Source organism: Syngnathus floridae, chromosome 9 (genome assembly GCF_059516105.1).
Source record: "Syngnathus floridae isolate MCC-2025c chromosome 9, RoL_Sflo_1.0, whole genome shotgun sequence".
NCBI classification, from domain to species: Eukaryota; Metazoa; Chordata; class Actinopteri; order Syngnathiformes; family Syngnathidae; genus Syngnathus; species Syngnathus floridae.
In genome coordinates this window covers 5,960,464-6,245,592 of record NC_142421.1, presented here as the reverse complement: position 1 = coordinate 6,245,592, position 285,129 = coordinate 5,960,464, and the positions used below count along the sequence as shown (strand labels likewise).

Here is a 285,129-nt window from a genome sequence, read left to right as displayed (position 1 = left end):
TAAGCAGAAATAAATTAACAGTGCATTTCCTATATTTATTCTGGAGCATGACCAAATATTTTCACAGCCTGCATGTCTGACTTTATAACGTGTTACTAGTTCAAGATTTGAACTGCGGATAAACTATGCATGTTCACAGACACGCACATGCACAAGTCATTAATGTGCAAGCTTTACAGATTACTCTGGAGGTAAGTAAGCCTTCTGATGGATTTCATTTGAAGTGACGAGAAGTGGCCTCAGTGCAGAACATTCAAAAATATTTTCTGGGGTTTATTTTACAAACTTGAGATTTTTCTCCATGTCTGCACTGAGCTGTGATTCTCTGCACTGAAACAAAGGAGGTTTGTGTGTCTGCAGCCAGCAGAGATTAGAGTACTCTTTGATTGCTAATGCTGCATTAGAGCAGGACAAAGTGGTGAGAATGACAGAGGCAAGGTGGTGAGGGGAGGGTGAGTGGGGGTGACCCGGAGCAAAGGATGATTCAGCATGACGAGTGAGCTCGTACAAGCTGAAAGAGCAACTTGTCGATTCATGCGTGCTTGTGTCATGCCAAATTTTAATATCCCTTGTGGGCACCACATTGTTCCATCTGCGTTATGATGAATCTCTGCATGCTGGTGCACGATTCATTTCACACATCTGTTAAAAGTGGTTGTATTCACGCTGGTTATGATTTAATACAGTATTGACTATGGGTACGTTTTAGAATGGATCATTTAGTAAAAATGCATATTTTTAGGTCCCTGTTCCCAACTGCTGAACACACAATATGTGTGTGTGTGCGCCTCTGAGCAAAGGCACAATTATTGGATGCCTCGAGAAGATTATCCTGGGTAATTATGGTGCGTTGTCAGTTACGTTGAGTGACTGCTGGGAAAATGGTGGAGCCGCAAATCCTACATGTTAAACCTGTTCAAGATTTTCAATAGCAAATCCTTATGTGCGCCGTTACGACCAAGTTTGGATAAATCACGGACTGTTTGATTGTGATGTGAAACAGAGCAAGAACTCATTAGGAAGTGACACGACACTCGGGTAGTTGCCAGACACAAATAGAGGAGCAACTGCTTGTGTTTAGTGGATGTCCTCAGAGTCATTCCACAGATGAATTTTAAGAAAATTTATCATTTCAATAAAAGTGAATACAAATCATAAAAATGATATAAACATAAATATAACTACGATAAAAATAAAACAATAACAGGTCAAAATATAAAATAAATAAAAAACAGGTCAGTTCAACATGATCTTGGCTCAACTCAAAATGGAAAAAGGTTCTTGGACTCCTAATACTTGTGTGATTTATGAGCTCACGTTGCACTTGTTGCATGGTAGCATAAGAACACTCAAGAGTCGGAGTGATGCATGCTATGAGACGGATTCCAGTCTCATATATGTTCACGTTTCTTTGATTCTTTTCAGGATTCTGCCTTTGAACTGCAGTCCATGTAATACACTCGAAACTCCAGCACAATTTCCTGTACTGCTGAGGGACACGTTATGATTGGGATACAAGTTCAGAGTTAAACGCACACAATAAAGCCGCTGTACATACACTTTATCTCAAACAATGATGGAAAATAAAAATATCGCAGCTTTAAAGCTTTATTAATCAGCCATTCATTTCAAGATTTTTATTGGCCATGTTTGAGCATGCCAAACAAGGAATTTGACTTCGGTACGTCTTATCTTTTCCTCAGGTCCCTTTTAGTCATGCTCGGCCTCACTCTCATGCTTAATCCAACTCTTGCATGAGCGTAAAATATGGTTTAAATGTAAAGTGATGGAGCCATTTTTAGCCCAAGCATTATTGACTATGCTGAAAATGAACGGTCAAAGCAAGTGCATAACCACCTTAAAAAAAAAACTTGCCTTATTCCTCCCTGAATATTCAAATACTCATTCCTTAAATCCTCCCCCCCCCCCTTATCTCCCCAGCCCTCTTTGTCTCTGTAGCTTCAGCGCTCTGATAAACACAGTTGATCCCGCTACTATGCTCTCTGAATGAAGTGTTTGAAGGGCAGCCTTTCTACTCAGGACCTTGTTTATTCTGGCTTCTCCCCATCAACCGTGTTTAATGTCACCATGGCTTTTCTCTCCATACCGACACGTACGCACACACACTCACACACACACGTGTGCGCACACACACGTCATTAAAACAGATGGAAGAGAATAAGTAAAATATGTATCTAGATACAGAATACTCGAGATACTTTGTAGTACATACTGTATGTATTCAATTTGGTGCGTGTGTGTGTGTTGATGTGCATTAAGGGGGGTCACGGGGCTCATATGCTGAGTGAAACCAGGCGTACCAACAGCTTGGCACACGCACACAGTATTTGTATTCTCGCTTTGTGCCGAAAACAGCATTCCCTCTATTGAAAGCTAGCGTGTGTTTGTGTATGTGTGCACAAAAACCTGTTTGAACAGTAGGTTTGTGTGCTGTCAGGTTAAGGTTCATGATTTGTGTGGTGTGTGAACACAGCTAATGTTCAAAGTGAAGCAAGTGTCAGCGGATTGCTGACAGTTAAAATCCCCTTGTGGCAAAATAGATTTTTCTACAGTATAAGAAATGCGTGTAAATGTTTGCACATTTGATCGATGAAATATACTGGCGGATTCAAGTCATTTTTTACCCCCACCCCGAGGTCTAGATCATCCCCCCCACATCTTCTGAGTTTACAACGAATTTGGTAGTCAAGTGGAACAACATCTGCAACCTATTTGGTTTGTTGTTGTGTTGAGCTGGTCATGAAGTTGCATTGGACACCACAACCCTAACCCCCGTACCTACCTTCTGGACAAAAGATCATGGAGACATCCATTCTCTCTTCAAGAAGCCCCCTAATCTCCACATCAATGGACCTTGTCTATGCAAAAGCGACACAGTTGGAACAAAGTTTCATTAATCTGCTAACATTAGACTTTGGGTGGGCCTGTGTGTTTTCATGTGCAGTGGAGCATTTCTATTTTCCACTATTTTAAGAATACCATCTTGGAGGAAAGGAGATGTTGTGTGAAACCACAAAACAATCCATTCAGAAAATGAAAGAAGCACACTGAACATTTGGGTGGCCCCATCTATCGTGTGCAGTTATATTAACGTGAGGTTAGGATTGTGCTAGCATGCATATGAGAGGGAGAGCGAGACAGAGAGAGAGAGAAAGAGAGCGCCACATGGACATAGCCATAGTCTGTTTTCAAATCTTCATGCTCTGCACCAATAGTCATCCCACTTCCTACTGGCACAAATTTAGTTTCATCCACTGTGTGTTTGTATTAACCATGGCCAAAAGGAGCTAAGCAGGGAATGTTGAGAAGAGCAGGTGAAGTGTCATGAAGACTATTTTTTCTTTCCATGACATCTTTGCAGAGTAACCAGATAAAGTTACTCTTAACTTTAAAAAATAAAAAAAAAGAGAGAGGGGTTCATTTTGTCAAGCCAGTCTTTGATTTATTTGCAATAAAATATTAATTTATGATTATACACCAAGTTACCTCATTTACTCATAGTGATGGTGTGACATGAGATTATCACCATACTGTGGCTAATTATTTAATTATACAACACATGTCGAATCATCTTTTGAAATGTGATTTTAATTAATGTGCCATGAGATCTATTTCGCTTACAGGCCTCATCTTTCAGTTGTTTTTTTGTTTGAGAGTTTAGGTTCCAAACACAAATACCTTAATATGTCTTGATGGACTATTGAATTGACCTGTTTATTCCATTGCTTTTGCACAACAGTCAATCACAATCAAACAGACCAAAGAGAAAAAAACAGAAACAGGCATTGAGGATACCTTTGTGAAGAGAAAACATTCTTTAGTGATCTCCGAAAGTGACAACATTTACCCTGCATGTCACTTGTTGGACAAATGAGGAAACCACTGTGCAAACAAGATATGATGCCTCGGTGCTCTGATTCATCTGACTCATCTTCCTTACTTTTATCACAGACAACACTTTCCCATGACTGTGTTGAAAGCCTTGTGCACTGTAAGCAGCTTCAAAAAAAAAAGAGGTCACAGTGGTAGCCGTAGATTAGCTAACACAACAATGCAGATTATGCAGATTCATTTACCTTGGAATTCTCTAATCCCTTGGCAAATTGATTTTACAGGTGGAGGCACAGTACAAAAAAAGCAAATAGACAACCAAACAAACCACAAAATACAGCAGATTAGAATCAAATACTTGTAAAGAGAAAGTCGCAGATTTTGTTTATACTTCTAACCAAAGTTTCAACTTCTTCAAATCGCAGAACCTTAGCCGCCGTGCTAAATACTAGTCATAAAATTACAGTATTTATGCTTCCATCGTTACCCAAAGGTGAAAAAACTCTTTACAACAGAGTCTGAATGTTTACCGACTGCTTTAAAGGCCTTCCTGTTTATTCCATTATTTTTCAAAAACTAACATTTCCCGAACAGTACAGACTTTATAAAGCAAACTTTATTTTTTTCTTCCAATCTAACGAGTAACTCTGCTCTATTTCTTTTTGTTGCCTCACAGGGTTCAATGATTAGAAGTGCAATCAAGCACAACTCTAAGTAAGGTTGAAGAGTCAAGGGGCTAATGAAAACAAAGCTCGAGGGTTGACTTCATCAGTGAATTATAAAAGGTGCCTAAATCTGCACGATCATACTACTGAAGCTGAAAGACAGCCAAGTGAACATTGTGGGAAAATAACAGGGTTCATCATGCCCAGTCACGTTACACACTCTGATTTTGCATATAGCAGATCTTCCTTTCTTGTACCATTTCACCGCTCTGTTATGTCACATTCAGTTTCTGTCAAACAAATTGATGTAACAATCATACGCAATTTAACGGCATTCCCATTGCCTTGGCGACCTGCCAAGAAACACATTGCAGATTTTGCCAAAGAGGCATGCATGAGCATGTGAATAAATATTGCAAAATTATTAGGTCCGTGCGGGTATTTGTGATGTAGTTAACTCTCGACTTAGATAAAGAAGGTCGGAGAACATGTGAAGGTTTAGGATTTCACCCCACTAAATGCAACTTCCCAAATGACCTTAAGCGTTTGTTTTTAGGGATATGTGCGTGTATGAGTGTGCGTTTGTGTGTTCACGCACTCGTGTTTCAGAGAGCCGGAGAAAGAGCGAGACGCCACAGAGGCCGGGCTGTAATGGGCCGGCTCGGTTTGTTTGCACAGCCACCCTGCAGACCCAGCAGGACTACAGATTCAATCAGAGAGGATGTGGTTTCACTTAACGCTGTAGATACGAGTGGGTCCTTAAAGTAGGCAACGTGTGGCCGGCCATGTTTCTGTGAGCATGCGTGTTTGTGCATGTGTATGTTTGTCTTCCTTTATCTTGCATTCATACCTGCATGTAAGGCTTGCAGATACAAGAGGGATCTTGATGGGTTGAGTTGCAGTCAAAAGATTGTTGGACTCGTTTCTAGTCACCTGGATAGCCATCCATTTTTTTATTTTAATACCGTTGGTCCTCATTAGTGTCATGGGTGAGCTGGACTCTCGAGACGTAATAGGCACTGGTCATCAATGGTTAATTATAGTCCTCCGCCATGCTGGCAGGACAGTCGTGATATTGTTAGGTGAAGGAATTCCAATGGAGAGCAGTAATTAAATGAGTGTTTATCAATCAACATTCCATCTAAGTGAATTCACATCTCACTTTGATGAAAAGGACAATGAAATTAGGCTTGGACTTGCACACAAAATCCTCATTCACTATCTTATTTGACATTAACAATTGGATGACCAAATCAACTTGAATGGGTTACTGATTATATTTTTGCCACATAATAAAACACGTCATCGTAGGATCTTGCGCCATAACCTGGCCAACGGCACACTGGATGTTTTTAGTCTGTGGTCCCATTTTAAATACATCGGAGTTGTGTTGTACTAGCCTCATCGTGACAACTACAAAAAAAATCTGTGAAGATTTTGCATGACTGGGACCCAAATAGAGGGAAGCGGGAAGGCAAGGCCGGTGTGCTTTTAAAAAAGAACTTGAATTTGAATCATCAAAATGGTAAACAAGGTTCTGGGAGCAATCAAAACCCAAATTACCAAATTGCAGATAATGAGATTCAAACTAACAAACCAAAGCTGGGCATAAACTCGCTACAGAATGAAAATAAGACATGACTCAGGAAAAGCGTGACTGACTGCGACGGAAACAGAAGCAGTAAACACAATGACGCGACCAAAACAAAAGGAAACCATTGAAATAATTACAAGCAAACTGAAGAGAGAATGAGGAGCACCTGGACAAGACACGAGTGGCTTATTGGAAGACACGAGAGACTGGGGTAAAAATACAAATAAAATGACCTAACGTGCATGACAACACATGAACCACAAGACTACATACAACCCCTAAAAAACAAAAATTGGAAATCATACCAAGATCATCTATGTCAAATTGATGCACCATAGTGTCTATGATATATAATTAGGGAACACACGGGCAAAAATACGTTTCTTGTAAAAATAAGTCATGATATAATGTGCTGCCAATACCATATCTATAATAATATCTGCGGATATAGCAGGTTAACGGGTTTAAAAGATTGCTACACCCACAACTGAGAGCCGCAGAAAAACAAAAAGGATTTTGAATGAATTACTCAGCCTCAAAACTTTTCCACGAATAAATCAAATGCACATTGTTACATGCAATCAAAAATGTCCTTTAAAACTTTTGGCTTCCTCCGCTAATCATCCACAGCAACTAGCATCATGGCAATATACTTTGGTAAAAACCTGAGTAAATGCAAAGTTGAAAAGTTCACACAAAGATAGACCTCCTGGCACAAGAACAACAGACTTGTCTTGCAGACTGTAACAGACAGACATTACTCAATCATTTCTTTTACTAGGTCACCGAATGGTTGAAGTTGATGACAAGTAAAGAAAGACATGCCAATGATCCGCTTGTCTTTGGTTCAATCGTTTTCCAGTGTTGAGCAGCCCTGCCATAAGAGAACTATTACAAGTTCATGTTACTTTTCCATTTCAGCTCAGATGAAAATCACTCTGGCATCAGCAGCGATCATTTCGCGAAAGGAAATGTGGTTGCTTTGTGTTCAACAGTTTGTAGTTTGCACATGCTTGAAATGAGCTTGCATGTGCTTCTTTTTAAAAAGAGACATTTTGATGAACAGACCAAGTGATTGTCTTCCAAAACTCCCTCGGTGTCTTTCGTCTTGCCGGCCAAACCTCCCTGCTTCTTCTTAAATTACAGTTGTCTATCTTTAACATCTGCAAGGAAAATTAGACCCCTGAAACGATTTGCAATCTTTCAGATTGGACAAAGAACCCCGCTACCTTTCATAGTGAATTACCTCTATCAGGAAAATCATATCTTTTCTATATCCACCACGGCTAGCTTTTGCCCTCAGTGGGCATTCATTATGAAAACTCTTGAATTTCAGTACAGCAACTATTACGATAAAGACTTCAAGGTGGAAATGTAGAGCGGAGGCCATTTTGGTTCTTCATTGGTAGACGTAATGGAGGCCATTGAGCGATGCCTGGACAGGAAACTAGGGGGCCGTTGGGGGTCGTTGACAGGCGTCACTGATTTCCCTCTCCACTCATCTGTGGAGAAACCAGAACCCTCCAGCTGACAACACTGCATCTCCCCAAATACACAACTGGCCAGAGATTTGTTGGTAATAGCTGAGGAATGATGATCGCCCCCCGTAGTCAAGTTACACAGGAACCTTTACGGACGGGGAGAGCGTCCGAGACTCGGTGCACGTAAATTAACTCAACAGCAGTTTTCTATGTGAGCAAATAAATAAGAGGTGTTAAATTTATTGAAAAATACCTCCTGTTATATGATATGCACATCTTGGAAAAATACATTTAAGCTCAGTGAAACCCTGTACTGCTTGAATCTTCTACGTTATGGGATCAAACAAGAGTGCTCATGAACCACATGACCTACATTCTCAAATGCTGCTCTCGTATAACACAACTTGATTTAAGTGATCAAGTCATTGTCTTTCATGAGGGGACTCCTTGTCACACACATTCTCGAACCTACCACAGATGGAGAGAGGCGGCTCCGTTGGAGAAAAAATGTCCAATGTGTGCGTCACACTGAGACAAACAAGAGGATTTGCGAAAGACAAGTGAAACCAAACAGGCTTAGTGTCCGTTGCATAAGGCACCTTCACTGAGGGCATAAGAAGCCAGACCAAACATTGCATTTGCTTTGAGTATCATATCAAACAATGTTTGGCGACACCAAAATAAAACACATACGTACTTATCAAGACAAGAAAAAACATTCACCTTTCAATGATCTGATTCTAATGATCTGTTTGTGCACCAAAAAGAGTAAGAAAAGAAATAAAGGAGAGTTTTATGATGATTTGTATCACTTTGTTGATTTTTTTTCAAAATCCCCCTATGTTTACGAGGGAGATAGAGGGATTAAAGTTTCACTAAGGTTTGACCACCCACTGAACTACAAGCACAAACAGTCAAACACATATATGGCTGGATTTAAACCACCGGTGAGAGATAAATGGGAAATTTGAACATGAGACTCACTGTGTCAACAGGCTTGGAGGGGGCCACTGAGAAGAAATTAATTCCTTTGTTACAACAGCAAACGTGAAGCCAGACAATGATCTGTACTTGGAAGGCATTTTGTGATAAAGCAGCTGACAAAGGGCCTAAATCTTGAAGTAGATGATGCAGTAGCGACAAAATGAAAATAAAAAGGCCAGGAAAATGAGATGTTGCAACAAGTCACCAAGCGGATACGGCATTGTAGGTTTTTCTGTCCTTGTCCTCTTTTTGGGACCTCGTCCATTGTATTGTGACTCCATTGTACTTTTTAGGTCACACCTTCTAACCCTTGACTCGCTCAACTGTATTATTTTAGCATATCTGATCCATAATGGGGAGTCCACTAAAGAGAAGTGGAAATCAGAACTTGACTTCATACTTTTGCTTTTCACACTATACCATTTGAAAACCATACATGAATGGTTTTCACACTATACCATTTCCCACAGTTTAAGAAGTGGACCTCACATGGAATTCTAAAAAAAAAAAAAAATCCTATAATTTACAGTCAAATATTCAAACGTGCTGCCCTAATACCGAAATGGAGAATCACACTCAAGTAAATTACTGTATAGCTCTGAGAACATGTGTTAGCTTCAATAACAGTGCAAATGTATACACACACGCACACAGAGCAGCTGGTGGAAAGCTGTGCACCTCAAACGCTGATAGACCCCCATTACTTTAATATGAAAATTGCAACCACATGAAATTTCTCCCATGGTTGAAACATACAGCAGCTGACAACCAAACTGTATGGCAGCCTGTCGATGGCGTTGTATTTTTTTTTCTTTCTTTCTCTCCCCTCCTCCCACAACTCTCGATCAAGCACTTCAAGGTCTGCCAACCATAACACAGTTGGCACAGCATCTGCCCCCTGATCAGTGCCGTGCACGCTAGTTTTGTTTCTCTTCTTTTGACTTGTTTTTTCCATCATCTGTTTATTTAGCTTCTTCATCTCTTTTCCGAATGGAAATTTTGAGGTCGACTGCCTGTTCCGAGCGAACAGTTGTGCATACAAAAGGCTAAGATGAGGGATGGGCAGAGACTTGTAGAGAGACAGTGTGAAGTCATGGGGGGATTTTGATTTTAAACAGTATTGGTTCAAAAAAAGCTCCCACATGTTCTCTATTTCACTTGGGGTTCAATTGAAATGGAGCAAGGCGAGCGCTGGCTCAACCCTCAATTTAACGCAAGTACTGACATACACACATACTCCACATTAACTACCGCTATCCTTGTCTATCGACATATTATGGTTTATAAAACAATAAAGTGCGGACAACTTTACTTTTGTCCCTCCTGCTAGTTTGGACATAGTATAATGTTGTTGCATGTGTGCAATAGTAATATAAGACAATACAAGTTGAATTAACTCTGGAGACTAAAAACAAGCTGGTGTTTTTTGGAGTCATTTTGACAATTCGAGTTTCTCCCTGACAACGACGATATATAAAGATTTGATAATCATCTGTTCTAATCTTGGTCAAATTCTGGGTCAATTTTGCATCATCTCTGGCTGCCATGACACTAAAGTACTTAGACACTCAAATAGACTTGACCTTTTAGACTTGTTTGCTATGACCTTAGTGTGAATCTCTTATTTTTTTCTAACAGGGCAATTCTGGTGTATATGACTAAGCGATTACGCTAATGAGTAAGAATGTCCATGACAGTTGCAAATGAAAATAAATGTATGTGTTATACCATTGCTCCTACTAATTGTCAAACAAATGTTTGGTTTCTTACTGCTGGAATGGGATGTCGTCATGGAAAGGAACATATTGCAGATAAACACAGGACATGAAGCCCCTGCTCAGTTTCTTCTGCTCTAAACATGAAAGTACTTCCATGCTTGTGGAATGCAGCAACATGTAGATTTCTGAGTTTGTATATGAGTGTCTAAAGAACACAGCGTCTGTTTAGCCTCACCCATGCACGTCCGCGCTATTGCTCAACCTCGACAAATCACTTACATTACCGCGTTATATTACAGAGAGCATTTTAAGAAATATCTGTGGAAAAAATATTTCAGAAACAAACTACAGTACATATATTACGGCTATTGCGATCTTAGCTGATGATGCAACATGTCATTTTAAATTTATAGTTCATGCCACTGAATTGTATCATTGTATGTAAAGTAGTTGGAAACTAGTAACATTTTGATTGCAGTAAAATTATTATATTAAATAATTTGTATACAGTATAACAAATATGTCATCTAAATTTTATCTAAGTCTGTCATATTTATTTCACCAGAAATAGACAAGTTAACTTTTAGCTGGTTTTTAAGACACATTATTAATATATGAACACTACCTTGCCCCTTTTAAAGCACCAAACAATAATTCCATTTATTGACTGGATCTGCAACCAAAATGCACAGTTAAGGGTCAGTTAAAGCACAATAGGTTGTCTCAAGCATTAAGATTTTCTTGACAGTTGAAACAATGAGCAAAACGTGGCCGTCCAGTCTAGACACACTGCGACAAGCTCACATGTGACTGTGATTATGCACCTAATCTCTCACAAATGTCCAAAGATCACCATTAAATCACTTCAACTACAGTCTGGGTACTCATAAACATACTGTGCAAGTTCCGAGCGTAGATTGAGCGTGGCCTCTCGGGGGAAAAAAGTTCTAGAACCATACTGGGTCATACTGTACATCGATCAGAACCAGCATCACTCCCTAGGCGCTCGGATTCTGGTTATACACATGCACACCCATTTAAATGGACCCAATCTTCCCTTGCGGGAAGTAAAAGGCAGTGCACATGTGCTGTTTTGATGGTAAAGAAAGTTCCATAGAAACACCACGAGCCATTCAGCAAAGTTCCTTCAACACCTCATCATCGACACCATAACAGTCACCCTTGCCCCCTCCAGGATTCATTTAAGCTTCACTGCTGCAATTTCAGGCATTCAAAGATGGCAGCGTGATAGAATCAAATGCTTTATCTGTCGAAGTTTGGCCGTTGTGCTGTCTGGCTCTGATGTTTGTTAACATTGGTATGGAAATGTTGGACGTAACAGTTATGATCATAACGGGAGCCATGATGAGGGAATTTCCACTCAGTGTGTGTTTGAGTGTGCCTGCGCCTGCGTGTGTGTGTTTCTGAAAGATTGGACAGATACGTATGGTGATAGGTGGTTTGGACACCGGCGCTAAGCAGGTTTGTACAGCCAAATTATCATCATCTGATTCTCCCTAGAATAATTACGCAAATTATTCATTCCATGACCTACTAGGTTGTATAAAGCAGAGCTAATACGAAACGGACATTTGTTGCGCCCAGACCTGAGTATAAATCGAATTTATAATTGTTTATGTGAGTTTGTGTGCAACTTTTTTCAAGTACTAGTCAAAACTGATCTCAGTATAAGATCTTATGCACCTTCCGAGTTCTGCTGTTCCTCCTCCTGTGCATGGAGGTAATAAAAACATTAGATGGCTTGATATTCTATTGATCCCATAAGAGTGATTTTCAGGTTAAAAATGCAGTACGCATCGAGTACATATGTAATATCACTTTTCCATCTGTTTCTACTCATACTTTGTGGATTTTGGCATGATAAGCTTTGAAGGATTGTTACCTCCAGGAGAATTTCATGCTTCGGCAAGGCTGACTTGAATTCACACAGGCACTTTTTGGAGTGTTTTTTTTATTTGCTGTTGCCACTTTATTTTCATTTGCTGATGGTTTTATTTGCCTTCCTGTGGACTTGTGTGTGTGTCAACACCCTAGTAATGAAAGTAAATTCAGGGGCTAATTAGTTCAACAATCACAACTACTCTGCTAAAGACAAATGAACTCCAGCTTGATAAATTGCTTGATAGTGACATCAATCTCCACGTTTTTTTTGTTTTTGTAATAATGATTTCATTGAGGGAAAAAATTGTGACCATGCCCTCTGGATTGTTGGAGCTGTCATTTTTCATGGGTCAGCTCTTCCTCTCTGCTATCCAGTATATTCAGGAGTTTAGGAATGTGTTAATCCATTGAGCATGCATGAGACTCATTTCCTTTGATCAAAACAGCAGCATCCAACCCCTTTTATGAAAAATTAGTTGGCTGAGCACTTTAGAGCTGGTCATATTTTTGCCTGCTGATGATGACTGCAATTGCACCACCCTCCTGGATACACACACATACGCACACACATCCTGCAATCAGGCGAAAGAAGGAAGGATTAGTTGGACAAGAACTATGATTAATGAGTCAAATAAAAAAGGCAGCCAAACAAAGCATTTACTTGGCATCTTGGTGCTGCTTTGAAGAGGGCTCCACTTTCTTGTTCTTTTTGTGGGCATTCTGCAAGCAAGCAAACACACACGAAGCAGAAAAGCACACTGACAACATGTGAGCCTACTTCCCCACACAAAATACACTTTTCCATCTGTGGACTGCCTTTCACGCTGACTGAAGGCCTATAAATCAACGCTTGGAAGAAAGAGGGACGCCGGGCTTGTGTTTAAGCGCGATATAAAGTGGCAGTGTGTGCAGATGTGCGTGTCTATGTCTTTGTGGATGATTTAAAGTCAACTGCAGAAGAAACCAAGGGCAGATATTCATTAATCTCTTTTGTCGTAGGCCACTCCGCTAGAGTGCAAGTCAAATACGCCCGAGCGTGTGCACCCACAAATGCACATCCTGCTGCAATACCAGCTAACAACCTGCCTCTTTTTTGCGAGTAAAACGAGAGCCATATGGAAGTAAATATTCCTAAAAGAAACGTTTTCTGTACCGTTTCATGTATCTATTACAATAATGTGGAAAGTGAGTGGTTTGCGTGTGTGGCAGGATGTTCCCATGCTATGGAGTGTCAGGCAGCTGGCTGGCTAAAGGCCAAGCTAAACCTGTGGCCAATAGAAGGAGAGCAGCCCAGCGCTGAGATCTCAGTTCCTATTATACAAATCACTGGGCAAGAGAGAAGGAAACCTGATGAGAAGTCTTTCCTGTCTAAAATTGATAGATCTGGGAACGCGGGATAAACCGTCTAGAAACTGTCCACTGTCTGTACAAATGGAAAAAAAAAAATGAAAGAAAGCTATGCAGCCAATTCTGCTGTTTTTTTTCTTATTATGCCCGATCAGGCAGATGAACTCCCATCGCCGTTCCAAAGGAGGTCGAGGTAAACTGCCGTGGGAGTTGCACATCCCCTTTGAAAGCTATTTTCCATCTCCGTTTGGAATGTTTACATGTCTTGCGGAGATGAGTAGTGATGTCACAGGCTGGCACACTCATGCTGTGTCAGGAAAGCGGGGGCAAGTCCAGAGAAGGGATTGCCGAGAGAAAAGAATGAATTGCTGAAACGTCAGGGTTTTTTTTTTTTTCCTTCCCACCACACTGTAAATTAGTATGCCAGTTCCTTGATGGAAAACATTTGGGGGGGCAGCGCAGAGGAGGCCTCTGAGACCCTGGAAATGCGAGAGCCGTGCTCTGTCAAGGTGGGGGAGGTTTTCTGGTTTTGCTGTTCTTTCAGTTGAAAGAGCTGTAGTCCCAGTAGACGAACCACAGCCTGGGAGAGAGCAGATGAGCCCGGCTGCTTCTAATAAAGTCTCTACAAGCTCCATATTTTATGGAAAAATCAGAGGCCGTATAAACAGCCTGGCTTTGGCACTCTCCTGGAGATAATTAGGTCAGAATAGTCCAATTTCCACTCTCTGATGTCGACTCTTTCTTAAAGTGGGACATGCTAAAATCTTCGTAATACTTTGTGTATTTTTCAACAATCCATCACGGAGCCAGCTGTTTAGCTGTGATAAAGTCCAACGGTTTTTGTTTTTACCGTTGTCTTTTACAGTGCTTCATTAATCTCATCATTAATTGCTTTTCAATGTTGGTCCCTAATCTGAATTGGAAAAAAAAGTACCCAAACAGAATCAATTGCAGTCAACTTAACCTCCTTGTTGCCTCTTTTTTATTTATTGTTTACCTTATTTTTACGCTTGTTTTTATTCTATGTCAAAGATCAAACATGAGCACACACTAAGTGACTCGTGCACCCTGACATCACAAAAAAGAAAATTTTTCTATGGACCATGGGGAAAAAAACGTAAATTTTGGACGATGCTGACAAAGTTAAGATGCTGAGTCACCATGTTGTCAATAGAATGGAAAAATAAACAATTGGGTCATCTGTCTTACATCACCCTGCATGATCCAGGAAGTATCCTGGTAATCAATGGCAGATGGAAAAACGCGTTTGATGCACTTTGCACATAACTGGAGCTTTGTGCGTTCATGAAAAACCTCAGTCAAAGCCACAATATGAAACTCATTGACAACCAATGGCAGGCAAAGCGATCAATCAAACAGGTGATTGAAAGTAATTTTTGTTGGCACATATTTTAGTGCTGAATTACATTTTAAGTATATATATATTTTTTTTTTGCTCCGAGTTGGATCTTTCCCCACAACTTTACAAAGTTGTATGCCATTATGATCTCAAAATATAAAATGGACAGTAAAAGGCTAGGATGATCATAACGAGTCTCAGTTGTATTAGTCATGTTACAAAAAAGTTCAAGGGTGATAGATCTCTCTATTATCCACACCTAAATTTAAGCCTCTCCCAGAGGCCAAGCCCAACAAAGATTGAGGGGAAAGGCCCCTGCTTTGGTGTGCCGTGCTCTAAGTGTGAAAAACAACAGGAAACACATGTGGAGGATTCCATACAGGCAGGAACAGAAATGCAATGGAGCAGCCAGGAATCAGGCTGAGACCCAACGTGACATTGCCTGTTCCCGCTGACACTTCCTTATCCGCTCCATGAGGGCAAAGGTCAGGCCAGTGGGATGCACCAAAGTGCTATCAGTGCTGAGCTCAGCTGCAGGAAGTGGCCTGAATGGAAACAGAAAAAGGAAGGAATGATTGCTCCAAATGGAAAGAGGTATTGTCATACTTACATAATCAATAAACACGGTTAGGATCACCACTTGAATGAAGGAAACATTTCAAACCTTTGCCACTGTGGAAATATAAATTTTACAAGTTCATTTTTGATTCCAAGACTAAGCAACGGTCATAATTTCGGGAAGAAAATAAGATGACTGTGGCCGTAAGGTGGCTGACTAGCCCACTTTTTTTTCTCAAGCTGCAAATGAATGGAAAGCCACAGGCATCATGTGTCATCACATTTCTCAGCTGCCAGAAAAAAGAATCTACAAGCAGACTTTGAAGTAGCCCACTCGTACAGCTCGGATTCACTCTTGTTCATTAAGGAATAGAGTCATTTGTTTTCTATATAATTTATCCTATTTGGAGTAATGGCATGGAGAATAAAGGCCAGATGTGGTTAGATGTACTTAAGTGAACCACTACATTACCATTGGCTCCCAATTGAGCCACATCTCCAAAGACATGCATAGAACAAACCCCAATTCCAATGCAGTCGGCACATAAAAAGGAAATAAAAACGGAATACTGCTAATTCTTTTCAACCTATAGTCATGTGAACACACTACAAAGCAAATTGATTCTTTTATTGTTTTTGGAATATTGTGTTCATCTTTTGATGCCTGCAGCAAAAAAAGATGGGGACAGGAACAACAAGTGAAGTGTGTAATGTAGGTTAAGTATCTAATATAGGTGCATGAGAGATTATTTTTGCACAAGAAAATGACTTCAAACGACCCTAAGATTTATGAGATGTGAATATATCCACACAATGACTGAAAAAAAGTTCATATGGAAAATCTGCTCTTATTGCCTGTGAATCCTTGATGTAATTGTTTTCCATTTATTTTCCGTCATCATCAATAATCTCAGAGGGAAAACAATTCCAGCGTGGAAGAAAAAAAAAAAATACAGGGCTTGTGAATCTACAGTGTGGCCGTTCCAAGAGACATTTTAAGTATGAAGTAACATTCTCCTTACATAACAGCCCCGAGTTGGATTGGCCTCACGTCACAGTTTATTTGACTTGATTTCCCTAAATAGGAAAAGTATGACATTGCATAAGTCCTCGAAAGACCAAAAGGAGACAAATAAAGGAAAGATGGGTCACAAATTGTTTTACAAAAAGCACATTTAATCATCCAATGATACGTCCTACCATGGCCATCATATAATAGGCTAACGTCAAATAGCCAACACATGGACTCCATTTGACATATAAATTAGATTACGTGATTATCTTGTCAAATATTTTACATTAGCTGTCAAATTTAGTTTACAGTGTTTGAGAATAAAAAGTTGAGTAAATACTGTACATTGATGATAAATGAGATTTTTACTAACAAAAAACTAAGGATGTAGTGTTCCTCAGACCTTCCCACGCCTGCCTGCATGTATCACAGAATGATTTTGCAGATATTTGGCTGCACAAAACTTGCGGTCAGTACATCCAAAATAAATTTGAGACAAATATCCGAGAAACAGTCTGGTTAGTTATTCAGACTTTTAATAAGATCCTGGAGAAATCGCACACAATGCGGCCGTCGAGGTGCAGCGACATTTCAACGCAGATTGGCCTCTCGAGTCCGAAAACGTTATTGCTCAGTCTGGCTTGACCGCAATCTTAACACAAACAAACAGGTGCCTGGGGGGGGGGCAGCGTGTGAATGTCTGTTGGTCTGACGACAATGATGAGAGATGGCTAACACCGCGGGCTTTATGTATACTTTTCAAGGTCAAAGTTATTCTCCCACGCATTTTGTCTTCTAGCAGCCTCTGTGTTGGCACATCCGAATACTGATGCGATTACATGGTGATATTGCGGGTAGATTCCCGGGTGGCAACTGTCATATTTCAGGATTAGTCACAATGGTTGATAACGTATGTTATTTTCATCACAGTCTGGTTTGAAGGCGTATTTTGAAAGTTCTCGAGTCCTGATATATTAATGTAAAAAACACCAAGGTTTTTATTTTATGTCTTTGTCTGTTCTTGGATTCCACACAGATGTTGCTCGGAGCCGCTAACCCCCGAGACGATTATTCTTTAGAGATGGGAAGTATGTTGACTATGAGATTGTCCTAAAGCGTCTGAGATTTAGTTGAAGAAGGTCTACTGGAGAGTTTTAGTGGCGTGTGAGGAAACATGCTCAAACCAAATGCCAGCATGGAAAAAAAGCCTCATCTTCTCAACATCTGCAGACACTCACAGTTTCCATGTTCTGCCTTGATGAGCCACAACACATGTTGGGTTGGAGAGAACGCTTACACAACGAAGAGGCCCTTGGTTGTGCACACTATAGACGAGGCATGATATTCTTGCCAAAATACAATCAGGAATCAAACATCTCGCTTGGCAGATGCTGCATTACTTTTCATGCAACATGTTTTTTTGTGGACCCAGGAAACCACAGTACTATTTTAGTGGTAATGGCCACTGAGTTGCAGCCCAGTCTCCAGTCATTAATTGCATCAACAGAAACAACACCCCATGCTGTTTGAGAATCAGCAGTCAAACCACTTTATTGCTCCAGGTTCGGAAATAGTGCAGCAGCTTCGGCCTCGGACTTACTCGAATATGAGCGACCATGTTTTTAGTAACCGACACTCTAACGCATTGCTATTTCCAGACCAGTAATCAGATTAGAGTTACTTATCCAATTAACATATAATAGGAGTAGATTTTGAACTCAGATGCAGCCAGGACACAATGTTATAAAGTCGTCATAGGCAAAAGTACCAAACCAAAATCCCCCAACAGGAAATGAACACCATAAAGTCGAAAAGAGCTGCAAGACACCAAGCTTGACTTTTAAAGTAATCAGTAAAGCGATTTACTAAGCAACCTTTTCAACGGCAACACTCCTCCTGAGTTGGAGTCATGGGCCGAGGCAAATGTGTTCAAAGTAAGATAGAGGTAACTGGTAGTGACTGTGGGAAAGTCTTTCGAGAGATCAGAGCAACTGCAATCGGAATAGTCAAAAGACCACAGAGGACAGCTGTGGCCGAGCCACTGATGCTGGGAACTGAAGCTCCTGCTCAATGACACACAGACATCCACATCCAGATCCCCTAGCAGTTCAGACAGGATGCTTTATCTGGGAATCCATTTGGTGGGCAGTCAGTAGAGGCCCTCATAACTCCAAAGTGCCCACAGCGGTAGAGTCAAGTGTCAACCGTGTCACCGCTGCCATTCACTTAACTCTGTAACCCAACCTGCTTTCTGGGACGCACTGGGCAACCGCTGCATTGGTGTGTGCGTGTGTGAAAATGAAAAAGTCTTGCGGTATCTCCAACGTTGGAGAGCAGAGGGGTAAAATATACAGCAGGCCTGATTTCACGACACAGTTTGACGCTTAAATTGAGTTACACTGACCAGAACACGTTTGCCACAGATTCGCATACAAACACAGACACAGAAACACATGCACACACTTGGAAGTCACAAGACGTAATATATACAATGTAGCATAATGACTAGCCTACTTGTTTTTCCTTTCCTTCTCTCTCCTAAAAATGACATTTATACCTATAGACATTCTTATATAGTACTTCTAAACCCGCAACGTAGCACATTTGCAAAAGATGAAGCGCAAAAAAGCGAAGGGTCACTGTACAGCAAAAAACAACAGTTGCAGAACAAATCAATGAGGATCCGTGAAAATTCATGGAAGGCGATATGAAGCTTGGTCATGTTTTTCAGAGTAAGTTGCACTGTAAAACATAAGCGGGCATATATAATCACACGCTATAGCGTTTCACATGCATTTTGTCACTCACGCAAATTCACGCAAAGCTCCTTACGACTCCCAGCGGATCAAGTCTGTTTATTAGTGTCCATTTGTCCATTGGGTGGATTTAAACCTGGCAACGCTGCCTTGTTTTCCCCCTGCGCCGTGTGAAAAATAAATCAATAAAAAAAATTGCACATACACACATCCAATGACCTTTCCACCTCTCTGCTTGGCTCCAGATTCCCACTGGCCTCAGATTGGCCCACATACTTAAGGCACGAATCCCAGGCTGCTCCACTTAACTGTAATCTTGGTAAAGTTATTGGGAATTCAATAAAAATAACAGCCACAGATTTTTTTTTCCCCCACTACAATTATAGGGTTGAGTATGAGGCAGATTGGCGTGGAATGAGGGATTTTAAAGTGTGTGGGCCTTGAAAATACTAAATGGGGGGACGTATAGGTTGAGTCTCTTGTTTTGGCCATAAAGTGACCACTAATGGACTAAAAGTAACAAGCTTGTATGATTTGTGAGGGATTAAGGTTCAACCCCAGAATTGTGCTCCAAATCCAAGAATCTTACACTGCAATCATTTGTTTAATTCTTTATGGTGGTTCTGACTCTGAGCTTCATCGTCCCTGAAGGACAGCCATGTTTATTCTTGACTTGAACCTTTTGTTCACATATCGGTGATTTTTTTTTTTTCTCTCTGCAGCCTTCATCCATCAAAATTAAATCAGACTATGTATCAACTATATAGCGGTTGCAAAACGGTAGCTGAGATTTGTATATTCACAACATTTTATTTTGGGGTAATACACGAAGACAAAATGTGTGAGAACGTCAGTCATTTCTTCATCATGCCAAATTTATTTTAACAGTTGTGAAAACGGTTGAAAATACAATGCTTGAATGCACGAAGCCCGAGACTCATCGGCCTTCCGCAAATGTTTACATTCTTCTTTTGTGATTCTTTTTCAGCTTTTTACAGCCTCTTTCTTTTGTTTGTTTTGGGATGTTACTCCCCTCAGTGTCCTGGATTCTTGCCTTCTGGAGGTTATTGCTGATGTCACTAACAGTTGTGTTAGGGTCTTTGCAGCTCTCTAAACGTTTCACTCATCAGCGGCTCTTACTTTGTGCTCTGTGATTTATTTCTTCTTTAGGTAATTATAAATATTTGTGTAGGCTATGACCAGTGTTTGTATATATTTTTTTCTTCTTAGCTTTTGTTTTTTCATCCATAGACAGCTCCCTAATTTCAAGTTGGCCTCTAACTAAACAAATGTTCTTCACAGGCAACAAAACACTGCCGTTACCATAAAAAAAATGGCAAAAACTATTTACACTCTAAGACGTGCTCATTTCCTGGATGTGCACTTGCTTGGATTGATTTCTCAGGTTGCTTGAGCCTGATTACATAATTCAGGTAATTATTGTAGCGTCATGATAGCAGACCAATTCATTTATATTAGAACATTTAACTTTGGTAATTCCAATTCCTCTCCTCAAAAGATTTGACAAAACGCCAGTAATTTAGAGCAAGCAGCTGTTTCTTATTTCAACTCATCACCCACCCCCATGTACCCCAATCCTGCCCCCCCATCCATATGGGAACTGCACAGCCTATCACTAAGCCTGCCATAGTTAATGTTCATCGATAATAATAATACAATCTGCTTTGATATTGTTGTACCCTAAGGAGTTGCATGCATATTCTGTTCTATTCCATCCATCTTGCATGTCTATGAGAACCCAATTCATTTTTTTTTTACATTTGTTTTCTCCTTTTTTATGCAGTGAAAAATATGTGCAAAAAAAATACTTGCAGTAAATTTAATAGGCATTGAATTTCTCTGCTTTGAATTTGTGTGCACCCGGAAATGTGAGCGGTTGTATGTAACATGTCTGTGGAAATTTGAACAGCCAAGCAAATGCATGAGAAACTATTCCGACAGGGGCAAATGGAAGTGCAGGGGTTCAGCTTTTAAAGAGAGCAAAATCATGCTCCAACATGAAAGACTGTACTCTTGTGAAAGTTTCCAATCCACTGACAGTTTGCATCTGTTCCAAAGCAGTTTCTCCTCCAGCAATGATATTTCACCCACTTTCTGCACCACCATCACTCATGCTTGCACACTCTTTATGTCACATGCACCAACAAAACCACAAAAAGCATCTTTGTTCTTGACTTCTCTGGAGTGGGTGAAAGATAAACAAGCATTCTTTTAGGGGGGATGAAAAAGAGCTGGGAGGAGAACATGGAGGGTCAAGGCTATGATAAGATCTTAGCCTAATTGTGAGCTGTAGATAGAGCCCGTTATAGTACAGTAGCCATGATGAAAACAGTCAACTTATTAATTGAGAGAAAATAGACTCAGAGAACATTTCAAACCCAGTTATGGCAGGAAACTCCCTTATTTTTATTTTATTTTTTTTGCAGCAGCAGCGGCATTTTTCTAAATGTGTCTTACACACAAACACATTCCTGATTTATTTCAAATGAATAAGATTAAGATAGGATTAAGTCTCAAGAGAAAGCATGTTTTCCCTCTTTAATTATAAAAAGAGAAAAAATTATAAAAAGAGACAGCCTATAATTATGAGGATTACCAAAGTTTATTCATACATATGAAACAACTCAATATAGTATATCACCATTAAAATTGTTAATATTTTTTCATGGAAAAAAATGGCATAGCATGGGGATGAAAAATGTGAAGTACACTACTCTTTCCCTTTCAATTTCCAATATTGGGCTTTATTTATTAGTTGTTTCAAATATAATATTTTGCTTCAGTTTATTTGACACCATCTTAGGGCTTTGTTCTTGGAAAAATAAAGTGCTATGCTTGTTATCATTCACACCCTGAAGCCATCAATCACACAGTCACAAAAGAACCAAACCCAAATTGTAAACTGGTCCAACAAGGGCTGTGTGTGTGTGTGTCTTGTGTGTGTGTGTGTGCATGTGTATACATTCTCGGGTGCATTTAGGGGTGACTGTAAGAGAGTTAATTGTGATAAAACTGAACAAGTTTATTGTCATTGCGAGACAGTGCTGGTTGTTGTCCAGAGCAGCTGAGAGTTATCAGTACGTGACAGCGTGTGAGCTTGCTTGCATGTGTTCATTGGGGTGACCAGACGCCCTCTTACCCTCGGACACATCCACTGTTTATTTATGTACAAAAAGCATCCATCTGTGATTTTTCTCAGAATGTTTTTGTCCTTCCTGGACTCTGAGTGCAATCTTCCTACACCGTCTGATGACGACTATTTTATGTAATTGCATGGATCACACATGCCAGTCATAGAAGGGCCAGTGTTTTGTTTTTTATTTATTTTATTTGTTATTATTTTATTTTATATATATATTTTATTATTTATTATATATATATATTTTTTAATTATTTGTTATTTATTCCTGCTGCAAACTGATGTGCAGGGAACGTTTACAGCATCAGCACATGAGCGAACTGCAATGTAGCAATTTTAACAGAAATTAGCTCACTTAGAGTTAAAAAAGTTAACTGCTAGCCATCATATAGTCAACAACCAATATATTCCTATTGAATCTTATTGCTTTAATTGTGGAATATGTCAGACACAAAGAGTTAAAGTATTCTTATACTTTCCCCGTCCGTCTTTACACGCTCTGATGCTTTTCATCCTCTCACATAATGAGCAATGGTTCCCTGTAGATTATGAGACCTCTTGAGGTTGCCAATGGGCTTTCCACTAATTGCTTGTTGGCTGAATCAACACGCCTATAAATCAAAGACAACTGAAATGTTGCAACAGGTTTCATATCACCCATCATTATAGAACATATAAAGCTGAAGTATGTAAACACATGCAATGTTTTGCATGTGAGCAGTGCAACAAAATTTCCCTCGGCTTGCTTTATAAACCGACACGATATCTACACGTCGGGACTTGTCAAGGACTATTAACGCACTTACAGTAAGTGGACTCGGAGGATTGAAGAGTTGTGCACATCTGGCATACGTTATCTCGGAAATGTACGGTTTGCATACAGGTCTACATGCATGGAGGTGCACAAATTCACTCTGATATACGGACTCTGGAATACTTTTACATGCAGAAAAAGCCTGAATGTGCTCTTAATCGGGTTTTTAAAAACCGTCCGTGAGTCGAATCAAGATATTTAAATGAAGGAGGAACTCGGACGCATGTAAACAGATTTTTACAAATGTTTCAGAAACCGAAATTTTGACCTCAACCTGAACATTGACTGCATGTCCACTCTAAATCCAGTTGCGATTAAGTCAATTTCCCGACATGTGGTAGCATCCATGACTTCAGACTAACCCCAAATAGGCGAATAAAGTTCAACAAGCAAACTCTCTAATGATTTTCTTCTCAGCTGCAACTCATTTCTATTGTTCAGGACAAATCCAACCCATCAGGCACCACAAATTATCGACAAAATGATTTGCGTTTGTGTGGCCTTGATGGGAAACGAGCAGGACGAATGGAAGACTTATCCTTTGTGCAGTGAGTCTCTAGCTCCCCCAGTGGGTGTGCTTCGGCGTCTCTCAGGCTCTCCAAATCTGTTTGTCATGTTCTTATCTGACATCCATTAAACCGTAATGGAGAGCAGATGCCCTGGAGATGGATAGCTTACCATAACACCCACCCACGTACGCACGAATAAAACACACATCTGCAGCATCGATAGAACTAGGTCTAATTACATAACACTTGCCTCGCTCTCCATGGAACCTTAGAAACCATGCCAGGCTTTCCTAAATCGAGAGATTCTGGAGTGATACACACCTCCTGACCGTATGCACACTCACGTAGACGTAATCAGAAGGATGTGTTGAGGAAAGCGCCAGATTGAAGGAAAAAAGGCACATAATCAAACGCATTCATATGTTCTGATGCTGTGATGCAATGAGGACGAAACTTTTTCAGAGAAACACCTGTGGACACTGAGACATTGGCCAGGAATAACTCATGAAGAAACGAAAGGAAAAAAAGAAGGGAAATTTGCTTTGTCACTGGAACTAAACCGCCAGTGTGCCAAGAAAAACAGTCATCAAAGAGGGAAGCAAAAGAGAAACAGACAGGAACGAAGAGTCATAAGGGTGAAGAGAAACAAGTTAATGGACAACCAAAAGCAAAGATAAGGAAACCAGTGTCAAATTATAGTTTGGAGTCAGTATGGAGGTCAGAATGAAACTGATGCAGTGTGATGGGACCAGGCTGGAGGTGAAGGCCACACTCTTGGGCGCAAATCGTAGACATGGAAACCAACATTATTATGAGTACACTTTGTTCTCTGATGTCATCGTGATGATTTGTTTCAGTCTGGGGCTCCAGCCATCCTGACCATATGCGGCCAACACACATTGTAGTTACGTATAGAGTAGAACAAGTAGAAATAGAATAAAGTGAACATGGATATATACGATGGGTATGAAGTGGAGAAGGGCACCCGTCCATAAAACCTGTGCCAAATTTCCTTTCACAAATGGACGCCTCAAATAGGGAAAGGGCATGCTGGGAAATTCTGACGTCAACAGCAAATCATATTTTGATATACTTTGAAGCCGTGAATCTGAACAATAAATGCATCTTTTAAATTTTCTCTTGTTGAATTGGGACATTTCAGTCAGCTCATAAACACAAGTTGACGGCTGATGATTCCACGTTTTCACATCTCACGCTTTTACTGGTTATCAACTGACATTCACAGGCGTGATGAGGCATGAGGTTGGCAGAAAGAATATGACTAATAATATCCTGCTCTACCACCATTTACCAATACTGCAGGATGTTATTTATTTTGAAGACTGGTTGGCATGTTTGACGCACTGTCAAAAGTTTCTCTTGGCTTCTTCCTACATTCCTAAAACATTCATGTAAGGTTGAAGACTCTTAATAGCCCATAGGTGTCAATTTGAGTTGAACGGTTGTTTGCCTACAATGTGCCCTGAAATTGGCTGGCAATCCAGTTGAGGGTGTAACCTCCCTCTGGTTCAAAGTCAGCTCACTCTGGTATGGAAAACAGATGGGCAAAATTTTGAGCTATTATTATGCTTACAAGAGGTGTTGATAAAACTAACTCATGATGGAATGTCGGATTTTTGTAGAATGTTATATGTATTTATATATATTTATTTTATTTATATAGTTGATTTTTTTTTTTAGCGAAGGCCTAACAAGAGTTGAAGCTAACGTCGACACATTACTGTTTTGTGTCCACGTGATGAAGAAACACATTGTGATCAAAGTTATATATTTTTCTTGTTATTGTGTGATGAAAGTCAAACATTTTTTCTTTGTCTTAGAAAATGACCTGGCTCCGAGTGCCCCTTAAGTTCCCTCCTCAGCAGCTATTGTAGACACGGCACAGTTGAAAAACAATAAATGCACATGAAAGTTTCCCGGACAATCAGCACTGCATTGTGAGATGCTGTGGGAGCAGACGCTGGTTTAAAGAAAACTTGAATGGCAGCCTTCACACTCAAACACAACAGTTCACGGTTGAGAAAGCAAAGACAAAGGCAGGTGCGATAAAGTCTACAGTATGTTGACCTTTTGCATGCTATGTTATCGGCACCCTTTTTTTTTTTTGTCTATAATTACTCTAGAAACATTCTTACTTTAAAATCCCTCAGGAGCCACTCGTGTGGAGATAAAGCAATTTGTCATTGTTCACAGGAGATTTGAAGCATTTCTTCCACTTGTCGTTTTGGGAATTATGAGGTCGCTCGCCAATAAAACGGACATACTCATAGTTGTTCCAAAAGTGCATTTGTTTGTTGACATTCAACCATCAGCTGGTGCAAGGATAACGTCATGCAAGCGGTGATTGTGAGATTACAATTTTTGTATCCCGGCGCCCTTATTCTGGTCAGTGGAACCTTTAATCATGATGGACTTTGGCGGCCCCCACAGCCGTGAACAGAATAAGCGGTGGTGAGAATGAACGAAGGAACGAACGAACAAATGATGACTTATCAGTCCATCAGAATGAATTCCTGGACATATTTTAGTTCACTGCCCAACCTGTCCACAAAATTCCGTAAAGGTGTGTAACAATGTAAAATTTTTATTCACTGTAGGACAACTCCATTTTCATCCTCACGAGAGGATAAATGAATAAAGTTCCTCAAGCGTACTTTAAAAGCACAGATACTATAGATATATATAGATATATATTTTATAATATTTTCCTTGGTACAGTTGTCACCAATCACAATATCATGTGTACTTAATTTGAAGATGTACATTGGTTATACATGAATAACTTCTATAATTTTATTATTTTCAAAGAAAAGAGGGAAAAATTATATCCATTTGCCATATTTTGCAATAACTCTATAACTAGATAGTCTCCAAGGAGAAGCAGCAGAATCTCAGTATCTAAACAATACTCCAAAACAATCCTACTCCACTGAGTGTGGACAGACATGCTGCATACCAGTGTGATAGGCTTGTTTCCAAAAAAAAAAAGAAAAACCAGTCCTATGATCACCCGATCGAGACTTTCATGTCCTCCTACAAGAGTGCTGAGAGATGAACAGATTGCTTGATGGGGGGGGGAGTTGGAATTCCTCGAGCCCATTCACACATAAACACAGTAGAGATCAAATCATCACCTGCAAACATAGACATCTACACACGTCAGTCAGACACTTTTATTCGACTTTCCCACACACACCTTTGGCCAGTACAACCACATTCAAAGTGTCTACCTTTAACTATATTAGCAATGGGACTGGACTGTTCCTCTGACCATTCAAATTTCAAATTCGCCCGCAATAACGTCAGCATTTTTCCATCCACTAATTAGTAGGTCAGAGTAAAAGTGCTGCAGCCAAGTTCCACTGACATGTCTGTCGTGATCAGCATGGTATACCACATTTTGATTTTTCATGCCCACAATGGCTGACGGAAGGCAAGAAATTGACTTCGTCCCAGACGTCCTTCAATTGCAGTGAGGTATTGGTGTATAGATGTTTTGAAAAGTCGTTGTCCACTTTAGCAGAGAGGTCTGGATTATTATTTTTTTATTCATATTATTATTTTTAATTTTTTTTATGCTTACCAGTCACACTTTTAAGTACACACTACTGCATTGATTCAGTCGGCAGGCATCCATTTTTCTGTGGACATTTCTATGGGCAGCCTTGGTGCTTTGGTGGTCAAGACAGAGCGTCAGAATTTGAGAGGCATGGAAATACAGACTCTTTATTAAAATAGATGATTCAGCCTCTTTTCATGGGGTCATTCTCTGTGTGTGAACAAGCATGACTGCATCAACCACAAAATATTGCTCACAAACCAAAGTCATACAATATTGCTAAGTTTAAACATGTTTTTATTCATATAAATTTGTTTTGTTAAGACTTGAGTTTATACAAAAAAATTGAAATGGCTTTTAGTGGGTGGTTGGCATTGCAGACAACAGTTTCAATTATAAATTGCAAGAGTTGATAAAAATATATCAGGGTAAGAAAGGTCAGTTTTTATCCGTCTTTCATGGTGAGTTCAAGAAGAGCTTCAGAAAAGGACTGAGTTGTCCTATGATGAGCGGGCCATTTGTGTCTGCAAGGCCACTCCAATTAAGGCGTTTGGCGGACATAATCCCAGTGGCACCTGCTTAGTAGATCAACTTTCACATCTGTTTTGATGTGCAATCAAGTTTATGCCTGTTTTTACACACGCACAAATGTAAATCAAACCCTTAATGTTCTTCTGGGAGAGGAGACAAAAATAGTCTGAGTTTGCTCATCACCATCATCAGTCCAAAGGGAAAAATTTTTTTTCCCATTGCTTCTATACAAATAGTGCTCTCTGGGGGCCCTTTCAACCCAACAAGTGTGAAATTAAAGAGCCAAGTAAATATTTTTTCAGCTGCTTGGTTCTGAAAGTGTGTCAAATTGACGAGAATTATTGGGCTGTTTAATGTTGAAGTGTAGCATCCATGAAAATATCTTTTTCTGCTAAGTTTTCTTCTCTGACTTTGGCCTGTTTCAGATTGTGCAACTGCTTGCCTCGTCGCATAGCCAAACACACACATATGCACACACAGTGGCTACCTGAAGCATTTTGAAATATTGAAAAGGTTGCCTCCTTCTTCTCTTGTTCCCCTCCACCCAAACCTATTAAAATTTGCACTGGGAGGAAACTCCCACTTCCTCCACATTCCTGAAGGATTTTCCATACAGAGAATAGTAAACAAACCTTTAAACAAAGAGTAAGTGTGGAGGGAAGGGCAAAAGCAGTGCATGGACAAGTCAATGTTATTTCCTCCTTGCAGTAAATCAAAAGCTTGCTTTCACACTGACTTCCCGGTAAACTGGTGAGGTTGGGTCGAGGGGGGGGGTTCTTTTGTAAGTCCGTTGAGGTGTTTACAGTCGGCAGCGATGGTGGCGGGAGTAGTTGAAGGAACAAAGGGCTGTGCAAAGACCTGGAAAACCCTTTTGGTCTTCCCCCAGCTCCCTCCACACACGCATTTCCTGGCACTGAGATGAGTAAGCAGTGGGAGGAAGGCCTCCTTATCTGGTTTCCTTACGGGACGTCTGGTTTTCACTGACTCGTGTCAGTATGTCAGTTTTCCGTCTACCCATGCCCAAAACCATCCACGGGGAATGCGTGTATGCATGAGGCCTTGTGATTTTGCATCTTTAAGCATTGTGTTTGAAAATTGGGTGAGAAACCTACATTTTGCAGGAGAACTGATATTTTCTACCTGTGTAAATATTTTTGAAAAAGCAGAAAGAAAAGTGATTACAACCTATTGTGTATTCAGCAATATGAATTTGGCACAGGTGTCAAACTCAAGGCCCGCGGGCCGGATCCGACCTGCCACATCATTTTATGTGGCCCGCAAAGACAACTCATGTGTCAAATTCATGTTTCTTGTTAAAATACCAAAATTGTAAATGGTCTTATATTTTAATAACAGTGAGGTATTGCAACAGTTATTTAAAACCCCACTTTCAAAACAAATGAGAAAATTGTTGACGTTTTTTTATGCCGGATTCTGTTGTGTGTATGCGATAATATAAGAAAGTATTAATGACCCCACAAGGGAAACCAAAACTACGTGGCCCGCAATAAAAATGAATTCGACATCCCTGATAAGGTCAAACTCTGAGCCAATTGCAAGATGGAATCATACTATATCACTTTTGACATTCCTCCTTTCAGCTCTGCTTTTGCCTGGTTCATTTCATCACACAGAGATAACTGGTAGTGCCGTCTCCCAATAATGTTACGCAATTTAGACACAGACATCCAATTGGCATGCACTCGGAACACGCTAAATCAAACCAAACAAGATTTTGATGCGGTTGCGGGCTTCCCCTAAATAATTGGAGCAGTTGATTTCTTTTCTGTAACTCAGTAATATGTTTGGTAGTCTTGCCACTTCCAACTTGACTTCAGAGTTCATTTGGCGCCTCAAATGTTGCAAATGTTAGGCGTCTTTTTGTCTAAATATCAGAAAAGGAGAAGTTTTAAAAATGACAGAGATGCAAAAAAAAAAAAACAAGGCACAGACCGTGGTGCCAGAAACACAAACTAGACTTGCCCCACACCAAAATGAAGATGCACTCGTTTTTAGGCCGAGCACATGGGCTACTAAGAATTTATTTCAGAGCTAATGAGCGTTTTCCATTTCAGGACTGAGCGGTCACTGCAAAGCGCTTACTTGAGCAGACTGGCACACTGCCAAATACACACGTACCAAAAATGACAACATTGGTACACGTAAGCTTCTGCTAAGTTGCTTTCTGTTTGCAAATGTCGCTCTACTCACTGTTGACAATTTCAGCAGCCATGTTTACTCTACCAATAACCCCAAAACAATAAACCTCTGTTCCAACCTTAATGTAGACCAAAGAAAAAATATCTCCTGGATGCAGGACAGCGCACTGATTAATCATTATTTCGGCTCCGTCCTTCCATCTAGCTAGGCCTTTTGAAATGTAAGTTTTGACCGTTTCATTTTCCTCAATCCCTCTGGCAGGGGCTGGTCTGGAGTTTTGGATCCTGCCTCGGCTTGCTCACAGGAATGTGCTATTGAGAAAGCACCGCACCGCAAAGCCTCCCAGTCATTCCAAGCCATAATCAGATCCAGCTTGTCATCCCCCATCCCATCTCCTTCTTTCTTTCTTCCTCACTCCCCATCTTGCACACACACCCACATGGAGAACAGGAACCCAGACACCCCCACAGAATCAGACACCAATTTGTAGAAATGTAAGCTTGTGCAAACATAGCTCGGCAGCGACTTGTAAAAGTAGTCGTACGGGGGATAACCAAAAGTACAGTGCAGGGAGAGACAAGAATAATTCATCCCACCGACTACATGTATGGACTAATCTGTTCTAGGTATTGCAGCATGAACACAGCAATAACTAGAAATGAGCAAACATGTGATGACTCACATGATGTATTTAGGCAACAAGACTGTTGTTTGTTGATTTATTTTGATACACTTTAGAAAGTTAATTCAAGTGATGACCACCATAGCGCACAATTGCGATTGTACCAGAGATCCATACCGTAGTGTTTTCAGAAATATATTTTAACCTTGCATGGAATGGACATGGATTTTTTTTTCTATCCTGGTAGATGCATTCACATCACTGAGTGGTAACTGAACCCATGTTACCACTATGTATTTTTTGTAATAGAGTAACTCGTGAATATTTCTGTAACAGTTCTGCATGCCTCCCAAGAATGAGCAGCCTCATCATTTCTATCTCGAATCAATCTTTTCATCTTGTTCCACCTGGATGGCTATGAAATCTGCTGATCTTTCCCTCTTCTTCTCTCCAACAACTCCAGACCGCCCCTCTCTTACTCCATCTTCTCACCAAAGCAGGACTGGTAATATTTCTTTAAGCTCCCTTTTCTCTCATCTTGAATCAGGAAATTCTGACTGCAGGGCAGTTTAGCTGGCTTTCAATAAAGTCTTGGATCCAGTGCCTGCTTGAGAAACCGCAGCTTCGATTACACAAAATGAAGCACCGCACAACACTGGGCGAGTGAAAGGTGTTTTCAATAATTACTTATTATATGTGTTTAGCGAATCAGAAACATCTGGCCTGAATTTGACTGAAAGAGCCCCGAAGCATTCCTAAAATAGGAGTGACGCACGCATGCAGTTTCTCTCTCTGTCTCTCTCTCTCTCTCGTTCTCTCTCTCCACACTGCACCATTGTCAGGACGGGTCTATTTACAGGCTGTTTTTTTAGCTGGCCACCGCTGCGGAAATGAATATCAAATGTAGTTCTACCCCCATAAATCAAAACCTTTTGCCATGTTCTGACTTTGTCCCCCTCCCCGTTTAAAGTCAATTCACATGGGCGGTGTGCATTACACTCACGCCCAACGGCTTAATTCTTTCCTCTGAAATAGTCACAGAGGAGTTTGAAGGAGTTGAAGGTCAAGAAGACACGGAGCTTCATCAAAGCTTATGTTGAATGTGCAGACGTTTCACAGTGTTTCGGGAATTATGAATGCTGGCAGAGAAGTTGAAGTGGGAATTTTCTTTCTACTACACTGCCAGTCTTCCTCTCTTTCTTAGGCAATGCAAAACCAAACTCTAGAAAAACCTCATTTAAATCCATGGTCAGTTGAATTAAAAAACGTAACTTTGGAATATGGACTTCTCTGGTAATCACAACACGGTGTCAGCGTGAGTATGCAGGTGGAAGAGGGTGTACTCAAAGCGCCGGAGGTCCTGGACTTGGTTTTATCTTTGCTTTTTTGTGGGATTAGTGGGGATCCAATGCTGTCCAAACCTTATCCTGACCTACCAGCCCGGCCAAACCAACACACACACTCCAGATCAAGCTGTAGGACAATAGACACGGCCGTCTGTTGATTTAACAGGTCTGAGTGCCTGGTAAAGAGGGATTGGGCTTGCCTGCTCTGATGTCCAAATTTAAGGGAGGCTGAGGGAAGAAGGGAAGCATTGCCAAAGGGGGATGAGTGGTGTGTTGAAGTAGGGCAGGGTAGAGGGGGGGGGGTCTCATAAGGCTGCGATGTGATGGTGTATGTTTGGGACAATGGAATGTGAGGGAGGGAAGACAAGTGACATCCCTCTAATACCACACCTAATCTCCAGCGAAGGCACTGAGCGCTGACGAACGTATACAAACAGACAGAGTAGACGTGAAGCACCCAAAGTTTGGTGCTCAAAGTGCTTCACGTAATAATTTTCTGTCGGGATTTTTTAGTTTTTACTTGTGTCAAGGGGTTTAAAGCAAACAGCATTGTAAAAGCAAAGAGTAGAGTAACAGTAGAGGAAAAGATTTTCCGTTCTCTTTCCTTCCCATTATGCTTTTCATTTAACAGCTCACAACAAACAACAATTTAAGTTGCGGTATTTATTAAACGCTGTTTGCAACTAGCACTTTGAAGGGTTGCTTGGAGCTTTCAATGAAGATCCCAGCAAAAACGGATGTTGCATGGCTTGTAATGGCTATGCATAGACCCATGCAACTATAATTCTTTTTTTTTCGTGCGTGCGTGTGTACACAAGGAAACGACGGTCCACAGACTTGTTTGTTGTACCGCAAGAACTTCATCTCTTCTTGACAAAAATACTAAGTGGCAACAATAACAAGTCTCTCCACTGGAAAGAATGATGTCAGCCTTTCCCTTTCTTTCTAGCCACAAGCTGAACTTACACCCCCTGCATGGGTTGCTCACATGAAAGTCACTGGCCAAACGTACCACTCTACTTATCCAGTCACACACGTACAGATTCTTACGCTTTGCTTAGTAAGCCTTCTTCCGTGCTCAATAGTCACATTCATAGCCCTCAGAGGCAAAGCACTATTAATAAAACCGCAAGGACCTGCTGAGTGATACCTTGCCAATTTACACTAAATTCCCATCCAACAAGTGTTATCATAATCAACCTGCTGGAAGGTGCAATCAAAACAGTTTTAAAATAGAGAGAGGAAAAACAGCTTTAAAGGCTACTCTATGTTGGATTCTTGGAGGATTGCTGTCTTGTGCTAGTTTTGATTTGATCGATAAGTACAACAGCGTCAGTCACATGTCTGAGTAGACTTCGATATTGGTCATCTTGTACATACAGTAAAAGAAGAGTAGAATGGATTAAAAAGAACTGATGAACATGGCTATCAAGAGGTGAGGCAGGTCGGACCAGGACTGAACTGCACAGACACATTTAAAAATAGTGGTTTGCGCCGTTGTGGGCGTGAAAGTGGCCAACTTAATTCAACGCCAATCAAAGCAGCTTCTCTCATTTCAAGTTCAGGATGATTTGTCCAGCGCATGTCAAAGGACCCAGCCTCTGTACACCAGACTAAATACCACAAATTGAATGATGGTGTGTGGCTTTTCACAGAACAGTATTCAATTTTAAAGCTGCAATATTTATACTTCATTTACAACCAAAAAGTGAACATGGATATCAAACGTTGTGGCTAATTTTCACATCCAACCCCAGAGCGTCTGTCATTCATCAATTCATTATCCTCATTGAAATACATGGAATACTTGTATTTTTTTTTCCGACGTATCAAATTCTGGAATATGGTCGAGCCTGAGCAGCACCTGTAAGTCCACTTGCCTCCCCATCTGTAACCGCAGGCGACAACGGGGGATCTACAGAGTTTTCCCAGGCTCAGAGAGTGTGGATATAAAGGCCGGTCTGTTCGCTGTATGCCTGCATCTACTGCGCCATCTCTTTGAACTGGGCAGCCATGTCAGCAGCTCCCTGCCCCCAGCCACCACGCCGCCCGCCCTTCATGTGCCCACGGGGAACGATAGGCCGGCTGCCAACAGATCCGCACAACTAATGAGCAAACACACACACATGATGGACGGCTTGTACAAAAATATTTCTTGACATGAGAGAGAAGAGGGTCCTTATAATACTACCTGTGTCCATGGTAAAATATGGAACTCAAAGCAAACTTCTAACTGGTATCCGCCGATATAAATCGGCCATTGAGGGAAATTCCAATATTCCCGATGGCCACTACGCCCCTGGTAGTAAGTATATATATAGTACAATAGTAGTAGTGTACAGTGAATTATTTTACAGGACATTTAATTTGTTTCCTTTTTTTTTTAAGAGGAGACTATATTTGGACATTACAAATTAAATTAAAAATTAAATTTTTGCTGTTAACATTGTCATCTCAAAGCCATTACAGCAAATAGACGTACATGCATGCACACGGATATGTACATTGTTGGTGTTCAGCCAAGCAGAATGTCATCATTTCCTTCTGGCTACTTGATAAATGCTGCAACCCTGAAGTTTCTCTTGGCCTGAGGGTGCAATGGAAGGGGGAGAAAATGACAAAACAATAATAATGATGATTATACCTTTACAACTGGAACTTGAGAGCTGTCATATTGCTACATAGTGAGCAAATTCATTGGTAATCACCAACAGATGCTTAATAAAACTTGCGACACATGCTCTGCGGTTTGTGGCATGTTGGAGGAAGGTTTGGATTGAAGTCTTAAAACATACTAAAATATACTATAGGGCACCAAGTGTAGAATAATTTGAATTATTGGTCAACCTGTTAATGATTGTTTTCCGCAGATTGACATGTTCAGAACAAGAAAATGGAACCAACACATACATGATGTAAATACTGAGACACAATCATTGTGTTGTAGGCCAGATTGAGCCATAAAACATTGAATATCAATTCTTAAATCCCAGCATTCCAATCCCAATTTATTTCTCATGGGAATAGGGTGACTCACGGGCACTTGCACATTCATGTCATTAAAATTACAGTACAATGTATTCAACTCATAACCAATAGCTCTTGCACAGCTTGTTACGTGATTTCATGACCAAATCTGGCCAACTCCTTGCAAAACAAGACTTGATTTGAGAATTTTGTGCATTAACCCTAAACATGATACTCTTCTAAATTATTGGAAATTCTGATACTATAAATCAGGGGTGTCAAACTCGTTATTTTTCTCGGGCCGCATTGTAGTCATAGCTTCTTTCGGAGGGCCAATAAAAAAAACTGACAAATAACTCATTTTCAAATCAGACGAGTAAAAACTGGTTGAATATTAAAAAAACAAAGATTATTAAAAGTGAAGACAATTTGCAATTCCAGTAATGACACGAATTTGATGCACAATTTGTCTTCACGGGCCACATAAAATGATGTGGCGGGCCGTATCTGGCCCCCGGGCCTTGAGTTTGACACCTGTGCTATAAATAATTGTCAGGGAAAAGTAAACTTTTCTAGGTGATTTTATTTCTGCACTAATTCCAACTCAATGTGAACAGTGGAATGGAGTTATCACTAAGAGAATATATTCCAAGGTCTGTAAAGAACTGTGGGCCAAGTGTTTTTATTCAAACAGTACACACAGCCAATCATATCCGTGCAGTCACTTCAGTTTGCAAAACGTCAGTAAATATGAGAGGCAAACTGTGGACAACAGTGTCGTCTGCTGGTGGAACTGTATATTGCTTCATTTGTACTGAAATGGGAAGGATGGTGGTGACTAGTTAGAGCAGTGGTTACTTGCGGATAGATGCTGCTCCCTACTGGCAGCAAAAGCAAAGCACTGCTATAAAGGATCCTCCATGTTTTCAGTATTGCCACGGCAAGAAAAGATCAAAACGACCATTAATTCATAGATAACCAAGACGATGACTATATACATTCATAGTTAACAGTCAAGAAAAGAAGAGGGTTCTATGCAAAATTCTGCTCCAGGTGAGGCTCGAACTCACAACCTCGGCATTGCTCTACAATGTACTGTCATATAAGTACCGCGCGCTAACCGATTGCGCCACTGGAGCTTGGCATGTGTGGCTAGCAGATAGGTTTATAACCTGCTCCGAAACCACAACGTATTTTTGTAGTGTTCTGTTTCACCGTGGTAGGAATGCATTAACACAGACAATCTGTGCACTTAATGGGGTGAACAGTGCTTAAAAATACACGTCTTTGCGTGTTCGTCATCGTTTTATATCTAACCGGAAATACCGCCTTGCTGTGACGTAGCTTTGTTTACCAGATTTTTTTTTTCGGGTTCAAGATGCTTTTGACATTACATGTTTTTAAAACGTTTAAGCAATATAACGTGACGTATATAGTTTCGTGACGCACGCAGTCCACTCATTGGGATGCGCGAAAAAATTACTACAATTTGTATATGAAAAAAAGGAGCGACTAACTAAGCTGCGTCAGTGACGTAACCACCAAAATACGGAACAAGATGAAGCAATGTCAGGCGTATTTGTCTGCGTTGTAGTCTGTTTTTTTATGTGTGCATATGATAGGTGATATTGTAACGAATGGGATCAAGCTCTTCAACTGAACTCAGGTTTAAATATCAATGAAAGAGTGAAATGTCATTCAAGACAGTAGTTTGAATTACTGCTTTTATTTAGTTCCCTTCATAACTGATCAAACACAAGTGCACAATACAAAATCTAAATTAAGTATCCATGTACAATTTATGTGCCATTCATACTGTCTAATCATGCAAAGACACGAACCTGCATGGTTCCTGTTGAAACTGCTATCTTTACTATTATCCATTCTACAATCTCAAACATGAAGACAACACAAAGGTAGGTGATACAAAGGTCACAAATTACTTAGCGGGGATCTGAGCACAGAGGTCAGGTTTGGTAGGTTCCATGGGTTCCTCATTACAGTTGGACGTGAGGATGGAGCATGCCGCACAACTGCAGCTTAATGCCACTGGGTACTTGACCACAGGGTCCACGCCTGGAAGGCAGTCAGACAGCTCAAACTGTTGATGGTGCACACGCTCATACATACACACTTGAGGCTCTTCGCTAGGGAAGCCGTAGAAGATAGGGTACTGCATGGAAGACAACCAATACAACATTGTTGCAGTTGCTTGTCGAGGGAAATGTCAGAGAAGAAACGTTACCTCTGTGGAGCAGTATCCAGAACAAATGGTTGTCTCCACGAGGCTACACGAGAGGCATCCTTCTTTCTCCAAGCTTACATTTTGGTAGGTCAGGTGACATCCTGGCAGCTTATTAGAAGCTGAACATAATGAAGCACACTCATGGTTATGAACCAGGAAATGAGCTGCCGACACAACACAAAACAAGAGAACACCTGTAGGATGCATCCACCAACCGTAGGCAGCCAAAAACAAGGTCAGCATCTGAAGGGCCATGACTCGACAGTCCTACACAGCAAACAAGATCACATAGTGGTAACAAATGTCACAAACATGATCACGACACAACCTGCTAGACAATGATGTCCACTTTTTGCAATTTATCCTGACTTTTGGTGACAGGCAGGGATCTCCCTTGATTGATTGGCGGTCAGTAAAAGTTACCACTCATACTTAACCTGTCACAAAGATGCTAATTGAATAATTCAAGTGAAAGTCAGCAAGGGAGAATGCTATGAAGAAAAAAAGCAAACATCTTTTCATTGCATTATAAAATTGACATGCATATATGCAAAGTATGAAACAAACATGGATTACCTATGCGTGTCCTGTGTATTTGCTGGTGACCTGCTCATTTTTATAAGCTCAGGAGGCTGGAGCACCTGCTTTGTTGCCTTGGCTTGATGCCCTGTGTGTGTGTGTTTTTGTGTGTGTGTGCATGTGCCGACAGGTAGCATCAGCTTTCCCGCAAACAAGAACTGTAGGCTGAGATAAGAGCTTTAGGTTAAATGGCCCATTCTTCATGACTGTCATGAGAACAGTAACAAACAGGAAACAGGTCAGTCTACTCCTGAGTAGGATTTATTTACCCGAGACAGCCTGTGTTCTGATGGCAATATAGATCTGCTTTCATTGATTAACAGAAGATTTCGCTTCATTGGGATTTAATGTGGATTACTCTAATGGGATGGATGGACTATGTCGATAATCACTTAATTCCTCTTCCTCCGTGATATTTGATATCTTTATCCGCTTTCCGTTTTACAGTTGTGTTTCTTTGACTCATTCTCCACTGTGTTTTATTTGGTCGTCCAACACTAGAACTTTTTCATCCAACCCGTCCATTTTCTTCCTCGGGACAAAGGGGCGAGCCAAGTGACATCTCCAGCATGTCCTGGGTCTTCACCAGGGCCTACTTTTTTCGATTTTTCGAATTTCCCGCAAAGCTCGTGACGCAGCGTGACGTAGCCGAGGCCTCGCTCGCATTGGTCACGTGACAGGGGGCGTGCTCGGAACACTGCTCTGCGACACTTCCGCTTCAAAAAGCTCGGTGCTGTGTGGAGCGGACTGACTCGAGCTTACCATCTCTAATTATTTCTTCTTGTTGACCTTCTTAGTTTCTCACAGCTTCGTAGCGATAATAGAGCGTATCTGGTTTGAGTGTCATGAAAGAAATGTCAAGGTAAGTCAAATTATGAAGGCTACCTCTCTGCAGTGGGCATTTTATTCCCGTTTAACAGTCGTGAATAATAGGCTAAAAGCTAGCGTTAGCATAGCTAACTGTCATAACAAGGCCTGTAGCCATCGATTGTTGGCTAGGCCGTTACGTTGTGGTTTGTCTAACTATTGTTTATAAGAAGCCACTCGGGGGAGCGGTTTCACTTGGAAATTTGCCCGAACAAAAGGTCAAGTTTTAGAGTCTGTCTGAAATGTGGCTAACAAATCATTTCCACAATAACAAGAAGCTAGCGTTTAGCTCATGCTAAATTAGCCCGCTCGCTTTTTCAACCTGTTAGCGAGCTCTTGGCTAACGTTTGCTCGCTCCCTTTCAAGCAAATGCCCAATTGTTAAATTACATTGAATTATTCAACGTCCTTGCTATGCCTGGTATTTGCATGGCTCGTTAAGAATAGCAGAGATCTATATCTTATTGGCAGAGGATCGCCGTTAAGTGTGCTGCAACTAGGCGAAGTTGTAAATCGTAAATAACTTCTCGAAAATGATTCTGGAGTAACTTGCGAGTTCATTACGCTTTGCTTGGTTATTGGTTCGTCTCACACGCAAGTGTATATAAATGTAAAGTTTTACAACGTAGTTGCATGGCAACCCTACGAAATAACGAACTGCACATAATCTGGTTGCTGCACTATGTTTGTGTTCCAACTTTGTCATTTCATTTTTCATGTATGTACCCTTTTGGAAAATAATGCAGAGCCTTTGAATGACAACCAATGATGATAAGAAGAACGAGCTGGTGCTGCTGTTTTTTAAAATTCTGTTTCCTGTTGGTTTGCAGCAACATGCCGGGAGGGCAGCAGCAGCCTCAGAAACACTATGGCATTACATCTGCTATTAGCCTTGCACCCCCAAGAGACATAGACCACCAATACACCAAGAAGCTCTGCGATGCTATGAAGCCATTTGGAGTGTTTGAAGATGAAGAGGAATTAAATCACAGGTAAGTGTATGCGTTTTATTTTCATCTCTGTTGAATATTATTTGTATGACTGTGTGTGTGTTGCTGAGTTTCCTTTGTTTTTGTGGTGCTGCTCTTTTTAGTTAAAGAGCTAGAGGAAATTAGATCTTAAGTATCCAATATAGTAACTAGCTGTCTTGCTCTCTTTTCAGACTTGCTGTTCTGGGAAAATTGAATAACTTTGTCAAAGAATGGATCGCAGAGATCAGTGAATTAAAGGTAAGTCGGGTGACTACAGACCGATGCGACTTGTCGTAAATAATGTATTAGTTTTTAAAGAATATGTGATGCTTCAAAATGTTTTCCCAATACGAATGCTAAGGGTCACATCTTTTTGTTGCATCAGATCATCTGTTGATGTGTGAAGGTCAATTGCCAACTGTGATTTGTTTGAGATTGCCCAGTTGAATCTAATGTCACTCTAAATGCGGTGGGCTTAAGATGTTCCTTAAAACAATTTTGTTATTAGATTGAAATGAAATCCTGTTGTCTTTTCAACAGAACCTTCCACCCTCAGCTATAAGCAGCGTTGGGGGCAAGATATTTACATTTGGTTCGTATCGTCTTGGGGTGCACACGAAAGGTATGTCAAATGCTTGACTCAGACTCTCATCTCTAATTTGACATATTTTGCTCAAGTATTCCAAAGTTGCTTCAAATTAAAATTTGCCATTAAGCTCTTTGTTCAACTTTTGAGCATTTCTTAAAATGTCTTTACACATTATAGTTTATGACCAATAACATATAACTTGGAACGAATGACGCTGATCAGATGGTGCTCATTGCAGGAGCTGATATTGACGCCCTGTGTGTGGCTCCTCGTCATGTAGAAAGGAGTGACTTTTTTCAATCTTTCTTTGAAAAATTTAAACAGCATGAAGAGATCAAGGACCTGAGGGTAAGTCATGCTGTAATTTGTCGGAAAACAAAAATAAATAAAGGACAAAAAAACAAATTCAAGAGTTTTTTTAGTACCCTAACCTGAAAGTCTAGTATTCTACACAAATGCACACAATTTTTAGTAAGCACATTGGTAGTTATTATTGCTGTTGGGACAGTAACTTTCACAATGATGCTATTTAGCTAATAAAATGCCACTTGGGCCTGCTGCTAATTTTTCAATAACAGGAAAAAAATAATACCCCTAAGCATTTTTAATATTGAAATGAAGAACAACAAGAGCAACCCCCCCTTTGCTGAACAAAGGGGACATGTGCCAAATGCCGAGCTTACCACGGGGATTCAGTTGTTAAAATCACTTTGTGATCATGGCTTTCTTGTTTGCTTGTTTTTCAAGGCTGTCGAGGATGCTTTTGTTCCTGTTATAAAATTTAAATTTGATGGAATAGAGGTAAGTTACTTCAAGACTAAAGTAAAACAGCATTTGAGAAAACAAGGCCGGACTCGCTCTCATTTACTTTAAAGCTGACATTGTTGGACTAATACTAATGTATTGTGTGTGTGTCCCACACACACACACACACACACACACACACGCATGAAATCAATACCCGATGTAACAATGGTTGTCATAGATGAGTACACAGTAACTCCCATTTACTGAACAAAATCATAGTTGCACAATGCTGCTCTCCTTCTCAGTCAGACATGTTATGGTGTACGTTTGTTGTGCGTGCAAGAGAAAGTCGCTGTTTTGTTTTTTTGGTTTGTTTTTTAAACTTTTCTTGTTTTCCCATCAGATTGACCTTCTTTTTGCCAGACTAGCGTTACAATCCATTCCAGACAACCTTGACCTTCGGGGGGATTCCATCCTAAGAAATCTAGACATTCGTTGCATTCGAAGTCTCAATGGTAAACCACATGGACATGCATACCCCTTTTGACATTTAACCTTTATCGATGGACAGTGGTACCTCAGTGTATGAGCAGGCTAAGTTTTTGGAGAATCTTTACATGATGTTTTATGTCATCATTGTGTTGTTTTTCCACACTACAATATTGTAGTGTGTTGGTTTTCTTTTTTAAAAACATGGTCTAGATTTTAAAATTAAATATAGTAAGTGAAGGTACTGTTGTATTTTCTTGCTGCCCTTTAAATCTCTCTGTCACTCTCTGTCTGCTGTGCCAACTATTAAATCATTGCTTTTATGAGGATCAGATGCCTTCTATTTCTGGTGATTTCCAATATCTTATGTGATTACAGGTTGTCGAGTGACTGATGAAATACTGTACTTAGTGCCAAACAAAGAAAACTTCAGGCTGACCTTGAGAGCCATCAAACTTTGGGCGAAACGTAAGCTTTGATTGTGTTTACTGCTAGAGCATTGCATTATTTCAGAAGTTTGAATTTCCAATTTATACAACAGGGCGCGGGATCTATTCCAACATGCTGGGCTTCCTCGGTGGAGTGTCGTGGGCAATGCTTGTAGCGAGGACTTGCCAACTCTACCCTAATGCTGTTGCTGCCACTCTCGTCCACAAGTTCTTCTTAGTTTTTTCTAAATGGTGAGATTATTCTTGTTCCCACTCGAACAGACTTGTTCCAAGAGATACTGCTGAACCATATGTACCAGTGTTTGTTTGTGCCTGCTACCTGGAGAAGGTCTACTGACCGCCTAATTCCGTTCAGATTACATTTACATTTCTGTTTTGTGTGTCAAAGTATGAAACATAAATGTGCAAATGTATATTTTTATCATGTAATGGCAGCATCTCACAGCTCCTGAATGCAGTTAATGTACTGATTTTACATTTATGACTTGACAGATGCAGTGCTTCACAATATATTCGATTTGTTTTTCTCGCTTCAGGGAATGGCCGAATCCTGTGCTTTTGAAACAACCTGAGGACAGCAACCTGAATCTACCTGTATGGGATCCTAGAGTGAGTATAATACTGATGATTTTGCAACTTTTTTTTTAGGATCTAACACTGGGGATGAAGTATTATCTGTTTTAGTGTTTAAACCTGGATGGAGAGTGTAACTATTTTGTTATTAAAAAAAAAAAAAAAAAGAAGAAGAGCACCCAATGCAGATTAATTAAACCTTATCAGGTCATCTAACATCTTGATGTATCTACCTCATTTTATCTTTTGTTTCGTGTCGACCACCAACATATTCATGCTGGCCCAGTGAATGGCGCACCAAAAATGACGTAGCACAAATAGTGCAATTTACCTAGCAATAGGTGGAGCTCGGCTGTTTGTAAAATGCTCATTATTGATTTTGTAATCATGCAATAATGGCCGTGTAAACAAAAATAAAAATTGTCATGAACAAACTCGTCTTTCTCTGTCCTCAACTGCCCAAGGAGGTGCCTGACAAATTACACGGAGCACAAACGCAGAATGATAGGGAATAACTCGCTCTCTGTATTTTATTACTTTGGATATTTCTGTCTGTCATTGGAACAAATACAGACATGCTTTGATGTAAAAAGAAAACAATAGCTGCTGCAAAGTCCACAAATCCAACTTCCTGAGGACCCGTAGCGGTCTTTTAAGATGCCTGATGTAAAATACATGAAATTCACTCACAATTCACATAGAAAGGGGCATAATGTGTATTGCCTCTTTTCTGCTGATGTAATGCATAATTTCATCCGGGGGGGCGCCAAAAGTTACACACTATAGCTTTAAAATTGGGACCAAAATGTGGGGGGGGGCTGGATTACACTCTTTAGTGGAGAGTGGCTTTTCACTGTCATCAGTGAGTTTGAACTCTTGTTCTACTGTTTGAATATTGCAGTTGATGGCGTTCTAATAATCGTTTCGCTCGCTGTTTTTATTATTATTAGACATTTTTGTCAGACATTTGAAGAGGCTGAAATGTACCTATTTGCTCAAATCTGGGGCTATGACAAATTTGTTTTTGTCACCAGTCAAACATAAAGCATATGTTTTTGTTTTTTCCTTAGGTGAACCCATCTGACCGATATCACCTGATGCCAATCATCACCCCGGCCTACCCCCAGCAAAACTCCACATACAACGTCTCCTCATCAACGCGCACCATTATGAGCGAGGAGTTTATATATGGTAATTTCTCTGACAATTAATTCATAACAAGCTCAAATATTCTTCCTTTTTTCTTCTGTATTCAATCTTGGTTTGCCGTTCATGTGACCAGGTCTCAGCGTCACAGATGAGATCCTTCAGGGAAAAGCGGAATGGTCAAAGCTCTTTGAGCCGCCCAATTTCTTCCAGAAATACAAGTAAGTGTTGAATTAGATTAAGAACCCTTATTGAAATGTTGAAGCAAATGTCCTGAACGTCAGCATGTATAGGATTTGTTTTGTAATTTAGTCAAAAATTCATATGAAATGAAATTTTATGATTCCCTCTAAATTGAAACTGGGCTCATAACAGATTTCTTTAATTTTCAAGTTAGCATTTCAAATGCAGTAAGTTCGAAGAAGCTCTACATTTTGTGATTTGGTCCACAGACATTACATCGTGCTGACCGCCAGTGCATCAACAGAAGAAAACCATTTAGAATGGTGAGTGCCATTTTTGCATGTCCACAGGTGCATCATTACTCCATTAAAACGTTCATGTTCAGCTTGAAATCATGTAAGTTTACTGACTATAAATTGCAGGACCCACCAAACTACTAAAAAAAAAAAAGTGCAACTTGTAGTCAGAAAAATCCATACTATAAAAGTTTTTCTAGGAACAAACCTTCCTGTGAGTTCCATCCTCAGGTTACCTCAATCCAGAATGGAATCATTCAAAACGCAATGCCTTTTCCTTCAGGATCGGACTGGTTGAGTCAAAGATTCGAGTTTTGGTGGGAAATCTGGAGAGAAATGACTACATTACCTTGGCACATGTCAATCCACAGTCCTTCCCTGGATCCAAAGAGAACCGCAATGAGTAAGTTCATGTTGTTGTTTTGTATTTTTTTGTTATTCCCCCTTGCCCATGTAGCGAGAACTCAATAACTTAACATAGCTTGACAACACATTTGTAAAGGGGACCACTAGGGGAAAAAAACACATGTTTAATAAAATGTGTTTTCCTTTAAATGTCTTGCAGGAATGACTTTGTGTCCATGTGGTTCATTGGCATCATTTTCAAGAAGGTGGAGAATGCTGACAGTGTTAACATTGATCTTACATACGATATCCAGTCATTCACGGACACTGGTTGGTAGTCTCACAAACGTTGTTTTCTTCAATTGATCCTCTGCCCTTGTCCTTAAATCCATTTCTGTAATTGTGAGTCAGAAACCAGACGTCAGCATCATGCTTCAGTGTTGTGATTGTGACCTCTTGGATAAGTTGATTTCTTGAAGTAGTTTTTGTTGCTGGGAAGGTTCAACCGCTGTTTTTCCATTTGTGGTTGTGGTTTGTTTAAGTTCCAAAGCCTTGGAAAATGTCTCGCAGACTGGTTTTAACCACTTTTTCTCATCCTAAATGCTGCTGCTGTTCTCTCCAGTCTATAGACAAGCCAACAACATCAATATGTTGAAAGATGGGATGAAGATTGAAGCAACTCATGTGAAGAAGAAGCAGCTTCATCAGTATCTTCCTGCTGAATTAGTGCAGAGGAAGAAGAGGGTGAGTCTTTTTTTTTTTTTTTTTTTTTTTTTTTATAGACACTGTTAGACACTTTTTCACTCTTCGTTGCTCACTTTATCACCTCCTCCAGAGCATAGCGGAATTGAATCGCAGCTCGAATGGAGGGAGCTCAAAGAGGATCTCTCTGGACAGCAGTCACCTGGACAGTTCAAGAGACACAGACTCGGGGACTCCCTTCAGCTCCCCCACCTGCAAACCTTCCAAGCCTGTATCTGAGACAGATGACGGGTAGGAAGATAAAATAGCTGCTGAATTTATCTTTGGAATTTATTTTAATCCCTTTTTTTTTTTTTTTATTCTTGCATTCAACATAATTTGTCATTACCCGTGTGCTTCATATCACTCTGTAGTGTCAGCCCTCCCAAGAAGCTTCTTCTTGAGGTTTCCTCTGAAGCCAGCTCGGCACCGGCTGCTAAAGACCAGACCACGTCCACCCCTACCCTTGATCCGAGTGAGTCTTAATATTTATAAAGAAGTACATTTTATTTTCTGGTAAATAAAAATGATGCCAAAAAATGTATCTAAATGAACCTGCGTGTATGCCTTCCTCATTCAGAGCCAGCAGACAAAGCAAATGCTCCTCCTGCTCCTCTTCTTCCAGCTAGTAGTTCTGTCTCCACAACACTAAGTGGGAATGAGATGCCCAATGCTGCAAGCAGCCCCAAAGAGGAGCCTGGCAGCCTGGAGGACTCTGTCAACGGAGCAGCCAAGAGACCACACTCGCCTGTGCAGGAAGACGTGGCCAAGAGGCACAAAGACACAGAGGTAAGACTACCTCAGCATGTGTGCTTCTTCAAGACACTCGGTATTATGAGCCTACTTTAACTAGCAGGTTGCCACCAATGAAGAGTCCACATTCAAGGAGCCGTTTCCACCATCGTCAGACGCATCTCGAGAAAAACCTAATATGGTATCTCTTTCCTCTTGTTTGCCTTTTTTGATTGATTTCACTTCGTAGGTTTAAAGGTATGTTATTGCTTCTTCACAATTAGACTCCTCTCTGTGAATCAAAGGCTAAGCCCATTCCAACCATCGATACTCCAAGAACACAGGTGACAACCTTTTTCTGGGGAGTTTGGTCTCTAAAAAGCAGGGCCATATGAGATAAATGTGAATTGTCAATTCTTCCAGCAGAGACTTCCCAGCATGGAGTTGCCCGATGCATCCTCACCGCTACCAGCCAGCAACAGCTGTCGTGTTGTAAAAAATTCCATCAAACTTGCCCTTAACCGCCACAAGTGAGTTTGATGACTACCCAGTTTTGGCTCAAATAATGTTTGGTACCCCTACTCATGTCTGGTCTGTCTGGATGATTTGCAGCGTCACACCTCCCAAGGCCCCAGTATTTGAGGCCACCGTAACGCCTGAGGTGCCTCCTGCCAGTCAAGAAAGGGGCATGTTCATTCCTGTTATCGGTTCCAGTGAGTGTCTCTCCTTCATCGCTGCTTAATGCTGAAGATGTGAATATTTATAAATGCTACTGTCAAAATCAATAGTAGGTCATTGACACTTAAGCACTTTTTGACCACAGCTGGGAATTTAATTTTCCAAATGGGTCAAGTGAGATACTGGCATAATTGTTGACAGCTATGCCACTTTACTAAGCTCCGTTGTCTTTGGTATTTATTCCTCTAAACCATTAAATTGTTTTAATAAGCTGATGCTTGTGTGTGTATATGTTGTCATTAGGAGATTAAAACAAATGACTTTACAAGCCTAACAATTATATTAATAGATCTTATTGCCACTTGAAAATGTAAAGACTCATGATACATGAATTGGACTAGTGTGCCCAGCAACACAAAAAAGCGACACATGGTGTAAGATGGCAGTGGATTTAACCTTTTCTACTTGAAACTAGAAATGTGTTTCTGCCTAATATTTAATGTAATTGTAAATCCTGAGTTGGTGCAGGTTCATAATCAAGTTGACATTACTGCTGTAGGAAAACACATTTTTTCCTTACGACGGCTAACGCAGGGTCGTCAAGGCAGAAGAGAGTTTTAAATTCAAATCTGATACCCCGTGAATTAATAGGATTGCTTTTGTGTGCATGTTTTCCTGTGTAGAACATGTCTCGTCCAAACACTCGACCCACTCCGTTGGCAGTTCCATCCCCACGTTAGTGAGCCGAGGAGCAGACCCTCTGAATGGAGCAGCCCCCAAGCGAGCCCTTTCGCCCTCCCTGGAGGAGCAGGCCAAGAGGTTGAAAGAAACGGAGAAGGCCAGAATCCACATAGCGTGAACTTCGCAATTGCATCTGGATTCATGTATGCGCACAGGTGGGGGCATTATAGTCAGTCAGGTCCAACACACAGGTTGACTTCACATGGCTGTCACGTTGAAGGACGGGCACCTCACCTCCAGATCTCCAGCGGTTACTGAAAAACCAGTCAATCGGTGATTTGGTCAAATAAGAGGTCAGCACTCGGCAGCCGGAGTGCTTTTTACACAACACTCAACTCAGATAGCAGCAGTTTGTGTTTTTCCTTTTTTAACAAAACATCTCCCATATTCCTTATCTTACATTTTTTTAAGTTACGTTTTAAGAGGAAAAAATACGCCAATCCTTTGTCCAACTTCACCACACAGCTGATGTATGGAATGTTCATTTCCTTCATCCCAAACAGAAATATGTACAGTAAATGTTCATGTACATAACGTCTTTGTCTTAAGGAAAGAAAAAAAAAAGCTACGCTTACTGTTAAGTCTTTCGATGCTTCTATCACAGTTTTATCTAAAAAGGAAAAAGTTAAAAAAAAAAAAAAAACTTTTTTTTCTTTGTAGCTTGTTCAAAATGTGTTTCCGCCGCTAATGATTGATTTCTTTTGAAACACTGTAGTTTAGATGAAGCAGCAGTGATTTATTGGAGTTTTGCTTGGATTTGACAGAAATCCCAACCATAGTTCTTTGGACCACTGAAAAGGATTCCAGGTTTGTATCAGTCTTTTAAGTGTGCAATTTTTGTTTTCCAAAAACGGGCCCAGCAGCGCTTTTCAAAGTACTTGCTAAGTTGTTACACATGACAGTTGGGAAGATCAGGCTTTCTGCAGTGATGAAATTGTTTAGCTCTGGGAGTTACCTGTTTGTCATTTGCCACAAACTGAACAAAAACAAGAGTTTATTTTTGTTGGGTCCCCCACCACCACCCCCCCGACCCCGGTTAGCGTCAACCTGAGGGTTGATGTTGCGCTAAACAGAACAAAGCGACTGTTGCTCCTAAACATGTGCTGCACTCAGTCACCATCCCAGCCGGCCTTTTGGGCTTTGGGAGGGCTACACACACACACACACACACAAACGCTTCATAGCGCCCCAATCTGGAGCTACCTTTTGACTTCCCTGCCAGTGAAGCAAAGGTTTGTGGTGCTTGGTGAAAACTGGTTCAAAGCTTTGCAATTTGTTGTGCTAGTTTGCGTGTATGCATGTGTGTTGAGTGTGTGCACGCATGTGTGCGTGCATGCATGGAAGCATATATGGTTGATTTGGAGAGAGACAAAATTCCCTTTGTTTTGGGTAATAACCCTTTGCGCCTCCTGTGGAGGTTCTTAAAAGGCATCAGGAGACTTTTTTTGGTTTTGTCCCCCACCTCCCCTGTCATCACAATCGGATGTTGGGTTGATTACAGCACAAAATGTGACGTGAACAATTCGTGCTGCGGCATTTATAACCAACAGAGCAGGTATTGTTTTGTCACAGGCTCTTGTTCCAGCATCAGATTCCCATACCCTAAGATGTACAGGTTTTTTTGTTTGTTTGTTTGTTTTTCAACAAAATATCACATGCTTCATTATTGGGGGTTTTCTTATTCATTAATTTATATTTGCATATTTGTACCATTTGATTTTTTTTTTTTTAAATAGAATTCATATTAGGTAGGTATTTTTGAACAAAAAAACTGCGCCACTCCGTTTCAGACAACTGTTTTTGCTGTTCAGAAACATTTAACAAAAAAAAGTCATTTAGATGTTTGTTTCTAAAATGTATTGAAAGGGTATTTTTGTATGTGTTATCACGTCATTTAAATGAATCTGTACAACCATTAAACCCCCAAAACGATACAAAGTCTTTGTCTTATTTCTATCTAAGACCCAAACAAACTTGTGAAGGTTCTTGTGGAAATTGTGGATATGGACAGCTGTGACCATACTTATTGCATATTTACATTATTATAAGATTGCATTGTTCCTTTCACTAGGTGGCGTCATTGTACAAGAATAGTTCTGACACCGATTTGCTAATATTTACAGTTTGAGAGTTACAGTTATGATTTTAGGTCTTGTTTCCAAATTTTTTTTTTTTTACACTGGCCACATTTTTTTTTTCATGGTTTGAAAGTGGTTTTGCTTGGCGTGACAGTGACCCTTCATTAATGTGTAAAATTGAGGTTGCGTCTTACATTAGGAATTTCCCTAAACAATTCACATCTCTCTCTCTACAGATACGTTCAGTAGTCTTAATGTGTAAATGCCAGAAAAGACTAGCTTCCTTAGAATGGTGTCAAAGGTTTGTTTTCTCCATCACTTGCACAAACACATATACTGCCAAAACAAAATTTAAATACATCTCGCTGTTACTACGCGTCCATTTCAACCTGTGGTAATAATAATAAAACAACCAACACAATATTTTTTATTCTGTGGAGGTGATAGTGGGATTTCTTCATCGTGTGTAAGATCTCTGGAGTGACTCACAAGCTCCTGATTGGCCCTTTCTAGTTGGGGATTTCCGCCCGGGCACTTCCTTCACCGACTCCACTATTCTAGTCTTCTGTCACTCACTCTGAGCAAGTCAGAAGCGTGTGACAAATCAACACTGTTCGCATGTGCATCATGGATGGTGAGTAGCAATCTTGTTTTTATTTATTGGACAAAAAACAGTATTTGAACTGTGAGATTTAATGAATGAATGACAGTCTTTATGTTGTATTTGCATTACAGTTGCCTGGCTCCAGAATGGCAACACTACAGTGCTTACTTATTTATTTATATTACTTATTTATATTATTTTTTGTTTTGTTTGTTTTTTCAGTTTTATGAAGCTATGACCTTTTATTTCACTGTTAAGTCATTGCTACAGTAGTTTATTTTGCAAATGTATTTGTCAAATTCAGCAGACCCATCAATATAGTTTACCACATTTTTCTGCCTTTGTGATTCTATTCTTCCAGCTCTTTTGCCCTCCATGCTTGAGGACGACCAACATCTGAGTAAGTACAATTCAAGAGTGGAAGAACCACAAAAAAATGACAAACTGCATCACAAAATGCAGAGCAGTGTACTTTCACTTCCCCATTTGTCTTTTGAGGGAAAGAATCAAGTGACTTGTCTTGGTTAACCATTGCTGTTTTTAGCTGGTGGGACTCAAACTATCTATCCTGGAACTGACATTATCACTTGAATCTCTGAGCGTCACATTTTTCCATTTGGCAGTACAATACACCCTGCAGTTAGGCTAGAAATGTGACAGGGCTTGTTTTATACTGACATCCTTGATGTATATGTGTGTCTGTGTGTAGGGAGTGAGTGAGAGAGCGAAAGAGAGAGAGTGTGTGTGTATCTGGGTCTGGTTGGGGCACCTGTCACATCGAACTTTTGTCCACATCACATGAAACTTCCTGGTTCACTTCCCGTTCCTCTCACACAGGCCCAGTGGGGAAAAGTCACGCGATATTAGTTTAAGAAGCAGTGCTAATCCCAAATATGCTAATGAGGAGACTGTTTTGTGATGCTCAACGCCGTCGCGTGAGTTGAATTCAATAAACAGTCCATGCAGTGTGCTCCCACTATGATTTATGGATTGTTGTTTTTTTGTGATGAGAATGATTTTAGACGCCATGCTAACATGAATGAAAGTTATTATAGTATTTTGCATGATAGCAAATACTCATCTATGGCCCTGTTAGAGTAGAGAAGCATGACTGGAAACAACAGGGCGGATGCTGAAAATTTAGCAAATAATGTAGTAGAAGCAGAGCCCAAAGAGTTGAAAAGAGGAAACTGCAATTCCACAGTTTGTTTTTAAAAAAGTCACACACCAACCAAAAAACGGTCATCTGCATACTTGTCACCAACAAGTTGTTACTAGTGTCGCCAACACATAATAAACTAGAAAATGCAATTTCTGGAGAGATTGCGTGTGAAGGAGAAGAAGCTGAATAAATACTTGGGGACTGCTGAAGAATGATGTTAGAACGGGTTGAATTAGTTGAAAAATGGAAGGGAAAAATGAAATTTTGGAGAATTTGGTGTGAATTTCAAAATTGAACATTTTTAACTTTTGGTCAGTGGGAAGTTGTGGAATAGGTAGGCAAAAGATGAACAGTTTAAAGTTGGAGTGGGTTGAATTGGTTGAAAAATGTAGAAATTAGAGGTGAAAAACAAAATTTTGTGGAAATTTTAAACGTGAAAACGTGAAATTTATGAACTTGGGAATGTCGAAAATCTTCCCGAATGTGATTTGAATGCGCTGAATGTTGTGAATTTCAAACTGAAACGACGTAAATGTGAAATGTTGAATGTGCCATAAAGAGTGAATGGGGGGAAAACATTCTATTTTGCGAAAACGGAAAATTTTCAGAATGAGAAAATTTTACACGCTTATCTCGTGAATATTTGGAATACGTCAAAAGTGGAATGGAGTGAATCGGTTGAATTATGTGGAAGGAGTAGCAGAACAAAAAAGTGCCTTCACACTAATGATTACATGCATTCTCTGCACTTGCGGTCACTGATTGTTTGGAGCATCTTCCCTCTCTAGTGGGCGAGCCCGCGATCCGCATCTTTGAGCAACCCAGGATGAGAGGAATGCGCTTCCGTTACAAGTGCGAAGGTCGCTCGGCTGGCAGCATCCCCGGTGAGAGAAGCACGGACAACAACAGGACGTACCCCAGTCTGCAGGTGACCAACTGTGTTCATGAACTTTTTTATTCTATAGCTCACTGACTGACTTTATTTACACATGCTTGTGATTAACATTTCCAACCATTCTCTCTTCTTCCTCCACAGATTTTGAATTACAATGGCAAGGGTAAAGTGTGTGTTTATTTGGTGACGAAGAATGAGCCATACAGGCCACATCCTCATGATCTGGTGGGCAAGGACTGCAAAGATGGCTACTATGAGGCCGAGTTTGGGCCAGATCGCAAAGTAATCGCGTAAGTTCTATGTGACCTCTGCAAATATGCCAGCTGAGTCATTATCACCATAAGTCCATTTTGTTGTAATATGTTAAGCATGACAAATATACAAACATGCATGCTGACAAACACCAAAAAAATAAAGCATAGCATCATGGGAATTCCCCGAGTGACATCACTGATACAGCCTGTATGTGTGGTGGTAGAAAGGGAAAACGGAGGTTGTGTGAATTTGAATTTGTTGTGTCTCGATACTTTGATGTTTCTGATTTGCATACCTCTCATGAGCCTCGCAGTAGTAAACATTTGCAGAAAGCACTATTCAAGTGTGTTACCCCACCACAATCTGCTTTGTTGGTTAAGTGATCATTTATTATGGTATTTTGACACACGGTAAAACTATAAATAAGGGGACAGATGCTGTGAGCAGGATTACACAAAGACTAAGTTTCAGTTCCCAGGAAGAGTCCATCAAAAATGTTATATTTATTTCTTTTCACTCTTTGCGTCACTGTACAGTAGAAGTGCAGCAATTAAGCGAATAATTGACAACTAATCCATTATTAAATTCACTGATTGTGGTTTTTGATTATCGATTAATCATTTCATTACCTTTATTAAAAAAACAGTAGTAGTTGTCATAGTTTTATTATTATTTTTTTAATTATTTTTGTTAATAGTAGTACTAGTATGTTAGTTTTTATTGAAAATTGTTCAAATTTTCAGAATTTCAACTTTTCAACAGTAAATATTTTCCAATCTCTGTGTATATCTAGTTTTGGTGTTCATGTCATATTTTTTGATTCTTTCAGTTTCCAGAATCTGGGTATCCGGTGCGTGAAGAAGCGGGAGGTCAAAGATGCCATTTTACAAAGGATTAGCAGAGGGATGAACCCCTTCAATGGTGAGTCCTTTGACATCTCAGTATTTTCATTGCTATTTGATGAAATCTTCAGTAACATTGTCATGTAAGTGAATCAAATTGATTTAAAAATAAGAGGAGGGGGTCTGGTTGTGTGGTTTTGCTCCCACTTGTGCAGTGATGGTCTCTTCCTGTTTATTCCGTTAGGGACCATGTTAAAGTTTCCATCCATATACGTATTTATTTTCAAAACCACTTACCCTAATTTGGGCCGCGGGTGTACCAAGGCCTGTCCCAGCTGGCTTTGAGCGAGACATTTACACCTAAGGGCAATCAAACTACATTCCCAAGTTTTCAATGACCATCCTCGGAAATTGAGCATGAATGCTTAGAAATGTTGAAATTAATGTTCTTATTCTTTTTCTTGTTGTAAAAAGAAAAGGTCCATCTGTTGAATTTTGTACACGCGCTATAGAAACTGAATGGAAAACGACAAACTGCAATCTTCTTTTTGTTTTTCCATGTTGTTGCTAAGCCAAAATACAAAGTAAAGAAGCAAAATGAGGAATCTAACCATGCTTGATGCAGCACAGCATATACTAATCACTAGTTCTCAAATACGCAAGGCACGTGACTGGATGCTTAGTATGTGATGTCATTTGCTTTTCTGTATATTGAGCTCAAAGAGGTATGCTCGTGTCTCAGCAGTCATGCAACTATTCAAATGGCAATTAGCAAATGACCAATCACATTTTATTTGACGAGTATCTTTTTTCTTTTGTGATTATTCTAATATGTAATTATGTTTTTACACAATTATCATTGTCAGCAACAATTTCAACATTTCAAAAGAACTTGACCTATTTTTCCTCACGTCGCGCCAAAAGTCTGATTTGAGGTATCTCGTGAAACGCTGTTTCTTCCATCTGTGCAGGCAGACAGCGGTGCTGTCGTGCAAACAAGCGTTAGGCTACTTCCCTATTCTTGGGCACAGTTACTCAATTGAGCACATAGAGAACGTGAGGCCTTGGAATGCAGAATTCATTAAACGGGGAGGGAGTCGTTAACTGAGGGTGCTTATCAGCGTTGACGTTGAAAGCAGGGTTGGGTCATTTTCTTCATGCAGTTGTAAAATTGTGAGGAGATGGCTTCAAGACGAGATTTAATTCGGAACACTCCTGCTTTACTATTTGCTTCGCTGACAAACTCTGACCTAAAATCCCGGTGAGGATTCATCGGGTCTCTCGTTGTTGTTTTTTTGTCATTGTTTTGATCCTCACTAGGAAAATAGTACACGGGGAGTAAACGAGTTTGTGAACTTCAGGACTGGCCTCACCTGACAGGTTAAGATGGATGTAAACAGTGCAAGGGCATCATGGCAGTTGTTATAAAGCTTATTTTGTTGTCTGTTTTGATAAATGGGCTGTCACCCCTTCCAACTATCAGCCACGAATGCTAGCTAAGAGTTTCAGTTGCATGCAGATGAATACAGAAGTGGCACCAGTCGATTTCACTTAATGCAGTACTGTATTGCCACAGTTTGTGTAATGTGTATCCCTCTCTCTCATCAGCTAACTTCTGCTCTGAAACTTGACTTCTTCCTCCATCAGAGGGCATTACTTCCTCTCTCTTTTCATCCGGACACACGGTTCTGACAGACACGAGAAAGTGTCTAATAGCAGTACAGGTGTCACAATTAATCGACAGATTATCAATTATCAAATTATTGTATTTTAATTATCGAGTCATCATTTAGAGCAGGGAGTGGCCAACCGGTCAGAGACGAAGAGCCGCATTTTTTACTTTGTTACCGCAAAGAGTCACATCATGAGGATGGATAATGGATTCTAAAAATATTCAATAGTGAGCCCGAAATAGCAGTGTCTTGTCTGTTCACAGATGATGCCAGTTTGGTATTGTTTGAGGAGAGAGGGAAACACCCAACAAGCTATTATGCCACTTAAGCCATCTTTCCATCTCATACGTACATAAGAGCCACCCCAGTCAAAGACTCACTAACACGCTTTCTGGCCCCACTACATTACTTTCACACACGTCACCAGCCATTCTGGGCACTCGCATTGGGAGTCTCAGCTCTCGGTTATACACGCACACAGGCACACGCTCACGCACACCCTTCTTTCCACTCTGCTGTGACGTTGCTCAGCATCACTGTGGCGACAAATTGTAGGTGGGGAGGTGAAAGCTATTGTTTGGGCATATCTCAGTCTTGGCCGAACATTCCGCTTTTATGATTTTATTTAATCCACGTATATATGAGCTCGCTATTTGCCAGACCTGTGTTGTTTTTCAAATGATAGTAACAAGCATCTTTGTAATTGTGCATGTGTGTGACCACAGTGCCTCAAGAGCAGCTGCTGCAGACAGAAGAGTACGACTTGAACGTGGTCCGCTTGTGCATACAGGTTTTCCTGCAAGATGAAAACAGCCACTACACTCGAGCCCTCAACACTGTAGTCAGCAACCCTATCTATGACAACAGTGAGTCATTTTTGTTTAATTAGATTACATTTAAATTTGATTAAATTGCCGGCTCAAAATATCTCACAAAATACTGTAGTACCTGGACAGTGTTTTAGAATTATTATTTTTATTTATAATCATACAGAATAATAATATATATATTATAATATATATATTATATATAATATATCTTCTATTCATACTTTTTTTTATTTAGATTTATTATTATTATTATTATCATTAATAACAGTTATGCTAGTGCATCATTAACAGCTGTTAATATTAAAATGTTGAATTCATTGACAAACAATGACGCTCAAGTGAGTCTCTTTGCACCTTAATTCATTCATTTGTGCCTTAATCATCTAATATTTCCATCCATGTTTCAGTGTTCTGTTTGACTGTTCAGTATGTTTTTGCAAAATGTTACAGTGTTATAGATGCCCTTTGGGCAATTGTAAAAAGAAAGAAAAATAGCATCCCATTTATTTGGAGCACAGGAATGCCTCTGATAATACACTGCACTGTTTGTTCAGCTGCATTTGCAACAGCAAGAATTATTCCTCAGAACTGTTATAAATGCTTCAGTCACTCGTGAACTAATTCAGTGTTTATCACACACGCACGTACACACTGAGAAAGAGGAAGTTGTATACTGTATACACACTAACCCTCAAACAAGAGTGTTACCAAGGAGTACTTCCTCGTCTGACAACAGACATGTGACTCAACTTTTCTGTTTTTTTGTTTGTTTTCGTCTCACTCCATTGTGTTTACCTGCGATTCTCTTCCACGTGTTTAAAACAACAGGGGCCCCAAACACGGCGGAGTTGAAGATCTGCCGGATCAACAGCAACAGTGGCTCTGTCAAGGGAGGAGATGAGATCTTCCTGCTTTGTGATAAAGTGCAAAAAGGTACATTGGTGTGAAATGTCTATTGTCATGTTTCTTTCTGTGTTTGTGATTTAGTTTTTTTTATTTCTTGTTCAGTAATTATTTGAAGGGCCACTTTTTGCATTTCATTTTCTGGTTCCCTCTTTTCTTTAGATGACATAGAAGTGCGATTTTTCTCCTCTGACGGTTGGGAGGCCAAAGGCTCATTCTCTCAAGCCGACGTTCATCGTCAAGTGGCCATCGTCTTTCGGACGCCGCCTTTTTACAACACCTCGATCACCGAGTCGGTGACGGTACACATGCAGCTACGTCGACCGTCTGATGTGGAAGTCAGCGAGCCTCTGGCCTTCCGATACCTTCCTGATGACAAAGGTTAGCAGTATGCACCCGACGATGGCCGCCATTTGTAGAAGAAGCCGCACAACATTTATTACAATCCATATTTTCTGCTTCTTTTGTTTAGACCCTTATGGCAATAATAAAAAGAAACGTAGCAGAGAGAACTTAATGAAGATGTGGGGATTTTCAGGTAAGATTTGCCACTGACGACACATGATCTTATGTTGACATCCAAAGTGAGTACATGCATTATAAATACATAAATGTAACAGAGATGTTTCTGCATTTTTCTAGCTGTGCCCTTTTCTGCCCTGCCTATGAGTAAGCAAAGGGCAGTGCCACAAAATACCGGGAATCATATGCAAGGTACAGTATTTCAGGAAAAACAGCCTTACAAGAGGCTCAGGGATTTAAGATGTCCTGAGAGTTTTTAATATTTGGTGGCCTTCTATCGCCATGATCTCCTTAACATTTGGGCAGCCAGTAAAAAAAAAAAGTGCCTGAGTGACTACTAGACTTACAGTATGTTGTTAGTTGCCACAGAAATGTCACCTGAGGCAAAATGACGATCATCTTACAAAACAGACTAGTTCCAAGGTTAACCAAAATGACTTACTGACACTGCACTGCTGTTACCGTTCTCCATTATAATTAGTTTTGTTTGTTCCAAATAGTTACGCGCAATTGTTTTCACTTCCAAATTCCAACAATTATATCAGGTAACTGAGTTGCCTGAGCAAAATACTCCAATCACCCGTTCCAAATATGTATTTAATTTTCTTGTGCATAAAATGAGACCAAAGAATGCCAAACAACATGTCGTTTAGTATTTAATCCAAGATAACAGACAGAATGTTAAGTAAACTTGACTCCCTGACACCTGCGGGACCAAGGCCAGGGCTGGTCCGCACATTGATATCAACGTTGTAACAGAAGGACAATAATTCCATAAAACTGTGACGGTAAACAATCTGTAATCTGACAGTTGCAAGGTCAGTGCACTGGCTGCCAAGAATTTACCACTGCCAAAATATACAAGTGTACCTAACAATACCATACTGTTGTGTATGTTTTCAAAAATCTTTATCTCGATGCTGATTACATTTGTGCTGCTCGCTACAGATATGTTTTCTTGTTAAGGTTGGCTGTAACAAATTTTGCTTTGCCCGACCAAAGAGCCTTAGATTTTTTTTTTTGGTGTGTTTTATTATGTAAAAACGAACATTCAATCCGCATTCACGCTGTTTCTAGTGCTATGTATTAGAAGTCACTTTTCTGTTTTGCAGACCACAACATGTTCCACAGGCAGCCTCCATCTCTGATGCAGCAGCAGCAGCAGCAGCAGCAGCAGCAACCTGTGTTCAACCAACCCTACCATGCAAATGTCAGCCATACCTGGACAAACTCCAATCAAGTACTTCCGATGGAGACATCCGCCATCAATCCTTCTAATGTCATGAGCAATCTGCCCCAGCCCAAGAGCGCTCAGCCGCAGCATCAAAACCATACTTCTGGGTTCCCCGGTGAAAGCAATGTCCTCCCTGAGCTCTCCATGAGCGACTTGCAATGCTTGGACCCAGGTCTTCAAGTTCCTGCGATGCGCCAGCCTGAGTCCCACGCGCTCTTCCGTTCGCAGCACCAGGGGGCGAGTCCTTCCTTCAATAATCGGGTCCAGAACCACCTTGGGAGCCAGACCCCGGGCTTCCAAAATGTATGGAACAATTTAGGTGCCCTGAATGCGTTTCAGGACACATTGGAGAACGCTGTTGCTCCTTCAGAAAAGAGTGCTCAGGGGCTGGGAGCTTTCCCACTCTTGGAAGGGTTGGAAAGGAATGAATTTATGAAGGGCCAAGTAGGAAGAGAACCTCAGACTGGGTTCCAACTGAAGCAAGAGTCTCACATCTCGGTCAAGCAAGAGCCCATGATGCCGTTTCCTCGAGAAGCCCACGCAAACACGTACACCAACCTTCTCCCTCGTTCTATGAACAACTGCGCCAATGTGAATGTTTTAAGGCAAGACGGTGGATGGAAACCTCACCTGGTCCAACCAAACGTTAAAGACCCTTATTCTACTAACCACATGACTTCCGAGAGTCACTTTTCGACTTTGGATGAGTATATCAGACCCAAGGCAAGTCATTCCTCAAAGCAGTGACCGCAAGGAATGACATTAACTAAAAAAAAAAAAAAAAAAATCATCTCATGTTGCATTGAATATTGACAAACTGAAACTGATAATATTCCTGCAATGCCAACTGGGCATTTATTTTGGCGTGGAATGTATTGTGGATTACATCAGCGGGTGAACACAATCGTTCGTACCGTGGTTCATTAGTGAGCAATGATTTCATGCCATACAGTAATGCAAATCTTTACATGGTACAAGACTCGATGATTTTCAACAGGTCATGAGTAATTATGTTCTGTTTTAGGCCGTTTTTCACTGGAAATATTGCAGTTCCAGTACCGTTTTTTTCTTGCTGTCATCTTTCTTTCACGTAAACCAAAGCAACACTTAGGATTGGCGGAGCAAGATGGCGGTGCGCACAGACGCAGCGGCCCGGCGCTCCTCAGCTGTTTGCAGTTTTGTAACTTTTCTTGTAACATTTTTAGTACTCTTGTGCAATACAGCAGAGCGAAACTGTTGTCGGTCGCAGTAAACACCTTCTGCCCGCTAAAGAACTTGATTCTCTGGAACACGATTCCCCCTGGGGATTCGGCGGCCGCCAAGCGCAGACTTTTTTTGAGACGGCTTTTTAAAATCGAGAACTTCTCAAGATTGAGCAACAGCTTTTTTTTATCAGGCTGTTAAAATCATCACCCCACCCCTGCTCATCCCTTGCGAAAACTGACCTAAGATTGCATTTTATCTGTATTTTATATTTTATATGTGCATGACCTGCCATGAGGAGCTGCCAAACTGATTTTCACAGTTAGCACTGCGTTAACAGTGACAATAAAAGAATTCAATTCAAAGATTGTGATGACAACTAAAAAAAGCTCGCAGAGGATATATAAGTGGGTTAGTGGTATACTTGCCTTACTTTGGTACAGGCCGTGTGGGTTCCGTTTCCACTCAGTGACAGTGAGAATATGAGTGTGAGTAGTTGTCTGTTTTTGTTTGTGTCCTGCAACAAGATAAAGCTCTGCCTCCCTGCGATCCATAACAAGATAAGCGCAATAGTGGATGGTTGGATGCATGAATGTGCTTTGAGGGGTCCACCCCAGGGTTCCCCCCCCCCCCCCTTGCCATGATTCATTCCTTGTTGCGATAAAAAGTGCAAATGTATCGTTATTGCATTGAAGGTTTGATTGTTGGGATTTTTCATTTTACTGTGGCCTTTTGAATTGCTTTGTAAAGGAATGTCACATATTGCGCAGGTGCATTTCTATTTTTGTCCATTCTTTTTTTCATTCGAGCAGCATTTGTTGTCATTTTCGCTTTAATTCATTACTTGCTGAAGGGCTAATGAATTGACAAAGTACTAAAATTTCCAATGAGGAAGTTGGAGGAAGCACGCAAAGTTGTGACTTTCCTCAGTAATGACTATGTCACACCAGTGATCACGTGTTATTCTCAGAGCCAAACAGATGTTTGACTGATAGAAATGTAAATATCTATTTGTTTTAGTCTTTCAGCTCAGGCTTTTTTTGTGGGGGGGGTAGTTAATGACAAGCACTTGTGATTGTGCACAACTGCTTTATCATCTGTAGCCTTGCTCATTATGTTTCATACTTCCTTGTATGTCTTTAAGATGAACTGCTGACGATGATATTTTCCGTGGGTTGTTTGGAGGGTGTTTGCAGCAGGATCCATTTTTAATAAACAATGTTGTTCGACATCTTTCGTCACTTTCTACCAGAGATGGAAAATCCAGAAAGTAAAAACGTTGCTGCAGTTTGGATTGAGCCCAAGGTGCTTCTACTCAAGGAGCTCGTTTTTCTACTATGAGTCGCACTTACCTGGCGCTGTTCAAAGTACCTCTGATTATTGCCAAACAAAATAAATAAAGATCTTTCAATTTGTAGTTACAGCACAATTAAGCCACGATGCACAGAAATCTTCCACCACATTGTTCAAAATATAGAATTTCCATGACAATAAAGATAACTCGAAATCCGACACATTGTAAAGTGCGTCATGTTGTGATGAAAGCGATGTTTCTGGAATTGTTACGAAACTAGACAGCCTAAATCGCCGTCATTCCTATTGCATAAACTTTAATGATTCCTTAACACACCTTTGACAATGACAAATGGAGAATGATGCTTTTCTAAGGGGCCTTGAAGATCTCAGAATGTGCTGACTAGTTAGCTATAATTGGGTTCCCACACGAATAATTACTCATTGGATTATCTAACCGTAATTTATGGGCGGGAGTTTATTTTATGTTGTCCCACTGGCCTATTTTTTACGTAATCCATAAAACAGGTTTGGGATCTTTTTCTCTCCTTTCTTCATGAATGTCAACAAGAAGGATGCCAAGACTGGTTCCTCCAATGACTCTCCTGCAGTATTGTCATATTCAGTCTTCACTTTCTTCTGTTTTCCCACTTTGAGTACTCCATACGAACGCACGTGTTCATGTTAATGATGATGGATGCAAATGTAAGGAATGTTTGTCTCTGAGTCTCGCTCACTGCTACACCATCACGTTATCAACATCGTAGTGGAAAAACACACGCTGGACCAGTTGGGCCACCAAGTTCCCGTCAAGCCCGCTTCATCTGGTTTTAGTTCCATGACTTTTTACTTACGAAGCCTGTCAGCCTCCCCTACCTGTCACACACAATCAAGCAAACAATGCATTTCATTTTGGCGTTATCTAATCTAATTACAGTAGTTATTAACTTGTTTTTTTCCAAACACGGCCATGGCAGTTGTGTTGGCGCTAATGAACTGAAAGATGTTGAAAGCTGTATCTCAAGGTGTTTCTAGGGTTGCCAGATTTAAACACAAACGGACAATTGTAAACAAGATTCTGTATTACAGAGTATGTCAAATGCAAACTCAAAACAAAACGCCAAAGTCGGATTTGCAAATGTCAATTGGCAAGAGTGAAACAATGCATCAGCTCAAGAAGTCAAAGATGGAAACTGCTTTTTAATTTTCTGAGTTTGTTGCAAATGAGATTTCATGCATGTAATTTTGTTTTGTTTTCAACATTGTATCATGGATAATTATTTTTTTCTGTCATGACATGTAAACCTTTTCATTGTGTGTGTGTACAAATAACATTTTGCTCTGATTTAATTATTTGGAACCTCACTGATGGAAGGATGCCCAGTTCTCAAACCTTCATCTTTTACGTCACGTCACTCACTTAGATAACATAATCTCAGTGACACATTTTACAAAGTTTTTGCAGTACATTTTAATTATAGCAATTATAGTCTAACAGTTGGACTCTTGCTTTAAAAAGTAACTCACAGAGCAAGGAAAATTCCACCAACATTATGAATTCGACAATATGTGTCGGTACACTTTTGTTGCTTGGTAAAACTTGTGCTCAAGAAAAATAAAATTAACAAACGCACAACGGTAGGTGCATTCCGTGATCACCCACAAAGTACATAGGACATCTCAAAAGTATGTGGGGGGGAAAAAATAGTCTCCTCTAGTATTATAAAAATTAAAAATTAATGTTGAAACAAATTTCCCCATGTGGGACGAATAAAGGAATATCATATTATTTAATGCACCAAATTGTCACATGACCAGGACATCTCAAAAAGTATGTGGAAAAAAAACTAGTCTCCCCTAATATTATTAAAAAAAACTAAAAATTAATGTTGAAACTAATTTCCCAATGTGGGACAAATAAAGGATAATCTTATATTATTTAATGCACCAAACTGTCACATGACCAGTACTCTGGACAGCTCATCAGCAGCAATTGCTATGATAGCCCGGACCTGCCAGAGAGGATGAATGAGCAGGAATGCTTCATTTTCATATCACAAACAACACCAGAGTGGGCATGCACATGCATGTAGACATAGTGCTTAGTGATTATGTGTGCAAATTATACTGACACATGCAGTAACGTGCCTCACTCTATTTTTCCAACCAGAATCAAAGTTGGTTTCATTGAAATGCAATAGTATGAGAATCTCAAGTTTGATGATCCTCATGCGCATGTAGTGCAGTGACGGGCTTTTATGCTCAAAGGTCACGTTTGATTTTTAAAATCAACAGCGGCCGTGCCATTTGTATTTTGTAGATGTGGTAAAGTCAAAACGGCCGTGCAAAATTATTGCTGTTGTGACTTTAAGGTTGGGGTCGTCACAGGGATTCACTCACATGATTTGTTCGGCACAGATTTCAAACATAACTCAGCTGCTTGTCAAGGCTTATGACCGGAAATCCAAAATATTGAACTTATTAATTAAAAGAAAAAAAGATAAATAACCAAGTAGGCGAAAGTCATGCAATAAATATAACAGGAGTCATGAAAAAATCTGAAATGGGTCTGATCAAAGAACTAAGAAAACTTGTCGACTTGACGTAAAATGTCTGGTAAAATGCAAGTCGTCTAATTGTCTTTGACCTTCATAAATCACTACAGTGCAAAAGGTCTCGGGCCTTTTGCATGAACCCCAAATACCAGGTCCAAGAATCAACCCAAGCATCTTCCCACACTCTTTGACATCACAAGCCAATACTTTCTATTCCCAGGATAATGACAGCATCATCTCACAAATGACAGCCAAACTTTCACACGCCTACACTAGTTGGACCACATAGACATTTGATGCAGTCCACCCACCCCGCCACAAAGCTGCTGTGACGGCTCTGCGCACACGCCCGCTCAACAGCGTCGTCGTCACTCAGCTTGTTTGGTCAAACCACAAGATGCACCTCATCACTTAATGGCGTTTCGGAAAAGCTCTCTTCATACCTGCCGCCTCCTCACACACCTCAGTCGGGTGTCAATGTCACTGTCACTTTGCTTTACTATTCACCGCGCCGTAGGGGAATTTCACGACAATGTCACTAGAACGCTTTGCAGTTGCCTCCAAAAATATTGGAACAGCAATATCAATTCTTTGTTTTTATTGGATATTGTAAACATTTGGGTTTCTCATCAAAGATTAGAAGTAAAACTTTTATTTCATGGTAATAATGATAATGTCTGTCCCAATACTTTTAGCAACTGGAAAAGTGGGGTGTCTAGATAGATGAAAGCTGTCATTCAGAATTTTTTTCTGATGTTTGCCTTTATATAACAAATATTTATATTTGTATATAACAAAAAAAAAAGGAATTCCTGATCCAATACATTTGGAGGGATTGTAATTATTGGAAATTTATAGTTAAGTGCAGAAGTACAGGCATTGACATTTATTTATTTTAACACAATTTTACCTTTTGCATAGTTATAGTAATAATGCATATGAATTATGCTTATCAACAGCATTGTACATAATAGGTTTATAACGCATCATTGTTATCTTAAATAAACTGTCACGGATATAATTGCCAAGTTATTAACGACTCAAGATCAATTCAATGCCCTAAATGACCTGAACGGATGACTTCACGCTTGCAGTAATTGTACAAATATTGTGGAGCATAACTGCACCATGCTCTTGTTACTTACCAAATACATCTTAATCTGTGTTTTTCTACTTCTTGTTGAGATTACATTTAAACCTCTTTTAAAGGGTTCTTCAATGTCACTTGGTACTTGATCTATGTATGAGAAATCTATGCAGACCGAACTGTGACAGTCGTATGTGACGTCATTGAGATGCGGGCGGAGGAATGTTGCATCCCACCTTGCAGGCTTGCACTGAAGAAGTGCGACTGTGCATATCAAACTTCTAAACAGGAGTTCATATTTGCCCCTCAGAGTAGCTGTTTTGTCAGAGATGATTGAAACAACTTAACTCATAATTACCTATGTCGTCCTGAGACCCAGAAAAAAAAAGGTTTTTGAATTTTTTTTTTTTTTATACATTCTTTGGGGTGAAAAAAAATTACTACAGTAAAAAAAAATGTAAAAACATTCATTAACACGAATTTCCCCTCTGGAATCAAAAAAGTATCTATCTATCTATCTATCTATCTATCTATCTATCTATCTATCTATCTATCTATCTATCTATCTATCTATCTATCTATCTATCTATCTATCTATCTATCTATCTATCTATCTATCTATCTATCTATCTATCTATCTATCTATCTATCTATCTATCTATCTATCTATCTATCTATCTATCTATCTATCTATCTCATCATAATCATCTTCATTTTCTTCACAATAGCACCCTCTGCTGGGAAAAATGTTGCAGCACATTTCATGTTTACACCTCTCCCCGGAGTGCAGCATGGAAGGAAATGAGACAAAAAATACAGACTACTTGTACTACACATATTGGCAAATACTCCAATAAAACTCATCTTAAAACATATTTTAAAATCCCTTCTAAAACTTTACAAGTTCCAAAAGAAGAGATTTGCAAATTTACGAGGAGAACAGGAAGACATCTTGAGAGGCGTTCAGGGGCGTTCGGTCTAAAACAACTCGGGCTATTTTTGACAGCGTCGAGAAATTTTTGTGCGATGGACTCGCAACCGCCACCAAAACCGTGGGAAAGGCGGATTCCCGGGACAATAGGTCCACCTATAAATTACAGGTGAATAAACGGAGCACTTTGCTATTGTAATATTTCGTTTGTTGTTGACATTTGTCGATGGAATCGTGGTAGCCAGATCGCGTGTTTGCTAACTACCTAGGCTAAAATCCGAGTTCGATGGCCATGTAAGTTGTACGCTAGGCGTCTGGGAAATCGGGGTTGTGAATTGTGAAATTATTATGAACACTCCTCTTTATTTCTTTGTCATTACCTGGAGAAGTTGTCGACTTGTTTTGCTAACTCCGTAGCCTGGCCTATAGTACTGCCATGGCCTTCCAAACATAGCTTCCCTTATTTATTTGAATAACACTTGTTATAAATCACAGTACATGTTTTTAAAACTTGTTTTCATCGTTTTGCTGTATTGTGGACTGATGTGGGGGGGAAGCAAAATAGTTAAGTATAAAATACATCTCATGTGCCTTTGCAGATTAGACAACGTATTTAAATAAATGTATTTAAATCTGTTTTTATCACCCAACAGGTCTACAGACTTTGGACCTTCTGCAGGCCCCTCTATTGGCCCTCCCGTCCTGACCAGAGTTGCCCCTCCACTGCCCCCACGTCCCGTGCAGCAGTCCTACCGTCCATCTTACAGCTCCTTCACCTCCTCTTACAGCCCCTACGGGAGCTCCATCTACGGGGGCTACAGCCCCTACAGTCCTTACAGCGGCGGCTACGGCCTCGGAGGTTACAGTCGCTTCCCGCACGCGGAGGATGCCGCCCCCAGTCGCTTTGTGCAGCAGGCGGAGGAAAGCAGCCGTGGTGCTTTCCAGTCCATCGAAAGCATCGTCCATGCCTTCTCCTCAGTCAGCATGATGCTGGACGCCACCTTTTCGGCCGTCTATAACAGCTTTCGTGCCGTGCTGGACGTGGCCAATCACCTGACGCGGTTACGTGCGCATCTCACCAGGGTTTTGTCAGCCTTTGCGCTGGTGCGCACTTTAAGATACCTCTTCCGACGTTTACAGAGACTGCTTGGTCGGGGGTCCGCTGCTGAGGTTGAGGATTTATGGGCAGACAGTGCAAGCGATGCCCTGGCAGCACCCAGAGGCCGAGGAACGGGAATGGACGATCAGACCATTAAGTCGTGGCCAATCTTTTTGTTTTTTGCTGTGGTCCTGGGTGGACCATACCTTGTTTGGAAACTGCTGAGCTCTGCCACTGGCTCTGAAGATAGAGGTGAGTTATTTATTTATTTTACATAAAAGACATGTGCCTGGAAAGTCATATGTGTGTTGTCTTGCAGCTACTAATTGGGCCAATGGAGAGGATGATCATGTTGTGGCGAGAGCAGACTATGACTTTTCAGCTTCTTCTGAAGAGGAGATTTCTTTTCGGGCTGGCGACATGCTCAACCTCGCACCAAAAGGTGCGTATGGAAAAGTCGGACAAAGTGTCTCTAGTTTTCAGTTTGTAAAGATGCCATTTAAATGGGGTACTTGATTTTATTCAGGTTTCATTCATTTTTAATTTGTCGACCAGTCAGTCCTATCTCCCGTTTTTGACAATTGTGCTCCTTACTTGATGTTCAGAGCAACAGCCGCGGGTGCGGGGCTGGCTGCTGGCCAGCCTGGACGGTCAGACGACAGGCCTCGTCCCCGCCAACTACGTCAAGATCCTCGGCAAGAGGAGAGGCCACAAGCAGGCGGAGATGGAAAGGCTAGCTCAGGTGCAGCAAGGGGACTCCCAGACTGCCCTGGTCACAAATGTGAATCCTTCACCCGAGGAGTTGTTGGAGTCTGTGTACAAAGAAACACCAACTTCTGCCAGTGTAGGACTTTCAAATTCCAATTCTGACACAGTGGTTAACATCTCAGAAAAAAATGACTTGTGAATCTTCTGTTTGTTTGAACGTACCTGTAGGCAAGTCCATTTTTTAAAATTTTGACTGTTTGAATGTAAACGTTGGATGATTAACAGTAAAAGTAGTGGAAATATTTAGTTAAGCCTCATTACATACATTTTTATGTTTTTTTGTAATTGGTTAGAACTATTGTTCAAATTCTTATCTTGGATAATAATAATGAAAAATGTATGTGTTGTAATTTATATAAAGTTATTTGTGTAATTCTGCCTTTTATCATGGTTAATCTAAAATCATGAGGGTTAGATTGTGTTCATAATGGGAGGCAGATCATTTGGACTGCTTCTCAAAATACAAATTAGTAATGTAAATACATTCTAATATTATTTTGTCAAATAAATCCATTGATAAATCCTAATTGTGTTATTTTGCCTGGATGTGTTTTTCACATGACTAAGACCTAATGGCTTGAAAGAAGGCAAATTTAACTTTCAGGTTTTTTTTTCTAAGGTATCACTTTTACCTGGCACGAGGAACCTTCGTCTCTTAGCAACGGGACGCTAGACTTCCCGTTTGGGTTTACAACTTGAGCGAATGAATCAAAACTTCTTTAACATTTGCATGATTTTATGGACAAACTTCGACATTAGAATAGGTGTTCTATCGACGCGTTTTCGTATGGTGAATATCTTTTATGTCATTTTTGGGGGGGTGTAACGGAGCTAAAGCCCAAACTACGGCGTAAACTTGGGAGAGTTGGTGGATCGTTCACAATACAAATAATTTCACGAGACCTAATTGTTTTATCTTTGCGTGCAAGCTTAACAACACCGATAAATATATCAACTTGAAGGATATATGCATTAAAGACACGTATAAAACAATTGCAATGACCTCTTAAGTGTTTGAAATTACGAGGGTCTTTGAAAGCACCAAATTCTGTCCCACAAAGTTAGCCAGCATTAGCAATGCCGTTAGCCGCCGATAGGACGTCTCAGCATCAGCATCACCGATTCTCAATGACAAAACTCACATCGACCTTGTTTCCACGATAAAGCTACAAGAAAACATTTCATTGACAACAGATAAGTATGTGACCGATGTTTTATGCATGTACTATTTTCTGTCTGAATTCTTTTAGCGAAGAAGAAGGTCAATTTATTAGAGAATCGAACCGTAGAGCTTGAGACTCGGCCCGTGTTAGCATCATCCTTCAACATCCTTGTGACGAGTATGTTTAGATATTGAATGTTATTAGTGTCGCAAAATTTTTTGAATGATACTTGTCTGCATTAGTAGGCAGTGAAAACTGTAATGGTGTTGTGACCTTGCCATTTTGTCAGAAATGAGTCGCTCCTCCTTGGATAACAACAACTTTCCCTATGACAACAATGTCCTGGTTCTGGACATGGTTCTGGGTTCCCTCGTGGGACTGGCCCAGCCAATAGACTGGGACAGTGTGGTAAAGCTCGTGCCAAGCTTCACTCCCAAAGAGGTACAGTATATGACCGCTCCAGCTGTCACCAGGCATCTGGTTTGTAATATCAAATTTCTTCATGCAGTGCGCACTTCGCTTTGAGGAGCTGAAAAGTTGTGGAGGTTTTCCTCATGTGGACGATCAGTGTAATGCAATCACAGCAGGAGTGCCCTCGGATGGCGGGTCAGCCATACTGGACACGAGTCAAGCTGCCGGGGGAAGAAGTCATCACAGTGCCTGTAAAGGTACGTTAGTTTCGAAAAAACTTCTGGACTTCTTTACTTTGTTTTGTTTAGGTCCGTTTAGTTGGTTCAAATTGGTTTTACAGTCTCTTCTGTGGTTTTGTTTCCACACAGGCCGCCAATCAACACTCTCAGGAAGTGTTTGCACTTTAGAGAAGAACGACAAAAGAGTCTCGATCGAGGATGGTGACAAACCTCCGAAACTAAGAGAGTAAGAGAGTTTCTTCTTTCCATAGTGCTGACCAAACCACGGCACACTCACTCTGTCTATCATTGCGCAACTGTGTCAAATCAATAATTGTCCCCACACAGTCCCAACATGGTCATCCATGTGTGTGACGAGACCAAGAACCTGAAGCAGGATTTCACATGTCCCAGAGATCTTCTCGTCAAAGAGATGCGCTACTTTGCTGAATATTTGTCCGTGGACTCCCAGAGATGGGAAGAAGTGGACATCTCGGTTCACTGTGACGTTCAAATCTTTGACTGGCTCATGAAGTACGTCAGGAGGAACTCATCTAAGGACAAACCTCGACTCGGTAAAATGCGGGAGGGAATTTTTACAGTTAACACATTTGGCTTGACTTATTGTGTTGGTGGATCACCGGCTGTGTGTGTCTCGTGTGTTTTGGGTTGGTTGTACGTATGCTGTTTGTCGCTTACAGAGCCCAGCAATGTGATCTCAATCCTGATCTCCTCCGAGTTTTTGAAGATGGACGCCTTAGTAAGTGTGGTGATGTGCAATGTTGGACACCTTGTTTTTCCTGATCTAATTACAAGATGAGAGATGTCTCTCATTGAATGTTCTTTCGCAATTGTACTGTAAGGAACAATTTGCCAAGAAGCATTATTCCTCTATCGATGCACAGGTGGAGGAATGTGTCCAGTTTTGTCACAAACATATGAGCGCCATCGTGGCCACGCCCTGCAACATGAACTGCATCAACAGCAACTTGGTGTCACGAATCGCCGAGCTCTTCAACCACAATGAGGCGGACGACATCAGGGACAAAAAAGATAAATTTAAGAGGTAAAAGTTTTTGTCACCTTGGATTGATCACCTGTCAGTCACTGAGCTAACACAAAACTGACATTGGACTTGGAATGTGGTAATGCAAAAAAGAACACTTCTTCTCTTCTGCCCTCACTTTACAAAGCAAATTGTTCCAAAAGAAGATCGAGCTTCTCTTCGACCCGAACTACAAGAACCGAGATTCCCCAAGAAATGCTTCAACTCTCTACAGGTCAAGAGAGAAACATTTTCATCCATCCAGTGTTGCACATTTTTTGTAGGCTCTCGGTAAGATTTGCTGGATTATACATTCAGGTGCGGTCTGTGCTTGAAGATGCTGACCATAGATACACAGAAGAAGACTTCTTGTGTGCCAGAAAAGATCAACATTGACACTCACGGAGACATTGTCTACGCACACTCAAAGTATGCGAGACTCATCATAACTCCACCTCACCATGAATGTGAATTTTCGACACATGATCTTTATGTGTGTTTGTGCAGACAGAAGAACTGGGATGCCAATGAATACATTAGTAGTCTTTACGACGAGCTAAAATCATGGGTTCTGGTCTACTGGAGAATCTGGGGAACCATCAACTGTCTGACCTGCTCCCGTTGCCAACAGGTACAAAGACAAACAACATCATTTTTTTTTTTTTTATTATTATTAATGTTTGTGTTGTGTTTAGGAGTTTGTATGTGCTGAGTTGACCCACTGCCGCTACCACCCAGAAAGTGTCAGGTACCTTAGCACAGGGGTGGACAAAAGCTGCAACGGGATGGGCGTCTACCCCTGCTGCAACCAGACGGTACTACGCTTTGACCCGAGCGGCATGCCCAAGGTAAATGGACAGCATATGGATTCAGCCATGTTAGCGCTCCAGAGAAACAGCATGAATGTGTGTTGACCGTTGTGTACTTGCAGGGTTGCAGAGTGCGCGACCACATTGTGAACGTGCCGAACGAAGAAGACTGCGACGAGGCCACCTCGGCTCAGACCAGAGTCCTCAACGACCTCCTTTTGCACAGAGATGCCGTGTGTGCGTGTAACTCGCCACCAGCTGATAGGTGTGTCAGAAGTGAAGAGCGGCCAACCAATGTCGCAAAAGATTGTGATGCCCTCTTGCAGCCAACTCTGCTCGGAACCCCAAGTGGGGAATTCCAGACTGTAAGTCTTTTTTTGTTTTCTTCTCCCTTTTTCTTTTCTGCTGTCATTTATGACTTCTGGTACTTTCTCTTTCAACCAGTTTTCTCTTTTGAAAAACTGGACTCTGCAACTGGTAGGCCTTTTTATACTAGTAACCAATCAGTCACCTGCAGATTCGGATGTTTTGTTCATCTTGCATGTATGTATGAAAATATTCATTTCTAACTAGACTTACCTTGTAAGTCAACGGAACATTCAAAGATTAGTCAAGATGTGAATTTTGCATGCTTGTTGCAGGTACTCCGGTCCTAGATGCGAACGTGCGTGTCTGTGAATCACACAAATATGCAGTTAAATAAATAAATGTCTTGTTTTGTCCTTCCAGAGGCAGCAATCTCTTCTGTCAGAAGACGAGGAGTACACCACAGGGTCAGAGGTCACGGAGGATGAGGTGGGGGATGATGAGGAGTCGTCCAAGAAGCAAGGTGATGTTGCCCCCTTTTTTTCAATAGCGGCCTTCGCCATCTTTATGAGCATGAAAGCTTTTTTTTTTTTTTACTGCATAGACTATTTCTTTTCTTGTCCAGCAGATGGTGTCAGATGTCCCTGTAAATATCTTGTCACGTTCCTTTTGTGTCTGCAGCTGCCAAGAAAGCCAAGAAGAACAGCAGAGTTCTTAAAAAACAATTGTCCTCGCCAAACCTCCAGCGAAAGGTCAAACCGGACAAAGTGAGTCATGGTTTGGAAACTCATTCTGAACGTGACTCTAATGCTTAATAGTATTATTGACTCTGAAAAGCATACTTGACACATTTGACTTTTCAAACTTGTGTTTTCTTGCTACAGTCACAGACCAGAGACAACACTCCTTTCATGTGAGTTCAACATTGAAACACTAACATTATTAGAATTATTGAATATATTGTCCAGGACAGGCAACACCAATCACCTTCTCCATTGCACTGTAAAAATAATGGATGGAATGAATTCTGTCATCGAATCACTGCTCTAACGAAGTCTATAATATACTATATTCAAGGGGAGCAGCAGCAGCACTTTCATCTTTAAACATGGAATTTCACTCCACTAGATACTTTTGCTTAGTCCAGTGTTCCCTCTAAACTGCGCAGCTGCGCAATTGTCGCGCAGTCTTTGCGCACAAGAAACTCCATGCTGCGCACAAAATAAAATTCAGCATAAACTGATTGATTAATATCTAATGTGAGACGTAATCTAATCTAATTAGGTGGACGAATTGTTTTTTTTTTCTGTGGCTTTTTGTAATATAAATCAGTGATTGACAGGTGTCCAGCCAATGATATGATAGGGTTTGCTTACGCGTCATAGCCAATCATAGTATTTATAGTGCCGGAACTTGTGTTCCGCGTAGCTTAGCTACCAGGTTAGCGAGCAGGTTAGCGGCGGAGTCAAGCGATGCAAATACTAAACTAACTAATCACGGCGAAACGAATGAGCAGCGACACATCCAAATAATTAAGAGATGCGACACTTCTTTTAAGATTGAATGACTGTCGGAGTGTGCAAGTGCAAGAGGAAACGGTGAAACTCGGTGTGATTTTCTTGTTTTCGAATGAGAAAGGTCTTCTCTGCAAAACATGCAGTGCAACCAATGTTTGAAATGTCATTTGAAAGCTGTTGGAATTGTACAAAGATTCAAGATGGGGCAGGGGATCGGTACATTATTCTGAGTGAGCGCAAAAGATCGACAGAAAAGGAACGAGCTGTCACACAAAACAAAATCCGACCCCGAGCAAGTTAAAGTTCTCATTGACAATTATTTATCTATTTAATCTGGTGTTGCACACAGTGTGCACAGGGAGCTTGTGTGTTTGCACAGACGCTTGAAAAATTAGAGGGAACACTGTGCCCAAATAATCATTTGTTATTTGCACTCTGCAGAGTAAGCATCCAGAAAAGTAAGTGGGACAGTTCCCGCTCCATGCGGTACAACCAGGATGCTCAAAGAGAAGAAGGTAAACAGATTCTGGGGAGAGGTTGAAAACAGTCAAATGTCTTTACATGACACCAACTCATTTGTTTCTTATTAGATCAGCGTCGCATGGCCGAGATGATCGACTACCTCACCAAGATGCGCTTTGGAGACCAGGAGCAAAACAGATCTAAGGACACAAAAGAAGTATATATGACAAGCACTATGCTTGCCATCTGATTTCACCAGGATTTATTTGGTGTGTGTGTGTTGTAGCTAGCAGGTGGAATCTACGCCAGGTTGGAGGCGCAATTCAAGAATGCTACTCAAAGCAGACACACCTTTGACAAGACACCAAGGTGGGCTACATAGTAACCCCCCCCTCACTCAGTTACAAATGGGCAAAAAAATGATCAATGACATTCTGTGTCTTTGTGTCATCTTGTAGAACTAAAATACGCTATGCTCAGATCCGGACAAACGTCGAGAAGTGATGGCTTAGTAATCTAATAATGTGATCCAGGCATGTCTGCTTGCTCCACGGTCAAATATGGACCTACCACTCACCCCCAGTCCTTTCACACCGAGCGGCCATCTTCTGCTTAACTCAGGTGACCGTGCAGGGATCAGCACGCCTTGCAGTTTGTTTATGCAGCTGCAGTCAGTCATTGAAAAACAAGGCGCTCCCTGGACCTGGCTCAGCTTGGAGGAAGCATGTGCTGATTGGTTCCATTTCTCATGTTTTGCTGGAGGATTTTGGGACCACAGTCAAGGGTGCAGCTCGAAAAAAAACATGTGTATCATATTGGTGCACAGAGTGTGCACTTAAGAAAACAGGTTCTGGTTTGACCTGTGCTGCATTACTGCAAGAGAAGCGAGCATGATGCAAGAATGTCTGATTGACTCTGTGACCCCCATCTTCATCTGCAGTCTTCCAGTTAATGAAAAGGAAGTGTTGTATTTGTGAGTTGTCTCACCATGAAGTTTACAAATCTTGATGTAGAATTGCTATATTAGATAGCTTTTAAAATAAAAAAACAGCAATAGAACACTGCTTTGATTTAGACTATTTTAATTCTATGCATCCATTTCCAATGATGTAGTTGATGACATGTGGACCCAAGAAAGCAAAGACGTGTGTAAAACTCTAAACGTTTTAATCAGTTCAAAAAATTCACAACAAATGTAACACCTTGAGAAGGGATATTTACCATTAGAGACTGGGTACTTGCTAAGAATTTATACATTCTGGAGCCTAATTGTTTATTTGGACAGAACTCAACACGAACGAATGAAAAATGCAAAAATACAAAATTAAATGTAAACCCGATTTATTATTTGTCATTTTGCTCTATCGGTAGTGTCTTGAAGCACTACTGCATGGTAAACAATCTAAATGAGCACAACTAAACACGTTGAAAGCCGTCAACCAAGAACCCATAAATACCTCTGCCACTTTAAAACGTCCCATTCATGGAGGCTCGCAAATGAGCAACAATCCTCTTAGAGGAAAACAAAAGCCTGATGTCGACTACGCGACAGTACCCACACACACGCGCACGCACACCAAAAGAAACAATTGAACAAGAAAAAAAAAAAAATAATGTTCCCATGGTATTAAAGATGCTATACAATTGGGATGATATGCACATTGTCACGTTCCTTAGAAAAGTGTTCAAACAACTTAGTCAGGTGCCGCACAAGTCACGATAGAAAAGATGCTGACATCTTTTAAGCCTTCATTCATTAGCCGTTCCATTCATTCTCCCACCAAGCGGTGTATGTGCCTCGAAAAGACCTTCCAACTCTACAAGTCTTGATGCAGATCAACAACAAAAAACATCTCTCACTGTATATAAATATATATATATATTTGTCACATATATATATATATTTATGTATAAACAAATATATGGGTCGGAAAGAGCAAGGGAGGGGAAAAATAACCAACAAAATTCGTAATGGATGACTTGTTCATGCAGTTCAGCAGCAAGCCAGACTGATAAACAACCGCAAGTTGTGGAAAGAGATGGAGGGGGGGGGGGGGGGGGGGTCTCCATACAAAACGTAGATTATGTAAAAAGGGCCAGGGTTCATTTACATGTTATTGGCGTTGTTTTGCACGACCAGCATCCACTCTGCAGAGGGGGCGGAGTCTCCCATCCGTCATTACGCTGAAGTGCCTTTCTTGGCTTTTGTTGTCTTTGCTGCGGTTAGTTGAGTTAGTTGGACAGTTCGATGGAGACCGCCGAGCAAGCGGGGCTCAGTCGCACATTTCCTCTGGGATCTCGTGGGGGTTGAGGATGCCTGGAACCGACATTTGGATTTTGTGTTTCTCTTCCTGAGCCTGACGAAGCGACGCTTCCCTCTCTTCCAGGAACAGGTCCGTCGTGTCCTCGCCGGCAAACTCCTGTAGAGCCACACACCAGTTCGTTATTCTTACTGCTTTTAAATTCTTATGACACTTATTTGTGCACAATTGCCAACAATCTCAATAGTCGGCCAGTTTTTTTTAAATACATCTGTATATATTTATTATTTAAATGACCGATATTATATGTGCAATATGTAAATGTAAACTGTGAGAATCACTTTATTCTATTTAGACAAAGCAAAAATCTGGACTAAATGAAGTTTTCACTTCCTCAGTTAAATGTAGTTGCTTGGCATCATAATGTCACCAGATGGTGCCAAAGCAACGTTTTTATAAAACATGGCCAAATCAGAAAGCATCTTTTTTTCCCCAGAAAAGAATGTTACAAATGATTAGCTGGATATTGGCTGGGATTTTGTGTAAGCATTCTTATTATTACTCCAAGTAAATAATCATAAATTAGTGCAAGTACCTTTATTGTTTTTGTGTGGTGCAGATTAGGGGTTGAACAACCTGAATTTTTGTAGTCAAAACTTTGACTTTGCCGTTTCAATCACTCTCCAGCCATACACAAGGTCTCACCTTAATCTGGACGAGGAAGTCCCGAAGATGCTCCTTGAAGGCAGGAATGTCCTGGTTGAGGCTGAACAGTCCGGTTACAAACACCTTTACCTGAGCACTACGGAGAACACGCAAGTGACATTAGATGGGAGAAGCCAAGCAGAAGGCTGGCTGCGCTTCAGTGCGGTGCGGACTTACTCCTGCAGGTGAGGGAAGGCCGTCTTGAGCAGGTTGGCCACGAACTCCTGAATGAACACCTGGTTGTTGGCGGGAGAGGCGGGGTTCAGTGCAGTGGTAATCTTGCCTTCCTCCACAAGGTTGAACATGTAGGCCAGGATGGAAGCGTGCATGGTCAGACCTGAAGAGACCAAAAAAAAAGGCACCAAATGTCACTGACAGAAGAGGGATAAAAGGTATGTCATTTACACTTCACAAATCCAAGAGAATGACTGGTTCCTCGCTTTGTGACATCATAAAGTGAGACGCCACCTCGTACACTTAAGCCTAACCATTTGAAAGATGAATTCACTATTCATCAGCAAAGCGTTTAATTTCCTCAACAATGCTGCGTGCAAACTCACCGGCAGTGTGAGAGGTGTCAGTGACCACCGAGAAGATGTGTTGGAGTATATCGCAGAAGTACGTCTGGTAAAAGCTCTGAGCTGCGGCTTCCTCCTGAGCCACGTTCTGGAGCATTGTGTAGAGAATCTGCAGACCTGATCAAAATAAAAAAAAAACAAGCAGAGGCACATCAACTCACACGACGTCTCGATGCGAGTTGCCCTTTTGAAGTGAACTGTTGTCTGCATTCTGTGCCCCCATTGGCATTCTTGCTCGATGACATTTCAACAGGCAAAGCAGGGGCCAGGGTCCTTACCGGTGTCAGCAACATTCCTCATGGTGTGTTTGAAGGCCCAGATGATGGAGTCCAGCACCAGTTTGAACTGGGCTGGGGGGATGGCGAGGAATGCGGGGAAGCAGTGCGAGTTGACAGCTTGCAGCAGGTAGAAGAAGTGAGTTCGGTGCTCGGGATACTCTTCAAAGTTCTGGGGTGGGGTTGCAATGAGGAAAAACCACCCGGGAGTTCATACAAGTGCTTCTTCGTTCATTCACTCATTTGACCATTCTTCGGATGCACGGCTGTGGTGTCATATAATATCAAGTCCAAGCATACCTTGTTGATCATGTTGAGAGTGCACTCGAAGACAGCGTCAAAGATTTGGGGGATTTCAGTGGTGATGTGCCCTCCCAGCTTGTTGACGATGGTTGCCATGGTGCTGAGAACTTCAGGCTCACGGGCAGCCGGGACGTTGCGTTGGTAGTCGATGAGGACGGCATCTAGCAGTGGGGGAACAAAATTCTCACCGACCTGCAAAACAACACGATGGATCAGAACAATAAGCAGAGCACAAAGAGAAGCTGTAGAAAATACGTCAAAATCAAATGAATCACCGGAATCGTTTATCAACCAATTGGAGCAGCAAGCTTGACTGATTTATTTTGAAAGGGTGTGTGTGTGTGTGTGTGTGTGTGGTGGTTTCTCACCATCTGCGGATCGTTCGATCGGCTGACCCAGCCCGAGATCAGTTTCAATGTCTCTCGTTTGACAGTCCTCATGCTCCTGATCAGAGGCTGCTTGGTTACCATTTCTCCTGCACACGCAAAACAACATGTCAAACATACGAGCAAATTTAGACGGGAACGATTTTGGTGTGGAACCAGTCCAATGGAAGCGCAAATTACTTAAAGTGGTTGTTGTTGCTCAATTTTTCGTGGAATCCTTTTTTGTTTTTGAATCTTTGAATTGATATGATCACTTTTAGTTTGTTATGCCGATCTGTCTAGACGCAAAGTTGGCATAATGGATTCCTGGAAATACGTAAAGGTCGTATTTACTTCAACCAAACAAGCTTGTTGTTCAATGAGACTCTACATGTACTTTATCAAGCCAGCCACGCATTCTCTGAACCACTTATCCTCACCAAGAGGGAAATTAAGGAAAATGGATCACTTAGTTGCGTTTCACTTAAATTACGCACTTGCCTTGCAAAAGGTGCAAGGCACTAAGCTGCATTTGTATACAGCTTTGAATTACACTGTTGACTCCCCCCCCCCCCCAAATCTTTATCCCAAGGAAATTAATTTGTAAAGGTAATCTCTGCCTTGAGGTCTAACCATAGAAACCAGTGAATCTCTTTAAAAGTCAGCTATTTATGGACTATGTGTTTGATTACTCATGTAAAATGAGAACACAGAGCAAATCTGTTGCTTAGGTCAGTATGCCATTCTGTGAAATCATAGTCAAGATATGATGACTCATACCAGCAAGTTTGAATACTTATCAAATATGTCCAAAGGTCCAATAATCACATACAATAAATGCCATAATGAACACACACCTCCCATACCATTTGTCTGAATGGCAGCAGATATGTTCTCGCTGAGGCACTTGTACACATTGAGCATGTCGAGGTAAATCCGGCCCAGTTGGATGACAAATGGGTGTCCGACAGCCTTACAGGCTCTCACGTTGGTCTTCAGGATGCTGCCAAGTTGTTTCACAGTCTCTGGGTCCTTCAAAATGTCCACATTCTGATTGTGGATGCAGCGGGAGAAAGCGCAGAGAAATTGGAGTTATGTATTTGAACAAAAACTCGATAAGCATGACTCGAGTCGTCAAAGTGTTTCACGAAATGCGTTTCCTTCAGGCCAGACATTTAGTTGACTTCAAAGTCTTCAACACGCCGAGTGAAACCGTATGAACAGGAATACTTGTGAAATGCAAAGGTGTATTTGGTTTACTTATATTTCCTACTCGCGCCGTATTGAGATATCTGAAAGAGACAATGAAAGTATATACCTTGGTGGCCTGCTGGATGATGTTGTCCCACACTTGATTGGGCAGCAACATGTATTTCTCAATAAGATGCTCCTGTACAGCTTGGTCGGTCTGAGCGCCAATCATATAACCTACAGCTTCGTAGAAGGTGTGCACCTTGGATGCAAACGAGAGTGAGCGGATGAGTCGAGCGCGACGACGGTTTTTCCGTATTGTCTGAACTGACCTGCTGTGGCTGTAGGTCGCAGATGATGGTGTTGATGTTGTTGAGGATCTCGTCAATAAAGGGCATCACCTCTCCCACCTGTACCTGGATGAAGTGCCGCCGGCATTTCTGGGCAATCTTGATGAATGTGTCACACGCCATGTCCTGAACTCCATCATGGGTCTCTGATGCCAAAGGACCATTGACGGTGAGCAGATTATTACGCGACACAGTACGAGCAAAATGGGCGACTTTCAAAATCTCACCGTGCATGAACTCGAAAAGCTTGTTGACCACCGTTTTGAGGAACTTCCAGTGGGCTCTGAGAAAGCGGGGATACTGGCCTACGATGTACATGATGTTGGAGGCTATGATGGCCTTGTTGTCCTTTCCCCTTTTTTGTTCACACAGACCTAACAGATCCTGCGACCAAAAAAAATCACGTTTTCAACAATCGACTAACTGAAATCTTTTTCTAGGCGCATTCTTCATCAAGAAGGAATATTAAGCCCACCTTGATGACTGTGACCAAGAACCTCTTTTCATCCTCTTCATGCATCGCCCCGCTGATAGATCCAATGGCCCAACACAATGTGTTGAGATTCTTCCAGGACCACTCGGTACCGTTCACCTGGTTGTGAAGCTTCTCAGTCATTATACGCTCAGTGTCTGCATAGTCCAAGTGAGTCAGGTATACTGCAGAGAAGCACACATTTATGATGAGTCTTTCACTGAAGCAAATCCTTGTGTAGACCATTAAGTGGGACAGAATATGGGAGACCTACCAAGTGTTTCTCTCATGTTTTTGTAGAGGTTTATGGAATCGGTGTCCTTCATGAACTCTCTGACTACCTCCCCTTGGTCATTCTCCACCACCAGGACTTCCTCTGGTTTTGCCATTCGGCTGACCATCAGCAGTCGAACCTAATGGGCGTGCGTGGGCGCAAAGAAAATCGAATGAAAAGATCATCCAAAATATGTACGATAATAAAACCATATCAATAGCACGCACAACAAATTAACAAGTTATCAGACCCGTCCGTGTCTTATTTGACACCACGGGAGCGAGGAGTGGTACCTTGGACAGGACGGGCAGGTAGAGCTGCCTGCGCGGTGGCACATCAAAGTGCTGGTTTCCAGACAGCAACGGCGACGTGCATGTGGAAAACGGACTCTCTCGGTAGAGCTCGGCCGCCAAATGGTTCCAATATTCCAAACAAATTTTAAAGATTTCTGTCTCTTCCACTTCTGACACCAGTAGCATGTAGTGAAGCGCCTGAAGCAGAACAGGAAGATCAGAAACCCGTTTGTCTGCTCCGATCCTGAAATATTTTCCCCGTCCATCCTCTGGATCGGCAACTTACCTCCATTAACGTTTCTCTGAGGTTAAGCCGTGTTTCAATGAGCGTCCCGTGCTCTTTCAAGAAAGTACAAAGGAACAGACTGAGGTTCTGGATAAAGTTCTGCTCCTCATCTTTCCCATTGGCGTAGGCCAGACGGATGTTAGTGTTGAGGGGAAGCATCTAGATTAAAAAAAAATTGGGTTAGAGTTCTATTTTGCATGAGCCAAAAAGGACACTTGCGTTTGCCATCAAGGTCACCTGCTTGAGCTGACACATTGTCAGGGTGAAGAGTGTGACAAACTGCTCTTCGTACTGGCTGACGCTTACTCCAGCAATTTCAGTCAAACACTTGAGCGTCACATTGCGGAACATGGGAACGTTCAGGAACTAAAAAAAAAATCAGAGGAGATACTCAACTACGGGAAACTTTTTTTTCTTTAATCATATAATCAACCTATCCATCGCAAGCTTACCTTATACACTAATGTGCTGATAAGCTTGGTTTCGAAGATATAGCCCAGAGGAATCCAGTTAAGGAAACGTAAGAGGGTCTCCAAAGTGGCATGAACCAGGGGGGCATTCTGGGAATTTTCCTAAAATACAAGATGATGAGATTTAAAAACAAAAAAACATATTGACAAGGGACTGGGATTTAGAACATACCATAACAAACTGGCAAAGCTGGAATATCTGGGAGAACTCATTGCACATACTGAAAGAAACACAAGGGCATATTATTAGCGATACAGTACACAGCAGTTGGTCAATGTTGCGCTTTTAAGTAGAGTACTCTACTAACCTGTCTTTTAGATGTTTAGCTTTGACCTGGGTCATCTGGCCACTGGAAAAGTCAAAGACCTCCTCGCTCAGCAGTTTGAGAATGACCATGTTGTTCTGGCAAAGACTCTCGCTGGTTCGGCTTGCTCCCACAATGTCGCTGATGAAGGTGGGCCAGTGCTTGGGCCACTCCTGCTTCAAGATCTAAACACAGAAGGATTCAAACATTTTCGACAGTGTGACAAATGCGGTGAAAATTATGGACCGAGCGAATTTTTATCTGTGACACTTGCTAAAAATAAGTCATCCTAAAAATAACTCAAAAATGTGTCCCTATTACTTTCTGATGGTGTAAATCTTCATCGCAAAGTTATATAGGGTCTGTTTTTGTCAACTACACTTTAAACACAACCTCCTAAGAACAGATGTGCAATTTGGACTCTTAATTGACATGCTTTGCTCCGGTCTTTTGCCACTACACCGGCGGGCACCTTATTCATCTCATTTTGAATGGAAATAATGAATGGCATAAACCTACCTGAACAAGAATCATGTTCAGCTTTCCAATGTACACCTTTTCTTTCTAAAAAGTACAAATGTAAAACAACTGAGTTGTTGGATTGTTTCAAAGGCAACAATAATGACAATATTTGGTGTTTGGCATTTTAACTAGCAATATTCAAGGCTCTCGGTGCCACTAAGAAAGATTATTTACTTATGATTTAGAAGAGGGGGGGAAAAAAACCTTTTATTTCGATATGATGATTTGAGGTAGGAGTAATGAAGTAAGTAATGGTTATTTTAATATTGAATAAATCTATCAAACATTTGTCAACTAATCATAGACAAAAACAAGTTTTTATTTCCAGCCCATAGGACATTTCAATTCCTGGTCACTAAATAAATTAAACTCTTATCTCAAGGCACCACTGTGTATACATATACGAAATAAAACAAAAAGGTGGCCAAAATGTATTCTATTATTACATTTAGGATTACTAGACTGAATTAAACTTTTTAGTTGGTCTAAATTCCACTTTAAATATAATACAACATGCATGATACATGACTGTTGCATACCTCCACATTTGCAGCATCAGATGACGTCTTAATAATGAGACCGACGACATACTTTTTTATCCCTGGAAAATAGACATAACACAAGCATTGAATAAAAAGTGATATCCAAATATCCTTACATGAAAGTTGCCTGCCATTGACATTCTTCAAAATCTCCTTCTTCAGGTGGTTGCACCAGCACATGATTTGTTCGCATCCTTTTTGGTGCGGAAGAGCATGACCATATTTGCTGCTGTATAGTCGTCTCCATTGGCATAACGTAGTTTCGTATGATGTAAAGACTGAGTGGTCCAAGATCTATTTGCTATTTATATATATATTTTAGCTGTAACAAGGACTTTGATCAGTGACTGACAAAACAGCTCAATTAAGACAAAAACAAAAATAAGAAAAGATGCTACGACAAAAACATCAAACGTCAATAAAAAAAAAGTCTGACAGGTGTAACCAAGACATGATTCAAAGTTTTTGGAATGGTTTGAGAGCATCTCAGTAAAATGTCAAAAAATATATACCTTCACATTGATTTCGGGGAAGAATTTTCCATCTTGTTTTGATAACGGTTTCCAAAATCTGAAGGGCGTAGTACTGCAACAAGAAAAGAGGGACACTTTAAGATTCGGTAAACATGACCAGAGAATCTTGAATTAAATAGAAAAGCCTCTAGCTAACAATTTGACAGAACCCATCTTTCATGTAGATTTTCTAGCATTCTGTGTGTAGTACTGAACAACTGCTTTGTAACAGACGTGAATCTGAAACATCAAATATTTGTGATGGACAGAAATTTCTCCAAAAATCCCGACTCCTGCTCTAGAACATTCAGACTTGTTCTGAAGCCTCCATCATTGTCTTTGCTGTGTGCTTGGGCTCGTTGTCCTGCTTCACTGTCGGGATGGTATTGGTCGGGTGATGAGTGGTGTCTTGGTTCCTCCAAACATGACGCATGGCATTTACACCAAAATGTCTAATAGGTGTCTGAGTAAACCAGAGATTTTTCATTCTCATAGTCCGAGAGTCTTTCAAGATGCTTTTTGGCTGCCACGTGTCTTTTGAGTTGCTTCCATTTGGCCACTCTTATCATACAGGCCTGATTGGTGGAGTGCTGCAAAGATGCTATTCTTTCTGAAAGGTTCTCTTCTCTCTACAGAGGCCGCCAGAGCTCTGAAAGAATGACCATCAGGATCTTAATGCACTACAGCCCTTCTCCCCAGGTTGCTCAGAATAGGAAGAGTCCTTACGGTTCAGAATTTGTTCTATTGATGGATGATGGAGGCCTTTGTACTCAGTAGAAGCCTCAAAGCAGCAGATCCGAGTTCCATTATCTAATTATGTGCCAAAGAGGCCTAATTTAACACTGTGGAATGTTACCATGTTTAGTTTATTGTGAAGGGACTCACCTCGATAATCACAATGACATTTGACTGTTATAGAAAATAAGTACACTTTTAGCAGTTTTGTTTGAAAGTTGTCTTGTTTTTTTACATTTGTGATTTTTATGAACGTGGAAAAAGCACACTGTCATGGACTGCCTTCACAACCCTCTCATTGAAAATGTATCGGAATGGATTGATTTTATGCTTCCATTGTACAGTATAGTACTTTGTTTTTTTTCCGCTAATTAGATCAGTCACACCTAATTTCCACATAAAATAATCAGTGAACTCCGCTTACTTTGGTGTTCATATTCTGGGAGAACTCCAGGATGGTGTCCACTCTTGTCCAGGCATCAGGGTGTTCTTTGAGGTGCGTCAACACTTCCTGCGCCATTCTTTGCTGCAATAGAATTATTCAAGACACTGTAGAATTAAGACAATTTTTCTTTGAAATTCAGAAAATTACTATGCCATGGAAATTATTTTTTATAAAGTGATTTGCAACATTTACCTGTGGTCCCACCCCATGATACAAACAGTTCACCACATTATCCAGCAGGTTAATATCCAGTTTCTGGTTGAAGTCCAGCAGCTGCTGTGCTGCATGGTCTGCTAACATTGTCATAATTGCTGGCATAGAGCTCTGCAACAACGACAGGAAAGAGAGAGGAGGGGGTCATGGAAGCACCGAATTCATTCAACAGGACAAAGTCATGTGCACCATGCGTTTTGAAACAATTCCAAACAGCTGACAATGAAACAACAACATCCCCCCCAACCAACCAATTGTCAACAACCAAGCAACACGTCTGAAGACGTTGAGACGTACAAGGTTTAAAAGAAGCTCTTGTCACGTGTTGTCCAAGGCAAGGAGAAATTATCCAATTTATTACAATACGGACGGTTACTTGATATTACGCATTCATTATTAAGTAATGAACCGAGCCACGTGTCTGATACAAAAGTCGACGTCACTTTGTTTACACCTTGAAGAAACCGAGCTAACGCATCCAAAGTCCAACTAGAAGAAAAAAAAAAAAAAAAGACAAGTGAGCAATTAACGATCATGTTGACAGTGCCGAGCAGCAGTTGTAGCCATGTCAGCATTCATTCTGCACAACTTCACACACAGCAAGCGAAACAATAAATTGCCCTTAGGCTCTATTTTGTGAAGCTGTGGGGTGGCTAGCAGTTCCCATGTGGTCCAGCAATGGCGTGCGTGGTCCAAGCAACCCCTCCCACCACAGCACCAACGATTTGCTCCGCGTAAGGTAAAAGGAGTTTTAGTGCTTTTACCACCAAATTTACAGTTTGTGCTTTTAAGATGGTTGGCCGCGTACGCGTGACACGTGACAAAGAGAAGGCTAACAGTGGCGAGCAAGTGAGTGCCTAGCAACACCAACTTGACATCCGCTGCCATCACGTCGTACGAAGTGATGCTGGTGAGCTGGGAGGGGCGTGGAATGAATCTCACACCGTTGGTTTTAAACCAAGTTCAAACACATTTCGGACAACACGCATGACTTCCACAGCACACGATAGTCCCACGCGTGGCTATTTAATTCCACAAAGTATGCTATCGATGTCATTCGAAAGCCGTTTGCTGAGCACAATGAAAAGCTATGCAAACATGATATAAAACAATACAAATTCGCTAGCTATGACCCGCACATGTAGAGCATATATAAAGCCAGCCTTACAACAACTTGGCGCTTTGCACTTCACTTCAGTTTACGTACCTATAGTCCGAGGCTCTGATTGAAAAGTGCGGCGTTAGCAAAAGAACGTACAAGATATAGTGAGCACTTGAGATTCACAGTTGATAAGAAAAGCTTTCCTATTTCTGCAGCGTTGACTATCTCCAGCTCCAGCAGCGAGGGATGTCTGGCTGCTAATGACCACTGATTGGATCCCCAAACTACTATCAAGGCAAAGCTAGCAAGCTGTCGCTCAAAGACATTTTACGAAACAAAACAAACCTTGAATCACAAACCTAATAAATGCGTTACTCTTAATAAATTTCCAGCGGGGCGGTATGGAGGTTGTGTGCCTGCGCCTCCTTTCCTCTCTCAAGCAACTAACTCGCAACCGGTTGAAACCGGTTCAGACTGGGAGATTCCATCTCGGTTTAGTTTTCAGCCGATGGCGCCGCGTAAAGTTTGGACTGGAGTCCCGCCCATCACGAGCCGTGATTGGCTGTAGCTTTGGCGGAGAAATCCCGACTGAGCTCCCATTTTGCAGCGAACCCGTCGATCAATTTCAATTGGCTCAAGCGCCCACGCGACCACTCCGCCAGGAGAGAAAAAGAGGGCAGACTCCTATGTAGAATGGATTTCTTCATGAGTCTGTGTCGGAATAGCGAACATCTAAAAGACATATTTCATTGCTGTAATCGAGGCATAAAATTCAAAACACTGTCATTTACGTAGCTCATGATCATCTCATACGTGCCAAGCAGCAAGAATAAAGATGCTGTTTAATCAATCCACTAAAACTAGCAATTTTAGATATTTTCAAATGTAAAAAAAGATCAGCATGTCCCTCCGACAGGGACACTTGCTGGTCTGTATGATGATCCGCACTGCAAGTACCATTCATGAATATGCCTGTTGCTTGTAAGCTGGTAATTTTCCACCAGCCACGAGTGGGAGTGGTTACACGATCACGAACGCACGAGGTTACAAAAAACGACCTGGAGGAGAATTTGACTTCCAGAATGGGCAACGGTAGAAAAATGACAGGTGGACTTAAGATACTAAGTACGTCGGTAGCATCATAAATAGATCATGAAGTGGAACATTGCAGGATTAGCCCGTCCCGAGCCATACTCGGGGCATTGCTGTCAACGAGGATGCAAACATGACAGCACCCCCCCGCCCCCCTCTCACCCACCCTCTGTAGTCACGTGGTCCAGCGCGCTACTTGATGGAAAAATACTGGATTTGGTGTTGAGCGGAGCACAGTACACAACCTAGTACAAAGTCATTCACTGAGGATTTTTCGAAGGGCGTCACGGACTTCACCCAGCAACAACGTTTTTAGGTCTACGTGAGCCACAATTAATCGACCATGCTCTTATGTAGGTTCTTTTGAAGTTAACGTTTCTGCTCTGGCAATATTTTCATGCAGAATTTGCTCAAATGCAGTCCAATATCCATGCCATTCATTTGGTGGCAACGTGGTAAATTATCATTAGACATGCAAACAAGTGCATCGTCAAGTATAGCAGGTGCATTTTAAAGCATACAATACTGTAATGCAGAAATCAGGATTACAGTCACCGTGGTGCAGGGATGTCAGTCATTGTCTTTCAGGGGCCATATATAGCCAAAGTTTATGCCAATAAAATCTAGTACTGTGTAATTAATGCAAATGATCGTTTCCCTTTTGTGTGTGTATGTGTTTCGTTTCATTTTGTGTCATTGGGTGAATAATAGCCACTTATTGTTGTGGCTGTGATTTCTCCAAAGAATAAAAGTAAAAAAAATAAAGTTTCCTGAAAGTAGGCTATTTGGATTTAAGAAAGAAAAAATCGACAAGTCCAACTTGCTTCCGATTGTGTTTCAGTTTACAAATTGAGCTCAACTCAAAGCAAACGGACAGGAATGTATCGTTATACATGTGCGAAGTTGGGGGAGTGGTCAGATGAAGGCTGGTTATAGCTTGTTTAGTCTGGTTGAAGCGTGACACGACATTAACATGTTATTACGCCACACTTTGTTTTGACCACCATGTGGAAGTCGGTTAACCATATTGTGAAACAATATTGTGCTGTTATCCAAGCTGATATGTATATGTAAATATATACACATATCTAAATAAATGACTGCAAAATCGTTTAAAAAGTTATTTAAAAATATTAAATGCAAGTTAATTTACCCTTATTCTTTCGCTTTAGACTTTACCTGTAACTGAAGAACAGGAAATTGGACTGTGGTCGTGACCGATCACGCTACTCTAGTCCATGCTTCCAGACAACTTGAAAATATCAACAAAAAGCAGCGCCATCTTCTGCTCCTTCAGTGCCTGACGTTACGGCTTTCAAACGTGAAACTCGACTGCCCTCTGCTGGACAAAAAGTGCAACTGTCTTGAAATGCCAGACAAATCATCATGGCTGTTGCTTTATGCTATGTTGAGTTTGTATGTTCTCCCCGTGTGCTTGCATGGGTTTTCTTTCTGCAGAGAATCAACAATAATACAGTATAGGTACACACACAAATGATTAGACATCCTTACTAATATGTCCCTTTCAACATGCCTGTAAGGGGTAGGCAGAAGTACAATAAATGAATCCTCCCCCTTGTCCAGTATTAATTTTTATGAATAATATGATCCTGATTCTTGTGAGTCTTGTAAATGTTACAAACAAAAATGTTTCTTTTAAAAACTTTTAAACACTTTTTGTGATGAGTAGCAGTTACTGTATCACATTTGGAGAATACCTGCGTGTGTACCATTTTTGGAGACAAGAGCAAGGGCACATATTTCCATAAACTAACTAAACTAAATCGTCTTACTCCAAAAATAAATGCAAGATATTTAGTTTGGCTCAAGACTTCTGGGATACCAACAGTTCTCATTTTCCTGAAATTTGACATGTGCTTGCTGCATTCTTTATTATGCAACTTTCCACCACAACCTTGCAATAAGATCCAAACCCAGACTAAAAATTATGGACTGTGAAAAGGCAAAAATGCTCAACATCAACAACACAATATTTTGCATTAACACCTGATTTTTTCTTACATTTTATTTCTTCAATTTGTTTCGTTATGAGATTCTATGACCATATGTCGTATATGTTTACATTGGAACATTTATCAAGAACACATTTTCTTCATTTTATTCATTTTTTTTAGCTTTATACTGTTTTATTCTTTTGTTTAAATTGACATATTTTTAAAGTACACCCCCACTAAAAAAATGGAGAAGGAAGTGGGGGAGGTGGAAAGAAAAGCCCAAAAGGGGTGGCAGGCAGGCAGGCGGGCGGGGGGAGAGGGAAAGGAGGGGGCACTGAAAGCAGAGCTGTGATGCAGTGAGCGAATCACATGAGCCTGGATCTGTTTACAAACTGAGCGCCCCATAGACGTGAAGTAGAAAAGAGAAACGAGGACGGCGAGAATCAACACAAGTACGACAGAAAAACGAAGAACGGGAGCCTGACTTTGCAGAATTTCGTTATGTCATCCAACCACCATTTGTATTGTGCCTTCACAGCAGGAATGCAGGTGAAGAGATGAAGAGCTGCTTTCCTCAAGATCACCGAGGTTGCTTGCTTGGCTGACTGTGTTGCTGCCATCCATGTCCTTTTCCCTTTGTATCTCCATAATTGGCCACGGCAGGTTGTCACACCCGGAGAGGAAGGAAGAAAGCCACGTAGATAACTAAAACAGGAGAGAAGACAGGAAAACGAGAGTGAGAAAACCTCGTGACAATGTTTTGAGTGGGAGACGAAGCACAACGCAGGTACTGCGAACCAAAGACATATGGAAAGAGATTTTTTTTTTGTAATAGATCTATATTAACATCGTTTTTCCACATGCCTCCACCCTTCAAGACTTTGGTAATGTGACGCAGGACAAAGACGTTTAACAATTCTATTTGCATCCCATGGGAAATCAGGAGGATGTTGCTCCCACATTTTTGGGTGAATCATCCTCGACAAAGTAATTGGAGTACAAACGAGCAGCTTGTTACTCCCATGATGGCCACTTGAGAAACTGGTTGCCTCCAGACTACAAAAATTCAACACATCATATATCCCAAATTTTGGGTTAAATGACTGCGACCCTAAGAAGTGGAAGGAATCGAGTTGTGAAGGCCATCCTTTGGGCTTTACAGTGGTCAACCTCTCCAGAGAATTTTCAGACTTTTGACATCTGTACAATCTATCAAATTTGATGCAACCTTTTCAGTGGTGTAACGGTGAGTGTTAATTTTTAGTTTTAAATTTTGCTCAGTGCTATTTGTTTTGATTACCAATGCAGTATTATGTTGTTATACATATGCATACTTTAAAGCAATCTCATCTGAAAAAAAATCCTTATAATATATCAAAAATTCAGATAAATATTGCATTTGTGGAAAATGAGTTCACCAATTTTCTGAAGCTGATCCGTGATTGCTCGTGACCTGAGATCTGGCAACGGTGATGTTATTTTGAGTGGACAGCAAATGGCAAAATGGCCGCCCCTTGAGATGATGATTTTTCCTGTTTGATTCATATTCCACAAACAAAACAATAAATAAATATGTAGTTATTTGATCTTTGAAACTTTTTTTGTCTTTAATATTTGTATTGAACTACTTGTTATACTTTCCCCCATCTTTTCAGGGTGTCGGTGTGACCTTGCATTGCAGAACTCTGACCCCTCCTGTAAGATGACGTCTGAAGAGGTCTTCCATCTGCCGCTCAATGTCTACATCATCATTCTGGGCATCGGGCTTTTTATCCTAATGCTCAGTCTCATTTTCTGCTGCTACCTGGTCAGGTATGTGATAGCCACCATTCACAAAGAACCTGCAATTGTCATACTGAAATACAAACTGCATTACATCTGGGAACACAGTTTTTTGTCCTGTTAGGTCTGGCAGCTGTTTTTACCTCATTTTGAGTGCACATTAAAAAATTAATGGTACATTTTTCTCTATCGTTCTAATCAGTGAAAATTTATAAGCTGTGGAGGAATAAAAAAAAAACCAGACAGCAAATTTAATTTTTAATGAGCATAAAAATCTAACTCAATAGACTTCTTGGATTGTTCATCTCATAAATACGTCACATTGCTATTAGATAGAACTGATTTACAATCCAGCATCAACACAGTTTATTTTGTTCAAGGTCATGCGGTTGGAGCCTTTCACAGACAATTTACAACAAGAAGCTGTTGTTTAACAATTGACAAAATGAATAAATCCTGAAGGAATTGGAGTCTGATTTAATCTGTGTGATTAACCAAAGTTTGGGCCTTAACGAACAGGTTTCTCCCAAGCAAATATTTTGAAAAACCCATTTCATTATATAATCTTTTCCACCCGGGCCATCAGTTCCAGAAGATGAAAAGGTTCTTTCCGTGCCAACCTCCAAAATATCTAACACCAAACATTCAGTTCTAACATGTGTTCTGACCAATCTTTAGAGGGGGTGGGCAATTCTGAAAGGTGCTACACGCGGTGAGCTTGGATAGACAAGCTCTGACATGAATTGCCCATTGTAGGAATTCCAAGACTTGTTGAAGGACTATCGCTGCTGATCCACGAGGCATGACTAGACGTGCTGGGATAATGAACCAATATGCATCCACAGTGTTCATTTAATGTCATTTTCAGAACTATGGATTGCTGCATAAATGCGTTAAAAATATAATTGTTTTTCACAGACTCAAGCGACATAGTGCGAGAGAACACTATGGCTATAATGAGGTAACTCATTCAAACTGTCGCACTAAACCAGACTGCAATATTATTCAAGTCTAAAAGTATTCCTTTTGACATTGCTTGCAGGTTGTTCTAAAAGGAGCAGGGAAGAAACTGAGCCTTCTTGGGGTAAGTTCAGTATGAGGTGAAAGGGTGCCAGCTTAAATCCACTCGGTCAGATTTACAGCAAAACTTGGCAGCGTGGTCTTGAAAAACGTGCCCCCTCGGTCTGCCTACCTTCATAGTACAGTCAAAGGTGATCCATTCAGTGATGCTTGTCAGGCTTCCAATTTTTCCAAGAGAAGTTATTATTATAGAAATGACTAAAAGTAGAACTGGAGAGAAGCAGGATTGTTGTTCAGAGCCTTTGTGTTGTCATTCTGTGGCATCGCTACACTGGCAGCGGGCAATGCTTAATCTTTGCGGTTTCTGTACTTTGCCAGTTTGTATGTCAAAGAAATTTATACTCAAGGCAGTTGTGGGAAAAGAAAAGATACATATTTTCAGCACAACATAATGTGCAATGTTGCTCAGGTCATTTTTATACTATTTATTCGTCATACTTTATGCTACATGCTAGTTATGTTCGCATTTGCTGGATAAAAACAATTTTGCATGCAATTCCTAATTATCCCATGTTGCTCATATTGAGCTAAGCAGGCAGATGTGTACAAATATTGCAATAAATTCCTGTTCTTTGATTGTTGTTATTCTTTTTCCCCTTGCAGCAAACATGTGCAGTGTGTTTAGAAGAGTTTCGCAGCCGGGATGAGCTTGGAGTGTGTCCATGTTCACATTCTTTTCATAAGAAGTAAGTTCTGTAATTGCTAAGCATTGGTATTGGACACCAAGGATACATACAAATCTATCTTCAAAGGGGTCCTGAAAACACGATTTTCCAACGACACGCAAAAAAAAAAAAAAAATTGTTCATGGAAATGACTGAATTTCACAGTATGGTGGATTTTTGCATACAAGTTCTCCAGCAGACAAAAGCTTGGCCATTTTGTCAGGTTGTGCTGGAGGCAAATATTGGCACATTCAGGTGTGACATTTTTGCATGTTTGAACAAGCACATTACTCATGCAGAATGGCATTGAGAATGTGATTTTGTTTTTAGCTTAACATTTGGAATTGTCATAGATTTTAGGGTTTTGTCATTGCTCATATCAGGGGTAGTAAAACTGATGGCAGCTCGTCAATCAAGGGCACTGGGCCACCACTGCACCATTCAGCTGAGTTACCTTGAATACGGAAAAAAATAAATCCTAAAAATTCAAAATGCAAATATTTGGAAAATAAAATAAATGTGTAGGTTTCAAAAATTTTAAATTAATACAATTTGTAAAATTGTTCATTCTATACCAATATCCTTTAAATGAATTGTCATCTGTTTTTTCTCAGGTGTCTATTGAAATGGTTAGAGATCCGTAGTGTCTGCCCCATGTGCAACAAGCCAATATGCCGCCTCCAGCCTGGGCCTTCACAAGCTGCCGAGCAGCCACAGGGTCTCCTGGAGGTCCTCGAGGGACCGCAGATATGATGCGCAAAACCGGCCAAGGCTGTTTCTACAACATTGAAACAGATTGTACTACAAGAACATTTTTATATGACAAATCTTAAGGCGGAAGGACTTATTCAAATGTGAGTGTGCAATGTTTAATAACTGTTTATAATTATGGAGCAAAAATATTGTAGAGCAGACATTTCCGTCAAACTTTCAGAGAAGCACTGGCGTTTTTCTAAATGTTATGGTACATACTATGAAGACTGCGGTAGTCTGATGTGTTTTTCCTAATGTCAGTCGCAATGAAGTCACGTGGGCACATCACACATTTGTGCAAATATTTGTATCTTGAATTTGTGAGGCATAAAAGTCCAATAAAAAAAATAAATAAAATACTGCCCGAAGACGGCTGGGATCGGCTCCAGCACGCCCTCGACCTTCGTGAAGATAAGCAACTCAGAGGCTGAATGAATGAATATAGAATAACATGCACTCATAGGTGACATAGTTTTCCACTGCCATTAGAATGTGTGGTGCATTTATGGTCAATTCAACCATTGGTGGTTTCTGAGAATCCAGAGAGCAAACACTATCATATCATATAGCACAAAAGGTAAGCAGAGCTGCACCGAGTCATTCAGTTACAGAAATTTGGCTTGCTTATTTGCAAACAGCTGCTATAGCCATTCATCAAAAAAAAAAAAAAAAAAAAAACGACGGTAAAGACAGACATCTCACTTTATTGTGAAAGTGCACACCGGAAGCAAGCTCTATTAAACTACTTCGCGCAGAAGACCGCGAACACAAGTCAAGAAAGTCCACGTGAAGACTTACTACTCGCCTTTTTTTCCCGTGACTCCTTGTTATCTCACTAACAAAGCACGATAAGCGACCGGGATACACGATTTGCATGCTTTTGAGATGATTTACCAACAACAGCCAACGTACACATGTAATTGACCACGTTTGCCCGACTTGAATCTCTCATATCAAGCTAAAGCTAGCCCGGCTACGTCAGCGCACTGTGCAAGTTGACCGGCAAAGTAAACAATAGTTTAAAGCTTACGTCTTACTTAGCGACTCGTTTGTCCTACTAACTTTTAAAAAATTGCAAACTTGGCATTTTTATTTCTTAGGAAGCGTGGTTCTCCGATTTTGGGAATGTCAACGCCTCCCTGTGGTATTACCACATATGGAAGCGATTCCGAAGACGAGGTAACTATTTGTTATGCAGTAAAAGTTGGTAAGTTAAAAGCTAATGTACTAGGGTTAATACTGTACTTTTTTTTGTTTTTTTTATATCTGCAGTCCCAGGTCCCCCTCAATCAGTTCTACCCTTACATCCGATGTGGGCTGTGCTGCGGCTTCCTCATTGATGCCACCACCATCACAGAGTGCTTACACACATGTAAGTAGATCCAAAAGTCTGCATTCAAAATGACTTTGTTGTCTTTGTTATGATCATGTTGTGTATGTATTGTTATGGTACTCATTCATTCATTAAGTCTTTTTTGTTTATCCTTAGTTTGCAAAAGTTGCATCGTGAAGCATTTTTTCAACAGCAACAGGTGTCCATCATGCACCATTATAGTGCACGAAACACAACCTCTTTACAATATTAGGTATTTATCATATTTTCCCTCAGTGTGTATTGAATATTGATAGATTTGTTCAGCATATCACTGTTGAATAAGTCATATTTTTGTATAAAATTTGTCTTCTGGCAGGCCTGACAGACAACTGCAGGATATTGTGTACAAGATGATTCCTTTCCTTGAGGAGTGTAAGCATTTTATATATGGGGCCATTTTCAGATTCAAATTTTTGGTGACTGCATTTTTGCTGCATCCTTATTATATAGGTTTAAATTTCTGTCCTAAGCTAGGAATGTTTTTATATTGCAGTCGAAAGAGAGCAGATGTGTAACTTTTACAAAAAACGAGGGCTGGCGATACCCAAATCAGGTAAAGTATATCCATAAATGGAAATGACTGAAAGGTGAGAGAACGGTCATAATCTTATGTCTGGTCTTTATTTTCTGTGTGGCAGTGGCGTACTCCACACCAGCTCCGCTGGCATCAAAACGACAAAAGAAGGACCCAGTGCCTCAGTGCGTGATCAACATTCCGCCTGAGCTGGACGTGTCGCTCTTGCTGGATTTTGTTGGGTGAGTCGCCTTGACTTGCTTCCAAAGCATTGTAGCTATAGTCACTCATAAAGTGAGATTGGACTCATATTTGAGCCTAAAAGTAACAACCTTACTTTCAATTGTGGATAGAAAAGCATATTTGAAATGATAACAATTTTTGAAGCCATGGAGGAAATAGTATGCTTGATTGGAGGTTCCACTGTAGTTTGTAGCCATAGGCAAAGTTGCACTAAAATGTCAACAGATGATCCTGTTTCTCATGTTTGCTGCTCCGATGAACAAAACATATATTGACTCAGTCATTTTTCTTTCAGGGCTGAAGAGGGGATAAACAGCTACAAGGTAATTGTTTTATAGCTTTAGAGCTTTTTCTGAGAATTCCAGTCGGTGTTAAAATGCAATTCACACAGAAATTCAAGGTTATGTATTATCAGTTTCCTCCAAAAGAACCATACTGATTTGTTGTATTACTTTTTGCGCAGATGGGTAGAATGGCGTGTTCTGACTCTCTTACAATTTGGGATATGTCATAGCCATAGAAATGGAACCGCCATGAAACATGTTGATTTGCAGTCTGTTGTACTTCGCTGTCCAGCCACTAGAGAGGCCGTATGTGCGTGTGTCAGGTGACGCCACCATTCGCCACGTGGAGCTGTTCATCAGGAAGAAGATGGAACTCGGCCCAACTTGCCAGGTGAGTCCGCCAAGCTGGCTAATGAGATTAATGGGTCTGCAGAGTCACCTTGATCCTGGTTGTTGCTTCAGAAGAGGTCAGCGCAGAATCCACTTTACTGTCACATGGACACCGACCACTTGTTTATACAATGATGGCAGAAGGGTTGGACAGTGAGCTGAAACCTTGGAAGATAACAATGAAAGTCATAGCCTTATGATTTTCACCCCACCCCCATTGAGCATTGTGCGATTCACAACCAGTCCGACTGTATAATTTTGATTACTAATTGTTTTCTAAGTATGGAAGCATATGTATTTGTTTCTGTGTCTGTGTAGGTAGATGTGGTTTGTGGAGATCAACTCCTGGATCACTATCAGTCCCTAAAAGATGTACAGAATTTTGTGGGAGCTGAGGCTGTGCAGGTAAATTCATTCGTGTGACACATTAGCACAGTTTTACTTGCCATTTTGATTTTTCACTGCTTGTTGCACTGCCAAGAATACCAAAATAAACACATGCTAACGTTACCTTATTCTCCATTTCTGAGGGTGCTGCTTTATCATTCAAAATCTCCACTTGGCAACAGCCATTTGTTAAATTGCTGTCATCAGCTTTTAAAGATCAATTCTTTTTTTGTGTGTCTTCAGGATGGTTTTCTGGTGCTGCACTTTGGCTTGGTCCTGTCCTGTCTGGCTTGAAAGGCTAGAGTAGCTTGGCTTCCGAGTGTTGCACACCTTTTGTAAACTTCAAAATGACTGGAGCAAGTTACTAGCATCAGCAATATGATGGGATTTTTTAAAGACTATTTTTCAGGCCATGCCTATTGTGTCTTATGGTAGATTCAGCTAGTTTATATTTTTGTATACTTTGCCTAATGATGGCTTCAGCTAGTTTATATTTTTGTTTACTTTGGCAAGATGATGCAACATTTTCTCTACTGATCTCTGTAGCGGACGTTATCATGAAAATGTCACTCAAGGAGAACAACTGCCAAAGTTTTGTAAGCATACTATACGTAGATTTACATTGGCCTTAGAATTAAAATCTTTGTAGTTGCGCCCCCCTCAAATCTAACTCTGAATGATTCTTTTTTCTTGGGGGGGGGGGTACATCTTTGAGGACAAAGACCATGATCAAGTTGAAATTGACCTCTGTGGTAGAAGTCTTTCATCAGGTTTAACAAAATGTTTACTGTCTTACGACAATTGCTTTGAATAAAACCATTAACGGTACTTTTCAACTGATGAACTTGTGCACTGCATGGGGGAACTGACTGCATTTAGTCAATCGTTTTATTCTTTCAATCAGTCAGTTCAAATGAATCACACATTGGGTTGACAGCGAGTTCTAAAGCCAGATGAAATGCAGTCGTTTCGATATGTAGAGCATTTTTAGTACCCGTCGTTCTCACAACCACTTCTAGCAAATATTTATTAACATCAAGGTACAACGATAGACACAAACACACACAGTCTACTAAGTTCACATTCAGCAAAAAAGCACTAGTCTGAACATTTAAGTGATGTGCAAATAAGCATATCTTGGTGTATTAATATTTGAATTAGCCACTACACTTTGACAGAAATGTCTACAATTCTAGCACATCAATTGTACTATGTTAACATCCTTTTGTTTACATTTTGATACAAGCTTCCATTTGAGATAGATTTAGAGTCCAAAAATGTTCAACATGTTTCAGACTTATGCACAATGGAAATAAAGAAATCATTTCTGGGCTTTTAAAATTGTGCATAGTATTTGACTAGAACTTAGGAAATGCGGGATGTGCTATTTATCTCACTCCTTGTCTGCGCCCACGACTTCAGTTGTTGGAGTTGATGTCTGCTTCGTCTTTTTCCTCCTCCTTGAGGCTTTCCTTCTTGGCTCCGTCTTTGTCTCGCTGACCGCTTCTGGAGGAGCCGGCTGGGCTTCGGGGCTGGTAGCTGTAACTGGCTCCTCCGAACGACATCCCTGAGTTAAAGTGAGTCTCTTCTCCTTCCAGCAGCTTCCTTGTAGGATGAAAGGACACATATATTAAAGTATCTGTATGAAATTAATACTCTTTAGATTGACATAGTTTACAATCGTGACAGTCTATTTTCATACCGTTTCATGTCTACCCACCTGTATGCAGCTATCTCGATGTCCAAGGCCATTTTGACATTAAGCAAGTCCTGATATTCTCTCAGGTGCTGGGCCATCTCCCCCTTGAGGTTCCTCAGCTCTGTATCCAATTGTCCAATAGTGTCCTGTTTTGAAGAGGTCAAACATGATGTGAAAGGTCACACAGTTGAAAGCTTACTTTTGTCTTTTAAAAGACGAGCATAACCTTTTGAGGCTTACTTAGCTTCTCAAAATAGCCAGTGAAAACAGATGGCCCTTCCTGTATCCGATTTAGCAGCAGTCTGGGTTAATCTAAATACACAGGATCAGTTCACTAAGAACTTTCTCTATCTAAGCCCAAATGACTTCCGCACTAAAGCCCGTCCAGCTGCATTAACCTTCCAGAGCAACATGACAAACTAATTTGTAGTCTTGTAGTTGCTCTGGAAGGTTAATGCAGCTGGATGGAACCAGTTGGTGTAAAGTCACTGTTAATCGCTAGTCAATTTCTAAATCATAAGGCAAACTCATGAAATAGATGTCTAAGTGGCCAATAATTTTCATCGGTAAAATGAATAACAAAGTGAAGTGCCAAATTGAGCATCCTCATTATAGCCCATTACCAAACTTTAGATAGAATCCATTGTTAATCTAACAAATGTGAATGCATTGTGTATTTGGAATTTATTGGAAGACAACAAGAACAATTTGGACCATGGGGACCAAACATTAATTATGAAAATTAGGTAAACATGCATCCTAGGTTATTGTCTCTGATAGTTTCTGCTCAACTTGCCGGTGACATTGACAAGTCTAGGCCACCTTGAAGAATGCTCTTAGCTTATGGAACTCATGCTGTGACACAATTGATGATTGAACTTCCGAATCCTATTTGTCGGAGACGCTCGTAACCTTCACTGCTGATCTGTTGCATGTTCAGGTTCAAGTGACTTTCTGGTAATGGCCCATTGCTTCTTTTTGGTGTCTAATATGCTTAAATCACTGAAGGGACTGTGTCAACAGATACCAAAGAATATTTTAAGTGTGCTTTGGAAAATATGTTTAATCAATGTATTGGCGCTATTGCATACCTGCAATGCTGTGACTTCAGAATTGTGAGCATCCTCCATCTCTGAGGTTTGTCTCTCCAGAGACTCATTGGCTCCCCTCAGTGTTTCAATCTCCAAAGTCTTGGCCTGCAGCTGCCTCCTGAACTCGTTCATCTCCTCCCTGCTGGCTCGCATGGCCTCGTTGCTCCTGGTGGCCTGTTCGCTGAGGCTGGCGAACTTCCCTTTGTACCACTCCTCTGCCGACTGCAGGTTTTTGGAGGCAATGGACTCGTACTGGTTGCGGATCTCTTTCAGAGCCGAGGTGAGGTCGGGTTTGGCCATTTCCAATTCCACGGAGACTTGCTGCGCTTCCATCAGGCTGCTCAGCTCCTGGATTTCCTCGTCATGGACTTTGTTCAGAAAAGAGATTTCATCCATCAGCAATTCCACTCGGCGCTCCAGATCAAGACGAACGGACGCAGCGTCATCCACATCCTTCCGGAAGGACCGTAAAGTTTGTTCGGCCTCTTCACGCACAGTCAACTCCTCCTCATACTTGACATTAAGTTTCTGAAATTTTTTGACATGTTATGAACCAAACCAGTAATAAATAAAATAAATAGGCCAAATAAATATTTCAAATTCTTACATTAATAGTTTTTTCAGTTGTTTTTTTGACTGATATATTACAGCATGGCATTAATAATCCTTAATGATACAGTCATGGTTCCTTTTGTACCTGCAGCTCATCTTCCATGTTATTCCTCTCGATCAGGATGCGGTTCTTGTCCCTATTCAGGTCCTCCAACTGGGACCGCAAATCCTTCATCTCCTGCTGGTAGAGATGAGCTAGCCGTGATGGTTCAGTCTGCCTCTGCCGCAGCGTGACCAACTCGGCCTCCAGTACTTTATTCTGCTGCTCCAGATGTCTGACTTTATCGATGAACATGGCGAAGCGATCATTCAGACCCTGTGCAAAAAGACAAATGTCTCAAACCAGCTGCTGTCTTCTTTGCATTGTTCACTATGAACTGTTTAATTCTCCAGGGTAATTATTATTACATTGTTTCCATAGTTTGTCAATGACGTCACATACCTGCAGCTGCTCTTTCTCGTTGGTTCTGATGACTTTCAGTTCGTTGTTGACCACTGAAGTCTGGGTCAGGTCGAGGGAGTCCGTGGCCACAAGAGAGAAGGAGGCCGGGGGTTGTCCCAGCCGTCTGTACATGCCCATAGAAGAGGTGCTGTTTCGGGACACGGCCATGGACCGGAGCCCCGGTGAGCCCCGAGGCATGGAGCTGCTCATCCGGGATGAGGAGGAAGAGGCGGAGAACCTGGAAGAATCCCCGAAAATCTTCCGGTAGGAGGATGAAGTGTAGCGGTCCCTGTAGTTCATCTTTGCCAAGAGTCAGAGCCTAAAGTGAGATGCTAAAGGGATTTGCTGCAGCTTTAAGCAAGGCGGCTACAGGTGGAGCGAACCATTTTATATATGGGGATACTAATTTGTTAAACAAAATGTTGACTCACGTTCTCTAGTGTTGAAAACACCTACACCGTTTAAATGAACCTATTTCACATATAAATAGATGAGTGTAGACATTTGTAAACGTTATCTTGGTCAGATAAAAAATGGAGCTGTCCATGGTGAACTAGTATTACTCAGGGCCAACATCCTATGGATCCGAGTAAGGGTTGCTATTTTGTACAGAAAATCCCTAATTGTGCCCACACAAAAATATTTATGATAATTAAGTAGACACCAAGATGGTGGGAAAGCACTTTTAATCGATGAGACCAGGTTATTTATTTTATTTTTTTTACAAATTGCTTTTCTGAAATTCCCTTAAATGCCACAAGACGGCGCTAAAACACCGTTAAATATAAAGTAGCGCTTTAGCGCCCTCCTAGGGTAATCATGACGCATAATCGGAAGAAACGGAAGATTTTTCACCCTCTGGTTTAATAGCCGCTGTTGAAAAGTTGCGATAAGTAGAAAGTTGATTTAAGCTGTTTTCTGCAAATGCCATTATTGATTATTTGCCACTTCCTGAACGCGTAAGTGTATACATCATTTCATAAAGTGTGTAACTGGAGTCATTTAGCCCTTCTTGAAGAGATGAACTACAGCATCATCCTTCACACTTCACATATGTGAACACACGCAGTGTTTGTCAAAGGCCGAGCTACATAACCTCCATAACCACCCCTCAAGTCTCAGTGGCGTCCCCCGAAACCGCACACAGCCAGACAGCCGGGGGATGGGCGGCTGACTGTGCGCCTTGACAGCTCATTGCCGTGGCGGCGGCTGCCGCTTGTGCGTTATTGGCCACCACCGCCGTGTAGGCGGGGACACGACACGACACTCTGACTCAGCTGTGAGTCACCACGCGACGTGCCTGCCCCGCCACACGCAGCAAATACTGCTTGGCTCCTGCTGCGTTTACGTGCCGTTGGTAGAAAAGCCAGAAAAGCTCAGCGTTCGCTGAACACGCTTTATGTGGAAAGACGTATGAGCATTTATTTAATATCCGTTATATACATCTTAAGGTCCATGTAGGCTTTTTGTACTCACTTGTCATCTTGTAGAAATTCAAAACGTACATTTCCCCACCACCACTATAATGCCACTTTTGGCCTATTTGTACAACACTAAAATTGACATCTAGGATATGTTCAAACTTTTTTCCAAGAAGCAAATATTCACTATTCTTGGCACAGCCACATAGTACTATATATATATATATATATATATATATATATATATATATATATAGTGTATATATATATTATATTATATTATATATATATATATATATATATATATATATATATATATATATATATATATATATATATATATATATATATATATATATATATATATATATATCCAGTTTATATATATATAGTAGTACACACTTTGCCTTCACTAGTAGGACAATGGATTATAACAATAAAGATCATACGCATGGGCTTCTGCATCATCTCATCATCACCTGTCCACCCATCTTTTTTTTTTTTTAAACACTGTCCACCCATCACGAATCCACCACCATTGCAGTGTATGATGTCACTGGTGTGACACTGGGCGGACTCTTTCCAGTGGCCGGTCGGTGCCTTTATTTTGCGCTAAGTGTTCACAATCGTTCCGTCCCTGGAGGCACTGACCTTCTTTTCATTATTTACACTGCCAGCACTTCTCCTTCCCTTTTCTTTCATTTTGCTTTTGACTACACTACCTAAATATTGGCGAATGAGTTACATTAGTATTTAGCAACAAAAAAAAATTGTCTAGTTTATAAAAGAAAATAACTACAATCCCCCTCCTTCAATGTGATGTTGAGAGAAAATGTCACTGCTGTGTTTGTTTGTGTAGTTTTGGGCTCAGAAAAAAAGGCTCAGAGGCCAAGCATTTTTTCTTGCAGGTTTGTTTTGGCTCTTGATCAATGCAAGGAGCAAGTCAAAGTAAATATTTAGTAAGCCTAGTTGTTTTTTCCCCCTTTAGTCATTGAGACAATTCTAAACGTAACTTAGATGGGCAATTTGTTGAATTTCTTTGATTTCAGGTCTCAAGTAAAAAAAAATATTAGCATGACTCAGGGCAAACATTTTGAACTATAATTCAGATGTTTTTGTCACATCTTGTCCTATTCTCACCTGTCAAGCCACCTAAAATAAAACCATACTGTAAGGACCTCGATTTGTTTGACCTTGCTTTGAAAGTAAGTTATTGCTTTGATATCTTAAAATAAAAACCTTCACTATGCTGTCATACTAACTCATAAAAATGTGTTCTTTTTGCTTTTGTAACAAAGTCCGTTCTCTGACACAATGTATCGTTTATTGAAAAAGCAGAATGAATGAATGAATATCCTGAAGGCATTTCATGGCAAGCCAATGAAACGCAGGAATTTATATTCTCCATAAAGCAGGTCAATGGCACCCATCATTAGACGTTAAATGATGTCTAATGCTGTCCCCCGAGAACACTCGCTAATCACCAACAAGAAGTTAAAAATGGACCCCCCCTTTTTTCTTTTCCTTTTTTTAACCACATGTATATTTTGAAGTGTATGCCTCTGCTTATATCTAATTTGGACCAACACATGTTCATCTCTTTCCCCCCCCCCCAAATATTTTGGGAGCAGATTGCGGACAAAGGAGTGGGTGTCTGGAAAGGGTGCTGAGGAGGGGAGACGGGGACGATGGGTAAGAGTCCAAAGGGGGACGGCTGGCCGACTTGCTGTTTATGGACGTGAGTTTGAGGGGTCAAAGGTGGGCGGGGGGGTGCTCGATGTGTGTGTGTGCACGTGTGTATTCATCTGCAGAAGGACATGCACACACTCGTCTGCCGGTGAGGTTGTGTCTGTGTGCGCATTGGCTGCTTGTTCATCGGCCTGTGTGTGCGAGTGTGTGTGTGCACGTGTGTGTGTGTGTGCTCTTTTGTCTTGCTCTGGGTTGCTGGGTGATGGGACCAGCTGGGAGGGCTGAAGCCATTCACTTCCCTTCTGCTACCCTGAAGGCAGCCAGCAGGAAGAGAGAGAGAGCGAGAGAGAAAAGAGGTCGGCTGACTAAAATTATGGGAAAAAAAAAACGCGAGGAAAAGAGAGTGACACTTCATACATTGATGTTTTTAATGTGAGCGAGGGAGTGATAGAGCTCCCAAAAAATGCGATGGTGAGAGCTCATGACGATTATTGGTGATGGAAAGTGGTGTGATGCTGAGGGGTAGGTAGGGGAGGCCTTGCGCTAGCTCCATGAGTCGTGATAGAGCTGAGGAGCTGACTCAGGCAGTCTGCTTTGGCGTAGGAGGTAAGACGTAATAGATGACCACCTATTTAACTGAATTATAGTAATCGGGTCACCACAAAAATAGCTGATTATGAAATCAAGATAACAAATCATAGGTGACGATTGGTGTTTTCTTATTGAATTACTAAAACTATTAACAAATGATTCAGATTGAGAACATTTAATTGATTTCAGAGCGGGCAACTCATTTGCAGCCTTGAGCTGGGTGATTCACTGAATAGGCCAATACATTAAACTGTAATCTGATTACAATAAAGGTATCTTATCTAAAGTAAATCCTCATATAGGTGGCTGGAGCTGCTGTTAGAGGTCAGAGGTCAACCAGCAATAAACTAAACACATCATTTGCAAATAGAAATTTGTCTCATAATCATAATGCTGTGAGAGCTTGAAAATGTGTAACGTTATCAGGAAAAATAATTCTTCTCACACACGCACACACACATGCAAAACACATTTCATGATAATGATTCAGAAAAAAAAAAGTAATGCCTGGAGAAGAATAGTTCAGCATCCTTCTTGTGGTTTGGAAAAAAAGAAGCCATCAGAGGGTGGGAAAAGTTCGAGAAAGATGGCAAAGTAGCGAAACTGTCGCTGCAGGCCCGTGAACTTCTGTGGCTGCTTCCTTGTTCCTGACATGAGTCGGCACAAGATTAATGACCTTCCTGTTTTGGGCTCCAGTGTCTCCTGCACGACACTTTTTGAAGTTCACTTCTAAAATGTAACAGAATGATTTGGAGGAAACTGTTAAACGGGTGCACATGGACTTACACCAGCAAACATTTCACTTGTACTGCCATTGCAAGCACTAATAAAAGCACTTAGCTGTCACTTGTAGTGAAAGAGAGCAAAACAAATTATTTCCTGTAAGTCACCTGACCATGGAGGCGTTACATTGCCTCAAGCAACTCCACCTCCTCTCTCTCTCTTGCTCACTCACTTCCTGTATCAAATTCATGTTGCAGAAGGCATGCTGAAAAAAAAATCTGAAAAAATTCAAGTGTATTTACTAAGTTTAAATGTTAAGTGTGTTGGGAATGTACCAAAACAAATGATTTTTAGATGGTCAGCGATCTAAGCCCGCATGTACACAATAAGACAGGAAGTGCATATATACATTCAGCTTTAACATCCATGCAAGATGTTACATAAACTCTGCCTTTAAAGTTGATTGCAGTTGATAAATGCCCGGAGCAAACCACAAGCTTTGTTTGCAAAGGCGTCTAAACAAGTATGTACAATTTATTTAATGATGCTTATTTAATCTGGGCTGACCAATGCTGGCATAAAGTTTTACTGCGATTCTTTTGGAGGTTATTAGCATAACAACACTTGGAATTTACTATAAGCACTGTCACAATACTGGCTGATGATTCAACAATGAAATTAGTTCAAAACATGAGAAGCTTGTTGCCTAATTGTTTGGATTTTTTGGTCAATGGAGGAGAAAATGTGTGCAAGTTCATATTGCAACATTTGCAGGAAACTATAATGTGGAGGGTTGTATGGCGTCACCATCCTCTTTTTTGAAGTGTGTGAGTCAAGGTATTTTATAAGGCTCCAGGAAATGTTCGGTATTTGGCAGTGTAGGGTGACATTCTCACAGGCGCTTTCCAGTTTTGTGTGCCAGTGAAGGTGTAGTTTCAAAAAGTTGATTCATATTTTTAATCACAAACAGTATGATGATTACTATAATTCAACTCCAAACTTTTGCATGGATGATGTCACATGAGATGTCAGCTCATATCATCATCACAAAGGTAAATTTTATTTTATCTTCATTGTATTTTATAATTAACATCTTCATATGCTTATGTAACAGTTATGTTCAAACACAGAGTTTCTAGTGTTTACTTTATGTTTATGTACCTGGGGTAGAAAGATGGGATGTATAGACAGAAAAAAAATATAAGAACGGAAAATAAGTGATACAGTGGGAATAAAAGCAGATGGGTGGTTTGTGGGGGAAGGGGGGGGACCCCAAAAACTCCTTGTTCATGCCAGCCGGACTCCCAGCCCCTCCTCCTCCTCTTTTCCACCCCCAGCCTCTTCCTAAATGTTGAACTGTGACACGCCCTGTTTTATAGCATATGATTATCTGGTCCTCTTCACATAGACAGCCAAAATCTTGCAGCACACACAGTTTTGATTTGATTCTTGTTGATGTATCTCATGTGAAATTGCACATCGAAACTCGGACCCCTGTTATAAATCTGGGTGTAGGATGTACTGCAGCTCAGGTAGCTGGCTCCAGCTCACCCATTATCCTGATTATGATAAGCAATAGAAAATGGCTAGATGGGAGTCAATGGCATGATCTGAAACCAATAGAGCATGCAAAAAGAGGAATTTGGTGATTTTATTTTGCTGCTCATTGACTACAAAGAAATTTAATCCAAGTGTTAAAAATGGTTACATTTACAGTTATATCAATCACATATTGAAAAAAATGTAGGTACAGATATAACATGCCTGTACTTCCAAAATGGTCAAATCAATGAAACCTTTATGACACATCAGTCAAATCTTGATAGTTTTATTTCAAATTAATCGTCGTGGTGTATAGAGGAAAATGTATCAAAATGGCCGTTGTCCAGATACTTTTGAACCGAGAAAAAAGAGAAACCAAGAAAGAGGAGCAACCGGATTTGTCACCAAGAGGGAGATGAAAGAAGAGCGAGAGAAATCAAGCTAAAAGGAGGGAGGGAAGGAGGGAGGGAGAGATGTTGTGGGTACAGCTCTCCAGTTGGCCCTGCCCTCTCTGCTCAGTGAGCCATTTCCTGTTTTTGACCTGAAATCTTTATTTAGAACCATTCCTCCTCGCTGCTTAGCATTCATGACTTGGCGTCAAGTCTAGAGGGATGAAAAAAAAATAAAATAAAATCAGATTTTAAGGCTTAGTTATTTGGTATGGTGACGTTAGAGCCGTTGTCTGACCAGAGTTGCTTGCTTGAATTTTCACGCTTTCTAATCAGTGATTAATCACAAATATCCAACATTTCAAAGCTATATGACTAAACCATTGCATAATGTGGTTGACCTCTGATTTGTATGGCTAGAAAAACACATTTTCTCCATTTTAAATAATAGAACTAGAAATACGTACCCCGACATATGAGGTTTCGCAGTTATGAAGTGTTTCCACCTACTTGCTGATTTTCATATATACACTTTTGAATGATTAATTAACCTGTGCATCTACCTGTTGTCATTCATACAAATGAATGATAATGTGAATAATGTTTGCTTTCAACAAAAAAAGCCCAGGTTTCACACTGGCTGGAGTGTGAGTAATTATTTAATCGTTGAGGCGTTCACAACATTAAGTGTGGAAGGAAGGAAAACATTTTTTTAAAGTCATATAGCAGTGATAACAAGTTGTTGCTATGCAACTTACAAATACTTGTGGCATTGGGCTGCATGCCATTGCAGGAACTTGGATGACTATAAATGTGACATTGTTGTTTAACGTCATCAACTTTTATTTTTATCCTCATGTGCTGCATAGTTTGTAAAATGTCACTGTAAAGTGTCACTTTTCTCACCTTTGTGTGTTCTTGCTAATGTATAAATCCTGATAGCTGGAGCCCCACATTTTTCTAATTATAATTCAGATGGCACTGAGCAGAGACGACTGGGTTCCAAATATCCAGCTCAATCAAAAACAAACCCTTGTGGCAACAGTTTTGGTCAAAGTCTGTCCTGAGAGTAGAAACCCTGTCTGAACAAATATGGAAAACAGCATTGTTTCTGTGTGTGTAGAAGCACAACATTGAGTGTGCAGTGGGGGGTAGGTAGTAAGTGCGCAAACACTTTCAGTTGCCCTGTCTTGTGCACGCTAATGCCCCGCCACTGCTGTCTTGTCTGCACAGGCAGACAATTTGCCTATCTGTAAGTTTACTCCTCATCTGTCATCTGCTAATATGGGATGTTATTTACTGGCATCACATTGGCCGGATCAATAACATCAAAAACAGATTCATAGTTATAACTAGTTTGAAACACAGTGGAGTGGGGGGGCTGGAAAGGGGGGTGGAGTAAATATAATGGCGTCACATGTCAGGGCAGCTGCTGCTTTGCTGTTTCGTCTTCTTGTATCAGGTTGTTGACAAAAGTACAGTGCAGGGATCCGTTGTGCAGAATGCTTTGCAAGAAACCACAGTTTAAAAGTTAAATAAAATCAAATATGGCTGATCAACATAATTCCCTGAGTTATGGTTTCTTTTTAAATTTGACGTGCAACAAAAGTGAAGGTGTTGAACACATGGAAAATGATAAATCAAACATAATGCCCTCAAACATCACAATATGATAACGTATAATAATGAAGAAGGTTTGTGCCTATTTATCGCTGACCTTTGTCCTCTATGCGTCTTGTACGGTTGATATTTATTGCATTTATTGCTAACTGTCCACTTAATATGTCCCAGGCTGGGCTCTTTTTTTTTTTTTTGCCCACTTCTTTCCACTTTGGCGTCAAACGTCACGAATCAGTTCGTGCAGACTCTTTTGCAAGTTTGTCCGACAGTCCGCGAAGGCAGCAGCGTTCCTACCAGCGAGGCAGTTTCTCCCTCCTATCAGCGCCATTGTGTGACAGAGTCTCCAGCAGTGAGGACACCTTGTTTTTCCTCTTGTCGAGTGGACTGTTTAAATACCCCCATGTTTCTCTTCCAAACTCCGACGGACCCGAATCTGGTAAGACACTTAATTACACTCAAAATTCATCTCGAGCATCCAAACCTGCTGTACAGAGCGCGCAGCCGTGTTACAGTACAGAATTTTGGACTGAATACAGACTCGTGAATGCAGGGGTGTTCGTTATAGTTGATGGAGGACCGTGAGGAAAGAAAGTTATTATTTAATGTCTTCAGACAATACTTTTTTCCCCTCCACCCAGCAATCGTCCTTCAGCAGAGGCAACCACAGCCGCTTTGCAGTTAATAGCCGAAAAGTGTTTGAACTTTTCCAGTTTCCGTACGGTTTCTGTTTTGGCTCCAGCGACATGTTAACAATCACAATCTTTTAAAAGCGCCTCCTTTTAAAGCTAATTGTAGCATTGTTGACCCGTAAAGCTGCCGTAGCGTGTAGTTTTTTTTTTTAAACCCCATTCAGTGGGACTGTCTCAGTCTCTGGAGGAGGAGAGGGGGGGCAGTGTTTTGTAACATGCACCACAACACGGCAGCCTGCAAGAAATGACTGGAGCTCCCTCTTCACTGACTGGCTGATTCTCAAGGGTCGTATAGGTCGTGTGAGTGGTGTTAGGTCCGTCTGGAGGAGAATCCCACCAGTCCACTGAGTCAGTTTGGGAGGTGTGTGTCTGATGACAACTTAAAGAATTGGAGGTGCTGCAAGAGAGCTGTTGGAGTGCATGCTTCTCATGTCCCATAAGAGAGGTGCGTGGTACGGGGCTATTATAATTACTCCTTGCATTATAACTCGTGTCATTCATTCATTTGTCCATAATAATGAGTATAATAATCGAGCGTTCTTCCATCATGTGTGTTAAGGTACAGATGAATTAAAACTGTGTATCCACGTGTTGCCAATCCTACAACAATATAAGTCCGGCCTTCCTTCGAGTATATAAACCTGTTTTATAAAACAGACACAAATTTCACATTGATGTCAGTGCAGATACATATGGTAGTGAGCTGTACATGTCTACAATAGCAAGATAGATGTATATTACAGTAGTAAGACAAGTAGAGTATACTGCAGCTGTCAACGGGTAGATAACAGTAATGATGCCGGGATAGTTTAAAAGACAGCTAGGTAGTTAAAAGGTGAGTATACTGCAGGTATGACACACCATTGAGGTAGTGATAACATAGTGAGAGGCTCAAGAGGGAAATATACTGCTATAATGAAAGAGGTGGGTACTGCATGTACACTGAAGGATAAATCTGTATACTGCAGTAATATGGGAGTTGAAATATTACAAAAAGTTTCACTGCTAGCAAAATAGGTGTACTGCAGCCATTGACCAGACAGATTGAGGTTGTAGAGTTCAGTGGTTCCTGGGGCTGTTGCTGGAAGTGTCGAGCTGTGTTTTCTCCCACCAGCAAGGAAGAGAGGAGTGCTCCACAGCATGCAGACCCGTCCGGCTGCGTGACCTAAATCATCTCCTCTCTCTTTTTGCTTACTACACATAATGTGTATTTCAGGAAAGAAAGTCTTTGTGGATACAATTATTGTAATTATTTTCGAAAACACTCGTCATCGATCAGTGTTAATGTAATTCACGGTGTGCCATGTGCGTTCGGCTTTAATCGGACACATTCTGAATGTGCTGGAGCCACTTTGGGTGAGTGGCTTGCTACACGCAGCAGCCAATCACATCCATCGTCTAATACAAATTCTTTCGTAACTTCATCACTGTCCACTGTCTCCTTGTGAATGTCTCGTAGGAACTGTAGTGCTTTGTAACCAAGCTTGTCATCATTGTGTTGTGAAATGGCTGTCTAATACGCAGCTGACCTCTGTCATGTGAATGATAGCATGATGGGACACGGAAAGAAACTCGCACGTGCACGTACGCACACACTTGATGTGTTGAGTGCAAAGCAGGGCAGTTTGAGCAAAGTCCTGAGTGAATGTGCCACAATGTGTAGCACACGTGTTGCGGAACATTCATCGTGTGTGTTTGCGTGTCTTAGTCTATCTTTACTTTGTGCATCCAGAACCTGAAATAGCCCTGTAAACGCGAGGGGGAGGGGTGGATGTGTAGCACAGGCATGGAAACCAGGGTATCCGGTTTCAGGATCATAATATCACTGCAGAGTCCATCCCCTTGCAGCGCTCTACTGCGCAACAAATTCAAACGCACTCACTGCGACTCTTGCATGACTTTTATTTACCGTACGTTGGGTTCGGTTGTATTGTTATCAGTTTAAGGTTAAGATGCTCAGTTGGCGTGACATAGTCATATTTCAGTGCGCGACCGTCGTATTAAATGGCCGATCTTGCCCCAGAGCCCAGACGACCTAACAGGGCCAGAGAATTTTTTTTATGGGGTTGTTATTATGTAAATGAGGTCATTTAAGTCACATTGGGGCAAATTTCGGGATGGCTCGCGAACAGATGTGTTTTGGGAAACGCAGTTGCTAGCTGCATCATAGCTCCAAACGGATTTGTGTGATTTTGAGTTGTGTGCCGTCATTGTATTAGGAACATTTTGTGTATCTTCTTGTGAGCAGAGACAGCCATGACTTAGCCTCAGAAGGACAAAAGGCTTTTTGAGGGTTCTAGGGTTAAGGCTGAGGACGACACCAATGACGAGACCGCGAGTCATGGCTCTTTTCATTAGTTCAAAAAACATGTCAGTTTGCCCCATGTGTTTGTTACAATATATATAAAAAAACAATCATCATTATAGTTTCAAAATAAAGGGGACCAAGTTGTCGACAAGCAGATGACACATTATTTGACGTTTGTCAGATGGCATCCCTGCTAGAAGAGCACTTTAAGCTTATGCCCCAAATGGAAAACTCTTTGGGGAAAATGAAGTGATTTGCTATTAAGAAAAAAAAAATTAAGAAAAAATCTCTATGAGGGGAAAAATTTAGATGGTGAAGGAGTCATGGGATGAAAAAGAATGAAAAGCAGAGAAGAGGAGAGGCGGGGCAGACGGAAAGGGAAGAGGAGGACACTGAAGTGGAATGTAAGGGGTGGGGCACCTCTGGTATGTCAGCAGCCCTGTACACTGTGTGCATAAGTGAGTTGGAGTCCAAACACCCTGACATGAGTCAGAGAGGCACACATACGCAGCTGCTTCAACTTTCAAAGTCGCTCGCTCACTCTTTAATGTTCTTCTGAACCAGGACCCTGTTTTCTGCTACGCACGTATGAAGATGCTGGGGGCTGCTCAATCATGGGTAAAAATCCAAATCGCCATTATTTTGTTCAATATTGAAATCACCATTATATTTTTGAAATTGGAGCAGCATTTATTGAACACAACAAATAAATTCTATCCTCTCAAATATCTTTAAGGTACATGTTAAACATGGCCTGGATCTCCACACACACACGTGGGGGCGTCGCGCATGCACGTCTCAGAGCGGAAACACCAAATAAGCGTTTGTCCTCCATTATGTGAATTTTGAGATGGTCTGGACCCAAAATCATAATTACGATTCAAATTCGATTTATTGAGCAGCCCTAGTAGATGCTCAAAAAGTCAGTCAGATCATTAGAGATCATTGCTGAGCAGAACACCTATGAGGTTGCGCAATCATTTTCCAGGAGGAGGTCATGCACCAAGGTACATGAATAGGAGTTGCAAAAGCAAAATTCAATCAGACTGAATCATTTTGGAAATGCTTTCCCAATCGAGGTCTTGTAAGCACCATTTGCATCTTGCATGATGGCATTCGTCCTAACAGTTCACATTAGGGCCATCCCGACCCCAATATATTTTTATTTTTTATTTATTTTTTAATCTGGACTTTGTTGTCTAGAACTGGTGCATGACTATTTTGTCATGTATACTGGACACTTGCGCTGAAATGTTGCACGTTACACGAGTATCCGACTCCACCTTCTTTACCTCCTCCTCTTCCACCTCCCCTCCCTCTCCTCTCCTCCTTCATACCCCCCGAAGCAACCCCCACTACCATTTCGTTCTTTGTCATCTCTTTGGGTGAATTCCCAGCTGACTCTGTTTGTCATGGCAACCAACCAGTCATGGTGACTGGGCCTGCAGCTCACACTTCCTGTGTGTGTGTGTGTGTATAGCGACTGGCTCTATGAGCCTGTCAGCCTGGATTAGAATCAAACATACTGCAGCGATGCTCGCTCTTTCACTCGTTTGTCTCATTTTTTTTTTTTCCTGCTCTTGTCCAATCGGATTGCAAACGTATTTCAAAGCGCTTGAATAGTTGCACAAATAAATCTACAACTTTATTGATAGAGCATATTTCACGACGGCTGCAGTATTGTGCGCCTGGTCACTATGTCTTGCACACTGAGAGGCTCTGTGCTGTACTCGCATAGCGGGAGGGAGGAAGGGGTTTGGCTTCACATGTGGCCTATGATCTTGTGCTACAGCAAGGAACACTGCTATTACGTAACGTGTGTGTTTATGTGTTGCCCCCTCCAGTCTGTAGCAACAAGGCTCCCATTCCTTCCGCATTTTGGTTTAAATGCCTGCTTTATTATTAAATTTGATGCTTTAATAAACCCGCTGGATCAAAGCAGCTTCTTGAAATACTCTACAGTAGGGGCTTGATATGTGAGTTTGATTTGTTCGAAACGCTCCAATCGCAAATCAACTTTTACCATTGAAATGAATTGAAATTCCTTTAATCTGTTCCAGATTGCCAACACCTCCCCAAAAAACAAAACTTTTTTCACCGATTTAGAAATATTCCACAGGAACATTGATGTTCTTAGATTGCAAAATGTTAGTAACGCAAATCACTTCCCTCACAATCGATCTCTATTTGACATTTTTCCCCCAAATTTGGAATTGACACGACGTGCCAGTCAGTATCTTGCCTTTGGAATGAATGCAAATGCGTGTTAGCGCACTCGCTAACCTGCGCAAACCAAGTGAATTTAGACGATATATCCAGCTTGTAATTATTTTTCATATTTTTCATGTTTCAATAGCTAGAAACAAATGGGACCGTTCTTGATGGATGGGCACTCCTGATATTTGCATAACAATGAAGTCAATTTTCTATGATCTGTTCTTTATCTCTTTGCCTTCCAGATTTATGTTCAGTAAAGGTGCCAAGCGAAAACTGGATGAGGATGAAGAGGTGCTGGAAGGCAAAACGCTGGAGGCATCGCAGCCACTGCCGGCGGCGGGAGGAGGATGCGGCCTCGGCCACGAGGGCCTGTCCAAGGTGTCGTACACCCTTCAGAGGCAGACCATCTTCAACATCTCACTCATGAAGCTGTACAGCCAGCGGCCGCTGAGAGAGCCCAGCCTGGAGCGGCGCGTCCTCATCAACAACATGCTGCGGCGCATCCAGGACGAACTCAAGCAAGAAGGCTCCTTACGACCGTTGCTCCTGCCGCCGTCGCCGCCGCCCGACGACCCGATGGACGAGGGCTACCGTGAGGCCCCGCCCTCTTTCGGGGTCCTGTCGGCTACGGTGACAGCCCAAGTATCCCCCCCGCCTTCTGCGCTGTTAATGCCTGCGATCATTCCTCCTCCCTCGCCACACCCGTCGGTGCCTCCCGCCTGCCCGCCTCCGTTGGATCTCTGCCTCACTCCAGCTTCTTTGCTGGAAGACGACGGTGCCGATTCCTCCTTTTGTGCGTCGTCTCCGCCCACCCCTCCTCTCTCGCCTCCCCCATTACAAAGTCAGACGTCCGCCACCATCTCTCCGTTGCCGCCGCCTCCTGCCTCGTCCGTTGCCGCGGGTGGCATGGATTTATGTCCTCCTACAGCCATAACTAGGACGGCAGCATCGCATTCAATAACAGTAACTACCTCCCTCTCTCCCGCCGCACTCGCCCAGCCCTCCCACTTAGCTGCAGCCTCGGGCCCAGCAAAAAACTGCCCGATGTCGGTCTCCAAAGCCGAAGTGGCTTGCGTCTCGCTCGCAGAAGGCACCTGCGCCGACCATCGACTGATGGACAGCCTGCCCGCGGTTACCCCGGGTGACATTTACGCCTCTCCTTCGCCCCCCTCGACATCGTCCGGGTTCCTCACCGACCTGGCGCTGGACGACGTCCTCTTCGCCGACATAGACACGTCCATGTACGATTTTGATCCCTGCATGACGGCGGGGGCGGTCAGCGTCACCGCCGGCGCCAGCATCGCCAAAATACCGCCGGTGGTGACGGCAGACGACCTCCTCAGATCGCTGGCGTCTCCGTACAGCGGCCCCGCCCCGCAGGTTTCAGCCAATCAGCCTTTCAAAATCGATCTGACAGAACTTGATCACATCATGGAAGTGTTGGTTGGTTCATGACAACCAGGTGCCCCCCCTCCCCTGCCTTTTACACACAGACACTGCAATCCAGACAAGAGAATGAAATGAATATTTTAGACGGATCTGGGATTTGTTTTTGTTGTTTTTCATTTTGTGGTTTTAACAGATTGCAATTGTAATTTTCAGCTGTCACGCTCTGACAACTGTTCCTACTACTACTACTTCAACACTGTGCATGGACTGTCCTCACCTTTCCAAACACAGAAATGAAACTAATGGGAAGCAAAAGACACAAATCAGTTTACATCTCGATACAGGTGAGGACCTCCGAGGAACTAATTCCCTAATAACAACGTTAATTGGTAACATTGACCTTAGCCATAGCCATTTCCCCCCCCCAGTCCTAGGAGGAGCCTCACTGGTACAGGAATTGTGACTGTGGAGACTCACACACACAACACACGTAACAGACACACGTGCACACTAAATGTGTGTGTCTTTGAGCAGATGAGTGCCTTCTAAAAAATGACCACTTATTCAATTCTCGTCCCCCCGTTTCCTCTGAGTTGTCACTTAGAATATTGTTTTATTTATAAAATGTATTGTTCACTTATTGAGGGATGTCCTCATGATCAAATAATAATAATTTCATTGTCTTTTAATAGGGTCGCTTTTATGTTTAATATGCATCTTTTGTCTCACAAGGAAAAAGCCTGATATCATTTTTCTGAAACTCTTCAGAGAGGTCATGTAATGATGATCTTAGTTCAGGTCTGGGTTTACCAACATGCTGGTGCAAAGCGGTGTGGAATGCTATTTTATACTGGCTTTTAAAAAAAAAACAAAAAAAAAACTTTGCAGCAGAATTCTGATCCGCTACAGAGTAGAGATTGTTTTGTTTACATTTACAAACCGTTGTCGAATCTTATGTCAGGCAACCAAAACAGAGTTATGCACAAGAACTGTAAACAAATCAGCTATCACATTTTGCCAAGCCATGATGGCACATGAATCATTTCCTTAAAATTGTATGAACACACTAGTGTATTTCTAGATATGCCTTCTTGATTTTTTTTTATTTTGTGTGCAACCGATTCAGTAAGTTGATAAATGACAGCGAGGCGTACAGTATTACACAAAATCTATTTGCACAAACGCTTGTGTTGAGAATAGAAGCCCATATTTACAAAATCTCAGGGTTTTACTCACGTCATGATATTGTGCAGCAGCATTTTGAGGTTTACCTCAAACACCCTGAGTCTTTATAAACATACAATACTTAGAGGACAAAATCTGTCCAGTCATCAAAGTGATTGTTGCACAATCGAGGCCGCAAAAAAAACCTTTGTATTATTGCCTGTGTCACATATTAAGCCCAATTGTGCACAAAGTTGTACCGTATTTCCTTAAATGGTGGTCTCCACTCTTGAGAAATTCCTCTCCGAAAATGACTGCAAATTATTATATTCCTCTGTCTACTCATGTCATTATTTGAATGTGACAAATGATTACGTTACATAATTGTTAGTCAGATTGATCTAAAAGTATGATGCAAGCAGTCCAGGATGAGGAAAAGCAGTATAGGAAATTGACAGTCCCCCCCTGAAATTGAATTAACCACTATGTGAGAAAATACGGTATTTTCCTGTGTACCAAAATATGTATGTAGCAAAAAAAAAAGCAACTCAGTTTAGTCAATCCCATAATCTGTGTTCATACATCTGTTTATTTTAACCTATTTTACTCAAGTTCGCTTAGCGTTGATGTAGTTTTATCACTGACCAAAAGTTGTCCAGTCTACTACAGCGAATGCAGTCACGTTTTAATGTATTATGTGACAAAACTTCCAATTTTCCAACAAAATAGCTTTTCAAACGGGGCTGCTTGGCTTGTTTCGAAACACATCAGGGGATCGTATCAAGGGCGTTCGTTTACACCGTCTGAGCAATTGCACCCGAGTCAGAAATTCAGAAATTTTTTTGCAAATCGGCAGCTACCAAGATTATCTTGGTTGTTTTATTTCTCACCTGACAGGTGGTAAGGTAAGAGACCAGAGACAAGCAGTCCAGTTTCCAAAACATGATGTCCACAATGCATCTACATCCATTTGTCTTCTTGTACTCATCCCTGCTCACCTCTCAAAGAAGTATTTGTCTGAAAGCAAGCTGCCATGTTTTTAGCTTTCTGTGGCACTGTCCAATCTTGTTTGAATTTTTTTAGAATGAACGCCTGTAAACACGCAACACTTAGCGATTCGGGAAATGCTCAATTTCCTTTGTACACGTAATAATTTGCTAGTGTACTGCTACAAAACGCATTAATGAGTGGCGCTTTTAATACTTTTGCCATTGTGATGTTTGGTCACCCACCTAAGCATGTTCATACAGTATGAAACGAAGTTAAGGGAGATGCCGACACCTACTATTGTGTTCGTGGTGCCTGCTGGGAACGCCCATTTTTACTGTTAGCCAAAAGCGAAAGGTGTTTAAGTCGCGGACTTTCAAAACCATCTGCACCACTTCTTGTTTTCATAAACAACTTCATCAGGTTTTCTTTTTTTTAATTTTTTTTTTTTTTTTTTAAAGATGCTTTATGGTGTTTTTTTCTCTGTCAATGAAGTTATTTATTCTTTTTTTTCTGCTCTGTGTAAATATATTTATTTTAATTTGAAGTGAACCTTTGGATTGTAAATATCGTGTACAGATTGCGTAGTCAGAATGTACTCTGCTCCAGATAGGATTGTATCTGAGTGTGGAATTAGGGTGGAATTTTTTTTTTTCTTCTTTGAATTGTATACATGGGTCTTTTTTCTTCCTTTTATATGTCTTTTATACTTTTTTGTTCACTGTTTTCCAATTGAACTGTTTATGCAGCAAAAAAACAAAACAAGAACCCATCTGCAACCTTCAGATATCAAGATTCCAAAGCTTGTCATGGATGCCTCTTTGCCAAATGTTATGTACATAGGATGAACAAATCCTGGGACTTGACGGATCCGTTTTTCTTATTGAATTTCTTCAGCCAGCGCTGTGCAAGCATGCGACACAGCACTACTTCCTGGGATAGACCGACCCAAGTCAAGGCCGAGTTCCTCCAAAGGCTGGATTTTTTTTTTCCACAGACCTTCGAGTTGTGCCTTGTTCTATTCAATGGAACACAAAACACTCTTATCCGTCTCTTCTCTCTCTGTAAGAGAAAAATATATATATATATATGAGATAAAGTGACTGCTGACTATGAATTTGAAAGTCTTACTTTTGTAGTTTTATAAATATAAATATATACATATATATTACACACACACAAACACAATAAAGAGTAAAAGAACATTACTGGTGGTTTGTTTTGAAAACGAGAGCAACCTTTCCACTCACGCTACCGTCACCTTCATGTATTTATCCATTTTCTGTACTGCCTAACCTGTTCAGCGTTGTGGAGAGCTGGATACAACATACCTGATTCAAATGATCAGCTCATCAGCAAGCTCTATAAAAGCCTGATAGCGATCCTGATTATTTAAATCGGTTGCGTTGTAGTGGCGATGCATCGAGTAAAACAGGCTGGATATGAGCCAGAACTGCCCCTCTCCATTCTACCGAGCAGTATGCCACCACCGCCAACTGGCCCTGGACTGAGGCCCTCGCCAGTCAACCTGGCGAGGTATGGTTGCCCACCTGGGACCTTTCCTTGCGGTTGACACCCAGAAGCCAAGTTCAACTCTCCACCATGGCTGTCGGATGTTGTGAGTGAGCAGGATATTCTCAATATGTCGACATCACACAAATATTCGTTTTACTACTGGGTGAGTTATAATAGTAGTTTAGGATTTTTCAAAATGAATCCGGTCATCGACAACAAATTGATTATGGAATTAATCAGCTTGTATTTTAATCATTTAAAATGTCTTTTAAGTAAAGATTCTGCAAAATTTTTGATTTCAGGGTCTCAAAAGTAATCATTCACAGATTTCTCTTGTCCTTTTATTAATCAATGGAATAATCAACATAATAATCTATTCTGATAATATTGGATTGTGACAGCACTGCACGGCTGTTTGTTTGTCTTTGCACCAAATCTTAAGTGTCTGGATATCACACTAACTGTCTGCAGAAGAAAGCTGATCCTTTTGCTATGTCTTCCACTCTGTTTGTTTTCTCTTCTCGTTGACACTGGCACAGCACCAACATTTGCTGCCACTGTTGGACAGTCATGACTTCTGTTCTGCAGGGCTGCTGGTTATTTCCAGCATTTAGGCCACACAGCTGTGAGGGGATGGGGGGGACAGTCTGTCTCTATTGGCAAAGGGAGGGAGGGCTAGTTTAGCTCAACTTAGCAACAGCCAAGCTAAGGTCAGTGAGGACAACGCAGAAGGCAGGTGAGGACACAGAGCGTGTTTTCTCAAGATGCGTTCTTTCAGGATACCTCCATAAAACATGAACATGATTATCTGTCACTTGTATTCATGTCACTTTTTCTCTCAAACATTCTCGTCATTAAATGATTAAAAATTGCAGGAAAAAAAATAACCTTTTTTTTTTTTTTTAACAGTAAGACCACTATGGGGCTCAGTGGAGGAGTGTTTGCAGGTTGGGGGTTCAATCCTCATTCCTGGTGCCTATGTCAATGTGTCCTTGAGCAAGAATCCTAAATTACTCCCAGTGGTGCCTGGCAGCAGCCTTCCACTAGTAGAATACCTTAATTTTGTTGTATAAAGGCATTCTTCTTTTTCTTACTAATGGTCCAATAAAGAGTATTAAGAAATATGGATGGACGCATGGAATGCATAACTTGTAGATCACAAAATTATAACTAAAACGCAAAGCACTGCGTTTTAAGACATACAATTATGGTGGTGGATAATTAATGGAGTCCATGAAAGGCGCGCATGACTCCAGCGTTATTCTAGCCCCATCTTGTGGATGCATCATGGCTTTACATTTCTTACTCGGCACATGAAGATACTCTCACAAGCACACATACAAATTTGGAGAGGCCAATTGGCCGATAGTTAGCGAGCGAGATAGATAGATACTTCAGTGATCCCGGGGGGATATTCAGGAATGTGGGGGGAAACTAGAAAATCTTTAGGAAACCCACGCATGCAGGCACGGGGTGAACATGCAAACTCCACACTGGAAGGCTGGATTCAAACGCTGCACTTCTAAATGTGAGGCGCACGTCCCTAACCAGTGGTCAACAGTGCCACACTGTGTGCCTATTATTCAAACCTGTTACAGCGCCCCCTAGAAAACCGGGCGCTGGCCATGGTGCTGAACCCATGTTATTTTCTCATATTTTAAGCTCACCTCATATAGATTTTTAAATGCATTTGAGAACACTTTTAATTATTTATCTGTTGAATTTAAACGCCTGCGTCGTCTCTTGGCCACTTTAAAAAAAAACTGATTCCACCCTCTCCCCTCAGAGTGACTGATTTAACTCACAATTGACCCAATTCGAGCAGTTGCATTCATATATTTTCCCATTAAAACGGTGCTCACAATAGTCAGCATTATTGCATGTCAACCAAATAAGAAGAATCAATCGAGCAATACTTCAACATCTTGCATCATTTGCGGGCTAAGGTCTGCATACTCGTGCGCATGTTTCCCTCAACACGATTGGCTCCCACCGCCAGGCGTCATCCCCTCACGCCGGCTCCAGAGCTCGTTGTCCAAGCCACGCCTTAGTTGAAGACACGCGGATCAAGCTTCCCACGCTGCTCTGTGCTAAGAGTGAAAAGAAAGATGGAGAAAAAGAGCAAAATCAACGGCCACGCCATGGGCGACTCTGCAGAACGGTTGCAAGAGAAAGGAGCCCCGAAAAGCATGCAGGAGAAGCTGGGGCACTTCCTAAGCCGGAACCTTCTGGTGATCATGACGGTCTCCGGCGTGGTGGTGGGTGTAGGGCTCGGAATGGGGGTCCGAAACATGAACCTGACCAAGGCGCAGATGACCTACTTTGCCTTCCCGGGTGAGATGCTCCTCCGCATGCTGAAGATGATCATCCTGCCGCTGGTCGTGTGCAGCCTCGTCTCCGGCGCAGCCAGCTTGGACACCCGCTCCCTCGGCAAGTTGGGGGGAATTGCGGTCGCCTACTTCCTGGTGACCACCCTGATTGCCTCCGGGATCGGGGTGGCATTGGCCTTCATCATCAAGCCCGGCGTGGGCGCAAGCGCTCTCAACAGCAACAGCTTGGGTCTGGAGAGCGTCAGCACCGATAAGGAGACCACTGACTCCTTTCTGGACCTGGCCAGGTACCGTACTTGCGTGCGTTGTGGCGCTGCATGGTGAAAAGTCGTTGTGCTCCTGGCACACTTTGCATTGGGGGTTGGGGCTTAGAGCATTGCCGAGTAATTGTAAGAATACATACCGAATATATAATAATATTTTTTTCCAGCACTTCAAACAAATACATGAATTAAAGTTATATTTGACTGTATTTTTTTTTTGACAATACAGTTTTTCAATTTTTAATTTCTAAACAGACAAAAATTTAGCGACACAATATCCAAAGAATAAGTACTTATTGCATTTAACAACACAAGAGTTTATAAGGAAACATGTTTTCCAATGTTGTCTTTAATAGACTCTGAACTGGAGGAATACCAAACATATGCCATCAAGGTAAAGGAAAAAATATATTAAAATAAGCCATGCTCAGTATTAAATACAAACACATTTTTGATAAAGACGAACCTCAATCGTCATTGGTTGGAATCTGCCTTCTTGTTTTTAGTAGGCCTGCATGGTTGAGAAGTTGCCTGATATCAAATTCCCATCGTACGAGTGAGGTAACAGCTGTTGATTAAGGGCAGTGTATTTTGAGGAGAAGGCTTGCTTCATCTGTTGCAGCTCCTCACCTTCAAATAATTCAACAAACAAGTTCACCTTATGATTCAGTACGTTCAAGTAAAATGGGTATTTACATTTCCTTGTGATTGAGCTGCAAACGACTGGCTTAAACAGAACAACATTATTCTGTTGCCTTCCCCTTTAAATAGCTGTAGCACGGCCCATTTCTGTTATTAATTAAGGAATCAAGACTTGTGGAACATCTTAAAAAAAACAGGCTATGAAATGGAGAAACTGTGCTGTAAACAATGAAATATGAGGATACTGGAAAAAATTGGAAACTTATTCAAACTCAGCACTTTTACAGTAGACTTGCCATGGGTTGTCAAGGTTTTATGGGCTGAACTCTTCTGACGTGTACTCGCTGTGGGAATAAATGTGGGAAAAAGTTGTGTTCCTTTGCACAATGTAGTGTGACCTCCGGGGGATGAAGTGACCCCATACACACTAGCACATGGAAAGGGCCCACAGCCTCCAGTAATCCTCTGTGTGCTTTACTGATAACAATGAAAATAGACTCAATGTGGTGTCTGGGAGGGAGCTAGGCCAGAGTAATGCTGCACTAGTAAAACAAGATGGGGGGAAAAAGCCAAAAGTGAATCATTTTAGGATTTATGGGCTGAGAGCCAGCTACATCGAAATGCACCAAGTAACCCCTGTGAAGTCGCTTGATTTAAATACTTGTAGGTGGTGGAAAGGCTACACCATACAGATTTACAATTGTCAAAGTGTGGTGGGAAAACTTTTTTTCCCCTCTTTAAGGGAAAGAGTCTTCGAACACCTTCATTGTCACTTTTCTATTCTGATTTTTTAAACCTATATGTTGTCACTACCCCATCAAGTAAAAAAGTTTCATGTTTTTTGACAACTTTTTTTTCATTGCTTGAAAGAAACCACTTCCACTTTGAACAAACAACAAACAAACATGTATTTATTTATTTTTTAAGTTGCATGAACAGTTGAACTATCTGAGTGACATTCTAGGTCTTTGGATCTTGCATTCTGTGAGTACATTTGTAAATGTTTGTTGAAGAGAGCTTGCTGTTTAAAATCACAAGCAATACATTCTCTTTATGAACATCAGGCACCAAAATAGTGAGTAAAAAATTTCTTTGTCAGGTAATTTGAGGAGAAGTGGACCCGATGAACCGTCAAAAGAATAAAGCCGTTGCGTAAAGACTGTGTGATGATAAACTTTTGAAGAGCATGTGTGATGATAAACTTTAAAAGAGCAGTTTGGATGAGTTAAAAACAATATAGATTGACAAACGTTCTTTCAATATTGCCACTCGGTTGTGCATCATTAAAACTGACATTTTTGTAAATGCAATGACTTTTCTATCTATTACAGGAACTTATTCCCGTCAAACTTGGTGGCTGCCGCTTTCCGCTCTGTGAGTGCCTCGCTTCGACCGCTCAGCTCTTCACGGGTCACCCATTTTTCACCGCCACCTGTGTCATGTGTATATTATTCAGCAGAATTTATTCCTCCGATACCAGCACTGCCACTCCGTGTTCATTTACGGTCGCTGTAAATCCTTCCTGGTGTGCTTGGTCTCATAATGCCTCTTAATGAGCACTCTTTGGCTTGTCTCCACCAGCCGTTTCCATGGCGAAATCATTCCATTCACGCCGGCCTAGCAACCCACCTCGCTTCATTGCCTTTGAACGTGGCCCGCTTCCTAGAATTATTATCTGGCCTATCAGATTTTAAAAGAGGAATTGGCTACGGTCTGTATTGGGGCTGAAAGGGTCCATGGTGGAGACGCTCGCCCATGTGAGGACCGCATAGATGCATAGCAAGGAACAAAGTCCCTCAAACAAACTTGCGAAAATTGGGGAAATGAATCATAAACATGACTCCAAAGTGCAGGCAAGTCACTGAGTGCAGTCACTTGGTTCACATGTCCAATTGCGGGTTAAAGCAAGCAAGCAGAGAGACACAAAAATAACGTGGATAGAGCTTTAAGAAAACATTTCACAAGTCATTCAAATTCCATTTTCTTGACCATCGCCACACCAGCACAAAAGTTTTGGCCAATATTGTTTATCAAACATCAATTTCAATTCATTCCTCTAAGACGTTTACAATGGAAATGGTATTGTGTTGTAAATCAACAATAAAAAACATTATAATTGTCTCTCTTTGCTCTCCAATTAACTAACATTCTGAAATTTTTGGCAAACGATTTTTATTATTCTGTTTAGAATTTAGGTAGTGTCAAGAAAGAAATTCACGACATGAAGTTTTTTCTTTTTTGTGACGCAGTATGCTACTGACTACAAGATGATTGCTTCAGGCAATGACACCAATGGGACCACCGTCTATCAAAAGGTATCAATACCCATCAAATGGACTTATGTAATTCTAAAGTTTTTCAAATGCAAAACATAATTGAATAACAGCTTGCCTCTCTCTAATTTTAGGTGCCCTTTGGAACAGAAAACGATGGCATGAACATTCTGGGTCTGGTGTTATTCGCGATGGTGTTCGGCGTGGCACTGAGGAAGCTCGGCGATGAGGGCGAGGAGCTAATCCGATTCTTCAACGCTTTCAATGAGGCGACCATGGTGCTGGTATCATGGATCATGTGGTGAGTGCTTACAAGCGAACGTTTTCTCGTATGCAAGTGGTCTTATGTTTTTTTTTGTTACATTAAGAATGTAAATAGGATGTTTTCCAAGTAAGAACCCTCTCCTGCATGCCTTCAGGTACATCCCATTTGGCATTGTGTTCCTGGTGGGCAGTAAAATTGTAGAAATGGAAGATGTGGTCCTCCTGGTCACAAGTCTGGGAAAATACATCTTTGCTTCTATTCTGGGGCATATTATCCATGGTGGCATTGTCCTGCCACTCATCTACTTTGCTTTCACGCGCAAGAACCCTTTCAGTTTCCTGTCGGGCCTCATTACGCCCTTCACGACCGCCTTCGCCACCTGCTCCAGGTAAAGCTCTACTTACAGCGGAATGAAAATGTTGATCTGAATGAATGTAAGTTTGTTGTCATTGTGAAAATCTTTCATAGCTCAGCAACTCTTCCGTCTATGATAAAGTGTGTGGAGGAGAACAACGGTGTGGATAAGCGAATCAGCCGCTTCATCCTCCCCATCGGCGCCACAGTCAACATGGACGGAGCGGCCATATTCCAGTGCATAGCTGCTGTCTTCATCGCTCAGCTTAACAACACTGAGCTGAACGCCGGGCAGATCTTTACTATCTTGTGAGTGCAATCTACTGTCTATACAGAATTATGAAATCATTTCACGATACATGGGAACATTCTATTGTTGTTTCCAGGGTGACGGCGACAGCCTCCAGCGTGGGAGCTGCGGGAATCCCAGCTGGCGGCATCATCACCATTGCCATTATTCTGGAGGCCATCGGGCTACCGACCAATGATCTGTCTCTTATGCTGGCTGTTGACTGGATCGTGTGAGTACATTTGCTGAATTCAACTTTGGCACTTGTGCTTTGAAAATCGTCTGTTTTTTCAACATCCCGTGTTAACGGGGATTGTTTTGAAAAGTCTGAATGGAAAACAGAGATTTTCTATTCGAAAGAGCTTCAGTCCAGGAGATAAAGCCCTGCTCGGTGAGGCGTCGCAGCAGCTTAAATATCAACACTATGACATGAAATACCTTGATTGTTTCACCCATGCGGTGGGAAATGGCTTCGAAAAACAGTGTTTTTGGAAGGTGTGTTTACTTGGTATCATTTCTGTGCAGGGATCGCACAACCACAGTGGTCAATGTGGAAGGCGATGCTCTGGGTGCTGGGATTTTGCATCACATCAACCAGCAGGAGATGAAAAAGCAAAAGCAGCAACAGGATGAGCTGGATAAGGGAGGGGAGCTCTCTGAGGTGCGGGTGGAGACAGTGGCCAACATCCAGGCGCAGGAGGAGACCTCACCTCTTGTTATGCACAAAACCAAATCATCAGAAGCCACACCGGAAGCCGTTGAGTCAGTCCTGTGAACTAATGTAAGGTTTTTATTTTTTGGTATGCATTGTCAAACCTGTTGATCTTTGTACACCGTTAATGTCACTGCTGTTGGAACATTCATATAAGTCACTGAAGAAGATATGGCCACCGTTTGCCAAAAGTAATAATAAATAATAATAACTTGGGCTGCTTGATTAGAGAAAAAAATAATCACATTTATTTTGGCATTAATTGAAATCATGATTATTCAATCATTTATTTTTTGGTACTACACAAAAAAATATTCCGACGTAAAAAATATTACGATAAATAAATTTCCTTGAAAGATTTCCTTTTAGATCCCAACAAAATTGATCATATTAGTTATTTTAAAATAAAAGCGCAAATGCACAATAATAATTGCATTTTTTGTACGATTATGTCATGTTTGAAATCGGGAAGTGTAATAAATGTCATCGGAATTGAATTTCGATTAATTGCACAGCCCTTATAATAAGCTCCTCAAACATTCCCATCAATGTGATACTTATGTTTCTTTGTTCGTCACGTGCATTTCTTTGTTTTCATCATGAGACCAACGTTACCTAAAGACCTCAAACAAAATTATCGTCATAAGCCGTGCTGAGCTGTACAGGAATTGGAAAAAAACGAGAAAAGAAAAAGGGATCACAAGTTTATTCAGTCTCATAATCAAATGTGATCATACACACTGTGAGTGAGGAGGTTGTGTTGTTTGTGCTATTCACAGATGTTGACATTTGTTTGCCTAGCCACAAGTCAAACATTAACCTTTGGTACGAAGGAATCTGGCCCATTTTCCCACTCTAGCTAGTCACTACTCACTTAATAAATACATTGACCCATTTAGGGAAGCTAACCCTAACCCTAACTCTAACCAACAATTTTTTCTTTAAGGAATGATAATGAATTTATGATACTGTGAAAGGCTTGTGTATAAGCGATGGTTTTAAAGTACTGCAAGCACCTTGTTTGTTGAGGCTCATTCTCTCAAGAAAAAATTGATGTTGTACAAGAAGTATATTGTGGTCAAATTTTAAGAAAACATCTTTTAGGTACCCAAATCTTTGATTGCTTTCTAATAATAGTGTTTCATGGGCATGTATAGTGTTTTCAAGATTATGTTTGTGTTGCAGCGGGGCTTCGTCTTTTGTACATGCAAAATAGTGCAGGCTGAACGTTACATACATGGTGCTTAACTTTTCATATGATTTCTAAAGTCATGCTGGTTTGTTTAAAAGTACGACACACTCCCAGGTCTCGTGTCACTTTTATTTCTTACTCACTTTGGATGATTTTAGAACCCAAGCCCCCTCTAATTTTGTGTTCAATATATATTTTTTGAATCTCTTAAAATCTATAGCAAATTCATGAATTGATGTCCACTTTAATCACTGAACGCTCTCTAGTGGTGATGAGCGGGAGTAAAGTTTTTACATATGGCTTTGCTGAGGTACTCATGTAGAGAATAGAATAAAATGCTTTTATTGTCATTATACATAAATTGTCCAACAACGAGATTGATATCGTGTGCCACCATTTGCATTCATTTGAACTGTCTTTTTCATGGGCAATATTTTGTGATGAAATCTGTCTGAGTGTGAGCAATGAATCTCATTTATGTGTTGACATGTGTGTTAAAACTGTTAGTTTTAAGTAAGCTGTGAATCAATATGCTGTATACGTGTAAAATCATCTTACTTTACAATCGATTAACCACTTTTGTCGCATGAAATGCGAATTTTCTATCTTTTTTAATATAGCTGATGTGACATGCTACTGATGATTTACGGTACCTTCTAAAATGAAAGCCTCTGCTGTTACAATCTTTGCTTGTGTGCATTTAAATAAATAGTTACAGTACTTCTTTGCCCGTTCTACAGTGAAGCTGCATTTTTACCTTTGATTCTGCTGTCTGTCACTGTTAAAAAGAAGTAAAGTTACTTTTGACCACAAACTGCATGGGGGGCCCAACTTTTTTTTTTGTGTGTGTTAATAGTCACTGTGTGCATACTATCCCTATCAAGTTCTTACTATCTCTATATCTACAGGGTTGGAGAAGGTCAAATGAAGATACATTCATTCATGCTATATTGTATTTTTGTTCTGAAATTGCACCTAAAAGCTTGAAGTTCTGAATGGCTTACAGATGTGTCCCATCATTGGCTTGTTCATAGCAGAACTGTGCAATAGTCAGGCACCTTAATAATTAGTTTTATACCTGATTTTGTCACCTGAAATATAATCATTTTAGTAAACACATTAGGCGATTTATTTATTTATTTATTTATTTATTTATTTATTTATTTATTTATTTATTTATTTATTTAAAATATACCTTATGGCTTGATAAAAAAAATTCTCTCTCTAATACTGTATAAAATGGTAGCCGAATGGATGTGTGACAACTTGGGTGCTGAAATATCCGATGATCTTGAACGCAGCAGAGATGCTGTCGCTTTGGATCCGTATTACCTTGTTAGCAGGTTGGATGTTAGCAGTACATCGAGTGAGGCTGAGCTTCACTGGCGTGACATAATCGTTTCAATATCAAGCTGCTGTCTTTGTCATATTTCACGGCTGCTCACACTAAAGGACAAGCATCCACACTTGAGCAGACATGACGACGCGTTCTGAAAGAGAAAAAGCCCAGAAATTGAATGAGCAGCATCAGGCCATTCTATCGAAACTGCTGAGAGAGGACGAGAACAAATACTGTGCCGACTGCGAAGCAAAAGGTAAAGTGTGCATGTTAGAAAACAAATGCATGTGCAAAAATGTCAAATTGTCGTGTGTGTTTGGTTGCATGATAACACTCTATCAAAGCCGGGGGCAGCAACACAATACGTTTAGAAGGGAGTCCTAAGTGCAGCTGTATGCTTGTGTTTCTTGTTCTAAGCAGTAAACATCGATATGACAATAGAATTAATTTGCACATCAACGATTGTTTAACGTGATGTCATAACCAGGACAGCAACTAACTATTGGCAGATAGTTTTTTTTTTAAATGGCAAATTACCAAGCTGTACATATACACAACATCTTTTAATACTCATCTTCCGCTCAGTATTTTAAAAGTAAAAGCATAGATCGCTTGTAGTGTAACGTATAGAAACTAGTGGTTCGGAAGGGTTACTAATGGGTAAACTAAAATACGACTTAGCATTTAGTGTCTCTATATATTGATTGAGATTCGACACATTGATTTTAATACGTAGTATACCTGGTTGAAATATTGTTTTAGTTTGAAATATAAAGTTTCAGTACTTCCGCTTTGTTAAAGTGCTATCAACTTGACGGGGTTGGGCGATGATGTATCGATGTCATGTCCTTGGCTGCTTTATTTATGAGCGGAAAACGTTCTTTTGCGAAATTATGCTGTCCTGTCATGCAGCAAAATCGTGAGCGAATCAAAATACTAGGACGCAAAAACACCGAGCATTATTAGTTTTGTGAATGATAAGCAGATTGAGAACATGTAATTTATGTACAATATAATATTGTTACATGTTTTTGAAAACATCAGCTGTGCACATTTTGCAAGCATCCTCTTTATGATATTATTATTATTATTATTGTTATTTTTAAATCAAAAACACAAACAGCACATTAAACAATCTGTTTGTAGGATTTTGCAGAAGAACGTCTTGCAACATTGGTAACAATTTAAGGAGTTTGCCAATTCACATGATTGAAGCTCGATGCATTGTTGATAATGTCTGGTTAACATTATCGATACATAGGAGGTTATCTCAAGGCATGACATGAATCTCCCATGAGCAAGCACTATAAGCGGTACCTTATTTTGTCTTATTTAGTGAATGTCTTATCATGACGCATGGCAGAGTTCAGCAATTCAGTATTTTGTTGATTGATTGATTTGTTGATTCATCAAACAATACTGAAGAATGGTCTACCTTTAAGTGTCAGATCTTTTGGAAGTGGAAATGCATCCAGCAATTTAAGACAGCATTGAGTTACTGTCTGTAATGCAGTAAATTGAATTGATCCATGTTAGTTTGAGTCACATGGCCCGCTGGTCAGCATTCTGGTTTCATCCAAAGTGTGGCATCGTGTTACCGAATGAGGCTTTGCTTTTAGCATGATTGATTTTTGATGATTGATTTTTGTCTTTCTGCTGTTGTGTTTTGCTTTTATGCATTTTATAAGAACAATTGTGAATTTAAATCCTTACTGAAAGACTTAATGTCGAACAAAGCGTGCCAGCAAACCCTGTTACGCACTGCAAAGGATTATCTGGTCAGTCAGACAGACCTCTTAACGTTGTTTGTGCATAGTGAGAGGGAATTACACTAAAAGACCAACAGAGGGCAGCATATCCTTTTAATCCATCAAGACAGTGGCGTTGGCGTCATTAACAGCGCACAGTGCGTGACATGGAAAATTAGCCGATCTTATTTTTGAGGGGTTCACAAGATGTATTTTTTTCTGCGATTTACAAAGCACAATGGCATTTAAAAATGTAATCACAAAATATTGTGTGTGGTTAATTGTTGTTTATAAAAACAACTCCTTCATGAGTGTATTTAATTGTAATTGTTCACTGATTATACAATTGAATTAATCCACAGCCAGCTTCTTGCAAATGTATTAACTGGAGGACAACAAATATTTTAGGCTTCAATAAACTGCAGGTTTAGTTGTTTTGTTGACGCATCTCTGTTGTAATGAGGATGACTCATCCATCACTAGGCTTGAAATGTATGAGAGTGCCGGAAATGTTTTGCTCTTGAATTGTTTATTTGGCAAATCTAGATGGATTCATGATTTCATGAATTTTCCTTGCACTGCATATGGGAGGTCACCAAAATAAAGACTGTTATCTGAATATGTTGGGCTTAGAGAATTGCTGTTCCCACAGATCTTGCTTTTGTCTTAAAGGTTTTGGGTTTTGTTCTTGGCTCTGATTAATCTTACATTGTGGAGGTTACATGATCTCCCATGTTTGTAACATGCACGTTCCCATGTTAACATGTAGTTAATTGAAGACTCTAATTAGCTGTAATTGTGTGTGAATCATTATCTGTCTGTATTAGTCCTGTGATTGACTAGCGACCAATCCAAACTCTAACCAGCCCAAAGTCATCTGAGATAGATTTCAGATTACCCGTGACAGATAAGCAGCTAAAAACGACATGATGGATGTAATCCTATGATTATCTCATAGAATTGCCATAAAAATTTGTGACAGAGACAGCTACTCATATGTATACAGTACAACGTCATGTAAAAATGAATGATAATTTAAAAAAACAGCAAAACTGTTAACACAAAAATTACCATCCAAATGAAATCACGAGCTGCGTTCTGAACTCCGAACTCTTGGCAGGGTTGTCAGATGGACAACTTTGGCGAAAAAAAAAAAAAGGTGCTGTTCCAATCTTGGCTTCTTTTGTTAAGCACCACAAGGTATATGTTTAAATGTGCTTGTTGCCAGTATATTCCATCCAACACTTCTAGATTCTGATTGGTTGCTTCAGAAAAGTGTCATAGCTCATTACAAACACGGACGGGGCTTTAATTTCATGCTCTGCTGGCTGTCCTTCCTCCTCCGGGTTGTAGTAGAGTTCCACTGTCCCTCATCAAGGCTCCAGGGTGTGTTTGTTTGTGCTTCTCTCAGCTCTGATGACTTGTTTTGTGATGGCGTGTGTGCCTTTACTCAGTGTATTGATGTGACTGCCAATATACGTGTCTCCCGTGTGTATTTTCCATACGCTCAAATATGGTTTTACCGTCAGCGAGCATGTATGCCCTCGTTGTGTCACTCTTCATGAGTTGCACAAATTTACCTGCATGAAAGTGTGAGGAGTATGAACAGAGTTGTGAAGAATCAGGTCAGCATTGGACCAGTTTATGTGAGGGAAGATATTTTAAAAGCAGTGTTGAGGTCTTGCTGTTATTTTTCATTTTCTAAAATGTCTCATGTACTCATTGTCGTCTGTGCCTGGCGACGGCCACTTTACTGCAGATGTCCAAAGTGTCAACGCTGACAAATGCACCCATCTCACCAATACCAGGAATTTTGACTTTTGTACTGTTTGTAATCATCTGAGCATTTTAGTGGAACTCGGGACTCTTGTCAATTCTTGCTTATTTCATGAGACATGGCTGACAAGCAAAAAAACATGGGGTGTAATGCTCAATTAATACTTTCTACTCTTTTTTTCTGAGAATCAGGATGGACTTATTTACAATATGTTTGGAAATCCATAAAACTGTGTGACACTTTTGTACTAGAAAAAAAAAGTGTCATTTTTAGGCTCTTCTTCAGCAATTTTAGGAAGGAGTGACATCCTATTTTTTTTTTTTTGCTCCATCTGATGATTTGCTGTTTTGATTGGACTGTCGCACACTTTGGAGATAATTTTAAAGAGCCCTATGAGTGCGCCACAGAGATAATTTCATGCATGTGGAATCTTTTGTGACGCCAACAGATAGGGTCCTGCTTACGGGGGCTCAGCTTGTTGATTTAGGCTTAACACTCAGTCATCCCTGCTTTAATGCCCCTTTAGGCCGTCAAGCGTATTAGTGCCACTGAATTAACACTCAGATGCTCTTACCCGAGACCGGCAAGCTCTGCGGTCCATTCTGCCCCCATCCAGCAGTGTCCCGCCGTACCAATATTTTGTATCCTGAATCTATAAAAGTCACTTCAATTTGTCAGGCTTGGAGATATAATCTGATTGCCCTGGATGCAGCGCTGAGCGTCTTCAGCCACCAGCCCGTTCGAATCATTGAACTGCCGAATACTATTAGTGCTGATACATAATTATTGGAGTGGTAAGATTTCCTTAGCATATTTGCAAATGAGGGAAGTGCTGAGGATAATTTCGCAGACTGGAGCAGGTCTCCAGTTCTGACATTCATATTTGGGATGACAGGGGGATTCAAGCACCCTGCTGCTCTGCGGAGTTCTCTAAAAGCATTTTGTTGGATGTGCTACTTCCCCTTGAGTTGTACATTCCAACATTACATTACACTAAAGTACAAAATAAAAGGAGAGGAACCCGGTTCCATCTTAAATCAAATATAAAAGTAATAATTCACTTTAACATGGCTAAATGTGGCTCTGTTAAATGGTAGTTGTCTTGATTCACATTTTACAACTAGAGGCAGAAAACTTAAGCCTCTTCTTCTTATTATTTGTTGAAATGCCCTAATTCACTCCTTGTAGTCGAGTGTGCAAATGCTCTTCCTAAAACGTGAAAACACAATAAAGCAATTTTATTAGCCAACATTAGTTTTGTTGTAGCTTTTATAGATAGGTAAGTGTTTTTATGCACTATGCTCTTTATTGAATTTTTGCTTTTCTTTTTTTCTTCCACTGACTCATCATTATCTTTCTCTTAGAACAATTCGCCAACTTTTATTCAAAGACAACAAAAACAGAAGTAAAAAGCTGTGGCGCTGGAGATTGAGCTTTAAAGCAATCATCATTTCTTTCTTTCTCTTCCAGGTCCTCGGTGGGCCTCATGGAACCTTGGGGTATTCATGTGCATCCGCTGTGCTGGCATCCACCGCAACCTGGGTGTCCACATCTCCAGAGTCAAATCTGTCAATCTAGACCAGTGGACCCCAGAGCAGATGCAGGTACACACCCAAACACACATGCATGAGCGCACAAGTTACACAGTTGACACAGTAAATTTCTGTCCATTATCTTTATTTAATAGTGAAGCTTATAGAGCAAAGACAAACCCATCTTTGATTTTTCAAACACAAATTAATGGTGAATGTTCAGCTAATGTGTGCATAGTGTCAAATGTATACATTTTAATGTCACACTGAGGTGACCGTTAACGTCAAAATGAAAGAAGCTTGTGTGTATAACCAGCACATTACTTTAATTTAATCACACAACGGCCAAGAGCTGTGCATATATTGCTGAAGGTCACTTCATTTATTCATTGTGATTAATACATTCAATTGTTTTGCTTAGCAAATGTGTTCTGTGTGTATCTCTGTGTGTGTGTACGTGTGTGTGTGTTTGTGTGTGTGCATGATCCCTAACTATCTGCTGGGTCAGTGGAGAACGTCACTCTCTGAATAGTAATTCTGCTCTCAGTGACTAATTAATTATGGATGGCTGAGTATTCTGACACGGTTTCGACTTTAGCTATCATCACGTATTTTTTTCCCAATCTGGCCTTGATATATAGGGCCCAATGTGTACACCTGTCTAATTTAATAATAATAATAAGAATGATAATAAAAATCAAATTAAATTAATACAATTATTAATATTAATAATAATATATGATAAATATAGATCGAATATAATAATATATATCATCATAATATTAATAAAAAAATAATGTTTTCTCCCCTCTTAGAGTATGGTGGACATGGGTAACGGCCGGGCCAAGCAGCTGTATGAAGCCCACCTTCCAGAGAACTTCTGTCGGCCACAGACTGACCAGTATCCTCCTCATGCTTGCACATTCTGCCATTTCCAGTCAGTTATTCTGCATACAGATCTTGTCCTTTTAGCAACCTCTACACATCACAGAGTAAAAAGTCTCTAATGTTGACGCATTAATGCACTGCTAGCTCAGACTGTGTAGAACAGTCTTACAAGTTTGCCCTTTTCCGCTTTACAAGAAGAGACATTTGTGTGGTTAACAGAGCAGCAAATCTTTATATTTCCATCAGCAGGCTGAAATAAATAATTACACACTTGGAAATGGCGTTCTAATAATGTGTCTTTTATCTGTCAGCTTGCTGCGTGGGCTCATCATTCTTCACAGAACGGATATGCCATCTATATTACGAGCGGTAAGCTCACAGAAGGAGTTAGATGTTACCATGGGGGCTCTTTGTCGGAATGTCTCGCTGCTACCAAGGTGTGGTGAGCGGCCTGAGGATCTAACTTCTGCTATTTGCAGATGACACGGTCCTGCTGTGACCTTGAGAGTTTGCTTCCATGTTTCACTGATGACTGTTTAGCCGCCGGGATGAGAATCCACCCATCCAAATCTGAGGCCAGGGTTGACGGAAAAGGCTCGCCTGAGCCCTCCAGTAGAGGAGTGAGTCAATCATGGCCGAGTCATGTTCATGAGGGGCGGAAACTTGAAGTGTGAGATTGATGGTGTGTGCAATGAAAGTGGAGCTTAAAGGCGAAGTTCGGAATTTAATGGCCAAGCTGTGGGGTGCTGACCGAAAGGACAAGGTCACGGAAACAAGCTGCAGAAATTGCTTTCCTCTGCAGGGTGTCTGGGCTCACCCTTGGAGATACGCTGAGGGAATTTGCTCATCCTGGAGGATCTGCCGATGTGCTTACGCTTGCAATTAGTTTCTCTGGTCTGGACCCTAGCAGAAAAATCCTGATTCACAATGGCATTGTTAAAAGTTGTCCATTGAAAATTGTTTGGATAAAGTCTTTGTTACATTTGACAGCACTTGGAACGTATGACGTGATGAAAGCCAAACTGTGTGGCAGTGCTGGCTGCTAGTTTATACTGGTTGGCTTTGCGTTTGTATTGATCGACTCTCAGGTGTACTGTCTGGCTCGTGACACTTCAAACACTTATACTGCCTTGTAGTTTTCCCACTGCCATTCCAACATTGCTCCATGTCTGTGCAGCATGTATATTTTAGTAGGATTCGACCATTTGTTTCGGAAATAGACTGACATCTACTGTATTTTTAATCCCATGATGCACCAGGGTTTGAACGGTAACATTTGAGTTTACTCATTTGAACCACCCTATTAATGTAATTGCATCACAGTTCATTTTAAGCGATCAAACCTGTCAAGTGTTAGCACAGCCTCAGAGCAGAGCTGCTACTCCACATCAAGAGGTGCTTATTGAAGTCATTTAAGCATCTGGCACACCTTTGGGCATATACTCCTGTGTGCTTAGAAGTCCTAAAACTGCTCACTTTTTTGGGCTGCATAAAAATGTACGTCAAAAATTCTTAGCCTGTTTAATTGAAATATTTGTTTTAAAATCTGATGTAAAATCTTAGGTATGATGCAAACAAGGAGCTGATACAAAGGGCGATATTTAGCTGATGTCCACTCAGGTGTGCAGAGGGCAGCCACACGTTCGTTTCATATGACCAAATTGATGTTTTTGATCCCTCCAGCAATTTACATGGCAACAAAGCCAAGGGCGCTCTTGGCATGGAATATGCTGAGGAGCACTTCAGTTTGGCATTGACACTTGAAGCGTTCAGTGGTTATGCACAGTGCCAGAGGAAAATAAATCAATTTTAAATCCAATCCTTCTTTTCCTTGGAAAACAATAACTCCATGCCAGTGGCTTTAACCTTGACAAACTCACTGGAGAGGATCAGAACTAAGGAGATTCATTTTGTGGGGAGTTGTGACCAAATTTCAGTCACAATGCTCAGTTGCTAACCTAGTTAAAGTGGTAGAAAATTTTTAGGTCATTTTTCAATGTTTAATTTCATTTTCAATGATTGATTGTATACAACTAAGTAGTCCTGAACCGAAATTGTCAGGGCTGTGGAGATTTTCATCCGCGACAAATATGAGAGGAAAAAATACTATGACGAGGCTCTGGCTACAACCCTGGTGAGTATCGCAAATCTTATTTGTTATAATTGTTGACACATCTGCTGATCCAGCTGCCAGAAGGAGAGCACACTAACTTCAAATATGATTCTTACACGCATGTAAATTTCTTTAATTCCAAATGAGTCAGCCACAGCTTCCTTCTCATCCTATCCTTATTTGATCTCTAAATGTGATTTCCTCATGCTGTTTTTTTGTTTTGTTCCTTTCATTCCTCACTTGTTTGATATCTCGCATTTTGTATCCCTCTCATTTTTCTTTGCTTTTCTGTTGAGCACTGCCAGCAGCTAGACTGTGATCTCGGATCTGTTTCTGCCACCCACTTATATGCCTGTTTTTTATATGCAAATTAATTATTAAAAACAAGTGATTATCACTTTATGCACTGGGGTGTGGATGGGGAAAAACAGAGGAGAGGCAGCCATTAACCCACAGCCATTTTTGGGTGTAGGCATAGAGATTTCTTTCTTAAGTGAAATCATTTCAGCGTCGACATGCTCATGCTTCTGAATTTGTTGGCAGTACCCAGGCTTATATTCTCTTTTAACTTAACTCTGGAAATTGTATTTAAGCAAGAAAGGAAAAACTTCATTTGTTATCGCAGATTTTAGACAACGATAGAACAATATTGATATAATAATAATAATAATCATAAAAACATGTTTTATAATGAACTTTTGCAGTCATCATTGTAATTCGTCTGTACTTCTGTTCACCTCTCGGGTCAGTGGCAGGTTAATGGCGGTCATCTGTCCAGTCCGTAACTTGAGTGTGCGTGAGACGGCCTCTTTCAACACCTTTTCTTGTTTTCAGCTGAGATTCTGAATATAACCTTGGTTCGCAACAAGCAGAAGAGCACTTCACTGTAGCAGTGGAAAACCTCATTTGCTAGTACTGACATATCTCGCTGACTGTATTTTTATTTTATTTTTTTTACTGGGTAGATTTTTTTTTTTCCTACTGTATATGTCTTTCTTCCTGCAACCTCAATTATGTGCTCATCCAGATTTTTCTTCTCACAGAAGTCAGGTGAAGGTGCTCCTCACTCCAACTCATCATCCTCCCAGGCTGACAGAAGCAAACACGAGGTACACTTTGTTCCTTGTACAACTTCCGACAATCTGTTATAATTATAATAATAATAAGAACAGTATTGTTGACTTGTGATTACGCTGTATTGTGTACAGGCTGCCATTTTATTTGGCATCATAGCAAAAAGCAAAATGAAGAGTTCAGTATAAAAGGGCTTGAAAGGTTGTTGAAAAATCAGGATACTGATAGTAACTTCATGAAACCCTGCTATGGAAGAAGTATGGTCGACCTGTGACAGATGCTGTTCTGTCATGTGCACTGAAAGTACATCATTTAAAATGAGAATTGGACGTCAGAAAATGTGGATTGATAGGAAACTTTGCTTCCTCTACAGAAGGAACGTGAAAAGAAGAAAGATGAGAAGAAAAAAGAGAAGGACTCTGATCGAAACAACGTGAAGGTACTGTTTATTAGTGGTGGACGATTACATCCAAATCTAGAAGTTAGAATTTTTTTTTTAGAAACTTCACCTCACTCAGCTTCATTATTGTGTCTATTTTGTTATAACAAGGAATCGATTTGTTTTTGAAAATCAATATCCAATTCTGTATTGTAAAAATGGGCTTGATTTGTTTGTTCAAATAACAAATGTGCACATGACATCACACAGTTGAATTCAGTTAATGAAAATTGTCACACAGTCAATCTGGAAGTAAATCAAGAGATACAGAAAATAATGCTCATACTTTTTATAAACCGCAATTTATTTTTCAAGGGTAGCAGAAAAATATTTAAATATGTGTTGGCACGCTATTTTGTCTGCATGACGTGCGAGCGACAACAGCGAGGATGAAAGTTTGTGTGTTCATTCTGCCGCTTTGCTGCAGAGACTACATTCTCGAGGGAGTCGGCTCGTAAACACTGTCAAACAGAGAGGCTTTGCTTTACCTCTGTGATCATTTGGAAGTCATATGCAGGGTGCAGCCATGCAACATTTCTGCTTATAGAAGCTCTTGTCATTTATACTGTGAATCTCCGCCGTCCACTATCGTTTTCCGATGCAGATTATTTGCCCCGTTGCTCAAAATGTTCCGCTGCAATATTTCTTAGTTTTTTGTTTGTCGTTGTTGCCACGATACAATCTTGCCATCTTCCCCCCATTCTTCATCGTGCATACATTTTAGGGTTGCTCTTAAATATCTCCAGTGGGGTTTCTGCACATGCATTTTCAATTTCTAGCAGTGTAGTCAGTTTCCTGCGACAACATCCTTGAGGGTACCTATGGGGGACATGAAAATTGAAAATGCATGTGCAGCAATCCCATCAGACACTTTAGCCAACGTTGCCCAACGCAGTAGTTTGCCGTACACATGAATGTCTGGAATGTAATGGCCACAATTTTGAGCACCTCTTGTTGTAGTAGAGGTCAAAGGTAACTTGTATTAATCTCCTGATGTCTGAATAAATTTGTATACATTGAATAAATATGTTTGACATAGATTTGACACCGAATGCCCTTCCTGATGCATCCCACTTCATTTTATTTGGGTTTGCACGTAAGTGCGTTCTGGGGGCAACAAATCCGTACTCCTTAAAGTCCAATGAACGCAATCCCAAACACCCTAAACTAGATTTGACCCGGCACTAAAACGAAAATCCGCTTGTTTTTACTTACCTCATCTTTGCCAGGTCTTTAAATTTATTTGATAATCTTAAACAAAATGGATGTTATATAAAAAAATGTAGTCGAGGGCAAATACTTTTTCATGGCACATAGATCCATACGAGTGTACAACTCCAACAGAATTGTTTTTTCCTTACAGCCTATAAGAAGTGTGTTTCTGGGTCATGGACATATTTCTATGGTTTGATAAGCACCAAGGGAGTAATGCAGCTCTCACTTATTTGGGTGCTGCTGCTGCATACTGAGCAACTGTTAACGTAGTATCTTCACGTGTGGCGTTGCATGATCAGATACTACACGGTGTAGAAATGTAGGCTGTGTGGCAACCTATCTACTGTCTAGACTTCATTTTATTTGTGTTGATCAATCAGTGCTTTTGATGAGCTCCTTTGTGCCTGAAACTGTAAATAAGCGGAAAAGCAAATTATCGGCTTATTATTGTCGATCAGAAAAAAAAAAAGATCGATAACATGGAGTTTGTGGTGATGACGTTAATCCGTATGGGCCCCTGGTTGTATTCATGACGACAGCTTCAGTTTAAGATGCTGGGCTTTAACAATCTCAATGGCATGCTCCTCCACATCACAGCAGGGGGGATCCTTCCTGTTGCGGGGAGGGCGCATATGTTTATTTATACGTGCGCCTGTGTTGTGCATTTGTGTCTTTTCTTGGAGGCAGGCTTGGCTCTCCTCCTTCAGCAGTACAAATCCATTTTATTGATTAGCCTCATTGTGGCTATGCTATCGATCCGCCCCCTGACTGCTAGACCTTAAAGAGCCCTGCCGGCGGGAGGGTGAGGGTGATGCTAGGACTCGCAGATTGGCGTTTGCCTGCATCCTCCATTTATCATCAATCTAAAACTGACAATTCAGAAATGTGCTTGTTTGACTATTTTTTTTCAACTGCACTTGTCCAATCATGCCTTTACACACACCTCAAACTCACTCTCGACAAGCGCCTTCCACCGAGTGGAGAAACGTCTTGTTCTCTTTGATAATTTATTCATGATCTCAAAGAAGACGACAACATGTTAGCAGCCTAATGGGATGACAGTGATTTAGTGTCTGTAAAAAGTACTACAGACAAAAAGAGGAGACAAAGAAGGAAAGATCATGACAGAGATAGGTGGGACAAATGAAGGAGAGATGGCGCCGAATCAAAGCAAGAGAGGAGCGAGTGAAAGCAAAGATTATTCATCCCACCGAGATTCTTTGAAGAGACGCCGCTGAGTTTCCTGGTTATTTTGAATTCAGCACATTTCAAATTATTTGACATTATATGACGACTCCTATGGTTGCCTACTGCAATTTCTCCCAAACACAAAAGCTTTCATCACTTAGCCGTTACGGTGGAGCATGCGGTGAGAGCAGCTGGCGCTCAGCAAGGTGTTTCTCCTTTTGATTTTGGGCTTTGACTTTCTCTCTCACAACACCGAGCACCGAGTTTGCCACCGGTAACGTGGGCAGTGAGTGATGATGTAGGCTGAAGACATGACCACACACTGCACGTGACCAGCTGAGTAAGCGGCCATGGCGAATGGCGCAATCCAGCACACATTTTTCCTTGACTTAATCTAATCAGCTTTTGTCATTCTTTCCTTTCCTCTGTCACCATCTCCACCAGCTATCGATCTTCTTTCGCATTTTCTTGCTTGTCATCCTCATTGTTTAGATCCTCCCACCTCCAATGCAATTCTCCCTCCCTCCATCTGTTATCACTCTAACTTCACAAGCAACATTCTTCTCCCATAACACCTTTTGTCTTCTTATACCTTGCCCTATTACAATGTTCGCCTTTCAGCATTTTCTCAAAGCTCAAGCTCCATTGTAGCTGTCTGATTTAAGTATTGACTCATCATAGCCAGTGGCAGTTTTATTATTCTCTTTCATGTTGTTAGTACGCCAGCTGTCAGCAAACAAAGATGATGCACCCTCTGTAGATGGTCGTCACTGCACTGTTGCTGTCACCACTGCAACCCCTATAAATATGATCTCAAACCTATTATCATTTATGTCATTTTAATAAAATGAGGCCACATACAGTGCACATGGCAATTGTTCTTATCATTCAATCCAATGTGGTGCAACACTCGACCCGTATCAAAAATCCCACTTTTACAAAATGATACTGCAAACGTTTGACCGTGTAAGAGAGGTTAATATTTGATATGGTGTTGTATTGTATTTTGCACCATTCAAATGATTGTTTAAAAAAGAAAATAAAGGGAGTGTTTTTGCAGGGCATAAATACAAAAAATGAATACTATATTCTAAATGAATGGAATGCTCTAAAACACCGATATTTGGGATTTTCTAATCTTATTGTTAGTATTTTTTGATAGACTACAAGACCGCTTCATTCGTGCAACCACACACTCATTTTAATCATGATCCCGAATGCTCCATTAATTGCAGTCTGCACGATACGGCACAAATCAGTCACTCCAAGGAGCTGATATATTCACACGAGCATTTATATTTAGCAGCAGTTTACTACACTACAGTGCCTCGCTGAACCGCCCATGAAAAGACATATAATGTCATAAGCCTCCTTTCAAAGCCATTAAGATTGTGCAATATTGCTGTTAATGGAGTGTGGTAGCGTTCCCGCTTAATGGATTATACAGCAGTTCTAAAACCTGGGGAAATGTCCACCTAGCATGACAATATGGCATTTTCCCAAAATTTCAAGAGCATCCTACCTTAAACGATAGACGGGGATTATTTGCTCATTTGCATGCCCTTACAGAAATGTGGACAATGTGGACTTATTCATCTGCTGCACTCTCTGTTTTATGTCCCTCCAATGCCCTCATTTCCCCTCACTCTCACTCTCTTATTTGTCCTCTATTTCCCGCCCCTTTTGTATTCAGCCATCCTTGCCCACTCACTGCTAGTCAATTGGCAACCCCCATCTCCTGCTTCTTTCCATTTTTTGTTATTTGTTTTTCTCCACCCCGCTCATTGTTGTTTGCTCTGATTTCCTGCGACAATCAGACCTTTGTTTTTAATTCTCCTTGTACTGTACACACCAAGGAGGTTACTCATTTGTGCTGTGGTGCGCAAACAATCCGCATGCAGCTGGTTGCGAAAAAGCTGGAGTTTTCTCACCTTGGTAAACTGGAAAACACTAATTCAAAAAAGATGTTAACAACATTATCTTAGACACTACATGGAAATTAGTCTTAGTGTTTTTTTGTTTGTTTCTTTTCACTTTCGGGCATGATAAAATGGTTCTAGAAGTCTGGCTATGAGCATTTTTTTAAATCTGTTTTCTAAGCGTGATGTAAAATTATTTTTATCTTCAATTAATCATTTAGAAAGATTGTTTAACTTACAATTCTTAGCTGCATTCCTTCATCGTCATCATCAATCAGACTTCTTTTTTTTGGTAATCAAAATACAAAAAATGCAAACATTTGCTTTTATGTTTTTACTAATGTTGGAAAACAATGAACATCATTGTTTGTGCATTTACAGCACTGTCATTTTGAAATAATTTTTGAATTAAGAAATTAAGATTTATTTTTTAACAAATCTTATTTGTCGATTAATTGACAGATTAATCTTTTATTAAAATAATCGTTATTTGCAGCACTAAAGTTAGATTTTAATCAGGCCTGAAAATTAGAGTCAAAATGATTTAATAAACACGTCTGGAAGGTGGTGACAGCATTTTGGAGAGCAGGTTGTTGGCGGTAGGACATTGTGCTCTTTGAATATCATAATGAAAAGCAAACAATTGGTTATTTTTCATTAAAATTTCCATACCATTTTGTCCTCTTTCCCTATTGAAGCTGGTTATCAGCTACAGGGGCTGTCAGGCACCTAGGAATTCTAAAGGTCAATTTCCGGCGTGCACGCTGCTATTTCCCTTTTGACTAGTGCTTTCCTCTGTAATGTAATGTGCTTTCGTGTGTGAGCATGATGCTCCTGTCATTATGGCCATCAATATTTTTGACTATTTTTTCTGCTTAATATACATATGGTTGGTTTTCTCAGTTTGTTAGTTCATTTTTTTTGTGATCAACAAACTACATTAGATAGCAATACAACTAATATTTAATTCTAACTCATGATAATGTTTTGCAATGGCTGGATTAAGCCTTGTTTTTCAATATCCATATCCTAGATAACATCTGTTCATTTACTGAGTTCACAGGAGAAAAAAACATTAATCCTTGGCAGATGCTCTGTGCTTTTTGAGAGCTCCTCCTTATTATATTATTGTTTTAAAGTACCATCTCATACTTTTTGGAATGGTGATTGGGATGCCATGTGGTCCAGTTTCCTGTGCCTTATAAATATTTAAGACCATATTACCATACCCCCCATGCTAATTATTCCAGACTATCTCTGGTTTATTTCTATGCTGGCTGTCGATGAAGCAAAACTAAAAAACAAAAAACAAATTTAATACGTTATTTGAAAATATTGGTTGAAACTCCTGTCCTGTCGTGCACGTCAGGCAAACCTAAAAACACCAAAGCCCGTTAAGTGTGACAGATGCAGGAACACGTTTGTCTCGGTGTGGATGTTACAACAATCAGATGTGACAGACGGCATTTCAGGGATTGCTTTTCTCCCCTAAGCTGGCGTGCCGTACCTCGCCATCAAATGAGACTCTATTCACATGTTCAGGTGAAGCGCTATCGATTTCTCCCTTCCATTTCAATTCCTTTTTTACCACTTGGAAGAGAAATGATCCTGACAGCTTCTCGCACTTCCTTAATAACTTTCTCCTGGTGACATTGCTTAGTGACACCCCAGATAATTAATTGCAAGAGGTTTCTCCCTCAAAAACTCTTTCTGGGCCAGGAAATCTCAACATGTTTCATTAATGAGACAGCGTGGTCTTGTCAAATCTGGACAGAATTGCAGCTCAATCTATTCAAATTATAGCAGGAAATTGAACTTTGTATGAATAGATTTTCATGTTTCTTGTTTTATAGTGTTTTCAAAGGAACCAAATGTTGGGTTGGGCTATTTGAGTTAATTCAGAATGAATGTGAGCCAAGTATTTTCTGCAGTCAGCCAGGTGGCTTCCAGTTGTGATTCAGGCCAGCGCTTTTCATGTGCTTCTGCAGTTGTCGCACCCAATTCACAGCCAATGCATTACTGATTAGGCGTAGCCACTGTAATTGTTTTCATTGCCTGGAATTGGGAAGGTATTGAATTTAATGTGACCCATCGATCTTTAGCTGGAGGGGAAATTGGGTTTGTTAGCTGTAGAGCTCTTACATCCCATGAAAGTCGCCCTTGTTAGATTGTTACACCCTCCCACATAGGATTTCTCTCAGATATCTGCATCAATATATTACCTATTTATTTTTTAATCCTATTTTTCTACTTTTCACCTATATAATTTTTTTTTTTTTTTTGCAGTCAGAGTCTAAAGCCAGTCCCAAGAAAAGTCCAGATGCGGCTGTGGACCTTTTGAGCCTGGGTAAGACCTGAGAAACACTCTCAAGAACATTTCCAAATCATTTTGCGTTTCTGCTTAATGTGTCAGATAGTATGCAAATTGCACCCGACAGGACAAAAAAGGTAATTATACTTCTAGAGTAATGTTGCTGTCATTTGTAGTTGATTAATGTCGCCCCATTAATGAACAGTTGAATGCAGTCGGGATACACGAGTCATATATAGAGAGAGGTTTTATTAAATGTTCAGAACTTGTTATCTATGAAGACTGAATATGCTACACTGTACACTGCTGTCTTGTATGGATGTGAAAAGGCCTCCCAAACATCTACTAATAATATGGTGTTAAGGGTACAATTAATTTGTGTACACCCAAAAAAGCTGGAGTATCATTGCAGTTCGTACACCCACAACACTAAAGTAATGCAACCAATATTGAAAAACGTAGCAGGACACCTGACATGTAACAGTAAAAGCATGTGAAATAGTGTGTGGGTGATACTGGAGGATTAAAAAAAGCACATCTTGCACCATTGGTCTATTTCCATGGAGAAATTGAGAGTGGTCTACAGACGCAACACCATTTCATTGCAAATATGGCAGAGGTAATGATGATGATGATGATGATGATGATGGACCCTTTTCTGCTTGCTCCTCATCTCCATAATGGAATCATGCCACTTATGAGTGTGGATACAAATCTGAATATGATTTGAATGTCTGTCGAAGCTGTAAAGTAAACAGACAAGTTGGATAAATATGGACCTGTTTTTACAAAACATTGAGGGATGTGAGAATGAATCAATGCAAAATAATCATTTCTTTAGTTTTGATATTATGTACGTTTTTTTTCATTCTATAAATTACCGACAACATAACTCACAAATTACAAATACTGTGTTGTAGGGCTGTTGGATTATGAAAAAAAAAAAAAACAATTGCGATTATTTTGGTAATAAAATTGGTAATGTGTGTGTGTCCTCTTGTCTCCCTCAGATACTCCAGATGGTCAACGAAAAAGCCCAACAATCAATGATGAAGTGGACATCTTTGGACCAATGGTCTCCAACCCTCTACCCCCCTCCAACATCACGCAACAGGCTAAGGTAATATACACAAATTGCAAATTGGACAAATTTAAGCACCTGACACATGTTTGTATATGTATAGTATAAATGGATAGTCTTGCGGTAATTTTTACAAAGTGCATATTGAAAGCTTGTCGCAGTTCAGTCAATGATAATTGTTAGGCAAAAGAGCCACTGACAGTCAATTAATTAAATTTATGTCACAGACAACAAATTTTGTGCTTGTAGGTATATCTGCAAATACTAAGTATGTCATCAAAAACCCTTTATTCAGTGTTTTTGTTTTGTCTCAGCTTGTTAGTGTGTTTGATAAAACCAATCAATGTTCAGTTGCTGATTACTAAAGAACAGGAATATATATGTATATATTTTTATAGAACACTGTATTCTGTTGGACTTGACAGATTGGTCAGAATGTTCTAAAACAGCTGCCAATATGCCCCCCCCAAGTGGATGAATGCACTGTGCACATGTCAGGCTCATCTTTGACTACTTTTACAACTTTGACATCTACTTCTAGAGCTACGCCAGCATTGCTTTGAGATTTTGCCGACGGATTTTGCTTTATGGCTGTGATTATCCAGGTGCATGAAAAAAAAAAAAAGGGAAGCCATAGCTTGCTGATTCTTGCAGTTATTAACTGGCATCTGGGAGTGCTTGCTTATCTATGAATGTCAATTACTAAATTGTGATTACAGCCTTGTGGGAGGGAGAGGATTTGTGTTTCTTCTCTCTCTCCCTCTCTCCCTTGCCAACATATTTTCTGCGTGTCTTATGCGTGTTTAAGCCTTATCCCAATTTTAGATAGGTCTGTTCATTTGTTCATTTTCTACGGCTTATCTTGTTCTAGGTCATGTGTACTGCAACCTTATTCAACTGAGTTTGTGTGGGCTGGGCTGACGGGCAATTATAGGACACATGTAGTCACACAGGGGAAGTCTTCTATTAATAGATTTAAAGTGTTATTTATGGTGTAAATATCTCAATGTAGTTAGTTGTAAAATATTTTAGGGGTTGGGCATCATGCTCATTTTTTTTCTGTCTTAGCACCAGGCCTTCAAATCAAATAAAATCAGAAGTCGTTGGTAATCTTGAAAAGTCATATAGCGTATTTTCCGACTATTCTCAATTCACGCTTTAAATTGTGGATTAAGAAATAATTATTTACAGAAATGAGTTCTGAAGGCAGCAGAGCATAAAATCAGCAAAATGTCAAACAATTGCCCCTAAACAAGGTAATCGGCGATGGATTCAGCCATTAATATTACATTTCGACTGCTGTTAAAAATGTCCTTGGCAAGGCTACACTAATTAAAACCATGAAACCGTAACAGCCACTTTGTAGCTGTAATAAATTGTAAGTGGAGCGTTTCTCCTGGTAGTGTCATTGTTTCTCTAGCAGATAAAAGACAAACATAAATCTACGCCAAACTGATTATGAGGCTCAAGACAGTCCAGACTGTTCAATATTTTGTGAGCAGAGCGAACGAGAAGTAAATTGCTCGTTGACCTATGCAGGTGCTCAATTTGAGTTCTTAACAGGATTAAAAGTGTGAAGAAAAATGGAGAAGCAGGGATTAGGAAAGAGAGGCACACGCTGTTAATTGCCGAAGAGAGAAGAAATGGAATGGTGCAGACAAGTGAAGTAATGAACTAGTGACTCCTGATTGATTTCCCCCACCCCCTTTTTGGCCTTTTCTAGTGTACTCCATTCTTTGTTCAGATTTCTCAACACACACCAACAATTTTACTGTGGCTGTAAAAGACACAGATGGTCTGCTGTTTCAAGCAGTGATGGAAAACCATGGAGGAAAAAGGTTGCCCTGTGTGTGTGCATACGTGAATGTGTATGTGCGCTTGTGTTTGAATAGCGACAGCGAGGACAATGCTGTGAGAGATGCTAATTCACCATACAGCACAGAATTGGTCGGAAAGAATGGAGCCTTGTTGGAGAGGCTTTCGAGCACACAAAGTGCTGCTAGGAGCCCCCGACATATCACGCGTAATGTGGTTGCGCTTGTGCGTTTGTGTTCTGCGCGTGCATGTGTGTGCTCAAGTCCAAGTGAATTTCTCCTCCCGTATATATGTATATATATATATCTTATATAGTAAATATACAAAAATAAATAAATACATGAATAAATAAATAAATAAATACATACATATACACACACATACATACACACATGCACACATACATACATTCATAAATAAATAATATAGTAAAAATATTTGTTTAGAGCTATCAACTTTTTTAATCTGATTGTCCCCATTCAGTATGTTCCAGTTCCAATGCTCTCATGCAAATAAATGTTTGGTCACTCCGCTCCATATACTGTGGAACCAACGCTGCATGTGTCGCTTTTGTGACTAGTTACTTTTCAAGCTAATGAGGCAATTGGCTTCTACTTGCCAAATGCTTCTCCTTGGAACATTTGCTGGGATTTTACACTCTAGTTTTGTGTAAGTGCTTGACTGCCCTCTCAGATTCCAAAAACGTGAATTGAAGACTATATTGTTGACTGATGTGAATGCTTGTTTGTCTATACATGCCCTTCCAAATTTATTGGAGCAGGCATGCTAATTATTTGTATTCATTTTCACTCTTTACTGAAATATTTTGGGTTCATGTCAAACAATGACTCTGTGGCAAGATCAACAAGTCTACAACACTTTACAGTGATAGAAAATGTTCTGAAAGGGAAGCGGACGGGGCAGATTTATCAGGAGGAGCAGTTCACTATGCGTTTGCCTTCCAGAATGGCAAATCTCACAAACGTTCTCACCAAAGTCCTAATTAACCGTTATAATCCAAGCTACGCACACCAAACAGTTGCCATATCTTAATGCAAACTTAATTAAACTTGTCATTCCTCCAAGCAATTTTTATTGCTGAACGTATTCCAACTACACCAGCCTCCAATATAAATTTCAGAACAAAATAATTCACAAGTCACGGCTTCCATGCTAAAAATATTATGTCTAGGAAAGAATGAAGCTTAATGTCGGTCGGCCACTGAGGATTTGAACGACCCCGACTTGTCTTCCTTTTCCATCAAATTATGTTTTCTTGTCTTCTCAACCTCTGTACTTTATTTGTTCCTCATCACTCTGGTAATCCTCTCACCATTGCCCTACTTGTCTCCCATCAACCTCCCTCGTTGCCCCCCCGCCTCATTTCCCCTCTCTCCTCTGCCTTCTCTTCATTTTTTTGGTGCTTCCTCCACCACCCCCACCATCCTCCCAAGTTTTGTCCCCTTCCAAAAATTTGCTTTCTCCGTATTCCTTTTTATCCTCCACCCTTCAACTCTTGGTTTGCCTGTCTGCCCCTCTTTTAGTCAAAGAGAGTCAGCTGAGTGAAGCAGATGAGTGCAGCACTGCCTGCTAAGTAGTTGAGCACAAAATACTTTCAAAGTGGGCTGTGTGTGTGTCTGTTTTCTCAGTGACCAACATTTCTCAGTCTCCTCTTATCGTATCCATGAAGTCGCTTCTGCTTCCCCTTTTGTTTTTATTTTTTTTTCATGCTTCAGATATTCTTGAAACAGCAATAATCATGCTAAAACCATGCTCATTGGTTTATGAATTGACACTTTTTAAAAAAAAAATCTCTTCATGTACTGTTCTCCAAATTGGGTGTACGTATTGCACACAATTACGATAATTCTCCTCAGCACAGGCACGGCTACACTAGCCAGTCAATGTTGTTTTCCCTGGCAGGGGATGAAAATGTGAAAGCCATATCAGTTTTTTGATGGAGAAATTCCATCCATTTGTCTTCACCCAACAGCCTGATTCCACTAGAGCAGCTCAGCCATCAAATCCCTCCACCTCTTCATCTTCCTCCTCTACTTCCACCTGTACCACCACAAGGGCAGAGGAGAAAAAGCTCTTATCCAAAGACTCTATACTGTCTCTGTACGCCACCAGCTCAGTGGGCAGTCAGCCACAGAGCCAACAACAGCCTGCTACTGGCCAAGGTAATATACAAAACATATGCACACACACTCATGCACGCACACATGCGCATACACACTTTTGTTGGATAAACCATGACAGTTTTTACAGTTTCATCATACAACAAGCACCATCATTATTTTTTTCCACTATGGTTTCATCCAGAAAGACACTTTCAGATGATAATCATTATCGATTTTTTTCTGCATTTATCGTACCTTACATTGAGCCACTCGCCAATACCATTAACTTCCACAACAGATAATTGCGAGCTGGACCTTTTGCAGCATCATCATGAGAAATTGCTTATTACTTGCCAAGACCGATACTGGAATTTTTTGTTTGCTGTCAGATGCACATTTCTAACACACTCAACATTACAATTACCCATATGAGTCATGTTAAGCATCTTATTTATTATTATTGTTATTATTATTACATACAATGGAGAAATATATTTAGTATAACTTTGTTTAGGTAGGGTGTATACAAATTGTAAAGTATGTTTGAGCGATGCATGCACACATTGTTGGCTTTATGCACATGCACTTAGAGTACTCTCACACAAGAATCAGAATAACAGATCAGAGTGAAGGCAGATGAAAGGTCAGTGTGATGAAAGGCAGTCAGGTCCATTTTCTGGTGTCCAACTTAACCAGTGAAGTGAAAGCAGACTCACTCTCCCTGCCTCCTTTTATTTGAGGAGGGGTGGGGGTCGGAGGGTTGGGCATTGTTTGTGTGAGTGTGCATACGTGTGTGCAAGTGTGTTCATAATGTTTGTGTGTACATGTGAATTACACTTGAGAAACCCTCCATTGTCATTGCCTTGGATCTAAATAAATGTTGATGGAAATCAAAATGGGCGAATGATCCCAATCCAAATCACTGGACTACTGTATTGTGCTACAGGAATACACTTGGGCCAGCCTCAAATAACACAGCAAGGCTTCAACAGCGCCATGATGGGAGGAGGGGCCATGATGTCAGGCATGACTCTCCCTAACTGCAGCTACGCAGACATGCAGCAGAATATGCACGGCGTCATTCAGCAAGCACACTGGAGTGTGGGCCAGGTAAAAATAATACAGTACAATTACAATAGACAGGGAGAGAATGAGAGAGTCATATCTGGACTGTTACAAAATACAGTTTATATGAAGCTACTGTGTCTTATTCCAGGTGCGTGCAGGCCTTGGACACTGGCATTCAACTTAAATACATATGTCTGTCTTGCTAATTGTCAGTGAGTATGTGGGAGCTGAGGCACAGTGACTGAAAAGCCGGTGCACATTCGAGATTGCTTTAGCTCTTAGCGTGTATGTGTAAGTGCATGTGTGTGTGCTAACACACATACCTGCACAAAGCTCTCAGATGACCAGATAAGAGAGTGGTGCAGGGCACACTCATAATAGATAAGACAAAATGGAAGACCGAAGGCAAGCAGAGAGAAGCAGATGAGGTACTGAATAGAGGCGCTTGTGGGGAAGTGTCAGGAGGTCACTTGGAGTGGTTGGGAGAGTAATATTCAAGGAAAAAAGTGAGGTACTGCGGGTGTTTTTAGTTGAGTGTATTCGAATATGTTTTCGGAACCGCTTATCCTCACAAGGGTCGCCTATCCCAGCTGACTACGGGCAAACAGCAAGAATTGGTTGCCAGCCAATTTGTATTCAAATACATTTTCACGATGATTTATTTTATGATTCTATTTGTTTTCTTCTCTCCCTCAGTTATCCCAGCAGATGTCAGACATGGCCACCAATGGAGGCGCAACACCATCAAGCACGTCTGCAGCCAGTTGGTCCCCAGCGCCAATAGCTTCTGGGCAGACCCTCAGCACTCAGCTGTGGAAGTGACGAGTGGGCAGCCCACAAAATTTGTTGTGCGGCTTGTAGTACCTACACTAAATTAACTCATTCACTGCCATCAACGATCCGTTTTAACTGTCCTGGCAGTGAATGATTTAACAGACATCCTCCAACGGCATCGCGGAGGTTTCTTCTACAAAGCCAATATAATAAAGTAGGGGTGGGAGCACAGGCCACCGTCATATTTTTTCTTAATTGTCATTGGGATTTTCTGTTTGTGTTGTGTGAAGAGTAGGTACAGTAACACAACAACACACAATAGAGAACACTGCTGGACAGAGTATTCGCTATAGTAGTAATGTAATAATGTAGGTCTATAATATCATGAAAATTAATAGATAGTTGATAGTCATACAGTAGATATGGTTCCCTCGTAGTGGTTGGTCTCCGCTTTCTGCTGTGTATGTTAAACTCCTCCCACAGCTGCCCTCACCTTCTTTAGAACCGACAGAGTCTCGTGGGCAGGTAATCGTCTGACCAGTACTGTATTGGTGTGATAATGATGTGTGAACCACAGAGCCATAGCCGGTGGTCAGGTCAGTGATTCATTTCTCAGACATGTATTGTGTTGTATATGTTTGGTCATTATGCCAAATGACAGTGGAACCACACATCTCTGTTGCTAAAACATATTCGAGGTTCCACTGTACATCGAGCAACGTTTATCTTTTCTAATCAGTGTCGAAATCCCATCTGAGGAGCCGTAGTCCTAAAACCCAGCCGTGTAATGTGAAATCAATCAAAAATGATTGCATTTGTAAATTGATTTGATAAAACTTTAATGGGTGTTTAAACATTTAAATTTTAATAACCCAGATATGATTATAGTGATGTTTTATGCTCTTGTCATTTTGGAAAAGCCAATACAACTAACATAGTTGTTTAGCCAATTCTCATTTACAATATGTACGTCTCCAACTAGCTGAGCGTTTCTCGAGTGCTTTCTGTATTTATGGGAAGAGCGCCGTGCTTTTTCTATGCATCGTGATAGTGGAGTATTGACATTGCCTTCCATTCTTTTATTTGAATGGGAAAGACACAATTGTAATTGTAATGACCAAATCATTGTCATTATTGGATTAGAAATGAAAATCTGTGTAATGCAAATACCTTTGGCTAACCTCACCGCACATCCCTGTCCACCAATGAAGTGTACCAAGAATTGCATCTGTCAAATGCACTAAATTGCCAAGCAGTTCATTGTGTTTGTTCTGTCAGGAGTTTATGCAAATAAATTTATTTAGCACACCCACTGTGATTTATCAAATCCAATTTTGGCAAGATTAATTGCACCACTGTGGGTAATCATAATGAGGAGGCATGGGAAAAATGAGCGGAGACAAGGAGAACTGATCTTTTCTGCTCGCGTAAAATTTTTGAACCAAAAATTAATCACCAATGCGGTTTCAGAGCTTCTGGGCGACCTGAGGGCTGACTTGTGACCAGTCATAAGAAGGAATCATGCCATATCTCCTATGACTAAGCTGTTTTCAACTCTTCATATCATAATTTCAATGCACAATTGTCTGGTGCTGGCATCTCCCAGAGCAGTTTTTCATTTTTTGTAAATGTAAAAAACTAAATTGTAGATTCTCTGCGATATACCTGGCCACACAATGCCCCACCCCCTCTAAGAAAGAAATCCTAGCGCTGTCAGTGCATGTGACACATGTCCACTAACAGCGCGTGCTATCTGTTAGCGTGAAAATTTGGGATCTTAGTAAATTAGGCGCTTAAACTGTACGACTATTCACAGTTGGGTTGTCCGAAACTAAGGTCTCCTAGGAGTATCAGCCATGTTGCATATTACACAAAGTCAGATCAAGCACCTGGGCTATGAGCCAGTAAAGTCATTTATTTTTTCTGTAGACTTCTCTTGCATTCCTGAAGCTAAATTAAACCTCTGTGGAATTACAGCGATTCATCTCGGTGCACTTTAAATACCACAGAGCGAGCGCTGCATCTCAGTGCATTGTGGTTTTGTCTCAAGATTGTCATCAGGGAACAGATATGTGAAATGTGTATTTCAAATGTAGTCTCCTCCTTCCATCGATATAATGCAATTTCAAATCCATGGTTGAGTCTTAACCCGGGGTTCTGGCATCCTTTTTTTTATTGTGTGTGTTGTTGCGTGTGGTACAAGAGTAGCACAATTACTGTGACACAAATAAACCTTTACGACGAATCACATAATGGCGAAAAATGCCGGCTTTCTTGCATTGTTGCCGTTGAGAGTAAAAGCAACAGTACAAATGCACACACCAGAAAAAAAAGAAAAAAAAACTTGAAAGATTCTCTGCCACGCCAATGTAGAGAATCACATTCACTTGTAACAGGGTCCCTCTGCCACACAATACATATTCATAAACATGATAACATGGTTAGCGTGGATGACACATCAACACATGACACACCCGCCGGGTTTATTTACATTTGTGTTTACATTTTCTGGTGCTTAATACAAAACATTTTTCTGTGTATCAATTTATCCATGTTTGTTGTTGTCCAAGACTACGACCCCACTGTGTGAGTACTGTATTGTTGTTTGGGAATTCCATTCTATTTGTATTGGTCCCAGCATTTACCAGCAGAACACGTGGAATAAAGGATGATGAATCCTAAATGTAGTTGTACGCTCACTACTTCATCCTGTAGTGCTGCATTTACTGCACGCACTGATGTCTTCCAATTGCATTAGTGCAAATACGTAATTAGGCATCGTTCAACTGTTATCACATTAATATTTTATTCATTATGAATACTGTAAAGACATCACAGAATCTGAAAGATAGATTCAAGACAAGCTACTAAAAATATCACATTGTTTTTTTTTTTTTTTGTTGTGAGACCTTTCAAGTGACGACAAATATTTTTTGTGTATTATGTACCGAGTATTCTATTTGGGCATAAGCCCCAAAATAGTCACTTTAGTTGGTTTTACATTCACAAATTGAAATACAATAGATCACAGCTTTTGTGAAACTTAAAAAAATAATAAAAATAGAGTGACTTTATTGACTTACTGTCTTGATGGGACATCAGCAGCCATCAAAACAATACAATGAACCAGTTCATCAAAGTTGAAATGATATGCGGATCAGTGTCAAAGTCTTTGATTTAATTCTGTCCTTCTGCTTACCATGTCAAAAAGTCGTACTCATCCTCTTTGTTTTTGATCTTACTAAAACAAACAGCGAAATAGTATTTACACTCTTTGTAATTTAACTTCTCTTTTTTTTTTTTACCGCATCCGAGCCTAATTACCTCCAGACCTGATCGACCAAGGAAACATTAAATAGATACAACCTGTCTGACAAAACAAAATCGTCCAGAAGATATCAAAAAGCCCCAATAAAATGCCGTAATCCAAATACATTTGTGAACGGTTGAGAAATAATTAATATGACATCTCTCAGTCTGAGAAGAGGAGCAAAGCCTAATGGGTTAGGACTCCAGCAAACCATAGTGAGAGGCGTTATTCACAAATGGATAAAATGTGACGCAGGGATGAACAGCCGCTCAACCAAAATTACCCCAAGAGCACAGTGAGGACTCATTTCGGAGGTCACAAAGGAACCCAAGACCGCATCTAAAATGCTGCAAGCCTCCCGCACCTCACTTAAGGTCGAATTCTGTCCTTTATCAAAAAAGCTTCAGGGAGAATGTACAGCCTTCATTTTCTGACCTCTAGCTTTGAATTCTGCTGCAGGAATACAATCCATAACATACTTGCAACCTGAAATGCTTTAAAAATAAAAAAGAAAGAAAAATAATAGGAATGGCCTTGTCGAATTCTGGACTTGTATCCGATCCTTAAAACTACCGTTCATGCGCTTGGGTCGCCATGTTGTTGAATTTAAGCAAATCTTTGTCTTGTACTGTTTTATGATCTGAACATTAAAATCTGGAAACTTCACAAAGAAGTAGGAATTTGAGAAGAGGGCAAATACTTTTTGACAGCACTACAGTTCTCCCTCTTAGATTATGGACAAGCATTTGACAAGGTCTTCTTGGATGACAATATTTCTCGGATTATTCAAAGTCCTACTTACATTCAGCAAAATATTTCCTGGAACATTTTATATGGATTTTACTCCGATCCTTATCGCTTGGTGGTTTCTTCTTTAGAACTAAATCCAATTTGCCTTAATTGCTTCCAGATACAATCAAGTAACGATTGCTTTATGGCAAACTGCACTCTGCTTGACCTAAATCTTGAACTTGTTTTCTCTCTAGGTCGATACAGTTAAAGAAAGACACAATTATCAAACAAAGTGAAGTCATGCACATCCCAAATTTTCAGTCTCGCTGATCCAGTCGCTACGTCAAACAATGTTGGCCAGTAATTTTACACAGACCACAAATCTTGATTGCTTAGCAACAGTACACCAACAGTAATGCTTTCAAAAATAATCACACTTGAACACAATGTTTTCTTTTTTAAACAACCATGGATGGTAGAAATATACAGCTTTCTTTTTGGGGTCATGGGTGGTGTAGAGGTTAACGCTGCAGACTTTCCATTGCGGCTCTCTAATTGATAGCTGGGCAGTCCGGGACCAAGGTCAGGTGGGATTGACTACACTCTCTCGCTGTCAGCGCTGAAGCATCCTTCAGGTGTTGAAAATAGATAGAGGAGCTCTCACTGTTCTTGTTGACATGTCTTGACTGATTCACTTCCTCCGTGTTATGTCGTTATTCACCGAAGAAAGCGAGCTGTATGCTACCAGCGAGTTCCAGCTCCGATATGATGGGAATCCCGAATGCCTTTTTGTTTTAAAATACTCTTCTCTTTGTAGGTCACACCTCGATGACCACAGTGTCCTTAGGATGTTTAGACTCATTTCCAAGGTGTGGTTTCTCAGTGCGTGTATGCCAAACCAGCACCTAGGGACAAAAAGCAATTGAATTACAAAAAAAATATATTATTATTGTTAGCCTTGTTTCAAAATTGAACAATAAAATAAAATTTCCCCTCAAATGTCTCAGCATGTTTGATAATGACAAAAAAGTAAGGAATAAATCAACTGTATTATTGTAAAAGTATTTAAGGAAATAAAATGTCATGGACTTGGCTCAATGCTGTTGATTCATCTTTGGCAGCAATTTAAAGCTTTTTGGGGAACTGATGCCACAAGCCAAAAAATCGGATTCATGCCCTGCATCAAAATTTGATAGACAGCCACAGTTACTCATGAAGATCTTGGGGTTGCTCTTTGGGCCACCGTTATTTTTGCAATTTAGTCAAAATATGACGGGAACCTGTTTAACAAGCCACAGTTATTTGCATATTGCAGTCACAGAAGAAAAAATAAGATACAGCCCTTAAAAATCTGGAGAACTCATAGCTGTCGAAGAGTGACAGATATTGACTCTCAAATTGCTTGCGGGTGCCGAATGAGAAACGTGAAGGTGCAAGGAAAGACGGAGTCAGTCAAAACTCCCGCTGCTACTCTGAAATCTTGGATTTTTGTTTTCATTCCAACTACATTCTGTTTGTTGTTTTCAGGCGATTGCCGTATTCATATTTTTTAATTTTGCTTCTTTGTGCAGGTCGATGCTCTGCAGTGTGGCACCTCACCAAACGTCTCAGAGCAAAAGCAACACATCGCTACAGCTCTTTTACACATTTTGCAGTCAGTGTCACAGCATATCGAGAAGAAAACGATGCAGCGCATGCAAACATTTATGCTTTCAACAAGAGTGCCAAGACTCATTTCATTAGCACCCCCCTCTTTTTTTTTTTTTTTATTATTCTCTGCCTGAAGCTAATTAGCCTATAATTCAGATGTGTGTGACATTTGTGGCTCCAGAGGAACATTTTGCTCTCTGAGACTCACAGGGGCGTTGATTTATAGCAGGCTGAAAATATTACAAGTGTGTGCATGTGGGCTTCTTCACTTGGAATATGTCACTTCCTGCCCACTGTGCCCCTAATTGGTCCACTTTGCATACTTAACGAGACTAATGCGGCATCCACCAAGAAGTGTGCCAGAGCTGTGGGGACTGAGAGTGTGTATGTACACAATGTATATGTGTGTATATTCCCACTTGCACTAATCATGCACTCGGAATTACCCTGGAATATCCAGCTCACATTTTGGTATCTCCGACATTTTCTCTGATGGCTTTGCATGATCTCTTATGTCACTCTTTACTTTTCTCTTCTTGCCTGCAGCGATTTCGAGTCAAAACACTTTACCTGGGTGTTTTATCGCCCTTAATAGCATACAGAGGGTGAAAAATGGGATATATATATGGAGTTCGGGAGGAACTTATTTCTCAGACATCTTTTGCCCCCCACCCCCTTCCTTTAAGACTAATAGCACCCTTGCAATAAACCTAATAAACAAATGGATCAAACAGCATGCAATCCAGGAGGAGAACCACTCAAGAAAGCAAAATCAGATCTGGTTGCCGCAGACACACTAAGCCGACAATAATAGAATAAAACACAATTTATCAAATGAAAAGACTAAAGGTCAATGCAAATGAAATAAACTAAAGTGTCATTTTTCAGTCTTATTTGAGGTGCATCCATTGATTTTCCACATCTTCTGTTCAAGGTCCATTCCCAGCATGCAGACTCCAGGCGACAAGTGCTTACAGAGAGCCAGACAACCATTCACAGTTACTGAATGAGAACTGAACTCATACAGCCTGCATCAAGGTCAGACAAGACCGGGACCACAACAGCATCAGTAAGGTCATTTTGAAACTTTCCACCTTCAATCAATCACTTCTTTATCTTGTCTACCTGTGTTCAGACTTTCACTTATTATAATCTCAAACACTAAGGAAAAGTGCTAATCCTGTCAAAATCTTTAATAAATCAACAGCGAGGCATCTCCAGGAATTTGTGATGAATTATATTAACTCATTCACTGTCATTGACGTATACAGACGTCAAAGTTGTATTTTATCTGGGCTGCCAGGGAACGTTTATATGCATCAATGGCAGTGAATGAGTGAAATGAGATTTTATTATGACTATTTCAACTGTATATATTCTATGACGCAAGTTTCAATTACGAGTTGAACATATAACATGAATCGCTTCATGAATCGAGGCTAACTTTCACAGCAGCAACTAAAGATCCGCAGCCAACTTTGGTGCAATGAAACTAGCCTTGGAGCATGGAAGCAAGCCATGATTGTTGCTCGTCCTAATAAACGAAATCTTTCCAACTGCAACAACTGCAGTGGGATTACATTACCATCGATTTTCTGCAAAGCTTTTATGTGTGCTACTACTCAAAGGTGCTGATGATCAAAAGAGATTTAACAGCAAAAAGTCAGTCTTCCTTCACTCAAACACAGCTAGAAATGACTCAAATGAATACACATCCTCTTGCTGAGCATTTGTATTGGAAAACTCTACACTCAGGTGGAGGACATCCTTTTTCTTGACACCCACTCGGAAAGGGGTGGCAAGCTAATGTTTTTCGCGGGCCGTATTGTAGTAATAGCTTCTTTCGGAGGGCCATTATGACTGTCAACTCAAATAAATGTATGAGCACCTCATATTATCTACAGTAAAAGCGACAAAACAAACTAACAAATAACTCGTTTTCAAATCAGATGAGTAAAAACTGGTCAAATATTAAAAAAAAAAAAAGAAGATATTATTAAAAGTGAAGACAATTTGCAATTCTAGTAATGACACACAAATTTGATGCACAATTTGTCTTCGCAGGCCACATAAAATGATGTGGCGGGCCGTATCTGGCCCCCGGGCTTTAAGTTTGACACCTGTGCACTAGGATAAAATGGAGGAAATCCAACAAGCTTTTTTTGTCAGTCTTTTTTAAACCTTAATGTCTATAATTCTAGCTTGAGTAATGAATGGATACTTTTGACACCTTTGTTTTTACCATTGACGTACATTAAGCTATGGCTACAGCTGCAACGCAATTGTACCAAGTGGAATGTCACCAAAAAAGTCCCTGATTCTGCGTTTTAGACGCTTGTACCAAACTACTCTGAGTAACACGGCCCATTTCGAGAGGAACACCCACGCATGTCTGACGTCAGCCCAATTAATGAACTGAGTGGTGTCATATTGTGACTGGAATGATCCTTCACTGAGTAATGATGTCACTTTGTGACATATATTTTCATTCTCAAATTAATCTCATAACTGCAGCCCTGCCATTGAAATGACTGATGATGTCACAGACTGTTAAAGGCCAGCATTCATATCAGCCCCATTAAAGGTAATGGGGCTGATAATCGTAGCGATAGTTTCAACACAGAGCTGTCAGCAGCAGCTGCAGCAGCAGTCGACTGGAAATGATGAGCCAGCAGGTCTGAATATTTATCCTCTTTCCTGTAGGAGACATTAACCAATAATCCTCCAGGGATATACTGCAGTGCCACACACACGTGCACACATACACTCCATAAGGAGAAGTAGTTTCAACTGTAGTCTTTTCATCGCCATATAAAATAAAACTAATATTTTTTTACACAGGACACAAAATGGAGCTGGCCTGTGGGTTTAAATGTTTCAACATTCTGGAAAGCACCCTTATATGATTCAATATTTAATGTGCCCCACATCGTGACGTCGCTGCCTGAACCTGAAAGCAACATTAAGTCAGGGCGGAGGGGCCAACCTTGGCCACGCAGCTATTCTATGGTTCATGCATACATTAAACTTACATTAATGCAAAACCAGTTCAAAAAGAATTCCATTATCACGTAATGGGAAAAGAGGAGATGTAAAGTATGCAAACAGAATCTGGAAGTGAGAAGAAGATGCCATTAGCACATGATTACTGTTTCAGTAAGAGTGAGAAATTAAAATGTGCTTCTCCTTTTGGTTGGCTACACAGTTATGATTTTAATTTGTGAAAATGATCTTTTATTAAATAAATAATGCTTAATACCTGGCGTGAAATAACCTGGAATATGTGATCATTTGATTACTAGTGCACTAGTGTTAGAGGAGGACGTCAATTAAGCTGAAATCCATCATGGACAACACCTCTTACCCCCTCCATGATATTGTGCGGTCCCTGAGCAGCTCCTTTAGCAGCAGACTATTACACCCACGGTGTAGGAAGGAACAATTCCGCAGGTCCTTCATTCTCTCTGTTGTCAGACTCTACAACATGCGTGGCATCTGATAAAATTGTTTCGTCTCTACTAGCGGCACTTGTCTTTGTCCTTGTCTGTTATATATCCTTTTTTGATATTTTGGCCCTTGTATTCTTGCACTTGTATGGGCTGCTGTGGCAAGTAAATTTCCCCGCTGTGGGATGAATAAAGTTCTATCATCATCATCAATTTCAAACTAATAATAGAATAATTGGGTTGTAGCAAGGAAAGTGCATTTTGGTCGGAATGTCATCTTCTGTTCAGTAACAAATGCCAACAGTGCCAAAACAACAGGGGGGTCGGCCGAATAAATATAACGTGTTTACCCTGGAAACACTGGACTGTAATACTTTTAGTTGATGATTCCCTTGAAATCGTGTAATAGAATCCATTTCTCAGCAGGTATTTGAAGGTACCTTAGTGACGGTTGTCAGAAGGATGAGTGGCTTCATAAAACCACGTGCCAAAAAGGGGTTGCAGTGATTTAAGATGAGCACCATCGATTTAAGCTGTCTAAGCACGGGACTACAATTGACTGCCTCACATAAAAGTGTTTCTAGTCTATTCAAGCTATGTACGTCTACGTTTAGAGCAGGCCACTGGCTTTATGCATGACTCATGCTGTCAATACAGTAGTGGGGAGAGAACAGCCATTGTGAGTTCAAGCAATTCTTTTTTTATCTCTCGATCTCTCTCACACACACAGTAAAACCTTAGGCATTGTGATTATCCTTGTGTTTGCATCAGTTTTATCCTGGCATGCTGGTTTCCTTCAACATTACAATAAAGGTTGATAGGTTATCGGATTGGTTGGTTGGTTGGTTGGTTGGTTGGTTGGTTGGTTGGTTGGTTGGTTGGTTGGTTGGTTGGTTGGTTGGTTGGTTGGTTGGTTGGTTGGTTGGTTGGTTGGTTGGCTGGTTGGTTGGTTCTTGGATGGATGGATGGATGGATGGATGGATGGATGGATGGATGGATGGATGGATGGATGGATGGATGGATGGATGGATGGATAGATGGATTGATGGTTGGTTGGTTGGTTGGTTGGTTGGTTGGTTGGTTGGTTGGTTGGTTGGTTGGTCGGTTGGTTCATGGATGGATGGATGGATGGATGGATGGATGGATGGATGGATGGATGGATGGATGGATGGATGGATGGATGGATGGATGGATGGATGGATGGATGGATGGATGGATGGACTGGTCACAATTGAGTGATAGGAATATGAGCGCATTTGAAGCTATTTGTGTTACACCACCTGCGCCACAACTTAGACCTGCTTCCTGCTGTTGAAACGTTTGGTCGACTTTCAGCCACCAAACTGTCAAGTGCACCGTGGATATGTAAAAGAAAACGACCTCAGACGAGTGAAATGCTTCAGTATCAAGCTACATTTATGGATTGGGTATATGTCAAATAGCATTGTTGTATTGCTGTAAAGACTTTCAGTGGTTCTGTCTCACTAACCCGAGTACAGTTGTTGGCCTTGGGTTCTAACTCTGCCACCTTGGTGATCTGCTTGAGGAAGTCGGTCTCTTGCATTCCGGGCTGGCTGCCGCGCCTCTTGAACTGCGCCCTTGGATTGGCCAGGATGACTTGAAGGTTCACAGCAAAACCTGTGGCAAACGAGAAAGGGGAGAGAGGGAGACAAGGTGCAACAAGGACAGAGGGGAGGCATGAAGAGGTTAGCCAGCATGCATTAAAAGCCTATTATGAAGCTATTATGATCACACCAGGTAATGATGATAGCACGCATTCATGTATCTAATGACTATGATATGGCTGATAAGAAATTAATTTAGCACAGGGGTATGCAATTCCTCAGCGGTAATTGCATTATGGAGATGGGACGCTTTGGAAAGCTTCATAAGACGGATGACAATGCAGAGATGAGCTTTTATAGAGCGTTATAATGGACTGTCTGCAATAAGATTTAATCAATCTAGTTAAAAGTTTATTAAAATTCATGTGTGTGGGGAGTACTGATTATTTGAGCTAAAGTATAAAGAATTCTAGTACAAAGCACTTTCTCATGAATGTTCAGCAAAATGTAGTGAACACCTTCATGTCTGCTGGAAAATGTCACAATCTACTCCACTAAATATTTTAATGATAATTATGAAATATTTCTAGGTAGTATTATGATACATAAAGCTGCTTTTTGTGCAGGAAGTAGGCTGAACACTGAAATAATGATTTTAAAATGGCAGCACCTGCCTCCTCCTTTTTTGCCAATTCAACGAATATTTGTGCTAGCCTCTGCTAGGATGACAATAGTATTCTCTCTGCCTTGGCCTGTAGTTAATCTGTGTTTGCCAGGGGTTTTATGAGCATATTAAGTCATTTTTATTGACACAAGTACTTAAAATTCAAGACCGGGGCCTCTAGTTATCTGACTGCCTCCAGTTGTTTTGAATATATAAAAATCTGTGATCGTCAGCCCTCAATGAAAGCGGATTAATGCGGCTAATTGGCCCAATGCTCGGTGAGATCAACTTGTTTATAACTCGTTTGTTGTTCGGGGAGTTGACACTTCTCCACAGAGTCATCTTCATGACTGCACATCTTCAAGCTTATTTTGCATTTAGTTGCTACTGGTGGTTAGTTTTGTAGTTTTAAGTATTGCGTCAACTGCAGTATGATGGAGTAGTTGTTTATATGTCCGCCTCACTATCTTGATTTTAAAGTTTTTTTTCCAGGTATTCTGCCTTATTTCCACATTTCGAAAAGATATACTGGGGTAATTGAAGAGGGGGAGGTTGTTAGTCTGTTCCCGGAGATTGGCAAAAAAAAATAATAACAATACCCAATGTCAGTAACCTATGTATGATTTGATGGCCATGGTGTCTGACATGTGCATAATTAAACGATGAAGGGCATGTAATAACTAATGTTAATCAAAGTAACATTTCCATTACGGTGATAATGACATGGACCCAAATGTCAACGTGACAAATGAAAGTGTGGGTGCACTTAATGGAACAGAATTGCTCACAGGGACCTCATCCTTTCAGAACTAGCTGCAGTCGTCATGCAAGGTCTAATCATAATGACTGAATATTTGTTTATGCAAATCGTTAGCGGCTAGCGCACCATGGCAATCAAGGTTATAGTTGGGGAATTCTCCTTGAGTAATTTAGCATCCTGACCATCTCTCATTTCCTTCTCCTCCTGTCTGAGCAGAATGTTGTTGACTGCAGCAATGTTGAATTAATGAAACGCAGCACTCGCAGAGAGCAGTCCTCTTGAGATATGTGTCAGCATGCATCTCACACAGAGAAACTGTGGCCGTGCACATACATCACCCCCCCATGAGTTAAGTTTTAAGCCAGGTCAGCTGCCTGCCCACAGTACATTCCGTTATTCCCCACACATATGCAAGAAACCCGTTTTGATTTTTTATGTTCAGTCATTTTAAAAACCCAGAATGGTCTGCATTATTTCATTTTTTTAGATAATATATATATTAACATAATTTATAATATAAATAATATATATATATACTAAATATAATATAATAAATTATAAATATATTTGTATGTGTATATATATATTTATACGTGTATATACATATATATATATTGTTGTGATGTAACCTTGTGCAGAGAGTCTCCCATCTCACTGCCTCGGGAGCAGCAGCATCTAACCGACAAGGTCACTCCGGGTTAAACACTTTCATGTCCTTCTCAGCGACCACTTCTCCGACAGCGAGCACCACTTGGGCAAAGTCCCCGCCATCTCAGCGCCAGCATGTTGTGTTTGTGTGTTTTGGTGTTTGCTATGTGTGCACAGGTGCACCTGTGCCCCGATTTGCAGAGATGCTACTCTGATGTGCGCTTAGACAATTGCACGCTTGTCAGTTCTCTGGAACGTGTACACAAGTCCGCTGGCATCAATTCATGTGTTGGCAGGTGTGTCACATTCTGAAAAGATTTGTGATGAAATTGAGTGCGCTATTGTGTGTCCCCGCTTTATACACACACACACACGCATGCACGAAATTGGTCGTGGCTCCTTTGTGTACAGCTCAATGAGGTCACATTGTAGATGCGCCGCTTTCGTGCAGTTAGAACAATGCAGCGCTGTCTAACTGTAAACTTTTCGAGCGAGCACTGGCACCCATTCAAGGGCTCACAGTCACCTCATTGTCACCCTATGAATAATCGTTCAAAAGTGAATCAAGTATGGTGACTGGTTCAGCACATCTTTTGTTGTTTGAGGACAAATTAATGCAAAAAATTGCTGGATTATGCTGCTACTGCTGTAAATGTAGCTACTGTGAAATGATTTAGTATAAGTAAAAATATGAGGATAATTATTGTGTTTGTATGTGTATTTATTACCCTTTTGTCAAATCCTTACTTTTTGCATTGTTGTTTTTCCACTTTAAGATGAAAAACAGCTTTCAGTTCCCTCTTGGGTTCTGCATCAGCATTGTGCACTCTGTAGGAATCCAGCGAGTTTGGCAAATTTGATGAAGAATGACTTTGTCTAGTCCACCTTCTGCTACAAATGGATTTTCGAAGTGGGTTAACATAACAAACAATTTGAGCCAGAAAATTGTTTCTTGATTTAAAAGATGCGAATTGGATGCAACAAAAGTAAGAGGGACATTTTTTTTTTCATTCTGCTGTATGTGAGAGTCTAAGAGGGAAATTAGGCAAAAGAGAAGAAGAGCGTGCTGGCAGTGCTTGTTGTGGTGGAGCAAGGCAGTAGATAGAAAAAGAGATGCTCACTCTTGTTATGAGGGTTTAATTAACAATAATCCCGGGGGCAGACAAGTGCATATTTGAGATAATGTGAGTGCATGTGTGGTCGGCCGCAGTGCATTTGGCAGTTTTGTGGACATATGTGTTTTGAAAGCATTCGTGCCATCAGCTCTAATTATGCTTTGGTTCCTGGTAATCAACATAAAGTAAATGTGTGGCTGAAATGTTTCTATGTAGGATAAAGTGCAGTAAAACCGCCAAGTCCATCTGCTCTGAGACTTGTTTTAATTCCATTCTGTTTGAATTTCAAACCATTTGCTTCCCATAAGAATCTTTAAATTGTCTGTGAGTTCATAAATACACACAGACAGTACATATTGTGATTATTTCTAGTGTGGACTCCTGAATTCTGACTATAAATGTAAGACGAACTGGCAGGTCACCATAGAAACAATTAAGACCTCATTACAAGCCAGAGCACCATCAAAATGATTTTGCTAAAATTAAATTAGAACATAATTTTTATCAGAAGATGAATATTAAAAAATACAAATTGTTTTGAATGAATTATGTCTTACCTGCCATGTCGGTGGCAAAGGTACGATCTGGTCTCCAGCCAGTGTACCAGCCCACAACTCTGCCCCCTGCCACTATTGGGCGCTCATATGTTCTGGCACCTACAAACGCCACTGGCCACACAGATACACGTCGAGTGTTCCGCATCTAGAAAAAAAATGGTCAGTGTAAGTCTTCAATCAGTTTTAACATAAGAACATAACAAATAATGACTTGGCATACAGTACTAATATATATATATATATATATATATTTATAATGTAAATATATATTATTATATATATTATTATATATTACATTTGGTCAGTCCATACAAAGCTCAGGCTCCCTTTATCTAACAAACTCACAGGTTGTAGCTCGTCCTACTGTGATTGTGTGTGTTTGTGTTATTCTATTTTCTAATTCTGGCCACCCACTGCTATTCGCTCACGCAAAACGCCACCAGGCAGGTCCTCATGACAAAACAACATAGTATGCACGCACATTCACACACACATGCACGCACACTAACACGCACGCATACACAAACGCACACGCAGGACTCACTTTGTGCTATCTTTTCTCTACAAGAACTGTGCCCCCCCTTGATGACTGGAAGACAGGATAATAAAATCATGCAAGACTCAAATGTTACAGTCAAGTGCTGTAATATTTGTTATTTTTAGTAGATCGAGAACATATGTCTGTGAATATTATATTATCTGTTTGTATGGGGTTCTAAACCCAAAACGTCAATGGTGTTTTCCATCGCGGAACAACACATGAGTCTTTTTGTCTTGTCCAGTTTAATCCCACGGATGAGAGTAACATTAATAGGTTGAACTAAATCTTTTTTCTGAAATGTTGGCTGAGATAATTAAGGAGCTCAGTTTGAATTTACCGCTTAATTTTTAGTTGCTCTATTCTGCTATTTGGCTCACCACTGTAACACCCGCGTCATGGTCGGACCCTCTGGTCCACTGCCTCTGAGCCACACAGATGGAAACTGCTTTGAAGCTCTTTCCCATTCTCACTGCCCCCTCCCTTGAGTTGAACCTTATCAGAATTAAACCTCCATCCCTGGTTTCTCCATAGCTGCTGCCTGGCCGGCCTCTCATAGGTCATTCTCAAAGCTCTTCCACCTTGTGGAATCAAGGATGAAAAGAAGGCTTGGAAAGAGAAGAGAGGCTGACACTCATCCTGGAGCATGCTTGTTGTTTGGCTTAATGTTGAAGTCCTGGTTTGACTGCTGATGAGACACTACTTTGAATGCATTATCTCAAAGCACAGTCGAGTTGGACACTTTATTTCCACTGGAGTTCAGCAACATGCTCAAAAGTGAAGGCTGAGCTTCATATATTCAGAATACAAACGTTTGTCAGGCATAGCACTGCATGTGACTCCTTTGACTTCCGAGGTTCCTGTTTTTTTGAATTCCTGTATTACGTTTTCTCTGTTGGTGTTCAAAGAATAATGTAACATTTTAAATGTGCTCCTTATACTATGTATCCAGTAAGTGCCACAAAGGCTCCCCACTGTTTATCTGAAAAATTCATTATGTTGCTCTTGAGGCTGCATTTTCTACCGTCAAGTAAAAAAAATCCTGGCTCTCATGGACAGTCATTCATTACTTTTCTGTTCCGCTTGTCCTTATTAGGGTTGCTATAGTGAACTGGCGCTTATCCAAACTGATGAAGCTGGGTACTCACTGGACCGGGTCGCCAGTCAGCCGCAGGGCACATATAGACAAACAACCATTCAATGGATGGATGGATACATTTGTAGACAACATTTGGCGTTGAAAGTTGTGATGGCTTTGCTGATTTTTATTCTAATGCTGTCGGGCACACTCCGGTTTAAGTATTTCAACCACAGATACCTCAAAGAAATTGAGATTTGGGAAAAAAAGTCACTTCTCTCCACCTGTGAGAATAAAAACAACACACTTTCTTGTATAAAGCTCCTTTTTTTTTTATGTTCAGTAGTCACATGTCAAGAGGAAAGCATGAAATATTCATGTGAAACTTCTCCCTTGATATCTTTTGTTTACTCTGCTCCACTTTGAATTTAATGATGTGTTATGAGGTCACAGTATTTACTTGTTGCAGCTCATACATCCTGCAGTTAGGGATTTCGGACTCAAAACGGCGAGTGACCCGAAACAATTAGTTATGAAGTCCTCTGCAGTGTCATAGCACATACATGCTTTACACATCCCTACAGTCTCGTAAAGGTGACATTACTTAGCAAAATGGAAGGATGGTTGAAAGTACTTCAGCAGATGGTGAATTATTTTTCAGTCAGGCAACAGCTTTACACACACTACCATCTGTACATTATTGCCGTCACAGGGATATTTTACAACACAAACTTCAAGTTAAGCCTGGATTTATACAAATAGGTTTAGCTGAGCATATACTTCATGCTGTTATACAGCCTGGCTTGTTTAATAGGAAATTCAGCCAATGGAATTAAATCATGCCGATAATGGAGATATAGTGAGACGCTGACAAAACTTGTCAAAAAATAGGTTTGTAATTGGGACGACATTGAGATAGAAATGACATGCTACGCTATCCAAATGAGCAGTGAAGCAACGTAATAACACCCAAGCAAACTTTTTGCGAGGAATTTAATCCCCCAAAACAGTCTGTATACATTTGAAAGTTATCAAAAATACAATGCTCAGTTTGAAACACGATTCATGCTACGATAAAAATCACTTAACGACCTCCCATCTGTGTTTGGAAACCAAGCACTTTACATAAGGTGATTTTTAATCTATAATGGCGTGTATACGGCTCTAATAATGTTTGAGTAGACCGTTAACTATTACTGTGTCATAAATGCTGCTGAAATATTGCACGGAGCATTTCTGTTATTAAATTGTTCCCAGAAATGAAGTGACGGGGAAAATAAGTGAAGGAAAAGGAGAATCTAAAAATTCCCCCTCCTGTAATTCAATTTTCAGAATAAATTATACTTTGTTTTTGAACATGCTTTCACAAATGGATTGGAAGATAGTGTCAACTGTCAAAAAATGAATTCATTTTCTTCATATCGCCGTGAAAATAGGATTTTTTTCTAATCAGCATCACATAAATCAATGTTTGATTTGTTTATGATGTATGTAACTAGTTTCATTTGATGTGTGTTAGCAACTATTTTCCTCTGAGAAAAAGTAATGGTGAAATACCTTCTTTCCGTCTTTCTGTCTGATTTACAGAAAAAAATATTTCATTGAATATCTCTCTGTAAAGGACTCAGACTGAAATGGAGACTCTTATTTGTTCAGCTCAATAAGGCTACGCTGAGCACAAATGAAAAGATAAAAAATGATATATTTTGGTAAAGTTCCAGCTGAGCCACTGAATACAAACTCAGTTTTGTCATTTTTAAATTAAATGGAGGAATCATTTGAGAAAATGCTCATCGGTGGTCTAATTTAAGGCTTGGTTCCAATTATGTTAATTTTGTTTTAGGGGGCATTATTTTGTTGCTCTGGGTATTTCCCATTTCCAAGATGACCACAGCTATGATATATCATATCAGATATATAGTCGGCAAGTGTCAGGAAAACCCTAACCCTATTTCCAGCTATAAGGCGATGAACTGCATTTAAAATTTTAGTCTTTGCGGAAATAAAATCCAGTCTACCCAGTTCACCGTTACCACTGTGTGATGTGTTCTTGAATTATACAACTATTAACTCATTCACTGCCAACACAGTTATTATCTATGGCACCGAATGAATTAAATATAGTTTGGATAATTATGTCTGGAAATTTATATGGAAGGTTTCAACAGAGGGAAAGTAAATGTTTTATGATAAAATATTTGAAATTCAGTTGCTATTGAAGAGCTAATAGGGGACGTTAGTTTAATCACTCATTATATTTCCAATATTATAACAGAAAAGGGTGAATGAAATGACTCAACCTTCACGACCACTCGGTCCACTTGCACTTTTGAGAGCTGACCACAGCCTCGCCTCTCTGATCTGTATTTTAACATCACAGATGAATATGTGCTGGCTTCTGCCACATATCAATTTAGTTTTTACAGCCGGGAGCCTACGGCAGACAATACCATGATGTGTCAATTCTCAGTAGCTCCTATCTCATTATCACTTCACCCAAGGGCAACTGCTGCCCGCCAATAACAAATCATTCATCTTTCCCGCACATTAAATGACAAACAGCGAGTCGTGACAAATGACACCGACTCAGTCAGTCAACATGTGACGCACGGATAAACAAAAAAAAGGTGCGGAATCGTGTTTATTGGACCTGCGACGTCTCAGAGCAATTCAAGTCCACCGGATAATCAAATCTGACTTCGCACCAGCAAACAAATACTGTAGCTAAGGAATGAATTGTGCATACGCTCAATAATATCATCTATAAAATCAATTCCATCAATTCCAACCTCCGACCCTGAAGAAAGAGCCTTCGGTGTGTGAATGTTGGGATTTGATTTTAATCATGTGTATTTTTATCTTTGTGTTATTAATATGCATGAAAGAGGCAGTCAGAGGAAAAAGTGAGCGAGGAGAAAATGAATGAATCGAATTAAGTGGGGCTGGGGATGAGCTATGAAAGTGGAATGCAATGGTGCATTATATGTGTGAAGGTTGAATGCTTGGTGGGTTTAAACAAAATAGATGAAGGTGCTTTCATACTGTGTGCACCTACTGTGCTTGCTTCATAAAGTGCAAGCTCTATTTAAAATATGATTGTGTGAGGAAATCTTCCCTTTCTGAATAAAGGGAAGACTTTTTTTTTTTAAATGAATTGCAATGACCCCAAGTATCTGTTATTAGTTGTATGGTGTTCATGGGACTGAATTGCTGAATCTCTCATTTGCATTTGAACAATGATGAATGTGGAATAACAGCAGTTTTGAGATAGCTGCTTTTCTGCAGCATTCCTGCTGCATGCCCTTTTTTTTTCCACCGTTCTCTAGAAACTAGAGCGATGGAAAGTAAATGTTATGCTGATAATCCAGCAGTAGCGGTAGCGGCCATGGCAAATTGATGTCAGGGACAGCGAGAACATTTTGGCAGCTCATTCTGTGTGCCAACCTTGTGATGCAGCACATCAGCATCGCAGTTGAAGATTGTATGCTGGCTCCACCATTATTTAGGGCAAAAGACAGACGTCACCCTAAACCAGTTACATAATATTGTACTTCTATATTATTTTTATTTAACCAGGAATGTCTCAATCAAATTCAAAAGCATCTTTCTCATCAGGGTCAATTGGATCTCAGCAACTTAAAGAAAGTGGTTGTAATTCAACCTAAGCTTCTACGGAACTGATGCAAAACACCTTTTCACATTTACAATGGGATTTAAAAGCGTTGCGCCTTTCTGTCACCATCTCCTCTTCTCCATTCTTAACAAGGAATGAATTCAGACAGCAAGGTCGGTCTCCTTTCCGCTTCTCTCCTCCGACATTACAACCCCCTCTTTCACTTCACCCACGACACTATGTAATTATGATAACTGCTCATAGGGACTTTAGAAAAATTGAATTTGTCATATCCCTCCGGTTCCTTGATCCAACCACTTCCTCTTTGTGTCTCATTTTAATCATACGAGAGCGGTCAAGGCTTGGAACTCCACAAAGGAAGGCTTGGAAAAGGATGTAGCAATACATAAACTTAATGATCAACAGCGACTGTAACAAAACAAGGCAACGAGCTAAAAAAAATCCATCAACTTTTTTGCACTTGTCTTGTTGAATTTGGCAGTAAAAACATCTGATTTGATCTGATTTGATGCAGGCAGTCAAATACTTGGAATGTGTTTTAAATAACCTTTATAATGGCCTTAAGGCATGGAATCTTCATTCTATAAACATCTCGGGTTCCATCTCTGCGTCATACCTGCACCCTAAAATAAGCGATGTATGCCGTGAAGCTGTCTGGGCTTAGTAGAATTAAATTATTTAAATAAAAAAAAAAGGTCTGACGAAAGTCTTGCCTAGATGACAGGCTTCCGCAGCTGCATCAAACGGTTCTGCTCTGCTGGCGTCAGCTGAAAGCCCCTTCGTTCCCACAGTCAGCTTTTCAGGAATGAGAAAGTGAGGTAGCTACAAGCTTGCACGTCTTTGCACCCAACAGAGACTCAAATGGCTAACAACAAATGGATGACTGGATTAGTAATTGCCGCTGTTATTCAAGATACTGTCATTTTGTGGTGAGCTGTCACGGCCACCGAGGCCTTCCCTGCTGTCAGAAGAACTTCTATTTACATTTATAAGGCATTTAATGCTGAGCCTAATGCAAATTGCCTTTCCACCTGATTTCTCTCCAGTCCGAGAGTGAGGAGCCTTGTTAAACATTTGCTACGTCCCAATGTTTTTTTCATCAGAGGGAAGAAGTGGTTGTTTCTAACACATTTAGCTGATTATTCTGCTGTGGTCTCTCAGGGCATAACGGACTGGGCAGTCTGTTTTGAGTGTAATCAACATCAAAGCAGTGACAGTTAGCAGTGAGATGGATTTTGGAAAACCTGGTGAGGAGGTTTTCAAAATACAGCAAAAGCGCAATTTTATGCCGACTTTGGGGTCCTGAATTTGGGAATTGCGTTAACCCCTGAAAGCGCGTTATGTGTAAAGAGGATGGGAGGTGCGTGGGTAAATATTGAAAGCTATAAGCTCTCTAAGAATTTATATGAAATGAATTTGTGATATTTAAAAAGGTGTGTGAATGCTGCCAAAATACGTGCTATGTGTGCAAAATCAATGCAATGCATTTGTGCAACATATCTTGTTTTAATAATGTAAATTACGGCTTGAGTATTTTTTTTTAAATCTTTTTAAATTTAAATTTGCATGACCTAAAGCATTGGAAATGATCCTTTATGACCCCTCAGACTTACATTACACAAACAAAAAACCAGGAGGTGTTTTTTTTTTTAATCCAGGTCCCATCTGACCAACACAATTGACTTTGTGTAAATTAGCAAAGAAAAAAAATCTACATTCATTTTTGTGTGTATTCATTAACATACTGATGGAATCAAGTTCATGTCAATTTGAGGGCTTATCCCTGTATTGATTCAATAGGTCCCATGTGGAGCAGGATTTGGACCCAGAAGCGAACAAAAGTTGAAAAGTAAAAGTCTTAACAAAGTATCAACAGAGAGCAGGGCTGGAGGCAGAAGACATGGAAGAATGACACTCTTGTGACATTCTCTCATAATATGCAAATACAAACAAGAGCTGCTTAAATGCATTTGATTTCTAAAACAAAGCTCCCTCTCTATTTATGTCATCATCCAGCCTTTAGCCTACAGTGGTTCGCTCCAGGTTTCCTCCCGCTGCATGACAGCCCATTGTCTTTCTATGACAGACCATTACTGGCACAGCAGTGCTGCTAATGAAATAGGAAGCAAGTGTGAGGGAGGACAGACTTCAATCAGAGAGAATAAAACAGATGCTCTTTTACAGAATTACGCTAGCACATTCAAGACGGAGCATAACCGACCCCAACAGGGCAATCCCTGCGAGGAAAGTTGTTTTTACCACAGTACGCTGCCAAAATGTAAGGGAAGCCTAAAAATAATAACAAAAACCAACAGAGCAAAATTGAACAAGGATAAGAATTTCTCATTCATTAGGTTTGTTGAGCATATTTGTTTTTTCAAAAAGTGATGAGTATGATTTAAAATGGTATAAATAGATTGCATATGCACATCCAAGTGCTGTATTATTCTAAGGCTAGTAACTTGGGCATGGTGGGGGTACAACAATAGGAGTTAAGCTCTTTAGTTACAGCATCATCACTCCAAGGATAAAGAACACCCAAAAAAAGAGATGTAAGTGCAGCAAAAGTCATTTGAAGGTATTCCCAAAATGGGACAAAGGGAGACCAAATTTGAATGTTGATGGGAGCCCTGATTTCCCCAGGGAGGCTGAAACCATTTTTCACCAGGGAAGCCTTTATTAAAGTCAGGTATTATGCTCGTAAATCTGCATGGCTGTGTGGCATTAGACCATATGGATATACATAAGAGGAAACCAGATTTGTGTGAATCCTGCCATGAAGATAAAATGAACACATAGGCTTGCTGCTTGCACTTTGGTTGGTCTTACCAGTTCATTCTAATCAGACCAACATACCTGCACTCAATCAAAAACATGACTTATTGTGATAATGATAAATGGGAGAAGATGGAGAACTATTTGTGTCACAGTGTGTGTTGGATTGGCCTTCATGTTCAAATCAGCTATCCATCTTTCACCCATGCAGTCAGCTGGGATGAATGCTCCAACTCAGCGAGAACCCCAATGAGGACAAACAAATGAAGTGTGTGATACAGTTGAAAGAAAGCTTTGTGTTAGGAAAGAACATGATGATGATTTTCTTGGTATGCAGCCATGTGTGGAATGGTTCGTGGGCGCTCCACAATTCGGCAGTGCAGACGCTCTTCCCAAAGTAGTGTTGGGTACACTCATCTGGAACCTTTGTGTTTTCTTATGCTGATTATAGATATTAATATGCAGTATTTCTAACACAAACCGTTCAAATGGAGGAATTATCACGCCTCAAGACTATTATCATAATAAAGCAACTCCGTTTTTTTTAATTTTTTTTATCCAGTGCTGAAAATGCAATAAGGGTCTGACCTCTTGAAACAGCTCCAGGCTGTAAGTGTTGTCGTCGTCCGCAAAGAAGACCACCCCTGCGTCCCGGCGTGTCCGGTGTTGCCGGAGCCACCCCAGGGCCAAATTTCTCTGCTCGGTGGCACGGGGCATACCGGCGCGCTTGAACCTGCGCGGTGTGAAGACGTGCAAGTGCGTATAAGGCACACCGCAGTGAGCCAAGAAGCGGCTCACCAGATCCGTGCGCACCGTGGAATCCTCCACCACAATCCAGTGGAATTGGGGAACCTGACGGAACGCGTGGGCCAATCGGGTCAGCTCGGCTTTCTGCACCGGTCGGGTGTAAGTGGGAGTTATGGCGTAAATGACCGGCAGGGCAGAATGGTTCTTGGAGCCACCGAGCTTGCCGCGCGGGACATCGATCGGAGTCCAGCTCGTTCTTTTGCTGTCCATATCGATCATGATGATGACTATTAGGACCCAAGGCAGCAGGATGAAGAATCGGCTGAAGAACACTGATTTCATGGCGAAGTTACCGAACGTGCGCTCTTCCACTCACTTCATTGCAAACTGCCGATTGCGACCCTCTCTCTCTCTTTTCTTTTCTTTTTTTCTATTATTATCCAAAGATCATGTTGATACTCGTTCTTTATGTGTCATGTTGAGATTCCAACATCCGCCGATCTCCTCTCTCCCGGGGGTCTTGTTACCCCGAAGTCACTCTGCTTCCCTCTCACAATGTGTTCCCAGTCGTCCTGTCCACTTCCAGCTGACTCTGACGAGAAGCCCACATGTCCAGAAGCCTTTGTCCGTCGATAGCAAGCCTCTAACGGGACGAAAATAATCCCAAGAAATCGGTCGTGCGCACCGCTCCCTCCCGTAGCCGAGAAGCATCACTTGGAGAGAACATGAGGATAATAAGGCAGGATGGGAGGAGCAGGTGCAATGGAGGAGGTGGGAGGCGGCACAGCAGGGAAAACCGAGAGAGAGAAAGAGAGAGGGAGGGAGGAAGGGACAGACAGACACAGCACGCTCCTGTTCCTCCAGATCGTTTAGAAATACAAATAAAATAAAAAAGATTGCAGAGCGACACCTCAGCTCAGCACCAAACTGTAAACCTTTAATGTTGACTTCACATACTTTTCTAACGTCTGCAAGTGCTAAACATTTGTTATGTAGCTGTAATGTTAAACAGTGGAGCTTTCCACACTTTTTTGATGTTTCTCACTCCAGCCAAGAAGCTAATCATTGATGGTTAATTATTCAACACTGATGAAGAGATTTGTCAAGAGGAAAACAAAGTGAAAGTACTGCGCCTTAACAGTTGGTTCACACTAGTGAATACAATCTTATATCCCGATATTGGTAATTTCATATCCCGGTGATGATGTATGTCCCACCCTATATAGTATCTTCTCCCTTTAAATCACATTGATGAATGTCAATTTTCCTTTATCGTTTCTATATTTGTGCATGAAACACATTTTTTAATACAGAAAACACATTCAAATAAATAGGTAAATAAATACATAATAAAATAAATAAATAAAAGCACAATTAGCCACTGATTAATGTCTACCATTTAAAAAAAATGGCATTATAACATTTAAGTTATGCCTACCTACCAGTAAAGGTGCTCTTAAGTGACCTATACTGAACCCACAACCTCTGTATTTTGAGACAGACGTGCTAACCAGTACACCACCATGGATAATTTAAAACCTATAATAACACTACAAACAATACAGACTTATAGTCCACAGCAAACTCATTGCATGCAAAGACACTTCACAAGAGGAAAACACCTTTTATTGGTTGGAATGGAATCAGAGTCAGAAAGGGAAAGTAACATTACTTTCGAGCATTGTACCCTGCAAATTATTGGATGTTACACTGTCCTTTGACAAAGTGGCTTTTGGAGACTAAAATCAATCCTATGCTTAGCGATTTGGATGAAACCCATTTAATGAGTTCACCAAGGGATAAATCACTTCTGAGACTGAAAGGATGACAGCAAATGGTTTAATAGGCTCCATTCCAATACTAAATTGTTAAGCTTGATCAACCTTGATGACGTCTTCCTCCATCTGTTCACACAATGTGCAGTTCAGAAATAAAAACCATCAAGCATAAGATACTTTGAAATAGCAGCACTTTGATTTAAAAGAGCTTATTATCAGCAGCTAACACATTTAACACTCCCCCGACAGCAAGGTGCGTGAAATACGTTTTGTTTGAATGTTCTGTCACAGGAATTCATCGACCAATACAGTTGGTTGCAACTACTCTGTAATATTGTAATTGTGTGTTTGAAAAAATAACAGATGATTTCAGCATGAGGTGGAACCAATGTTCAGAAATAATACCTTAATAAGCGGAATACATATAACAAAACCTCCTATGCCCAAATATGGTAAAATTCATTTTTTTCCACAAATGGAGACTAATGGTCCATGTCCGCCTCGTCTGTAATTTTTACGCAATTTCAGCCAATTTAAAGCAGTGAAAATAACTAGAAAACAAATGAACACTGCGTCGTCGCATAAAAGTTACTTATTATCATCAATTTACTCAAAGTAACATTTATGCTCATTGCTTCAGTTCTTCTAAATAATGCATCCGATAGCCACTGGCTTTTAGAACATATCTAAATGACATTTCATTCCACTCCAGACAAATTAAAATGATAATTTCATGGAGCCATCTCTGACTACCATTATGCATCTATGTAATTATATTAAGTACCTTGTCAACGTGCTGCATAATCATGTCAAATAATTTCAGTTATTTTTAACTGTACATTTGCATATGAAATTACTTATAACAAAATTATTGTCCTTTATTGTGTTCTTTGCAACAACTCGTTTGACTTGAGGAAAATAGGAACCAAAGTCAGTCCTGTTGGCAAACACTAATATAAAAGGGGGGTGGTTGCTTAATGGGTTTTTTAACAATATGCCTTCCAAGTCATTCTCTAGAATAAAAATGACAACTTCAATGTGTACATGGTTCGAGCAACAGCACTTACGTCCCTGCCTGCCCTCTCGCAGACTGACAATGGACATGATGTCACATAATTGCCAAAGCAGCGAGGCCAAATGAATAGCAATTGCAAGTCTCCGCTGCTGACAGTTCGTACCCTCAAGCCCACTGTTAAAGGTAATCCAGGTCGACTGGACTAGCGCTTGCTTGTTTCACTCAATACACCGTGCTGTCAATACAAGTGGCTGCATGGCAAAGATTCTCCACGCCAACGGTGGACTAAATTGGCTGATGTGGAGTCCTTCCACACTTGGAACTGGACAGTACCGTTCACAGCCTCTCTGAGGAAGGAACGCGTCTGATACATAACAATTCGGAACAATTTAAAGTGTTATTATTTTCTGTAATGTGAAAGACTGCACAGATGATGAGGGAAACGAGCCATCAATCATGAGTCTCCTCCCCCTTACCTTGGAGAGGAGCATGCATTCATGGAGCCATAGCAGCTGTGAATAGCTGACTGTCATCCCTTCAAAACATAACTGGCACAGTTTAAAGATGAAGGAAAACATGAAAGTGCAATTGCAACTGTCGCCTGTGGGAAAAGTGGAAGGGGCGGAGCCAACAATAAACGAATAAGGGTAAAAAGCACAAGAATGCATGAGAATATAAAGCATGTGGTGTTTAAACTGCGACAAGAAATACAGCTAAGTGGGGCACCCTGACATGATGTGCACATGAAAATGCAATTATATGATAACTCGCAGTATAATGCAATTCTGCTGGACAATTTGATTGTGCTCTAAAATGGCGATCCAGTCAGACCGCATTTGTCAACACCATTAGTAACAGAATACATTTCTTTCCAGCTCTTTCTTCGCTTGGGTGAGGGAGATCGACCGTTGTTTGATGACATGATTAGAAAGGTTAAGGAGTTAATTTCGACTGCTGCGCCGTTCATTTTGGTTTTATGAAGACCCTACCAAGAATGGGGCCTTCTGTTGTTGCTTTCATCTTAACTCATTCACTGCCAGCTTAGTACAAAGTGATGTTTGACGTCTATTCTTGTCAACGGCAGTGGAGGAGTTAAAGTCAATCCAAATATTTTCTTTGTACTAATATGTTCTGTCCAGCCCAACTAGTCAACACACAGTGTTCTGATTAATCTTTTGTTTGTGGAATATGAATTAAACCACTTGTTTTTGTTTTTTGTTTTGCCACTTGCTGTTAATTGAAAATCACAGTTGCCTCAACCAATCACGGCTCAGCATTTTTCTGAAGCTGATTTGACTGATTTGGAAGCTGGGACGTCAGCAGCTATCCTATACATGCTGATGATTCCTTTCCACTAGCTATTATTTTAGTTTTTGTGTATAAGTTATTTATCATGGTCGCCATTCACGCCTGTAGCGTTTAGTGTCTGTAAACAGGTCAATGTGGACAGCAGCTCCATCAGTTACACTGACATTTACCATTAGCCAGCCTGTCGTGCTGAGAGATTAGCTTCTTGTGCACTGCTACTTTAAAGCTCTGGGGAAGAGGAAAATGGGGATGAAATTCAACCAAATATATTTGGGTGTGACAGTCACCATTAATAACTGTCTGCAGTAAACGGACTCCGTCTATAGAGTGCTTTTCTAATAAAACACAACTCAAAAGGTCTTTACAAATTTATATTCAAGCACTGAGGGCAAACTGTCCTGCGATGATACAAGTCTACTTTTGTGCCAAGCGCAAGTCTAGTGCAAAGCACAGTCTAACTTTGCACATGGGTGGACTTTTCTTTTACTGGATAATTTCAGAGACTTTGCACAGGTAGAATTGGAGGACATTTGCGTCGTTGTGTGGCATTGTGGGATGGAACAAGCCGACTCCAGGCCAATACAACAATAAACTGAATAAATCACGATGGGTATTCAATCTGCTACTTTTGTGTGTGCTATCCAAGGCAAATTACTGATACGTTTTTTTTATGATCCCAATATAATTTTATTGGTCTTAAAAGGCATTGTGCTCTCAATCTCCTAACCTTGAAGAATCTTCAGTTCTAATGATGTTCTGATTACATAGAGCATGAACTCCTCACATTTGCGTATTCACGATGCAGGCCTGCTGAATGAGCTCATCACATGATTTGAGACAGAAAGACAAGGCACATTTAGTATTGTAGCATAAAAAATACAGATTTTCCAATGACCTACTCAATTAGTTGAATTTGGTTGCTGTTATGGGAAGAACATGGTCTCTGACACAAGTATGATATTGTTGTTCAGGGCTAGACAAAATAATGTGACAATTTTTTGGGTGTATATTTAAAATAGTCTCAATTATTTACTGCATGACTTTGTGGTATTATACGTTTTTGTTCACATTTAAAGTATATGTACAGAACAAGAATGTGTTTCTATTTTTTGAATTTTGTAAAAATGATGATTCAAGACCACACAATACTGTTTTGGGGTTATCAAAATGTTCTCTCACTACAAATGCTTAGTTGCACTGTATCACCTTAGAAAACACTGTCCTCTAGTGGTTTAAAGAAGGATTGCTGACAGGTTGAGTGAGAGAGAGAGAGAGAGAGAGAGAGAGAGAGAGAGAGAGAGAGAGAGAAACAGACAGAGAGGGAGAGAGAGAGAGAGAGAGAGAGAGAGAGAGAGAGAGAGAGAGAGCTAACACTGAATTATGGGTATTTTTATGATGGCAAAATCTCAGATTGTGGTGTGGGGTTGCTGGATTGCACAGGAGAGCAAGCTTTCTGCACAGTACTGATTGACTGTACAGTCACGTGGTATAGTTTCGGTCCTGATGCTGCTGTTGCTGGAAAGCTAAGTGCAGGCTGGATGACAAAAAGGGTCCTTTAACAGGAAACTGGATTGGAAATCGTATCACTTTCTTGTACTGGGGGGAGGGAATAATAATAATCACATGGTAGCAGTCACCATTATTATGCCATCAGATAAAAAAAGATACATTATATATATGCAGTTTAGGTTGTGCATTTGTACCTTACTTGCGTGTTAGTTTGTGGACTGTGTAGTAGATATTCTTTACATGGTTTTAAATATTTCAGAACTGAAGACAAATAAAATTATTTGAAATATTCACTATTCAATATTCAAGCGAAACAAATTAGAATAGTGATGATGACAACGACATTATCTCCTCTTGCAAATACTAAATTCAAAGGTAAAACTGTTATATTATATGCACATGGTTGTCACAATATATAAAGGATAAATTGATTTACTATAGTTCATTGAGTGTCATGTCAAGTTGCTCCCGTGTCATCTTACTCCCCGTCTCGAGTTACGACTGTTATGGTAAGGCGGGTTGCGCAGTTTCGCGATTCGCGACTGCAGATTCGGCACAAGCGATTTGGAACTTGCAAAACTGTTCAAATTCTCAATAAAAACTCTGAAAGAAACGTCTCGTTCGCATTTCCGATTGGCTGACTTTGAGTTCAACAAGTCTTTTAGCCCGAGCTGCTCCATTAAACCATATAGAGTACGCAGCTTCCTTGTGACACCAGCAAGGGCCTTGTAGTGTAGTGGTTAGTGCACTTGTCTTGCACCCCTGCAACCTGAGTTCAAATCCCATTGGGACCTTGAAGTATTTTATCATGGAAAAAGTGCACCTGCGTGAAAAGGTTTAGCTCTTGATGAACATGAAAATGACCAAAATCTTTTCACGCACGTGTGTTTAACGATTGTAACTTTGAAAACATATTGGAATGCGGCCCGAGGACTAGAGCTTGACACCTGTGACCTTTGACCATGATATTTCGCTAATAAAGTGGCCTGTTATTAGGTACACTTGAAAATGGTGGTGTACCTAATGGAGTGTCCATGTGATTCCCTCGTTAAGTGCAGGTGCGTGAAAACTTTTAGCTCTTTTTGAACGTGAAAGTGGCTAAAAGTTTTCACGCACCTGCGCTTAACGAGGGTCACTTGGAAAACATATTTGAACGCGGCCCGAGGACTAGAGCTTGACACCTGTGACCTTTGACCATGATATTGCCCTAATAAAGTGGCCTATTAGGTACACTTGAAAATGGCGGTGTACCTAATGTGTGTCTGTGTGATTCCCTCGTTAAGTGCACCTGCGTGAAAAGTTTTAGCTCCTGCGGAACGTGAAAGTGACCAAAAACTTTTCACGCAGGTGCGCTTAACGAGGGAATCACATGGACACTCCATTAGGTACACCACCATTTTCAAGTGTACCTAATAACAGGCCACTTTATTATCTTGAAAAACATGTTGGAACGTGGCCCCGAGGACTAGAGCTTGACACCTGTGATCTTTGACCATGATATTTCCCTAATAAAGTGGCCTGTTATTAGGTACACTTGAAAATGGCGGTGTACCTAATGGAGTGTCTGTGTGATTCCCTCGTTAAGTGCAGGTGCGTGAAAACTTTTAGCTCTTTTTGAACGTGAAAGTGGCTAAAAGTTTTCACGCACCTGCGCTTAACGAGGGTAACTTGGAAAACATGTTGGAACGCAGCCCCGAGGACTAGAGCTTGACACCTGTGACCTTTGACCATAATATTTCCCTAATAAAGTGGCCTGTTATTAGGTACACTTGAAAATGGCGGTGTACCTAATGGAGTGTCCGTGTGATTCCCTCGTTAAGTGCAGGTGCGTGAAAACTTTTAGCTCTTTTTGAACGTGAAAGTGGCTAAAAGTTTTCACGCACCTGCGCTTAACGAGGGTCACTTGGAAAACATATTGGAACGCGGCCCGAGGACTAGAGCTTGACACCTGTGACCTTTGACCATGATATTGCCCTAATAAAGTGGCCTAGTAGGTACACTTGAAAATGGCGGTGTACCTAATGGAGTGTCTGTGTGATTCCCTCGTTAAGTGCACCTGCGTGAAAAGTTTTAGCTCCTGCGGAACGTGAAAGTGACCAAAAACTTTTCACGCAGGTGCGCTTAACGAGGGAATCACATGGACACTCCATTAGGTACACCACCATTTTCAAGTGTACCTAATAACAGGCCACTTTATTATCTTGAAAAACATGTTGGAACGTGGCCCCGAGGACTAGAGCTTGACACCTGTGATCTTTGACCATGATATTTCCCTAATAAAGTGGCCTGTTATTAGGTACACTTGAAAATGGCGGTGTACCTAATGGAGTGTCTGTGTGATTCCCTCGTTAAGTGCAGGTGCGTGAAAACTTTTAGCTCTTTTTGAACGTGAAAGTGGCTAAAAGTTTTCACGCACCTGCGCTTAACGAGGGTAACTTGGAAAACATGTTGGAACGCAGCCCCGAGGACTAGAGCTTGACACCTGTGACCTTTGACCATAATATTTCCCTAATAAAGTGGCCTGTTATTAGGTACACTTGAAAATGGCGGTGTACCTAATGGAGTGTCCGTGTGATTCCCTCGTTAAGTGCAGGTGCGTGAAAACTTTTAGCTCTTTTTGAACGTGAAAGTGGCTAAAAGTTTTCACGCACCTGCGCTTAACGAGGGTCACTTGGAAAACATATTGGAACGCGGCCCGAGGACTAGAGCTTGACACCTGTGACCTTTGACCATGATATTGCCCTAATAAAGTGGCCTGTTATTAGGTACGAGGTTAAAATAAATAAATAAATAAATAAATAAATAAATAAATAAATAAATAAATAAATAAGAAAGTGTAGCGAACGATTCGGTGAACGATTCTTTTGAACAAATCTTTTGAGTGAACCGATTCTAAATATGCAGTTCACTGAAGAACTGGAATGCACATGACTAGTACAAAAGAGTGCAAACAGCCAAGCCCTAATGGGTTGAAATAGTCGACTGGTTAGTGTCACTGCCTCTTGCTCAGTATAAACCTGGTTCGATCCCAGGTGCGACCAAATACCTGTGTCTGCTTTTAGATTTCGAATCTCGCTTTGTTTATGTGGACGCACATGCAAACAATTCAATTATTCATTTTTCATTCATTTGTTCATTTTTTTTTACCTCGTGTAGTGTACCATGAAGTGTACCTAATCACAGGACCTAAACAAGGAATAAAACACCAGACAAGATTGAAGATTCAAGAATTTTTATTCGCCATGTTTGAGCATGCCAAACAAGGAATTTGACTTCGGTACATCACAGCATCGGTTCAACATTTAGGTGACTAACAACACTACTCAAGACGTGTGAAAAATGACAAATATTCTCAAACATCCCCTGATCTTAGACTCCCAGGAGGGCAAGGAAAAGCTCAAGTTTTAACATAAATGTTTTTTAAAATAGAAATAATAATAGTAAATTTCAAACCAGCAATCTAATGTGAAATTGCAGTAGATATTTTGGATAACGATATTTAGGCGTATATATATATGCATACACGTGATCTAAAAACTATAAAATCAAGATTACCCAAAGAGAAGCATAATCTCCCCGTTGTTGCATAACGGCGCATCCCTTCATGCAATAAAGTTAGCTGTTAGCTTGGAGAAAACGTGCATAAAAGAAGTGCTGTTTCAGTGAGTGGTTCTTTCTTTCCTTGGCAAATCGACATTCTCGCTTACAAAGTTCACGCCAGGAGGGAGACGCAACACGTTCACTGACTGATCCGTTGATGCACGGGAAGGAAGGCAGTTCACCCATTGACTCGTCCGTGAACGGGAAAGTCAGGATTCGTTCCCTCACTGATCCGTTCTCGCGATGAACTGGAAATGCAACTCACTCACTCACTCACTCACTCACTCACTCACTCACTCACTCACTCACTCACTCACTCACTCACTCACTCACTCACTCACTCACTCACTCACTCACTCACTCACTCACTCACTCACTCACTCGTTCACTCACAGATCCGTTCAGTTGGTGAACAGGAAATGCAATTCACGATGTAATGGTAACATTAGCCCCCCCCCAGTTAACATGGGCGGGTCAGATCAACGCGTACCCTCGCCGGGTAATTTAGTGTTATTGGGTATATTCAACATTATCTGGTAAAACCAATATGTGTCACGTTAGCTCAATGGTTAAATCACTCTCAAGGATAACTGTTCCTCAATTCTTTCGTCATGGGTTCAAATCCCGTTGATGTCTCTTTTTGTGTGTGTTTGCTATTTTTTGCAGCCAGTCGGAAATACAAACGAGACGTTTCGTTCAGCGTTTTTATTGAGAATTTGAACAGTCTTGGAATCAGGGAAGTTCCAAGTCAGTGTGACGAATCTGCAGTCGCGAAACACAAAACTGCGCAACCCGCCTTACAATAACAGTCGTAACTCGAGACGGGGAGCAAGATAACATGGGAGCGACTTGACATGCAACACCGGCGCTCGACAGCTGCAAACCAATACCTGTTTGCAACATCATAATACTGATAATGTAATCATAATATTAGGTGAGGGGAGGGGAGCGGGTGCAGCGTGTCTTAAATGGGAAATTTGTTGGGCAACTGGCGATTCAAGGAGCCGAGCACGGTGGAGGAATGCGACTCGACGTGGGGTTCGGACTCGGAGGGCGACGAACCGGTAGCGGAGGAGGACAGCGGCATCTCGGAGAGCGTCAGCCCGGCGGAGAACGAGTGGGCAGTCGGAAGCAATGGAGACTCGTCCCTGAAGGTGCGGGGGGCTCCAACACGTTATATCATGACACAGAAAGGGCTTTTTATTTTTTTTTGCACATTACATATTACTGTAGACAATATAATCATAACGGTGGGCGGAGCCTACTATATGATCGACGACAGCTTTTGTTCTTTTTACTGTCAGGTGGATAGACGGAAGACATTATGATCGCTTGCACAATAAAGACATCCTTGCTGTTGTACCGAATATTATTTCTTTGCAAAGTAATAATGCTCAATTTTGATTGACAAGTGTTCATTTAACAATATACATTTTGCAATAGGCTAGAACCTTTCAGCATTATAATATAATGTGTGAAAACATTTTGTGATTATGACTTACGAAATAGGAAGGGTCTCCAATGTCACAGTTTTACACCACAGCAAATTACAAACCTAATATCTATCTATAACAGTATTGAATACCCACATTTGAGTGTTTAATACCTTGGCATGGGTAAAACATTAAATGCAGCTCTTGTATTAAGATTATTATAAATTGTTGTATTATGGAAGTGGTCATAATTTTGTGGCTGTACTGTGCATTAGGAACACTGATCTATTACTGGCATAGTCTGTATTCCTCATTCCAAAAAAGGTAACTGAAACTTGCAGCCCGGAAGCTCTATTTGTGTGGTGTCCTTCCTTGAATCATGCTGATGAATTGGTCTTCACTTTCTTGCATCCATGTCATGAAAATGCGTGCAATGTGATGTAACTGAATTGCAAAATTTGGATGTTTCTTTAATTGCTTTCTGCTATTTCGCTCTTTCTTTCATTTGTCACTTTTGTTTCTTGTCAACACGTTGTGAGAAGACATTATTTTATTATTATATTCTATATGATTTTCAAAAATTTCTCTCGTTCTCTTTCCTACACAGTTGACTGACTCTCCTGAGTTTCTTCCAAAGATGAAGAGAAGTTTTTACGCTGCCAGAGATTTGTACAAATACCGACACTGCTATCCGGTAAATGCAGACACAAACACAGTAATGGCAATTTGTTTGCTAATGGTTGGTTAAGAGGCACAACATAGTCGCAGTTCTGCAACTCATTTTTATAAGTGGCCATTAGTTTTACTTCAGATGTAACTCGACTAGGAAAAATAGGAAAACAATAAGGGTTAAAAAAAACTTGCAAGAAAACCCACAAAATAGCGAGGTGAAGCTGCACTAGATTAAGTTACAGCCACAAATGAAAATCCATGATAGAGTGAATCTGAAATATTAAAACCTCGAAATAGCCAGGCAACATTGGATTTAACTCCAAGATAACTATTTAAATACAACCGAGCCGATTGGTAAACTTAGACATGATAATATAATAATGGCTTTGTTGTGTACGTGTGCCTGCAGAATTACAAAAAGTCTCGGCAACCCAACGAGTACCGCAACCTACGTTTCTACCTTAACAAGATCCCACTTGTACCTGACGGTGAGACGGACACGTAAATACGCAAACAATAGAGTGAAGCAATTTTGACTCTGGCAATATTGTGCTAAATTTATTTGGCTCAGGTATCTACATAGAAGAGATTTTGACAAGGTGGAGAGGTGATTATGACAAGCTGGAGCACAATCACACCTATATTCAGTGGTAAGTAAGACATTTTCCTTAGTCGTGATATTTTGTAAATGTTTTTTTTCTCTTCACTTGCTGGGTGGAAGGCTGTTCCCATTACGAGAACAAGGGCTAAACTTCTACGCACATGAACTGACTCAGGATGAGATTAAAGTAAGACACGCATCACACACAACTTCAGTAACACCACACACATGAATTGCCATTCGTGACTCCTTTCAGGAATTCCAAAGCACTCGAGAAGCCAAGCGGAGGTTCTTGGCAGCTTACTCCCTGATGTTGGACTTCTACGGCATCAAACTTCTCGATAAGAGCGGAAATGTTGCTCGTTCTTCCAACTGGCAGGAACGCTTCCGTCACCTTAATGAGTAAGTCAAGTCATGTTTTAACATTTTCAACATTATCGATGTAATTTGCTGGTCCCCAAACCAGTTTTTCCACCATGGTAGCACAGATTGAGGCAATTGTCTCTTTTGTGAAGGTCACAGCACAACTACCTGCGCATTACTCGCATTCTGAAGTCGCTGGGAGAGCTCGGCTACGAGGCCTTCAAAGCTCCATTGGTGCGCCTTTTCTTGGAGGAGTCGCTGCATCGCAACACACTTCCTAACATGCAACACAGCATCCTGGAATACTTTGTATACACCATCCGCCGGCCAGCCGCCCGCCGACAGCTGCTGCGCTACGCCCGCAAGCACTACAGGCCTGCTCACGCCTTCCTCTGGGGTCCTCCATCTAAGAGGTCCAAAGCTAGAAGTGGAGATGCCGGTGCTAGTACGGGGGCCGGGAGTAGCGGGATCCGAGCACCTGCTCCCACACCCGAACCGCAGAGGAGGGGGGAGATGAGCGCCATCCTTGCCTCTGCATGTAGCGAGACAATTTTGTCTTACCATGATGCCACAGATGTGGCTGGACAGAACCTGGATGGATATACGCAACTGGGCTCCAGCATGCATGGACTGGAGGGGGCTCTTATTATCATGCTGGAGAGGAGTGATTACAGTGAGGCTCTTCCTTTCTAAGGTGCCAGTTGTCTGCTTTGACTCATATTGGCTTTTAAAAGTAAAGTTGATATATAATGAAAAAACTGCTTGTATACAAACAATAGGAAGAAAGTAAATTAAGACATTAGACGGATTATCGTATTACTCATTGTTAGGGTAGAAAATCACAAGGGCTTATAATACATACACACACACGCATATATATAGATATTTATACTACATGAATGCTGTTGATTAATTTAAAACATGCAAGAGAATCTTGGCTAGGATGGGACAATAAAATAAGACCACATGTGGACGAAACACCCAAACCATGTGAAATGGTGGAGGCCCATATCAGGGACATTGAAACACAAGACTAAAGGCCTTATATTTTTGTCAGCCAACGTGGTTGCTGATATTTTGGAGCACCTGAGAAGCAGGTGCTTGCCATGCTTGATCCACTGATACAATTAATCAAACCCTGAAAGTGGAGCCACGGTAGGAACCAGGATGAAGCCTACTCTGTGTGACAATGTGAAGTGAGATTTCAGGGAGAACCTTTCTATTATTTCTTATCAAACTCAGTAAAACAATTGTGCAGAGTAGGTTAAGAACACATAGCAATACTTGATCAATTCTATATATTTTAGAGTAGTGAGAAATTCAGGTTTTGCCCCTGAATGCTGTTAAATTAGTTGGTGCAAATCATACTCCTTACAAACCTTCCGCAAAGACATTCATGTGACTCACTGGTATTTGTAGCCATTTAAAATAGGCCACGCCTTTTTAGTGACATCACTAAACTATACCGTCTTTATAAAAAGATTAATGCAATAAATAAAGTACAGGTCAATAATACACAAATAGCCAAATGTACATTATGTGACTCACAAAACTTTCTGCGTGCTTGATGCACCTAAAAGTCGTATTATTTCCGCAACATCTCATATTTAGTACCTGGCTTACAGAATCTATTGTTGTGATTGAAAATAGTAGGTAGGTAAACGTGTGACAAATTACAATTATATGCATAATAAAATATTGGTAAATCCTAATCACCCAATGAAAGGTTAAAAAGTGTTACCAATCATATTTATTCACATGAACAATTTACATATCCTTAATAAAGTCACTTATTTGTAAAGTACTGTACAGTACCTTTAAATACCAACAACGCTAACACATTATCTATGGTGTTTGTTTGTTTTGTCAAATATAGTATACTGTATATCTTTTTTGAAAATAGAAAAATAAAATAGTCCTACAATTGTGAATACAAATAACATCAATCAAATCAGAATTTTAAGAATTTTTAATAGCATTACCCAAATAGTATTGGGCACAATTCTTGGTAACTGGTGGCAATAACAGGCCTCAAATTGAGTGATGTGTGACGTGCTCAACTTTTTGGACAATCTTTGTTTTCCTGGTAGAAACTTATTTAGTGTATGTCAGATTGCCAATAGAGACTACAAGTGCAAGCTATACAATTTAAGATTCACACAATGAAGTTTAGAATGAATATATGTACATTTCATTAATGGATACACATTAGTCGTTTTTAGGAAGGCTACGTATATGACAACCTGACTGTGATAGTGAATTGTGTGTGAACAATATGAGCCCATAAATGTGACTTTTTAATATGCTATTATGAGGGTATAAATGCACTTAAAAAAACGTTTAATTTTTTTGCGTGAGCAGCGCCTTATGCTGGAGTGATAATATTTGTTACGCTATCTTAACCTCTATTGCGTATCTACATGTACTTGGTCCTGTATAAGGTTGGCGTGGTCACGATTTTGAGGTTTTTCCTAGGACCGAAAGCGTGTTTTTTCTTCAGCCAGACAGGCCTTCGCAAATAGAATTTGGCAGACGCTTAGTATGTTTGTAAAGAAATGCCTTCACCGACTTCCTGACTAGTGTTCTTCCTGCTGGCTGACGAGGTCGCAGCCATGCATTTAATGAAATTGTAAAACTAACTTTTCAGGTGAAATATATGTTCACATGGGCTAAACTATTTGACTTTTTAAGCGTACTGTGTGTATTATCTACTGTATGTGGGTACGTGTTGCGGGTACGTGTGAACGTAATATATCTATAAAGTGCCTCTTTTGTATTAAATTGGTGTCTAAAATGGTAGTATTTCCCAAATCACTTGTGTTTTTTTTTTTATATAGAATACATATGTATATACTGTATATTTAAAAATGTGTGGAAATTGGAGGAAACATCTTGTAGTTTGTATTTGGTTCATTTAATGATTGTTCCATGTTTCACTATTGTTATATTAGTACTTCCTGGACTTTAACAGTATACTAAGCTTATGTAAGGCACAATAATTCAAAATGATGCACACATAATGAAATAAAAATTGGGCGTGTGGATAAAAGTTTTGTTTACTTTTCTTTGTGCAAATGTACCATTTTAAGAAGTTTCATAAAACTATTTAGAGTTCACAGCAACTTTGGGACATATTATATGTTCAAATTGCATATACTATGTACTGAATGCTTGCTCTATGCATGCTGGTTCCTTTATACCATTTGTGTGTGTTTGCCTAAGAGAATGCCATGTGTCTCTAAATTGACACTTTCCTCTGAGTTGTTGCCCAACAACAGATGGCATCTCCATGTGCTTCCTGTCTTCTTGTCCTTCATTTCCTGCCAGCAGTGTGCTGCACCTTAAGCAGTTGTTTTACAATCTTCTTCTTACTCTGAGTCCAGCGTTAGATAATCCCAAAATGATACATTGCTTAGGTGCCTCATGGAGACTTGGGCCAAATTAACAAGTCAAGGTCATTATCACATTTCAAGGTCATTATGCATCATTATGCGTATGTACCTAGAGATGACACAATTATCTTTACTGTTATATGATCACATTTTAGTTAAAAAAAACAACTAAGTATAGACTCTGAAAGTACTGCAAGCATTGTATTTTATTTAGAAGACATAACTCAAATTAGATCTAAAACGTACTTTCTACACATTAAAAATTATAAACAGCAACAATTGAAGTTAATTCTCATGCATGCAAGAATGCACAAAAAAACAGCAGTGATACAATTAATAGATTCTTTTATATTCATCACATTTGAATTTGTATAACTGATACAATATGGCATTCATATCAAAAGACAATTTGTCAACCCACCCTGAAAAAGGCTTCAAGTGCCCCCTGAACCAATGTAAAGGGCTCACACATAAACATTATATTCTCTAAATAAACATGAGAGCAAGCATGACATTAGCCGAACATATACTACGTGACTACAGTGTGACTTGCTTCAACCAGCGAAATAAATAACCACTGATAGGATATCTTTGGTCCCACCAGTTGCTGAATTCCTGAGCCATGCAGTGCAAACAGCCCCACTCCCGGCCACCAGGGGGTGGATGCCGAGAGTGTAGGATGTTTACACTTCCTGCAACTCAGAAGTCATTGCATTTAAGTGAGAGGCTTACTCTAGATAAAAAAAATGTAGGGGGGAAGAAATACAATAAAATTAGTCCATGAGGTGATACGGGTCAATATTGTCGGAATAAGATTTCCCAGGTTTTTCCATGACCACTGAAGACTGTTTAAACAAAAGCTGCAAGAAGCATGGCACGGTATGATGGATGTGGCCGTAAGGTTGTTTGTAATAATGGCACGCCTACTTCCTTCCTTCCTTTTTTCCATGTCTGTGGTCCTGTGGTGTGTTACACAGCGCCACTAATGTGCACAGACATCAATCAATATCTCAACTTTCACAACTGCTTTTTGGTCTTGTCTCTCAAGAGGACGAGGCTGCTCCCATCCACGGGGAACAGACAAGCATCATTATTTCCGCTGGACAGTTTGTTTAGGATTTTACTTTCGATATTCGCTTTTGCCTGCTTTGACGATTTGAAAGCAGCAGTATCGTGCCTAGCTTGCATGAGAGCAGTCTGCCAAATTGTCAAACACGCTCAGCAATCCTTGTGCAAAAATCAAGATCCAGGACCATCCTGCTGTTACGGAAATAGAGCCCTAAAACAGAGACTGCAATTTTATCTCTACGACAGTGGCCACAGCAGTAGGTATGCATTTCACAGGTAGTTAGTTATCCAGGATCAAGTGTCCAGGTATCAACATGACGGTACTAGCAGGTGGCTGCTGCAAACATCCGACTGAAAGCCCCAAGACCCAACACCAGCTTCCAGTCAAGGATGTTTACAGTAGCCCTGACTGCCAAACAACTTGGTAAAGCTTTGAAAGAGTATCAGTATACAACGGGCTTTACAATATGAATACAGTTTTTGACTTGTGAGGCATCCTATGACTGCATCGGTTTGGGCCGCTGCTCCCTTTGGCTCACGCAGTGAAGAAGCCTGAAAGAAATGACGTCTTGATCATTTGTCTCGACGAGAGAAAATAATTGCATTCCGTACATTTTTACATGACCACCCTGGATCAAGAGTGACACTCTAATTCTTGTGTTGCTGAAATAAGAGAAGAAAATCTTTAAGACACCTTCTCTTAACCTCTGTTGAAATGTCATCAGGTCAATGAGGGATGAATGAGATGAGAGGAGATGAGAGGTGCTTCCTTTCACAAATAGGAAGGGACAGCAAATAAATTGGACTCCTATTGCACAACGAGACTGTGCTTTAAAAAGAGCATCAACCATAAAAGGTTACTTGAGGTCAAGTTGGTGACCTCTGCCCTAGACATTCTAACAAACAAGTTCAATAAAACTATCTTCCTTTCCAGATGGGTGAAATCCAAATATGTGTACTGCATTAGCCATTAGTCCAGCACAGTTGTTAGTTTCCACGATGGCTTTTCCCTTCACATTGTTGTCCGGTAAGCAAGCATCCTGTCAGCATGTGACATTCCACAGCCTTCAACTCCTATCCCACACACAGACACATACTGTATTTACCATGTAAACACCTCAACTTGTGTTTAGCCATCATGCTCACTCCCACAGCTCAGCACACGCGCACACACACACACACAGAGAAATCCAATTACATTTCACACGCAAATGATTGTGAAGAACTCCCATTGCGTCCTCTTTGACCTCCACATGAATACACAAACTGCAGTTCTTGTCTCGGTTCAGAGTCTCCTTCACGTTGACTACTGTGTCTGTCCAAATATACAGCATGCCTCTTCTGCTGGAATGTATTAAATACAGTGGATATTTGTTCCGCAGGTCAACCTCCATTGTTGTGATTTGAGGAAAAACATGCATTACAAATCAATTGTCCCAGACTGAAAAAAAAAATTGCATACAATGAAAGTTTTTCTAACTGCACATGGAACATTCTGACCTCTATAGTAAGCGTTCAAAAAGAAGCTTTATTGTTTTAATGATCTATTTCATGGCAGGACAGTAAATAGAGGAATACGCTTGCCGGGGTCTTCAATCTTGTTCCTCGAGGGCCAGTTTCCTGGATGTTTTATTTGTCTTCCTCCCTCCTTTTATATGTTCAGGATGGTTATCCAGCTTCTGCAGGTCTGGCTAATTATCTGATCATTGAAATACAGTTAGCAGAAATACAGTTTACGCCAACTAGTTCATCAACAGCAGCATCCACCTTTCAGAAAAAAATGACTTCAAAATTGTGCTAGTTACTGTCATTATAAAAAAAAGATACACAACACTATTGCTGTTTTTGAACTATCGCAAATTCCACTACTTCTGCTACATTTGAGTTGCAAAACAACTATGAAAAACTACAGAATAACATTTAACTTCATTTCCGACATACAAGGTTTCAAGATTATAAATGACATAATAAAGTAGGTGGTTCACAACTGACATCATGACTGCTGACTGCTTGAATGAGACCTGGGATCCTGATGGGATTCATGATTCTAACATTTCCCAATCCTGTTTTGAAATGCTACATGAGCAACAATCACCAAGAGAAGTTATTTAATGAGGTAGAAAGTTTTTAGACAGCCCCGTCCTGTCCCTCTTTCTGCCAACTAAAGAGCACTGAACTTTTTGTCCCTGATTGTCTGACTGCACTTAACTCCAAGCAGAGGCCTCTGTGAAAAGTCCTAATGGGTGCTTGACAATGCATTGAAAACCAAATGGCTCGGGAAGAGAATAGCATGTTCTCTACGTGTTCGCAGCAGGCCGTCGGTTTACCTTCACATGCATAAGACTCAAGTGCATAACGCTTCAGGTTAAAACGCACTCTCTCTCTCTCCCTTACACACATACACAAAGGTCTCTTGGGGAACAAAGCAAACTTTATCAGAACATTGGATTCCTGCATTCCTCAGATTCTTGGCAACCAGCTAATGCAGAAGGGAGAGAGAGACAGAAAGAGAGAGGGGAGGGAGGGGGTGAAACGGTAAAGGGCACAAGATGGCCGTCCGAGGAAGCAAGCCCTGGTCAAAATTGAGCAGGTGTATGTACTAACCTCTCATTCCCTCGCAGTTTTTGAAAATGTCAACGCAATCTACAGTATCACATAATTGACTGGCGCTGCAGAAGAGTGTCAATCAATGATCAATCAAGTTTTGTCTTTTTTTTTTTTTTTAAGCAAAAGTAAATGAGGTTTGAGATTCGTTTCAAAAGTACACTTTAGTGATATTATTAAAAAGACACAAAACTATGAATGCGAAACAATCTAAATATGAAGCTCAGTGCCCTTCACAGACACCATTATGCACTGACCTCCAGCATTTCTCTATTTGTATAGAGAAAGAAAATGTGAAATACAAAGTGCATGGCTTATCACATTCATGCTTTTCATGATTTCAGACGTGTACATTGTTGCTATTGTGCCTTAGAATTATTGCAGACATTTGCAATATTGACGTTTCCCAATATCATGATAACCTTCTTAAAATGACTGATAACTTAGTAAACACTTGCGCCTATGCGTAACCGTCACAAAACACACTCCAGGTGTCACTGCGCTGTCGTGCAAGGTTGCAAAAATCAAGAATTTAAACTTGCTTGCTGTGTGGTCACTGATTCATTAAACTGCAATGCCTGTTAATTCAGGGGCACACTTTTGCTCCGTGGGTCCTCGCAGCTGTTAAAAATGTGTCACCCAGAGTGGTTGCATAGGACACTAGTGGGAACACTTTCTGCACTGTTCACCCAATTGTTAACCATACCTTCACCATGAACGTTTGGATTTCTAACAATGATCAGTTATTTCAATTTATTTACTCTCAGTTATTACTTTTAGCCACTGCACAGTTCTGTCTCTTTTTGGTTTTTTTTCCCCAAAGGGAGGATGATGAACAGCGCAAGTTGAATGCCATTAATGGGTCAGTGACTTCTAGCTGAGTTACAGTATGTGCCAGAAAAGAACCTTTGATGTCTCACATATTTTTTTTTTCTGGGTCAGTCATGAAAGTCTACCGTAATTTCAGAACTATAAGGCGCACCAGTTAAAATTAGGGAAAATTCTGTTATGTTCATATATAAGCAGCATCGGATGATGAGCCGTAGGTGTTTTGAATTGAATTTCTATCACCTGTATTAACCAAACAAATAATTTTCCAATGTCATAAAAATCATAAAACATCCATACATAAGCCGCACCGGACTCTGAGACGAACGGTTATGCAAAAGTGCCAATAACACGGACTTTTCTTTTTTACAAAAATGTAATTGGTAACTTGGGTACTTGATTTCTTGTAGTAAGACACAGAACCTCCATTCTGTTGGTTACAGCTCAGCTTAGTGGGTTTTACATTTACAGGCTTCCTGGAATGGCCTTGATGTCAACAGCATGACTTTCCACAATTAAGCCTAAGGGTATGCAAGAGCATTATGACTCCCTGTACACGTCTACTTATCTTTAAAAAGTGAGCACTTGAAACAACTCACAAAAATACCGCATTGTATTCATTCATTATTGTTCTAGTTGGTTACTGATCATTCCAGTAATACATTGATATAATGTCAACGTATGACTCCAAATACAGACACTACACTGTAATACCACCTGAGGTCCAAAACTTTTATATAAAAGAAAATGTTTCTGTATTTAGCCTTGGCCTTTATGAGATTGATTCAAAGTTTCCATTCTTTATCAGTGAAAAGCCTCCTTTCTTTCTTCACTCAGTTTTCCACCCTTGACAAGTTGACCTTGTCTTGACACCCAGTCCATGTCAGCAATTTAACAGGCCACCGGATATTCCAAACAGCTTCCTGAATACTAACAGAGCAGGTGGCCTGTGTAACCAGAATTTTGATTATTAACACCGTTAACTTCTAAAGGATTACAAAGCAGGTTAATGTTCCTTGACTTCCTTTGGATACTTTGCAAAAAAGACTCTACAGTGTCCCCTAAACAGTCAATACTAAAAAGTGTGGTTAGAAAAATTACCCAGTAATTTTTTTCTTTTTTTAAATTGAGTAGCTTCAAAATTTTCAATAGAAATTTTACCGTTTTTTTAAGCAAAAAGAAACATCCTTGGTCATTAAAAACAAAACTGGAGCTCCAAGGTGATTTGATTAAATTGCTATAAAAGACAGATAGTCAGAAAGATGAGACACCAAAATTGTGAATGGATTTTTTTTTGTATTCTACCTTTCAACTAGCCTCCTATTTAGCAATGCTCATTTGTTACATTTTTAGGATATGGATAAGGCAACTGAAATATAATTCACCTCACTACTCTTTTCATTCTCAATGGCAAATGCACTCTGGGATGGGCTGAGAATTCGGGAAGTGACTCTTGTCATTTCCATGGCAACACTGAGGTCAACTCAGCGAGGCCGGAGACCCCTCCTCAAACACAGAGGCCCAGAGCTCTGAATCAACACAAACAACCCAGCACACACACACACAGACACATACACACACGCACACAGAGTCGAGCTGTAATTAATTGCACTGAAGTTAAGAAGTGCCTGTGAGTATTAACTGTACACCACATGAAGATTAAAAGCGATGTGACTTTTAACAGAACTGCAATGTTGATGGTAATGCATTAGGTTCCGCTGAACAAAATCTGAAATAGTGTAACTGTCCCAAGTAGGCAGTTCTCTTGACTGAACTTTAGTTTGGTCTTTGGGGGATTATACTAGTACAGTTCCGTCCCTGCTTCTTCCAAATTCTTATTTGGCTGGGTGGGAACCAAAGCAGCCATAGTCCCAAGGGAGGAAAGAGAAGAGAAATTAACAGGCAACACTCTGAAGGTCACGTTCACTGATGTGGTTCCTTACCTGGAAAAATATTGCAGTGATCTTTTGAAATAAAGCCAAAGGCAATCAATCACAAGACAAACTAGCCAAAAGAGAACATCCATAAAAAAATACGTAAAGGGTGGTAAACAACCAGTTTTTTTTAACCCAATAACAACAAAATTAGAAATGTATTTTGCAAAATATACAATATAGTTCGTCAAATCAACCCATTTACCAGACAGCAAAAGTTGAATGAACACAACATGACGACATACTATATAACATGGACTTAAAGGGAATACTGTATATTATTATTAATATGAGAATTGTCATTATTATTATTATTATTACAACAAACAGTTAAACGAACTGAGTGTTAAGTACCAATTCCGGAGGCAACGTTTACTCACCATGATTACTTCTTCACCGACAAGAGTTGGGACAGCGGAGCAGCTTTGCTTTAGTGTACATAACGGGATGATACTACAGTTTCCATTCCTTTAAAAGGGTTATTTGAAAGCGATATTAACGTAAAAACACATTTAAGGTTCATAGGCGAACTTCGGTCTTCTGTCAAAGCTGTCCGTCACTTGTCCTTCAAAACTCCACCGTTGAAGGATGAACTGTTTTTGTCGCGTCCTTAAATTGAATTTTCCGGATGACTTTAAAAGATTTTTACATCACGTTTTACCCTAATCCAGCGTTTTATCGGAAGTCTTGTGGTCTAAACTGCCAAAGGTTTTTGTAGGTGCAAGAGTGAAAGGCGTCCTGCCCCTTCTTTCCTACCGGTGTCTAGTTAGCGTTCTTTGCACCATGAGCAATGTTAGCTTCAAAGCTATGCAGCTTCCGGTTGACGTGGTTGTCGTCAAAATAAAATGTTTGTTTTTATAAATTGCACGGGGATGAAACTATAAGAATCAAGGAAAGTTTATTCATCCATCAAAATGTCATATGGTAATTCTGCAAATTTATATGCTATGGTAAATTTTCGTATGCAGTTTGCTTTTATTTTTTTTAATTAAAACGCTTTTCCTGTTAGGCAAGTTAGATTTAACTTGAAGCTACTTTCGGTAGGGCTGTCGCACGTAACAAACTCACCGGTTGGACACGAAATGAACCAGAAAAGTCTCGTTTAAAAGACAGGTGTACTTCAGATTCGTGAAGACTCTACTATTAAAAATAAATAAAGATGAATATTCCTTTAATGCAATCCGAAATAACGTTAGTGTTTTTAGAATTGAATTGCAGAATTTCAAGACATTTTAGTAGATAGATTTGAGCTACACAAGATTCTGCACCAAAGTATTTTATTCCCTTTATTCCGAAGGTTTCCAACCTCAACATTAACTTTTTAATGAAAGAATGAATGAATCTTATTGATTCATCATGGTAAAATAAGTCTCGGTTAAGGCTACTTAATTCAGTGTGCGCTCAGTTAGTGGTATATAGTCTGTAGGTCATCACTGCTGTCAGTGTCAACTAATCCCCACATTTTACTGATGCTTTCAGTGTAAACACGAGTCATCCAACCAGAGGTTTAGTGTGGCCCGCCTGTATTTTATCTGCTTTTACTTCCCGATATTGTTGCTACTCAAAACAATAGATAAAAACAAGAGAGTGGAAAAAAGGCCACTGTAATATATGGCCCTATTGACTATCAATGTTGTCAATTACAACAAAAACACCATGAAGGAAAAAAATCCCTCAAAATATTTTATTTTTTTGCAATCTGATGTAATAACACACTTCATGTCATTAATATACAGACTGGGACAAGTATCGAAAATATTGTATTGTCGACCCATTTCCTATTTTACGGTGTTTCATTTACAATAGCACCCTCTAGTGGCTTCAAACAGGAACCACATCAACATGATTAGCTGCAAAATTAATCCTAATCACTAACAGAAACGAGATTGCCATCAAATCATATCATGAAATGTTTCATTACAAATTCATTCATACAGTGGTGTTGATGCTAACTTTTAAAGGCTGTTTGGCAGTGTACGTTCATTGTGTACCCATGTAACTTCCCCAATGACACACCATAAGTGAAAACATTAGTACAAATATAGTGATGAATGGATGGATAACCTTTTGATTTCAAACAAATAAAAAACAGCAAAGCTCCCTGAGTGATGTGTTTTTCCACATCAAGGTTCATCAATGCCTTGGGTAAAGTTTTCCCCCGTGTACAAGCCATAGTGTAGGGTATCCTTTTGTGCTGCAGCCCAGACCATTTGAAGACTGCTGAAGCGTGCAGCCCACTGACCCTGTGGATCCACAGTCACCACTCCACCCAAACCCTGAACTCTTGACTTCATGTAGGCCAGGCCCAGGTCAGAGGCTGCCTCCACTGACTGACCTGAGTATGACAGTTTACCTATATACATGCTGAGCTTTTTAAGTTTTGAACATTTTGGACTGAGTATTGAGTGATGAGTATTTACATTGACACAAATAAATATTTTGTTTCAGATAAATGTCTTTGTGCATATGTATTTCAGTACCTTGCTCCATGTGAAACAGGATGAGTCTGGCCAAAGTAACCTTCATAATGGCCTCTCCGTGGCCGGTGGTTGACACAGCTCCCACCTGATTATCAGCAAAGCCTCCACATCCTGTCACACATATAAACATTACAAAACTCACACTTGTCCTATTTTTAGTACTATGCAATTGTGGGCAACTGAAGCCTTGTTGGAAATTTCTGTCACATAGTTTTATTTGCATAGCATTCACATACAAAGAACAAATTTTCTTTTTTTTTTATTTAATGTTTTGTGATAGTATATATCAGGACAAGAATTGCTTTCTCTACCCTTTGTCCTCCCTTGTTAAAGAAAACCTGTTACACCTCATTATAACTCCATTACTGATCGGAAGACTAACCAATGCAAGGTGTGTCACCGACACGTCCTTCCATCTTGTTCAGAATCCCACCAGTGGAAGTAGCGCATGCTACATTGCCATCAATGTCAACTGCCACAGCTCCAACAGTGCCCATCTTTCCCCTACACAAGAAAACATGATTTCAGGCTGCTTTGCATTGTAAGGCGGGATATCTCGTCCAAATATAGTCAAAGTCTATATTTTTTCACAAACCGTAATTTTTGTGCATTTTGTAGCCAATTTATAGAGGCGAAAATAGTTTGAAAAAAAATCTCTTGTCAGAATAATGTATTTTGTTTACAATGTTCACATTTTTGTCATATTATTAGATACATAACGATTAGGAACTGCTCCAAAACATATTGTAGTATTGGTTTGGAGGAAGATAAAGGGTTTTATTGGTATTGATCCCAAATACGTGAGATGCCTCTCTCTCTATATATATAATGCTATTATAGAGACTTTGTGTATTATTTTGTAAAACACTGACATGACACTTGAGGTATTAATAGGAAGATAGGTCTCTTAAATCATCACTGAAGGCCCAACAATTCCACATAGCATCAGAACAAACCATGTAATGTTAAAGTCTTCCCTTATTGGTCATAAGAATGTAAATAAGAAGTTGTTGTATTCTGTAGTGAATAAATAAGTGAATAACGCCGCACAAATAAACACCACAGACAAAAAGGTATGTTTATTGATACAGTAAATATAATTACACACTAGTAGGCTGCAAAATACTCTGAATACCACCGCCCCCCACACACACACACACACGTCATCACTTTCTCCTTATCTTTGTTGGCGCGACGAAACGAAAACATGCTAATAGACGCCTAAACAAACAGGATAGCAAATATTGATCAAGGTAAAATGCTAGGGTTGATAGATTATTTTGATTGTATGATTATGTTGGAATGTAGACTATAATGATTAACCAAACTTGTCCTGTTCTCACAACGCAGTAAAATAAAAGTGGTTGCATCCTCTGCAAGCAATCAAATTTCCCCCAACGTCTTAAAACATTCCCTGCTTTGATTTGACCAGAGTCCGTGGGTTCACCAAACATGTCCTGCCTCTCTCAATAAATATGCTCTTGCAGGAGGCCTAAATCAGACTTCGTTTGAACATCGCTGTACGTATGTACAGTGACGAACGTTTTCTCCACTTGCAAGTGCTAAAAGGGCATACTGTCTCGCATGTGGTTCTTGCAAATAAGTTAGAGTGAGCACATAAACTGGTGCAAAATGCAAATATGCAAGACATGTCAGTTATGTCAATAGTGTAATCTGTGCAAATATGCTTGGAGCATATCAAGAGTTTCTTGCATCATCTTGGTATTTTGCAAGGCAATGAGCTGCTTGTCAGAATTTGTTTGCTTGTGCTTCGACATTATACCACTTGCGCACAATTTATACTACCTGTACATCCGAAGACTTTGGGAAGATTTGGAAAAGACACTTGGAAGGCTATCAAATTATAGAGGTTTTAGTGTCAGTCAAGTCCCAGCATGATGCAACATGGTCAGCCAAATTCCCAAACACAGTAAACTAGACCTGCTCCTTTGAGTGTCTTTGAAAACACACAGAGCAAAGTCAAATGTGCTTTGTGTTTTATAATCAAGTCCAAAAAAATAAAACGTTTGGAATGGAACGATCAGGAGGGATTAAAATTGGCATTATATGACATAACTTACATTTGGCACTCCACAGGGTTGGCATCAGGTGCCAGGTTTTTTTCCCACCGCATTCGGGCGTATTTAGTGATGAGGGATTCTTGGGGCACCTCAGGGATACCCATGGCCCGGGCAAACTCATTAGCACCATGAGCTGTCAGACAACTATGTGTGGTCTAGAAGAAAGAAAGAAAATATTACAAATTTCATTTTTAAAAACATTAATGGTACATTTAATTGAAATTTGGCTGATAATTGTATTAGCGTTAAGTGAGATGAGTGCACATAAAAAAAAAAAAGAAAAAAATAATCCTCTATACTTTTTAATCAAGCTGTGTTCATTTTTGACCTCTTAGAGAAATCCGTGAGCTGGATAAAATGTATGTATAAAAAAGTGAATGAATCTCAAGTTGGCTCTACTAAGTGCCACTCTACTACTTATTTGACTAGTTAATAATAACTGACAGGTAAGATGACCAATTCCGTGATAACACCGAAAAAAAAAAACGATTGTTGCAACTAAAAATCATTTCTAGGCAAGGACCAAGAATACTTCAAGCGTTCCTTGTAGATGGTTTATTTACCTTTTCCATGACCAGTCTTGCTAGCTGCACAGGGTTGGCTATATTGCGTACAGCAGAGACAGCACCACAAGCCAGTGTTTTGCCATCCATCACAATGGCATCCATTTCCACATTGCCATTGTTGGTCAGCACTGATCCACACCCTAAAAAAAGAACAACTCCAAATGAATGAACATAGGCAATGGACAATATAAAAAAAAAAAAAAGTTATGCATGCAGGTGTACGTGTCCAGAAATCTGCACCCGTGAGACCACAAGATCACGTGAGTTCATGCTGAAGAGTTGAGTTCACACGATGGCAGCCTTTCGTTCACATTGTTATGCTTTTTGGACATTATTTTTCGGAATTTGGCTCTTCTACCAGGAATTTTTAATAAGCTCCAGATTTGCCACTCCACGGCCTGCCTTTTCCCCTTAATTTTGCTTGATAATCTAATTTGGGATTCATTTCCACATAAGTATACAGCATTTTTTCAAACAATCAACAATTTTGTTTTACCATCATTTCCATTGGTGCATTCCATATATGCAATATTGCAATTTTCATCCTTTTACGGAGTTATCGGTTGCTCCACTGCCGTATGGGTGGAACGTGATCAATTAAGAGAATTGGGTTACATTGGATTGTAAGTTTAAAATGTTGGCAGTGCAACAGCTTCATGAATGAATAACGCGTTCTCTAGTGTCTTTATAACGTGCCCAGTCCACAGCAGTGCAATAACCACACAGATGACACATGCATGACGGCAGTTTCACCTTCGCTGAACATTTTGCCCAAATATTTTTCAGAGCACTCAACTTTTAAGTCCCCTGTGACCACCTGAAGGAAACAGAAAAAAAACTGAGCAATATGTTGCAGATTGCTGCCAATTCACCTGCATTGAAGCTGGGGTTATTCTCCATCTTGGTCACAGCCTCAACCACAGCATCCATGCTGCTTCCCCTCCGCTGGAGGATGACATACCCGGATCGAGCCGCTGCGCAAACTCCAGCAGTGGACTCCTTTGACTTTTCATTTGGCACAACGCCAGCCCCTCCGTGGACCACGATGACAGGAAGCATGGCAATCACCTCTGCAGAAAATGAGGTATAACTGATATTTTTCCTCATGATACCTTGCCCAGGTATAAGTATAGGCAGACACAAAGCAAATGATGACAAGCTTGCAAAAATGATGATAATGATCATTATATTCTTATGATAATATGCTCCACTTGTGGGGACAACCAGTGCACAGAGAATTAATGAATGGATGGATGATACCGAGAATAACTTTTTAAAAACAAACTGACATCTCAGAGGCGTCAGAGAGAGAAAGAGTAAGTTTGCTGAAACTATTAATGTTTATGTGTAGTGAAACATTGTTTTCTTGTGACGAGCATGCGATCAGACAGAACTGAGCCATCTGCGGCTAATCTTCTAAACAGCAGACAGCAGAAAAGAAATTAAAGCAAGAGCATTTTCAAACACGAAGACAACTCGCTATCACTGACAAAAAAAGCCACGTAAATAGATGTTCTCCTTAAAATACAGATCACAAACTAAGAAGGGAAGAAATTGTGGCAATATACTTATGACTGCAAATATCGAAATTAGCAACAAAGCCTGCATGCAATAATAAAACACTTATTATAAATACAAATAATAATGCAGGAAAATAATGCTTTTAAGAGAAGGAAGGAAATCATGCAGAAATTGACATTTCAGTACGAATACGTATTGTAAAAAGGGTCAGGTGACCAACTTGCGTAACCTTTTATTTATTAACGTTTCATGTTATAAAAAGCAACCACTTACCAAAAGGTCTCTTGATACCATATGGATACGACTTCAAGTTAACTAACCGCTTCCTTTTCCTCCGCTTGCTCAGCAAATCAAAACATGAAATGTGTACTCTCTGCTACCATCAGGCGAATAAAAACAAACTTGGAAGGTGCACGGCGCCCCCTAACGGCGGACCTATCACACCCTCCAGAAGCATGAGCTACCCCAAACAAATACATATGTCACAACGGGATAATGTTTTCTTTCCAATTGAATTATTGTGTGAAATATGGGTCTGTTTCATTGAAAAAATGAAGCCACAACTTATTCTGTTCTGTTGTATGAATGGCAATAGGTTTATTATAACTTTTTGCTGGTAGTAAAAATAAAGTGCCGGTTGTGAACATCTAGGGGGAAAAAAGGACCACGAATAAACTGCTGGTATACTGTCGATGGTGCCATGATCCAAAAACATGTTTTCATGTGAATGGATCAGTATTACTGTTTTACAAACCAAGTGTCGTAAGTGCTACAAAAACATGTCTATTTAAATGGAGGATTTTTATATCGCGGATTTCACTTATTACAGGGGTGGTCAGGAACGCACCACCCACGATGGAGGGAATTTACTGTAATTGTTGAAGCGCACTAAGCCAAAGTATGTTGTTCTAGTTTTACTGTAAATGACAGAAATCTTCAATAGTGTGACGGCTCTTTATAGAATACGTACAGCTGACCAATAAGAAAAAGGTGTTCTCTTGCGGGGGACGTTTAAGCCTTAAAGAGACAGGAGTCTGAAGAGCAGCAAATGATTGAGCAGCATACTACATGAAGTTAATCACATAAATGATTAAGGTTATTATTGAATTGAGTTTATCTCGCAGGCATGCATTGTCCAAATGAGCCCCCAAAACAGTAAAAACAAAACACTTGCATGTGTTTTGAAGGCTGTTAGGCCGTAAGATAACTGTCAACTGGGGACGGGAAAACCTGATATCTCGCCCCTGAGGAAACCCTTTATTTTGATACGTGCGACAGGCTGGCGTGAGCGCGCATTTTCCCGGCGAGCGGAGCCCCCCATTCTCAAATTAGGGCGGCGCGTTCCTGCTGCAAAAGAAGTGAACGCGCTCGAGGGGCTGCGGTCCCATTGACGGCTCTGTCTCCTTGACAGCAGCATCAGCATCAGCATCAGCAAGAAGTGTCTGCCTCGCCTTGCAGCGACGCAGCCAGGCCAGTGGTCGAGCGGAGACCGCCTTCCGTTGCTACCTCCCTCTCCTTTGCTCGGCCGGAACCAGGATCATCCCCGTGTGCCATAGTCCGCACCGACCGCCGGAGAAATGGGCTCCCCGTGAAACGGAGGTGGTGGAGGGGAAAGGCGGGCGGGTGGGAGGGGGGGTGGGGGTTCGACACCGGAGCTACAAGAGGGAAAAGGAGAGGCAATAACGTCAATCGTGAACATTGCCGCTACCACAATCACCATCGCTGTCATAGCTACTATCACACCGCCGCCGCCGCCGCCGCCCTCGCCGCTGCCGCGCCGGGTGCCTCCCCCCCAACCGCCATGGGAACTCCGCATCAGTCGCTCCTTAGACTGCTTCATCCGCGGGCCATGTCGTGATCCGTGGGCTCCGCCAGCGGGTTTTTGTGATCCGTGATCCCAATCGAGGGGAAGGAAGAGGAGGGTGGTGGTCGGCAAGATGTTTGCCTCAGTAGGCCCTCGGGGTCCACCCGTCGCTCAGGCCATCCCAGAGCCCGACTTGAGCCACTTGACCGAGGACGAGAGGAAGATCATCATGGCTGTGCTGGCTCGGCAACGGGAGGAAGAAGCAAAGGAGGAGGCCATGCTAAAGTGAGCTAAAGAAAGATTGCTGTGTGTGCGTGCGAGTGTGTGTGACAGAACTCCTCTTCCACTCTTGTGTAACTAGTGCTTCAGAATCAGTACCACAGTTCCTCTCTATCTGACCATGCATGGGTTTCATGTGTGTGCATGGCATGGATGGGTGTGATTCTTCTACACTCTCTTGCACACTGGCTGCAATGAAAGACTGACTAAAAGTGAAAAAAAAAAAAAAGACCTGGATGAGGTTTTGATACTGACGTTGGGTTATGGGTAACTTGATGGTTGGATCAAGAGTGTGTCACTCTACAACTCATCACCAGCAGGATGACATCCCACTTCTACTCCCTTCTCTGAGAAACAGAAACTAATTTCTCATTTGCACTTGTCTCATTAGCATCACCACCATGAGTCATGCTTATGCTTCAGTCAAGTGGACTGTATTTGCTTTTAACCTGAAGTATTTCATTGACAGATGCAGCGGCAACGGGGCAACTGAATAGCGGAAAGCTCACTGATGCCTGACATGGCACATAGTAAAAGTAAAACCCTCCCTGTTGGCTTTTATCTGTGCAGCATCCATCTCAACAGCTGCTGTTCCCAGCTCTGGGGTGCGGTTGAGCTTTTCCCATCCTTATGCACGATATGTAGGCCAGAGCACTTGCAAACAGAAAGGCTGTTATAGAACCAGTAGGCCAATAACAGTGTGGGGAGAAGGTGCCTGTTTAATGTCATTGTGAATCAGGAGTCACTTGTATCCAATGTGTGCATCCATCTACCTCCTCTGTCATCCTTTAGACTGTCTCCATCAACACATCTATGAAGAAAGGTCCAATGTTGGTCATTGCGATAAGTACGGAAATGACTACATAGTCCAGGTTAAATCCCCTTTTCATAGTATCTGCACAACACCGCACACAGATAGATAGCTCGGATGACCCACCTAAGATACACGCTCCTCAAGCGCTACGATTCTGTTCTATTTTAAGCACTCTGCGTGGACTGATAGTCCAGCTCTGGAATGGAGGATCGATTCACTGCATCTAAAGTAGGAAATGTCCAATATATAGCTTCATCTCTAAGTGGCCATGCATCATTTTTTGGTCATGTTTCAGAAGCCAAGGATTCAGATGTGTCATTCTGTAGAGGCTGCAAATAAGATTGTCAGCACCTATGTCTTAACTTGGACTGGCCTCAGCTTCTCATCAGTCTTTAAAAGAAGATTGACTCACCAAAGCCATCTTTCTGATTGGGCCTCACCGGTTGACAAGTGAAAATTATTCACAAAAGTATTGGATGACTATTAATTGCATCTATGGCAAGAAAACATGCACAACATCTCACAGTCGATGTTGCTTTAATGCTGCTAACTCACTGCTAGTGCGGGTATCTTCGTTCAGGGCCTTTTCATATTGTTTGCATGTTTGGATTCTGTCTCGCCGTTTGCAGCTCTAAGCAAAACTCTCCCCACTTTTCTGGGATGATGTTTGGTGTGAGTCTCTTGCAAGATGCAAGTTAGTATCTAATTTTATAAAATTAAAATTGCTAATAAATGAAAATACAGGGGGAAATCTCTAATATAAAATATATGTTAAATTATTGACAATAAGACATTTTATCTCTTTGACATGTGTATAGAGGTTAGTCAGACTAAACACATCCACATTTATTTTTCATCAATGAAAATTGTGAAATTATGTCATGCATTTGACCATAAAGTCACAAATAATTTAATGCTTGAAAATCTCTTGGATTAAGATAAGAGAAGATAAAATACGATATTCTTTGATTTGTCCCACTTGAGGGAATTCCAGTATACAGCAGCCATAATTAAATAAAATTAAAAAGAATTACAAATAGTGTTAGCCTGAAAATCATATCAGACCAGGAAAGAGATTCAAAAATGCTTTATAGTGCTAATAATAGTAATAGCATAATAGCAATCGTAATATTAGTCTTTGTAAACTGTCAATAAAAAAGTTACTATGTGTAATGTAATCAAAGTGACAACATTTCTTATTTTCTGTATTTCAGAGAAGAGAAGCCTATCCAAGCGAGAACAGTAAACTTGGTCGGGCAGAAAAAACCTCTGCAGCAAAACGATGTCCGGTGAGTGGCTTACCCAATTGATGGGGACTTTGAAATTGAAATTTAAAAAGTGATTTTAGAGCGGATCCTTAACCGTTTATACTTTTGCTTCACATCGTACTTTGATTTGTTGTGATCTTGAATGTGCCACTGGGGTAAAAACTGCAGCTAAAAAAATTGCATTGCAAAGAAACACATGTTGGTATTGTTAGGGATGTCGGGATCCCATATGCACATCGGCTATCAGTCCAATATCAGCCCAAAATAAACCGATTGGATTTTATCTTTGATATTACCACTCTGGATTTAGCATGCAGGGCCCATGTGATCAAAACCATTTGCTAAAGATGATTATGTCGGTGGTGTGGGAGTCCACTACAGGGCTCTATGGTGTGCCAGATTTGGGGTGCACTCCGTGCAGCCGCCCACGATATGACAGGTACAACCAGCTGAAGTCGCCTTAACTTTAAAAACAATGTTCATAATTAATATTAAACCTAATGGTAGAAAAAAAATCACATTCACAAAATGAACTTCCATCGCCGGTTTATGATGTCCATTAATGTGCAGACTACAACTAACAATTTTATTGCATGCTTACGACCCTGTTGAGGTTAAGTGCCTCAGAAATTGGATGTATGGATAGCAAACACTGTGTCGTTACTGTCATAACAGACATTAATACTTGTTAGAATACAGATATGGTTCCTTTTTGACTGACCAAAAACATACATGATAGGTTAGCGGTTTTGAAAATGGATGGAACGTACCAGTATGACCAGGACTGCGTCATTGTATTGCGCTATGACAAACACTGACTTGCCTCTCTTTGGCTCACTTCAGCTTTATGGAGCATGGTTGAAAAGTTATATTTTAAGTTCTCACAAATGGAATCCACTTTTCAGCCACTAACATTGGTGTTTTGAAATCGTGCAGAGTACAATGCAAGCCAAGACTACGGAGCCATTCACGATTTTCCGACCAATGTCAGAAAGCTTGATCAATGTTGCAGATTGTGGCTCCTCCAGCAACATCCAGCTATATAGTTTTATTATCATGATGCTAAACTATGATGATGAACCACATAAACAAATTCTATTTTATGTTCTTATGCATTGATGATAATTCGTACTTTAGTCCATTTCAAGAGGGGGGGGGGGGGGGGTAGGCGAGGAGAAGCAGATGGAGGAAGCACCAGAGCCAACAGCAGATTTAAGTGGGCAGTGTGCTCCCCAGACAAAGCTCCATATGGCCTGGTAATGCCATACACAGGCAGACATAGTCACAGCATGTATACGTACACATCAAGATGGCAAGTTCGTAGCGCTTGAACACAAATGTACCTCAAGGAGATGTAAGGGCCATCCCCCTTCATTGCCATCAAGGGTGACTTTGTGGACCACTTTATTCAAAAGGTTGAACAGTGTTATAAATCTTCAGACATTATTCTGCCAAGGCCAAACAATTCTAATTTGGATCGGCACCAAACTGTAACACGTTGCTGATTCCATAGACATCAAGGTCCTGCATACTGTATGCCAGAATGTTGTCATTAAGATTCATGCAGTTTATTGAAAAGTGAGAAAAGGTTGAGAAGTCTTGCAATGCGTTGCAAAATACGCAAACCTTTGTTTGTTTTATTAAACAGGATTCAGTGGTGGTATAAATAAGTAACAGAAGTTATTGGAATAGCAAGGGAATGATTAAAAAGTCTACAGTGTGTCCACCTTCCTCTCAAGCCAACAGTTTTGGGTGTACTACCCCAATTGCAAATTCTGCTGGGATAAACTCCAGCTAACCCAAGACCCTAATGAGGACAACGCTACAGAAATAGATGGATGGCTGTTTCTAAAAATGTATCAGTTTTGAAGTTCTTAGAATGAATTATTCAAATTTACAGTGTAATGTCAGGAGGAAAGAAACTCTAAAGGCAAGAAAGATGATTCTGTTTCCCCATCATTACTTTCACAGTACCACCAACTACAATAAGTTGTATTAGGCAAATAAGTAGTGTTTTTGTTGTTTGTAAAAGTAAATACATAAATTTAATTATTATTTACCCGGAAAGCAAATGCAGATAAAAGACACCCAAGGTGTCCTATGTATAAAGATAAACACCTTTCTACTTCACATTTGTGGACAACAGTTTCAGAAACAAGTACACACTTAGATTGAGAGTTAATATTGAAAGGAGGTTTGAAAGGTGGGTCGGGTTGGGTTAGTGAATGGTGGGGACTACACACGAGCAACCCAGCAGGGTGAATTCTGTAACGGAACTGAGGGAAGTTGGAACAGCTTGATAGAGCAAACGAGAGAACCTGCATGTGCCTGCTTCCATATGGTCACAGCACATTTCATGCAGTGTATATATATATATATATATATATATATATATATATATATATATATATATACATATACGTAGTTCATATTTTTTCCAGTATATGCTTTGTCTGTGAAAATGAAAAGGCCAGTTTTCATGTAGGTTTTGTGAATAATGTTTCAAAATGTCAAATAGGATTATTTTGTTAATTCCAAAAAGAAAGATAACAACTTTAACATTCTAAAAAAGATATATTAACATACCCCACTAGCGCAAAAGATCATTTGGAATGTGTGAATTGTGGTGCGTCATAGCACAATGCAAGTTTCCAAAGTTCAGATACTGTTTCAAAAGAGGTGCTAAAGTATTTGCCGCAAATAATAAAGTGTTAAAATGACTGTGGGTGGATGTGCTTTGCATGCAAAAAACTCTTAAAGACAAAATGTTAGACATTATGGAAGTGTTACCAAACTTGACGTGAAATTTGAACGTGATGAAATCCAAATATTTACTTCACTTCTTATGAGTTTAAGTAAGATCTAAATGACAATTGGGTGGATTCCTATTTCACTAAATCTTATTTTGATTTATGTCCACTTCCTATTTGAATGTTTATCCAAGTACAAGGATAATGGCTCTTATAGGCCCCGGAGAACCAAATCCCAACAGGGAATAGCTGAGGCTGGCTCTGAATCCCAACGACATGCCAACTTGCCTTCAAAAAGCTCAGAACTGAAGACACAATGTGCCAATATTTGGCTTTGTAGCACTAATGAACCTCAACGACTGAGAGTCTTTATTTTTTATTTGCCGTATTTTGGATGCAAGTACTGAATATTAAGCAGAAGGTCTTTTGCACTTGGGTTTTTATTGTGATTGAGCATCCAGATTGTCATCCAAAACTATTGTGGGAAACAAATTATTTATTTACCTCTTTTGTTAAAGTTCCATGGGCAGCTAACAGAGATGTGGAAGAGTCTCAGAGTTGATATTCAAAAGTTGAAAGTTTCAAAATTGATATGATGTGTTAGAGTGTGCAGAATTATTATTCGTTTTTGTCATGCCTCCACCATCTTCAGACATTTTCATGCACAGTCAGAGCCATGGATCAGGTACTAAATCCTGCAGCGCAGCAGCAGGTGACCCGTCTGTGACCTTTTTTTTTTTTAGGTGTTATGTGTTTTAATGGGAAGGTGAAGAATTTTTTTTTTTTTTTTAAAAGAGGCGGCATGGCTCAGTGTGCATTCTCCTGCCATTGTGATCATGTTCACTGGCAGAGCTAGAGGGGGTGCCGTGGGGGCAATCGCCCCCCTGAAATATGCTTAGACCCCCTCAGGTGCCACCCCAAATAAATTACTTTTGACTATTTTACAATTTTTCCGGGAAAATTCTTTGGGTATGTAAAAGAAAAAATACTGTTTTGTTTTGCTGATCCCCTGAGATATCCTTGGGTCCCCCATGACCCCTCAAGGAAAAATATCCTTGCTCAGCCAGTCTCCTTGAGCAAGACACTGAACCCCCAATTGCTCCTGATGCTGTCGGTAAATGAGGTAACGCTTGAAGGCGGTTAAGCACTTTGAGTACCAACAGCGCTGTCGAATGTAGTCATACAATACAATACAACTTTATTTATATAGCGCATTTAACAACAACTGAGGCTCTAACAAAGCACAGTACATAGAACTTAATGGTACAACCACAAAGACAGTCAAAACGGTGAATTAAAACTAAACAAAAATATTTGTAATATGTATATATATATCAATCCCTCAGTTATTCTCAGCTTTTGTTTCCCTCAGCTCCTTTTTACATTTCATCCAGCACTTACTCAACTTTTAATATGTCCCAGGGGCATCCAGCAGCAGCTTTCCAGCTACAGGGAGACGGTGATCAGGCAGGCCACAGCTGCAGCAGGCTCGGCGGTTCACAGAGACGACGCACCTACCTGCGGCATCTGCCAGAAGACCAAGTTTGCAGATGGTTGTGGGAACTTGTGCTCGTACTGTCAGACCAAGTTCTGTGCCCGCTGCGGAGGGAGGGTCTCGCTTCGATCCAATACGGTGAGATTGAGAGAATTTTATTGCTTCTATTTCCATGAAGGTTTGGAGCCTAATTGTAAGTCATTTGCTTTTTTTCCATGTCACCAAAAGAAATGTGACAAACTTTCTTCGTGCCCCATTGAGACTGCCAAAATCTGTTTCAGTGAGGGGAATCTTTACTTTGAATAAATAAACAAAATCAATATTGATAAAAAAGGACAAAAATGCCTTTTCTGCTACAAAGACACAAACTTGAAAATATATACAACGCGTATGTAGATATTTTCAGATATGCTATTCAATACTACAAATAGCCAATATCAATCAGAAAGAATGTTATACAATTTGAGCCAACGCTCTCATTGGATTATTTGCAGCCGTACCTAATATTGTGGCAGGTAAGGTTCAGAATACAATTTTCAAGTCACAATAACTTGAATCAACTTAATTTACCGCAAACATTTTTGGGTCAAAGTCTCCGATATATTGCAGCAAACACATCAAACCCGTACTGCATCACAAGCATCCACATATATATGTTTGCTGCTTTTCCACTGTATATGTTACAATATATTTGATATACAGTAGTCCTACTGTTTGTTTATGTGTGATGCCACCGCAGTGTGACCCAGGCAGAAGCTGCTAAAGGTTAATTGGGCATTACACTGAGCTGTGGATGGAGGGGGTAGTCTCCCACTCTGTCTGGGTCTCGCAGGGGTGCAGGGGTGCCCTATCAACACACAGCAGGGGGGGGGGGGGCGTGTGTTAGTAAAGGCGTTACAACTTCCGCTGAAATAGGTGGTGTGCCTCTCCATCCCTCCTTTCTGCTCCCGGTGTGGCATTTAATGATCCCACACAGACTTAAACATACAGCCTGAAGTCTACTCTAATTATTGCCTGCCATGGGGTCTGAGGCGGTATGATTGGGTGGGTGGCAGTTTTATTAATTGGGGTAAAGTTCACTGTTACATACATTTCACTTGGATATTGGTAAGAAATAAAAACCCAACAGAACCACAGAGGTGACTTGTAAACTCATTTTGGTATTTCATAAACGATGCTTACATGTTAAAAAAAAAAAGGAAAAAAGAAAAATAGTTCTGTAAACCAACCTTCTATGTATTTTACTAAGTTTCTCACTTTTTTTCATATACATGCATGGCTTGACTGGGCTGAAGGAGGACAAAGTGGTGAGTAGTGATTTTTTTTCTTTTATTAAGTAGTCAGTACTTAAAAACTGTAGTTTGTGTCATTAGAACGGCTTGTTGATATCCCATAGTCAGATTTCTGCTTTGTAAGTTGTCTTTTCTTTTAAATACAAATGTCATCGAAAAGAGAAAACCAAAATTGGAAACTAATCGTAGAAAGACATTTAGTGCTATTATTTATTTTTATCACTTGCTGAGGTCATATTGAATGATCATGTATGATACTGGTGACGGGTGGCAGACATGCACTTATCTGCTTGTACAGTTGAGTCAGGTTGAGGACCTTATTTGGCAAACTTCCCTTCCAGAAACAGCCAAATCAGCACTTCTCTAGGAGTGCTTTGCTGTTTTCCTGTTTGTAGAAGTGTCCATTGCACTCAACAGTGACACATTTTCCGCTCATTGTGGGCTTAAGGAAACATTTAAAATGATGCCTGACATTTACATTAAAATGTTTGTCGTTTTGGGCATTTTTGTAAGTCATTGTACACATGTGAACATGCATGAAATGACTGAAGGCCTTGCTAGTTGATGTCATTTCCAAAAATAATTTGAAAAATAAGTCAATTTTCTTTTTTTTTAAACTGTCATTAACAAGAACGCTTCACTTGACCTTCGTCCAGCATTAACAATAACTGAGATAATAGACAGTCTGTGATAACCACTGGTAACCATGGGAATGAATGAATGTTTTTAATTTGTATTTTGTCTCTTTTTATTTTTGTATTATCGTTATATTAATATACTATAATATTGAATATATTTTTTAAACAACAGTTTACATGACATCAGTGCTTCTCAATTATTATCTGTTATGCCCACCCAGGAAAAAGAATATCTTCCATGACAACAAATATTATCATTTTTCTATAAAATTACAATAAGTACACTTCTGTATGACATTGAACTATGTCACATGTTCCATGAGATCACACAGGCCTTCTGCTACAGTGCAGATCTGTTAAATTGGCCTCTGAACCCCATGCAAATAAACTACCATCCTGAAAACTTTGGATAGCTAACCTCTTGGGTTGACAAAAATTAATCTAGTGATGACAGGAATGTGCTATTAAGGTTGAAATAGCACAAAAATGTGTTGCAAATGTCTATTGATCCAAGTCAGAAATGATGTGTCGCGGCACAACACAGTAGAAAAAGCCTTGAGCGATGTGCCATCTCCTGTTAATGCCACAAAGGCTCATGATTACTATTGATTGGCAGTCTCACGAGTTACGTCCACCTCCACGTGCGTCTCTCATTGACTGGTCTTAAGGGGCCCATCTTTCTTCTGCTTCTTGCCGTATATTACCATATGAAATCCACACGTACACTGGTAGGATCTCAGTGTGTAGTGCTTATCTACAAATAGCTGGATATACACCAGAGAAAATGACAGACATCTCAAGGGAAATTCTATTTCCATGCTGCTATGGGCCCTTTCCAAATGGCACCCTGCTTTTATATGTGTTGGGTTGTCAACATCTATGGATCGAATACATTACATGCTATTTTATTTGACTAAGTGGCATAAAGGTGGTGAGGGGTTGTTTATTGCAAATGCTCAGTGTTGCTTTTATAACATTTATTTATTACATTACATGACAAGATTAGTATATGCCAATCAGAAATTGTAGTTAACAATGGCAAAAAATGATCTTGAATATCTGCAACCACTTACGCGAGTGTTGTGACTTTTTTTTTTTTTACTTTATTTACTTTTAAAATCAAGTAATCAGTACAATAACTACATTATTTTTTCATGGCAACACTGTTCATAGATGTGCAAAGCATTCAAAGTTCAATATTTGTGGAAACTATTTGTTTGACTTGCATGTTATCTGCGTACGTATGTATGTACATGTGTACTGTACATGAACTGTATGTGTGTGTGTGTGTGTATTGTGTTGCAGGGGAGTTGTGGTGTGCTGATGTAGTACCTCATTAGCTGCTGTGGACACTAATCTCCTTTGTGGCAGTCTTTCATCCTTAACTCAGGATTTATAGACGCCCACAGTTGCATGCTGCCGGTACCATACGTCAAGCTGTCATTGGCTGCCACTTCTTCCTGTCCCCCCCCCAACTCCTCCTTCACCATCTCCTTTCTTTCTGGATTTGTTTTCCTTTCACCTGATAAGTGGCAAGTATTTGGTGGCTTTTAGCTTGATCAGAGGCATTAGTAGAAAGGGTTATGTAGCCTGAGAGTGTTACATGACAGTATGTCTGCTTGAGTGAACTGACTGCGGTGATCAATACAGTAAGTGCTGGATTGTGACTTCAGGTGATAGGAACTTGCCAGTTGATTGTTCATAGTTTGTAACAAAATTGCAGTAAAAGATGGCTGTGATATCCATGTGGAGCAAAACAGACATAATTATGTGGTATGGTTCGGCAGCAAATAAAGAAAGTATAGGTCAAGTGTAACAAGCTATAGTTGGGTTCCATAGATTGAGTCAGATTTATTGAACGCACCATAGCGCAATGAATTCCGCTACGTGAACAGGAAATTATTTCATTCAATCAATGCACAAATAATTTGCAATCTACTACATGACCTGGAGGAATTACCGCACACTTTATTCGTTGTACAGAAAAGCTCTAGCAAGGTCTGCAGAAGCTGGATAACAATCCTGATCATTTGATCGGAGTTGCATTACTTACTTGATACACATGCAGGTACAACACAACAATGTGGAAAATATTTGAGTGCTTTTCATATTTAAGCCTCAAATTGTGCTTAGAAATTGCATCTCTACAGTAAAAACATCCACAAGCACCACATGTTTCATAAACAGTACACATGAGCAATGATGCACGTACTGTATATGTGAGCAGGCCTCCTTTACCCGCCGCTACACACACACACACACATGTATGTGCACACACATACACACATTTTTGTGCACACAGGCACAGATGCTGCAGGACGCCAAACAAAGATATACACACACACACGGGTTTTTGTGTCCTAGTTTCCATCTATGGAGAAGCTATTCTCTCTGTAGTTCGCCTTCACTCACACGAAGATCTCAGGGGAATCTTACTACGGTGATGTGACACACTGCTGCTACAGTTCTTGCAGCATTGTGTTTGTGTGTATGGGTCCATGTGTGAGTGTAGGTGTGTATGTGGATCACAAAGCATATATTTCCATTGTCTATCTCAAGAGTCTTTGGGCAGTAGGCCGAGTACACCCTGAACCGCCCTGCAAGTGTCTGAAGTCGTGTCTTTCTATCAGACCCTTCCTCTTGTATCTATTTTGTTTATTCAAATGAATCAAGTATGTGTTTAAAGTGGGGGTTTGATAGTTTTAAATGTGTTTAAATTGTGTGTGGGTTAAAACTATCTAATCTTATCTGATATCTTTGTAACACAGAGTAATGACCTGTGGTTCACTGAATATATATTTTTTAATTGATGATTTTTTTTATTCCCTTGCTGGTCATTCAAACTAAACAATTTCAATCTAGCAGAATTGAGCATCATTGATCACATTGCGGATGTTTTCAACAAAGATATAATGTTCCACATGGGTGTGTGTGCCTAAGTGTGTATGTGTGTGTGTTTATATTTGAACACATTCTCCTGCTTTCCCTGGTGGTGCTGGGCTGTTTGGCAGGATAAATATAGCCGTGGCGTCGGTGTAAAGCTGTTTTCTCCTCAGCTTTTGTAGCTTTAATCAAAAGCAATCTGGAGGAGGGAGAAGTGAAAGAGAAGGGGGTGAGAGAGAGAGAGAGAGAGAGAGAGAGAGAGAGAGAGAGAGAGAGAGAGCGAAGATGGGGAAAAGGGGTGGTGGGTATGGCAGACGGCAGAGTGTTTTATTTTAGCTCTCTTTAAATAGTCATTGGGGAGTGTTCAGGAGTAATGAGAACCCTGGTGGCTGGAGAAGACGGACCGACTCTAACCTCCCATCTCTCTCCTCCTCCATCCTCTGTGTGTCTGTATTTCACGGCCAGCCACACTTCCTCCGTCACTGAATCTGATATAAACGCCGGCTTATGACTACTACTGTGCTCATGCTGCAGGGCCTTCGTGCAGCACTTCCTCTTTTACGCAATGATTCATCATATCTATTCTGGGATAGAATCGCACCCCTCATCAATATCAGCTGTCAATACTAATAGTTATTGATCTGTTATCTGATCTGTCGTCATTTGTTTTCTAAATGAATTGAGCGGTCTACACTGTATAATGTCAGATAATGAAACGTGCCCGTCACAATCCCTCAAAGCTGACATATTTTAATTTGCTACTGTATGATGTAGATGATCCGATCATTATTCAGTTGGTTTTATTTCCTTCTTTTATGTAGTTCCTCATTCAATAGTCAGTGAATATTGAAAAAAATAATGTGCGTAATCGCTGAATTTGATTATTTTTGTAGGTCATCTGGGTTTGTAATAACTGCCGAAAACAACAGGAGATACTGACCAAGCCAGGCGAATGGTTCACCGGTTCGTCAGGAAAGCCCACCGGTCTCGGATCAGCCATCAGCGAGCCATCTGTGTGCCAAACCCTTGGTGATAAGAAGCTCCGATCCCACTCCCAAGCCCCTCCGGGCTCCACAACATCCCTAGACCCCAACACAGCCAGTGCAGCCGGGAGCACGGCTGGAACAGACGTTCGGTCACGAAGTGAACCGCCAAGAGACACGTACGTTTTGCAAGCACACTGCGTTTCAAATCAATAACAATGCCAAAAAGAGAGAATCGTTTCAAGTTTTCAGAGGAACAGAGCTTTTGTCTTTGAATTGATATTTTTATATTCTCTAGCATTGGATGGGATACAATTAAAGGACGGTTCATTTCAAAGTCAAATTGATTGAGTCGATTCAGTCGAACCATAATTCGATGTTTCCAAATTCAATGAACTGCAGTTTGAGAGAATGTATGATGCAATGACTTTCCAGTTGTCATTTTATAATCTGAATGAATTTGCAGGGGTCGAGATTAATTTATTATACTAGTAACGGAGTAGCTCCTAACCTGAAATTTTAAATAATTACGTAGATAAGAGTTAACAGTTTTATTTTCTTGGTATCTATTCCACAAGGAGAAACGGAAGAGGGGGTGGAGGAACTGGTCGGGCAGAGCGCAGGCCAGGCCAGCCCATGCTGCAAACCCAGGTTTCCATGGACCGAGACCTCCGGGGCGAATCCAGGGAAAGCCGACGACTCACGAAAGGACGTTCATTGGACATCGATCCAGTCGGAGGAAGCGGTGGGTTGAAACGGACACAAGAAGGGGGCCACCAACACATTGGCCACAGTCGTGGCCCCCCTCATCAAGCAGGGCCAGTCCTTCCCGGAGGTCGGGGCCATCCTGTACCAGTGCAAGGCAGTGGAACAGGAGTTATGACAGAGTTGAGGGACGGTTTAGTCTCTGGACAGAGGACCGTCGGTGGATTGAGTGAACACACCCTTGCGCAACCAGACCACCCCCCTCAACTCAGAGAACCTTTGAGTTCAGGGCCCGGATCAGCCCCCGGTCAGGGGCATGTCGTGAGACGAACCAAAAGGAACAAAGCTGACAGCATGCTACGCAATGATTCGCTCAGCTCTGATCAATCGGAATCTCTGCGTCCGCCACCACCTCGACCCTACAAATCAAAGCGAGGGCTGGGAGCTGGAGGCAAGAGGCAGACCAGTGTCAGCAGCTCAGAAGAAGAGGGAGGGACCACACCGGAATACAGCAGTTGTGAGGATGCTGAGATTGAAAGTGTGAGCGAGAGAGGTGAGACTTCTTAAACTGTGTCGTTTTCCTTCTGTCACATAAAACATATGCATAATAGTATACATACACATTCTTTTAACTCATTCAGTGCCATTGATGGTTATAGACGTCAAAGATATTAACTGGGTTGGCAGTGAATGATTTAAAACGTGTCAACAGGCGCGCCCACGCGTTTTAAGTTTCTTACTTCTCCGGGATTGATGAATGTGAAGGGCTACCAGTTGCATACACATGTCTGAAATATCACGTTTGTAAAAAACTAACTTGAATTATATTCTAATGACATACAGTATATTTTCTCTTGTAACTACGTATTGTCACGAAAGCTAGTATGACATGATTACCGATAGCATTTGAGGTGCACCATTTGTTCTCTGTCCATCTTTGTAGAAGAACTGCAGTGCTGTGTTTTATACACAATGCATGCTTCAGGCCAGAGCCAGCAGCCCGACTGTCATTGTGACCAGTGTGCATGTTAACAAGCGTGTGTTAGACTGTGTGCTGTGTTTGTGTGTGTGTGTCTAAATGCTTTGCTGAGTGTCATATTATATTGTTTTCAGCTTGGCCCTAAGGGAGTGAGTTGGTGGTGACAGTTGTACTGCGAGTGTGCATGTTTGTGTGTTTGTGATAGGTCCGTTTGACCCCATTTGATTCCAATGTTGACCTTGTGTGGCCTCACATAGCAAAGTGTCCTGGAGCCCTAGAAGACATGGCTGTTTACGCTCTAACCTTGTAATTTCCAACTGGGATGATGTCACTTCATTGCTAACCATTCTGTCCATTTCGAACTCATTGCTGAGCATCTAACAGCAATAGGACTAAATGAAGATTATTTTTTAATTTTCCCTTTTAAGAGAAAAGGGATTTTGACATCAGACTTGCATATTCAACCCAATGCATCAGTTTACAAAGCAGACACAATACTTCAGGTTTCACGTCATAACTTGAACAAGCCTGCGGCATCTGATTGTTGCTGCACATTCTGCAGAAGTCAAACTCCAAACATTATGACATTGAGCAAGTGGAGGTTTAGTATGAGCTGTTTCTGTCAGAGCAGGTTTTACTGTATACACTCCAGCATGGCAGCAAGACACTGCTTCCTTTTTTAGCTTGAGACTAAGACGGGATCAATTACGAAATGTGGTTGCTGGCAGCCGGCATGCAGGCTTTTAAATCATTTGACTTTTAAAATCATTGTGAGATCACAATGGAAACACTCACTCACTCACTCACTCACTCACTCACTCACTCACTCACTCACTCACTCACTCACTCACTCACTCACTCACTCACTCACTCACTCACTCACTCACTCACTCACTCACTCACTCACTCACTCACTCACTCACTCACTCACTCACTCACTCACTCACTCACTCACTCACTCACTCACTCACTCACTCACCCTTTAATGACTGTAACATAACATTCTCAAGCATTTCATCCAACACTGCACGGAATTACAGTCATGATTGAGTTATGAAACTGAGAAGTGGGTTTGTTTTAAGATTACATAATGCCACTATAAGTTGTCACAAGCCATTCTCCTCATGGTCTGCCTGCTCCTAGGGATGCTTACTCTTATTTTACTTGATGTCATAACAATGGTGTTGAAGTGCTGCACACATTTCAACAACCCCTCCCTGCACATGTGTACAGTAGAAGTTACAGCTGGAAGAACCCCCAAATCATATTTCTCATCAGTGTGAAATGTTATATTGGAAGGGAAAAAAAAGCTTCTCATGACTTTTAACAAAAATAATTAGATTTGCTTGAACCAGTAGAAAGTCATCCCAAGTGGGGACAGTGACAATGTGATGTCACTCAGTTTGTCACTTCGTCTTTCACAATGACCAAATAAGGAAAATAATATTCTCCGAGACTATAACTTTTACGTTTTTTAAAATACTTTAATAAGGTTTGTCTCTCTTTCTCTTTCTCATGTTCCATCATCTTCCACTTGCAGGTGACTGGGAATGTTACCCTCATGACCCCACTGTGTGGCATGTAAGTAGAAAAACAGCCATAACTATAAAAAGTGATCTGCCTAAAAACAATAATTAAAATAGTAGCTTGTCACAATTCTAAGTCTTTGCAGTTCTCGTTTTTTTTGCTGCAGCATCCTGTAACCTGGCAACCATCCAAGGAGGGTGACCATCTGATTGGCAGAATCACCCTTAGTAAGAGGAGCACAACCATGCCTAAAGAAGCCGGGGCTCTGCTGGGATTAAAGGTCAGGGTGCCAATAAAATAAACTGCATTCACGCATTCATGATAAAAGATATGGCTTCATTAGCCTCTACAAATGGATTGCAAATATTTCACGTTCCCCTTCTCTTTATAGGTGGTGGGAGGTAGAATAACAGAGTCAGGGAGATTAGGTGCCTTCATCACCAAGGTCAAAAAGGGCAGCCTGGCTGATGTGGTTGGACATCTAAGAGCAGGTACTTTGAGCAAAAGAAAAAAAAGTTTCTTCGTAATATTCAGTGCCTTGTGCGTATCCAGTACTAATTCTGTATTGCTAATCACGTAAAAACTATTATGCAATGTCTAATTTCAGGGGATGAAGTTTTGCAGTGGAATGGGAAACTGTTACCAGGAGCCACTATGAAGGAAGTTTACAACATCATCCTGGAATCGCAAGCGGAGCCCCAAGTCGAGCTAGTTGTATCCCGGCCTATTGGGTAAGTTATGTCTATGCTTATAAACCAATGTCATTTTTGAAAAGACCTCATGTGATAGAATATGTACACACACAGACAAAAGTCAGACATGATTTTATAGAATTTCTGTTCTCATCGGATTGTTCAGATATCCGTTTGTGGGCTGTTTCAATTTTGGAAAACAAAACATACCCATTTCATATGTCTTGTTGATTTAAATTAAGTTAAAAAAAACAAGTTAAGTTCATAAGAAAATAAGTTAAAAATCCTGGTTAACAAGGAAAAACTAATAGCAGACATTGATTTCAACATCACTTATGTTGTACTATTTATTCTTATTGTACCATCTTTTTGAAAAGTTATTTTTAACAGTATTGATACAGTTTTTTTTTCTTTCAATAACGTTGACTTAATTATTTGCTTTGTTTTGGAACATAAGTTGAATGTATTAATTTCTCTCCAAACAATCACAAAGGGTGTATAGAAAATATCAGTAAGTAATCTTACCATTTTATTAGGACCTTTTTATCCCTCATGCTTATGGAGGAATAGTATCATATTGCTGGTGACATTTTGCATCCCAAAAAGAGTCAATCTTTCCTTTAAATGAGCATATGTGCAAATTTGTCTCTTTGAAAATCACTGCAATTGTTTATTATTTTATATTTTATAAATCAAAGAGATGCAAAATGAAAGATGTCTATGACGGTAGAATAGTTTTCCACAAACCACATTAGGAAACATTATCGAAGAAATCATTTGATGCTTTATAATGCTTCAAACTTTGCTAACCTTGCTGTTTTGAATTTGGGCTGCTGGAATTTATAAAGCATGATTTGAGTTTATTTGATGACGCTTGCTTTATTTATTTTATCTATACCTGTGTTTTGTCTTCATTATTATTATTATTATCATTCCAATAGTAGTTGTGCATAGAATTATATTATTATAAAACTGGTGTAAAAATTGTTAGTGTTTGTAGAATTAGCTTGATGCAGCTGCATAATTTAGAGATGACTGGAACATATGGTACTCAACATCTACACACTTAAATTATTTATTTAAGAAATGTCCCCATTCCATGATCATTTGCGTTGCCATATTTTCTAACCATGTGATAGTTTAGCTTGAACATCTGCTGTATCTAACTAGTTTGAATACTGTATGGATTTCTGAATCAAGCATGCAAGCCTGTGCATCCACAAACCTACTAACATTACGGCATTCAATCCAGCCACTTGTAAACATGCAAACGGCTCACGCGTTTTCTTGTCTTTTCAGTGATATCCCAAGAATCCCAGACACATCCCATCCTCCATTAGAATCTAGTAAGTGTCTTTATTTAGAAAAATTCCATCTTCCACCCATTAACACAGGCTCCACCTTCCAAGAGAAGGTGGAGACCTTCCAACCTTGAGATTTGCAAATCATTTTCTGTTTCTTTTTGCTTCATAGCAGGTTCGAGTTCATTTGAGTCCCAGAAGATGGAGCGACCATCAAAAAATCTTTTATCTCCCACCAGTCCCAGAATGATTCTAGATGCTCCACAGCTAATGCCAGGAAAACTTTCTGTGAGTGGCTGTTAACTGGGTCACATTGTAAAATCTCTGGACCAAATGTCTTTGTGTGTTTTTGGCCTGCAGGTGAAACTGTGGTACGACAAAGCAGGTCACCAGTTAATAGTCAATGTGCTTCAGGCGGTAGAGCTCCCTCTCCGGCCTGATGGACGACCCAGAAGTCCATACGTCAAAATGTACTTTCTTCCTGATCGCAGGTACAGCTGGCATATGTTCTTGTTTCAAAAAATTTCAAAAGTGGCCACAGTGATTTTTTAAAAATTAGTTTTGATTTTTTTTAGAACTATCCCACACTGTCCTATTTGTGAATTGAATCAACAATGGCCTTTGCTACACAAACACACACACACAAATCCTTACATTTGTGTTTGGATGTGTTTAAAATAGTGACAAGAGTAAACGCAGGACAAAAGCAGTGAAGAAGACCTGCGAACCCAAGTGGAACCAAACATTCCTCTACACTCACATCCATCGTAGGGATTTCCGCAACCATATGCTGGAGCTGACCGTATGGGACCAGCCTAGGTCACCAGAGGAGGACAGCATCTTTATGGGAGAAGTAATACACACAGACACACACACACAGTTCTATATTCTCGTATTGTTTTTTTAAGCAAACACAAGAATTACATAGCAGTTAGTATTTAACAGATTCAAAGTGACTATTTTATTGCATCAGTTATTGTAACGGGAAAACTTTGACTTGACAGATTCTGATCGAGCTGGAGACAGCTCTGCTGGATGACAAGCCACACTGGTATCCCCTCCAAACGCACGATGTCTCATCCATACCGCTCCCCCGCCCCTCCCCGTATCTGCCTCGTCGACACATACACGCCGACAACCCTGGCAGGAAGCTGCAGCGTAAGTATTGCATGTCTGTGTCTCGACTTAACTGTTTGTTTTGAAGCTGTGTCATGTCTTGTGTGATTGCGTGCATTGAGAAAGAGGCAATCTTTAGTTTCCAAAACAAATCATACATAGCCTTTGTATAACATGTACTGTACGTCAATGGTAATGTCTGCTTTTACTTCCCTCCCCTAATACTTCACGTGTATCTGCATCTGGAATGTGTGCATGCGTGTGTTTGTGTGTGTTGGTGTGTATGTAGGTTCGCAGCGTGTAACAGAGCCTGAGTTTGAGGGTACAGCAGTAGTTTCTAAAGGTGGGTGGGGATTGTTTTTGTACTATGCAACGTTTCCCACATTTGTTTCTGTGTTTTGTGTTACGCATTTGTGTGCGCTTATTAATGAACTGTAATGTCAAAGGAAATTCATATTGAACATAAGCTATAAGGTGAACATGGAGGAGGGGTTTGCGACTTTTTCTGAAAAGTTCCTCCTCTTAGATCAACTCTATCCCAGATGGGCTTGAGAGAAACTGCTTTGTAAAACAAACCATCTGGTTTGGCTGGTTAGGTATAAATGGGAAGGAAAAATGGTAGGCCCACTCAAAGAAAAACTAGTGGGCCATTGCAAGCTTTGAGGTATTGCACTGTTGGAAATGAAGCCAGGGACCTTGGGATCAAAACAAAGCCCAGCAAGGATGCACATATGCTTTCAAGGCTGATCACTCTCTATATTGCTATTTTTATCTTTAGACCATGTTCTGCTGCAACAACAAAAAAGGATTTTTTTATTATTTTTTTTTAAAACAGAGCACAATTTTCTATCTCAAGGTCGCTTTTTCCTGCTATATTTGCATATCCTCCAAAAAATATCGGAGTACATATAGTGGTTGATTTCTTTAGTTTTGCTATTGGTTAAACACATTCAGATTTGACATCAAAAGATAAACGTGATTTTTGAGGTAGAAAGATTAGACCTGTTAATCTTAAAATGATCTCCATGCACCTTCACTGGCCCCTGACAGCAGAGGGACGTGGCAGGGAGCGACAACGGGAGCCCACGTCCACCCTGGAGGTGCCCGAGTGCCAGAGGACGCCCTCACATCATATACGTTCCCGCTCAGTATCCCCCCACCGCGAGGAGAAGGGATGTATACGATCCCGACCGGCCAATGTCCCTGCGCAGAGGTGAGAAGTTATGATTTGAAAATGACATATTGCACTGAAAGAGGCTGTGGCTTCTCAATACACTGATCGTTACCAAGATGATTTTTAGGGTTGTTCTAATTAATTGCATTTGCACAAAGTGTTTTTTTTTTCTAGAGTATGTCCCGAAAAAATGTGATGTACAGCCACGTTTCCATCAGGTGCTACAATTTAGTTTAGTATATAGGAAAGGCAATAGTGGGTGAGAGAGGAGCAATGTTGGAAAGCAACAAAGTGAGGCCATCTTCTAATGAAATGGCAAATCCAACTAGCCCGGAACTCATTGTGCTGCCAGCTCTGCTTTTACATTCTGAGCCAAATGAGCCCAGCCAAGAATTGTCTGCCACATTGCTTGACCACCACAGTGACTTAAGTTATATCCGTCTTTAAATATATATTTATTGTCTTTATTTTTCAGGAGTCTGGACGATGAGCTTTCGCACCCCAGGCGTTCTCGGTCTCCGAGCCGCTACTACGACTCCTCTCGAGGTCACCACACGGATCAGGAATACCTCGATGACAGGTATTTTCATTGCATTTGCATCTGTCCTGTCCTAGGATGTTCACTTATTGACTTATTTGACTTTCGAGCAATACTGACAGCTTCATCGTAGGCAAAGCTGGAAAGTGGCAAAACATTTGAATGTGTGTGAATGTCATGGATGTTGAAATCCCATTGTATGAGTCAAGCTTGATTTTTATTTTACTGTATGCATTTTATGTTTTGCACTGTTGACCTTGGACGGGGTTGTTGGTGCTATAGCCAACTGATTAGTTGTTTGTAAAACTACATTTTAATTGTGTGTTTTGGCGTCGGAACATGTGTTCATGTCTGTGTTTTTGTTTGTGCAAAGCGTCCTCGTGTTCCAATTCACTCTCTTCTCCCTTTGCTCTCCTGTTTTGGGGAATTGTTGTTGATTTCCTCATGTGTCATCCATCCCCATGGTTACCACAGTGAGGTCATCATGATCCACCAATCAATGCGAGGCAAAAGTGCTGAGTGCATCCACTTAAGGTAACTTGGTCAATCATGTCATATTCCATATTGTGTGTTTCTGGGTGTGAATTTCTGCCTCAGAACTTGTACTTGCATAGCATTTCCATGAAAGTGCCTTTTGGTTACACTGTATGTTGGCAAACTGACAAGACAATCGTGATCATTTCCAATCCAATATTAATCGCAAACAACAACAAAAAGAACAGCAGTAAGGAATTATGGCGATATTACATGTCAAACATTGGTAGCAGATAAAACAGCTGTCAGGAAAGTAAGTTAATAGTAAAGCAGTCATGTTTATTAATGTTTATCGCTAACATTTTGAGAGGAAGAAAAGCAAAGTAGTGGATCGCATCCATGTAAATCACTTGCATACTGCTTGTAATCCACAAGAGGACGCTACAGGACGATGCTTATTACCTACAGTAAGAGTGATGGATTTTGTGTTTGACTCATTTTTTCTGTTAATTTTTTTTTAAAGTTTTAGTCTTTCTCTTTTCTACTGACACAAACATTAAGAATTAACACAATTATTATTCACAATGTTAATCGTTCTTCAGAACTTTTACACTTTGGGCAGGCATACCAAAGATTTTAGGAATAGAAAAAAAAATCATTGCATTATCACCCGTGCCTTTAAACCACAACATACTCAACTACATAAAACCCCAAGTAAACTTTCCTCTTCATTTGCCCCATAGAACTCTTCTTTCTGTTGTCCAAACAGCCGTGCACAATAATTTCCTTTTCTTCTCTTTTCCTACAATCTTATCTATTTTGCTGCTTCTGTCACTGGCATGCATGCTTATCGTAATTCAGGAGTTCAACTAGGCACATGAAAACACTCCCACACAAGATGTCACTTTTATTTGAAAATATTATAACGTGATGAGGTAAGTATGCACATACATGGGTTTGATATGCTTCAAACAAACTAACGAACAATCACTGATGCACAAACTCGTTCATAGCAGAGTTGTAGACTTTAAGGACTTGGGACTTGACTCGACCTAACTTTGACTTCACTCTCAAACCCACAATGAATGGTAAGCTATGTTAATAAATCCACATTTAGTTGACGGATAGCTTGTCAAACATTATCTAAGCGTCACGTCGGTTAGGCATCTGTTTGAGAAGACAATAAATGAATAGACAGTACAGAGAAAAAGACAAGTACTGAGACAATTTTTTAATTTTTTTATTTACCAGATGCCAACAGGTCTGGCCATGTTTGCAATGATGACACAATGTTTTTAAAAGTAGTCCTTTTGATTTCATTCCTTTGTTTGAAGCATATGGCCAACTTTTATTTTGCTACCATTGCGGTCGTAATACCAAATATCTGTTGCCACTATGGTTGATAAAAAACATTTAAAGGAACTTATTTGGAATGAGAGATTCTCACTTCTTTTCGCTATTCGATTAGATTCAATCTGTTCTAACTTTGCTCGCAATGCATGCTGTTTTGGAAATCTGCTATGATCAGTAGCAGTGTACCGTGCCTGCATGTCAAAAGCTAAGATAAGCTCTGTTCTGGACATTCCGTCCTGATTACACACACCTTCATCACACAATAAGTTGGGTAACTACACTTTTTAGATACATCCAGTCACATCATTGTGCCCTGCAGGCAGGCATGGCTTAGTCCTCAGACTTATGATTTTGTGAATCCAGCCAAACTTTCTTTTGAAGTAAGTTTTGTGTTTGTCCATTGTTTTTCTCTTTGTGGTTGACCTCTTGCCGTGTCTCTCCTTTCCATCCTCCTCTTCCTCCATTGGATGGCATGTTGTGCTGTGATGCCTCTAGTGATCTTCAGCCTTCTCTGGACAGGGTTAGGAGTGCTAGCACCAACTGTCTGACTCCAGATAATCATGTCCCCTCACCCGAGTTGGAAAGGTACCATGCTTTGTATCCACCACCCTCCTGTAGTGATGCTGTAGCCCCCCATTTCCCTTTGGTATTGCTCTCTTGCACTCGTCCCCACTTTTCCAAAATGATGCTTCACTCTCACAACACACCAAGGCACTCAATGTTGCCCGATTTCCCTTTGTCTTCACCTGTTGTCAAAATAACCGATTTCATTCAAATGATGTGGACAATCAAATTTCAGGCATTGATCCTTTAAGTTAATAGTGGTGAAAGACAAATGCATTTCTTATCGTATATCTCAAGTTAATTCTTCTTGTGATGTGATTCACTTCACCACTCACACACATACACACCTAATTCTCTATCCTACAAGCTCTTAATCCCGAGGATGACCTGCAGTAATCTATGTCAGATACATTCCATTATCGATCTGCTTTGTCTGCTGAGACTGCGCTATGTCACTATCTAAAGTGTACTGCTATCTTAAACAATTGTAGTTGTTTGTGACTGGTATCCATAGTGTGAGCCTTGAATGTGTTTCTTGTTTTTGTCATGTCTCCTGTGGTAGTGCTGCTGCAGTCTTGAATTTGTTTACTGGTGGTGTTTTAGGATAATCTCTAAAACACTAATATTACTAAAAATGGCATGGAATGATGAATACATAAATAAATAGATAAATAAATAAATTGCAATTAAGAAAAACAGAACAATGAGAAGGTTGTTGCAAGACACTAATGTACGCCTTAAACTGCAGCAAAGAACATATGCTTGCCTCTGCTGTCCTCAAGTGGTAGAAAATAAAAGCATGCTGCTGCATTTTATCTATTGTTAATGTACAATTGAATTGATAAAGGCGATCTGCGCACGTATATAAGATATATAACAAAAGTGTGTATATTACATATGACATATACATACTTTGTATTAAACATAAGCAACAGTAACTGGTGTTAGGAGATTCATCCGTTTAATTTGGGTATTATATCTAAATAATGAAGATTTGTCAAAATTTAATCTTCAGTGATAAGCATCTTTTTGCCATTGTGAGCATCAAACAAGACTTCTATTATATTTCTTTGTAACTACTGATGGTGTAGTGAAATCATATTTGTTGGACCTGAAGATATATGTGTATACTGGAGTCCATTTTTTTTCAGTGAAGTTATTTTTTTTCCCTGTGCACACTTAGAAAATCATTGTCCCATTCGTTGCCCCGGAGACGTCCCCCGAGTCCCCGGATTTTTATCCAACATGCTTCCCCTGAAGATGACAGGTACCCCTTTGTGGACCCGTGACATCTCTCGCAACTCTCTTGAGCTTGACTTGTGACACCACTGAGTACCACCATCAAACATTTATTTTCTAACTTGAGAAAAGCTCTCGTACACATCAATTAATTCTCTTCAGTTGTGTTCACATGTTTTTTTGGGAGGGGTGCAGGCAATATGCGGTAGCACCTGTGTGGGTGTTTTACACTGAGTCTCTGTAAAATTTGATTCTATTTTTTAAAAATATTTTTGGATGAAAATTTTTGATAGAAAATATGAGTAGAAAGTGATTTTTATCTTGTATGAAATAAAGCACAGCTACAAGTGAATTTCCATTTTTAGATTAAATTATTTGCCTAATTCTTCAATATACCAATCTTCACGCCAGAAATTCCTCTTCAGCATGAAGTTGTATTTCTTTTGCTTTTCCGCTTATTATAACAGCAGAAGCTACTGTAAATTTATTTGAACAAATACAAGATAAAATCACTATTTGTTTTTTGCTGGCCAGCTCTCTTATCCTAAATCCCCGGTACTCTGTGGTCACGACTTTGACGCAGTGGCTGTGGCATACAATGTAGAACTTGTCTGAAAAACAAATTCTACATCGTTTGTCACTCACATTGTGTAAAGGTTTTTGCCTTTGTGCACTTTTGAAGTCTCTTCACAAAGATTTGCAATGGTTTGTGTTCCTGGTTGTGGATAGTGTTGACATTGTTTTGTCTTGGTTTTCGTATTGTCTCCTTCCCTTAATAAGCTTCACTTTGTGCTCTTTTTTAACTTGCGGTAGCTCGGACTGCTTTTGGTGTGAAATCCTGCGCAGTTGTGTTTGCTTTTTGCATTGATATAAAGTGTTGGTGTTCTGGGAATTGCACTTGCAGCTTCTATGTGCTCAACTTCCTCTCCTCCACGATGGCTTAGAATTTTCAATGGCATCAAGTTTGGATGTGTCTATGTGTCATCCACATTTATTTTTTGCTCTGTGGTCCCTGAAATTCTCCTCAGTGAGGTACACTGTATTTTATTTGACACACACGCACACATGCATACATATTTTGACTAAAGGCCATTATACAGTCCTCTCCAAAAGTTATGGAACAGCAAGTTTGCGCTCCTCTAGCCTATCCAATTATCGCTCAGTGTTTATATGCCTGACGTGCCAAATTCAATGCTTCTTTACAGTATGCTTCTGTTTTCACATTATTCATAATATGTGACATCGTAGTTCTATTTTTTTTTTTTTTTTACCCAATTTTTTGTCTGTTTGTACACTTTTGCACTGTATGTGTGAATAACTTTGCTCATTAGGCGCAGTATTGGTTAGGGGATTCCTCCAGCAAATCATCTTTCAATTTCAATTAACCCTGAGTTAGATACAAACTGTCTCTGTTTAATCCTATGTTGCATTCCATATAACCTGTCAACTCCTAAACTTTCTCCAAAGTATCTCCTGTTCTGTGTTTGTGTTTATCAGTGTGGCCAGGTTTGTCGACGGCTGTCACTCATGATGTGTTTCTCTATAGAATGTTTTAAATGATTTCATCCGTGCAGTATTGTGAGATTTTGTAAAGTACCGAGTTCGATATTTCCACTTTCTCCCACTTCCATCACCTATTTTCCGTGCATGTTTGTGTGAGTGTGTGCGCGTGTGTGTCAAGAATCTTGCTTCACTTGCTGATGAATCTATAGCTTGCTTCTCCTACGGCTGATATGTTTTTTCCACCTTTTCCCCAATTGTTGCTGTTGTCAATCTAGTGATATTTTTTCTGTATTTTATCGATTTATCATGGTCTGAATATTTCATGGATCTTATTTTGGATTTCATGTATTTTCTCTGTTTGTTCTTTTGTCTCTTCCTCTGTCTGTTGCATTTTTTATTTGTTACTGAATATTAGGGGCCACCACGAAGGTGGTACACCTCTTTCAATGACATCATCCTCATCTCGCAAAGTGAGGCAGCTCCCCCAGCTTCCCCCCAAGAGCAACAGTGTAGAACAAGGTAAACATGAAGAGGCGTTGTCCTTGTGCGACAACATTAAAAGGACTTTCAATTCAATCTTTCTTTTCTTTTGTTTTTTTTCCCAGCCCTGGTAGCAGAGGAGCGTGTCCGTCAACTCCAAATGAGGGTTCATTCGAACCGGATGTCAGCTGCTGTCAGTAACTCCAGCCAGCAGGACCTGGACCGAGCGCTCAAGAACAAACGAGAGGTGGCTTTTTACTTCGCTTTCACAGATAGTCAGCCAGAATGTCTGCCATGTGACTCATTACACTGTTATTTTCTTGCAGCTCTTCAAGGACCACAGGACGAGCAGTGAGAATGCTTCCCATAAGTCCTCAGACAGTGATGTCAGCGACGTATCAGCCATCTCTCGAACCAGCAGTGCCTCTCGGATTAGTAGCACCAGCTACATGTCCATCCAGTCAGAGAGACCCAGAGGACGCTTCAGGTACAAACATTATATTTTATGATACTCACTGCTGTGGATGAATTCATATTTCAATGATGTGATGTGATTTTACAAAAAAATCAATAAATCAATGATCAGTCGAGCCATGCGTGCGACGGGCCGCCACATCATGAAGAGCACCAGTGTGAGTGGCGAGATCTACGGCATGGAGCACGCAGATGGCAGCCAATCAGACACCGCCCTGGGAAGCTTGGGAAGTGGGATCAAAAAGCGGCGCTCCAGCCTCAGCCAACGTGTTGTTGCCATCTTGCCGTCGAGACGTAGTCGGAGTACCTCACAGCTCAGCCAGACAGGTCAGAGACTACCCAAAAAAATTATCATCAGTCATGTTTTGACTGAGAAAAAAAAATGGTTGAGCACACATTAGCAAAAATAAAAAAAATGACAATACATTTAATCAGTATACATTCAAATTCATTCAATTTCTCATTTTCTTTCCTTACAGTCATGAACGTTTTCTACTTTTTTGCTGTCTCGACAGTATAAAACTATCTGTCATACATGCTAATATGTTTTTTCTGTCTTTCCAGTATTTTGGTTTTAGTTGTTGTTCACGGGTTTTGTTGTGTTGTTTCAGAAGCGGCTGGTAAGGCGGTGGACAGACAGAAAGGTAAACAAATTAGAAGGACAGTGTAGCATGGAGAGGAAGTTACAAAAATAAGAAAACATTTTAAGACGGATTTAAGGCACACAGCAAAATGATCAAGCAGCTAGCTCAACCATTTGACTACATACTGTATTTTTTTTTATTTTTTAAATTGAGCAACTTTTATGTTATAATTTTCAGCTTGTCACACCAGAGAGTTAGTGGCATGATTTGTTTGGGACCATACTGCACAACCCACCCATTTATTTTTTCCGGGCTGTGTACCAGCAGTGGCTGGGAATCGAACGCACACGATGTGCGTCAAAGCAGCAGCATGTACCACTAAGACACCCATGCTTAGAGTGAGATGCTTTTCTTTCTGAATATATTGTACATAGTGTACATATAGACAGAAATTGGCAACAAGAGATGAAATGCAGTTTACTAGAGCTTAGTCCCCGCCCTTCTTGACCTCTGTCTTCAGCACGCTTCCTTACTCCATCCTCTTCATCATCATTATTGCAGCATTCCAAGAAACTGGGAAGTCAGAAATCTACAACCTATGATGAGGAAAGGCACTAAATCACAATATTATTAAAATTTATTGATTTATATAGGGAATAGTTTTTATTCAAATATTTTTTGATCACCATTTTTTTTGTTGATGTTTGACTAGTAAACTTTCAGGACATCAAATGGAATATTTCCAACTTCCCAGACTTCTTCAATGCTGCAAAAGTTTCTAAGTGTGGTTCAGTTTTTGAAGAAGCCAGTAAAAAAGGCAATTTGTATGTTGTATTGTTTTTGGATTTCTTAATTTATTTTGTATTGTCTAATCAATGACCTGAATGTCAGGATCAAACTTTCACAGTTGGCTTTTAGAAAGGGCTGAACCAATTATTTTTGGATCCACAGAGTGTTGATTGCATGCTTACTTCCTTTTATTTCAAAGTATCACATTTTGAACAGGAGCTAAATATGCTAACAGTGGCTAAATAATAGATTTTAAAATCACAAGATGTGCAAAATATGTATAAACGTTTTTTGTTCAGGTCACATGGAGGATTTGTTGCCCTGCATTGTTATATGTATCCTGTTATCAAGCTTGTCAGGCCTGCTTTAAAATCAACGCTAGTGGAAGTTAAACACATGTTTCTTTTTTGGCTGCAGAGGCACCAGCAGGTAAGAAGGTGGCCAAGGGTGGCGGCGGCAGCAGCATCCAAAGGAGCGTGGAGACGGGCATGGCGGTGGAGTACCCACGAGGAGGCTCAGCCATGAACCGTCAGGCCAGTAGAGAATCCACCGATGGCAGCATGAACAGCTACACCTCTGAGGGAAAGTAAGTACACCACTGTCTGGTGCTCTCTCATGATCTCGGAAGTTGTCAACTAATGTGTGTGTGTGTGTGCCTGCCTCTATGTCTGTATTCTTGTATGTATGGATCAGTCTTATCTTCTCAGGAATGAGATTGGGTGCTGACAGCCAGTTCAGTGACTTTCTAGGTGGTCTAGGACCTGGTCAGCTGGTTGGCCGGCAAACACTGGCAACACCTGCAATGGGTGAGTCTTTTGTTTTGTTTTCTATGCTCGTTTAGAAACATGTCCGAAAATAAAGGTGGCTTATTTAATGTTAAGGATCATACAGTATGATTCGACTTATGTGTTCTTCATGTATTTCCCACACATGCAGGTGATGTTCAAATTGGTTTGATGGATAAGAAAGGACAGTTGGAGGTGGAGGTGATCAGGGCACGAGGCCTTACCCCCAAACCAGGCTCCAAATCCCTCCCAGGTTACCAACTTTTTCTTAATCCTCCTCCATCATACTCAAAATTTCTTTTTCTTTTTTAAATTCCTCTTATGTCATCGCTGTATCAACAGCTCCCTATGTCAAGGTGTACCTCCTGGATAATGGAAGTTGTAAAGCCAAAAAGAAAACTAAGATTGCACGAAAGACCCTGGAGCCTCTGTACCAGCAGCATCTGCTATTTGACGAGAGTCCCCAGGGCAAGGTGCTTCAGGTAAATCTCCCCACTGAGCGTGTCTGTGTGTCTCTGCTTTACTGACTCAACCATCAAAAATAGATTCTCTGTGCAAATATAGAAAGGATTTACTATATTTAAACGAGATGATCATTGTATTTATTTATGGAGTGAAGATTTTGAAAATCATTTCTTCTTTTTTTTCCCCCGCTCTCAACACGCACTAGATTTTCTTTTGGACTAAGTACCGTGGTTTGTGTTTTTTGGGTGTTACCTTGTCCTCTGTGTGCTGTGAACTTTGTGTCTCGTCAGCACTACCCTCAACTCCTTAACTGCCCTTGTGTGATACCGCCTCTTTGTACACAATTCCGTTCACATACTAAAAGTGCCCAGAATTCTTTTTAGGTCACAGTCCAGAAAATTATAATATAAATCATGCATAACATCAAATGTTGTCATTTTCCAATATTTTGATTTTCATAATGAACCATAAGGACTATAAAAAAAGCATTTGTTGAATTTAACGACAGTACAGAACAAAAAAATCTGTTCAAAACTGTTGTCAATTCGGTCCTTCTGTTTTGTCTCGCCTCTTTTTGTTCTGTGGTTGTCTCTGTGAGTGACTGATTCATGCCTCTTGTTCTATTTTGGTTTATTTATGTTGGTACCTTGATTTACGAGTGCCCCAATCCCTTCTGAATCTATAGAAATTCAATTCAGTGTCATTATCATATGAAGAATGTTTATTTTACACTTTTTTTTCTCTTCTAGGTGATAGTGTGGGGGGACTATGGACGATTGGACCACAAATGTTTTATGGGTGTAGCACAGATCTTATTGGAAGATTTGGACCTATCGAGCACGGTGATTGGATGGTACAAACTCTTTCCACCATCCTCGTTGGTAGATCCCACTCTAGCTCCACTCACGCGACTGGCGTCTCAGACATCATTGGACAGCTCAGGACCACCCCCGGGTGTTCGGTCCTAGTGACCGTGATGACCGTCAAATGTTCAAAAACTCTTAAATGACAAAACGGAGGAACCTAACTATTGGACCACAATGGAGCAGAGGGTGACCGCAGGAAAAGAAGACCTCAGTCTACCAATAAAAAGCCAGACGGAGAGACAGGGAATAAGAGTGACAGAGAGAGCAGGCGGGAAAAATCTAGCCAATCAAAGCTGAGTCAGAGTCTGACAATCATTTCTCACACCTTTACTTCTTTATCTACTGTACTTGAGCCTTTTCTTTGTGCAAACCTTTGTCTTTGTTCCTCCAAGATGGAGATTTTCTTTTCACTTTGTTGATCAAAATCTCTTTTGTCTAATTTTATTGTTGTGCACCCAATTAGAATCCTTCACGAGTCAGGAGTGCTGTAAACAATGGAGGGAGTTGGTCACATTTCAAACTGACACATTTTCATGCAGATTAACGGCTGCTCCATTGGCATTGCCAAGGTAGCGGTACAAGTGTAGCTGAGCACGAGAGGCTGCTCTTTGGCATGATGTACTTAACTTTTAAGTTAAAGGAGCCTTGTGAGATAAGAAAGCAAGCACAAGAAAAGCTTGAGTCTTCTATGACAGTATGATAGAGACAAATGAGTTTTGCTCTTTGTCTGAACAAAAAAAAAAAAGAGGCCAAATTCATCATGTGCATTGTATATTTGATTTGAACTGTTTTTTTTTGTCTGTGTTTAGTCAAGAGTTCAGGTACCGTGCGGTGCAAACTCTTTGTATTTTTTTTTTTTACCGTTTTAGAACAACGCTTTTGAGCAAAGGCCACTATCAGGTTGTCCAACAACGTAATCGGAACCCCCGCGCCCCGTTCTGTTTCACCTGTTAAAGGGAGCAGCATGATCTTGGGATGCCCTGTCCGACGCCCAGCTGCATGCACATTTGTTTTTGTTTTTTACTTTAATGTCATTTTTGTTTTGATCTCTTCCTTGTCTTTTTTTTAAATAGAAAATGTCAATGACATGAATGTCAATTCTTAAAAAAAAAAAGGTTTTAAAAAGAGAGATAGGACGTGTCTTAGTTTCACATAATTTTAGGCCAGCTTGTATGTTGCATGTTCTTGTACAGTTTGCTTGTACTGAATATGAATACAAACCGAGAAAAGCCAAGCCATCCCCCTGGCCCCGATAACGGGCCGACTCCACCCGGGCCACACCTTCCACTCTGGGTCGAAATATTCATATCAGGAATTCTCCACGGTAAAATGTCATTGTTTCTATTTTACTTTCAAGCCCTTTGAACGACAGCGCTGTTCTGTAGTACGGAGCATAGCTGAGACCCCGGTGGGTGATGATGAGGATGTAACTGTCATGTCACTTTGTCCGGCTCCAGACCAATAGAGAATGTGTGAAAAACAGTTACATGTATATGAAGTACTTTTAAGAGTTTGAGAGAAATTATAAAGATAGATATATATATATATGAATATAGAAAAAGTGTATCTGCCTGTCTCCAATACACACATGCACACCTTGTACATAGAAAATAATGAGACGATATTAACGAGAGAAATGTCAGTGACACGTAAACATTCCTGTTGTTTTGTTTGTTTTTCCTGAGAGAGGAATGTGCACCCTTTGCTGAACTCAAGCTGCTGAGCGGTTCTGAGCCACAAGGGGCGTGCTAAATGGCCTTTCTCGACCCACTCTCTAAGTTGTTAAAGCAAAATTTTAGAAAGACTTGTTTTTCCTTTGAAGAACTCCTCTCCTCCTGTTTCGGTGAGGACCGGACTCCTAAAGCCAACGAAGAATCTGATTTTACAGACCTATGTTGCAAAATGTTTGTGTTGAAAAACTTGGCAGCGTGGCCGACTGCCCTTTCCTTTGTCAGTATTATTCCTGGAATACTGATTGTTTACAGCCCATGGCTCCCCGAACCCAAACGACGACGCTAGATGAAAGACGGAGAAGTATTCACTGCAACGGTTCTTGTTTGTATAACAGATGTGGCTCTACTGACGTGTATGTTTTATATTCAAGAGTTCATTTTTATTATTTACAAATAAAAGACTGTGCAGAAGAAGAGAGCTGCTCTTTCCAAGGAAGAGGCCTCATTATTACCGTGAAGCAACTCTTGTCACGGGAACTTGTGTCGTGGCTAAAGGTGCTACAATACAAAGAAAGACTCTTGTGGACTACTAAAAAAAAAAGTACAATGTCCTTTCAGCTTGATCCTGGATCCACTCAAAGAAGAAACGCTTAGTCATACAGTATTTCCCATGTTTTAATACAACTTAAGTTAAAATAGTATTACTATTTAAAAACAGTAAGGCAAAGCAGTAAACATATAGAAGAAGGCAGAAGAGCACACTTTCCTGGGCTCAATTTTGGGAAGCATTCTGAATAGCTAAACACCCTTCAAAAATTATAATTTCTTGACTGGTTCAATGTAAAAGGAAGATAATTTGTCATGGGCGGAGACAGGTCGACCATGTGCAGAATGGATTTTATCTATTTGGGTAAAAGCTGGACAACAGGGAGCAACACGAGAAGCATACAGGATGGCAACTTATGGTAACAGACAGGTAGCATAACGGCTAGCAACGTGGTCAGACAACAGGTAGGACAACAGAAGGAATTAAAACAGAGTGCTGGGTGTGCGGGGTTTATATAGGGCGGCTAACGAGCCGGGAGCAGGTGTAGAAATGAGCCGGAGGTGCGGTCAATCGGCGTAAATGCTGCCGACGGAACGGGAGGGGCAGGAGAGAGGAGCTGTCCATGGTACTGATCATGCGAAGGCAAGACATAAATAGCAAGAAAACCGTCAAAATTGCGATAAAAACTGTAATAGACGGAATTATAGTCACGAATGAAACCTAAGGTATTTTTCAATTAATTTTTACGTGCAAGTCATTTTAATTGAATCAGTATGACCTAAAATTTTATGGGTGCAGAAACATTTACTTGGGAAGCAAATACATTTGTCATTTGCACTATATTTCTGATAAAAGGATGGAAATGTGCAACGTTTGGCAGCGACAAAAAAAAAAAAATAAAATTAAGAAAATAAATGAATCAGCAAACGTATTGGCCACACATGAACGAGTAGATAGATAATATAATTGCACTATCTCAAACTTTGCGGGGCAAAATGCCATTATTTTAATGTGGGTCTTGGGACTCTGAGAGCTTTAATAAGTTTTTTTTTTTTTTTTTTTTAGGTGATACTTGATTCAAAAAGTTTGGCAAGCACCGTTTTAGACCATTAAAACCATAAAGCGTACAGCATAAATTGTAAAATGGCAATTATTAAAATGTTGCCGAGACGCTAGAGTTCCAGATTTTCACCATCCACGTGAGCATCATCGCCAGCAGTTTTATGGCGTAGTCATCATCAGTCTTGTTGAGTGGAGCAGCTTGATGGCTTGGGAGATGACTGATTGCCGCCTCACTGTCGGCCTCTGCCACTCTGGACCTCCATGCTGCAAAGCTGCACGCTGAGAAGTTGCTTCAAAGCTCTTTATTGCCACCTTGTGGCGTGATTGGACAATGGTATTGGAAAACAGGGACAATACTCGTCCTCACTTTTTAATGGAAACCAAAACCTTTGGAAGGAGAAGATGAAGGTGATGGCAACATTTTTTTTTTTATTATTATAAATGAATTTTGGGATTTCATATGACTGAGCAACAAATGGGTCAAATGTGGTCATTCAGAACATAAACCTTTTTAAAACGTTGAGCGTACAAACCAGATTGCGCACTTGACCACTCCCTTAAAAAAAAAAGCTTTCGAAATTGGATATTTATATAGATTTTTTTGTTTTCTTTGCTTTACATTTGGGATTATTAACTTATTTAAAGCAGAAATGTATCATGTTTATTTATCAAAGATTATGGCACAGGACAGCGTTGTCTACATTAAGTATTTAATGTATATTAAAAACGACTGCAACACAACACAAAGATCCCGTAATCGACATTTCGTTTGAATAATTTCGTACTTGTTCAATAATACTTTTGTTTATCACATTTCTCGGATCGGTGTGTTTACTGCAATGGTGCGTGCTGCAGTGCATCACAGATGATGACTAAATATATGAAATAGCCGATTGGTTCTAGGAGTAGTCGGCGTGCGTGACTGTATATATTGACAATAGCCTGTTTAAAACTTGCATGGTTTAGATATTTCGTTTGCGTTAATGAAAAATATGATACATTCATTTCCTGAATTATATTCACTTATCCGTTGAAAAAATGCTGCAAGACTTTAGCAGAAAATATTTACAATTACGTGCATGGCAACAATTTAATTCTGCCTTTAAATATGGGTCGTCTCTGTCAGAGAGATAGGTTAATGTAGAAATACTTAATTTGCAGGTGAGCAATGCGGTCCAAGATGATTTCGCTGGCTTGCATTAAAAAAAAAAGAAAAAAAAAAAAAGACTTGGACAAACGTCCAATGCATTATTAGTGCGGATGTGTGTAAACGGTGTTGGACTCCAAATTGTATTTTCCAAATTGCTATTTTACGCAGATAAACATCTATCTTCATGCATCAAACTTTCTGGAGTTCACCAAACTTCAGTTTGCCCCTTTATTAATTGTAAGACCTATTGTGGTTGTGTATTGCAATCAATATTCTTTGATTTATATGCTACATTCCCATAATTTAAATTATCACGTGCAAATTTCCCATTAAAAATAATTAAAAATAATAATAAAAAATACTCAATAATCCAATCCACTGTTTATTGCACGATTAATGTTTTACGGGGGTTGTGCATGTGTAAACAAACATTAAGAGTGTAACCTATAATTGGTCAATTATGATAATAATAGGTCCTCTTGGTCTCCAGAGATGCGCTACATGAACACACAAGTCGGGGAGTCAGATGGCATTAGACGCAGGGACTTTGCCAGTAATGGAGGCTTTCTGGTTAAGAGGCAGACTGAAACAGAAGGGTGTCATGTCAGATTAGATTTGTTATTTCCCCCCTCGGTGTTAATGGTTTGAAAGGCCCCCTAGTTTGCTTCAGAGCCCATTAGAAAGTGGCGGCCGTGATACAGCCGTCATTACCGCGCTGTTCCCCCCGCACCGCCGCTTAATCTAATTAGATAGCCCGGCTCCTGCCTTTTGGGGAAGGGGGTGGGGGGGATACTCCTTCTATTGATATTCATTAAAAATACATGATTTATCACTAAGCTCTCTGAGGTACGACTGCGTGCAGCCGTTCCAAGGTAGAAACAGTGTTCTTTGGACTGTTGCGGATTTCTTCCGCTGCAATTCCTTGTGCAATCATATGATTTGGAAACTGAATAATAATAATAATAATAATAATAATAATAATAATAATAATAATAATAATAATAATAATAATAATAAATTAAAACTTTTTTACTGTCAGAAATATATGTATATGTACTATATGAGATGGCTAAGGGTGTATATTTTGTCCGTGTTGTCTGTCTGTCTATCTGTCTGTCTGTCTGGCTGTCTCTATGTATTTATCGGTACAGTTATTTATTCATGTAGTGTATATAGTTTATTCTTATTCCTCTTTCATCAATTACACTAGCTATTTTGGTTGAGGATGCAAAAAAACATATTGACAGTATACCCCAAAACATGTCCTGCTCCCGGTCCTCGGGGGTCATTGTCCTACCTATTTATCATCCTGCTGCATCGCACCCGATTCAAATGATTCAAGGATTTGAAGACGCTTGATAATGAACCCATCAGGTGTGCTGCAGTAGAAAAACGTGGAAAACAAACAGGACAATGACCCTCTATAGACAGTGTTGGCTTTAACACTGTGTTGGACAACCATAACTTGTATTTTAATGACTTAATTCTAGACTGAAACTTATTGGCGCCCTTGATTTGGAGTTGATGCTTCGGAATGGACAGGAGCTCGTTAAGGCCCCTTTCTCATACACTAATGGTAAGTGGCCACTAGAGGGAACTCCAGTCCGCGTTTGCTCCTGTTCAATGCCACCTCCGATCTAGTAAACCCACTACTACTTTTATTTAACAGCACAATCCATCGTTGCTTTATCAACACCTGACTAGTCCCGCTCAGTGTATTTGTTAAGGTACATGCATATAGAGGAATAATGTGACCATTAATAATGCATTCAAATAAATGCACCGTTTGCGCTGGATTGGTTGGAAAAAAAAAGACTTCAAAATTCTTTAAATTGTGGAACTGCCTAACCTCATATTATCCAACACGTATGCGGTCATTTAAACGCAGTCGTGTTTAACATCAGAATACACTTTACTATCTCCTTATATGCTCCACTGCCGGGCTCTATCCTGCAACGCAAAGGTCCCAAGCGTGTCATTCCCGCCTCGTCATTCATCTTCATAACAACCAGTTAGTGTAAAATTAACAACGACTTAACTAACGGCGGCCATAAACGTGCCCGTGCATTAGAGGCAGATGGATAGTGGTGATGGAGGCTAGCCTGGGACTTGATAGGAAGAGTTGGGTTGCACCATCTGATGTTGTGTGGCCCTGGTGTGAGATAACGAGCGGCACTTTCACTTTGTCCGTTTTGCGATTAAGTGAATTTAAATTCTGTCAAAAAAAGAGATAAAATGATAAATAACATTCACTGCATACGTGAATAAATGTCCTGAACTTCGATCTTGCATCGTGCGTGTGTGTGTGTGTGTGTGCGGGTGGGGAGGGAGGGAGGGGGGTAATTTGTTCTATGGCTGCGTAATCCCGCTTGATTTCATCTAATACCACCGGGCAGACGCAGCGACGTGTGCGCACATCCAGCGACGTGATAATAGTTCGCTGTAAAATCCAGCCTGGCCCCGTTTTTGCGAATCTTTTAGGATGACTGAAAATTGACGATGCGCGCGTGTCTCTATGTGTGAGGGAGTGTGTGTGCGTGCGTGCGTGCACATGAAATTCCACTGCCAAAGCGCAAGACTGGATGTGGCAGGGATTTGAAGCTCTGCATAGAAATTAAGACGACACCTGGGGGGAAAAAGAGAGAAAAAAGTCTTTAACCCATTGCTTGAGGCTAATATCCAAACCGTATGCAGAACATTTGTGAACTAAAAAAAAATCCCTTATGGAGTTGAGGCAATGCATCACGAAATCATCTAAAGTTTGGTTTTATTGTAGCCCAAACATTTAACACGCACTTTAACAAGTGTGCGAAACGGAAACACCATAAATCACCTTATCTGCATGAGCAAATTTTTGAGCGGGGCATATATTCACGTTATAGGTGTAATAAATCCATTAAAGTCTCTTAAAGCATGGCTCAGATTTTGGGATAGATTTCAAAACAATATAGACTGCAGCGACCCGAGAGAGCAAGAGAGAAATGAAGGTGTAAAGAAGAGCATGAGGGTGTGAATACGGTGGGGGGTGTATGTGGAGCTGATTTATCTCAGGGGCCCCCTGGTCATTTCCATATATTGAAATGCGCCCCCAGTTACTCAATTTCCCCGGAGCTGCCGTGCGTGCAGAGGAAGGCGCCCATGTGACCGTCATCGGTCTGATGCTCTGTTGTCTCTCAGCTCTTTTCACGTCCCTTACGACACACACACACACACACACATACACACACACGCACACACACGCGCGCGCACGCCCGCACACACGCATGCACACACACGCGCACACACACACACTTCTCCGCATGTGCTTATAGTTTGACAACAACCAACGCCACTGTGCACTCTTGAATTTAACATGGTCGACTAAGATCTTCGGAGCAAAAGGGCTGAAGTGATTAATGGGATGGTATGAATATCAGATATAGTACAGAGGATATTAAAAACATTGTTTTAGATTTACAATAACTACCTGCATGTATGAAGCTATTTTTTTGCCAAAGTCCAAAATCATGCATTGAAATCAACATGCAAACATGCGCGCGCGCCTGCACGGCAGCTTTCCCTGCACAATTGTAAAGTCTGATTTATGACGAGCAGTGCGTTTCCAATTTCCATATGGAGAAAGCCCAGTGCGCTTTCCATACGTCCGAGGTCTGCAGGCTGCGAGCAATCCCCTGCGTGCACGCGCGTTTACGTGTGATGGAGAAAGTGTAAAGTGGCAGGTGAGGATGAAGAGGGAGAATGGAGGAAGAGAAATGCGGATATTTTGTAGCAAAATAGAAGGAGCGGGTAGGGCGAGAGGTCATTGTTAGCGTGCGTTGGATTTGGGGAGCTGTAAAATGACGCACTTTTTAACCGTGGCTACCAGTCAGGATTGTATGGTCGGGGTCCCTTAAACTTGTTGGCCCATTTAGTTTGGATGGGCTTGCAGTGATTTGAATGAAACTGTAATAACGCCAAGGTTACCACGCATGGAATAAGCTAGAAATTTGTATTATTGAAAGTCAACGCACTTGTTCATACAAGTCGTTACTTAATCCGCTTTAATGGGGCGCTGGCTTCTAAAGGCGATACGCTCGACGGGAATCTCTTAAACTGTGTTGGGGGAAAAAATATCACTGAAAGTATTTCAATCACACATCATAATAGAAATAGACATGTAAGTAATATTTCCACTTTATATGCAAGGGAGTCTAAATGGGAGAATTTTGAAATCTAGGGTTTTACTCTTTTTTTTTTATCATCACAAAGTGGTCAGTGAACTGCTGACGCGTGTATCAAAATCCGCTGTCCTAATTTCATTTTACTGCATACCGCTTTGTTGTTTTTGTTTCCGTGCTTGTGTGAAGCAGCTCTGGAAATTGTACATCAATTTATCACTTCCATTTATCCTGACTGATGCATTCACATCTCTAATCGTGAATGCGTTTTATCATAAGAAAAATAAAAATACTATTCCGATACACCCTACAAGATCATATGCGGACTTTTGTGTTTTGTCCTCATATCCGGAGAAACCTGCTGCAACACGAGCACTTCCACAAATGGACGCTCACGCACGCACGCGCGTACTTGCCCGACCCGTCCCATCCAAGCCATGCGAGCAAGTTGCAACTTGCAAAATATTTCACTCACTGGTCATGCATTTCCCCCTTGACGTTGAACCTCCTCCGCCACTCCTCCGGCGACTCTCTCTCTCCTTGTCTTTCTCTCTGTCTCTCTACCATCACCCCCAGTCCCCCCTCCTCATCCTCCTGGCCTGCCTCTCTCCACACCACCACCATCACCACCACCACCACCACCCCCCGTATTAAGTGCGCGTCCTCTTCGGTCAGTGAGCGAATCTCCGGGCTCTCGCATGAAGCGCCACTCCAAGCTCCCTCCACCAACGCCGAGGTCGCTCGCTCCTTCCTCCCGTCTTCTCTTTCAGTCACAAGAGCCACTATGTCTCCCGTCTTCTCTCCCCTTTTCCCATCCGTGGCTTTTGTGGCGGCTTCCGAGCGCGAAGCCCATCTTTCCACCCCTATTGTGTCTCCTCAGAGGATGCCCGACCGGCTGCTCGCTGTACGCGTGCGACTTTGCCGATATAAAGCCTGTCGTCTTACATTACCAAACCCCCTTTTATTACAAGAGTATTTACAATCTCTTCCCCCTCCTCTTCTTCTTCTTCACTCTTCCTCCTCCTTCTCCTATATACACCACCCCCACTAACGACGAACCCTCCCCCGTTCCAGCTCGAACCTGAATCACATCTGATAGTTATTATGGGCCAGCACCGCACTTCTTCTTGCCAAGGTCAGCAGCTTGAGTTTCACCCCGGACCGAGTCAGAACATACAGGCAAGGGCTTTTGGACAGCATGTTTGAAAGTGCCCGATAAATATATCCACTCGTTCTCTTGGCACTTCCAAAGGCGTGCGCAACGAGCTTGGAATCGGCTCAAGTGGAAGAAAAGTGAGCGATGGACGTGACTTGGACGGGAGACGACACCTATACGGCAATAAGAGGAAATTTTCATCTTGGGGTGATCAAATCATTGAGTTAATGAATTATGCCAAAAATTCTACTGTTGAATACAAAAAAAGTTAAATATTCTATTTGCTCCATTCCAAAATAAAGAGTGGTCGTGCAATATGGTTAATAAAGACATCCACTGCTTAGCCAGTCAATTTGCATTTGGGGTGGCTTGCATTGATCAATACACGCACATGCCTCAACTAAAGTTTTCCAAGTGTTTGTGCATGCCCGTGGCCACGCACACGGCGCCCGTCCACGCGAGTCGCCGGGTTTTGCATGTGCACGAGTAAGGCTATCATTCTCGCCTCACTCGGCGGCTCCGCTTGCCCTGCTTCGCGTCCACGTCCCTTTTTCCCTCCCTCTGCATATTGCTTTCATTACACACTCTCTCTCCTGCTCTCGCTCTCTCTCTCTTTCTCTCGCATCACACACACACCCTTCCTTCGAAGTGTGTCTTGTCCGGCCCCCCTGATCTCTGTGTCCATTGGCTTCCACCGGGTCTACTTCTCATGTGCGGCCCACCCCCTCCTCTACCTCTCTTCTCCAATGATCGTCCATTGGTGTTGTTATTTCGCGTCCCATCCGTCCCTCCTCCCACTCCCACTCCCACTCGGGTGCCTCGGCCCTGCCCATGTTTTTGTATGTCGGGTGTCCGTCCACCGCCTGACGTTCAAGTTCGCCGGGAACGTCACGTCCGTGCACTTGAACCCCCAACCACGGGGGTGGGGGGTGGGGGGATAGGGGGGTGGTGGGGGTGGGGGGCGGAGGGGGGCTTTTGCCATTTTTTTCCATCGCTCTCCCCTCTCTCCTCTCCTCTCTCTCCATCCTCATACACACACACACTCTCTCTCTCTTTTCTCCGATCTTCTTTCTCAAAAAAGCCATGAAGGCGATCCCGCGATCCATCTTCGCCTCCGCGCCATCTTTGTATTATTTGTAATTAGTTTTTAATTTCCCCCCCGCAATTATTTTTGTTGTTGTTGTGTGTGGATGACGAAGGCGCCGGATGAAGACATTCTTTTGCCCCACCGGAGTCTCCAATGTGTAACCCCGGCTCTTCCCGATGTGATCCGCACTGAGCGCCGCCGCCAGCCACCATGTCTCGCCGCAAGCAAGGCAAACCTCAGCACTTAAGTAAACGGGATTTCTCGCGTAAGTACAAACCAGAATTGGGAACATACACCTCCACGCTTTCGTGTCTTTTAGTTAATTCTGCATACGGGTGAAATTGCTGGGTAAGGGAGTCAGCGGAACGTCAGCCGTGAGGATACCAGGATGGACCGCTCAGAACCCGCGGTCAGCTGGACTCAGCAGCGCGGTCGCAAAAGTGCGATACATTAGTTCTTAAACGAGACCAAAATAAGTTTGTTAGCCTCTCTCTAAAAAAAAAAAAAAAAAAAAAAACTGAAACGGGATCCAAACATTGGTCATCGGTGACCGGATCAAATTGTCTCCTGCTCCGGTGCCCCCACGATCGGTCTGGTCAGTGGAGGCGCGCACATGCACGGCTTGAGATCATTTGAGCGGCTGCAGAGCGCGCTCATAGCAGAGCAGGGGAGAAAGATCTAGGAATATCACTTAGTTACTGTCTTGTGAGCAAGTTTCACGAGCTCTCTCTCTGTCTCTTTCTATTTTGGGATTATTTTCTAAAAACAGAAAAACTTGGAGTCGAAATGACTGGAAGCGGCAAACACATTATCATCACCTCGTGTTTGTAAACTGCATGCCTCCGTTACAGCAGCACCGCGCTTAGCGCATGCAGACAGCACAGATTGATTTCCTATCCTCGCTTTTTAAAATCATAACCCCTATGCAAATTTATTGGCGTTCATCCTAGTTGCAGGAACTTTCTCGCTGAAACATACGCAACAGAGTTTTTGCAGCTCGGAGTTACAAGACAGCAACAGGAAATACTCGTCTTGTCCAATTTTTCATCTTTTTTTTTTTAATCCTACCAAACAAACTGAGGCAAGACAAATATTAATGTGTAGATGATGTAAGAGCAGCGTATTAGCTGTTCAAGGTTGTGATCATCTCGAGAAAAAAAGTTAAAATCTCAACACCGTTTTACGTCAAACGACTCATTACGCACGACGTGTTTATCATCTGAACTGTAATTTGTCCTGTTTATTGCTCCAACATTGACACGCAAGTGTAATATATCAGGGGAAAGTGAATAATTTCTTATTAAACTGTAGGGAGAATGGCCATGTGTCATAATAAATTTATTCCTCGTGGTATTTCACCAAATTGTATTTAATTAGATAACAACTCAATCAATAATTTGTAGAGTTACACATCAATGCTTGGTTATGTGTTGGTATGCTGATTGGCTGCTGCCCGTGCTGCTGTTCGTTTTAAAGTATATATTTTTTTGGGGGGGCGAGGGGGGGTACATGCTGGGTGACAGTGACCATGGCGAAAAACTGTCGCTAGGAGGCAGAGTACGATCAGAAAATCCAGCTCAGAGCTTGAACTTGAACACTTAGGCTGCTACTCTACATACTCATTGCTATTGCATGTGTGGGGAGTATTGGGAGGGAAGGATTGTTCGTGTGTTGGGGTGGGGGTGGTTTTTTTTGGGGGGGGGGGTAGAGGGTGCTATAGGCACAACACATACATATTCAGTCGTACATATGCACACACACACAGATACTAAAATCCTCAAGTCATCAACCCCGCAGACTTTGACCTAACCACCTTTTTCTCTTTTAAGAAGCAAAATTTTGCATCAATTTGTGTACAAGTCGTACCGCGTATGGAATTTATTCACAACATGAACATGCCATATATTCCAACCGACAGTCTTTTTATTATATATATTTTTTAATGTATGTATACGTCATACAGTACATACTATAATTCTATCATCTGTTTATTGATAGCATAAACAAACCACTTTTTTAAACTATTTAAAACTAAATTAATTACAAAAAACAACATGTAGGCCTGCTATTTAAACTTATGTTTGGTATTTTTCTTGAGCTGTCTTGCAACAATGATTTTTTTAACATTAAGATCATTGGGTTCCTTTTCTCCTTTATCTGAAGACTTTTTTTGTCTAGCATATATCAATATTTCAGTCTTATTTTGTCACTGTGATGCCATCTTGCCACTTTTTTACTGCAGTGTGTAACAAACGTGAGGCTGCGCTGACCTGAAGTTAAATCAGTTGGGTGGAAGGGGGGTGCATGTAGGATGATGCTGGCGCTTGTGCTGTTGCTGGTGAATTTATCATGTTATCTTCCTCTCCCGGTTTGTGCAGGAGTGCAGCGTTCAAATGATAATTTGTGGAGGGGGATGTAGTCCACATAACACCAAAAGGACACACACACACAAAGACACACACAGGCCTGCATTCCAAGACACACTGTGCAAGCCTTGCCTTTTATCAGACAAAATCGGTACCAATCACCCGGACGATGAAAATTAAAATCTATTTTTTGATCCTCAGTGGTTTTAAGTTCATTAAAATGTGAAATTGGGTGGCTGAGTAAAGAAGGTCAACGAGCATTCTGGCGAGCGCCGAGTCACACTCCTCACCTTCGACTGGAAGATCTTTAAAAGAAGAACACTGAATTAGGCTTCTTTATTAATTCAGCATGACTGCGGGAGGTTGTGCGATTGACAAAAGCCTTCTTAAAAAAGTAGTCTTGAGTTAATCCGACATCGAAAGGGTGAGACTCATTTTCGAACAGCCTATCTACGTAAGAAGTCAGACTGTGACATCCACTTTTTGTCCTGGGCCCTGCATACATTGGACATGTTTGTTACGCTTTCTTTCTGTCTGCAGGTGACTGGAATAAAACAAAACAGGGTTGGAAAGTCAAAATGTTACGTAAAAAAATAAATAAATATCAAAACAGATTTCTCTTGTCATTGAAAAAAAAAGTCGTTGAAAATTTTGATTTGTAGCTACCGAAGTGAGTCAGTCATTGGGTCCGCAACAACTGTAACCACTCCGAGGCAGACTCGGTCACAGGCTTTTTGCCGTGCGTTGCATGCTAAGCTCCCTTAAAGCTTATTTTTACACGTTTGGCTTGCTCCCTCCTCAATTCACACAAATAACTACAACAAAGGGAATCATGAGACTGTCTAAATATGCCACTTGATTTCCTTCATCTCTAATTTCCTCCCTTTTATTCATTCTCCTTCATTCCTCCCACTCTTATCTCTTTCTTCTTTTTGGGCCCTACTCTTTATTTCCTGCAGCCAATCCCCTTTCCACGGCAGCGGTCTCACCGGAGGAGTTGTCAGAGCGCTGCTCGGAGCACTCGGAGGGGAGCAGCAGCTTCAACGGGCACCGCGCGGGCTCAACCTTAGGTCGGCTATCGCGACTGGGTCATGACCCGCACCATTCGCCGGAACAGGACCTGCTCACCTGCGGCCAGTGCCAGGCCACGTTCCCCTTGGCGGACATCCTGCTCTTCATTGAGCACAAGAGGAAGCGATGCCACGGTCCCCCCTGTCTGACTGTGGGCCGAGGACTGGACAAGCCCCCCTCCCCCTCCCCGGGCCTGGCCCTGACCCCGTCTCCCGCCTTGAACTCTCTGCGCAGCCGAAGGCCCGTGGAAGTTGGCATCCAGGCCACGCTGGCAGACGACGACGACCGCTTCTCGTCGCCTCGTGGAATCTTCCCCAAACAGGAGCTCCTCCCAGGTAACCGCTTTCACACCTCCCATCATGCACATGGTGTCTCAGAATACAAAAACAAACCTCTTGGAAGGAGGCAATGCTTTGCAGATTTTCTCCTTTGGAGCAGATGTTTGTGCTTCCATAAGGATTGTGAATAAGGTGCTACATTTTCAATAAGAAGACACATTAGGAAATGGATTCCAGCTTGCATCTTTTAATATGCACATATTGTACTTGTGCGGACTTTGTTTTTTTGTGTGTCATTAGATGACACGGACGAGAAGCAGTCAAGTGTTCCGCATAAACTATCCAGAGGCCAGTGTAGTCTCAGACGACATGTTAAGACAAGTCTTGGACTTTTGCTTTTCTACGGATAAGGGTAGCCAGAAGTAGGAATGACACCTGGAACAATAAAGTTGTCTTTCGTTCCGACTAACGACAAATTTACATGCATTTTGAGGCCACTGTTAAAAAAAAAAAAAAAAAAATCCAGACTCTCTTGGTCAGTATATACAGGGCTGTATAAGTACTTGTGAGTATTTATGAGTTGGACCTCTTAGGAGTAAGCACAGCCTCTTTCTGAGTTTGGGCGCGCAGAATGTGTGTTCTTTTTGAACGTGTGTGTGCTTGCTTCTCGCTCTCATGTGGCCTGAGCAGATGTGTCCGCTCGCTGTGGTTTCCCCCTCTTTCATTGCCACATCTAGCCCGACTAAATGCAGCCCAGCTCTACACCCTCCCCTTAGTTCTTCAAACATCTTTCTTTGGACCACGTGCTTCATAGGTAAAACGCTAAGATATGACCTCACGTGTAACTTGTCCCGCATCTTTTCCCTCGCGACGCAATCAAAAAGCAGGCATGCGTTGAGAGGGAAAAGCCAGCATTAGTTAAGCTCTGAAAAGGAAAGTCATTTATATAAAGCATCTTAACACCACTAATTATTTGTTGCGCTGCCATCTTTTTCCTCCCCATGCATTTTAATTAGCAGTAGTTTTTAGTGGCCGCCTGTCTGTACCAAATTAGCCACCGCAGAAAAAGAAAGAGTCAAACAGGGATGGAAGATGAAATAGAGCAGTGGAAAGACACAATAAAAATACACACGTTATCATTTTGACTGCATTTCACTGCTCCAGTTTGCTCCCCCATTTAGCTGTTTTGTTTTTGTATTTGTGTGGATATTAAGTAATTGCCGTGTACGACCTCTGTCCCGCATCGAATAACGTTTAAGACGAGGAGCAACGGACGAGGAAAATTATTGACAGACAAACGGGTGTTTGACCTTTTTCCGCACATAAAACAAATCTATGTCTGTGCGGGAGAGGGTGTGTCTAATTTTTTTTTCAGGCAAACCTGCTTGTCTAAGCAGTGGCTATATTTCAACGCACACGCACAGACGCAGACACACACACAGTTAGCAGCTCAACTGGGTTATTAGAGCGATTTACATCATAATGCAGGCGCCTGGTTGCTTCAATAGCGTTGTGTGTGGGAACGTCTTGGTATGAACAGCTGTACACTCAAACTGCTGCAGAAAACAGGATGGCTTTTTCTATATGTCTTGTCTGAGTTTGAACGACAGAAAGCCAATGAAAATTCTTTGCATTTTTTTTAACACAACTCTCAAGCAGCTTTCTGTTAGGGAAAAAAAAATCTACTCTGATAATAAAAGCCAGTATTCCCCTTCCTGCCCCGTTGCTTTCATCCTAATTGACCTGAAACTGTCATGGCAAAGTAAATATGTCAAAAAAAAATCCTACCGGAGCATCAGCCTTGATTATATCTGCCCGGCATTTCTAATGACAAAACAACGAAGAGAGCGGACACTTAGTGTGTTTCTTATTTATTAATGCTGACTTGTTATGTTCAAGTCACATCTCTAATTATATATTAGATTTTTTTTCCTTACAATAAATCAGGCCAGTCAGACATTACAAATTAACTCTGTTTTTGAGAAAACTCACACAGATGTATGTTCTTTAAAATTAGTCCAAGTAGTTTGCACTCACATTACAGACTGTGGTAGGTGTTTAATCACTGTTACAAGGCGAGCACGGTCCCAACATCATCGCTCATGATTTACTGGAATTGAAATTGGAATTGCAGTTTAACTCACGGAACTCGTGTATCTTTTCCCATAAGACAATTTTTTTTTTTTTTTTGGTAACTTGTTTTTTTTTGTGTACTGATGATGTGATGCCTCTGGAGTCGCTTGTTGTGAAATATGTATCTGTGGTCAGAGTGCGACAATGATGCTCCAGCTGCAACGCTCCGAAGAGCACAAAGCTCCGGACTTGTGCTTGGCCGCCGCTATTTGCATATCAAAGAGATCCGGCTGTGGAGAAGCTGCATTACCTGTGTGTGTTTATGCATGTGTGTGTGTGCGAGAGAGGATTGTATAAGCAAATCAGCCATGCAAAAAAAAAAAGCATCATACCTCCCCACCGCAAACACACACACACATAGTCACACAATACAGTATGTGCTCTCTCTTGCCCATTTATTCTATTAATCCCTGACTGAGATGAAAATTGTGATATAATCCCTGAGGCAGTTCATTCACAAAAGCATTGCTAATGTCTCAAAAAAGAGGGCGTGCATGTGTGTGTGTCGATGACCACATGTGTCACCTCACGGCCGCATAGTTTTGATGGATTTTAACAGTCTCGGTTTGTGATGTACTATTTTGTTGACGGAATATAATTTTGACGTGTTTGGAATTCAGCAGCCCTTCTCCTCCTCTTTGACAGTCACATCAGTTATGTGCGTTAATGAGCTGAAATTGAGCCAGAAGAAACAACTGTTCATGCTATTGACCAACGATGTTATCGGCTGATAAACCGTGCTACCCTCTCAATGTTAGCTCATTAGCACGGGCCTTATTCCGACTTGCCTAAAATGTATGGAGACCCACTTGAAAGTGTTTCTGAAAGCCATTAGCCTGCTACTGCTGATATTCCCATTGATGATTGTTGGATATGATTTATTGTTTTGTAATTATCTCATCATCGCTGCTAATGCAACTTACCTCAATACATATTAGTTCATCTCCAAGGTCCATTTATTTTCTTGCATGGTGTCAGATCCCATTCTCAACCTCATTCCTCTATTTCTTTCTCTCTCTTTTTTCCTCTGTTCTGTTTTTTTTATTCCATTTTTATTTTCAACCATTTCATTTTTTTCACTTATGCATTTGTCTGCCTTCTTTGCAACATTTAGCTGTTAATGCCGATGATAACCACTTTGGATGTATTTAGTGTGTGTGTCTCTCACGCTGCAACGAGCCTACAAAGAGATTTCACACACAGGCTGCCATCACTAATCTATTGATAGCCCCTCTTTCGTCCTTTTTCCAACACAAGATTTATTAGTGGACTCGAGTGCAGCCTTTTTGAACTTCTTGGGTTTGGAATGTGCTTATGAAATGTAAATATCTTTCTGGAGGCACAGAATATCAGTAGTGGGAGGACACAGGCAACCTGACACAGCGAATAATTTTCTGTTGGGGACCACAAATTGCATTGTGCTGTATATTCACTGCTTATTTACAATCGTGTAATTCTACAAATGTGTTAGTTAGGGATGGGATAGCGTTTGAACTTATCATACTATATATATATATATATATATATATATATATATATATATATATATATATATATATATATATATATATATATATATATATATATATATATATATATATATATAGCAAAGCATATAAAACAATATTTGGATTGATTGACAAACAATAAATTCAAACACACCATTACACTGAATGTAGAAATTAGAGTGAACCCTGCACTTGTTTTTTCTTCAGTGAATGGGCCCAATCTTGGAGTAATGGGAGACACCATGTTACTTATACCTGCTGCGTAATTTTGTTTTGATTGCTGTCATTGCAGAAAATCTTACTTTGCATGAATAGGATGTAGGAAATGGAAGCCAGTTATTCTGTCGGCATTATTGCTCCAATTGTAACCATTTTGCTGCAAATTATGCAAAACAGGAAGCACTTGTAGTCCCGGACTCCTATTTTATATGAATTATTGTTTCAATTCAGCTTTATATTTTTCTTGGAAGTTGTTGATTTTCCCTATGCTGCTTTTTCCACATTCCTCTTCAAACACATTTTTTTTAACGACTGTATCGTGTTATGATCAGTGTTACATGCGTACAGAGTCACAGGTGAACGTACCTAAATTTCAAAACCAAACTTCTTTCAGACTCTGATAATCAATAAATCACCTTTTGTTCAGTCTCTTTCTGTCGCCCGATACCCAAAGTTGCATGGACCACTACTGGTCCACGCCCCAGTGATTGGAGACCCCTCTTCTAGTGTATTAGTTGTAATTTACATATACAGTAAATATACATACATACATTTCTAAAAAGACAATAGGACCATTAAACGGTTAAAGTTACCGCGTTGCCCAAATTCTTTGATTGACAGCTGATTGCTGAGTTGACACCCCACAGACAGAGACTGGTTAGTAGAACCCAGCAGTTCTCCCCAAAACATCGTGCAAAACAACACATTTGAATGATTTCCTGGTTTGTAGTACTTAGAGTGCTGTCCTGACATGTGCGACTTACTCCGGGGCAGTACTCACTGATGGTGGAGGATTGTTTATTGATCTGATTCTTTTGTGTTTATCTAAGCAATTCACTATCCACGCTACATTTACTCCTTGGTAGCATGAGGGGAAAAGCTTCTGCTTTTGGCTCACTTGCTGCCCACTGGGTGTGTTTGTTCTTGTTGCTTTGAGCACGCACACACAGCGTTAAGACAACGCAAGATTTGTACATGTGACTCTCTTATTATGCTGAAGGGTTCATAAACCTGTTTATATGCTGCAAAGTGTATTTATATATGCCATCGGATTACAGGGCCCTTTCCAACACACGCACTCATAGTTTAAAAGACTCCTTTTGTGTGGTTATTAAGACCTTCACAATCCGTCTACACACACTATAGACTTGTGCCGTTCATGTAGCCAGTGTTGGTTCGATTCTCAGCCAGTTTCCCAAAACACAGTCGCTGGAGCTCTCCAGTGCTGGTCCCAAGCCTGGAAAGTGTGTGTGGTGGGACTTGGCAAATTGATGCGGGGGGGATTCGTTGGTAGTTTTCAAGTGCATGCGTGTGAGTGTATGCGAGAGAGAAAGTCCCGTGACGAGATGCTTACATCTTCCAGTTGTGTATTTGTGGGTCTAATCTTTTATGTTGGCATTGTGAATGTGTGTGTTTGTCTCACTCTCTCCCACCACCTTCTCCACTTGATATCCTTCTTCCTCAGCAAATGAAAAGGGTGTTGATTGCCATACAAAATAGGATGTATCCCTCAAACAGGATAAGAGTATGTCAATTGTATAATCTACTGCTGTTATGAAACGTTCTTTAACAAGCGCCACTCGCTGAATGAAAGTCATGAGCTGCAGATGGTGGTGGTACTTCATTGCAATGCTACGGATTGTCATATATTTGAAAAGCGTCAAATAAGGTGCATTCAGTTAAACATTTAAAGAGGTCCAGTTCTGCTACAGAGACTGGATTAAGAGTCAGCCACTGATATTTGTCTCAGCAAAAATGTTATGTCTTCAATATGAAGTATGTCGTCACCGACAATGTGAAATATAATAAAAATAGATGCTATAACCACTTATGACAACATCATGTGTTATTTCCATATTAGAAAAAATTTTTTTTTAGATATTTGCACAAAAGTTAGTAAATACAGCAGTCATCCGAAAGGCCGTGGAAGGAAAAAGTGAAAAACGTAAAAAAAAAAAAAGCCTCTGCCAGGGATCTATGCAGATTAAAACAAGATGAAAGGTTGAGCATGCAAATTGATCAAATATTCAAAATAATAGGTTTAAGTCAGCATATAAAGGCTACACGGTCCTGATCTGTAACATGTTCCACCTACTGACTAACTCTGTTTTAAATGTGCACTCAAGCCCCTTGCATTCAAAAAGCTGTTCCACTTTCTTATGACCTACCTTGAATTCTTTACTTGAATTATGACCTTGTTGTGCAAAAATACTACTGCTGCCTGTCAATAAATTAAGCATCATGATTCGTTATCCTCTTCACAGTTGAAAATATTATAATACATTTTGATGATTTAATATATAAATGCACAAAACAGGCACATTGTCAGAAAAACTAAGTCAGGAATGTTTTTTTAAAAAAAAAATCCTCAACACAAATCTATGCATAAGGGACCACCCCGAACACACACATACACAAACCGCCACCAGCAGCAATGCTGACTTTTCCAGATAATTTGTGAATGCTCATTTGAATTTTAAGCGCTACTTTAATCTTCAAAGCTCAAATAGCTTTATGAATATGCATGCAGTGGGCAGACTTCAGTTCATTACCTAGTTGTAAATTCTAATGACCATTAGTTCCTCACAGTAATTGCCAATTGTTTTGCATTTTTGATTGGCCTATTACCATGCACATTCGCTGTGCACATCCGCCACGCTTGTCAGAGCCCGCATGTCAGGGGGAGTTTTCATACTTGTGTATGTGCGTCGTGTGTGTGTTTTCACATTTGTGCCTTGGGTAATTGTGTGTGTGCATGTGTGTGAGAGATGGGTGTTTTTTTTGTTGCCTTGATTTTTGGCTAATATAAATGAAAGTTACATTATTCTTAATTGTGAAGATTTAGAGCCTTGCCTGATATTGGACATATTTAATTTACATGATGTCTCGGCTGTTTCCTCATTACGGTGTTTGTCCTATAAACGCACACGTGCACACACACACACACACACACACACACATGAAAAATATAGTCAACAAACCATCTGGCTAGGTCCTATATGGGTCAGCTGACATGGTAAAATGATTTCTCAATGCACATCTCTCTTTCTCTCTCTCTCTTTCTCACTGAGTGTTATTCTTTTTTTCTTTTTTGTTGAAAAAATAAAAGCATATTAATTGAGTTCTCTTTTGCTCCTCCTCAACAACATATTTAGAGTCAATTTGGCCAAAGGGGGTTGACTTTGTGCTGGCAGTTTCACCCCTCTATAAACAATGGCAAAAGAAAAGTTGTACATGAAAATAGGTAAAATAAAAGGAAATAATGGCTTACTGTGTTTTGCGTGTCAGAATCAAATAATTCAAATACTTATGGGCACTTAGCTGTATGTTTGGATGGAAACGCATTCTTCAATGATGAAAAATGCTTTTTGCGGTGGAAAAAGCTCTTTGTGAGGAAAGACAAAGCAAAACAGTCAATAAAGCGCATCGATTGCCATTGAATAATGAGCACGCAAAATTCACAAGATGAGAACAAAGATGGGTAGCGGGATCAACAATGTGTACACAAGCATTAATCTTGAGATTTTCTTCTCCTATTCCCTTTGTTGCTTCTTTTTTTAAATCACTTATTTACTCCTACTTTCTACTCACACACACACTCCTCTTCCGTCCTCCTCCCAGTTTGTGTACAAATGCTGTTAGGGGAAATATGTGAAGCTACATCCTGATGAAAAGGAATTCTTAATTGCTCAGAAATGAGCAATGTGATGGACGAAGTGTATGTATGTGTGTTTAGAGGGGTGGTCTCCGTAGGGACTCAAGAGGCATCTTTCCTGAGGTGTCTTTTCACACATACACACACAAATTTGCCACACATACAGCATGTACCTCTGGCTGCTGTTACTCACTTCAAAGTTGTTAATATTCATCTGGGAAACTGTATCCAGAGTACAGCTAAATTATTTAGTGAATGAACTTTTTTAGGTAGTCAGATGAACTGATGGGCAATTTTCTCGTGTGTGTGTGTGTGTGCCCGGTGCTTGGTCTTAGGCCAAGAACATGCATAATTGATCCTGTGCCCGCTATCATTTTCTTGATGTAATTGCCCTGTAAGATATGGTGAAATCTAATGGATAATTTATCCACCCAAAATGGAATGGCTAAAATGTACTTTTTCGCCGTTTTTCTCTCGCTTCCCTCGTGGGCGTTCTTGCACACACACGTGTGTTGTGTACATGAACACTTCTGCTGTGTGTGTGGTCGAAATGGAAGAAGATGCTCGTGCTGATATAGATGCTAATATAGAAATTAATGACATTTCATTTTAAATAACATATGTATGGGACTGAGTAAAATCAAAGCATCGTGAAGTATTATTGTGGTTTTTTTTTTTGGGTTGTGTTTGTCAGATGTTCTAAAACAAAATTGTGATTCTTTTTAACAATACTTTTGCAATAAAACCAATTTATATGTTTTGGTCTGAACTACTGGATTGCAGTTAACAACACATAGCCGCACATTTTTTTTCTATTGTCTTAAAATATATTTATTCCGGGCTGTGTCTAATTCATGATTAATTTCTGTTTGCTCTGTGGCTTTCTGTAAAGTATATTCATAGAGTGTCTGCTGACAGACAGACGGACAGAGAAAGGAAGCCACACGCATGCATGCAGGCACACATGGCACTCACACACGCAGTGTTTATCTTTAGCGTACAAAGGAAATGCTGGCCCCAGTCCACAAAGTTAGGTGATGAGAGAAATTGGGGAATGGAACTGTGAAAGGCTGAAAGAGAAGGGCTGAGAGACGAGGAAGAGAGGGGCATAGGGGTAGAGTGGGGCCTTGAGGGGCTTGGGCTGACGGGCGGGATATGGATAGAGATGGGAACGAAAGAAAGGGGGAGGGTGAAGTGAAGAGTGAAAGGCTGAGCCTCACCATGACTGTCCATTAACAGATGAACTTGGCCAACATCTAATTGTTTGATGAAAGCAGTGTTGTATGGCTAGGTGCGTATTTATTGTTGGCTTGAAGAACAATGAAAATGTTACAATAGAAAAGTTTGTTGTTTTATCATAGAACAAAATCTCTAACTATGCCTTTATGGATCTTACTTTCGGCACAGTGTGACGCAAAAGGAAGGGGCAGTAGGAGAAGATTACAAGATTGCAAATTTATACTGCTGTGTTTTTATTTACTATTTATAACTATCAGACCAGAGTACATTTGTAAATTCACTGAAATAAATTTGTATTTTAAAGTAAATTAGACTTTTGAAAAACAAATGTTGCTGATTTTAATGTTGGGTTATTTTTCACTCGAATCAGTAAAGCATGGGAATGTACTCTTTACTTCAATACTGTAATCATATAGTGAAGTAACAGTTGCAAAGAAACATCTACTTCCACTTCGCAATTAATCTGGTGGCAGCAAAGTGGTTCATTGCACCTGTTTGGAGTATTTCAATAAATCTCAGATTTTACTAGTTTTCATTATTTTTGTTTTATTAAGATGGGTTTTGAGAAAAAGGGGTTTGTTGTTATTGATGTCACAGAAGAAAAAACTCTGTTCTTCTCACTTTGGCCTTGAAGTACTAATTATAGTTCATTTTTTTGATATCTCTAATTTTTTTTTTTCGAAATCTCCATATTGCCACTGCCAATATTGCATCGAGGAGGTAATTTACACACGCATGCACAAACAGATGCAGTGTGGTGGTGGTACAACTTCTTTTAACCTGTGGCTATACGTCGCCCCCACTACCTAGTGGCTATTTGTGACATCGTTGGCTGCATTTGAAATGAGAGCTTCTGGGCTTGAAGCTACCATATCAGCTAGCTTCTTTCCTCCCTGCTCTCTAATCTTGTGTAAACACAGAAATCAGCTTCCAGCTTACTCTGGCAGATGAGGGCCAGCAATGATGTCCCACTGTGATACGGCCCCCTCGAAATCCTGGATTTAAACTTTAGAAATGCTTCACGTTTAGGGGAGCTATGTTTATGTAGGAGGAAGAAGTTTGTCTATCGTCTCTTTATCGTATTTACCGCACAGAAGCAAATATCTGGCGGTGTGCATCCAAAACAACAAAAAAGTACGATTCTTTTTACGGGGTTAAAGGACAAGTCTGTTAATAGAACGTCGGTGACTGGTTCAAGGTATTTATTCCGCTAGAAATTCACACGATGAAGAGGAAAACTGCAGGAGGCCAACAAAAGAGAGAAAAAAATAAAGTGGAATTGAAAGAAAGCAAAAATGTCTTCACCGTGCTGAAAGAGACATGTTGTGACATGACCCATGTCCAGACCCATGTACGCATAAGCGTCTGTCTTCTGAGATGCATTTTTATGTGTCTACGTATTATGTGTGTGTGTGTTTTGCTGTGAATGATCTATGGTTTGTGTTTACCAGGCCATATTTTGTCCGGGCTTTCCATCACTCGCGTATGAATGATAAATTGCAGATGTCCATCGAATTCACCTGTGGTCCTTCTTTTTCCCTTTGCTAAAACATTAAAATTTCTTTTGCGCTTTATATCCTTTACCGTGTTAACATTCAGGATCAATATGTCTTGCCGCTGTTTTTCGTTAGTGGCTTATGAACTTTCTTAAGAGCTGATTGAAGACCTAATGAACCGGTTTTCTGTTTGACTGGTGTAAATAGAGATGGCAGACATTGTTTACTCTTGGTAGCTACGTTGCTATTTCTCATTCTCTCTCTGTTTTTTTTTTCTTTTTTAAATTCAGGTCATTTGAAATCCACCGTCTTTGTTTACAAGTTGAAAAAAATACGCAGTGCTGTCTGTTCTTTCTGAGTATAGCCACATGTTGACAATACGAAATACCATCTTTTGAATTGTTTGGAATGTTTGGACTTTTGTTGTGACACTGTATTAGGGTAAAGCAAAAGCGGGTCAAAACAGTGAAATAATATTTTAGGCTTTTGATGGTGTCACTAGAAAGCTCTTGCTGATCGTTCTCATCAATATTTCCCTATTGTCTGACCTTTTATAATACACACACACATACATATATCGGGTGCCACACATTACATTACGTGTGCATTCGGATGACCAGCAAGATCTCACAACACTTGCTGTCTCACATCTTTCTTGTTGTTTTTTTGCCTCACACCGGCTCTCCAATCCCCCCCTTTGCTGTGTTTGTGTTTCCACAGCTCGCTTGTCTCAGTAACAGTAAATACCCTTGCTACCTGACACAGATCCACCTTTCTACTTGACCGGGTACATAGAGCGGGTCAGCTGTGTCGGTGTGTGCGCGCGCGTGCGTGCGTGCGTGTGCACAGACGTGTGAAGAAAAGTGTATTCCCCAGCGACCCGCTGCCCCTTGGTTTAAAGGACTGAGTGAACGCACCCTCTTACTCACTCTCCCCCAAGCAGGCTCCCATCTCTGACATAAAACAGGTTTAATCTTTGACACTGTGTCCAAACTGGCCTCTTTGCAGGTGAGGAGAGCCTCCTGGGGTGTGTGTGTAAGTGTTAGATTCACTCTGACCTAAATTTGGAGGACAATAGCCTGGAGGCTGTGTGTGTTTACGATAGTGTGTCTCTCTCGTGCCACTGTTTGTTTGTTTTCACTCTCGGTTTCCTTCAATGCTTTTCACCTCAATCTTTTTTCTGGAGAAATACAACTGTATTAGAAATGTGCTTTTTATCTGCTCAACTGCAACCGCTGGCATGCCCACGTGACTGCTCATATCAATGGAGAAAAGCAATATGCTCCTGCTTTGAATTCTTTACTCCACCCACACTGGAAAAACAACATGTGAAAGCACCTATTTTAGTCTAAATGATGCTTAACTCATTCCTTGCCATTGACGGTTACAGATGTCAAATATATTGGCAGTGAATGAGTTAAAACTCGAGCGAATACGAAGTTGCCTGAGCATTTCCAAATCTTATGTTTAACATTTAACCCATCCAACATATCTACACTGAACAAGCCATCAAACATGCTCCTTAAAGTGTTTTTTTTTTGTTTTTTTCTGTGTTCCAAAACCTTCCCTTCCATCAGATACTCTATGGCCGCAGCCAAACAACCTGGAATAAGACAAGCGCCTGGGTTGATATGACAGTTAAGTGAGTCAGCATGTGTTTGAGCAGTAAAGATGAAAACCCCCTTTAGGTTTCGGCATGTCAAAAGTTTTTTTTTAGTGCCCAATAAACGTTGCTACATCCCAATTCTATAAATCCGGAGTAGATCCACCATGTTATTGAATGGTACAATGCTTTGCGCGAATTAAATGCACAGCATTTGACAGCATTCATATAAGGAGATATTAGCCTCCTTATCTGTAATTATATTGGATTGGCGCTAACCTCATGCACAAGCTCAAGAAGAAAAAGAAAAACTGTTGACGAAGACTGGGCACTTAAAAAAACATCCTTCAATGTCATTGTAAAAAGTCATTTAATTATGCAGTATATGATATAAAACTATTAGAAGGAAGAGTGAAAATGTATCCTTAAGTGATCTTTTCTCTTCTTTTAATAAAGAAAAGTTGTCTGGTTGCGATAAAAGTGCCAAATAGCCCCGCTTCTCTTATCTTTGTACAGTTGTAGTTTTTCTTTCATGATTTGTAACCTCTGACCTTTTCTCAATTTCAAGCTGCTAAGTTTAATCATTTCATTTAATGGGCATGTTTGTATCAGTACATCTTGAATTTTTTTTTTTTAGCCTACATCAGATAACTGTGTAAATTATGTGGCATAATAGTAATGCAATGCAGTGTTATCTGATCATGAATTTACAGTAACAAAGAAAGGGCGATGTGATATTCTTAGCAAAGAACTGTACAACAATGAAGAACATTTTATACGACTTGTTTCTTTATGACATGTTTGAGAAAATGTGTGCGACATTAATCCAGACTGTAAAAAAAAAAAAAAGATATTGCCACAGTAGGTGCCTGAAACCAATCCCAGAGTTCTTGTTTCTCCTCCAATGCTCTCTGATGATGGAGATATTGACCTTTTAGGAATATTTACCATGTAATGCAATTATACCACTAATGGATTTGGCCCACTGATCTTTTTGTGCGCAGTGTCAGTGGGCTAGTAAAGCACTGTTGGCTTTATTACAACTCACAGACACGCGGACCACGCACACCAGTCGAGCCCTGTGCTCATTTGCCTGTGTATGTTCAACATCTATAATCCTTCCTCTCTTGTGAAATCACACACGAGCTCAGACGAAACATGCGCGTGTGCACACAGCCACTCAGGCACACGTGCACGCCAGACCCCTTGTGAGTGTGTGTCTGCCAAGTCAGACGGCAGACTGCCAGCAAATAAGGGGGCTGTGATGGGGCGAGGGCTCATCTGCCGGGGTTAGCCAGCTACAGCCACACACACAAACACACACACACTTAAGCACTGGCCACTTAGATTAACGGGGTTAATTACCGCAACATGGCGCTTGACTTTCCCACTGTGGCGGGATGGGCAGGTCCGGCCAGGGTTACGGTAGAACCAGGGAAGTAGCGTCCTCATGTGGATACAAACTTCCAGGTACATACATATATACACTGACTTCATGACAGACAACCATTATTAGTAATAAAATAAACAACAAACAAATACATATTCTAAACATGTCTACAGTTTCAGCGACTGCAGGTGTCACACCCAACTGTCCTCATTTCTTATTTAAGTGTGATTTGTATACAAACCGTCCTCTACGTTTGTGATTCACGATACTTGTCGTGACTCGCCGGCCCACACATTGCCACAGAGATTTACGGCGTCTAATATTAAAATGTGATAAGGAGTTAAATGGTAGCCATTTTAAGGCGTAAGCGCGGAGCTGTGATGGCCGCCGGGGGTTTTGGCGAGACGTGTGAGGCGCGCGAGCTACTGTCAGGTTGAGAAGTTGAGGCACGTTTAATGGCGAGAAAAGGCAGAGAGGAGGTGATGGGAGGTTATATCAGAGTAAGTAGGAGTACGCTGAATGACAGAGAAGACACTTGGTGAGGAAGACGAAGGCAGATGGTAAAACTAGTGCATGTGTGAAAAAGCAACAGGAAATCCTTGTCTTTGCCAGTCTGGACTAAATACGGCACACTTTGCCACCCGTTTGTTCACACACACCCCTTCTCGTGTTGTTTCTGGAAAACAAGAGGGGGGAAAAAATCATGGACATAAATGCTGTTCGCAAAAAGTTCTGTTTCTGTGTGCGTTCATGCTGTGGTCCAACACAGTGGCAATAAATCAGATCACTCGTCTGCTTTTTTTAAGGAGTACATTTGTATTGAATTACAGTGAGGGAAAAACTAACGGTGACTCACGTCTCTTATACTGGTGACTGTATGAAGAAAAAAAAAAGTTATTGGCACTGTTATTTTAATGTCATTTGATAAATGATGACCAAAGCAAAGCTTGGTGTTTAGTCTCTGAGGTTTGGAACATTTAAAGATGACATATCAGTCTTGCCCTGCAAGTCTATCATGTTTTTTTTTTTTTCAACATATTCGAATATACTGCACTTGTATATTATGGGAACATTTTTCACAACCTATGTTGCATAAATATACTCAATGGATAAATCGTGCAACCTCTGTACTTGTTATTATTGGACACACATAGTCTACATATGAACCAGTAATAGTGAAAAAACACTGCATTTTTAAATACAAAATTTAGTTACATTTTGTGTGACAAATTTTTTATAATGGACATTTTTATCTCTGCGGTAAAACTAAAAAAACTAAAAAAACAACACACTCTCAGGAGGCTAATCCAGATGAATTGTGTGGATCAGAAAACCTTCAAATGCCAACGTAGGATTACTTTAATATCTGATGATTAATAATGAACGAATATATTATTATGACAAATAATGTCAAATGTTATAAAATGTTCCAGCTGTTACTGTACATACTAAAAAAACTTTTCTGCTCCACACATCATGAGATAAGCCTGCAGGACTCCTTCTACCCCCATGACCCTGACCGATAGCACCAAATTCCATATTAAGCACACTCACACATGCACGTACACGCTAGCTGTACCCTTATAGACATAGGTAGACGTATAGGGAAAGAAAGGTGGTACATTTGGGACATGTTTTTTGGCAATGGTTATATAGAACATACGTACATACACACAGCGACACGCGCGCACACACACACAGACAGACATGCACACATACGCAGAAAAGCAGCTACGCTATATGTTTCAACTTGATTTAGAGGGCTCAGCTGCAGGGAATAGGAGTGAAAAAAAAAGAAAGAAAAAAAAGGGCAGGGGACATAGACGGACTGAGAGAAATGGGCTAGTGTCGTTTACAAGTAGTAGGTCTGGGGAAGAAGAAATATAGTGACTGTATAACTGTTTTAAACAGAAACGCTGGTGGTTTTTATGAGGTCCAGTAGTTGCTGCCCTGTAAGGAGAAGTGTGCTTTGTGGGGAATTAATCTGTGCATCTGACTCACTGCAACATACATTCCATAGACATTCAGAAGACATTTGAGAGGGTAGCGACCCAAAACGGCTTTGTCAGCTATTTTACAGGGACTTTTTCTCCCTCCATAATCCATTCCAATAATGTTCTTTGTGGATCATTCTGAATGACTGGGATATGATGACTTTGGAGAGACGTGCATGTGTGTGCTTTTAATGATGTGACTCAGAAGCTTTTTGGGGATGGCAGAGAATGATAGCCCGCAAACGGAGAGAATAAAAGCTCATCTGAAAGCCAAAACAGATCCATAAATGGATACACATGAATGCAATAGTGTGTGTGCTTTTATCACTTCATCAGAAAGTTGTCCAACAACCTCTACGGTTTGAAAAAAAAAAGAGAGCACTGATATGTGATAAGATTATTATTCATCCAACATTGGTTATTTGAAATGAATAGCGCACTGTCTAGTGCTGAATCATACATCTGTTTCCTTAATACATTCCTCGATCCTTGGGTTTTTTTTTTGTATTCCTGTTTTACGACTAATATATTTTTAGAGATATCCGACAAATCTCAATTTGATCAGCACAACCAACGCTTGTTTTGTTCCTCTCCTGCCTTAGCCACACCCAAGTTGAGCAGCCTCTAAATATGTAATATGCTCATCTAATTAGCTGAGTAACCTCATCAGAAATATTTTTGATCAAGATCATCTAACAGCAATTATTGTGTTTGTTAAAGAGCCCCAAAAACATCGTGAGAAAGTCTTAATTCTAAAAATGAGGTCGGTTTGCTTTCTCCGATTTTGTGTTGCAACTTTCCGTTTTAACAGACGGGCGACAGTGCTGATTGACTTGCTCTTTATGATGGCTGACAGTGAGCCAGGTGTGTTGTGAATGTGTGAGTGCATCTGTTGATGAATGGCTTTTAGATGTCTTTCATCCACTACCTGCCTTAAGACAAATAGGGAGGAGATTGGAAGAAAAAAAAAACAGTGGTAATAAGCAGGTATAGAAGCCGCCCACCTCTTTCTATGAAAATATTGCTTCAGTGGGTATTGGGCTCTGAATCATGCCTGAACTTGACCTGACGTGAATCTTCGTGTCTCTGGATCCTGTTTACCCTGGAACCAGAGTTATTTTCTCCCCGTCAAGAGCCCCTTGTGCGCTCGTGCTGCGTTTAAGTCCCCCGATTTTAAATTCCATGCATAGAGCTTATTCAGCGCAGCGTTCGTGTGTTTTAACATTCATAATTGCAGAGTATCACATTGCAGCGACAAAATATTTGAAATGTGAAGAAATAATTTTACCATCAGGCAATCTGAAAAACTGCAAAAAAATAAATAAATTGTCGGACATAAAATACAGTTATATCAAACTCACCCGAGTCAAACTTGGTGTTATCTGGCTTTTTATTTATTGAATGTGAGAAAAACTAACTTCAAAAACTACGCATGTGAAAAAGTTTGGAGTTACATTATTTTCTGAATTTTACAAATTATTCTTATTCTTTTTCTTACTGAAGATTTTGGAAGTACTAACACAAGCTTTTGCATTTATCTGAAGGATCTCTGTAGCCTTGAGCACAATCTTCTTCACAAGCATGCAGAACACGAGACTATTGAGCCATTACACATTTAAAACCTCACGTTGGTCTATTTTGAGAACAAGTATGAATGATTTTGAACGTGGACCATGTAAAATAAAATAAAATAAAATAAGGTACATTACAAATATCGTTTTAACCCGGCATCTTACATCACTGTGTTCTTCGTTTGTATTTCCAAAAGAAAAAAAAAATGCTGTTTCATTGCAATAATTTGGACATAGCAGAACAATAACGAGTCACATCTATTCCACTTTTTCTGACAGCGCACCAAAAACCGGTAAAACATTTTCAACGTTTTGACCAGGATACAAAATTCACAGTCAACTGTATTCTTTTGGGAATATTCAAAGTTTTGTCTTACATGCCACGAAAAAAAAAAAGGAAAACATTAAAAGGATGTAACTCACAGCACATTCCTTTCAAATGTATTCTACATGTGCTATGGTTTGATAAAGCCAGACGTGGATCCTGCTCTACCTTTATCTCAGGGGGGGAAGTCTGCTTTCTCAATTATCTCTGTTTGGCGCTACTTCTGACCTGTGGCTGTATTTACGCGAACACACATTTTATCCATGGCTTTTAATGGCGTATAAAAAAAAAAAAAATCACTTCCTCGTCAAAAAGCTCTCTCCTAATAGCTTTTCAGAGTTGTTTGGGAGCTGTTTGGGTTTGGTCATTAGTGGACCATGAATATGTGTGTGTGTGTGTGTGTCATTTTGGAAACCAGCTGACAGATGCGCTGTAAGGTCGTCTTAGGTGGGATTGAGGGGTGGAGAGAGGGGGGAATACAGGCTGTGCCCATGAGGGTGGGGTTAGTTGGGGTTTAGGAGAATGTGGTGCAGCACTTAAGCCATACTGAACCCTGATGGGAATGCCAGGCCCCCACACCACTTTCCAAAAATCACTAATGGAGCATCTTTGGACACACACGCGCACATACAAGCACACATGCCACATGCCTGCAGATACAAGTAGTTGAAATGATTGCACCTGGATATTGAATCCACTGTTTAAAAGACGTGACGATTGTAAATGTGAGCGCGTTACTTTTCTTTCTGTTGTTGTTCTCACTTCTCAGTTATTTACTGGCCTTTTTGTCCTCTGCCGGTGGCCAGACGTAATTCAGCGTGTGTGTGTTGTGTATGCAGAACTGAATGGGGCTTCGCACGCAAACAGAAGAGCCTTTCACATCCATCACGAGTCTTTTGTCGACTATCCATACCATATGCTCTGTAGACATCAACCCGACATAAGCACACTGAAACAATTTTTTGTCACCACAAACAAAACAAAAAAAAGCTCATTGCTCTTTAAGTCGGATTATTTTACTATTGAATGTATGTTTTAAAATGCTGCAGAATCTCTGGCTCATAAAGATTGTCGTCTATTGCATGGAGCCAAGCAGAAATTCTACATGCAAAGAAATCAGCCACTAAGACGTTCATTGACTATTTTTTGATCCACGTCAAAGGGAATCGAGCATTCACAATTGTAAGAATGCATAGCTGATTATTTCATGTTGCTACTCATATTTGTATGACAAGTAGAACTTAAAAACCTCCCACATGGACCAGAAAATGATGATAGACTTGAAGAAAAAAAAAAACGTATGACATAACAAAAAAGGCCCATGTGTTTTCAATATTGCTATGCCACATGGAACAACTATTGCCTTTAGGTTTGTGATTATAATCAGTTTTTCTTCCACTCACCCAATAAAAAGGGTGTCATATGTATTTTTAAAGCAGTAGCAGGCACACAACCACACACGGAACATATTTTATGCCTCCACAATACATTTATTCCCGAGCAAAATTAAGGATTTTAAAAAAATTCTCCAGGATTGTTGCTTGAGGTCTGTCAAATACATCTGTCTACCAATTTCACACTAACCAAAAACCTATCTCCATCAGCTTGGCTGTGGTTCGAGTGTTGCACACCCTGTTTCTCTTGGAGGACAAAAGGTTTCTTTTGGCAACAAGCGCCGGGCTTTTTTCTGCGAGAGTCGTCCCGGTCTCCTCACAAACACACACGCACACACGCGCGCACACACACACACAAACACACACACACACACAAGTACGCAGTTAAAGAGGCAGGTAAACTGCTGTTCATTTCATATTAACACAGTCATATATTCTTCCTGTCTCGCTTGCTTTTATCTGCCTCGCCTGCTCTCAGCTTTTGCTCGTTCTATATAAAACGTCTGGCGGATCGATTGGGCTCTCAGGGTGTAGTGACTGTAGCTCTAATGAATGAAGCCTGCAGTGTTTATTAAATAGACAAGGTTGAGAAGGAGTAAGTGCTGGAGGGGAGTTAGTCTTTGCACTTCTTCATCTCATTGTGAAAATGCTCGGTGTTGATGTCTGTCTGCTAGGCGTGGGGGGGGGACTCCAAACCAGAGTCAGAAACGCAGGGGAGTTCTGGCTGATCACTGAAGGCTGAAGTCAGACATGGTCTTCAGAGCGAATTTGTCGTCTTCACACAGTGAGCACAAACTCTGGTTTTAGTTTTCTCTGTGGATCGAACTTTTTTTTCTTTTTTTTAATTGTTTCCACGCACAGACTTTGATGTAATGTGCACACAGCTTGAGTGCTGAATTATAATATTCTAATTATAAATGAAAAGTAAAATAATCATTTTACTTGCGTTACCTAAAGAATCACTGCAAAACTGATGCCAAGTTGTAAGATGAAAATAAAATGCTTAAAAAAAAAACTCCCCAAATACACCCAAGATCCACTTGAAGTTGTGGTCTCATCTGAAAAGTAGTGGGGCGGGGCTATCTTGAATTTTTTTTTTGGTGCAGCCAAAATATCTATCCAAGGTCGACAGTGAGACTGTGGGAAGCTGTTTGTGTTAAAAGCAGGATGGCATATCTTTCCTCTCCTTCCTCCCCCTCTCTTCTCATTCACTCTGTCACCACAAGCTGTATTGGAAGGCAAAGGCTTTTTATTGCAGATGGCTTACAGCCATAAATTTGTATTAAATATGTCCCACATCGATTGGCCTTAAACGAACACAATTAAAGAGATCGGCTCTGAGTGCTTCCCACCGAGTAGAGTGGAGGGACGACAGGAAGAAAATGGCTGAGCAAAACCAGGATGGGCTTGATCTTGTATATTCACACAATCAAAATGTTTCTTCGCTCAGTGCAGGAATCTTAATTCTTTATTCGACTGAGATCATTTGGACAAAGCAATGCCCATAAAAAATGTGTTTGGCTTCTCAACCTTCTCAAGCATTCAAAGACACATTCAGATTTTGTGAGCCAGGCACCACCAACCAACATCACTGGCTTCTGCTCTTAAGTCCCAAAAATTTTGCATTTAACATGCATGGGTGGTTAACAATGTGTGACACTCAGAATTTTCCTCATTTGGATTCTGGTGATTTGTCTTTTCCTTCGCGTCGCTATAAAATCATAACGCTATGGGAATTATAAATTAAACTGGGTAATGGATAGACGATGATGACGAGAACAAGGGCACGGACAACTGAATTTAATATCAAAGTACAGAGATTGAGAAGACAGCCACCTGTATGCAGTGTTGACAGACAGATGGAGGGATGAAGCCAAGTGGGCGGAGGAGGGATTAGATGAGGAGAGGAAGCAAAGTGCTGTGCGTGTTTGTGTGTGGGCCTCCGTCCAGCTGAGGTGTTTGCTCGGCTCAGAGTGATCTCCTACTGCGGTCACTGCAGCACGCACAAAGTACACACGCAGACACACACACAGACACACACACACACACACTGATGACTGAATTGTCGTGCTTGGCAGCTGTTGCAGATCTCTTCAGATCGTTCAATACTAGCCTGTGTGCGTGTGTCATTTGTGACCACCAAGCCCTTCTCTCACTTATGGCAAGTAATGAAATTCTCAGTGTGTTCCTGTGAGAGTGTGTGTCAGTGTGAGCAAGTGGATTTGGGGTACTGGTCTCAAGGAAAAAAAAAAAGTGTTTTTAAAAATATAAATTACAGAAATTGTGTATTGATGTTTATGTATCATTTTAATGTGTATTAGTGGAGACAGAACTAAACACCTAACTACCTCTTGTTCATTTTCGTCCTTCAAGTAAAAGTCCTGCATGTCAAATAAATTTAGCTGTGTGCAATCAATCAAAAGCTTAAATTATTCAGTCCCAGTAAAGTCCAAACCAACTCGGACCGATCAAATTAAATCTGATGAAACGGCAAGAGAGCAAGAGTTGAAAGCAAGAGTTTGCATCTCGGGATGGGGCCACACATGCAGGCACAGTTTTGTGTGTTTGTGTGTGTGCATGCGTGTATGTGTGGAGACTGACTCTTTGTAACCAAGTTCAGAAGCTTCCAACATAAGCACAGACACATTGAAGACCACCTTCTGTCTTTCAATCCCTCTCTGTCTCTCTATCTCTCTCTTTCTCTCTGGCTCTCTGTGCACCTAAGTGCTGTAATTTAGCTGGTCTGTAATTTCACCATGGTGGTTTCGGGTTAAGTGGAGGCTGTCACTGCGATCAGGGGTGCCGGCCTTCCACATGGACACGGCGTGTTCACTCGTACACACCGACAAGCATACTGCCACCGTGCATTTGGATGCTTCTGCAAAGGTCACCTCCATTTAATTACGTGTATAAACACAGTTTAAAGGTGCGGGCTTTGTCATTAGAACAGCCTTTACAAGGTGCGTGTGTGTGCAAAAAAATTTTGCAGTTATAATGGCTTGTGGTGGATTGAGTACGCACGCACATGCACAAACACACTCGATTACAAGAGAGTTGCAGATACCACAGTCTGTAGCTCGGCGGGGGTTCTAAACACAGAGACAGAAGGTATTGATATATTCCACAATAGACACGGACAGATTTTTTTTCTCATCAGAGAGAGAGAGACTGTGTGGCAGGAGCATGCAGACACACTCGTTCATGTGCGCACCCATGTACATGCATCGTGCATGCAAAGAAGCTCGCTATTGTTGTTTATTTTTGTCATCTAAATGCATTCATGAAATATCATGAAATAGCTGTTCATGATTTTCAAGGCTGCGGATATTTGGAAAATATGGAATTTAAATATTTAAAGTAATTTTAGGCCAGGGTTTGTTGCTATTAGCCAGATTTGTTTGTATTCAAAACATTTTATTTGAAATTTATATTAATATACTATTGATATTTTGTTTGTATTGAGTCAAACCCAATCAATTCATGCAAGTTTCAAATTTATTGAAATTGTAAGTCATCCTGTATATTCTTCCATCCGACAATGCTCTGCCAAAGTGTAAAAAATGTCTTCTAATTTGAGGGGCAGATGCAATAATTGAACGGAAAGCCACATAAACACGCTTAAATGTTTCCCTCCGTCAGTCTTTGTTTATACATTTGAAATAGAACTGGTTTCAACTTGACCAACAAGCATTTTTAAATGAATCCGTAAATTTCATCATGTTTTTAAATGGACTACAAAATTGTCTCCTCACTCCCGTTTTAGTGATCAGTTACTGCCACCTCAGTCAAGGACACCTGCAAAGAGCTTTGATGGGTATAAAGAGAGAAGGAGCAGGGGGAGCAAAGGTGGGAAAAAAGATTCAAACATTGAAACAGAGTAAAAAGATTTCACAAAAACAGCTGGTAAATGGAGAAATGACTCATTTCTAGAAATTGATCAAATTCATGCTCGTCAAAAAAATACAGACAATCAGCGGTGGCCGAGAATTTAAGTATTTGTAAAATCATCCCCAAAAAATCAGCACTTATCAGTTGTGACATTAGAACTCCATTTTCCAAACTATTTCTATTCAGTCTCTTTTTCCCTCACTCACACATGTGCATACACACTTGCAACCACACAGGCAGACGCAGGGGGTAAGACAAGTGAAGCTACCTTAATCTCTCCCCGTCCCTCCCTCTCCCATGCAGCACCACTTAAGCGTCCAAGCAATGCCCTTGCTTTAATAGAGTGTAATGCCTGAGTCGGTCACCGTCGCATGGCTCGTATTGAGTGTTAGGACATTTCAGAAACCGTCTGTTCTCCAGAGTCTCACCGGGAGCTTTGACATTTAGCTTGGCGTAAAGTCTCCAATGCTATCATCCCCCCGTCCACATCTTTCCTCTCCTTCCTTTTAATAAACCTGCTGTGATTCAGCTAACCTGTTATAGCATGTTTGTCGACTTGCTATTCATTTTAAATGAAAGTATTACTTCACTTTTCTTACCTCTATCGCTTTGCCTTCATCTTTCTGTCTTCATTCCACTCACTCACTTTTTTTTTTACCTCAGAGTGGAAGAGATTTTTCCTAATGAAGTGGTTGATGGGAGTATATTACAGAGAGATGGAGTGGAGCAATCGTCTACTCTAAAATCCATTAACCTTACAGTTTCACTCAGTGCATGGCCAAGTGTTTTAGGGACCATACATAGATAGCTAGGGAGTACCAAAGTCTTTGTTGCCTTCATGTTTTTTTTTTACATGTTGGAAATTAATCTCTTGTGTTACATTGCTCTTACGCATCTACTTGAGATTTTTAACGATGACTATTGCCCTGTAATTAGTCCCCCCCCAAACAACAACGATGTTTTATTTACTTTTATTTCAAATTATTATGATTATTAATGCTATATGTTAAATGGCTTTGGCGGCAAATACATTTTAAAGGCAGCAAATCTGTTGAATATTTTGTGGATTTTTTTTAATATTATTTTTGGGCTGTAACATTTAAGTTGGTAAAAAATGCATCAATATGTTGCTGAAAAATGCATCAAATCCCACCCACACGAGTCACAAGGACACATCATGCTATTTCTGCATCTCGGAAATAGAACAGTCTAAATTAATAAATGGACTGACCAGTTCATCAAGAGGAAAAATGAATGATTGAATAAAATTAACCATCCCTAGTCTTGATAATGCAAATGATATTCAGAGGTTAAATCTGATGCAGGTGGCCACATTAGCGGTAATTTGTGCCGATTTTAATGATCCATAATTTAGAAGCCCCTGTTCTGGTCACGTGGGAGATGACTGTGTGTTCGAAAGGACAGACTAGGAAAAGGAGAAACATTTCATGAATATTGCTACATTTCTATCTCCTGGTTATGTTTCTGTAATTACATTGTAGTCTAAATTTATCACTGTTTGTGTGCAACACTGTTTTGGTGGCTGAATGGGAAGGGAAGAGATGGTCCGCCAGGATAGCACTTTCTTTATTCTGCTGCTGACATTAAAGGACTAACATTTAGTCTAAAGGGAAGCATTTTGTTCCAGAAAAGTCTGAGAGAAGAACAACACACTAAAAAAAACATGCACACCATATTCTCACATGTAACTCATGTGGGGCATGACCTCAATAAGAGGTAGTGTTGTATTTGCAAAGTCTGCAACACCATGTTCCAACTGCTCTCAATAGCTGGGATATTTAGGCCTAAGGTACCTAAAAGTGATTGGTTCATCCAAGTATTAGTTATTCCGGACAAAATATTAATAGTCTCTATACAGTGGCAGCTTTGATGGTAAAAAATGAACAGAACCGGAGCAGTTTCTGTATCTACATAAATATATTCTTGTTGAACATATTACTCCTAAGATCTCCTCTAAGATATTTTTCTATTTCTATGTCACTGCAGGCAAAGAAGAACCGACAACCTACACATGCACTACTTGTAAGCAGTCGTATGGCAGTGCCTGGTTCCTGCTGCAGCACGCCCAGAACTCCCATGGTTTCCGCATCTACCTGGAAAGTGAACATGGCAGTCCTCTCACCCCACGAATGGGTGGGCCTTCCTCCATGGGTGGGGGCGCAGATTGCCCCTCTCATCCTCCCCTTCATGGCCTCCATCTGCCTCCCGATTCAAGCCCTTTCAATCTCCTCCGAATCCCAGGCTCAGGCTCAGGGGGAAGGGACAGCGTAGGAGCAGGAAGTACACTCGGGGTTGGCGGTGGGCTCCATCATCATCAGCGTTTTCCTCCCACACCACCTATCTTCAGCCCCCCTCCAAGGAACCACCTGGACCCCCACCACCTGAGCCCGGAGGAGATGGTGCTGGCAGCCCACCATCCGAGTGCCTTTGACAGGGTGCTGCGCCTCAATCCCCCTCTTCCCATGGAGCCCCCTCCAACAATGGACTTCTCACGGCGGCTTCGGGAGCTGGCGGGTAACACCTCAGGATCCACTCCCCCTTTATCCCCCAGCCGGCCAGGCCCCATGCAACGCTTACTCCAGCCATTCCAGACAAGTGTGGGAAGCATGGGCACGGGAGGCGGCGGTGGCAACAAGACTCCGTATCTTGCAACTCCACCGCCTCTGCCAGGTTCCATGCAGTCCCCCGTGGGCTCTCAGACCACTCCTACCACTCCACTTCCCTCCGCAGGGGCAACACCCTCATCCAACACCCCAATGAAATCCAAGTGTTGCGAGTTTTGCGGCAAAGCGTTCAAGTTTCAGAGTAATCTAATCGTGCACCGGCGCAGCCACACAGGAGAAAAGCCGTATAAATGCCATTTGTGTGACCATGCTTGCACACAGGCAAGTAAATTGAAGCGCCATATGAAAACTCACATGCACAAATCCTCCTCGCCAAACACAGGCAAGTCAGAAGATGGACTTTCGACTGCCTCCTCTCCAGAGCCTGGCACCAGCGAGCACATGGGCAGCGCCAGCAATGCCCTTAAGTCGGTGGTGGCCAAGATGAAATGTGAAAACAACAGAATGCTGCGCGAGAATGGAGAGGAAGAGGAGGAAGAGGAAGAAGAGGAGGAGGAGGAGGAAGAAGAAGAGGAGGAAGAGGAAGAAGAAGGAGAGGAGGAGGAAGTGCAAAATGGAGAGAGGGCTGTTCGACGAAACAACAGCTACCACTTTGGCTTGAACCTTGAAGCCGCACGTCAGCATGAAAACAATGGTGGTATCGGAACCCGACTGGGAGGGATGACTGATGAGGGGTCCGTTCCACGTTCGCTCCCTGAGGTCATGCAGGGAATGGGCCTTGCCGCAAGCATGCAGCATTTCAGCGAAGCCCTCAACGCACACAAACGGAACGCAATCGCCCAGGAGAACCACCTCCACCACCACCTTAACAGAGGACATCCACAAAATCGGGAGATGTGCGATTCTAACTCCATGCCGGAAACAAATCGCGGCGAGGAGGGCTCGCTCTTGACCGTCAACGGACGCGGAGCATCCCCAAACGAATCTGCCTCTGCCTGCCTTTCAAAAAAACTGCTTAGCCCGAGTCCACTTAGTCCTTTTTCCAAACGCATCAAGCTGGAAAAAGAATTTGACTTGCCTACTCCCACGATCCCCAACACGGAAAACGTCTACTCGCAGTGGCTCGCTGGCTACGCTGCTTCTCGACAGCTCAAGGATCCTTTTCTGAACTTCGGGGACTCCAGACAATCGCCCTTTGCCTCTTCATCCGAGCATTCCTCAGAGAACGGCAGTCTACGATTTTCAACTCCTCCGGGTGAACTTGACGGTGGGATGTCAGGTCGCAGTGGTACGGGAAGCGGGGGAAGCACACCTCATCTCGGGGGTCCCGGGCGGCCCAGCTCCAAGGATGGCCGAAGGAGTGACACTTGTGAGTACTGTGGCAAGGTATTCAAGAACTGTAGTAATCTGACCGTGCACCGGCGCAGCCATACGGGGGAGAGGCCGTACAAGTGTGAGCTGTGCAATTACGCTTGTGCCCAGAGCTCCAAACTTACTCGTCACATGAAGACCCACGGTCAGGTGGGCAAGGATGTGTACAAGTGTGAAATCTGTCAGATGCCCTTCAGTGTCTATAGCACCTTGGAGAAACACATGAAAAAATGGCACAGTGACCGTCCTTTGAGTACCGAAATAAAGTCAGAGTAGAAGGCCGAACAATGGGACCTTTCTCCCCCCGCAGCTATCTGCCATTAACTCCCCGTTTATTCCAAGACTCTTGCAGTTTTTGCCCCAGCCCCAAAAACTCCACTTTCACCAGGCTGGTGGAAAGTTAAGACCATGTGCTCTGCACCAGCACACCCCGTGTTCATTACCCATTGAATGCATGATCTGTATCGGGGCAATACTCTTGCATTGAGGCAAAACTTCAAGCCTTTTTCTTGTGCAATAAATTACATGTTGTGTACTATTTTATTTTTTCAGTTTACCGTTTTCATTTCGAAGAATTTGTCAGCATGCATAGTATGTTTTTGTTAATCAAAAACAAAACAAAACAAAAAAAGAAATGAAAAAAAAAAGAAAAGAACTTGTCCCTGGTTGGTTACTTGTTTAGTAAATGTGTTGCTGTTTTTCTCTTGTTATGTTATTTTTCTTTTTATTCTTCAAAAAGAGAAAAGGCAAGAAAGATACAGTATACCCATGCTGCATATACCCTGTAACACATATCATGTACAGTTTTGAGTTGTTACATGGAAAACGACCCACGTCTGGAACCCCTGGAAATGCACTTATCCGGATCTTTCTAAAAGATGCCATGTTCACACAGGGTTAAAAAAAAAAAAAACACACGAAATAGGTTCGACGAGTAAATAAATAGCAATGACGGTCAAATTTCAATAACGCAAGGGTGTGCAAAGACATCAAATTGTACTATCATTTGGTAAGAAAGAAAGAGTGCCTTTGATATTTTAAGACTACATTGGCCATGATCTTATCTAGAATAAGTTTGGGGGGGAAACTAGGCTGTTGAAACCACCAAGAAAAGGTTCTTGCATCAAGCACCTGCCTGCCCCAGTGGACTGTGACACCTCATAATCAAAGCTTCACTTTCTAGTTACTGACCATTCAGCTACCTAGTACATGTTCAATGGGCTTCGCTTCAATATGTGGATTTCATAAGGAGCATGGTACGACCAGTGTTGTGGATATCTGAGTATTTCTAGTTCCGTTTCTGAAAAGGAGCTACTTTTAAGAAGCAAAAAAAAAAAAAAAATGCTAATCTGTAACGTACAATCCTGAATTTGAGGGATACCGATGATATTTGTCCGAGTTAGCACAAACCTGCAACGCTGCTTTGATTTGTGGTGTGTGGAATGACATATTAAAAAATGCGTGACCTCCGAAAGAAACTCGAGAAGCATTGAAATACCTTGAAGCTAGTCAGAGAGAAAGCTACAACAAACTTGAATATACACACAGTACGTGTTACGGAGATTGAAAGCGATTATTTCTTCATTTCTTCAAAACAGGGTCCGTGACAGTGATCTTCAGTAATTTCAAAAACCAAATCCATCAGTACACACTGGCTCTTTAAAAAGAGTGAAATGTGATCATTTTAATCAGTATGCATAGGCAAATGCGGAGCAAATGTTTCATTGCTTTGAAATCCAAGAGGAGAGATCTTTTACCAGTCAAGCACTTGTCATTCAACCTGGAAGTACCATCATCTCTTTTGCATTGTTCCACACATTTGGAGTAGTGGTCGAAATGTTTCATTGTAACAAAAGACATGAAGTGCACTGTTTCAAATTCCAAGTTTAAAAGTTTACGGTGAAGGGAGAAAAGGGTCCGACTGGTAAAAGCAGTAAAACACTCTGTCAACAAATCATAAAAATAATAGTTACTCCTCACCTCCTTGCCAGGTTAATCATTTGTTAATGTGTCTGCTGGGTTTAAAAAAAAAAAAAAAAAAAAAGCAAAAACAGTCTTTCAACAAGGTTTGGACATTTAATGTACAATACTCGGAGATCTTTTCAAAAAGGACTCTGGGCCCACTGGCAACTGTAGTGTTGACTTTGGTGAAGAGCTGCATTGTTTCATTCTTGCCATGGATGTCTTGGATAATCTCTGATTTTGTCAGCTGGACGATAAACTCAATTTGTGATGTTCACACTTTTGTATAAATGTCCCATTAATTATAAGGTATGGAAATAAACTTTTATTTCTTCCCGGAAATAACACTTCACTGTCTTTTAGGGCAAACTGTTAAGTTTGTTGTCGTTTCTCTTTTCCTCAGCGTCTTGGTAATGTTCAAGACTTCGATCACAGTATATATGAAATGATGAAATAGAAAAGGGAAAAAAAAAAGCAAACAAAAAAAATTAATCTGTGATGGTTTTGTATTTTATTTTGCCTTGGCTCTTCACAGCTCTTCAGGTTGAAATACAATTTGCATTGGGGAAATGATTAAGATTATATATAAATATATAAAGAACTTAAAATATAGGAAAATACACGTACATGTCAATTCCTATGCTTAAACACATTTATGGTTGATTTTTCTGTATTTCTAGAACTGTATTTGAATTCAATGTTCACTTAGAGTAGGCACTATAGTATTTATATTGAGGCTCGTATTTTTAACTGTTGCTTGTTCTCTCTAAAAGGTACCATGCCTTTTTTGGTAGTGGAAAAAATCCCAAGCTGCCACGGTATATTTTTTTAATTTGGCAGGATAATATAGTGCAAATTATTTGTATGTTTAAAGAGATAAAATGAAAAACCTTTCACAAAAAAAAAAAAAAAATCAGCTAAAGTGTGTGGCATTGGGAGGCATTGTCGGCCATATGATGGCCACTGCTTTTTCCCCAGTCCACAGAGGTCGTTGTACATATCTTCTTTGGTTTTTGGTTTCGACCCTCCTTCCATCCTGCTGCCACTCTTGTATGATTTCATACAAGCTGACATTGGCCTGTTTTGTTGTGCGCTTTTGTCTCTCTTACCGTACCAGACAACATTCCAACAAGTAGAGAGAAAAATAAATCATATGCAGTACATGCAGTACAAAAAAAGTGTCAAAATAAATATGTTTAAAAATAATTCAATGTTTTGCAGTTTTTTTTTTTCATTGCCAAATACAAAATGGTGCTTTCTATTCAGATTGGGTACACATTCATATGCCAAGCATATTTAAAATTGACCTGGGAGACGTGGAGAAGCCTGCTTAAGTTAAGAATTTTTGTAAATGGCAATGCGGAATATTTTGTTATCAGCCTTTTCTATTCCTGTTCTGAGAGCTGTTTGTTGTAACTTGAACTTGAACTTTTATCTTTTACAATGGGAGTTGCTATTTATTATCACCTATATGCTCTGTTCAAAACAGAGACATGGGATGGATCCTTGTTTTGACTTAATTTTATTTTATATTTTTTGTCAGAGTATATCATTTATTTTGTATTTGTGGCCAATGGTCATTTGACAAATCAAGCTCTTTATTAATTTCTGTTGTATATGTAGTACCTGTTCAGTTGTATTAAGAAAACCACTGTCTGTGTTTTCTGACAGATGTCTGCATAATCCTGTTCACACACCCATTTTGTCCCTTTATCAAAAAAAAAAAACAGTTAATAAAAAAAAATGAAAGTATATTGGCACGTGTCTATTATCTCTGTTTCTCTCTCCCTCTACTAACATACACATATCTCGGGTTATGACGGGTTAGGGTAGACATTGTTTCTTTGTTGTTCTCTGATTGTGTTCGCGTGATTTCCTGCGTACATGTGTGTGTGTGTCCCTCTAAAGTTCAATGCAGTATGCTACTGATAACGGCTATTCACAGTCACACGTGCCCGATATTCACTTGACATACTAACAGTATGAGTACACATATAATGGCCCGCTCTCATAGAATGTCCTTAAGCAAATATAATTATGTCCCTCAGTTTGCTCAGTAGTCACAAAGCCTCATAAAGCTGTCAGGATCAATCAGCACCATGTCCTCCAGCCAACGCACCCTTCGGCTCAGCTTACACACTCTTCAGCCTCTTGAGCAAAGATAGGTACTGGATGACTTAAGAGAAAAACTTGTACTGAAGATTTGATCAAATCGTATGAGATGTCGTTGACGATGAAAAAAAAGTCAATCACAGACCTCTGCCAATGCCATAAGATCTCACAGACTAAAGACTCACTTCAATTTCTTTATGCATGCTCAACTCCGTTCGTCAAGATTGATGAAGAGGCTGGGAGCCACTGAGAAATGGAGGCCAATACAAAAAATTGCCACCCTCATCCATATCCAAAAATAATAAATTATTCTTTTGCCTATGTACAAAATAAAGATTCCATTTTACATTATATTATATTATATTATATTATATTATATTATATTATATTATATTATATTATATTATATTATATTATATTATATTATATTATATTATAAAATGTTCTTTAATAGTAACTTGCTTGTGAAACGCCTCCCAAACAACCAGCTGGACTTTTTGTTTGCCAATACAGTATGTGTAGGTGGCATAACATGGTGGCAAAACACTTCGTATACATAACCCAGAAAATGTCACACACAGCATATGCCGCAATACACAAAGTTTAGCAAATCCAGTACCCTGGGAGCCTTGAGATTCAGGTAGGTTGGACACGACCATATATATAATAAAGCTTTATTTGCCACCCCATGACCTACAATTGGCAACAGTTTCTGCTTTGCTCTGTGTTAAACAATGAAACTAGCCACTGTGCACCACCTGGACAAATAAAACAAATCAACAGCACATTTTTTTTTGCGCTTTCCCTCCTCCCTCCCACTCTGTACATTTTTCCAGTTGATTTTGCGACACGCTTATTGTTGTAAACCTCCAAAGCATTCAGGCTTTTCATCGAGGCGATCCTTTTGTGGTTTTATATGAGGAGCGTAATGCATTTGTCACTGTAATAAAATGTATACAACCATGACCTGCAGTCTCCAGTAACTGCCTGCGCATTTGTCTTTGGCCTGCAGGCTTTATACTTTAAAGGAGGTTCTGCATTTACAGTAGAAACTTGATTTTCCACACTGCTTTTGTGGATGGCCTTGACACAACACAGTTTCAATGCAATCGAATATAAAGATGCATGAGTGTTTTGTCTTTTTTCCTTCTGTGTACTAAAGTATTTTATGTGTACAGTACATAGTGTTCAATGCCACAACAATTCATTTTGTCTGAGACAACCTATTGAGTAGTTCTATAATTGAATACATGTTGGCTGACCACTGTGGTATGTGGGAACTCACTGCAAAGTAAATGATTAATTCTATAGTGGACTTTCCATGAACATTACTCACAATTTGCAATTCTCATATTGAGCACAGAGAAAGCAAATGTAAAAGCCCTACCAATGTCAAATTAGTAAAAGAAGTGAATCAGATTTTAGATATTTGCATGTGTCTTTGTTTCCTAGCAAATTTATTTTTTGGCCAAAGTCAGATTTTTACTGTATGAGCGATCTTTCAACAGATAACTTTTTTTTTTTTTTAATGTGGACTCAAATCTATTTTTATATCATGTGCTTATAATTTAAACAATGCACTATTTGAGGGATCTGAGGCAGAAAATGTATGCACACAGGCGATTAACAGACCAATCAAATTGGGAATCTTTTCCACGTGACAGGACTCAACCAAATGCATTTTCCAGGGCAGATTTGCAAAAAGGCAATGATGAACGTGAATCTCCTTCTTTTCACCAATGAATGACTTTTTAACCTTTCGTGCATGGGAATCACCTGTTGTCCATAATTGAAGTTTGTCTTCTGGTATTGTCTGTGAAATGCACCTCTCTTTTCTTCTTGGGCATAGGCTCTTATTTTGAATCCTCACTGGTACACCGTCTACTCAAGTAATGCTTTTTGTACAATTTATCTGAATAATAATAAAAACACAAGTTATCCTCCTCCACTGTACAAGCTGATCCTGTGTTATATCAGCTGCTGTGACTCTGTTCACCCTGTGACCTCATAACTCAACAAAGGAAGGAGGTTGTTCAGGCTTCGTCTTGTTTAGAGCCTCCGGGGTCACGAAGGCTATCGCTCTGATCTCTGACCCCAAAAGGAGAGACCTAGTGGCCAGGCTGGGTGAACGGAAAATCCCTCAGGCCTGAGCTGGATAAAAGGATGTTCAGGAGAGACATGGATTATTCGTCTGTGCGTTTGTGTGTGTGGCTTGCCTGACTTGTGTTACCAAGTTCCAAAGTCTCTGATATAAGCACAGAGGTCAAGGATGTTAATTACAGCTAGACAGAGGAGGGATATGGCTCTATTTTGTTACAAGAATGAGGGGAAGATAGCAGAAGGAATGGCAGAAAGTTCAGATGCACCGAGGTGTCTGTGTTTATGAGCATTTGTGCGTGCACGTGGGAAGGAATGATAGATCGACGTGGGTTATGGGACATTGTGTTTTTTGTTATGTCTGATAGCAAAGTGTTTCTGTGACCTTCCTGCCTTCAAGCTTTTTTTTTTATAATACAGACACATGCAAGCGTTGCTCTTTCATCCTTTCATTTCATCCCCCCACACTGCTTGCTTTTGTGCATATTTGTTGGTGATAGTTCAAAGGTCAACATGCAGTTGAGAGTTGGGTTTCACATGAGTGAACACCTTTATTGCTCACCACAGGGTATAGGGGAAGCTCAAGTGTGTATGTGAGATAAACTGCGGGTGTGTTTTGAATGTTTTGTCTAGTTCAGTTTTACTCCTCCTCACCAAATTCAGGAAAATTCTTCGCTGATTCAAGTCATGTTTTTCATGCATTAGACTTTTATATTTTCAAGTGCAAGGCACATGTCCTAATACTCCGTTTATCAGCCTTTTGGTGTAAAGATCACCGTTTCATCACAGGACTAACAAATAGGACATCACTTTCATAATCAGCACACATTGCATGTTTTGGGACTGTGGGAGGAAGCAGAGAGAACATGCAAACTCCACATAAAAATACCTGAACTGACACAGATTCAAAGACAGATTACTTTATCTGGTCTGAAACAGTTACCGGTAGTCAGATCCCCCCAGACCTCAGACATAAGGGGGGCACAAGAATGGGATAAATCATTATTATGAATATCCTAGAAACCAACCTTAGAATACCCTAGAAACTTATTCTGCTCCATGTACTGGATTTGTTGATACTCTATTAGTGCAGCACTGCCACTTGTGTCATTCTAACGCAATTTTACAAATATTGTTTGCCAATTTTATGGTTAATACGATGACCACATCCAATCTGGTAGACGCGCTGACATAGTGCTTCGAATGAGCCACCCGGTTCGACGTGTGATTACAGCAGAAATAAAATGGTAGCAACGTGGCAAGACAACAGGTAGTACAACAGAACGAACTGAAACAGAGGGGTAGGTGTGTGAGGTTTATATAGGGTGGCTAACGAGCTGGGAACAGGTGTGGAAATGAGTCGGAGGTGCGGCCAATCGGCATAAATGCTGCTGACGGAACGGGAGGGGCAGGAGAGATGAGCTGTCCAGAGTACCGTTCACGTGGATGCATGATAAATGTATAGTTGTTCAACTGGACTGACCAAGAGAATGTATTTGTAAATTACACACATTCAAATTATGTATATTTACAGAATCACTATGCGTCATTCAGAATGCAATTTGAGGAGCACCTTTTTAGAGGGGGCTCAGTGTCCTGCAGGCTGTGAATGTCAGTTTCTCTAATCACGGGATATGGTGTAAAAGGTCACTCACAGTCGGCTGACCTCAGCTTGTGTTTGCACGAGAACATGTGCATTCGAATACAGCCATCCGTGGGGCGATCGGAACCACCGGGAAGCGGAGCCATGACAAATACAGGGTATGCTTAAAATAAAAAGCTCTCCATCCATCTTTTTCCACTTATCCACGCTTGGGTCATGAAGGCAGCAGCCTAAGCAGAGAGGTCCAGACTTCTCTCCATACATTACTTCATTCAGTGGGATACTGAGACATTCCAAGGACTGCCAACAGTCTGTCTTGCAGATCCTGGGTCTTCCAGAGACCAACTCTTTGTCACTATTGACCCTCAGAACAGACTGTTAAAGTATAAGCGTAAATGGTATGATGCCTGTAGTGCACTTCTCTGTAATATGCAGGAGACACAAAGGAATGACATTGCATTAATATTTGAAATAATGAATCCGTGTGGTCATTAGGCTGGTCTCCTACGCTTCCACAGCAATATATTAAGCCAAGACAAGCGCCATGTATTTTACATGGTCCTGTCAACGGAAAATGGATCCTTGTGGCATAATTATGTCTGCTTAGGTGTGTGTTTCTATCTGTCTAAGAAACACAGAAAGATATGTGTGTGTATTTTTTATGTTTTCTATTTTATTTATTTTTTGATCAGAGACTTTTTTGTGCTGATTTTGGATCCCAGACAATGGTCCAGGTGGAGGTGTTGATGTGTACCTGCACATTAAATTCATCAAGATATTAAGGACATGTAAGATACATTTCCTGAATCTTCTGAGTGTGATTTAATGTACCGCAAGACATCATATGATTATCATCTGCCTAAATTGCATCAAATGCAGTGATTCTTGAATGGATCATTTTTGAGTGGAAAAAGCTGGAACCTACCAGCCAGTCATTCACAAATCTCAGGGTTAAGTACCTATAACAAACATTCAAATTCGATTTGATTGACGGAATATTACCCCAAATTTCGCCCTCATCCCAGAACTTGGCTGGTTTCCATAAAAAAGGGCTTTTCTAATATGATTGCTGTTGTCACGTGTCTCCACTGATCTTTTGGAGGGAGAATTAGGTCTGATTGTTAGAGACACATTGTGTGTTAAGGTCCAATAGTTAGATAGACAGACAAGTCTGCCCAAACCGCTGAATGAGTGGCGGTCTGCCAAGACCAATAAGAGCAATGGGAGGTTGGGGGAGGGGAGACACTCATGTATTATTCATAACTATTCACATAATCCCCAGACTGAGGAGGGTGATCTTTATTGTGAGTATGCATAAGTATGTGTCAGTAATTTAAAGTAAAACAATGCCGTTTTACAGTACACACCCTGAAACTGCATTGTATAGTTTACAAAGATTGGAAGAGTGTGATAAGTTACAATAACAGAAAATACAGCGTGCCAACCTTCTTTTGGTATTGAACCCATTGTCGGTAATTATATTAATTTAAGTACCGTCGGCACTATTAGATATACTTGTATTCCAAAATGACATATTTTACTAGGATTGTGGTAATGACGATCTCAAGTCGATTTTGAGAGTGCATTTAGTGGGTAATGATCCCACTCAAGCTGCATGAAAGTGGAATGTGAATGACGAAATAACCCATGGCATAAAACTAAACATAATAGAAAATTAATTATGGCTGGGATTACTTGCACAATGTCATTCAGATTTCAGGTAACCATTAAGATCAGTTTTAGCCAAAACAGTGCAGACTCTAGTTTGAATAGATACGTTGTGAAAATATATTCTTATATATATATACTCCAATAACACAAGTACCATTAACCTTTAATTTCATTTCGCAACAGCAAATTGGACAACAGAGCAAGAAATACAAAGGACAATAGGGGAGATACATAGTTTTCTAAATCTGGACTGAAGAAAATGCAGGGTAAAAAAAGAAGACGAAAGAAAAGAGGGC

At 40.6% G+C, this 285,129-nt stretch overlaps 17 protein-coding genes, 4 long non-coding RNA genes and 1 other non-coding gene across 46 annotated transcripts; 13 read left to right on the top strand and 9 right to left on the bottom strand.

The window, feature by feature from the left end:
- Positions 1–5,807: 5,807 nt before the first annotated feature.
- Positions 5,808–8,607, bottom strand: LOC148393148 (uncharacterized). Its single transcript, XR_015860586.1, has 3 exons — positions 8,577–8,607; positions 8,065–8,120; positions 5,808–7,613 (listed from the first exon to the last, which is right to left on the bottom strand). It is a non-coding gene; the product is annotated as an uncharacterized LOC148393148 (long non-coding RNA).
- A 27,356-nt stretch (positions 8,608–35,963) lies between these two features.
- trnai-uau (transfer RNA isoleucine (anticodon UAU)) lies at positions 35,964–36,057 on the bottom strand. The gene is made up of 2 exons: positions 36,020–36,057; positions 35,964–35,999 (listed from the first exon to the last, which is right to left on the bottom strand). It is a non-coding gene; the product is annotated as a tRNA-Ile (tRNA).
- Positions 36,058–36,624: 567 nt separating this feature from the next.
- Positions 36,625–37,839, bottom strand: LOC148393146 (gonadotropin subunit beta-2-like). Its single transcript, XM_088384645.1, has 4 exons — positions 37,740–37,839; positions 37,358–37,430; positions 37,164–37,282; positions 36,625–37,091 (listed from the first exon to the last, which is right to left on the bottom strand). Exons 2-4 carry the CDS (start codon positions 37,416–37,418, stop codon positions 36,858–36,860), a joined length of 414 nt encoding a protein of 137 aa, XP_088240771.1. The 5' UTR covers positions 37,419–37,430; positions 37,740–37,839; the 3' UTR covers positions 36,625–36,857.
- A 596-nt stretch (positions 37,840–38,435) lies between these two features.
- Positions 38,436–49,235, top strand: papolg (poly(A) polymerase gamma). 7 transcript variants are annotated; one of them, XM_088384643.1, is made up of 24 exons: positions 38,436–38,604; positions 39,439–39,600; positions 39,771–39,837; positions 40,120–40,201; positions 40,407–40,516; positions 40,916–40,969; positions 41,319–41,430; positions 41,783–41,872; positions 41,946–42,084; positions 42,390–42,462; positions 43,497–43,617; positions 43,709–43,793; positions 44,025–44,078; positions 44,335–44,454; positions 44,617–44,726; positions 45,019–45,140; positions 45,232–45,389; positions 45,512–45,612; positions 45,763–45,926; positions 45,994–46,071; positions 46,154–46,213; positions 46,296–46,399; positions 46,482–46,582; positions 47,231–49,235. In XM_088384643.1, exons 1-24 carry the CDS (start codon positions 38,588–38,590, stop codon positions 47,404–47,406), a joined length of 2,460 nt encoding a protein of 819 aa, XP_088240769.1. In that variant the 5' UTR covers positions 38,436–38,587; the 3' UTR covers positions 47,407–49,235. The 7 variants fall into 7 exon arrangements, with proteins under 7 accessions (XP_088240769.1, XP_088240768.1, XP_088240767.1 ...); XM_088384642.1 differs by having other exon boundaries at positions 45,991–46,071; positions 47,231–49,234; XM_088384641.1 differs by having other exon boundaries at positions 45,991–46,071; positions 46,293–46,399; positions 47,231–49,234.
- A 643-nt stretch (positions 49,236–49,878) lies between these two features.
- rel (REL proto-oncogene, NF-kB subunit) lies at positions 49,879–60,999 on the top strand. Its single transcript, XM_088384644.1, has 11 exons — positions 49,879–50,000; positions 50,332–50,370; positions 51,921–52,060; positions 52,169–52,317; positions 53,112–53,203; positions 55,523–55,663; positions 56,456–56,560; positions 56,693–56,911; positions 57,003–57,068; positions 57,173–57,244; positions 58,165–60,999. The coding sequence occupies exons 1-11, from the start codon at positions 49,985–49,987 to the stop codon at positions 59,031–59,033; spliced, it is 1,908 nt and encodes a 635-aa protein (XP_088240770.1). The 5' UTR covers positions 49,879–49,984; the 3' UTR covers positions 59,034–60,999.
- Positions 61,000–65,276: 4,277 nt separating this feature from the next.
- Positions 65,277–67,749, top strand: pex13 (peroxisomal biogenesis factor 13). The gene is made up of 4 exons (XM_088385775.1): positions 65,277–65,524; positions 66,009–66,706; positions 66,774–66,896; positions 67,060–67,749. Exons 1-4 carry the CDS (start codon positions 65,451–65,453, stop codon positions 67,359–67,361), a joined length of 1,197 nt encoding a protein of 398 aa, XP_088241901.1. The 5' UTR covers positions 65,277–65,450; the 3' UTR covers positions 67,362–67,749.
- A 517-nt stretch (positions 67,750–68,266) lies between these two features.
- sanbr (SANT and BTB domain regulator of CSR) lies at positions 68,267–73,957 on the top strand. 2 transcript variants are annotated; one of them, XM_088384863.1, is made up of 20 exons: positions 68,267–68,420; positions 68,675–68,826; positions 68,894–69,053; positions 69,165–69,261; positions 69,363–69,589; positions 69,716–69,774; positions 69,920–70,080; positions 70,208–70,294; positions 70,378–70,488; positions 70,567–70,690; positions 70,755–70,907; positions 70,991–71,233; positions 71,313–71,345; positions 71,598–71,697; positions 71,856–71,941; positions 72,059–72,087; positions 73,133–73,206; positions 73,282–73,370; positions 73,440–73,522; positions 73,612–73,957. In XM_088384863.1, the coding sequence occupies exons 2-20, from the start codon at positions 68,677–68,679 to the stop codon at positions 73,655–73,657; spliced, it is 2,112 nt and encodes a 703-aa protein (XP_088240989.1). In that variant the 5' UTR covers positions 68,267–68,420; positions 68,675–68,676; the 3' UTR covers positions 73,658–73,957. The 2 variants fall into 2 exon arrangements, with proteins under 2 accessions (XP_088240989.1, XP_088240990.1); XM_088384864.1 differs by lacking the exon at positions 71,313–71,345.
- Positions 73,958–74,303: 346 nt separating this feature from the next.
- xpo1b (exportin 1 (CRM1 homolog, yeast) b) lies at positions 74,304–85,884 on the bottom strand. Of its 5 annotated transcripts, none has more exons than XM_088384859.1 (25): positions 85,458–85,884; positions 84,230–84,361; positions 84,017–84,118; positions 82,858–82,930; positions 82,343–82,404; positions 81,801–81,845; positions 81,285–81,466; positions 81,149–81,197; positions 80,959–81,078; positions 80,744–80,872; positions 80,507–80,665; positions 80,221–80,418; positions 79,928–80,066; positions 79,657–79,838; positions 79,409–79,565; positions 79,164–79,327; positions 78,959–79,093; positions 78,498–78,690; positions 77,644–77,750; positions 77,273–77,467; positions 76,976–77,144; positions 76,680–76,814; positions 76,297–76,456; positions 76,120–76,216; positions 74,304–75,573 (listed from the first exon to the last, which is right to left on the bottom strand). In XM_088384859.1, the coding sequence occupies exons 2-25, from the start codon at positions 84,353–84,355 to the stop codon at positions 75,427–75,429; spliced, it is 3,225 nt and encodes a 1,074-aa protein (XP_088240985.1). In that variant the 5' UTR covers positions 84,356–84,361; positions 85,458–85,884; the 3' UTR covers positions 74,304–75,426. The 5 variants fall into 5 exon arrangements, with proteins under 5 accessions (XP_088240985.1, XP_088240986.1, XP_088240984.1 ...); XM_088384860.1 differs by having other exon boundaries at positions 85,698–85,884; XM_088384858.1 differs by having other exon boundaries at positions 85,712–85,884.
- A 377-nt stretch (positions 85,885–86,261) lies between these two features.
- LOC148393140 (uncharacterized) lies at positions 86,262–88,023 on the top strand. The gene is made up of 2 exons (XR_015860283.1): positions 86,262–86,797; positions 87,617–88,023. It is a non-coding gene; the product is annotated as an uncharacterized LOC148393140 (long non-coding RNA).
- Positions 88,024–88,713: 690 nt separating this feature from the next.
- LOC148393139 (RING finger protein 122-like) lies at positions 88,714–93,083 on the top strand. Of its 2 annotated transcripts, XM_088385199.1 has the most exons (7): positions 88,720–88,851; positions 88,938–89,645; positions 90,055–90,211; positions 91,100–91,142; positions 91,224–91,265; positions 91,865–91,947; positions 92,541–93,083. In XM_088385199.1, exons 2-7 carry the CDS (start codon positions 89,621–89,623, stop codon positions 92,677–92,679), a joined length of 489 nt encoding a protein of 162 aa, XP_088241325.1. In that variant the 5' UTR covers positions 88,720–88,851; positions 88,938–89,620; the 3' UTR covers positions 92,680–93,083. The 2 variants fall into 2 exon arrangements, with proteins under 2 accessions (XP_088241324.1, XP_088241325.1); XM_088385198.1 differs by having other exon boundaries at positions 88,714–89,645.
- A 308-nt stretch (positions 93,084–93,391) lies between these two features.
- On the top strand, positions 93,392–96,712 carry pcgf6 (polycomb group ring finger 6). 2 transcript variants are annotated; one of them, XM_088385196.1, is made up of 11 exons: positions 93,392–93,595; positions 93,780–93,858; positions 93,952–94,051; positions 94,169–94,265; positions 94,371–94,426; positions 94,548–94,607; positions 94,693–94,810; positions 95,107–95,134; positions 95,388–95,486; positions 95,804–95,890; positions 96,116–96,712. In XM_088385196.1, coding segments are annotated over exons 1-11 (777 nt in total). In that variant the 5' UTR covers positions 93,392–93,593; the 3' UTR covers positions 96,167–96,712. The 2 variants fall into 2 exon arrangements, with proteins under 2 accessions (XP_088241322.1, XP_088241323.1); XM_088385197.1 differs by having other exon boundaries at positions 93,392–93,686.
- LOC148393137 (alpha-internexin-like) lies at positions 96,568–100,054 on the bottom strand. 2 transcript variants are annotated; one of them, XM_088385195.1, is made up of 5 exons: positions 99,717–100,054; positions 99,360–99,590; positions 98,663–99,190; positions 97,593–97,717; positions 96,568–97,477 (listed from the first exon to the last, which is right to left on the bottom strand). In XM_088385195.1, the coding sequence occupies exons 1-5, from the start codon at positions 100,014–100,016 to the stop codon at positions 97,291–97,293; spliced, it is 1,371 nt and encodes a 456-aa protein (XP_088241321.1). In that variant the 5' UTR covers positions 100,017–100,054; the 3' UTR covers positions 96,568–97,290. The 2 variants fall into 2 exon arrangements, with proteins under 2 accessions (XP_088241321.1, XP_088241320.1); XM_088385194.1 differs by having other exon boundaries at positions 96,568–97,473.
- Positions 100,055–104,560: 4,506 nt separating this feature from the next.
- sertad2b (SERTA domain containing 2b) lies at positions 104,561–117,650 on the top strand. 5 transcript variants are annotated; one of them, XM_088384745.1, is made up of 2 exons: positions 104,561–104,663; positions 113,148–117,650. In XM_088384745.1, exons 1-2 carry the CDS (start codon positions 104,617–104,619, stop codon positions 114,358–114,360), a joined length of 1,260 nt encoding a protein of 419 aa, XP_088240871.1. In that variant the 5' UTR covers positions 104,561–104,616; the 3' UTR covers positions 114,361–117,650. The 5 variants fall into 5 exon arrangements, with proteins under 5 accessions (XP_088240871.1, XP_088240872.1, XP_088240874.1 ...); XM_088384746.1 differs by lacking the exon at positions 104,561–104,663 and adding an exon at positions 104,880–105,192; XM_088384748.1 differs by lacking the exon at positions 104,561–104,663 and adding an exon at positions 107,839–108,127.
- A 2,339-nt stretch (positions 117,651–119,989) lies between these two features.
- Positions 119,990–127,099, top strand: slc1a4 (solute carrier family 1 member 4). The gene is made up of 8 exons (XM_088384744.1): positions 119,990–120,577; positions 122,527–122,569; positions 123,445–123,510; positions 123,603–123,769; positions 123,888–124,121; positions 124,202–124,396; positions 124,474–124,608; positions 124,902–127,099. Exons 1-8 carry the CDS (start codon positions 120,069–120,071, stop codon positions 125,149–125,151), a joined length of 1,599 nt encoding a protein of 532 aa, XP_088240870.1. The 5' UTR covers positions 119,990–120,068; the 3' UTR covers positions 125,152–127,099.
- A 490-nt stretch (positions 127,100–127,589) lies between these two features.
- LOC148393134 (stromal membrane-associated protein 1-like) lies at positions 127,590–151,992 on the top strand. The gene is made up of 11 exons (XM_088384808.1): positions 127,590–127,875; positions 132,615–132,748; positions 133,492–133,577; positions 135,626–135,698; positions 136,721–136,786; positions 137,125–137,190; positions 143,799–143,859; positions 144,834–144,943; positions 148,713–148,902; positions 149,789–149,952; positions 150,607–151,992. The coding sequence occupies exons 1-11, from the start codon at positions 127,758–127,760 to the stop codon at positions 150,730–150,732; spliced, it is 1,194 nt and encodes a 397-aa protein (XP_088240934.1). The 5' UTR covers positions 127,590–127,757; the 3' UTR covers positions 150,733–151,992.
- Positions 151,993–152,839: 847 nt separating this feature from the next.
- On the bottom strand, positions 152,840–174,648 carry b3gat2 (beta-1,3-glucuronyltransferase 2 (glucuronosyltransferase S)). The gene is made up of 4 exons (XM_088384809.1): positions 173,745–174,648; positions 165,132–165,276; positions 161,312–161,460; positions 152,840–155,631 (listed from the first exon to the last, which is right to left on the bottom strand). Exons 1-4 carry the CDS (start codon positions 174,243–174,245, stop codon positions 155,545–155,547), a joined length of 882 nt encoding a protein of 293 aa, XP_088240935.1. The 5' UTR covers positions 174,246–174,648; the 3' UTR covers positions 152,840–155,544.
- A 9,155-nt stretch (positions 174,649–183,803) lies between these two features.
- On the bottom strand, positions 183,804–196,795 carry LOC148393131 (uncharacterized). 2 transcript variants are annotated; one of them, XR_015860345.1, is made up of 3 exons: positions 196,389–196,795; positions 191,255–196,017; positions 183,804–191,194 (listed from the first exon to the last, which is right to left on the bottom strand). It is a non-coding gene; the product is annotated as an uncharacterized LOC148393131 (long non-coding RNA). The 2 variants fall into 2 exon arrangements; XR_015860346.1 differs by lacking the exon at positions 183,804–191,194 and having other exon boundaries at positions 192,151–192,341; positions 195,460–196,017.
- On the top strand, positions 183,838–188,993 carry LOC148393132 (opioid growth factor receptor-like protein 1). 2 transcript variants are annotated; one of them, XM_088385018.1, is made up of 8 exons: positions 183,838–184,031; positions 184,115–184,267; positions 185,154–185,240; positions 185,628–185,706; positions 185,790–185,868; positions 185,940–186,006; positions 186,076–186,221; positions 186,335–188,993. In XM_088385018.1, the coding sequence occupies exons 3-8, from the start codon at positions 185,184–185,186 to the stop codon at positions 186,873–186,875; spliced, it is 969 nt and encodes a 322-aa protein (XP_088241144.1). In that variant the 5' UTR covers positions 183,838–184,031; positions 184,115–184,267; positions 185,154–185,183; the 3' UTR covers positions 186,876–188,993. The 2 variants fall into 2 exon arrangements, with proteins under 2 accessions (XP_088241144.1, XP_088241142.1); XM_088385016.1 differs by having other exon boundaries at positions 183,838–184,267.
- Positions 196,796–197,678: 883 nt separating the features above from the next.
- On the bottom strand, positions 197,679–203,071 carry asrgl1 (asparaginase and isoaspartyl peptidase 1). Of its 2 annotated transcripts, none has more exons than XM_088384574.1 (7): positions 202,930–203,071; positions 202,008–202,205; positions 201,133–201,275; positions 200,570–200,724; positions 198,871–198,992; positions 198,489–198,599; positions 197,679–198,343 (listed from the first exon to the last, which is right to left on the bottom strand). In XM_088384574.1, the coding sequence occupies exons 2-7, from the start codon at positions 202,192–202,194 to the stop codon at positions 198,132–198,134; spliced, it is 930 nt and encodes a 309-aa protein (XP_088240700.1). In that variant the 5' UTR covers positions 202,195–202,205; positions 202,930–203,071; the 3' UTR covers positions 197,679–198,131. The 2 variants fall into 2 exon arrangements, with proteins under 2 accessions (XP_088240700.1, XP_088240701.1); XM_088384575.1 differs by lacking the exon at positions 202,930–203,071 and adding an exon at positions 201,889–201,952 and having other exon boundaries at positions 202,097–202,205.
- A 1,208-nt stretch (positions 203,072–204,279) lies between these two features.
- On the top strand, positions 204,280–236,617 carry rims1a (regulating synaptic membrane exocytosis 1a). 4 transcript variants are annotated; one of them, XM_088384571.1, is made up of 32 exons: positions 204,280–204,745; positions 206,768–206,842; positions 210,994–211,204; positions 212,362–212,373; positions 216,773–217,041; positions 217,441–218,120; positions 220,087–220,127; positions 220,240–220,353; positions 220,465–220,564; positions 220,681–220,804; positions 221,259–221,276; positions 222,065–222,111; positions 222,239–222,354; positions 222,427–222,557; positions 222,748–222,919; positions 223,071–223,224; positions 223,472–223,525; positions 224,233–224,395; positions 224,832–224,936; positions 225,369–225,428; positions 227,217–227,306; positions 228,469–228,552; positions 230,443–230,546; positions 230,633–230,754; positions 230,834–230,994; positions 231,094–231,308; positions 231,593–231,625; positions 232,772–232,940; positions 233,048–233,160; positions 233,291–233,392; positions 233,482–233,621; positions 234,354–236,617. In XM_088384571.1, the coding sequence occupies exons 1-32, from the start codon at positions 204,594–204,596 to the stop codon at positions 234,570–234,572; spliced, it is 4,350 nt and encodes a 1,449-aa protein (XP_088240697.1). In that variant the 5' UTR covers positions 204,280–204,593; the 3' UTR covers positions 234,573–236,617. The 4 variants fall into 4 exon arrangements, with proteins under 4 accessions (XP_088240697.1, XP_088240696.1, XP_088240698.1 ...); XM_088384570.1 differs by having other exon boundaries at positions 220,219–220,353; XM_088384572.1 differs by lacking the exon at positions 221,259–221,276 and having other exon boundaries at positions 220,219–220,353.
- Positions 236,618–236,800: 183 nt separating this feature from the next.
- Positions 236,801–244,013, bottom strand: LOC148393128 (uncharacterized). Its single transcript, XR_015860230.1, has 2 exons — positions 243,535–244,013; positions 236,801–241,528 (listed from the first exon to the last, which is right to left on the bottom strand). It is a non-coding gene; the product is annotated as an uncharacterized LOC148393128 (long non-coding RNA).
- Positions 244,014–245,181: 1,168 nt separating this feature from the next.
- bcl11aa (BCL11 transcription factor A a) lies at positions 245,182–279,102 on the top strand. The gene is made up of 3 exons (XM_088385192.1): positions 245,182–245,567; positions 248,628–249,074; positions 273,440–279,102. The coding sequence occupies exons 1-3, from the start codon at positions 245,513–245,515 to the stop codon at positions 275,662–275,664; spliced, it is 2,727 nt and encodes a 908-aa protein (XP_088241318.1). The 5' UTR covers positions 245,182–245,512; the 3' UTR covers positions 275,665–279,102.
- Positions 279,103–285,129: the final 6,027 nt, after the last annotated feature.

What these genes read in the sequence shown, in the direction of transcription:
- LOC148393146 (XM_088384645.1), bottom strand. Translation starts at nt 37,418, where the DNA reads ATGGCCCTTCAGATGCTGACCTTGTTTTTGGCTGCCTACGGTTGGTGG. An exon ending in TTGGTGGATGCATCCTACAG is followed by an intron (nt 37,283 to 37,357) that starts GTGTTCTCTTGT and finishes CATTATGTTCAG; the next exon opens with CTTCTAATAAGCTGCCAGGA. An exon ending in CTGGATACTGCTCCACAGAG is followed by an intron (nt 37,092 to 37,163) that starts GTAACGTTTCTT and finishes TCTTCCATGCAG; the next exon opens with TACCCTATCTTCTACGGCTT.
- papolg (XM_088384637.1), top strand. An exon ending in CCAGTCATTCACGGACACTG is followed by an intron (nt 44,727 to 45,018) that starts GTTGGTAGTCTC and finishes TGTTCTCTCCAG; the next exon opens with TCTATAGACAAGCCAACAAC. An exon ending in TAGTGCAGAGGAAGAAGAGG is followed by an intron (nt 45,141 to 45,231) that starts GTGAGTCTTTTT and finishes CACCTCCTCCAG; the next exon opens with AGCATAGCGGAATTGAATCG.
- rel (XM_088384644.1), top strand. An exon ending in TGAGGACGACCAACATCTGA is followed by an intron (nt 50,371 to 51,920) that starts GTAAGTACAATT and finishes TTCCCTCTCTAG; the next exon opens with TGGGCGAGCCCGCGATCCGC. An exon ending in GAAGATGTGGGGATTTTCAG is followed by an intron (nt 57,069 to 57,172) that starts GTAAGATTTGCC and finishes GCATTTTTCTAG; the next exon opens with CTGTGCCCTTTTCTGCCCTG.
- pex13 (XM_088385775.1), top strand. Translation starts at nt 65,451, where the DNA reads ATGGACTCGCAACCGCCACCAAAACCGTGGGAAAGGCGGATTCCCGGG. An exon ending in CACTGGCTCTGAAGATAGAG is followed by an intron (nt 66,707 to 66,773) that starts GTGAGTTATTTA and finishes GTTGTCTTGCAG; the next exon opens with CTACTAATTGGGCCAATGGA. An exon ending in GCTCAACCTCGCACCAAAAG is followed by an intron (nt 66,897 to 67,059) that starts GTGCGTATGGAA and finishes CTTGATGTTCAG; the next exon opens with AGCAACAGCCGCGGGTGCGG.
- sanbr (XM_088384863.1), top strand. Translation starts at nt 68,677, where the DNA reads ATGAGTCGCTCCTCCTTGGATAACAACAACTTTCCCTATGACAACAAT. An exon ending in CCTGCTCCCGTTGCCAACAG is followed by an intron (nt 70,691 to 70,754) that starts GTACAAAGACAA and finishes TGTTGTGTTTAG; the next exon opens with GAGTTTGTATGTGCTGAGTT. An exon ending in ACCCGAGCGGCATGCCCAAG is followed by an intron (nt 70,908 to 70,990) that starts GTAAATGGACAG and finishes GTGTACTTGCAG; the next exon opens with GGTTGCAGAGTGCGCGACCA.
- xpo1b (XM_088384859.1), bottom strand. Translation starts at nt 84,355, where the DNA reads ATGCCAGCAATTATGACAATGTTAGCAGACCATGCAGCACAGCAGCTG. An exon ending in AGCTTTGCCAGTTTGTTATG is followed by an intron (nt 81,079 to 81,148) that starts GTATGTTCTAAA and finishes CTTGTATTTTAG; the next exon opens with GAAAATTCCCAGAATGCCCC. An exon ending in TCAGAGAAACGTTAATGGAG is followed by an intron (nt 80,419 to 80,506) that starts GTAAGTTGCCGA and finishes GTTCTGCTTCAG; the next exon opens with GCGCTTCACTACATGCTACT.
- LOC148393139 (XM_088385198.1), top strand. Translation starts at nt 89,621, where the DNA reads ATGCAACCTTTTCAGTGGTGTAACG. An exon ending in ACCTTTTCAGTGGTGTAACG is followed by an intron (nt 89,646 to 90,054) that starts GTGAGTGTTAAT and finishes CCATCTTTTCAG; the next exon opens with GGTGTCGGTGTGACCTTGCA. An exon ending in TTCTGCTGCTACCTGGTCAG is followed by an intron (nt 90,212 to 91,099) that starts GTATGTGATAGC and finishes TGTTTTTCACAG; the next exon opens with ACTCAAGCGACATAGTGCGA.
- pcgf6 (XM_088385196.1), top strand. An exon ending in GAAGCGATTCCGAAGACGAG is followed by an intron (nt 93,859 to 93,951) that starts GTAACTATTTGT and finishes TTATATCTGCAG; the next exon opens with TCCCAGGTCCCCCTCAATCA. An exon ending in GCTGGCGATACCCAAATCAG is followed by an intron (nt 94,608 to 94,692) that starts GTAAAGTATATC and finishes TCTGTGTGGCAG; the next exon opens with TGGCGTACTCCACACCAGCT.
- LOC148393137 (XM_088385194.1), bottom strand. Translation starts at nt 100,016, where the DNA reads ATGAACTACAGGGACCGCTACACTTCATCCTCCTACCGGAAGATTTTC. An exon ending in ACGAGAAAGAGCAGCTGCAG is followed by an intron (nt 99,591 to 99,716) that starts GTATGTGACGTC and finishes CTTTTTGCACAG; the next exon opens with GGTCTGAATGATCGCTTCGC. An exon ending in CTGAAGTCACAGCATTGCAG is followed by an intron (nt 97,718 to 98,662) that starts GTATGCAATAGC and finishes TCTTCAAAACAG; the next exon opens with GACACTATTGGACAATTGGA.
- sertad2b (XM_088384745.1), top strand. Translation starts at nt 104,617, where the DNA reads ATGCCCGGAGCAAACCACAAGCTTTGTTTGCAAAGGCGTCTAAACAA. An exon ending in TTGCAAAGGCGTCTAAACAA is followed by an intron (nt 104,664 to 113,147) that starts GTATGTACAATT and finishes TTTGCCTTCCAG; the next exon opens with ATTTATGTTCAGTAAAGGTG.
- slc1a4 (XM_088384744.1), top strand. Translation starts at nt 120,069, where the DNA reads ATGGAGAAAAAGAGCAAAATCAACGGCCACGCCATGGGCGACTCTGCA. An exon ending in TGGCTGCCGCTTTCCGCTCT is followed by an intron (nt 122,570 to 123,444) that starts GTGAGTGCCTCG and finishes TTTGTGACGCAG; the next exon opens with TATGCTACTGACTACAAGAT. An exon ending in CTGGCTGTTGACTGGATCGT is followed by an intron (nt 124,609 to 124,901) that starts GTGAGTACATTT and finishes ATTTCTGTGCAG; the next exon opens with GGATCGCACAACCACAGTGG.
- LOC148393134 (XM_088384808.1), top strand. Translation starts at nt 127,758, where the DNA reads ATGACGACGCGTTCTGAAAGAGAAAAAGCCCAGAAATTGAATGAGCAG. An exon ending in TGCCGACTGCGAAGCAAAAG is followed by an intron (nt 127,876 to 132,614) that starts GTAAAGTGTGCA and finishes TTTCTCTTCCAG; the next exon opens with GTCCTCGGTGGGCCTCATGG. An exon ending in GGACCCCAGAGCAGATGCAG is followed by an intron (nt 132,749 to 133,491) that starts GTACACACCCAA and finishes CTCCCCTCTTAG; the next exon opens with AGTATGGTGGACATGGGTAA.
- b3gat2 (XM_088384809.1), bottom strand. Translation starts at nt 174,245, where the DNA reads ATGAAATCAGTGTTCTTCAGCCGATTCTTCATCCTGCTGCCTTGGGTC. An exon ending in CTTTGCCACCGACATGGCAG is followed by an intron (nt 161,461 to 165,131) that starts GTAAGACATAAT and finishes CGTTTGCCACAG; the next exon opens with GTTTTGCTGTGAACCTTCAA. An exon ending in AGGCCAACAACTGTACTCGG is followed by an intron (nt 155,632 to 161,311) that starts GTTAGTGAGACA and finishes TTTTGTCCCTAG; the next exon opens with GTGCTGGTTTGGCATACACG.
- LOC148393132 (XM_088385016.1), top strand. Translation starts at nt 184,082, where the DNA reads ATGGGAAATTTGTTGGGCAACTGGCGATTCAAGGAGCCGAGCACGGTG. An exon ending in ATGGAGACTCGTCCCTGAAG is followed by an intron (nt 184,268 to 185,153) that starts GTGCGGGGGGCT and finishes TTTCCTACACAG; the next exon opens with TTGACTGACTCTCCTGAGTT. An exon ending in AATACCGACACTGCTATCCG is followed by an intron (nt 185,241 to 185,627) that starts GTAAATGCAGAC and finishes GTGTGCCTGCAG; the next exon opens with AATTACAAAAAGTCTCGGCA.
- asrgl1 (XM_088384574.1), bottom strand. Translation starts at nt 202,194, where the DNA reads ATGCTTCCTGTCATCGTGGTCCACGGAGGGGCTGGCGTTGTGCCAAAT. An exon ending in AACCCTGTGGAGTGCCAAAT is followed by an intron (nt 198,993 to 200,569) that starts GTAAGTTATGTC and finishes TTTCTTGTGTAG; the next exon opens with GGGAAAGATGGGCACTGTTG. An exon ending in CGGTGACACACCTTGCATTG is followed by an intron (nt 198,600 to 198,870) that starts GTTAGTCTTCCG and finishes TATGTGTGACAG; the next exon opens with GATGTGGAGGCTTTGCTGAT.
- rims1a (XM_088384570.1), top strand. Translation starts at nt 204,594, where the DNA reads ATGTTTGCCTCAGTAGGCCCTCGGGGTCCACCCGTCGCTCAGGCCATC. An exon ending in TACTTTCTTCCTGATCGCAG is followed by an intron (nt 222,558 to 222,747) that starts GTACAGCTGGCA and finishes TGTTTAAAATAG; the next exon opens with TGACAAGAGTAAACGCAGGA. An exon ending in GGCGGTGGACAGACAGAAAG is followed by an intron (nt 231,626 to 232,771) that starts GTAAACAAATTA and finishes TTTTGGCTGCAG; the next exon opens with AGGCACCAGCAGGTAAGAAG.
- bcl11aa (XM_088385192.1), top strand. Translation starts at nt 245,513, where the DNA reads ATGTCTCGCCGCAAGCAAGGCAAACCTCAGCACTTAAGTAAACGGGAT. An exon ending in AAGTAAACGGGATTTCTCGC is followed by an intron (nt 245,568 to 248,627) that starts GTAAGTACAAAC and finishes TATTTCCTGCAG; the next exon opens with CCAATCCCCTTTCCACGGCA. An exon ending in CAAACAGGAGCTCCTCCCAG is followed by an intron (nt 249,075 to 273,439) that starts GTAACCGCTTTC and finishes ATGTCACTGCAG; the next exon opens with GCAAAGAAGAACCGACAACC.